The sequence below is a fragment of the Tamandua tetradactyla genome, chromosome 16 (genome assembly GCF_023851605.1).
Source record: "Tamandua tetradactyla isolate mTamTet1 chromosome 16, mTamTet1.pri, whole genome shotgun sequence".
NCBI classification, from domain to species: Eukaryota; Metazoa; Chordata; class Mammalia; order Pilosa; family Myrmecophagidae; genus Tamandua; species Tamandua tetradactyla.
In genome coordinates, this window is record NC_135342.1 from 21392902 (window position 1) to 21621054 (window position 228153).

At 45.8% G+C, this 228153-nt stretch overlaps 8 protein-coding genes, 1 long non-coding RNA gene and 1 pseudogene across 21 annotated transcripts; 6 read left to right on the forward strand and 4 right to left on the reverse strand.

Annotated features, from left to right (window-relative positions):
* Positions 1-61129: 61129 nt before the first annotated feature.
* LOC143660207 (uncharacterized) lies at positions 61130-63734 on the forward strand. Its single transcript, XR_013163881.1, has 2 exons — positions 61130-61372; positions 62919-63734. It is a non-coding gene; the product is annotated as an uncharacterized LOC143660207 (long non-coding RNA).
* Positions 63735-80100: 16366 nt separating this feature from the next.
* On the reverse strand, positions 80101-85556 carry TEX101 (testis expressed 101). Its single transcript, XM_077131635.1, has 8 exons — positions 85350-85556; positions 83642-83754; positions 83022-83415; positions 82293-82394; positions 82026-82169; positions 81747-81929; positions 80609-80737; positions 80101-80463 (listed from the first exon to the last, which is right to left on the reverse strand). The coding sequence occupies exons 4-8, from the start codon at positions 82354-82356 to the stop codon at positions 80240-80242; spliced, it is 744 nt and encodes a 247-aa protein (XP_076987750.1). The 5' UTR covers positions 82357-82394; positions 83022-83415; positions 83642-83754; positions 85350-85556; the 3' UTR covers positions 80101-80239.
* A 7265-nt stretch (positions 85557-92821) lies between these two features.
* Positions 92822-183961, reverse strand: CD177 (CD177 molecule). Of its 5 annotated transcripts, XM_077131644.1 has the most exons (9): positions 101555-101652; positions 101316-101456; positions 100873-101058; positions 100035-100166; positions 99694-99810; positions 94958-95098; positions 93874-94059; positions 93609-93740; positions 92822-93326 (listed from the first exon to the last, which is right to left on the reverse strand). In XM_077131644.1, exons 1-9 carry the CDS (start codon positions 101604-101606, stop codon positions 93031-93033), a joined length of 1383 nt encoding a protein of 460 aa, XP_076987759.1. In that variant the 5' UTR covers positions 101607-101652; the 3' UTR covers positions 92822-93030. The 5 variants fall into 5 exon arrangements, 1 of the variants encoding a protein (XP_076987759.1); XR_013163421.1 differs by lacking the exons at positions 92822-93326; positions 93609-93740; positions 93874-94059; ... (3 more) ...; positions 100873-101058; positions 101555-101652 and adding exons at positions 181416-181534; positions 182069-182138; positions 183737-183944 and having other exon boundaries at positions 101376-101456; XR_013163420.1 differs by lacking the exons at positions 92822-93326; positions 93609-93740; positions 93874-94059; ... (4 more) ...; positions 101316-101456; positions 101555-101652 and adding exons at positions 151109-151582; positions 181416-181534; positions 182069-182138; positions 183737-183944.
* LOC143660208 (syntaxin-7 pseudogene) lies at positions 126481-128437 on the forward strand (annotated as a pseudogene).
* Positions 167227-172604, reverse strand: LYPD4 (LY6/PLAUR domain containing 4). 2 transcript variants are annotated; one of them, XM_077131641.1, is made up of 5 exons: positions 172446-172604; positions 168909-169069; positions 168553-168696; positions 167774-168100; positions 167227-167505 (listed from the first exon to the last, which is right to left on the reverse strand). In XM_077131641.1, the coding sequence occupies exons 2-5, from the start codon at positions 168973-168975 to the stop codon at positions 167303-167305; spliced, it is 741 nt and encodes a 246-aa protein (XP_076987756.1). In that variant the 5' UTR covers positions 168976-169069; positions 172446-172604; the 3' UTR covers positions 167227-167302. The 2 variants fall into 2 exon arrangements, with proteins under 2 accessions (XP_076987756.1, XP_076987754.1); XM_077131639.1 differs by lacking the exon at positions 172446-172604 and adding an exon at positions 171019-172095.
* On the forward strand, positions 172363-177419 carry DMRTC2 (DMRT like family C2). Of its 3 annotated transcripts, none has more exons than XM_077131638.1 (9): positions 172363-172495; positions 173587-173814; positions 173886-174043; positions 174324-174400; positions 174656-174869; positions 174990-175116; positions 175889-175949; positions 176088-176262; positions 177047-177419. In XM_077131638.1, exons 2-9 carry the CDS (start codon positions 173591-173593, stop codon positions 177157-177159), a joined length of 1149 nt encoding a protein of 382 aa, XP_076987753.1. In that variant the 5' UTR covers positions 172363-172495; positions 173587-173590; the 3' UTR covers positions 177160-177419. The 3 variants fall into 3 exon arrangements, with proteins under 3 accessions (XP_076987753.1, XP_076987751.1, XP_076987752.1); XM_077131636.1 differs by lacking the exon at positions 172363-172495 and adding an exon at positions 172513-172862; XM_077131637.1 differs by lacking the exon at positions 172363-172495 and adding an exon at positions 172515-172862 and having other exon boundaries at positions 174656-174839.
* RPS19 (ribosomal protein S19) lies at positions 183763-191286 on the forward strand. Of its 2 annotated transcripts, none has more exons than XM_077131643.1 (6): positions 183763-184148; positions 184677-184747; positions 184969-185069; positions 189784-189967; positions 190387-190441; positions 191216-191286. In XM_077131643.1, exons 2-6 carry the CDS (start codon positions 184677-184679, stop codon positions 191240-191242), a joined length of 438 nt encoding a protein of 145 aa, XP_076987758.1. In that variant the 5' UTR covers positions 183763-184148; the 3' UTR covers positions 191243-191286. The 2 variants fall into 2 exon arrangements, with proteins under 2 accessions (XP_076987758.1, XP_076987757.1); XM_077131642.1 differs by having other exon boundaries at positions 183764-184084.
* Positions 191287-197766: 6480 nt separating this feature from the next.
* On the forward strand, positions 197767-201437 carry CD79A (CD79a molecule). Its single transcript, XM_077131645.1, has 5 exons — positions 197767-197903; positions 199562-199870; positions 199979-200097; positions 200750-200818; positions 200937-201437. The coding sequence occupies exons 1-5, from the start codon at positions 197831-197833 to the stop codon at positions 201048-201050; spliced, it is 684 nt and encodes a 227-aa protein (XP_076987760.1). The 5' UTR covers positions 197767-197830; the 3' UTR covers positions 201051-201437.
* A 1149-nt stretch (positions 201438-202586) lies between these two features.
* On the forward strand, positions 202587-221372 carry ARHGEF1 (Rho guanine nucleotide exchange factor 1). Of its 5 annotated transcripts, none has more exons than XM_077131647.1 (31): positions 202587-202769; positions 207164-207206; positions 207290-207373; positions 207788-207901; positions 210032-210130; positions 210400-210442; positions 210683-210929; positions 211360-211389; positions 211722-211821; positions 211963-212059; positions 212141-212176; positions 212408-212545; positions 213316-213421; positions 214054-214065; positions 214686-214853; positions 215192-215337; positions 216734-216880; positions 217165-217247; positions 217461-217586; positions 217749-217863; positions 217952-218052; positions 218169-218246; positions 218480-218555; positions 218643-218810; positions 219170-219257; positions 219385-219471; positions 219725-219792; positions 219893-219979; positions 220444-220607; positions 220694-220796; positions 221114-221372. In XM_077131647.1, the coding sequence occupies exons 2-30, from the start codon at positions 207177-207179 to the stop codon at positions 220775-220777; spliced, it is 2922 nt and encodes a 973-aa protein (XP_076987762.1). In that variant the 5' UTR covers positions 202587-202769; positions 207164-207176; the 3' UTR covers positions 220778-220796; positions 221114-221372. The 5 variants fall into 5 exon arrangements, with proteins under 5 accessions (XP_076987762.1, XP_076987761.1, XP_076987764.1 ...); XM_077131646.1 differs by having other exon boundaries at positions 221160-221372; XM_077131649.1 differs by having other exon boundaries at positions 220694-220787; positions 221155-221372.
* An 891-nt stretch (positions 221373-222263) lies between these two features.
* ERFL (ETS repressor factor like) lies at positions 222264-227071 on the reverse strand. Its single transcript, XM_077130467.1, has 9 exons — positions 227005-227071; positions 226461-226591; positions 225579-225638; positions 225354-225460; positions 225176-225273; positions 223854-224088; positions 223321-223513; positions 223087-223204; positions 222264-222715 (listed from the first exon to the last, which is right to left on the reverse strand). The coding sequence occupies exons 1-9, from the start codon at positions 227069-227071 to the stop codon at positions 222264-222266; spliced, it is 1461 nt and encodes a 486-aa protein (XP_076986582.1).
* Between the last annotated feature and the right edge of the window lie 1082 nt (positions 227072-228153).

The following is a 228153-nucleotide window of genomic DNA, read 5'->3' on the forward strand; positions in this document are numbered from 1 at the left end:
GTGGCACTCATTTGTCTGCGGGTCCCACCAGTAAAGGTGCTGTGGGTCCTTTAACTTTGGAAAACTTCGCCGTGGGGGAGGTTCGCCAGCCAAAGCAGCTTGGAGGAGTGCCAATCCGAATCTCCCAGCCGGCCCGGGGATCCAAACGCGGGGAGGGTCGCCGACTGCCGCAGCCTGGGAGAGCGCCCGTCCGAATCTCCCAGCCGGCCCGGGGCGCCAAGCGTGGCGGGAGGGCGCCAGCCACTGCAGCCCGGGGGAGTGCACCGTTCCCAGCCGGACCGGGAAGGCACGTGTTTGGAAGGGACCCCGGTTACCGTTTTCCGCGGCCTGGGGATCTCTGATCCAATTCTCCCAGCTGGTCCAGGGGCTGCGTGTGGGGGGGGCGCCAGCCGCCGTGGCTTGAGGGGATCGCCTGTCCAATTCTCCCAGCCGGCCTGGGAAGGAGGGAGGGAGGGACTCCGGCCGCCTGCCGCCCCGGCCCGGGGAAGCCCGCGCCCCTTGGCGATCTCACCGGAGCGGGTTCTCCCAGCCAGTCAGCCGTTCCAGAATGGGGTACACTGTCTTCTTGATCTCTGTCGTGGCTCCGGGAGGTGTTCTGTACCGTTTCTACTCCCCTAGTAGCTGTTCTGGAGGAGGAACTAAGACCCGCGCATCTTACTAAGCCGCCATCTTCTCCAGAAGTCTCCCTGCTTATTTTTTAAAACACTTATCTCCAACTAACATAGTCCATACTTAGTTTGACCTCTTTTACTTTCTGTGCTCCCGTAACCCTAAAACATGAGTTCACAGAGGGCAGAGATTTGTGTCTGTCTCGGCCACTGCTGCATCCCCGGTGCTGAGGATGGAGCCTGGCACACAGAAGGCACCCTGTAAGTCCTTGTGGGATGCGTTTATGGAGTCCTTGAGTCTGGAGTGCTCTGCCTGGATCGTCGCATTCATGCTCTCCCATTCTAGGAAGTAAATGCTAATCATCAGCCCTACTGTGAGAAAGGGAATGTGGAGGTGCAGGAGCTCAGCTGAGGCTGCACACAGTGGCGGCCGAGCTAGGCGCCTGGCTCATTGTATTTGTTTTTTGTTTTTGTTTTGTTTTGTTTTTAGCTTTTTTTTAAATTGAGAAACCTGCACACACATACATTCTATACATGGTATACAATCAATGGCTCACAATGTCATCACATAGTCGTGTATTCGTTACCATGATCATTTTTTAGAAACATTTGCATCACTCCAGAGCAAGAAATGAAAAGAGAAAAGGAAAAAAGTTATACATACCATACCCCTTACCCCTCCTTCTCACTGACCGCTAGTGTTTCCATTTACTCAATTTATTTTACCCTTTGCCCTCCCTATTTATCCATTTATTTATTATCCATATTTTTTATTCATCTGTCCATATTTTGGATAAAAGGAACATCAGACAAAAGGTTTTTGCAATCACATAGTCACATTGTAAATGTTATATTTTTATTCAATCCTGACCTCTGTTTTTAACCACTCACGTGCTGCTGTCCTCGCCGAGGGGACACTGAGGCAGGGAGCACATGCCATCAGTGGGACCTCACCTGCCAGTGCCCTGGGGGGCAAGGCTGGAATGCTGGACGGTGGCGGCCTGGCTGCTATCTCTGGGAGGGATTGACATGAAGCTAAAGTGAGTGAGGGCTCCTTTTAACCACCTTATCAACAGACGAGTAAAACATGTGGAATCGAGATGAATAAAAGGGGGAACAAATGTTAAAATAAATTTAGATTGAAATGCTGGTGATCGATGAGGGGGAGGGGTGGGGGGTATGGTATGTATGAATTTTTTTCTGTTGTTTTTTAATTTCTTTTTCTGAATAGATGCAAATGTTCCAAGAAATGATCATGATGATGAATATGCAACTATGTGATGATGTTGTGAATTACTGATTATATATGTAGAACGGAATGATCAAAAGTTAGGAATGTTTGCATTTGTTTGGTGTTTTTTGGTATTTAAAAAAAATTTTTTTAATTAAATAAAAAGTAAAGTGAGTGAGGGACCAAGTGGGGTGTGTTAGGCTTCTCTAGGGGAACAGAACCAATAGGAGAGATCTGTAAATGTGAGATTTATGAACATATGTCACGCAACCGTGGGAAAGCAAGAGTCCAAAATCCACAGGGCAGGCGGTGAAGCTGGCGGCTCCCATGAGTGAGCTGAACAAACTCCCCAGGAGAGACCCTCTGGCTGAAGAAACAGTGGAAAAGTCTTTTTTCCTTAAAAAGGTCTTCAAAGGAGTGGATTATCTCTCATTGGTGGGAGACAAGCTTAAGTTGATCACAGATGTCATCAGCCACAGATGAGATCAACTGATGGATGATTCTGGCTTATCAACCAGGCAGTCAATATCCCTGCAGCAATGATCAGACCAGCGCTTTCCTGACCAGACAACCGGGCAGCGTCACTTGGCCAAGGTGACACCATCACACGGGGCTTTAGGCTTCCCGGCAGGCTATAAAAGATATGAGTGATTTTCCCCAGAAGACTTTACTTCTCACTGTTTTAGCGTGTGTGTGTGTGTTTATAACATAAATAACACACGGACTCAGTTTGGGTGTTGGGAAGTAGGAGGTGCTGCCGTAGCAAATACTCAAAAGTGAAGGTGACTTTAGAATTAATTGGAAAAATTGCAAATAACTTTGGAATTCAAACGATATGGACTCAATTAATAGACTCAAAAGGGAAAGTTTCCTTTGACAAGATTCCCCTGGTATCTTCTCCTCTTTCTTACTTCCAGAAAGGAGCAACCATTCCATGGGATTTCTTTTTTTTTTTTGGCTGTTGGGATCCTGGGATAGGGAATCTGCATTCTCAGGTAAAAATGCTAAGAGTGAAAGGCCTACACTTAACTGAGCATTCGCCATGATCCAGGCACTGGCCAGAGCGCTCTCCACATATTTGCTCATTTAAATGTCACAATAATTAAATCCAAACTCCTTACTCCTTGATCCCGACCTCTGCCTCAGACATCACCCCCAGCCGCTCTTGTCCTTGCCTGTGTTGGACCAGCCTTCCTTTAAATCCTCACGCCCTTCAAGCTCGTCTCACCTCCAGGCTTTGCACTGCCAGGAAAGCTCTTCCTCTAATCTCTGTATGTCTCCCTCTATCTCTTCCATCATGTGTGTGCTGGAATATCACCTCCTCCAGGTGGGCTTCCCTGACCATCTTATAAAAAAGCAGCGTCTCTTCTGCCTCCCCAACTCTCCATCCCTTTTTCTTTTAGCTTCTCTTGATAGCACTTATCTTAACTTGACATTGTGTCTAAAATCTCTTTATTCGGAATCCACCTGCTTCACCTGAACGTCAGCCCCACGAGGGCAGGGATTCTGTCTTGTTCATTGTGGTTTTCTCCGCGCACAGAGCAGTTGGAGCTCAGTGAACATTAGGGTCACAAATAATGGATAAAATCCTGTCGGGTTAGAACTGCTTCATCCCCTTCTCTAGAGGAGGAATCTGAGGCACAGGGAGGTTAAGTCACTGACAGATGGAGGAAATGGGATTCAGATTCAGGCAGCAGGCTTCAGGATTTGACTACGGACCTGCAGCTTCCTCTATCAGTTTATTCCTGCAGTAATGCTGTGTCACGAGCCACCCCAACACCCAGTAGCATTTTTTTAGCCCACGAATTTGTAGGTGGCAATTTTGGCTGGGCTTAGCCTGGTGGTTCGCCTGGGACTCAGCTGTGATGGTGCTCAGACCCAGGACTTGGCGGTTAGCTGATCTAGCCTGCCCTCGGCTGGGATGACAGGGTGACTTGGTTCTGCTCCACGTGGCTGTCACCTTCCCATAGCCAGGCCTGGGTGCGTCCTCAGGGAAGTGTAAGAATACGGGAGGCCGTGTGCAAGGCCTCCCGCTGGAAACCTAGGCTTGAAACTGGCACGCTAGCACTTCTACCCCAATCTGTCGGAGAAAGCAAGTTGCATGTAGCCAGGCGCAGTGTCATGTGACTGCAGAGTTTTGTGGTGAAGTTAGATATGGGGATCTAAGATACTGGAAGGGAGAAGCATTGGGGTCTGTGCACAACCTCCATAGCTCCCATGGGCTCGGAGTTCCTGGGCTCTGCTCCCCGGTGGAGAGTCAGAGGCTGTTGGTGAGAAACCAGTGAGCGCCTGTGAGGGCTTTTCTGAAGGAAACTCCCAGACTCAGGATGGTAAGGATTGGTGCAGGGGAAGGGGAGGAAATAAGAGGGGGTGGCTGAACAAAGAAGCTGTGTGTTTGCATTTCTCTGTGTGGGCGTGGCTGTCTAGGGGAGGCTGCCAGGAATAATTGGAGGTATCTGTATAGCTGGCTGATGGGGAGTGCATGCTTTGACCCTAGTCCCTGTATTGCCTGGTTTGGGGTTCTACCTCTATTTATCTATCTGCCTGTTTATCTGTCTGTCTGTCCTCTATATCTACTCTCTATATCAGTGTCTATCATCCATACCTATCAGCTTTCTCCATTAGCTAATCAATCTCTATCTATATGTGTGTCTTTAGCTCAGCTCACCTTGGCTTGCAAATAAAGTGCAGTGGCGGAGTTGCACACACCACAAGATCCTTTGAGCTCCTTTCAAAACCTTTTCTCACAGTGGTCTGTAAGCTTCAGGCCTCCCAAACCTGGCTTCCATTATGGTTCCATGCTCCTGACATGTGGAAGCCACTTACCAGTCACAGCAGCTCTGTGAAGACAGAGCTATGATTATCTCTGTTTTTACGAGTGAGGGAATTTAAGGGAATTGCATAAGCCAGGTTCCCAGGACTTGTGCGGCTTATAAAAATTAATTGGGCACAGATGATTCCAGAACTTGCCCGGGTAGAGCCGACGGGCTGGGCTGTGAGAGACAGGTTAGAGAAATCGTCCTGGCTTGGGGGGTGGGGGTGAGAGTGGAGGGGCCTGAGGCCAGGGCTCTGCAGGATGCAGAACGAGGGGCCTGGCCTAACAGGCAGCTGTCATTCCTGCAGCTGTTCCTGGTTCCTGCTCTCCTGCAGTGACCTCCCTGACCTCCGGCTCTCAGCTCTGAGAAGCTGGGAGGCTCAGAGGGCAGCCCTGGTCTTAATAACACCAGTGGTTTTACAGCTATTCTGGCAAACCCAGATGTCCACACATGTGCCTTTCAACCCTCCCTCTGAGTGGCCACAAAGGCGACTGCCCTGGAAGATTTATTGTCCCACAAGGTGTAATTGGAGTATTATGGGTTGAATCGTGTCTCCCACAAAGACATGTTCAAGTCCTAACCCCTTGGCCTGTGGTGGGGCCCACTGGTAAACAGTTAGGATGAGCCGAACGGAATCAGATTGAGTCTCCAACATGGCTGGGATCCTCTGAAGCAGAGGACATCCGGACACAGTCGGACAGGAGACAGATGGCCGTGTGACCGAGGCAGGGATTGAGTTGTGGACAGCTGGCCAGCAACCCCCTGCCCCCAGCTCACTGCAGACTGTCGGGAGCTTGGCCCCCCCGGCTCCTTGCCTTTGGATTTCTAACCTCCGAGACTGTGAGACAGTAAATTCCATCTAGTCCGTGACACCTGTTACAGCAGCTTTGGCAGACTGAGACAGAGTGTTGATTCACTCCCCTGTGTCTTATCATCCAGAGCCCAGTATTTCCGGTCCTTGAGGTCTGGCAGCAGGAGACGGCTGGCCTGTCCCAACCCCTCCGAGGCAGTCTTCCCACCCAGGACAAAAAGCCTGGATCAAGCTTGGGCTTTTGTAACATAGCGGGCATTTCTCCTGCGCCCCCCTCGCCCAACACTGCGTCCCTAAGGGCCTCCCCAGAACCAACCATCAGACCAGGAACAAATGTTCTCTCATCCGGTTTGGAGCTGGAAAAGCACGTTAGCCCCAAGCCCCACACCCTGGCCCAGGGCTGGGCAGCCTCTGCCCACCTGCCTGTTGGGAAGGCTCCCCGTTTTTGGAGGAAGCTCCACATGGACAGGGCATTGAGACAACTGGCCTCTGCAGCTTCACCAGCTCGGCTCTGGGGGTTCCTCATTCCCCAGCTGTGAGGGGAGCCTGCTTGCAGCCGGACTGCTTTGGTTCAAACCACCACTCAGCCTTGGGATTAGTAAACTTGCCTTGCACTGTTACTTAGACTTTCTGTGCCTCAGTTTCACCATCTGTAAAATGCGGGTAACAAAAACGCTGACCTCATGGTGGTGTTGCGAGGGTGAGACAGGCTGACACACGTAAGGTCCTTCGAGCCCTGTGGTGCAGGTAAGCACTCGATAAATATTGGCTATTAGTGTATTAGTTTTAGAGGGATTGCCCCCTTCTGGGCATCCTGACGCTCACTCCTCCCCGTGGTGGGTACTGAGAAGGGGGAGGACCCCAGGGCCTGTCCATGAAATGACGAGCGCATCAGTCAGCCAGGCTGAGCTGTGCATATGTGTAAGTTACATAACCAATCACTCCAGAACGTAGGGGCTTAAAACAACCATCTTTATTGTCTCTCGCAGTTCCCGTAGGTTAGGAGTTTGGGAGAGAGTCTGGCTGGGGGTTCCTGGCTCAGGGGGTGTCCGAGGTGGCAGAGATGGCGTCTGGTATGCGGTCACCCGTGGGCTCGCCTGGGGCTGAGGGGCGGCTTCCACGATGGCGCATGTGGCTGGTAACTGGTGCCAGGTGTGGGCAGGAGGCCTCGGTTCCGATCCATGTGGTCTCCCCGCAGGCAGCTTGGGCGTCCTCCTGACGCAGAAGCTGGCTTCCCCCAGAGCAAACGGTGCTGGAGGCCAGGGTGGAAGTGGCCGTGTTGCCATGGCCCAGCCTGGGAGGGTTGCACAGGCACTTTGCAGCGTCTGGTTGGTTGCACAGATCAGCCCTGACCCAGTACGGGAGGGGACTCCACCAGGGAGTAGATGGCAGGAGGTAAGCCAGGACCCCCTTGGAGGCTGCGCCCACAGTCCAGAATGAAGCATTTGTTTGGTGCTAGAAACTGAAGTCCAAAGGGCAGAAATTCGGGAAGGAAAGATGGCTGTGAAGTGGGAGGCACAGGGACGAACTGGAGCTTGCCTGGATGGCTAAAGCCCGGAGACTGGAATCTGGGCTGGGGCTCTTGCAGGAGAGTTAGAAGTGCACAGGGCCCAGGAGCTGCAGAAACTGGAGCAGAAGGTGTGACAGAAACCGGAGCAGCTGTGTGCACAGCTGCCCCACGGCCGCGAGAGGGTCAGCGGGTAGGTGACAGCAAGTATACGCTGCAGCGGCACCTCCCGATCGACATGCGTCTCCTGAGTGTGTAAAGACAATGGCTGCTCTTTCACTTCTGCCTTCCAGATCTCACTCAAAATGCCTCTTGTGCCCCACATTAACTTGGAACTATGTGAGAAGGGAATTGGGGGGAAAATAGTTCTAGTTTCTCTAACTTGACACGATTCCAATCCACCAAACAGCAGCGGTGGCCTCAGGTTAAAAAACTTTCCTGAACTTCCTAGAGAGATTTTCTAGAGAATTTAAAGAAGGTTCCAGAAATCTAGAGTGTGTCCCCTGGGCTTCAGGAAGGAGGGAGACAGTGCCCTCGCCAGCTGGCGAGCCTCAGGGAGTTGTGTGTCCTGGCACCTGCCACGCTTTCTGATTCTCAGCTCAAGGCCCCTCCCCCACCCCACCCCCACCTCCCTCCCCCACCACCCTTTCCCCCACCGCCCTCACCTGGTCTGGGGTAGCAGTTGGAAGCATCTTAATTCCCACAGCCTCCACCACGCAGCCTCCACGGGCAGAGGCCAGAGCTGGGTCGCCTTTCTTTTCTCTTTTTATTATGGAAAATTTCAAACTTCACACATATAGAGAGAAGAGTACAAAAGTCCCTTTATCTTTTCAATTGATTGATATCAAACTAATGAAGTGACAACATTAGTTCATGCTCCAGTATGTGTCTCTAAACAATAAGGGCTCTTAAAAGAACATAACCGTAATATCATGATCAGCCCTAAAAAATGAAGAATGATTTGTTAATATAACTCACTGACCAGTCAGTGTTCTCAGATTGACCCATGACCCCAAACATTTTTTAATACAATTGTTTTTTTTCAAGTCATGATAAAAGACAAAGTCCCCACGTTGCATGTTGTTGATATGTCTCTTAAATCTTTTTTAATTTATGGGTTACCCCTGCCCCCGATACCTATGGTGAGGAAGCAGTCTTCTGTCCTGTAGAATTTCCAATATCCTGGGTTTGGCCAGTTGCAAGTTCTCCAGCACGGTGTTTCTCAAAAAGTGTGGCCGTGATTTTATTTTATTTTTTCATTTTTAAAAGGTTTTGGCAAGATGCACTCTCTCATACATTGTGGGTGGGAGTGTAAACTGGTGCAACCTTTATGGAGGGAAAGTTGACAGCTTCTCTCAAAATGACTAGTGCAAACACTCCTTGACTCAGCAGTGCCACACTATTCCACTCACACTTGTGGTGGATGATACACTATAAGGCTGTGGGTTGCAACATTGTCTGAAATAGCAAATGATTAGGAAGATCTAAATGTCCAATACTAGGTGTATGGTACAAAAAAAAATTAAACACTCGCATATCACTTACAAGATGCCAAGCATGGTTCTCAGAGCTTAATAAATAACAGTTCACTAATCTTCACATAACCTTTGTGGAGTAGGCACTATAATTAGGCCCATTTTACAGATGGGGAAACTGGGCCAGGCGAGTGACTTGTCCAGAATCCCACAACCTGTCAAGCAACACTTGTGCCCAGGGGATCTGCCTACAGAGCCTGTGCTCTTAAGCCCTGTGCTGTCCAACTGTAATTGGGCTGTTGATACAATGAAAAGCTATGCAGCTGTAAAAAAGAACTGAGCGACTGTTTATGGACTGGCATAACATGATCTCCAAGATACAGTGTGAAATGAGTAGAGTAAGGTGCAAACCATCAGTGTAAAAAAAGGAATGAAAAACGTGTGTGCATATATTTTATGTGCATAATGTGTTATGTTGCATGTGTGTATGCATATGTGCCAGTTTGAATCTCTTGTGTACCCCAGAAAAGCCAAGTTATTTAATCTTCATTCACTATTGCTGGGTGGGAGCTTCTTGATTGTGTCTATCGAGATGTGACCCACTCAGTTGTGGGTGGTAACTTTTGATTAGATGGTTTCCATGGAGATGTGTCTCCACCCATTCAAGGTGGTACTTAACTGGAGCCCTTTAAGAGGGAACCATCTTGGAAAGAGCCACAAGAACTGTCAGAGCCCACACAGCCAGAGACCCCCTGGGGGAACTTCATGAAGCAAGAAGCTGGGAGAGAAAGCTAGCAGATGTCTCCATGTGCCCTCCCAGCTGAGAGAGAAACCCTGAACTTCACTGGCCTTTCTTGAGTGAAAGGAACCTCTTGTTAGTGCCTTCATTTGGATATTTTCATAGCCTTGCTTTAATTTGGACATTTTCATGGCCTTAGAACTGTAAACCTGCAACTTAATAAATTTCCCCTTTTAAAAGCCATTCCGTTCCTGGTATATTGCATTCCGGCAGCTAGCAAACTAGAACAGTATATATATGGATGAGTTGCATATATGTGTGTACGTGTGTTTGTGTGCATATATGTGCATATGTGTACATGTATGGGTACAAATGCGTGTGTATGTGTGTGTTGTATATATGTATATTGTGTATATATGTACTTGTAAAGGTACAAACTATTTCTGAGGAATTCCACGAGTCACTGGTAGCTTTGGTTGCCTCTTGGAAAAGGAATTCCTATCGAGTGGGAAGGGAGACTCTTCACTGTTATCTTTTGTATTTAAATGAATTTTAATAAACTTTTTATTGAAGAATTAAATATGTATAGAAAGGACACAAACCATAAGTATATAGCTGGATTAATTTCCACAAGCCAAATACCTGTATGCAACCAGCACCTACTTTCATAAAAGGCAAGTACTTGCATTCCCTCAGTATCCCACCTGGTCCCCCTTCTGTTCACTCCCCCACATTCTAACAGCATAGATTAATTTAGTCTTTTTCTTGGGAATTTAGTATATGTGCTGGTTTGAAAGGATGTATGTACCCTAGAAAAGCCATTTTTTAATCCTAATCCCATTTAGTAAAGGCAGTCATTTCTTCTAATCCCTATTCAGTACTGTATGTTTGAAACTTGAATTAGATTATCTTCCTGGAGGTGTGACTGAATCAAAAGTAGTTGCTAAAACGGATTGGGTGGAGACGTGTCTCCACTCATTCCAAGTGCGTCTTGATTAGTTTACTGGAATCTTATTAAAGAGGAAACATTTTGGAGAAAGCTGGAGATTCTGAGAGAGCGGAACGACATATCGTGAGAAGCAGAGTCCACCAGCCAGCGACCTTTGGAGATGAAGAAGGAAAACGCCTCCCAGGGAGCTTCGTGAAACAGGAAGCCAGGAGAGAAAGCTAGCTGATGACGCTGTATTCACCACATGCCTTTACAGATGAAAGAGAAGGCCTGACTGTGTTCGCCATGTGCCTTCTCACTTGAGAGAGAAACCCTGAACTTCATCGGCCTTCTTGAACCAAGGTATCTTTCCCTGGATGCCTTAGATTGGACATTTCTATAGACGTGTTTTATTTGGGAAATTTTCTCAGCCTTAGAACTGTAAACTAGAAATGTATTAAATTCCCTTTTTTAAAAGCCATTCTGTTTCTGGTATATTGCATTCCGGTAGCTAGCAAACTAGAACAGTATATAAATGGAATCATGCTCTATGTGTGTCTGACTTTCGTTGGCACAACTTTATGTTTGACAGTTATCTGTGTTGTTGCATGTAATTATAGTTTCTTCATTTTCCCTGCTCTATGTTATCACCATGACATTGTTGATGAGCATTCGGTCATTTCCAATTTTTGGCAACTACAAATAGTGCTTTTTGGAATTTTCTTGAATATCCTTGAATTGACCTGTGTGTGCCTTCCTGTCGGGTATGTAGCAGGGAGCAAGTGACGTCACAAGATAGGCTTATGTTCAGTTTCAGTGCATACTAACAGCAGTTGTCCAAAGTGGTTGTGTTTACATAAATTTTGAACCACGAGCATGTATTTCCTGTTTAGCTAAATAAACTAAAGATCTACGCCTATGAACACCCTCACTAAGGCACCCAGACATTTGCTTAAAGTTGAGTGTATTAGTTTTCTGTAGCTGCTGTAACAAATTGCCATGATCAGTGGTTTAAAACAACCCAAATGTATCTCACAGTTCTGAGGTCAGAAGTCTGAAATGGGTCTTCCAGGGCTAAAAGCAGAGGCTGTTTTCCTTCTGGAGGGTCTTGGGGAGAATCTTGACTGCTCACACACAACTTGGCTCCCGGCTGCACCTCTGACTTCTGCTTCCATCAGCACATCTCCTTTTCTCACTCTGGTCTTCTTGCCTCCTCCTTATTAAGGACTCTGGTGTGAGACACTGGGCCTGGACTGATAACCCAGGATGACCTCACCACCCCAAGATCTTAACTTAATCACACCCACAGAGTCCCTTTTGTCGTGTCAGGCAATATAGTCCCAGGTTCCAGGATTTGGAACATGGATCTTGTTTTAAGTTTCCTGGTGGCTGAAAGAAGTACGATGCGATGGGTTGGCTTTGATAATGGGAGTTTATTGGTTCATGGTTTTGAGGCTAGGAGAAGCTCATATTGGAGGCACAGACATCTTTCTCCCAGAAGAGTGTGGCGTTCTGGGACTAGCTGCTGGTGATCCTTGGTCCTTGGCTTTTTGCCACGTGGTGGCCTCTCCTGGCTTCTCTTCTCTGTCTGCCTTTTCACTCAGCTTTGAAGAACTCCAGGAATCTGGATTAAAGCCAGCGGTGGAGCCACTTTTAACTGAAGTACTGTATGGAAGAGTTTCCTATTTCCAGTGGGCCATACCAACTGGAGCACGGGCCAAGGCCAGGTTCAGTCCACGCCAGGCCTCTTTGGCGGAGGGGGGTGGGGGGGTGCGTCATTTTCTCTGCCACGCTGAGGTCCACAGGGCCAAGCTCTTGGAGTCCATGGGCCTAGACCAGCAGCGGCAGCGCTGGGTGGGAGAGGGTAGCCAGGCTCCGGATAAGAACGTTGGAGCCAGAATAGGTAAAGCGTCCTAGATTGTCAGCTCTTACAGCAGTCACATACATTCAGGAGGTGTAACTGCTCATTCGAAATTCTCAGACACTGAGCTGTTTGATTACAACATGGTCTTCCCCGGAATCTTCAGGTATTTATGTGACACCTGAGACTTAGGATTAGAGCTCTGAAGCTATGAAAGTCAGCAGTACCCCAAACAGGAATTGTTTAAAAAGTGATTAGATATCAATTAGAGATAGGAAGGAAGCTGATCTGGACAGGACTAAGGTATATCAGAAGACTGGGTAAAGGATGATATCATCCATACTTTGAAACTTCAACTTCTGTGTGAGACCAAAGGGAGAGATATTTATTTGGGTACTGCATTTCCTAATTTAACTTCTATGGTCAGTTTATTTGAACACTATAAGTCCATAGAATCTTGAATAGGGCATGAGGTTTTGTTGATTTGTCTAAGTTAGTGATACCCTGATGTTCTAGTTTGCTAGCTGCTGGAATGCAATATACCAGAAACAGAATGGCTTTTAAAAAGGGGAATTTAATGAGTTGCTAGTTTACAGTTCTAAGGCCGAGAAAATGTGCCAATTAAAACAAGTCTAAAGAAATGTCCAATCAAAGGCATTTAGGGAAAGATACCTTGGTTCAAGAAGACCAATGAAGTTCAGGGTCTCTCTCTCAAGTGAGAAGGCACATGGCGAACACAGTCAGGGCTTCTCTCTCAGCTGGAAGGGCACATGGCGAACATGGCATCATCTGCTAGCTTCTCCTTCTGGCTTCCTGTTTCATGAAGCTCCCCGGGAGGTGTCTTCCTTCTTCATCTCCAAAGGTCGCTGGCTGGTGGACTCTCTGCTTTGTAGTGTTGCTCTCTCTGAATCTCTCTGAATCTCTCATTCTCCAAAATGTTTCCTCTTTTATAGGACTTCAGAAACTAATCAAGGCCCACTCAAATGGGTGGAGACATGTCATCCCCTAATCCAGTTTAACAACCATTCTTAACTAAATCACATCAACTAGGGAGATGATCTCATTACAATTTCAAATATACAATATTTGATAGGGATTATTCTACCTTTAAGAAATGGGATTTATATTAAAACATGGCTTTACTTAGGGGACATACTTCCTTTCAAACCAGCACACCTGATAAGTCCCAGAGTGATTTGGACAGTGAATAAAGAAGTATTTGCAAAGTCCTCTTGGGGGAATGGGGAGAAAGGAGGAAATTTTCAACTTCCATATTTGGAGAATTTCTGATTTTCTCGCAAGCAGTGAGGACAACCAAATCAACAGGCTGAGCCCTCGATCCTGGAGTTTGCCCCTATGAAATTTATCCCTGCAAAGGATAGGCTAAGCTTACTTAAAATTAGGCCTGAGAGTCACCCCCAGAGAACCTCTTTTGTTGCTCGGATGTGACCTTTGTCTCTAAGCCAACACGGCAAGTGAACTCACTGCCTTCCTCCTCTCTACATGGGACATGAATCCCAAGGGTGTAAATCTCCCTGGCAATGTGGAACAGAAATCCTGGGATGAGCCAGGACCCAGCATCAAGGGATTGAGAAAACCTTTTCGACCAAAAGGGGAAAGAGTAAAATGAGACAAAATGAAGTTTCAGTGGCTAAGAGATTTCAGAGTCGAGAGGTTATCCTGGATGTTATTCTTACACATTATACAGATATTCCTTTTTAGTTTATGGTGTATAAGGGGCTAGAGGGAAGTACCTGAAACTGTAGAGCTGTGTTCCAGTAGCCTTGTTTCTTGGAGATGATTTGTATAATGATATAGCTTTTACAGTGCAACTGTGTGATTGTGAAAACCTTGTGTCTGACTCTCCTTTTATCTAGTGTATGGACAGATGAGTAAAAAATATGGCTACAAAATAAACAAATAATAGGGGAACAAAATTTAAAATAAACTGAGTAGATCGAAATACTAGCGGTCAATGAGAGGGCGGGGTAAGGGGTATGGTATGTATGAGTTTTTTTCTTTTTTATTTCTTTTGCTGGAGTGATGCAGATGTTCAAAAAAATGATCATGGTGATGAATACACAACTAGGGGATGATACTGTGAGCCATCGATTATACACATGCATGGAATGTTTATATGTGAAGAATGTTTATACGCTTGTATGTAGTTTTTACAATAAAACACACACACAGGGCAGGCAATGGTGGCTCAAGGGCAGAGTTCTTGCCTGCCATGCTGGAGAACCGGGTTCGATTCCTGGTGCCTGCCCTTGCAAACAAACAAGCAAACAAACAAACAAAACACACACACACACACACACACACACACATGCAAAAGTAAAAAAGAAAGAAAGAAAATAGGAGCCAAAATGGGAATTTCCACTTCTGGCCCAGCCAAGCTCTCTGTACCTGTTTGGCCTCTTAGGAAGCGTGATGTCTTGTCTTACCCTGTTGGTTACTGAGATTTTATCTCTGAATGTGAATTCAGATGATAATGTCTTTGAGCTGCTATTCTGTGCCAGGGGATGGTTTAGGGCTTTCGTGAGAATTAACTCATTTATTTAGTAAATGCACTAACAGCAGCAACAACCCTACAAAGGTGTGTGGTATTATTATCTCTACTGTGCAGATGAGGAAACCGAGGCTCAGAGAGGCTAGGGAACTTTCCCAACGTCACACAGAAGTGGCAAAAGCTGGAATTTACGTTATTGCCCTAAAACAGCTACACTGTTCTGAAGTGAGGCCCACGTCATTTCACGGCATTCCCACCTCAGCCACCTTTCACTGGAGTTCCCAGAGAACTTGGCTGGGTTGACCTGAGGGAGGGGAGAGACACCTTGTGGCGAGAGAGGGAATCAAGAACTTGGGCCAGTTATCATGTGCACTGCACCAGGCCAGTCCTGGATACCAGGGTTCCATGTGACACACTGGTCATTTATTCTTTTCTATTTTATTTTATTTGTTTAATGTAAAAAAATTTATTTTAGAATAACACATAGCACAAAACTGAAGTGCAGTTTTGTTTTGTTTTTATCAAGTTTTGCATGTGCACATCCATATGAGTACCACCTCGATCAAGACATAGAGCATTCCCATCATTCCAGAAGGTTCTCCTGGGCCTCCTGCCACTCAGGACCCCTCCAGAGGTCACCGCTTTATTTTTATCCCCACCTTTATATTGCCGGCTCCTGATATTTATATAAAAGGAATCACACAATTTTTGTCTGGCTTCTTTCACTCCACATTGAGTCCTGAGATTCAGCCATGTTGCTGCATGTACTACTTTTATTTTTTTTATTTTTTTATTTTTTTTTTTAAAGGAAAGACAGAGAGAAGGAAGGAAGGAAGGAAGAAAGGGAAACATCTTTAAACATTTTCTTGTTTTATTGTATTTTGTTTTTCCGTTTTTTGTTACATGGGCTGGGGCCGGGAATCGAACCGAGGTCCTCCGGCATAGCAGGCAAGCACTTTGCCCGCTGAGCCACCGCGGCCCGCCCCTACTTTTATTTTTTTAATTGCTGGGCAGCATCCCGCTTTATGCCCCATTTGTTTCCCCAGTTTCTTGTTGATGGACATGGGGGCAGTTTCCAGTTTTTGGCTCTTTATGAATAGAGCTGCTCTGAGCATTCTTTTTTTTCCCCCTTAACTTCTTTTTTTTTTTTTTTTTTTTTTAAAGGAAAGACAGAGAGAAGGAAGGAAGGATAGAAGGAAGAAAGGGAAACATCTTTAAACATTTTCTTGTTTTATTGTATTCTGTTTCTCCGTTTTTGTTACATGGGCTGGGGCCGGGAATCGAACCGAGGTCCTCCGGCATAGCAGGCAAGCACTTTGCCCGCTGAGCCACCGCGGCCCGCCCCCCTTAACTTCTTTTTATTGAGAAATCTTCGCACACATACTTTCCACACACGGAGTACAATCAGTGGCTCACAATATCATCACATAACTGTGTATTCATCACGTGATTGTTTTTTTTTAGAACATTTTCATCACTCCAGAAAAAGAAATAAAAAGAAATAGCTCGTACATACCATAAACCTTACCCCACCCTCTCACTGACCACTAGTGTTTCCATCTACCCAATTTATTTTACCCTTTGTCCTCCCTATTATTTACTTATTTATTTATTTATTATCCATATTTTTTACTCATCTGTCCACACTCTGGATATAAGGAGCATCAGACAAAAGGTTTTCACAATCACACAGTCACACTGTGTTCTAGTTTGCTAGCTGCCAGAATGCAACACACCAGAGATGGATTGGCTTTTGATAAAAGGGGATTTATTTCATTAGCTCTTCAGAGGAAAGGCAGCTAACTTTCATCTGAGGTTCTTTCTTACATGGGAAGGCACAGGACGATCTCTGCTGGTCTTCTCTCCAGGCCTCTGGGTTCCAACAACTTTCCCCGGGGTGATTCCTTTCTGCATCTCCAAAGGCCTGGGCTGAGCTGCAAGTGCTGAGATGAGAAATGCCGAGCTACTTGGGCTGTGCTACGTTGCGCTCTCTCATTTAAGCACCAGCCAATTCAGTCAAACATCATTCACCGCATTAGGCACGCCTCCTAGCTGACTGCAGATGTAATCAGCAACAGATGAGGTTCACGTACCATTGGCTCATGTCCACAGCAACAGAACTAGGTGCCTTCACCTGGCCAAGTTGACAACTGAATCTAACTACCACATGTTCACCCCTTGTCAACTTGGCAACTACATGTATCACCTTAAACAATACTAAGGCGCAAAAAATTCTTTTCTGGCTGTGGATCTGTGAATCTCAAAACAAGTTGTCTGGTGCCAATATGCAATTGAATCTAACTACCACACACTGTAAATGCTCTATCTTTATATAATCATCTTCAAGAATGGAGGCTACTGGAACACAGCTCAATATTTTCAGGTACTTCCCACCAACCACTCTAATATACCATAAACTAAAAAGGGATATCTACATAATGTGTAAGAATAACCTCCAGGATAACCTCTCAATTCTTTTTGAAATCTCTCAGCCATTGAAGCTTTATTTTGTCTCATTTCTCAATTTCATGATGTCGGGTCCCAGCTCATCCCATGAGTCCTGTCCCATGTTGCCTGGGAGATTTACACCCCTAGGAGTCATGTCCCATGTAGTGGGGGAGGGCAGTAAGTTCACCTGCCCAGTTGGCTGAGAGAGAAAGGCCACATCTGAGTAACAAAAGAGGTTCTCCGGGGGTGACTCTTAAGCCTAATTATAAGTAGGCTTAGCCTATCCTTTGCAGGAATAAGTTTCATAGGGGCAAACCCAAAGATTGAGGGCTTGGCCTATTGATTTGGTTGTCCCCACTGCTTGAGAGAATATCAGAAATTCTCCAAATAGGGAAGTTAAATATTTCCTCCTCTCTCCCCATTCCCCCAAGGGGACTTTGCAAATATTCCTTTATTCAGTGCCCAGATCATTCTGGAATATATCAGGGCATCACACTAACCTGGACAAATCAACAAAATCTCATGCCCCATTCAAGATTCCATGTACTCATGGTGTCAACTAAACTGACCATATAAGTTAAATTAGGAAATGCACTACCCAAAATATAAATGTTGCACCAAATAAACATATCTCCCTTTATTCGCTCTGAGCATTCTTGTACTGTCTTTTCATGGACATCTGTGGATCATTTCTCTTGGATACTCACCCGGACATGGAGCTGTCGAGTCACAGGGTCTGAGTGGGTTTAGCCTTAGTAGGGAATGACAGACACTTTTTCTTCCAGCATGCATACTAGTATTTTTTTACTGTGATAGAATTTTATTTTGGTAATTTTAAAAAGTGTCCCAAATCTGGTCATTTTTCTGAAGATATGCCTCGAAAATTAACAGTGCACTAAACGTTTGGTCATTTCTTGCCATTTTCCCTCCCTCCTTTGTAAAACTGTCTGGGTAACTTCTTGTTGCTTTGGTTGGCGTCTCCTGGGTTCCGAGGGAGGGAAACGGAGCACCTGGTCCGCCCTCCTGGCATTGACTGGTGGCCTGGGTCCAGCTCAGTCCCACAAAGGCGCCTCCATGGAATTCTGCTCCCGAGCACATTATTCATAGGGTGGATGGCGTCCCTGGACGCTGCATTGCTGTGCCAGGGCTCTACCTCGCTTCCCATAGGATTAAAAACAAACAAACAAAAGCCCTTCTTTCCTAATTACCCCATCGGGACCAAGCCCCTGAACTTGGACCCTGGAAGAACAGTGCAGTGGCCAAGGACACAGCCTGGAAGGCAACACTGGCCAGTCATTCAGTAACTATTTGCCGAGTCCCTATTCTGTTCCACGTCCTGTTCCAGCACTGGCCTGGGGGTAGGCGTGGCGGGTGAGGCAGCTGGCAGAACAAACAGAAATCCCACCTCTTGCAGAGCTTGTTTTCTAAGGAGGGAGATAAGAAATACAATAAGCAAGTATGATATACTGCTGGACGGTGAAAAGTACAAATAAGAAAGAAAAGGTGGAGATGGGGAGGGCGGTTACAGTTTTAAGTAGGGTGATCAGAGAAAGCTGTGCTGAGAAGGATACATTTTTGTAAAGACCAGTTGGAAGTGAAAGAGGGTACCATGGAACAGATGACACAGCACGTGCAAAGGCCCTGTGCTGGGAGCGTATCTGGTGTGTCGGCAGAATAGGAAGGAGGCCAGTGTGGCGGCGGTGGCGTGGCCCAAGGGAGAGGAGGTCTGAGAGGGAATGGGATGGTCGAGACAGTGTATGACTTTGCAGGCCCTAGTATGACTTCGACTTTTATTCTGAATTAGATGGTAAGCCATTGCAGGGTTGTTTTTTTTTTGTTTTTTTTTTGGGGGGGGGGGGGGCGGGGACAGGAGCAGGCGCATGGTCCGGGGATCGAACCCAGGTCTCTCACATGAAAGACGGGCATTCTAGCCACTGAACTACCCGTGCACTCCGTTACAGGGTTTTGAGAAGAGGGTTTAGAGCTCTTCTTAAAAGGGATCACTCTGGCTGCTGTGTTGAGAGTAGAACAAGAGTGTGGGAAAGCAAAGGTTGGAATGCAGTGACCACTGGCTGTTGCAATAGTCCGGGCAGGAGATGGTGGTGACGGCCAGGAGGGTAGCATTGGAGGTAAAGAGTAGTCAAATTCAGGAGATACTTTGAAGGGAGAATCAACAGGGTATGCTAATGGATTAGATATGGGAGAGGAAAAGAAGTGAGGAGACTCCAATATTGGGGTTTTGAGTAGCACACTTAAAAAAAACCTTTTATTATGACAATTTCAAATGTATACATAATGTAGAGAAAAATAATATAGAGAACCCCATGTTGCTATCAGCCAGCTTCCACAGTTGTCACCTCATGGCCAATTTCATGGCATCTACACACCTGCTCACCCTCCATCCCATATTATAGTATATTGAAGTAATTCTTCATTTTATTTCATCCATAAATCCTTTCGTGTTTTTTCTTCCAAAAGATAAGGCCTCTTCTTTTTTAAAAACTGCAATTTTATCAAGATAGACTCACACAGTGTAGAAACCATCCAAAATACGCAGTCCCTGGCCCACAGTATCACACAGTTGCGCATACAATTTAGAACATTTTCATTACTCGAGAAAAGAAATTAAAAGAAAAAAGAAAACCTAATCCTCACATACCCTTATCCCTATTATTGACCCATAGTACTGATGTGAGACACTTATTACTGTTGATGAAAGAGTATTAAAATATTACTGTTAGCTGTTGTAAATAGTTTGCAATAGGCAAATGTTTTCCCATATACCCCTCTATTATTACATCCTTGTAACAGTGTCATACATCTGCTCTAGTTCATGAAAGAACTTTTTTATATCTGTACAGTTAATCATGGATATTGTCCACCACAAGATTCACTGTTATACATCCCCATGTTTTAATCTCTGACTTTCCTTCTGGTGGCATACATGACTCTAAACTTCCCTTTCCACCACATTCACACATCTGCACTCTTAATTATTCTCACAATTACATGCTTCCAAGCATTTAAATTCACCCTAGTTAAACATTCTACACTTATTAAGCAACTGCTTCTGATTCTTTAGCCTCATCCTATATCCTGGTAACCTATAGTCTATATTTTTTGTCTATGAGTTTACACGTTATAAGTAGCTCATATTAGTAAGGTCATACAATATTTGTCCTTTTGTGTCTGACTTATTTCGCTTAACATGATGTCCTGAAGTTTCATCCATGTTGTCACATGCTTCAGGTCTTCATTCCTTCTTACTGCTGGTGCCGGTTTGAAACTGTTACGTACCCCAGAAAAGCCGTGTTTTCTTAGTCCTCATTCAATGTTGTTTAGGGTGGGACCTTGTGATTAGATTGTTTGCATGGAGATATAATCCATTCAATTGTGGGTGTGACCTTTTGGTTAGAGGGAGATGTGACTCCACCCATTCACGGTGGGTCTTGATTAGTTACTGGAGTCCTTGAAAAGAGGAAACCTTTTGGAGAAAGTTCAGAGCCAACAGAGACTCTTGGAAAACAGTCGCTGCAGAGCCCACAGAGCTAACACGAGACCCAGACATTTGGAGATGTAGAAAGTAAATGCCCCTGGGGAAGCTGTTTGAAAGCCAAAGACCCCAGCAGACACCAGCCACGTACCTTCTCAGCTGACAGAGGTGTTCCTGACCCATCGGCCTTACTTGGATGCCATAGAACTGTGAACTTGCAACTTTCTAATTTCCTTTTTTAAAAGCTGTTCCATTTCTGGTATTTTGCATTTGGCAATTTTAGCAAACCAAAACACTACTGAATAATATTCTATCATATATATATATATATACACCACATTTTGTTTCCCCATTCATTGGTTGACGGACACTTGGGATGTTTCCACCTTTTGGCAATTTGTGAATAATGCCACTATGAACATTGGTGTGCAAGGGAACTCCCCTTTATAAAATAAACATTCCACTAGACTGATGTCCGCGTTGACTCCCTCACAGAGACCACCAGAGAAACCGGTTGAGCAAGCAAAGCGAAGAGTTCACTAGACCTCCTGCATTGAGGGAGAACATCATCTACAGGAAGTCGGTAGCCACAAAGGGGAAAATTAGGAAACAGTATTGAGGCAGGTCCTTCAAAGCAGGGAACTGACTGCAATTGGGCACAAATCAGAACAGAATAGATTGGTGAACACAACAAGAGGTGGTTTTGAAGCAAGTCTTGATAAGCAAACTTTTGTCTGATACGTGAATTTTTTGCCCAAGTGAGCAATCTGTTGCGTTGATAAATTGGTTTGTAGGAATTTTTTGACGCAAGCAATGAGTTATTTATTGTTTGATAGTCTTATCCTTATTGTCAAGAATTTCTTGGAACAGACGATGGAGTCATGTTGAAATACATGGCCTCAGTTCTTCTATCTCATAGAATTTAAAGTGCCTAATAGCATTAAATAGTAAATCAATGAACAGATTTTCTTAATTATCTCATAAAAGATATTTTTATATCTGATTGTTTAAGTCAGGATCCAAGTGAGGTCCATGCATTGATTTTTTTTTTTTTTTGCCACAACCTGTAATTATCTTCTTTTTGCTGTTGCATTTGCTTTTATGTGCTTACGTCTCTTTTAAATGACAGCTTCCCTCTTTTTTTCCTCTGGAATTTATTTTTTGACAAAGCTACGTCATTGTCCTACAAAGTATTCACAGTTTGGATTTTGCCAATTATATCCTAGTGGTGTCATTTAACATGTTTATTTTGCACCACTGCTTTTCTTTAACTTGACTATTAGAATTACCGATTCTACCTACTCAGATATTTTTTAAATATGGTAAAGAGTAATTTAATATCAAGAAAAATGAGCAGGTAGGAACTTCTAGGGAAGATGACGGGACTCTCTACTCCTTCAGAACAGCTAGTGGACTTGCAGAAGCTGAGACAACAGTTCTGGGGCTCCAGAGCCCAGGTGAACACTGTGCAGCCTCCAGGGAAGAGCAGGGCTAAGAGGTTGAGAAACTGCGGTAAAGAACTTTAACTGGCCCCACGACAGCTGCCAGCACCTCGGCCCACCCCAACCACCGAGGTGCACTGCCTCGGGTCCAGCCCCTGGCTGGCTGCCCAGATGGAGAAGGACGTGGAAGAGCTCGGGAGTGGGGCAGGGGCTAATCAGAACTTTCGATTGGTGAATTTAGATTACTGGGTCCTGCTGTTTTAGCTTGCCCCAGACAGGGACAGCCGTGACCATTGTTTCAACGGGGCCTTCTTAGGGTTCTGGGAAACAGTTTGCTGATGTACGCCACCTTCTGGGCGGGCCAGGAAAGCGCAGCTTCAGGGAGTGGTCAAAAAATCTTTTCTGTGTCTTTCCTGACCTTCTCCCAGAGGCTGTTTGAAACTGGTTTGCATCCCCATCATGGGTCCCTGGCCATGTTTTGGCTGGAAAATACTGACATGAGAAAACTCTCTCCAGGGTGACCATCCATCCAGAATTTGCCCTCCAGGCCAAAGCAGCTAGAGGCAACAAAAAGAGATAAGATGGAAAACAAAAAACAAACAAACAAAAAAAACCTGTAGAGGCAAAAAAAAAAAAAAAAAGAAGAAGCAAAACAAAACAAAACAGATCGAGATTCTCAGAAAAGGAGCAGAGGAAAGGAAGCTTTCTCCTGGGGTTGAAACAATTGCACAAACAATGAAATCTTAAAAATTGTACCAAATACCCAGCACAAGAACCAAATGAAGCAGAGCCAGTAAAATTTGATAAGTTAAGCATGGACAATTCTAAAAGTCTAGAGTAAGTTGAACCTAGTGTCAAAGAAGAACCTTAAGACAAAGCCAATCAACAATAAAATCCTAGCCCAGAGAGAAAAGCTGACCTTTAGAGTAAGCTCATCAGGAAATCAGATGTCTAGACATCAGCCAAAACTTGAAAGTCATACTAAGAAACTGGAAGATATGGTCAAAAACAAACAAACTAAAACTTCAGAGCAGACACAGAATTTAAAATAAGTAATCAAAGATGATCAAACAAATCTCCTAAATCAATTCAAGGAGAAGAAGGAAAATATGGGTAAAGAGATAAAGGATATTAAGAAGATACTGGATTTTAAGAGGATATTGAGTGAGCATAAAGAATTTGAAATATGAGAAGAAATAGAACTTATAGGAATGAAAGGCCCAATAAAAGAGATTAAAAATATACTAGAGACAAACAACAGCATATTTGAACAGGCAGAGGAAAGAATAGACAGAAAAAATAGAAAAAAGACAGAAAAATTAGCAGGTTCTCAGAAAATTGGATGACAGCAGAAAGTACATCAACATACATATCATGGGTGTCAAAGAAGAAGAGAAAGGAAAAGAGGGAGAAAGAATACATAAGAAATAATGGCCGATAACTTCCAAAATCTTATAAAAGACATAAATATACATGTCCAAGAAGTGCAAGATACTCCAAACAGAATAACTCCTAATAGACCTACTTTGAAACACATGCTAATTGGAATGTCAAATGCCAGAGATACAGAGAACATCCTGAAAGCAGCAAGAGAAAAGTGATTCATCACACACAAGGGAACCTTGGTAGGTTATGTTCCAACTTCTCATTAGAAACAATGTGGGTGAGAAGACAGTGGTATAATATATTTAAGGTACTGAAAGAGAAAAACTTACCAACCAAGAATTCATCATCAGACAAAACATTGCTAAGAGAAATCAAAGAAGACCTAAATAAATGGAAGGACATCTGTGTTCATGGATTGGAAGACTAAATATCATTAATACATCAATTCTACCCCAATTGATTTACAGATTCAAAGAAATTCCAATAAAAATTCCAAGAGCCTACTTTGCAGAAATGGAAATGCCAATTGTCAAATTTATTTGAAAAGGTAAAGGAACCAAATAGCCAAAAACATCTTGAAAAAGTAAAACAAAGTTGAAGGACTCATGCTTCCTGACTTTAAAGCATATTACAAAGCTAGAGTGGTCAAAACAGCATGGAATTGGTATAGAGATAGATGTATTGACCAATGGAATTGAACTGAGTTCAGAATTAGACCCTCACATCTGTGGTCAATTGATATTTGACAAGGCTGACAAGTCCACTCAACTGGGACAAAATAGTCTCTTCAACACATGGTGCTGAGAAAACTGGATATCCATATGTAAAAGAATGAACGAAGACCCCTGTATCACACCTTATACAAAATGTTAACTCAAAATGGATCAAAGACCTAAATATAAGAGTCAGTACCATGAAGCTCCTAGAAGAAAATGTAGGGAAGCATCCTAAGAATCTTATGGTAGGCGGTGGTTTCTTGGACCTTATACCTGAAGCACAAGCAATGACAGAAAAAAATAGATAAATGGGACCTCCTCAAAATTATAGACTTTTAAGCTTCAAAAGACTTTGTCAAAAAAGTGAAAAGACATAGAGAAAATATCTGGAAACCACAAATCCAATAAGGGTTTAATATCCATAATATAAAGAAATCCCTACAACTCAACAATAAAGACAGCCCAATTTAAACATGGGCCAAAGATTTGAGTAGATATTTTTCCAAAGAGGAAATATAAAGGCCAAAAGCACATGAAAAGATGCTCAACATCACTAGTTGCTAGGGAAATGCAAGTCAAAACCGCAATATGAAGGAAGGAAGGAAAACTGTGCTGTGTATATACAACAGACTACTGAGCGGCTGCAAGAAAGAATGAAGTTGTGAGGCATGCAACTAGGTGAATGAACCTTAGGACAGTATGTTGAATGAAATGGCAGAAACAAAAAGACCAATATTATCACTCCTCACTCATATGACCTCACTCATATGGTCTAACTATAACTTGGAGAATTGAAGTCAAGAGCATGGGTTATCAGGTTGGGGCCTATTGTAAAGGGTCCTAGATTGTAAGCTCTTACAGCAGTCACATTTATTCAGGAGTTACTTCTAAATTTTGAGATACTGAGCTATTTGAGCATAACCTGGTCATTCCCTGAAACTTCAGGCATGTATCTGATACCTGTGATTCTGAGTTAGAGCACTGAAGCCATGAAAGTCAGCATTACCCTATTCAGCAATTGTTAAAATTTAAAGTGAAAAACTGACCAGGCTTTTACTACAGATATGAATGACGCTGTTCTGGATAGAACTAAGGTAAATCAGAATTTAGGGTAAAGGGGGATATGGTCCATATTTTAAAACTTCCGCTTCTGTGTGAGATCAAAGGAAGGGATGTTTATTTGATGCAAAATTTATATTTTGGGTAGCACATTATCTAATTTAACTTATAAGATCAGTTTATTTGAACACCACAAATACATGGAATCTTGAATAGGATGTGAGATCCTGTTGGTTTGTACAGGTTAGTGTGATGCGCAATATATCCCACAGTAATGTGGGCAGAGGATAAAAGAAGTATTTGCAAACTCCCCTTGGGGAACTGGGGAGAAAGGAGGAAATATTCAACTTCCCCATCTGAGAAATTCCTGATATTCTCGCAAGCAGTAGGGACAACCAATTTGATAAGCTGAGCCCTCAGTCATGACGTTCTCCCTTATGAAACTTAATCCTGCAAAGAAGAAGTTAAGCCTACTTGTAATTATGCCTAAGAATCACCCCCAGAGAACCTCTTTTGTTGCTCAGATGTGGCCTCTCTCTCTAAACCGACATGGCAAGTGAACTCACTGCCCTCTTCCCATATATGGAACATGACTCCCAGGGTGTAAATCTCCTTGGCAGTGTGGGACAGGACTCCAGGATGAGTGGGGACCCAGCATCATGGGATTGAGAAAGCCTTCTTGACCAAAAGGGAAAAAGGGAAATGAGACAAAATAAAATTTCAGTGGCTGAGAGATTTCAAACAGAGTCAAGAGGTTATCCTGGAGTTATTCTTATACATTATATAGATATTCCTTTTGAGTTATGGTGTACTGGAGTGGCTAGAGGAAAATACCTGAAACAGTTTAGCTGTATTCCAGTAGCCTTGATTTTTGAAGATGATTATATAACTATATAGCTTTTACACTGTGACTGGGTGATTGTGAAAACCTTGTGTCTGATGCCCCTTTTATCCAGGGTATGGGCAGATGAGTAAAAAAATAAGGATAAAAGTGAGTAGTGGGGGGGGGGAATAAAGGGCAAAAGAATAGATATAGTGAAATACTAGTGGTCAGTGAGAGGGAGGGGAAGGGGTATGGGATGTATGATTTTTTTCTTTTTTCTTTTTATTTCTTTTTCTGGAGTGATGCAAATGTTCTAAAAATGTTCATAGTTATTGTGCTGGTTTGAAAGGATGCATGTATCCTAGAAAAGCCATGTTTTAATCCTAATCCCGTTTTGTAAAGGCAACCATTTCTTCTAATCCCTATTCAATACTGTATGTTTGAAACTGTAATTAGATCATCTCCCTGGAGATGTGATTTAGGGAGTCGCATCTTGATGTGATCTTGATGTGATCTTGAGTGATCAGAGTGGTTGTTAAAATGGATTAGGTGGAGATGTGCCTCCACCCATTCAGAAGGGTCTTGATTAGTTTACTGGAATTCTCTAAAAAAGGAAACATTTTGGAGAAAGCTGGAGATTCTGAGAGAGCAGAATGATGTAGCCATGAGAAGCAGAGTCCATCAGCCAGTGACCATTGAAGATGAAGAAGGAAAATGCTTGAAGCAGGAAGCCAGGAGAGAAAGCTAGCAGATAATGCTGTGTTCACCACGTGCCTTTCCAGCTGAGAGAGAAACCCTGACCATGTTCATCATGTACCACTTCAGTTGAGAGAGAAACCCTAAACTTCATCAGCCTTCTTGAACCAAGGTATCTTTCCCTGGGATGCATTTGATTGAACATTTCTATAGACTTGTTTTAATTGGGACATTTTCTTGACCTTAGACTAGCAACTTAATAAATTCCCCTTTTAAAAAGCCATTCCATTCCTGGTATATTGCGTTCTGGCAGCCACAAACTAGAACAGTGATAAATATACAACTTTGTGATGATATTGTGAGCTACTGATTGTAAATCATGTATGGACTGTAAGTGGGTGAAGAGTCCTCAATTAAAAAAACACACAATGAGATATCATTTCACACCTACTAGAGTGGCTGCGATTAAAAAACAGAAAACTGCAAGTGTTGGTGAGGATGTGGAGAAATAGGAGCACTCATTCACTGCTGGTGGGAATATAAAATGGTGCAGCCACTGTGGAAGATAGTTTGGTGGTTCATCAGGAATCTAAGTATAGAATTGCCATATGATCTGACAATCCCATTACTAGGTATATATCCAGAATAACTGAAAGCAGGTACTCAAACAGCCATCTTCACACTGACGTTCATAGCAGCATTATTCATGTTGCTGAAGGATAGGAACAACCCAAGTGTCTATCAACCAATGAATGGATAAACAAAATGTGCTATATACATATGATGGAATATTATTCAGTTATAAGGAGAATGACGTCCTAATGCATGTGACAACTTGCATGAACATTGCAAGACATTATGTTGAGTGGAATAAGCCAGACACAAAATGACAAATATTATATGATCTCACTGATATTAACTAATTATAGCAAGCAAACTCATAGGGTTAGAATCTAGACTATAGATTGCTAGGGGAGAGAATGGAGAGCTGATCAGAAATTCTGATTTGTGCAGAATTTCTATTTAGGTTGGTTGTAAATGTTTGGAAATAGATAGTGTTGATGGTAGCACGTTATTGTGACTGTAATTAATGTTGCTGAGTTTTGTTTGTGAGTGTGATTGAAAGGGGAAGTTTTGGATCATGTATGCTACTAGAAGGAAAGTTAAAGGATAAAAGATAGGGAATGTATAACACAGTGAACCCTGTTGTGGATGATGACTGTGGTAATAGTACAAATATAAGAATATTCTTTCATGAAGTATAATAAATGTGTGTCACTATATTAGTTACGGCTCTCTAGAGAAACAGAATCAAAGGGAACACTCACAAATATAAAATTTATAAAAGTGTCTCACGTGACCGTGGGAACACAGAGTCCAAAATCTGCAGGGCAGGCTGTGAAGCCAACAATTCCAATGGAGGGTCTGGACGAACTCACAGGAGAGGCTCGCCAGCCAAAGCAGGAAGAGAGTCTGTCTCTTCTGAAATCTTCCTTAAAAGGCTTTCAGTGATTAGATTAAGCATCACTCATTGCAGAAGACACTCTCCTTTGGCTGATTACAAATGGAATCAGCTGTGGATGCAGCTGATGTGATCATGATTTAATTCTATGAAATGTCCTCATTAAAACAAACAGGACAGCACTTGCCCAACCAAACAAACAAGTACCACCACTTGGCCAAGTTGACACATGAACCTGACCATGACAGTCCACTCCTTGTCAATTTGGTAGCTATATATATCACCTTAAACCATACCTAATTTCTGAATAAAAAACATTTAAACACATTTTTTTCTTTCATCTAACAGTACTCAACTGTCCTGCATATAACTGGAAACATATTAACTCTCTCCAGAATAGGGTGCAAGTCCTAAGGTAACATTCATTCTTAAACTTGGTATCTTACAACTTAAATAGTATAACAAGAACAAAACAGCATTACAGTCCTCATTTCTGTAACTGATCACGTGGTCGAAGATCATATTTATCACTACCTTCTTCCACTACCCATTCCATGTTCCCTTTACCCTCAGCAAGCACTTCAGCTGGCTGTGGTTCTTTGCCTGGTGGGGTGACCCAAACCTTCATTCCTGAAGTTTCAGAGCCATTGGTAGTCCTGCCTGGATTGGGCTGTTGCAGTTTTCCATTGATTTTAATCACAGGGCATGGTAGTACTAAAAGACGCCCTAGGGGATCCCCTGTATTCCAAGAAAACACTTTTTTACCTCCATTGTGTACTTGCAGTCCTATTTCCCCTGATAGGGTCAGTCACCCCAGACAATAATGCAAGCCCCTTCTTGGCTTGTTGATCCAGAGGCATAAGTAGCCCAAAGTGACCAGGTGGCAGTCTTAGATTCCAGTTCAGTGGAATCATTCTTGTTTCTCCTGGTGGAATCACTCCCCCTTATGGAACTAAAACCTGTAGACCAGCAGAACTCAGGGTCGCAGGGACAGGAAGCAAAAATTTTCCTAGTAGATCACTGGGGGTAATAGTGAGTTGTGCAACTCCCATTTCCACCCCTTGGTTCCTGGACCCAAGGATCCCGGATATGGGAGAATCAGCACCATACAGCAGATGCTGATTCAGAGCATATACAGCTTCCTAGAGAACATTATCCCAGCCTTTCAAGGTATTGCCACCTAGTTGGGCACTGTAATTGAGTTTTCAAAAGGCCATTCCACCATCCTATCAATCCAGCTGCTTCTGGATGATGGGGAACATGGTAAGACCAGAGAATTCCATGAGCATGTGCCCATTCCCTCACTTCATTTGCTGTGAAATGCGTTCCTTGATCAGAAGCAATGTTATGTGGAATACCATGACGATGGATAAGGCATTCTGTAAGCCCACAGATGGTAGTTTTGGCAGAAGCATTGTGTGCAGGGAAAGCAAACCCATATCCAGAGTATATGTCTATTCCAGTTAGAACAAATTGTTGCCCCTTCCATGAAGGGAGTGGTCCAGTGTAATCCACCTGCCACCATGTAGCTGGCTGGTCACCTCAGACAATGGTGCCATATCAGGGACTGAGTTTTGGTCTCTGCTGCTGGCAGATTGGGCACTCAGCAGTGGTTGTAGCCAAGTCAGCCTTGGTGAGTGGAAGTTCATGTTGCTAAGCCCATGCATAACCTCCATCCCTACCACCATGACCACTTTGTTCATGAGCCCATTGGGCAATGACAGGAGTTGCTGGGGAAAGAGGCTGACTGGTATCCACAGAACGGGTCATCTTATCCACTTGATTATTAAAATCTTCCTCTGCTGAAGTCACCCTCTGGTGTGCATTCACATGGGACACAAATATCTTCATGTTTTTAGCCCACTCAGAAAGGTCTATCCACATATTTCTTCCCCAGACCTCTTTGTCAACAATTTTCCAGTTATGGTCTTTCCAAGTCCCTGACCATCCAGCCAAACCATTAGCAAAGCCCATGAGTCAGTATACAAACGCACCTCTGGCCAATTCTCCTTCCAAGCAAAATGAACAACCAGGTGCACTGTTCAAAGTTCTGCCCACTGGGAGGATTTCCCCTCACCGCTGTCCTTCAAGGACACCCCAGAAAGGGGTTGTAATGCTGCAGCTGTCCACTTTCGGGTGGAGCCTTCATATCGTGCTGAACCATCTGTAAACCAGGCCCAAGTTTTCTTTTCCTCAGTCAATTCACTATAAGGAACTCCCCAAGAGGCCATAGCTCTGGTCTGGGAAAGAGAAGGTAATGTGGCAGGAGTGGAGACCATGGGCATTTGTGCCACTTCTTCATGTAACTTACTTGTGCCTTCAGGACATGCTCTGGCTCTATCTCGTATATACCATTTCCATTTTACAATAGAGTGCTGCTGCACGCGCCCAACTTTATGGTTTGGTGGGTCAGACAACACCCAGCTCATGATAGGTAACTCAGGTCTCATGGTAAATTTGTGGCTCATGGCTAAGCATTCAGTCTCTACTAAGGCCCAGTAGCAGGCCAAAAGCTGTTTTTTTAAAAAAAAGTAGTTATCTGCAGCAGATAGTAAGGCTTTGCTCCAAAATCCTAAGGGTCTGCATTGTGATTCTCCTATAGGGGCCTGCCAAAGGCTCCAGACAGCATCTCTATTTGCCACTGACACTTCCAGCACCATTGGATCTGCTGGATCACATGGTCCAAGTGGCAGAGCAGCTTGGTTCAGCAGTGTGGACCTATCACAGAGCCTCCTCTTGTTCAGGTCCCCACTCAAAATTAGCAGCTTTTCTGGTCACTCAATAAATGGGCCAGAGTAGCACAGCCAAATGAGGAATATGTTGTCGCCAAAATCTGAAGAGAACAACTAGGCATTGTGCCTCTTTTTTGTTCATAAGAGGGGCCAGATGCAGCAACTTATCTTTCACCTTAGAAGGGATATCTCAACATGCCCCACACCACTGGACATCTAGAAATTTCACTGAGGTGAAAGGCCCCTGTATTTTTGTTGGATTTATCTCCCATCCTCTGACATGCAAATGCCTTACCTGCAAGTCTAGAGTAGTTGCTACTTCTTGCTCACTAAGTCCAATCAACATGATATCATCAATAAAATGGACCAGTGTCAACAGACGAGTGGCTAAACAAACTGTGGTATATACATACGATGGAATATTATGCAGCTTTAAGACAGAATAAACTTTTGAAGTATGTAACAACATGGATGGACCTTGAGAACATTATGCTGAGTGAGACTAGCCAAAAACTAAAGGACAAATACTGTATGGTCTCATTGATATGAACTGACATTAGTGAATAAACTTGGAATATGTCGTTGGTAACAGAAACCATCAGGAGATAGAAATAGGGTAAGATATTGGGTAATTGGAGCTGAAGGGATACAGACTGTGCGACAGGACTGGATACAAAAACTCAGAAATGGACAACACAATACTACCTAACTGTAATGTAAATATGTTAAAACACTGAATGAAGCTTCATGTGAGAATGATAGAGGGAGGAGGGCTGGGGACATAAATGAAATCAGAAAGAAAGGTAGATGTTAAAGATCGAGATGGTATAATCTAGGAATGCCTAGAGTGTATAATAATAGTGAAATGTACAATGTACAAATTTTAAAAATGTTTTTGCATGAGGAAGAACAAAGGAATGTCGTTATTGCAGGGTGCTGAAAATAGATGATAATTAATACTTTAAAATGTCACCTTATGTGTGAGACTAAAGCAAAAAATGTTTATTTGTTATAAAATTTGTACTTTGACTAGAGCATTTCCTAATATAACTCATGTAGATAGTTTGATTGAATGTCATAAGTACTTGGAATCTCAGGTAGTGCTGTGTTCCAGCACAGAGGTTTGAGGGGCTTTATTCTTTGCTCCCTTCAGTATTTCCTGAGGGCCTACACTGTGCCAGGCAGTGTTCTAGGTGTGGGATTACAGGGGCCATCAGGAGGGATCAGTACCCTTCCTTCTTGGGGTTTGTCTTCCAGTGCAGGTGTGATGGTCAGGTTCATGAGTCAACTTGGCCAGGTGATGGTGCCCCGTTTTCTGGTCAAGGCAGCACTGGCCTGTTACTGTGAGGACATTTTGAGGACTTAAATCATCAGTAAATTGATTGCATCTATGGCTGATTAAATCAACAGTCAACTAAGGGGAGTGAATGTTTTTCCCAGTGAGAGATGTTTAATCCAATCAATTGAAGGCTTTTAAGGGAGAGGTGATACTTCAGCAGTCAGAAGAGAACTTTCATCTCTACTTTAGTCAGCCAGCCTCTCCCAGGAAATTCATTGAAAACCTTCGTCGGAGTTGCCAGCTTGCAGCCTGCCCAAGAATTTAGACTTGAGCATCCCCACAGTTGTATGAGACACTTTTATAAAATCTCATACTATTTACAGATATCTCCTGTTGGTTTGGTTTCTCTGGAGAAGCCCAATTGATACAGCTTTGGTAGCAGGAGATGTTCTCGAGAAAGCAATTGATTTTCTATGTTGATTAGATTCAAAGGCACTAAAGACTCCATTTCCAATAATTAAGATGATATTGACAGTCCACGGTGTGAGCTGGCAATAGAGATACACAAAGTATCACCATTTGATTCTGCTAATCAGACACGTATACAAGGCAAGGCTCTGGGTGACAGTGTTTTTTTGATACCTTAATAGTTGTGTGGAGTTAAAAGGTATAATGATGTTGGCTGGCTGTTCCTAGATACACCGGATACAGTTATAAAAGAAAGGGAGGAGCTAAAGACTTCAAATTTGCAGCTTAAGCACCATATGAAAGATGTAAAAGTTTCTGTGAGTGCCCTGAAAGAAAATCTTATTTCCTGTGGCTGCAGACTTGAGATCTCTGAGAACCAGTCCCAGAGTCTCATTGTTTGAGTAGCAGACTTACAATGTAAACTAATTCTGAACCTCGCTGGGTGTCTGCTTTTAAAGTGGAGGCATTGATTGGAAAGGAGTGGGATCCTGAAAATTAGGATGGGAACATATAGGTTGATAATGAGGCAGTGGGGACATGGAAACCCTAGAATCTGCTGAGGCTTTGCTAATAGACCTGTAATGGTCTGCCCTGAGGAAACAGCTATGCCACCTCCAGCCTGCCCTGAAGAAAGAGCCTCCCAATCTCCACCTGGAAAGATTAACACTTCAGTGCCTGCTAAACCTGTAACCACCTACCCTAGGGAAATCTATTAATTTCATGAAATCTATTTCATGAGATTAATCTGTCTGGAGTGATTAATCCATTTCATGAGATGACACTGCAACAGAATGCCCTGAGGTAATTGGCTTGAAAGACACTTCTAACTATTTTTGTGACCCATCCCCATTGCAGTTCATCCAAACCTATAACTAGACTGAAGTCTGAACAGGCCCCAAAAGGTGAGGCACAAAGTGTAACATGAGGAGATATGACATACTAAAAAAGAACTGCATGAGTTTTCCAATTTAAATAGACAGAAATCAGGGGACTATATGTGGGAATGGATATAAAGTGTGTGGGATAATGGTGGAAGGAATATAATGTTGGATTTATTGATATGGACTCACTAAGCAGAGATTCTGCATTCAGTGTTGTAGTTCGAGGGGTTAGAAAGGGCATTAACCGTTGGGATGGTTGGCTGAAACATAGATCAAAAAGTGGCCAACATCACTTGAGGTCAAAATGCCAGAATAATATCAATTACTTAGTGTGTTAGCTAGGGTTCACTAGAGAAACAGAATCAGTAGGAAATATCCATAGATATAAAATGTATAAAAGTGACTCACATAACCAAGGAAATGTAGCGTCCAAAATCCATAGAGCAAGCTATGATGCTGATAACCCCAGTGAAGGGTCTGGATGAACTCCACAGGAAAGGCTCACTGGCTGAGGCAGGAAGAGAGACTGTCTCTTCTGAATCCTCCTTAAAAGCCTTCCAGTGGTTAGATTAAGCATCACTCATTGCAGAAGACACATCCCTTGGCTGATTACAAATGCATTCAGCTGTGGATGCAGCCATGCTCATGATTTAATTCTACGAAATGTCCTCATAGCAACAGACAGACCAGCACTTACCCAACCAGACAAACCACCGGGCCAAGTTGACACATGGACCTGACCATGACATTTAGTACTAAAAGATGTTCCTCAGCTACTTTGAGCAACCATTGAAAATCTTGCATTAATTATGAGTACTTCCAGAACTACAAAATTCAGACTATAGGTGGTGGTGGTAGGGAGACTGCATTTCACAGCTAGGGAATGATATTTCAATATGCAACAATCTTTAGCCTTCTTTCAACTGAAAGGACATTTTCCTCTTTTCCTTTATCCAAGTGCTTCTGCCGGTCAAATCCTTCCCATGCTCCAAAGCAGTGTCACCTCTGCTTTTGTTAATGGCATAACTCACAAGGCTTTATGGCATTTGGATATGGCTGCCACAGGGCGGGGGCTGTGGACAAGCCTTCCTCTGGGGCCTAAGAGAGGTTAGTCACAGCAGTGGGTGTGTAGAATTATGGGTTGCACTGAGTGCAAGATCACAAGGGACAGAGGCACCCATGTGGACTTTAACAGTTTGGGTGTGTGTCTAAAATGTGCTCTCTTACCCACATCCTAGTGTGATAGTGGAGCTATAAATTAAACAAGACCACTAGGAAACAACTAGAGGAATTCATGTGGGACCTTCTACAAGACAACTTGTATTCATGAAGAATACAAGAAAATTGTGGGTGGGTGGTATTTTAAATTAAAAAGGCTAAAGGGACATAGCAACCAAATATAATGCACAGACCTAGATTGCCTCTTAGTTAAAAACAAAAATGCTTTAAAAGATATTCTTAGAAAAATTGGGGATTTTGAATAAGAATGGATATTCAACGATATTATGAAACTATTAATTTTTTGTTATTTTAATTTGATGATTATGATATTTTTGCTCTCCCTTACTATTTCATTTTTACAGTGCTTATTTAAAATAATGGTTTCTGGTACCAAGGGTTCAAAAGCAAATTGCATCATGTACTTTGGAGCTCCTTGATTGGGAGCATAAACATTTATGATTGTTATTTCCTCTTAGTGAATTGTCCATTTTATGAATATGCAGTGTCCTTCTTTGTGCCTTGTGACATCTTTACATTTAAATCCTATTTTATCTGATATTCATATAGCTACTCCTGCTTCTTTTCAGTTCCAGCTTGCATGGAACATCTTTTTCTGTCTTTTCACTTTCAATCTAATTGTGTTCTTGGGTCTAAGATGCATCTCTTGTCAACAGCATATAGATGGACTTTATTTTTTTATCCTTTCTGCCAATCTGTATCTATTTTAAAGATAATATTATCTGTGGAATCCCTAAGATTACCAGAGTATCTTTAACTACAGTTTCATATTTTTATTATTCTATGTCATTTATATCCAAAGATCATACTTCTTTCCTTAAATAAGTAAATCTGTAATTTTATGAATGTATCCAAATATGCAGAAAAATGAATACTGTGAGATAATGAATACATCTAGTATTTTTCTTGATTTGCACCTGACTAGTTTTTTAAAAACTAGAAATGTGTGATTTTCTTATGTTATTTTTGTATCTATTTTAAGAACATATGCAAGATCCAAAATCAAATTGACTGTCTCCACAGCTACCTGTAAGTCACAGAACTTTTCAGTAAAGCCATCCAAAGTTAAATTGATCACTGAGTTGGCAGCTCCATGGGGAAGGCAGTTTTGTGGGGCAAAATGATGATGAGTGCTTCTTAAGAAAGAACAGCTTAGTTCTTCCTGGTTGCTGTATAATCCACAGTCACATCTTGAAAGATAATCTGGCCAATTAACAATAGAGGGAGAATTTGACTGAATTGACCACAAGTGTCCATCCTTGGTGTCAGTGAGAATCTCATCTTCATCATGTTCTAAAGTGCCAACCAACTAGAGAAACATAAAACAATAGGAAGAATCAACAAAACCAAAAGTTGGTTCTTTGAGAAAATCAATAAAATTGATGGGCCCTTAGCTAGACTGACAAAGGAAAAAAAGATGGAGGATGCAGATAAACAAAATCAGAAATGAGAAGGGGGTCATTAATGGATCCTGAAGAAATTTTAATAATCTAAGAGAATACTATGAACAATATATGCCGACAAACTGGACAGCATAGATGAAATGGACAAGTTCCTAAAAACACACGAACTACCTGTATTGACTCAAGAAAAAAATAGATCTCAACAAACCAATTACAAGTAAAGAGAGTCAATCAGTCATCAAAAATCTTCCCACAAAGAAAAGCCTAGGACCAGATGGCTTCATAGTGGAATTTTATAAAACATTCCAAAAAGAATTAAAAACAATCCTGCTCAAACTCTTCCAAAAAATTGAAGAGAAGGAAATGCTCCCTAACTCATTCTATGAAGCTAACAACTCTCTAATTTCAAAACTGGATAGAGGTGCTAAAAGAAAGGAAAACTACCAGCCACTCATCCTAATGAACACAGATGCAAAAATTCTCAAGAAAATTGAGCTAACAGATCGAATCCAATGACACATTAAAAAATTATACATCATGGGACAAGAGTAAACAAGATGGCAGCTTAGTGAAGAGTGGAATTTAGTTCCTCCAGAGCAGCTAGTAAATAGCCAGGAACAGTACAGAACAACTGCTAGGGCCACATCAGTGACTGGACACATAGCATACCCCAGACTAGACAAGCTGGGCTGGCTGCAAGCCCACCCAGAACTGTGAGTTCCCCAAGCCATGGTGGCCAGCACCCCTCCCCACAGGTTGGTTCCCAGAGGGGAAAGGAAAGAGACTTTACTATCAGCAAGGGGCTGAGCTCAACCAAGCTCCAGTTGTGGAGCTAATTAACAAATTCTGACTACTAAAAGTAGACCCCCATCTCAGCTGAACCTAGAGTAAAAGCTAAGGTTGCTGGATTTTGCCCCAATGCAGAGGGGACAGGGCTGACTGAAAAAGCAAAAAAAAAACAGCAACAAAAAATTTTTTTTTATTGGACAGCACAAAATACTTGAAAAACTTTGGTCCCTGAAAGAAAGGAGGGAGCACATAGGACCTGGAGATACACAGAGCAACATACCAACTTAAGCTCTTGATTTGCAAACCTGAGGAACAGGGGTCCTGCACTGAAAAGAATGTTTTTTCTTTTCTTTTTTGTGGCCCTGTTACTACAGCTTGATTACTCTTTGCATACAATTGCAAGTCTTCTCAGGCTCCAACTGCCCCAGGCAAAGGTGGAATTAAGTTTGTCTGAGAGAGCTGAAAAGGAAGGAAGTAATTCCCTAGAGGCTGTGCCTTCCCCAGGAGAGGGGTGGGGCCCAGCTGAGGTGAAATACCTCCCTCAAGAAATTCAGACCCCAGGGTCTGAGAAACTGAAGCCATTAAAGCCAGCCTACAACCTCTGCTCTGACTCAACCACACCCCCAGGAGGGAGACTCTGCTGAAGTTAAATATTCCACATCTATTTATGCTGGTGGGACCCACAGGCAGACAAGCACCATGTATTGGGCAGGATGGGAAAAGCACAGAATCTAGAGGCTTCATAGGAAAGTCTTTCAACCTGCTGGGTATCACCCTCAGGGGAAACTGAGGAAGATGACTCTTTCCTCCTGAGAGGAGGCCAGTCTGGTCTGGAAAAATCTGACTGGAGTCTATAATACCTAACTAGGTGCTCCTAAGGGTTAAAAAAAAAAAAAAGACACTGTACAGGCAGGGCAAGAAAGAAGAAAACAAGAACCAAAAAATTCTGATCTGTTAAACAAAACCTAAGTTAGAGGTCTAGAATAAGCTGAACCGAATGTCAAAGAACAGATAGACAGTAAAATAATCCAGCAAGAAAATTCTAAGTAAAAAAGTGAAAACAATCTCCAGAATAAACTAATTAAGGAAACTAAATGCCTAGATGCCAGCAAAAAATAACGAATCATACAAGGAAAATTCAAGATATAGCCCAGTCAAAGGAACAAACCATCAATTCAAATGAAATACAGGAGTTGAAACAATTAATTCAGGATGTTCAAGCAGACATGGAATATCTCATCAAAAATCAAACTGATGAATTGAGGGAGGTTATAAAGAAGGCAAGGGATGAACAAGAAGAAGAAATCAAAAGTCTGAAAAAAACAAATTACAGAACTTATGGGAATGAAGGGTACAGTAGAAGAGATGAAAAAAAAACTACAATGGTAGATTACAAGAGGTGGAAGACAGGATTAGTGAACTGGAGGACAGGACATCTAAAATCCAAAAAGCAAAAGAAAATGTAGGGAAAAGAATGAAAAAAAAAAATGATCAGGGACTCAGGGAACTGAATGACAACATGAAGTGTATGAATATATGTGTGGTGGGTGTCCCAGAAAGAGACAAGAAGGGAAAAGGAGGACAAAAATTAATGGAGGAAATTATCACAGAAAATTTCCCAACTCTTATGAAAGACTTAAAATTACAGATCGAAGAAGTGCAGCATACCCCAAACGCAATAGATCCAAATAGACGTGCTTCAAGATACTTACTAATCAGAATGTCAGATGTAAAGAGAAAGAGGGAATTTTGAAAGCAGCAAGAGAAAAACAATCCATCACATACAAGGGAAGCCCAATAAGACTATGCATAGATTTCTTAGCAGAAACCATGGAGGCGAGAAGATAGTGGTATGATATATCTAAGATCCTAAAAGAGAAAACTTTCAATGAAGAATTCTATATTGAGCAAAATTGTCCTTCAAGAATGAGGGGGAAATTAAAATATTTCAGACAAAAAATCACTAAGAGAATTTGTGACCAAGAGACTGGCTCTGCAAGAAATACAAAAGGGAGCACTAGAGACAGATAGGATAAGACGGGGGGAGAGATGTGGAGAAGACTGGCTCTGCAAGAAATACAAAAGGGAGCACTAGAGACAGATAGGATAAGACAGGAGGGAGAGATGTGGAGAAGACTGTAGAAATGAAAACTATCATAAAGGTAAAAAGAAGAAAATTAGATATGACATATAAAATCCAAAATGCAAAATGGTAGAAGAAAGTACTGCCCATACAGTAATAACACTAAATGTTAATGGACTAAACTCCCCAATCAAAAGCCAGACTGGCAGACTGGATTAAAAAAAAAAGACAGGACCCATCTATATGCTGTCTACAGGAGAAGCATTTTAGACCCAAGGATAAACATAGATTGAAAGTGAAAGGTTGGGAAAAGATATTTCATGCAAAGAACAATCAGAAAAGAGCAGGAGTAGATATACTAATATCCAACAATTTAGACTTCAAATGTAAAACAATTAAAAGAGACAAAGAAGGGCACTATCTGTTAATAAAAGGAATGGTTCTATAAGAAGACATGACAATCATAAGTATTGTTCTCCAAAATACACGAGGCATCACTGAAAAGAGAAGTGGACACCTCTACCATAATAGTTGGAGACTTCAATTCCCCACTCTCATCAATGGACAGAACATCTAGACAGAGGATCAATAAAGAAACAGATAATATGAATAATGCAATAAATGAACTAGAGTTAATAGACATTTATAGAACATTGCACCCCACAACAGCAGGATACACCTTTTTCTCAAGTGCTCATGGATCATACTCAAGGATAGACCATATGCTGGGTCACAAAGGAAGTCTCGATACATTTTTTTTTTTTTTTTTTTTTTTTTAAAGGAAAGACAGAGAGAAGGAAGGAAGGATAGAAGGAAGGAAGGAAGGAAGAAAGGGAAACATTTTTAAACATTTTCTTGTTTTATTGTATTCTGTTTCTCCGTTTTTGTTACATGGGCTGGGGCCGGGAATCGAACCGAGGTCCTCCGGCATAGCAGGCAAGCACTCTGCCCGCTGAGCCACCGCGGCCCGCCCTCTCGATACATTTTAAAAGACTGAAATTATACAAAACACTTTCTCAGATCATAAAGAAATGAAGTTGGAAATCAATAATAGGCAGAGGGTCAGAAAAATTCACAAATATATGGAGGCTCAATAGCACACTCTTAAACAACCAGTGGATCAAGGAAGAATTACAAGAGAAATCAGTAAATATCTCAAGGCAAATGAAAATGAAAACACAACATATCAAAATTTGTGGGATGCAGCAAAGGCAGTGGTAAGAGGGAAATTTATTGCCCTAAAGGCCTGTATCAAAAAAGAAGAAAGAGCAAAACTCCAGGAAATAACTGTTCCCTTGGAAGGACTAGAGAAAGAACAGTAAACAAACCCCAAAGCAAGCAAAAGGAAAGAAATAACGAAGATTAGAGCAGCAATAAATGAAATTGAGAACCTGAAAACAATTGAGAAAATCAATAAAACCAGAAGTTGGTTCTATGAGAAAATCAATAAGATTGATGGACCCTTAGCAAGGCTGACAAAAAAAGAAGAGAGAGGATGCAAATAAATAAAGTTAAAAATGGAAGAGGAGACACAACCTCTGACCCCACAGAAATAAAGGAGGTAATGAGAGGATACTATGAATAACTTTATGCTAATAAACTAGACAATGTAGTTGAAATGGACAACTTCCTAGAAAGGCATGAACAAACAACATTGACTAGAGAAGAAATAGATGTCCTCAACAAACCAATCACAGGTAAAGAAATTGAATTAGTCATTAAGAGGCTCCCCAAAAAGAAAAGTCCTGGACCAGATGGCTTCATATGTGAATTCTACCAAACGTTCTAGAAAGAATTAGTACCAATCCTGCTCAAACTCTTTGAAATAATGGAAGAGGAGGGAAGGCAACCTAATGCATTCTATGAAGCCAACATCACCCTCATAACCAAAGTCAGACAAAAGAAAAGAAAACAATAGACCAATCTCTCTAATGAATATAGATGCAAAAATCCACAACAAAATTCTTGAAAATCGAATCCAGCAGCACATTAAAAGAATTATACATTATGACCAAGTAGGATTTATCCCAGGTATGCAAGGATTGTTCAACATAAGGAAATCAATTAATGTAATACACCATATCAACAAATCAAAGCAGAAAAACCACATGATCACCTGGATTGATGCAGAAAAGGCATTTGACAAAATTCAGCATCACTTCCTATTGAAAATACTTCAAAGAACAGGAATAGTAGGGAACTTCCTCAACATGATAAAGGGAATATATGAAAAACCCATAGCTAACATCATCCTCAATGGGGGGAAACTGAAAAATTTCCCCCTAAGATCAGGAAAAAGACAAGGATGTCCACCATCACCATTGTTATTTAACATTGTTTTGGAAGTTCTAGCCAGAGCAATTAGACAAGAAAAAGAAATAAAATGCATCAAAATTGGAAAAGAAAAGTAAAACTCTCACCACTTGCAGATGATATGATACTATATGTCAAAAACCCTGAAAAATCCACAGCAAAACTACTAGAGCTAATAAATGAGTACAGCAAAGTGGCAGGGTACAAGATCAATACTCAAAATCTGTAGTGTTTCTGTACACTAGTAATGAACAATCTGAGGGGGAATTCAAGGAAAAATTCCATTTACAATTGCAACCAAAAGAATAAATTATTTAGGGATAAATTTAACTAAGGATACAAAAGACCTACACAAAGAAAACTACAAGAAATTGCTAAAAGAAATCACAGAAGACCTAAATAAATGGAAGGGCATACTGTGTTCCTGGATTGGAAGACTAAATGTAGTTAAGATGTCAATTCTACCTAAACTGATTTACAGATTCAATGCAATACCAATTAAAATCCCAAAAACTTACTTTTTAGAAATAGAAAAACCAATAACCAAATTTATCTGGAAGGACAGGCTGCCCTGAATGGCAAAAAATATCCTGAGAAAGAGAAAAGAAGTCAGAGGTCTCACGCTACCTGACTTTAAGGCATATTATGAAGCTACAGTGGTCAAAACAATATGGTACTGGCAAAAAGATAGATATACTGACCAATGGAATTGAATAAAGTGTTCAGATATAGACCTTCTCATCTATGGACAATTGATCTTTGATAAAGCTGCCAAGCCAAATCACCTGGGACAGAACAGTATCTTCAATAAATGGTGCCTGGAGAACTGGATATCTACATGCAAAAGAATGAAAATTCTTAGAAAAATAGAAAAATAGTTTATAGAAAAATAAACTCAAAATGGATCAAAGACCTAAACATTAGAGCTAAGACCATAAAACCTTTAGATGAAAATATAGGGAAATATCTTATAAATCTTATAATAGGAGGTGGTTTCCTAGATCTTTTACCCAAAGCACGAGCATTGAAGAAATAAATAGATAAATGGGAACTCCTCAAAATTAAACACTTTAATGCATCAAAGAACTTTGTCAAGAAAGTAAAATAAAATAAAATAAAATAAAAACAGCTTACACAAGGAAGACAATATTTGGAAATGATATATCTAGTATCCAGAATACATAAAGAGATTGTTCAACTCAACAACAAAAGGACAACCCAATTACAAAATGGGCAAAAGACATGAACAGACACTTCTCAGAAGAGGAAATACAAATGGCTAAAAGGCACATGAAAAGAAGCCCAACTTCCCTGGCTATTAGGGAAATTCAAATCAAAACCACAATGAGATATCATCTACACCCACCAAAACGGCCATTATCAATAAAAGAGGAAAGGACAAGTGTTGGAGAGGATGTGGAAAAAGAGGCAAAATTATCTACTGCTGGTGGGAATGTAAAATGGTACAACTGCTGTGAAAGGCAGTTTGATGGTTCTTCAAGAAGCTAAGTATAGAACTGCCATATGATCTGGCAATACCGTTGCTAGGTATCTATTCAGAGGACATGAGGGTAAAAACACAAGCGGACATTTGCACACCAATGTTTATAGCAGCATTATTTACAATTGCCAAGAGATGGAAACAGCCCAAATGTCTATCAACAGGTGAGTGGCTAAACAAACTTTGGTATATACATATGATGGAATATTACACAGCTGTAAGACAGAAAAAAAGTCATGAAGTATGTAACAACATGGATAGACCTTGAGGACATTATGCTGAGTGAGATTAACCAGAAACAAAAGGACAAATACCGTATGATCTCACTGATATGAACTAACATTAATGAATGAACTTGGAGAATTTTAGTTAAGAACAGAGACAGAAATAGGGTAGACTTTGGGTAACTGGAGCTGAAGGAATACAGACTGTGCAATAGGACTGATTGTTAAAATTCAGAAATGGATAGCACAATACTGATTGTAGCACGATAATGCTAGTACACTGAATGAAGCTGAATGTGAGAATGATAGAGGAAGAAGAGCTGTGGGCACAAATGAAACCAGAAGGGAAGATAGATGATAAAGGCTGAGATGGTATAGTCTAGGAATGCCTAGAGTGTACAATGATAGTGACTAAATGTACAAATTAAAAAATGTTTTTGCATGAGGAAGAACAAAGGAATGTCAATGTTGCAGGGTGTTGAAAATAGATGGTTATTCATATTTTAAAACTTTAACTTACGGGTGAGACTAAAGCAGGAAAATGTTTATTTGGTATAAAATTTATATTTTAACTAGTGCACTTCCTAATATAGCTTATATGGATAGTTTAATTGAACATAAGCACATGGAATCTTGAATAGGGCTTGAGATTTTGTAGGTTGGTCCAGAGTGATGCCCTGATAAATCCCAGAGTGATTTGAATAGTGAATAAAAAAAGTATTTGCAAAATTCCCTTGGTGGAATGGTGATAAAGGGGGAAAATGCAACTTCCCCATTTGGAGAATCCCTGATATGCTCTCAAGCAGTGGGGACAACTAAAGCAATAGGCTGAGCCTTCAATCTTGGGGTTTGTTCATGTGAATCTTATCCCAGCAGAGGATAGACTAAGCCTACTTAAAATTAGGCATAGGAGTCACCTCCAGAGAACTCTTGTTGCTCAGATGTGGCTTATCTCTCTCTCAGCCAACACAGCAAGCAAACTCACCGCCGTCCCCCTCTCTACATGGGACATGACTCCTAGGGGTGTAAACCTCCCTGGCAACATGGGAGAGAAATCCTAGAATGAGCTAGGACTCAGCATCGAGGAATTGAGAAAACCTTCTCAACCAAAAGCAGGAAGAGAGAAATGAGACAAAATAAAGTGTCAATGGCTGAGAGATTTCAAACAGAGTCAAGAGGTTATCCTGGAGGTTATTCTTATGCATTTTATAGATATCCCCTTTTTAGTTTGAGGTGCATTAGAGAGGCTAGAGGGAAGTGCCTGAAAATACAGAGCTGTGTTCTAGTAGCCATTTTTCTTGAAGATGAATGTATAATGATATAGCTTTTGCAATGTTACAATGTTACTATGTGATCGTGAAGGAAAAAAAACACTAAAATTGTGGAATTGTAACCCATGACAAACTCTGAAATATGTTCTACAACTAATTGTGGTGCTGTGCTTTGAAATGTATAACTTCTTTTTATATATGTTATTTTTCACAAAAAAGAAGGAAAAAAGGTCAATTGTGTTGATAAAAAAATATTTAAGCCCTCTAGCCTCCTATATTCTGGAGCAGCTAGAAAAAAAAATATGAGCGGATTGTATGGTAGCACTTGACAAACTCTGGAATCTGTCCTGTGACTGCTTGTTGAAGGGTGATTTGAAAGCTATTGATTTTTTATTTCTTTGCTTTTTATGTATGTTATACTATACAGTTTTTAAAAAGTTAAAAAAAATATATGCCTCATGATTGAGTGGGGTTTATACCAGGAATGCAGGGGAAGTTCAAAACAAGAAAATATAACACATTAACAAATTGAAAGTGAAAAACACATAGTCATATCAATTGATGCTGAAAAAGCATTCACCAAAACTGAGCATCCTTTCCTGATTAAAAAAAAACACTGCAAAAGACAGGAATTGAAGGAAACTTTCTCAGTATCATGAAGGGTATATATCATAAATGGTATTTTGGTAGCCAGCATCATACTCAATAGTGAGAGACTGAAAATATTCCCCCTAAGATTAGCATATTAGTTTGCTAATGCTACCAGAATACAATGTACCAGAAATGGGATGGTTTTATAAAGAAAATTTATTACATTACAATTTTACAGTTTTAAGGCCATGAAAAGGTCCAGATTAAGGCACCAACAAGAGGTTACCTTCACTCAAGAAAGGCTGATGCTGTCTGGAATGCCTGTGTCAGCTGGGAAGGCACATGGCTGGGGTCTGCTAGTCCTGTTCCCGGTTCCATTGCTTCCATCTTCTGATGCCAGTGGTTTACTCTCTAAGCATCTATGGACCTTCAGTTAGCCCCTCTTGGAAACAACTCTGGCTTGCTCAGCATCTCATGGGAAGGCACATGGTGATGTCTGCTAGGCTTTGTCTGGGTGTAGACATGTACTTTTCGGTCAGCACTCTAAGCATCTCCAAACATCCATCTCTCTGTCAGCTCTGAAGCAACTATTCTCCAAGCATCTACACCTGAGGTTTCTCCTGAATGTTTTCCATTTTAAAGAGCTCTAGTAATCTAATTGAGTCCTACCTTAAATGGATGAGGTCACATTTCCATCACTTAAAAAGCCATACCCACAATTGGGTGTGCCACATCCCCATGGAGATAATCTAATCATAAATCTCCACCACACAATAGTGAATCAGCCATTAAGAGAAATGGCTGCCCCTTACAAGACTGGGTCAGGATTAAAATATGGCTTTTCTGGGGATACATAATAGTTTAAAACAGCCACAGTCAGGAACCAGACAAGGATGCCCATTGTCACCACTATTACTTGACATTGTATTATAAGTCCTAGCTGGAGCAATTGAACTTATAAAGAAATAAAAGACATCCAAATTAGAAAATAAGAAGTAAAACTTTTCATTATTTGCAGATGACATGATCCTATACTTAGAAAACCCTGAGAAATCTATGACAAAGCTTGTGCTAATAAACTAATTCAGCAAAGTGGTGGGATACAAGATTAATGTACAAAAATCAGTAATGTTTCTATACACAAGCAATGACCTGAGGAGACAATTAAGGGAAAATTTCCATTCAGACTAGTGACCAAAAGCATCATGTATTTAGGAATAAGCCTAACCAGGGATACCAAGGACTTCTACACCGAAAACTGCAAAACATCGCTAATAGAAATAAAAAAATACCTGAGTAGATGGAAAGACATTCCGTGCTCCTGGACAGGAAGGTTAAATGTTGTTATGCTGTCAATTCCACCCAAACTGATCTACATATTCAATGCAACACTGGTCAAAATCCCAACGACCTACTTTGAAGACTTGAAAAAGCTGGTTATCAAATTTATGTGGAAGGGTAAGAGAACCCTGAATAGCTAAAAATATCCTAAGAAAGAAGAGCAAAATGGGAGGACTATCACTTCCTGACTTTAAAGTTTATTATGAAAGCCATAGTGGTCAAAGTAGATGGTACTGGTACAAAGGTAGAAGTGTCAACCAGTGGCATCAAATCGAGAGTGTGGAGATAGACCATTGAATCTATTGGCATTTCCACTGAACTGAGACAGAACCGTCTTTTCAAAATATATGGGCATGGGAGTACTGAATATCAATAGCCTAAAGAATGAAAGAGGACCTCTACCTTACACCCTATACAAAAATTAATTCAAAATTATGAAATACCAGTTCATAAACACACATCTCACTGTCTCAGATTCCAGAATACATCCACAACCTCAGACCAAGTGTGATGCCTATAAGGGCCCACAGTCCAGGTTCTCATTTTTAAATAAGTATTTTCTGGGCATATTTTGTTCTTTTGTTTCTGGCCCCTTCTGCACAACACATTGTCCCCAAGGATTATTCAGTTCTTTATGTACCTCTCAACGTCCCTCCTTTTTGTAGTTGCACCAAATTCCAAGTAAAATGGTGTACCACTGTTCACCATTGTACTTCTCAGTCATTGTATCCTTCAGCTCCCTCCATCTTTTGGGCATCATGGATAATGTCCTAAATAAACAAACTATGTCTTGGTGTATCCTTATTTGGCTGTACAATCAGCAGCACTCTCAATTCTAGACAATTTATATTGGTCCTTAATGACAAAAAACCAGCAAACATAACATCACCAACTATTGAACCAAAACTACCCTCTTCCCTCCACCCCAGCTAGATTGGGTAGTGCTATGGTACTGATGATGTCTTCCTGTTAACTATTGGCCATAGCATGCATTTTTAGTTTTCCCCCTATATCCCTCTACTATTGACTCTTTGTCCACAGTCAAATCACTGACATAGTTCACATGAGAACTTATTTATAATTGTAAATTTAAGCATTAGGGATACACGGCACTATACATCTCCTTTCAATACATTTACCTTCAATATGGCAATGTTACTTATAACTCCACTAATTAGTTATCACTTCTATCCATTCCCTTGCATTTAGATTCAACCTCTTTGGGGAGACTTTCCCCCGTCTCAAGCTTCTGTGTACCACTATGTCTGCTCTATTCTACAGTGCAACCTCTGGGATTACCTTGACCAGAGTCACAATGACAAAATCATACAGAATCTGTCCTTTTGTGACTGATTTATTTCACTCAGCATTATGTCCTCAAGGCTCATCCACATCATCATATGCTTCAGGACATCATTGTGTCTTACTGCTACATAATATTTCATCATATGTATATACACTAAATTGTTTATATCATTCTTCTGATGGATTGTTTCCACCTCTTGGCAATTGTGAATAGTCCAGCTTTGAACATTGGTGTGCAAACGTCTGTTTGTGGCACTGCCATCTGCTCTTCTGGGCATATACTGAGTATTAGTATTATCAGGTTATAGGGCAGCTTAATATTTAGTTTTCTTAAGAATCACCAATGGTGCACCACAGTGGCTGCACCATTATACATTCCCAGTGAATAAGTGTTCCTATTTCTCCACATCCTCTCCAACATTTGTGATTGTATGTTTAATAGCAGCCATTCTTACAGGTGTGAGGTGTAAAGATTTGTCAATAAAATTTAAAAAAAAAGCAAACAGAAACAGCTCAAATATTTGAATTGTAATTCAGCTGCCTTGATCTCTGATAATGATTGTATAGCTTTATCTTGTGCCCCTGTGATTGTAAAAACCTTTCGACTAGCCTTCACTTTTACTCATTTATCCAGTTTTTCAACTTTAGAGTTTGTGATCACTAAAGATAGCCCCTAATATTTATTAATGAAGGGTCTTGGGTCAGCCCAGAGCTAACCCACCACAAGTCCAAAGTTATCTTGATAACCAAGACTGGATCTGATCAAAATGGGCCCACCTGACATGCACAGTTGCTTAGATTTTACCCTACAGGTCACCTAAAACTCATTAATATTAAAAAGCCCACTCATCGTCATATTCAGGCCATCATTTTGTTAGTTCTGTGACTAAGCATGTAATCAGTCTGAGCATGCTCAGTAATTGGGTCACCTCTAATGACATCATCTGAGGCCACTGTGCTCATTATCCTAAAACCTGCCCGTCTTTTAAAGCTATAAAACTATCAGAATTACTGCAGTTTGGGGAGACAGATTTGTGGGCTGTTAGGCAATCTGCTCTCCTGCTTATGCACCTAGTAACAAACTTTTTCTCTCTGTGAAACCCCAGTTCAGGAATTGATCATTTGAGCATACAGGCAAGAATCCACCGCCTTTGTCTGGTAACATCCTGGAATATATTGAAGGTCATTTTTTTAAAAAGCTGTTTATGATTTGCCTTCTTCATGGATGGTTTCTGGATTTTTATATTTTTCCTTCAGATGGTTCATCAATTCCTGTTTCCAGGTTTGTCCTGTTGTCTTTTTAAATTCTTTTAATTAGTTTTTTGTTTGCTTGCTTGTTTGTTTTAGGATCCAGTATTCTTAAAGATAATGAAAGCCCCTTTTCTGGTGTAATTTTTTTTTAACACATTACACATTTCAATATTTTAAAGCATTAACTCTGGGATCTAATCCCTTAGATGCCTATTTCTTAAGTTTGTATCCAGCTAGTGGTATATGACAGGGATTTGCTGAGTTGCCAGGAGCCTACAAAAACAAACCAACCAATGCAGAAAACATCATTCCCAGTCTTTGCAATAGTAACGGGGACTACAGCTGGGTTCTGTGTCTCATACCCTGCAACCTTGTGAACTGATTTATTAGTTGTAACAGTGTTTTTTGATTACTAGGGTGATCGTGTCATTTGCAAATAGAGACCATTTTTCCCTCTTCTTCTGATCTGGATGTCTTTTATTTCAACTTCTTTCCTATTTTCCCTGCATGACCTTCCAGTTCAGTGTGGAATTGAAATGGCAATAGTCGTCAGCCTCTCTTTTTCCTAGTCTTAGGCAATCTCATTCAGTCTGTCACCATTAACTATGATTGTGGCTGAGAGCTGCTTTTTACCAGGCTGAAGAAATCCTCTTCTATTCCAGTTTGTTGACTGTTTTCATCATGAAGGGGTGCTGGGTTTCAAATTATTTTTTTGTGTCACTAGATATGATCATGTGTTGTGGGTCCTTTATTCCATTGATAGGCTGTGTCACATAATTCATTTTCAGATGTTAGAACAACTTTATATACATGGGATAAATCCCACTTTTATAACTAGTCTGATATAAGATGAATCACTCATTTTATATCAGACTTGATACCACTGACTCGTATGGTACAGATAATTGTTTCTGTACTTACAAGGGATATTGTAACCGAGAAATCAGAATTTAAGGGGTGATTTTGACTAATGAATTATTATATAGATATGCCTTTTTGCTTTCTGATACATTGGAGTAGACAGACGGAAATACTTGAAATCTCTACATTGTAATCCAGCTGCCTTGATCTCTGATAATGATTGTGTAGCCTTTATCTTGTGCTCCTGTGATTGTAAGAACCTTGTGACTAATCTTCATTTGTTCCCATCTATCCAGTCTTGCGACTTTAGAATTTGTAATCACTAAAGACAGCCCTTAATGTTTATTAATGAAGGGTCTTGGGTCAGCCCAGAACTAACCCACCCCAAGTCCAAAGTTATCTGATCACCAAAACTGGGATCTAACCAGAATGGGCCCACCTGACATACATTTAGTAGCTTAGACTTTAAACCACAAGTCACTTATACCTCATTATAATAGTAAGAATCATGCCCGTCATCATATAAAGGCCACCATTTCTTACATGCGTTCTGTGACTAAGCAGGTGACCAATCTACACATGCGCATTAAGTCACTTTTAATGACATCATCTAGAGCCATTGTGCTCATTGTCCTAAGCCCTGCTTATCTTTCACTCTAATAAGACTATTAGAATTACTGCAGTTCTGGGAGGCAGATTTTGGGCTGATAGGCCATCTACTCTCCTACTACATGCCTAGTAATAAACTCTTTTTCTGTTTGGAACCCCAGTGTTTCAGTAATTCATCACTGAGCATGTTGGGCAAAAGAAGCCTTTTTCTGACACCAATGCGGCCTGTAATTTTCTTTTCTTGTGATGATTTTGCCTGGAAACTACAGGATTCATAGAAGGAGTTCTGTTTTTTTGGAAGAGACTGAATAATTGGTACTAATTCTTCTTTAAGTGTTTTGTAGAATTCAGACGTGAAACCATTTTGACATGAGCTTTTCTCTTTCAAGAGATTTTAAACAACCAATTCAATGTCTTTACCTATTTAGGTCTATTTAGATTTTCTGTTTCTTCTTGAGTCAGTTTGATACTTTGTGTCTTTCTAGTGCTTTTTCCATTTCATTTCAACTATCTAACCTGTTGGCATGTAAGTGTTCATCCTTTTTAATTCCTTAAGTCCAATAATAATTTCCCCTCTTTTATCCCTCATTTTAGTCTTTTCTATTGATTTGTTTATTTTATCAGGCTAGGTAAAGTTTTGTCAATTTTATTGATCTTTTCAAAGAACCAACATTTGGTTTCACTGGTTTCCCCTAAGGCTATTCTCTATTTCTAGTCTCTATTTCCTAATTTATGCTTTCTTGGTATTTTAGATAATATATTTATAAATTTTATATCCTCAGATAATATATTTAGATATATAATATGACATGCCATCACTAAATTCTGATCACCCCATCCCTTCACTGCTTTTTGTTGCTGTTTGTTTGTTTAGTGATTTGGCTGTACTATTTCAGGCTGTAACTGAGAAATTAGGATTTAAGGGATGATTTTGATTAGTAAATAATTATATAAATATTTTTGCTTTCTGGGATATTGTAGTAGACAAAAGGGAAAACCTGAAGTCTCTAAACTATAATTCAGCTGACCTGATATCTGAAATGATTGTAAAAGCCCTTATCTTATGTCTCTGTTAGTGTGATGTCCCGATAAATCCCAGAGTGATGCGAACAGTGAATAAAGAAGTGTTTGCAAAGTCCCCTTGGGATAATGGGGAGGTGGGGGAAAAATTCAACTTTCCCACTTGGAAAATTCTTGATATTCTTACAAGCAGTGGGGACAACAAATCAACAGGCCAAGCCCTCAATCTTGGGGTTTGTCCCTATGAAACTTATTCCTGCAAAGGATAGGCTAAGCCTACTTAAAATTAGGCCTGAGAGTCACCCCCAGAGAAACTCTTTTGTTGCTCAGATGTGCCTCTTTCTGTAAGCCAACTGGGCAGGTGAACTCACTGCCCTCCCCCTATATGGGACATGACTCCCAGGGGTGTCAATCTCCCTGGCAATGTGGGACAGAAATCCTAGGATGAGCTGGGACTTGGCATCATGGAATTGAGAAAACCTTCTCAATCAAAAGGGAAAAGAGAGAAATGAGGCAAAATAAAGTGTCAGTGGTTAAGAGATTTCAGAGTTGAGAGGTTATCCTGGAGGTGATTCTTATGCACTATACAGATATCCCCTTTTTTAGTTTATGGTGTTTTGGAGTGGCTAGAGGGAAGTACCTGAAACTGTAGAGCTGTGTTCCAGTAGCAATGTTTCTTGAAGATGATTGTATAATGATATAGCTTTTGCAATGTGATTGTGTGATTGTGAAAACCTTCTGCCTGGTGCTCCTTTTATCTATGGTATGGCCAGATAAGTAAAAAATATGGAAAAGAAATAAACAAATATTAGGGGGAACAAAGGTTGAAATAAATTGAGTAGATTGCAATACTAGCGGTCAGTGAGAGAGATGGGTAAGGAGTATTGCATGTATGAGTTCTTTCTTTTTCCTTTTTTATTTATTTTACTGGAGAGATACAAATGTTCAAAAAAATGATCATGGTGATGGAAACACTATGTGATGATATTGTGAGCCATTGATTGTAACCATGTTAAATGTCAAGAATGTTTCCACTTTTTTTGTTGCTTACAATAAAATATATATTTTTTAAGTTGGGGTTGGGGAGAGGGGGTCCCTGACTGCTTGGCTGCATCAGCCTGGTCTGTAGCCTCTTCAGCTCGGAGCAGGGGGCTGTTAGGGACGCTGGGGGCCCCGCCTCCTCTGAGGAGGGACCAACTATAGTGCTTTACTATTCATAGTGGAATTGAGAGTGTGGGAGGGAGCCAGTCATAGCTCAAGTGCCAAAGACTCTCTGTTCTTTCTAAGATTTAGGGTATTTCTTAAGTGAATGCTGCTTCATTTGCTGTGTGCCCTTACTGCGATTTCTAAAGATTTTATATGCTTATTTTTTGAAACTAATTTTTACTAGCTATGTTGTTTCATTGGGAAGTGGGTCCACAGAATTCCCCAGAAAGCCATTCAGAGGGTCTTCTCCCTAAAAATGAAATTTTGCTACAACGTAGATGAATCTCAGGGTCACGATGCTGAGCGAGAGAAGCCGGACATAAGAGGATGGTAGCCCACGAAAGCACGTTTACGACTGCTTTAAAATACTGGACGAGTAGTTCTAACACTTGTGCCGGCGCTGGTGTCTGCTGACTGTCATTTCTCATTCAGAATGAGGTTTTCTTCGTTCTTGGCATAAGTGTTTTTTTTTTTTTTTTGGAGTCTGTTTTATTTTAGGTATTAGCGTATGAGATGTAGAATCTTTTTAAAAACTGCTGATTCAGCAAGCCTCCTTTGATGTTGCTCTGTGAGGAAAGGTGGGTCACCTGCTGCCCCATCACTGCAGACTCCCCACGTGTCCTCAGTGATGCCACAGGTGGGAAGGGGTATGGCACCAGGCTTCCAGCGGGACCTCTGCCCTGACTGAGCGTGCCTGGGGCCTCGATGCTGCCCCCACGTGATCTCCTCTGACACTGCAGGGGGCGTGGCCTTGTCCCCTGGCTCTGGGTGGTTTCCACTGGTACTGTGCGGTGCTGGGCAGGGAAGAAAGTTTCAGCTCCCGTTTCAGCTTTCTTTGATGTCACTTTCTGGGGTGGGCATGGAGAAAAGGACTTGGGGACCTTGTAGCCAGGCGAAGGGAGAAGTTCAGGTTTTCCACTTGGAGGCAGGGGTGGGAATGGGGCCACTCTTTTTTCGGTGGCATTTGGCTGGAGTAGAGAAATTTTGGTCTAAAATTTTGCCTTGCTAGGCTCCCCTCTCCCGGCCCTTTCCCTAAAGAGAGCAGGCTTTTTGAGTCTTGTGTGTGTGTGCCTATTGGCATTTCGGAGTTGATGGCTTCTCCAGCAACCAGTCTGAAATATATGAGGCTGAAAAAAAAAACAACAAAACTCAAAGAACTCACCTCTGTGTCCTCCTTCAGATTGTTAACAACTTGCATCACATAGTAAGTTTGTTACAGTTGATGAACCAATATTGATACAATACTATTGATAAAGTCCCTTAGGGTTTACTCTTTGTGTTGTACAATTTTATGGGTTTTGACAAATGCATGATGTCACGCAGCCATCATTATAAGATTGTACAGAATCGTTTCACTGCCCTAAAAATCCTCTGTGTTTCACCTGTGCATCTCTCTCTCTCTCTCTCCTGCAAGCTGCTGACGCCCACTGATCTTTTTATTGTCTGTATAGCTTTGTCTTTCCCAGAATATCATATGGTTGAAATCAGATAATATGTAGCCTTTAAAAGACTGGTTTCTTTCACATAGGAATATGCACTAAAGCTCCTCCATGTCTTTTCATGCCTAGACCATTCATTCCTTTCTGTTGCAGAATAATATTACATTGTATGGACTTAGCACAGTGTTTATCTACTCACCTGTTAAAGGGCATCTTGGTTGCTTCCAGTTTTGGGGTGATTATGAACGAAGCTGCTGTAAGTATTTGTGTGAAGGTTTAGTGTGGGCAGAAGTTTTCAGCTCCTTCAGGTAAACACGTAGGAGTTCAATTGCTGGATCATATAAGCCAGGGGTTAGTTTATAAGAAGTTGCAGACTTTCTACCAAAGGGGCTGCACCATTGTGCATTCCCACCAGCAAGGAGTGAGAGTTTCTTGTGCTCCACATCCTTGTCAGCATTTGATATTGTTAGTTTGTTTGGATTCTTGCCATTCTGATGGGTGTGTAGTAATATCTGATTATTGCTTAAATTGCAATGTCTTAGTGACATATGATGTTAAACACGTTTTCATAGGTTTACTTGACCTCTGTGTATCATCTTTGGTGAGGTTTCTGATGAGATCTTTTGCACATTTAAAAAAATAAAACTACTCTGCCTAATAATCTGTTCTTCCTTTTCCTCAAATTTCTGAGCAGGAGTCAGATCTCAAGGCTGCACCCTCTCATGCCTCCTCCAGGATTTATCAGTGTCTGGTTCAAGCTGCACAAGAGTACACTTCTGGCCATGTATTTCTGGTTGTAATAGCTTACATGAATAAGTACCTCCATTATTATTAAGAAATAAGGGAAATGGTTGAGGATTAAGTGTCCTTAGTGAGGAATTCATATCACTTTCAATAGTAAAATATTTGACTTTTTCATAAAAATAATTTTAAAATTTTTTAAGGAAATTCTGGGACAGGGTCTTAAACATGAATTTATTTATTTATTATTATTTTTTCGTGGACAGGCATCAGGAATTGAACCAGGGTCTCTGGCATAGCAGGCGAGAACTCTGCCACTGAGCCACCGTGGCCCACTCTAAATATGAATTTAATATGCAGAATCATGGCAGAGGGGAGAAAAAAGAAGTAAATGCTTATTTCTAAAAGTTAGCAGTGTTGTCATGATTTGCTAATAAATTTAACTTTCCTTTCAAACAAAATAAAAAGGAAAATCTGATCATTGACATTGTTTTCATTTCAGCAAGAAAGAACGCACTGTATCAGCCACAAAAGTCTTTCTACCACTAAATGCTAGAACTATCTCATGTGGAACTTTGTACAGAAGGTAGCTGATGAAGTGTCCTCAAACATGGATATAGATACAGGTATTTTTTTTTCCTCCTCTTTTACCCCTGTTCTAGTTTGCAAGCTGCCAGAATGCCATATACCAGAAACAGAACAGCTTTCAAAAAGGGGAATTATTAAGTTGCACGTTTATAGGTCTAAGGCCGTGAAAATGTCTAAATTAAAGCCAGGATGTAGAAATGTCCAATCTAAGGGCATCCAGGAAAAGATACCTTGGTTCAAAAAGGCTGATGATGTTCAAGGTTTCTCTCTCAACTGGAAAGGCACGTGGCAAACATGGCGACATCTGCTAGCTTTCTCTCCAGGCACCTTGTTTCATGAAGCTCCCCCAAGGGCTTTTTCCTTCTTCATTTCCAAAGATCTCTGGCTGCCTGGGCTGTCATTGCTCTAAAGTCTAAAGCTTTTTTCCAAAATGGTTCCCTCTTAAAGGGCTCCAGTAAGCAACCCCACCTTGAATGAGTGGAGATACATCTCCATAGAAACCATCTAAGCAAAAGTTACCACCCATAATTGGGTGAGTCATATCACCATGGACACAATCAAAAAGCTCCCACCCAGCAATATTGAATGAGCTTTAAAAGACATATCTTTTCTGGGGTATACCACAGATTCAAACTGGCACACCCCCGTTCCCTACTAATCTCTAATCTACTGTCACTGCAAATTTGCTATTTCTAGACTTCTCTTATGACACCATGCAATATTTTTCCTTACATGGCTTGCTTCACTTACTGAGAATGTTCTTCCATGTTGCAGCATGTCTCAGAACTTCACTCTTATTGTCAAATTGTGTTACACTGTGTTTATGTACCACAGCTTGTTTATCCATTAATTTGCTGATAGACACTTGGGTTGTTTTGTTTCCACCTGTGCTGGTTTGAAAGGAAGTATGCCCCCTAAGAAAAGCCATGTTTTGATATAAATCCCATTTCATAAAGGTGGAATAATCTCTATTCAATACTGTATGTTTGAAACTGTAATCAGATCATCTCCCTGGATGATGTGATTTACTCGAGAGTGGTTGTTAAACTGGATTAGGGGATGATATGTCTCCACCCATTTGGGTGGGTCTTGATTGGTTTATTGGAGTCCTATTAAAGAGGACACATTATGAAGAATAGGAGATTCAGAGAGAGCAGAATGATGTAGCCATGAGATGCAGAGAATCCACGAGCTAGCGACCTTTGGAGATGAAGAAGGAAAATGCCTCCCGGGGAGCTTCATGAAACCAGAAACCAGGAGAGAAAGCTAGCAGATGACAACGCCATGTTCACCAAGTGCCCTTCCGGCTGAGAGAGAAGCCCTGACTGTGGTCGCCATGTGCCTTCTCACTTGAGAGAGAAACCCCGAACTTCATCGGCCTTCTTGAACCAAGGTATCTTTCCCTGGATGCCTGTGACTGGATATTTCTATAGGCTTGTTGTACTTGGGACATTTTCTCGGCCTTAGAACTGTAAACTAGCAAGTCATTAAATTCCCCTTTTTAAAAGCCATTCCATTTCTGGTATATTGCATTCTGGCAGCTAGCAAACTAGAACACCACATTTTGGCTATAGTGAATAATGGTGCTATAAACATTAGTGTACAAAGTTCACCATCTTTGGATATATACCTAGAAGCAGAATTGCTAGGTCATATGGTAATGCTATATTTAACTTTTTGAGGAACTGCCATATTGTTTTCCACAGTGGTTGCACCATTTTACATTCTCGCCAACAATGTATTAGAGTCCTTATTTCTCAGCATCCTCCCCAACACTTGCTATTTTCCACTTTAGAAATAATAGCCATCCAGCCTCTCACCTTCTTCACCTCTGTCTTTGCAAGAGTGACCACATATCCTTTTACATCCGTTCTCAATAAGTTTTTATCTGCTTGAAAAATAATAATAGCCTCCTTGTAGATGTGAAGTGATATCTCATTGTGGTTTGGCTTGCATTTCACTGATGGCTCATGATGTTGAGCATCTTTTCATATGCTTACTGATATATACACACGCATATATCCATTGGAAAAATGTCTCTTCGTGCTCATTTCAAAAATTTTGTTGTTTTATTAGGGACACCCAAATGAATAGGCCAAGCCCTTGGTCTTGAGGCTTGCTCTTGTGAAGTTTATGTATGTAGCAGAGAAGCTTAGCCTACCTATAGGCATATCTAAGAGCTACTTCTGGAGAACCTCTTTTTTTGCTCAGATGTGGTCTCACTCTCTCTAAACCCAACTCTGCAAGTGAAATCACTGCCCTCCTTCCCTACGTGGGACATGACATCCAGGGGTGAAAATCTCCCTGGCGGCGTGGGAGATGATCCCAAAGGTGAGTCTGACTCTGGCACCATGGGATCAGCAATGCCATCCTGATCAGAAGGAGGAAAATTAGTGTAACAAATAAGGTATCAGTGGCTGAGAGAGTTCAAATTAGAATCAAGAGGCTACTCTGGAGGTCACTCTTATGCACGCTTCAGTTAAACATTGCTACCTACCATAACTTGCCAAACCCCAACCAAAACTATTCCTGCCAAACCTAAAGAATACCTAGTGTGTTATATAAGATTCTACAAAGGTTCAATCCACTAGCATAAATTTCCAGTTACCTACGATCCCCAGATGGATCCCTGGATCAGATAAGTCCCAAAATGTGGAGGGGGCAGCCTTTCCAGAACATCAACTAGTTCCATCCCCCTATCCCATATTATGAAAAAGTTAGAATGGGCATGGCCCAAATACCCCTAAAGAGTAGCAGAAAGATTAGATGAGAAGAAATAGTTATAACATAGAAGATAGGATTTAATGAATGAGTATGACTGCTAAATAATTATATTGATTTTTATTTTAGTCTCCAGTGTCTTGGAGCAGCTAGAAGGAAAAACCTAAAATTGTGGAATTGTAACCCGTACCAAACTCTGAAATCTGTTCTATAACTACCTGGTACAATGTTTGAAATTTATTGCTTTTTTGTGTAAATCTTATATTTTACAATAAAAATTGTTAAAAAGACGATCCTTTCTCCATTGAGTTGCCTTTCCCACTTTGTCAAAGGTCAGTTGACTATTTATCTGGTCTATTTGGGGCTCTCTATTCTGTTATATTGCTCTCTTCTCTCTCTATTCTTTCGCCAGTGCTACAGTCTTGACTACCGTAGCTTCAGAGTAAGTCTTGAAGTTGAGTAGCGTTAGTCTTCCAACTTCGTTCTTCTTCAGTGTTCTGTTGGTTATTCTTGGATTTTCTGCTATCCATATGAACTTTAGAATCACTTTGTTGATACCCAAAAAATAACTTGGTTGACTTTTTCTTCCAACTTGCTACATTTTAAGTAGTGTTGTATTGAATCTACTTATAGATCAGGTAGGGAAGAACTGATGTTGTAACAGTATTGACTCTTCCTTTCCATAGATATGAAGAATTCCACATTCATTTAGATTTGATTTGATTTTTCTCCAGAGTTTTGTAATTTACATTATATATATTTTGTTATATTTTGTACATATTTCTTTTAGATTTATGTCTATTTCATTTTTGTGCTAATGTAAATGGTATTGTATTTTAATTTCAAATTCCAGTTGTTCATTGCTGATATATAGGAAAGCAATTAATGTTTTCATATTAACCTTGCATTCTGCAAACTTGTTATAATTGCTTATTAGTTCCAGGAGGTTTTTTCTTTTTTTTCTTCTTTGGGGTTTTCTGCATAGAAAATCATGTCACCTGCGAACAAGGACAGGGTTTTATTTCCTTCTTTCCAATCTGTATGCCCTTTATTGTCTTATTGCATTAGCTGTGACTTCCAGTACCAAGTTGAATAGGAGTGGTGAAAAGGGGATATCTTTGTCTTGTTCCTGATCTTAGGGGTAACTCACCTAGTTTCTCACCATTATGTATGATGTTAGCTGCAGGTTTTTTGTAGACATTCCTTGTCAAGTTGAGGAAGTTTCCCTCTATTCCTATTTTGCTGAGAGTTTTTATCATAAATGGGTTCAATCTGCTAAGAGAATTTTTGCGTCTATGTTCATGAGAGATATTGGTCTGTAGTTTTCCTTTCTTGTACTGTCTTTATCTGATTTGTTGCTATTAGGGTACTGCTGAACTGAAATCTGCTTTGTTTGAAATTAATACAGCAAACTCAGCTTTCTTTTAAATAGTGTGAGTATGGTGTGATGGTCAGGTTCATGTGTCAGCTTGACCAGGTGATGGTGCCTGGTTGTCTGGTCAAGCAAGCATTGGCCTGTCATTTGCTGTGAGGACATTTCATAGACTTAAATCATGAGCACATTGGTTGCATCCAAGGCTGATTTCATCTGCAGTTGGCTAAGGGGCATATCTCACTTGGCTAAGGGGAGTGTCTTCTGAAATGAGTGACATTTTTTTTTGAAATTTTAAAATATTAAGTACCATCTATTTTCAGTACACTGCCGCAATGACATTCTTTTGTTCTTCCTCATGCAAAAACATTTTTTAAATTTGTATATTTAGTCACTATCATTATACACTCTAGGCATTCCTAGATTATACCATCTCAATCTTGATCGTCTATCTTTCTTTGTGATTTCATTTATGCCCCAGCCCTCTTCCCTCCATCATTCTCACATGCAGCTTCATTCAGTGTTTTAACATAATTGTATTACAGTGAGGTAATATTGTGCTGTCCATTTCTGAGTTTTTATATTCAGTTCTGTTGCACAGTCTGTATCCCTTCAGCTCCAATTACCCAATATCTTACCCTATTTCTATCTCCTGATGGTCTCTGTTACCAATGAAATATTCCAAGTTTATTCACTAATGTGAATATCAGTGAGACCATACAGTATTTGTCCTTTTGGTTTTGGCTAATCACACTCAGCATAATATCCTTAAGGTCCATTCATGTTGTTACATACTTTATAACTTTATTCTGTCTTACAGCTGCATAACATTCCATCTTATGTAAATGTCACAGTTTGTTTAGCCAACTATCTGTTGGTGGACATTTTGGCTGTTTCCATCTCTTGGTAATTGTTAATAATGCTGCTATAAACATCAGTGTGTAAATGTCCATTTGTGTCCTTGGCTTCATGTCCTTTGAGTAGAGACAGCATATAGATGGGTCCTGTTTTTTAATCCATTGAAATGAGTGACATTTTAATCTAATCACCTGGAGGCATTTAAGGAGCATTCAGAACAGAGAATCTCTCTTCCTGCTCCAGCCAGCCAGCCTGTCCTGGGGAGTTCATTGAGGACCTTCCTTGGATTTGCCAACTTGCAGCCTGCCCTACAGATTTTGGACTCTTACATCCCCACTGTTGTGTGAGACACTTTTATGCATCTCATATGTACAGATATCTCCTGTGGGTTCTGTTTCTGTAGAGAAGCCTGGCTAATATACTTGGTATATCTTTTTCCAGCCCTTCACTTTTTTTTTGAATCTGCAGATTTTACTGAGATATAATCACATACCATATATTCCAATCAAAGTATACAATCAATGTCTCACAGTGACAACACTTAGTCTTGAAATCATCACACTCATTTTTAGACAATTTTCTTTGCTCCAAAAAGAAAAATAACAGATAATACTGTGCCAGTTTGAGGTTGTTAAGTACCCCAGGGAAGCCCTGTCCTTTTCTTGATCCAGTCTTGCGGGGGCAGCCGCTTCTTTTAATCCTTTCAATATTGTGGGGTGGAGACTTTGAAGGGATTGTTTCCATGGAGATGTGGCGCACCCTGTTGTGGGGGGACCTTTTGATTGGATGGCGAGGTAACCTGTAGGAGCAAGGGTTAAAACAAGACCTGGGGAATTTTTTGAGAACAGCTGGTGTCAGAGTGGCAGCGGCAGTGAACTGTGGAGATTGTTATCTGCTTAATGGAGAACAGTCTGGGGGAGAGAGAATGTTTGTTTTATCTAAGCCCAAGGTTCTTTGCAGTTGTCTTAAGTAAGCACTCTGTTTTCTCGCCAGGTGTATGCGTGCTCTTTGTCACACGAACCCTGCAGTATATAAGCAGGAACTAGTTAAGAATAAATTGTCTGTTGTCACTGATCTTCAGACCCCCGGTCCCATCTGTCTCTCTCGTCTTTCCTTAATATCCTTCACGTTCCATCCGTGAAAGCAACATCTGGCACCCAACGTGGGGCATGAAGAAGAAGACTCCAAAACAATATTAAGGAACCAAGGAAAAGTCTCCGTTGGAGGGACATGTGTCCAGCCGATAGAAGAGGACTCGAGTCATATTGGTAAAGTAAGCATTTTCCTTGTAGCATCAGGGTAATGGGTAATCACAATAGGTGGCTGGAGGAGTGTGTATGATTGTATGTTTGTGTGTTTGTGTGTTGAAAACATTGTTACGGTGGCATTACAAAAATAAGGTTTTGATAAAGTTCAAGAGTTATTTGTATTTTGAAGAAAAAGACTTTGTGGATAAAGCAGAGAAGAGCCTAAAGCAGACTCCCTATATTGATATGGGAGACATTGAGGGAAAAGGAGTGAAGAAAGTTCTGAGCTGAGAACATTTTTCCATAACAATACAGTGAGGCCACATGGGACAATAACAGAAGGGAGTTTAGGAAAAATAAAGAAACTAGGTTCTTGGTTTTAGGAAGAAAATAGTAAAGGGAAATAGTTAATAGCATAAGGATGACACAGCCAGGAAATATAGCCAAGGAAAAGGTAACTCTTGTTGGGAAGACGAGGCTAAAAAGGCTTCTTCTTCTTCAAAAAAAGAGCTCTTTCTCAAAAGATAAGATAGGAAGACTGAGAGAATATTTGGAGTAATTAAAGGAAAGAAAGGACAAACAAAACGAAGGTATGGAGACTATGCTAGAAGATCCGAAGAAATCTTCAAAATAGAAATACGGAAGTATGAACCTGAGGCAAGGGAAAAGGACAGTAAATAAATAACTTAAGTATGTATCATTCTAAGTTACCAGTGGAAAATTAGACTATTTGTTATAAATACATTGTATTGAATAATGGATTGTAGAACTGCTTGATATAGATAGCACAGGAATTGAGAAAGCAAATAAATCTGAAGACCAACAAATAGGGCATGTAAAAGTACTTAAAAATCTAAAATATTGCAAAATATATTGTTGTTACACAATCTGTATGCTATTAGGATACATAATTACATTTTACCTCAATATGGGATGCAAATAGCTCCAGAAAAGAGTCAAAAAACTGAGCCTTACCTATACTTAGGAATGCAAATAGCTACTAATAAAATAGTTCCTCAAAAAATACAATTAAGATGGGATAATTTACAAAGTTTAAATGGTTTTCAAAAACTGTTAGGAGATATTAACTGGATTAGACCCACTTTAGGGATTCATAATTATATGTTACAGAACTTGTTTGATATTTTACAAGGTTACAAAATCAGCAAGCAGATACTCTTGTGGGGATAATTCACGATTCCAAGACATTTCACAAATTAACTCATATTAATAGCAAAGGGCTGTGAAAGAAATTTCTGCCTTTATCTAAACAGCAAGCTCAAGACATTGTTCGAATTTGTCCAATTTGTGGACCTTTAAATGCACTCCCATTTGCATCAGGGGTTAATCCTCGAGGTCAAACAGGCAAATGAATTGTGGCAAATGAATTGTGGCAAATGATTGTAACTCATTTCACATTTTGATAGTAACTATAACTTCTCTTTAAATAAGCAGCCAAACACTATAGGCAAATATGTACTAGAGATCCATATGTATTTGTTAAAGGTCATATGCAAATAAGAAATCAAACTTCTAATTGTGAGAATTATTCTCTATTCACTTGTCTCCAAGCATTTATGTTGCAGGAAATGAGGCGATTATAGCAGCAAGGAGAAGAGGTATTTGGCTGCCAGTGCAGATGTCAAGATCTTGGCGATCTTCTCCAGAAACACACAAATCCTAATCCATTTGGCAAAAGAATATCAGAAAAGGACTAAGAGACCAATTGGACTCATTATTGCAGCTGTCACTGGAATCATTGGATGTTATACAGTCACTTAACCAAGAGCTAAAAAATCTTAAATTTACTGTTAAAAATCACATCATTTTTTGACTACTATAGGCTTAGGTTTGGGGCTGTTTATACTCTTTCTCTTCCTCCTCAGGTGTGTTAAACAACAGATGTGCAAAATAGCAAGCTGCACCACTAAGCAAAGCCACACTAACAGTGTGATTCTAGTAAAAGCCCTTGGCTCCCTCCTGAATCAAAGTCAGAGAGCTTGATGGTAGCCAGTGATGGGTAAGACCCTTCCTTCAGAGCTTAAGGGCAACCTAAGACAGGCACAGTCACCTTGGCTAACAAAATAAAAAGGGGGAACTGTAGGAGCAAGGGTTAAAACAAGACCTGCGGAATTTGTTGAACAGCTGCTGTCAGAGTGGCAGCTGCAGTAAACTGTGGAGATTGTTATCTGCTTACTGGAGAACGTCTGGGAGAGAGAGAATGTTTGTTTTGTCTTTGCCCCAGGTTCTTTGCGTTTGTCTTAAGCACTCTGTTTTCTTGCCAGGTGCATGTGTGCTCTTTGTCACGTGAACCCTGCAGTATATAAGCAGGAACTAATTAAGAATAAAGCTGTCTGTTGTCACTGATCTTCAGACCCCCTGATCCCATCTGTGTTTCTCGTCATTCCTTAATATCCCTCACACTCTGCTCTAATGTGGAAGCAACATAACCCCACCTATTCAAGGCAGGTCTTGATTAGTTTACCAGAGTTCTTATAAAGGGCAAACATCCTGGAAAAACCTCAGATTCAGGTGCTTGGAGAATAGTTGCTTCAGAGCTGACAGAGACACACGTATTTCTAGATAATTGGAGTGCCGACAGAGCAGATGTCTAGATACAGGCAGAGCCCAACAGACATCACCATGTGCCTTCCCATGAGATGCTTAGCAAGCCAGAACCCAGAGTTGTGTCCTGGAGGAGCTAAGTGAAGGTCCGCAGATATTTAGAGAGGAAACGACTGGCATCAGAAGCTGGAAGCGATAGAACCAGGAACAAAGACCAGCAGGTAACAGCTATGAGCCTTCCCATGTGACTGACATCAGCCTCTCTTGAATGAAGGTATCTTGCTCTAGATTTCTTAGTTTGGACATTTCTATGGCCTTAGGACAGTAAACCTTGTAACTTAAATTCTCTTTTTTAAAAGCCATTCCATTCTGGTATATTGCTTTCTGGCAGCATTTAGCAAACAAATCAGACACAAAAAAGGAAAACCCAAAACACCCCATACACCTTATCCGCCCCATTATTGATCCCTAGTTTTGGTGTGGTACACCTGTTACTGCTGATGAAAGAATGTTGTGATATTACAGTAAATATAGTCCATAACTTGCAATAGGTAAATTTCCCCCATATACCATACTCTATTATTAACACTTTGTACAAGTGTCATGCATTTGTAGTAGTTCATGCAATAACTTATTTATATTTATAATGACATACATGCCTTTAAACAACCCTTTCCATCAAATTCACCTACAGTATGGCACTATTACTTACAATCCCAATAACAAGCAACCATCACCTCTATCCATTCCCAAACATTTTGAGTTCAACCTCATTAGCTATTCTGTACATATTAGGGTACTGGTCCCCCTTCTCTAGCTTCTGTCTATCTCTAAGAACCCTATAGTCTAGATTTTAAGACTGAGTTTATATGTTCTGTTTAGTTCATTATTGTGAAATCATACAGTACCTCTCCTTTCGTGTCTGGCTTATTTCACTCAGCATTATTCCTCAAGTTTCATCCGTACTGTCACATGTTTCAGGACCTCTTTCCTTCTTACTACTGCATAATATCCCATTGTATGTATATACCGCATTTTGTTTCCCCACTCATTGTTGATGGACACTTGAACTGTTTCCATCTTTTTAGCCCTTCACTTTTTTAATGTTTTTTTAATTGTGAAATATATTTGCAAAGAAAAAGCAATAATTTTCAAAGTATACTTCATCAAGTAGTTACAGAAAAGGTTTCAGAGTTGTTATGGGCTACCATTCCACTAATCATATTTTTGCTTCTAGCTTCTCCAGAACACTGGAGGCTAAAAGAAATATCAATATAGTGATTCAGCAGTCATGCTCATTTGGTAAATTCTGTTTTTTCTGTTATAGCTCCTCCTTCTCCTTAGACCCTTCTCCTAATCTATAAGGATTTTGGGGCAATGCCCATTCTGTCCTTTTCATATTGAGAAGGGGTGTCAACAATAAAGGATAGGGGTGTGTAATTAGTTGATAATCTTAGAGAAACTTGTCCCTCTAGGTTTCAGGATTTATCTGGCCTAGGAACCCTCTGGGAGGTATAGGTCTCAGGAAAGTAAACTTAGTGCATGAAATTTTTATATAGAGTCTCAGAGCACTAGGTATTCTTATGAGTTAACAGGAGTGATGTTGGTTGGGGGTTGGCAAACCATGGCAACTAGCAACATCTCGCTGAAGCTTGCAGAATAGCCTTTTGACTCTCTTTGATCTCTCTTAGCCACTGATACCTTATTTTATTACATTTCTTTCCCCCCTTTTGGTTAGAAAGACATTGTCTATCCCACAGTGCCTCCCTGGGAGTCATGTCTCACGTTGTCAGGGAGACTTTCTCAGTCTTTCATTGTGTGTGTGTGTGTGTGTGTGTGTGTGTGTGTGTGTGTGTACTGTATGGCAGGGTGACATTTCATTCTTTTTCCGTGTGAGTATCCTGTTACTGCAGCACCATTTGTTGAATTTGTTTGTTTGTTGTTGTTGTTGATTTCTTTTGGTTGTTTGGGAAGTTCATGGGCCGGCATTCAAACCCAGGTCTCTCGCATGGCAGGCAAGAATTTACCACTGAACTACTCTCGCACCCCCAGTCCTTCACTTTTAATCTATCTGTGTCATTATAGTTAAATTGTGCTTCTTATAGACAGCATATAGCTAGCTCTTATTTTTTGTTCTAATCTGATAGTCTCTTCTAATTGGTACATTTGTACCATTCATATTTAAAGTGATGGTTGATACAGTTGTAGTAATATCTACCATATTTGTAACTGTTTGCTATTTGTTGCCCTTTTTCTTTCTTTTTTTCTTTTTTCTTTTTTTTTGTCTTCCACTCTTTTTCTGCCTTCTTTGGGTTCAACTGAACATTTTGTATGATTGCATTTTCTCTCCTCTTTTAGCATAGCTATAATACCTTTAAAATGTTAGCGTTTACCCTACATTTTGTGATATACATTCACAGCTAATCTGAGTCCACTTACGCATAGCACTAGACTGTTTCACAGGTAGTACAGTCACCTTATAACCAGAGTATTGTCAGCCCCACCTTCCCTCCCTTATGACATTGCTGTCATTCATTTCACTGATCCATAAGCTGCAGTCATCTAATATATTGTTGTCATTTTTATTTTTAAAAAACTGTTATCTGTTGGATTAAATAAGAGTAAGAAAAAGAAAATATTTTATTTTACCTTAATTTATTTCTTCTCTGATGCTTTCCCTTTCTTTTTTTCTTTTTCTTTTTTTTTTTACATGGGCAGGCACCGGGAATCGAACCCAGGTCCTCTGGCATGGCAGTCCCTTTCTTTATGAAAATCTAAATTTCTTATTTTCCTTTTCTTTGAACAACTTCTTTTAACCTTTCTTGCAAGGAAGATCTACAGACAGCAATCTCCCTCAAATTTTGTTGTCTAAGAAAGTTCTTATTTCTCCCTAACTTTTTGAAAACTATTTTTATTGTAACAACAAACAAGTATGGAAACATTCTTGACATACAAACATTCTTGACATGGTTACAATCAATGGCTCACAATATCATCACATAGTAGTATATTCATCACCATGATCATTTTTTTGAACACTTGCATCTCTCCAGCAAGAAAGAAAAAAGAAAGAACTCACACATGCCATACCCCTTACCCCTCCCTCTCATTGACCACAAGTATTTCAATCTACTCAATTTATTTCAACCTTCGTTCCTCCTATTATGTGTTTATTTCTTATCCGTATTTTTTACTCATCTGGCCATAACATAGATAAAAGGAGCATCAGACACAAGGTTCTCACAATCACACAGTCACATTGTGAAAGCTATATCGTTATACAATCATCTTCAAGAAACATGGCCACTGGAACACAGCTCTACAGTTTCAGGTACTTCCTTCTAGCCACTCCAATACATCATAAATTAAAAAGAGGATATCTATATAATGCATAAAAATAACCTCCAGGATAGCCTCTCAATTCTGTTTGAAATCTCTCAGCCACTGAAACTTTATTTTGCCTCATTTCTCTCTTCCCCCTTTTAATTAAGAAGTTTTTCTCAATCCCATGATGCTGAGTCCCAGCTCATCCTAGGATTTGTATCTTATGTTGCCAGGGAGGTTTACATCCCCGGGACTCATGTCCCATGTAGGGGAAGGGCAGTCAGTTCACCTGCCCAGTTGGCTTAGAGAGACAGGCCACATCTGAGCAAAAAAAAAAGGTTCTCTGGAGGTGTATCTTGGGCCTAATTTTAAATAGTCTTAGCCTATCTTTTGCAGGAATAAGTTTCATAGGGGTGAGCCCCAAGATCAAAGGCTCAGCCTATTGATTTGGTTGTCCCCACTACTTCCCAAATGGGGAGGTTGAATTTTTCCTTCTTTCTCCCCATTCCCCCAAGGGGATTTTGAAAATACTTTATTCACTGTTCAAATCTCTCTGGGATTTATTGAGGCATCACACGAACCTGAATGAACCAGCAAAATGTCATGCCCTATTCAAGGTTGCATATATTTATGGTGTTCAGTTAAACTGTCCATATAAGTTAAATTAGGAAATGCACATATCAAAATATAAATTTTGCAACAAATAAACATTTCTGGCTTTAGTCTCACAGAAGTTGAAGTTTTAAAATATGAATGGCCATCTATTTTCAACACCTTACAGTATTGACATTACTTTGTTCTTCTTCAGGAAAAAATATTTTTGAATTCATACATTTAGTCACTATCATTATACATTCTAGGCATTCTTAAATTAAAGCATCTCAGTCTTTATCATCTATGTTTCCTGATAGAGAGCCCCCAGCCCTCCTTCCTCTATCATTCTCACATTCAGCTTCATTCAGTGTACTTACACTATTGTGCTACAGTTAGGTAGTATTGCACTATCCATTTCTGAATTTTTACAATCAGTCCTTTTGCACAATCTGTATCTCTTTAGCACCAATTTCCCAATCTCTCCCCTATTTCTATCTCCTGATAACCTGTGTTCTTAACTGAAATTCTCCAAGTTCATTAACTACTGTTAGCTCATCTCAGTGAGACCATACAGTATTTGTCCTTTTGTTTCTGGCTAATTTCACTCAGCATAATGGCCTCAAGGTCCATCCACGTTGTTGCATGCTTCATGACTTTTTTCTGTCTTACAGCTGCATAATATCCTATCATTTGTATATAACACAGCTTGTTTAGCCACTCATCTGTTGATGGACATTTGGGCTGTTTCCATCTCTTGGCAATTGTAAATAATGCTGCTATAAACATTGGTGTGCAAATGTCTGTGTCCTTGCCCTCACATCCTCTGAATAGATACCTAGCAATGATATTGCCGGATCATATGGCAATTCTATACTTAGCTTCTTGAGGAACTACCAAGCTGCCTTCCACAGTGGTTGTACCATTTTACATTCCCACCAACAATGGATAAGTATGCCTCTTTCTCTACATCCTCTCCAGCAATTGTCATTTACTGTTATTTTGATAATGGGCATTCTAGTGCGTGTCAGATGATATTTCATTGTGGTTTTGATTTGCATTTCCCTAATAGCCAGTGAAGTTGAGCATTTTTTCATGTGCCTTTTACCCATTTGTATTTCCTCTTCTGAGAAATGTCTGTTCATGTCTTCTGCCCATTTTTCAATTGGGTTTTTGTCTTTTTTGTTGTCGAGTTGAATGATCTCTTTATATATTCTGGAAACTAGACCTTTATCTGATATGTGGCTTCCAAATATTGTCTCCCATTGCATAGGATGCTTTTTACTCTGTTGACAAAGTTCTTTGATGTACAAAAGTGTTTAATTTTGAGGAGTTCCAATTTATCTATTTCTTTCTTCAATGCTTGTACTTTGGGTATAAGATCTAGGAATCCACCTCCTATTACAAGTTTTATAAGATATTTCCCTACATTTTCTTCTGAAATGTTTTTTTGATAACGGGTATTATTCTGAAAATGTTATGGTCTTAGCTCTAATGTTTAGGTGTTTGATCCATTCTGAATTAGGTTTTCTATAAGGTGTGAGGTATGGATCCTCTTTCATTCTTTTGCTTATGGATATCCAGTTCTCCAAGCACCATTTATTGAAGAGACAGTTGTGTCCCAGCTGAGATGGTTTGACTGCCAATTGATATGGATCAATTGTCCATAGGTGAGAGGGTCTATATCTGAACACTATTTGATTCCATTGGTCAGTATACCTATCTTTATGCCAATACCATGCTGTTTGACCACTGTAGCTTCATAATATGCCTTTAAGTCAGGTAGGGTGAGACCTCTGACTTCGTTTTTCTTTCTCAAGATATTTTTAGCTATTCGGGGCACCCTAACCTTCCAAATAAATTTGGTTACTGGCTTTTCTATTTCTGCAAAGTAGGTTTTCAGATTTTAATTGGTATTGCATTGAATCTATAAATCAAAATAGGTAGAATTGACATCTTAACTATATTTAGTCTTCCAATCCCTGAACATGGTATGCCCTCCCATTTATTGAGGTCTTCCGTAATTTCTTTAAACAATTTCTTGTAGTTTCTTTGTATAGGTCTTTTGTATCCTTAAATTCATTCATAAACACTTTATTCTCTTGGTTGCAATTGTAAATGGAATTTTTTTTCTTGATTTCCTCCTCAGATTGTTCATTACTAGCCTATAGAAACACTACAGACTTTGAGTATTGATCTTGTTCGCTGCCACTTTGCTGTACTCATTTATTAGCTCTAGTAATTTTGCTGTGGATTTTTCAGGGTTTTTGACATATAGTATCATATCATCTGCAAACAGTGAGAGTTTTTCTTCTTTTCCAGTTTTGATGCCTTGTATTTCTTTTTCTTGTCTAATTACTCTGGCTAGGACTTCCAACACAATGTTGAATAACAATGGTGTGCTGGTTTGAATCTGTAGTGGACCCCAGAAAAGCCTTGTCCTTTAATCCTCATTCAATATTGCTAGATGGGAGCATTTTGATTGTTCCCGTGAGATGTGACCCACCCAATTGTGGGTGGTAACTTTTCATTAGATGATTTCCATAGAGATGTGTCTCCACCCATTAAAGGTGGAGTTGCTTGCTGGAATCCTTTAAAAGAGGAAACATTTTGGAGAGAGTCCTTTTTCGGTAGAGCCATGAGAAAGCCTGCAGATGCCACCATGTTTACCATGTACCCTTCCAGCTGAGAGAGAAACATGAGCTTCATCAGCCTTCTTGAACCAAGGTATCTTTCCCTGCGTGCCTTTGATTGGACATTTCTATAGACTTCTTTAAATTGGGACATGTTCTCAGGCTTAGAACTATAAACTAGCAACTTATTAAATTCCCCTTTATAAAAGCCATTCCGTTTCTGGTGTATTGCATTCCAGCAGCTAGCAAACTAGAACAAGTGGTGGCAGTGGACATCCTTGTCTTGTTCCTGAGCTTAGAGGGAAAGCGTTCAGTCTTTCCCCATTGAGGATGATGTTAGCTGTGTTGTTTATATATATATATTTCTTTTAATGTGCTGCTGGATTCTATCTGCAAGAATTTTTTTTGAGGATTTTTGCAACTGTATTGGTCTCTCATTTTCTTTTCTTGTAGTAAATTTTTCTGGCTTTGGTATAAAGGTGATGTTGGCTTCATAGAATGAGTTAGGTAACTTTCCCTCCTCTTCAATTTTTTTTTGGGGGGGAAGGGTGTGTGGTCTGGGAATTGATCCTGGGTCTCCCGCATGGAAGGTGAGCATTCTACCACTGAATCACCCTCCTCTTCAATTTTTTTGAAGAGTTTGAGCAAGAATAGTACTAATTCTTTCTCAAATGCTTGTTAGAATTCACATGTGAGGCCATCTGGTTCTGGACTTTTCTCTTTTGGGAGCTTCCTGGTGACTGATTCAATTTCTTTACTTGTGATTGGCTTTTTTGAGATTGTCTATTTCTTCTCAAGTCAATGTTGGTTGTTCATGCCTTTCTAGGAAGTTGTCTATTTCATCTACATTGTCTAGTTTACCAGCATAAAGTTACTCATAGTATCCTCTCATAACCCCCTTATTTCTATAGGGTCAGTAGTTATGTCTCCTCTTCCATTTCTGATTTATCATTTGCATCCTCTCTCTCCCTCATTCTCTCTGTTTTTTTTGGTCAACCTAGCTAAGGGTCCATTGATTCTATTAATTTTCTCAAAGAACAATCTTCTAGTTTTATTGATTTTTTTTCAATCCATTAACATTTAGTGTTATTACTGTAAGGGCATGTTCTAGTTTGCTAGCTGTCAGAATGCAATATACCAGAAATGGAATGGCTTTTAAAAGGGGGAATTTAATGAGTTGCTAGTTTACAGTTCTAAGGCCAAGAAAATGTCCCCATTAAAACAAGTCTATAGAAATGTCCAATCTAAGGCATCCATCCAGGGAAAGATAACTTGGTTCAAGAAGGCTGATGAAGTTTAGGGTTTCTCTCTCATCTGGAAGGCACATGGTGAACACAGTCAGGGTTTCTCTCTCAGCTGAAGGGCACATGGTGAACATGGTGTCATCTGCTAGCTTTCTTTCCTGGCTTCCAGTTTCATGAAGCTCCCCAGGAGGCATTTTCCTTCTTCATCTCCAAAGGTCACTAGCTGGTGGACTCTCTGCTTCTTGGTGCTGCAGCATTCTCTGCTGTCCCTGAATCTCCCATTCTGCAAAATGTTTCCTCTTTTATAGGACTCCAGTAAACCAATCGAGACATGTCATCACCTAATCCAGTTTAACAACCACTCTTGACTAAATCACATCATCCAGTGAGATGATCTGATTACAGTTTCAAATATACAGTATTGAACAGAGATTATTCTACCTTTATGAAATGGGATTTTGATTAAAACATGGCTTTTCTAGGGGGCATACATTCTTTCAAACCAGCACAGGGCAGTACTTTCTTCTACCATTTTGCCTTTTGGATTTTATATGTCATATCTAATTTTTTCCTCTTTTTACCTTTACTGATAGTCTTCATTTTTATGTTCTTCTCCACACCTCTCCCTCATGTCTTTTCCTATCTGCCTCTAGTGTTTCCTTTAGTATTTCTTTCAGAGCCAGTCTCTTGGTCACAAATTCTCTCAGTAATTTTTTGTCTGAAAATGTTTTAATTTCCCCCTCACTTTTGAAGGACAATCTTGCTGGATATAGAATTCTTGGTTGGCAGTTTTTCTCTTTTAGAATCTTAAATATATTATACCACTGTCTTCACACCTCCATGGTTTCTGCTGAGAAATCTACACATAGTCTTATTGGGCTTCCCCTGTATATGATGGATTGCTTTTCTCTTGCTAAAACTTTCGAAATTCTCTCTTTCTCTTTGTCATCTGACAGTCTGGTTAGTAAATGTCTTGGAATATGTCTATTTGGATCTATTCTGTTTGGGGCATGCTACACTTCTTAGATCTATAATTTTATGTCTTTCATAAGAGATGGGAAGTTTTCATTGATAATTTCCTCCATTATTATTCTTCTTCCACTTTTTCCCATCTCTTCTCCTTCTGGGACACCCACCACACATATATTTGTGTGCTTCATGTTGTCATTGATTTCCCTGACTCCTGATCATATTTTTCCATTCTTTTCCCTATATTTTCTTTTGCATGTCCAATCACTGTTGTCCCCTCCTCCAGTTCACTAATTCTTCTACCTCTTCAAATTTATTGTTGTAGGTTTCCATTTTTTTCTTCTCTTCTACTGTGCCTTTCATTCCCATAAGTTCTGTCATTTGTTTTTTCAGACTTTCAATTTCTTCTTTTTGCTCACCCATTGCTTTCTTTATATCCTCCCTCAATTTGTTGATTTGATTTGTGATGAGATTTCCCATGTCTGTTCGAACATCCTGAATTAGTTGTTTCAACTCCTATATCTCATTTGAATTGTTGGTTTGTCCCTTTGACTGAGCCATATCTTCAATTTTCCTAATATGACTCATTATTTTTGGCATTTGATTTCCTTAGTTAGTTTATCCTGGAGATTGTTTTCACTCTTTCACCTAGGATTTTCTTGCTGGATGGCTTTGTTCTCTATGTGTTCTTTGACATTCAGTTCAGCTTCTTCTAGACCTCCAGCATAGGTTTTGTTTAACAGATCAGAATTTTTCAGTTCTTGTTTCTCTGTTTCTTGCTCTGTCTGTATAGATCCTTTTCTTTTTTCTTTTTTTTTTTTTTAGGATGCTCTCCTTAGATATTGTAGACCTCAGTCAGATTTTCCTGGACCAGACTGGCCTCCTCTCAGGAGGAAAGCATCACCTGCATCAGTTTTCCCTGAAGGTGAGACCCAGCAGGCTGACAGACTTTCCTGTGAAGCCTCTAGACTCTGTGCTTTTCCTGTCCTGCCCAGTAGGTGGTGCTTGTCTGCCTGTGGTTTCCCACCAGTAAAAAGTGATGTGGTGCCTTTAATTTCAGCAGACTCTCCTCCGGTTGAGACAGAGGAGAGGTTGTAGGCTCAGTTGTCCGGTCACTGGGGTCTGAATTCCTTGAAGGAGGAATTCCACCTGAGCTGAGCCCCACTCCTCTCCTGGAGGAGGCACAGCCTTCAGGGAATTAACACCTTTCATGTGACTGGCCTCTTTGTCTCCGACGAGGGTCATCCTGCCCTTGCCTGGGGCAGTTGGAGCCTGAGGAGCCTTGCAGTTCTATCTAATGAGTTGTTAAGTAGCAGAAACAAAGAAAAAAAAAGTTACTTTCAGAGGAGGACCTATCTTCCATGATTTTGTTAATCCAGAGCTCAAGTTGGTATGTTGCTGTATGTATCTCCAGGTTCTGTGTGCCCCCCAACCCCTTTTTAGGGTCCATCCCTTTTCAAGTATTTTGTGCTGTCTGATCCAAAAAGTCACTGTATTTCTTTTCATCTTTTTCAATCAGTCCTACCCTCTCTGTGCTGGAGCAAAAACTGTTAGTACCTTTAGCTCTTATTTGAGGTTTATCTGAGCTGGGGGCCTATTTTCAGTAGTCAGAATTTGTTAATTAATTCCACAATTGAAGCTTGGTTGAGCTAAGCCCTTGCTGCTAATAAAATCTCTTTCCTTTCCCCTCCAGGAGCCAGCCTGTGGGTGTGGGGCACTGACCTCCATGGCTTGGGGGATTTGCAGTTCTGGGAGGGATCTCAGCCAGTCCAGCTTGTCTAGACTGGTGTATGCTGTGTGTCCAGTCACTGATGTGGTCCCATCAATTGTTTTGTACTGTTTCTGGCTATTTATTAGCTGCTCTGGAGGACAAACTAAATTCCACGCTCACTAAGTCACCATCTTGGAACTGCTCCCTAGATATATTTTTAGTCTCTCCCTTACTTTTGAAGGGTTAATTTGCCTGGATATGGAAATCTAGGTTGGTGGGTCTTTTCCTTCATCACATTAAATGTTTTTCTCACTCTCTTCTTGCATGATTTCTGAAGAGAAGTATGAGGTAATTTCTATAGAGGAACAAAGATCTTTCAAGATTTCCTCTTTGAGGATTTTGGGCTGTGACCTTCACAAGTGATTCTCTGACTATGATATATCTAGATGTAGATTTTTTTGTCATTTATCCTGCTTGGTGTTCTCTGAGCTCTGTAGTTTGGTGTCTGCAATAAATTTTGGAAAATTCTTAGCCATCATTACTTCATATATTTCTTTTCTGCTCCATTTCTTTCTTCTTCTTCTGGTATTCCCATTAAATATATATCTTTTGTAATTGTCCTATAATTCTTGAATATTTTATTCAGTTTATTTGTTGTTGTTTTTTCCATTTTTATTCCTCTTTGCTTTCTAGGTGGGAAGTTTCTATTGACATCTTCACACTCACTGATTATTTCTTTAGTCATGTACTATCTACTGATGAGCCCATCAAAGGCATTTCTCATTTATATAAAAGTGTTTTTTATTTCTAGCATTTTCTTCTACTTTTTTCTTAGAGTTTTCATCTCTCTGCTTACATTACCTATTTGTTCTTTGCTATTGTCTGCTTTTGCCATTACAGCCCTCAGCATATTAATCATAGTTATGTTAAATTCCTGTATCTCCAATGAAAGGGAGGGGTAAGGGGTATGGTACGTATAATCTTTTCTTTTTTCTGTTTTCGTTTCATTTCTTTTTCTGTTGTCTTTTTATTTCTTTTTCTGAATTGATGCAAAGGTTCTAAGAAATTATGAATATGCAGCTAAGTGATGATATTGTGAATTACTGATTATATATGTAGAACAAAATGAACACATGTTAATGTTTTGTTTGTTGTTAAATTTTTTTAATTAATAAATAAAAATTCCTGTATCTCTGCCATTTATGAGTCTTGTTCTGAAGCGTCCTTTGCTTTGTCAGGCTGATTTTTTTTTGCCTTTTAGCATGATTTGTAATTTGTTTTTAAAGTGTATAAGTGTATAAGTGTATGCTATATAAGATAAAAGGAACCAAGCTAACTAGTCCTTTGGTGTGAGGTTTTATTTTGTCTGAATAGGAGTTAGGCCATCTTTACTGTGTGATGAAATGGTAGATGTCAGAGACTAAAATTTGCTCTAACATCCTTGTTTCTGTTTCTCCTGTTGGCTTTTGGTTTCCTTAGAGACTCCTTCTTAAGTAGAGTCTGAGCCTGGCAGTTTTATCAGCTGAAATACTTTATTATACAGAAGTCTTGCTGATGTGGTGGTAAGATTTGAGGGGAGGGGACACATTCTACAATCCTATTATTAGATCTGTGCTCTGGGCTGTGACCTTCACAATTCTCAGCCCTACTCCCCACCCCACCTTAGATGAGACAGAAAAGCTGGAGGGGACTGGAGTTGGGTATTTCCCTTGTCTACATTGGTGTTTTTAATTTACATAAGTGGTATCATGCTACCATGGTGACTTCTTGCTCAACTTAATGCTGGCTTAATGATAGGTGTTGCACATCCAAAGAATGTATCCTCCACATTTTGCTTATCCATTCCCCTAGTGATGGATACTTAAGTTACCTCCAACTTCCTACCACCAAAAACACACAGTAAAATTACACAAATTAAATAAGAAACAGAATAATTTCTAAATGACTGATAGCTAGTCTTATTAATGTTAAATAATATTAAAAGGACCCAAACAACTAGTTCCCTAACCCCCCTAGTCAGAGCTAACCTGCCACCCTTACATCACTGCCCCATACTAGAAGATACTTTTATGGCCAGTATAGCACCATTGAGGAAACACAAAGAGGAATCTTAAGATTCTTATCCTTTTGCAATTCCCCATCCTTCTTAAACCTCTGCCTCTCTTCTTCTTCTCTACCCTCTAGGACCTGCTGCCTTTTTATCCACATGAACAAGTTAAGGTAATGGCTGCAATAGGTAGTGGTGAGGTTTGGTCAGGTTGGAGATGGATGTGTGTGTGGCAGAAGTTTAGGTCACCTCAATAAGCAGTTCCAGAGCACCCACACCACCAGGTTCCTGGTCACATCTTATGGGTGCTGTAAAATTGCAAAGTTGTTGGAAACAAGGCCTGTCCCTGAGTCATTTTTACTTTGTTGGAGGAGTCAACACCACTGTGCAGGAAATAGGAAAGGCGGAATTTCAGGGAGCAAAAAACATGAACAAAGATTTGGAAGTAATGAAAGGATATCATGTGGGAGGACAGAGGTAAAGTCCAGATGGAGGAAGGTGTAAATCTATGGCAAGGTTATACTTTGTTATTACTGTTGTATCCCTGCTCCCAAGTCCCTACACTACTTCCCTTGCTCCCTCTCCTCCATTCAGGCTGTTACCATAGAAGGGCAAAGAGCCAGAATCACGTTAACATAAATCAAGGCAGGGATAATAGTCTAATGGCTCAGCTTTTGATTTGCAAGACTTGGAAGTTCAGGAAGTGCGATAGTAACCTGTGTCCTTCAGCAGGTTACACTCAGGTATAAGGTGGGTGATCAACACCAGGGCCTGCCAACTCTGCAAGTGAAATCATTGCCCTCCCCCCTACGTGGGACATGACATCCAGGAGTGAAAGTCTCCCTGGCAATGTGGGAGATGACTCCTAGGGATGCATCCGGCCCTGGCACCATGGGATCAACAATTCTATCCTGACCAAAAGGAAAAGAAGTGTAACTAATAAAGTATCAGTGGCTAAGAGAGTTCAAATAGTCAAGAGGCTACTCTGGAGGTTGTTCTTATGCAAGCTTCAGTTAGACATTATTACCTATCATAGCCTGCCAAACCGCAACCAGGACCATTCCAGCCAATCCTAAAGAACACTGAGGGCAATATATAAGATTCCACAAGGGTTCCATGCACTAGTGTAACTTTCCAGAAACCTACAACCTCCAGATGGGTCCCTAGACCAGATAAATCCTGAAACCTAGAGGGCCCAGCCTCTCCAAAACATCAGCTAGTTCCATCACCCTATCTCATATTATTGACGGCCTCTTCCAACATGAAAAATTTAGAATGGCCATAGCCCAAATATCCCTAAAGATTGGGAGAAAGATCAAAGGTGATGATGGAGTTATACAGAGAAGATAGGATTTAACAAATGAATATGATTGCTAAATCATTAAATTGATATCTCTTTTAGTCTCCCATATCTTAGCGCACCTAGAAGTAAAAACCTAAAATTGTGTAATCGCAACCCGTGTCAAACTCTGAAATCTGTTCTACAACTAGTTGTGGTGCTGTGCTTTGAAATGTATTGCTTTTTTGTATATATGTTATTTTTCACAAGGAAAGAAAAAAGTCAATTGTGGTGATAAAAAGTATTTAAACCTTCTAGCCTCCTATATTCTGCAGCAGCTAGAAGGAAAAGTCTGAGAGGTCATGTGGTGGCCCATGACAAACTCTGGGATCTGTCCTGTAACTTCTTGTTGAAGAGTGCTTTGAAAACTATTGCTTTTTTATTTGTTTGCTTTGTTTATATGTTATACTATACAATAAAAACAGTTAAAAAAAAATTCCAGTGCCTAAGCCCCACCTCTCGCCTAGTACCTTGGGAGGAAGTTGGTCTGTTTCTGTTACGTTCATCCAGAGCTTGCAAGAGTTTCATTAGCTATACAGGTTGCCTCGGCAGTTCCAGATTCCTGAAGCACCTCAAAGGCACCTGGAAGAGGTCAAGACTAGCTAGGAGAGCGAGGAGAGCTAAGAGTGCCTAGAACATTTGAAAGTTTCCCAACGGATCCGGCAGGAACAGAAGCTGAGCACCAGAGGTCAATAAGAACTTGGACATCAGCAGCAGAGAGCAGCATGCGAGGCCAAAACGAGACAGTTATCCCCTTCCCAAAAGCAAGCGGAAGCCAGAGCCCTGCATGAGAAAAGCGGAAGGGGAAAGCCCTGAATTGACTGAATTTAAAGTGAACAACTGTGGCCAGTGCGACGGTGGCTCAGCAAGCGGAATTCTCGCCTGCCGTGCCGGAGACCTGGGTTAAATTCCTGGTGCCTGCCCATGAAAAAAAAAATGCTTATAAAGTGAAGGACTGAAAAGAACCTGATATGACTGAGTTTATTCAAACTGGTAAGTTTCTACCTACCACTAGGTAAAATGGAGGATTTTTATGAACAAAATTATTATAAAACATGTTTGTTCGGGTTTTTTTTAAAGCTCATTTGGCTTTGTAGCCTGAGAAGTTTGTACATGCTGCCTGAAGTTCTTTGGTATATGATGGATATAATTTTTCAAATAACAAAATAATTCAGACAAAACTTTATCGTGTGCTTCTTCCATTCACTCAGGATTTTGTCTGACCACTGTCTTCAGCACCATTTAAAAGCCAGAGTGCTCTGAGAAACAATTAGTGGTTTTGCTGTTGTTGCTTACCCCAGCCATGGCTCTGAATGCTTGTTATTTCCAAAATTTATATGCCCCCTCATTAAATTAACATTTTTTTTGTTTGTGCCTTCTCTCCCTCTTCAGGGAGATTCAGCAAACTGACAGAATGGGGAGTTGGAGGACTAAGGACAAAGGTAAGGAATTAGCTAGAGTGGGGCTCTGGCCTCAGGAAGGTTGACTAGATACCAGAGAACTTACAGGAATGAATGTGGCAGAAATATACTATGACCAAACTCTCCAGTCTTTTGTGGAATGGGGACAAGAGCTTGCATTAAAAGTTCCCCCACTACTCCCATAGTTCAGTTTATTATATGTCAATTTAGCCTCAATAAAGCTGTTTTTTAACAAATGAAAAAGTCTTTCCTCCCTCCCTCCCCATCCTACCCTACTCCACCTTCTCGCCCATTCTCTCACCAACTCCCTGCTTAATCTTTGTTCTATACACCTCCCAAATCATTAGGGTCTTTATCCAATAAAATAGATTTTATTTAAAGTAAACAAATAAATATGCATAAGAACTTGCCACATAACACCCCTCCCCCCATAGTCCCAGGCCTCCATCATCCTCTCCCATCCATTGAAGAGGCATTAAGTAAGCAGCAAAGAAAGGAAGAAATGATGGAAAGTGGACAAGGGACAGACAGGACATGAGAGATGGGCCCATTATCATGGGAGAATTTGTAGTCTGAGTTTTCTCATTCTGCTTTACCTCCTAGGGATTTATTAGAACCCCATGCATCTGATTTCAGTCTTAAGATTGGACTCTGGAGGAGATTAACACTTGTCTCTAGTCTAGCCAGTGAAAGAAGCTAGTATATTATAGTGAAAGGAAAACCAGACTTTAGATCAAAATATTGATCATCTGGTCTTGGCTTTGCCCATGGCCATGGGAATGTGAGAAACTAAAGTTTTCTAGATCTCAATTTCCTTTTCTGGGAAAGGTGTTGGAGAATTTCATGGTCCCTCTCAGCACTAAGATTCTACTTCTGGTTTTTGGGATCCAATGAATGCTGCAAACACAAATCACAGCAGAAATTTTATTAGAAATGTGAGTAACATCCACAAGGTTTCTTTCTCTTGTCCATCAAATCTCTAGCTGCCTCTCAACTCATCAAGGAGTCAAAAGACTCCCAGTTAAAAGGGGTATCTTGAGAACCTCTTCTCAGGTACAGCAGACAAATATTTGTAGCAGCAGCAGCAGCTCTAACTTCCAAACTGAAATGGGAAGCCACGGGGCCCCATTTTCAGCCCTTCGGGGTTGAGTGAGAGGCAGGTGTACACATGTTTCCTTCACCTCCATGGGTCCCATAGCTAAGATCCCAGACATCAGCCTACAACCAGCCACAGTTGTACAGCCTCTGACTTCCACGGTTGAGTCAATGCCTCCTGTGAAACAAAGAGAGGGAGGGAGACAGATGTTTTGGGAAATCCAGTCCTCCCTCCTCCCTGAAATCCCAAGGGTCAGAACCTCTCAGGACCAACTCAGATATCCAGTTCTCCAGCCTCTGAAATGATCAGGTAGTCAGTTTACCTCCAGTGACCTGAAGTTTCCCTTGATAGCAGTGAGTTGTGCCATTGGGACAGGGAAGAGAAGGAGCACTGAAACAAGTCCCCAAAGCCACACAGGTTGGGCAGTGGAGGGTTGGTGGCACACTGGGAGCTGTAGGGGAAAAGAGAAGGGCAGTCAAGAGCAGGTCCTGCTTCTTGCAATGTCTCCCCTTGCTGCCTTCTCTTCTCCAAGTCTTTCCTGTTGAGGCCACTTTATCAAGGTCCATTTCTATGCTGTCAGAACCCCATGCACCTTAACCTCCAAACTCTAGGCTTAGGTTACAGAGATGAAAAAGACAAGGATCCTACCGCCTGGGATCCTTCTCCAGAAGGAGAAAGACATACAAATAATTAATTACTACTAAGTAGGTACTGGGTAAGGGATGCAATGGCAAAGGAATGGAAGAGGATCTAACTGTACCTAGAAGAATCTGGTATTTTTTCACAAAACTGATCATTGAGTTCAGACAGAGGATGAGTTGGAGTTAGCTATGTGAAAACGGGGGTGCAGGTAGCAATGGAAATAGCAAGGACAAAGACCTGAAGTTGACCGTGCTTGGTGGATTTGGGGAATGGTGAGAAGTTGCAGGGAGGATAGTCAACTGGTAGGTACAGGCATGGCTGGACTGTTTTTTTTTTTATGACCAGCATCCATTCCAGTTGGCCAGTACCATTTTTATTGTTAAGTATTTTGCATATAAGCCCCAGTTAGAAGCCAATGAATGAGCGGGAAAAGACAGATGAAGCTGAAAAGAAAGGCAGGGATCAGATAACTGTAGGCCTTAAGGCTATATTGCAGCATTTGGCTCTGGTCCTCTAGTAATGTGGAGCCAATGATTATTACAGTCATCACGCCACTACTCTGCTCAGAAACCTACACTGGAATCTTACTGCCTAACACAAAACCCTGTTTACACCCATCTTCACTCATGTCCTTCTGCTCTGAGTAGTGTTTAGACCATGAGATAATCATTCAGAAAAAGAAATACAAACAACTGGACTGTGAGGTCCTTTTGTGTATGGCCTACGTGGGACGAAGCCAAGGAAGAAGAGAGGGAAGGCATACAATCTCCTCAGGTGTTGATAGTTTATTAGCATCCATCTACCTCCTTCCAGGGTACCTGAGGTCTCTGCTGACTTCCAAAAAAGAGGTAAGGAGTCTTTGTCGTTGCAAAGGGATTCCTCACAGAAGTTACTGTAGGAGACTGCTACCAAGCCGGGGGGTGGGGTGTGCTGGACAAGGGTTATTGTCTCCATCTCTGCAACCGAGCAGCCCTTAGTGGCCAGAACAGCCATCTCAACTCCTGTTATGACAGAAGGGAGGGAAAGCGGATGGTGAGCCTAGCATTTAGGTTACTAATCACTCTCCCACCCAACCAGCTGTCCCATTCTCATTTTACCTGCTTCAATCAACAGTACAGTTTCCTGGCAAAATGTTCCTTTGTCACAAGTATCAATTTTCTCTGTGGTCCAGTTAAATGAACTGCCTGGATCCCCTTCTATAAACGTGGCTTTACCCTTGTTACAAAACAAAGATTGGGCCACTGGGAAGAAAAAGAGATAAAGATAAGCACTCGGACTTCTCCCAGGGCTAAAACCACTCCCTTTTCAACATAACTCCCCTTTCTGTGACCCAGCTGCTCTCCCCCCATCTGCCCCATACATACAGATCGGGGAGAAAGCTCCTAGGAGAGAGAGGAACAGCAAACCGTGGATATGACAGGTTCCCATGTCTTCTTTTAGAGAGGTTAGAAGGAGCTAATCAGCTTCTGTGATTTGATGGAGACAAGAGGAAACTTAAACCAGGTAGAAAGAGATTAAACTCCATGAATACTGACTTTAGGGTAGAGTTTACAATACATAAGACTAAGACTTCTGAAGTCAGTCTGCCCCTAACTAGCTTGTGAGTTTGAGCCAACATGTTGATTCTGCCTCAGTTTCCATAGTTGTGAATCCTGTTCCCTTAAACCAAGGAGTTCCACAATCCAGTACCTTCCAAGCCCAGGGCCCAGGAGTCTAGGTCCCCAAACCCATCCTCCTTCAGATGTCCAGGTTCAAACTTACTCTTCTTCAATCCCCAGGTTATCTCAGCCCACAGCCCCCTTCTCCACCAGAACCCAGGATTCTGAGACCCCAGCCATTTCCTAGCTAAGGACCCAGGAGTTCGTGTGGGAGTCACTTTTGCCTACAGGATCCGTGGTTCTGGGACACCAGCCCCTCCTCCCTCAGACCCAGGGGTCCCCGTCCCCAGTCCCCTCCTCCCTCAGGCTCAGGGGTCTGGGTCCTCAGTCTTCTCTTCCCTCAGAACCCAGCAGTCTGGGCCCTGGCCCCCTCTTTCTCTTTAAGGAACCAGAATTTCTCCTGGCTTCCAGACGACCTTGGCAGGATTTCATTACCTTGAAGGCAGACCCCTGAGCACCCGCGCTCTCTCCCGCCCTGTCTCCTCACGTTCTCTGACAGACACGGAAGGCGGGGCCAGCCTTGGCCCGACAGTTCACTCGAAGCACCATTGGCCAACGCAGAAGCCTCGGATGCACTCATTGGATGAGCTTGGAGGAACGCCTAACCCCATTGGCCCCAGAGGAGCCTTCTCCAGGCACCTTGGGGGAGGGTGGGACGCATGCGCAGAAGAGCTAGCAGCGCTGGGCAGCAAATGACCTTCCTTCACCCTTTACGCTGGGGGTTGGCGTTTCGGGTTTCTCCCCGGGCTTTCATCCACTTCCTGCCCAAATGACCTCTCATTTGAGAAGGGGAAATAAAATTTTAGACAAAATCTCTCCCAAAATCTCTCTGCAAAGGTAGAAGAGGAAGAAAAACAGTTTTTTGTTGTTGTTGTTGTTAAATAAGCATTAAACCAGAATGTGACGCCGTTCCTCCACTATAGTGATTGCAAAGAAAGGCGTTTAGAGAATCAAGCAGATGCAGCCCATTAAATGCTCTGCATGAAAGTTAACTAGTTCCCAAGTAAGAGGCCTGGGCAGCCCCATTTGTCACCCATGGCTCATCTTAAATTCACCTGATCATCGGACGGCCGTTGGATTTAATTGCTTCTATCCAAAGAAATAATAAAGCATCCCATCTGCACAACAGGGAGACGGTTACAATTTGGAGCCAGGTGCCTGAGTTAACCTGGTGATGGGAAGACAAGGGCGGAGCTATTATCTTCCTTGATGGTTACATTTCAGAGAGAGGGTGCTCAGGACCATGGGAAAGACATTCCTCAGTTGTAAGCTTGACGGGAAGCCTATTTAGGGACTTAAAGGGGCAGAGAAAGAATTTACAATAAGTTTTCTGAACTTGTGACCGAGTCGGCTGAGAGATCATTTAGCCTTGTCGTCCTTCACTTGCTTGCAGTGGCATCTGCCTCAGCCCAGCCTCTCCTGGAAGGCTGCAGGGGGGACGCCTGCTTGGGTCTGAGCAGGCAGCGTGATGGCAGAGGTTGCCATCAGACCTACACTGCATGTCCCTGTCAGTACCACAAGACATGCCATTCAGATTTGTTGTTGATGGAAGAAAATTCTATTTCAAATGTATGCAAGCCTTCCAGATGGAACACCTGGAACAACATCCCCGTTGTAAGTTTTCAGAATTTGGAAACTGTTTCTGTGAGTTAAGGTATAAGTGAATTTTTATTTTTATTTTTTTTGTGCATGGCAGGCACTGGGAATTGAACCCAGGTCTCCGGCATGGCAGGCGAGAACTCTGCCTGCTGAGCCATCGTGGTGCCCCCGAAAATATACTGCTCCCCTACCTACCGTTACTTCCAATATTTATTTTCATTAGAGAAAATGCCACTGTAAGAATGGTGATGGTAAAAGCTCTTAATTTTATGTAAAAATATATTGAGAACTTCCACGTTGGAAGTTAAAATATGGGAATCTTGTGGTAGACAATGTCCGTGATGAACTGTACAAATATAAAAAGTTATTTCCTGAACTAGGCCAGATGGATGACGCTTTTACAAGATGTTAATGATAGAGGGGTATACGGGGAAAATGTACCTATTGCAAACTATGGACTATAGTCAACAGTCATATTTTAATATTCTTTTTCAACAGTAACAAATGTACCACACCACCACTATGTGTCAATATTTATGGGGGGAAAAGGAATATGGGAGAATTAGGGTTTTTCTTTTTTCTTTTTATGTATACTTTGGATGGCTTCTATGCTGTATGAATCTCTCAATAAAATTGCATTAAAAAAAATATATATAAGGGTGCAATGGTGGCTCAGCAGTAGAATTCTTGCCTGCTATGCGGGAAACCTGGGTTCAATTCCTGGCCCATGTAGTTCCCGAACAAACAAAAAACCAAACAATTCAGCAAATGGTACTGCAATAACGGGATACTCACATGGAAAAAGAATGAAATGTGACCCCGCCATACAGCATACAAAATATATATATATTTGTTGGGTTTTTTTTTCCTTTTATATATTTGGGTTTTTTTTAACTTCCAAATGCTTAAAAAAAAAAATCTAGGGACATTTAATACACATATTCACATTAAGATAGCTGCTAGCTATATGACTTTAGGAAGAATATTATGTTCTTTCAGAGGCCTCCTCCCCAGAATAAATGTCTAAGCAAAATGAAATTATCTAAGACAGAAACATTGCAGTCAAATTATATTATAGTTCTAAATATTGTGCAATCATTTGGTGCCCTAAAATTCAAAACACAAATAAGTTTCTGATGTATGGAAGGAATGGGAAATAATTACATGTCAGATGCCTCTTGGGTCCTGAGGCCACAGGACAAAATGGGATGAGGTCTCAGGAGGCAGGAAAGGGTGAACCATCTCCCAGAAGGGCCTCGGCCAATCCCAGTCTGGTCTCAGCAGCTGGACGAGGGGCAGCGCCCACAGATTTGGGCAGAGAAAGTCTGTTGATGTGAAGGCAATTGGTGGGGTGACACTCACTGCTGGCTGGCTGGCTGGCAAGATTCTAGAAGCTTCAGAAGTTCTCAGAACAACCGAAGGGACTGTGCATCTAAGAGGAACAGGCTCGTGGAGGGGGCAGTCTTGAAGGCCCCTGATGGTTTTGGTCCTGCCTCCAGGAGCAAAATTAGAAAAAGGACAGAGAGAAATTTCCCTCCAATACTGGCTCACTGATGCCTGACCCCCAGCTTCCCCATGGCTCGGACCTGGGTCTCGGGGCCCTTGCCCCACTTCAGTCAATTCCCCACCCGGTTCCGGCTTAAACTATAAACCAGACCATGCCACTCCTCTGCTTAAACCTTCCAGTGGGATCCCATTTTGCCACAAGGAAGAGTCTAAGTCTTTAAGTGGCCCGTGAGCCATCCTGCCCCAAACTCCTGCCCCACTGCCCCAGCCCCACTGGCCTCCTGGCTGTCCCTGAAACACAGCAGCACACGCCCACCTCAGGGCCTTCACACGACTCCCCCCACTCTCTGGAACCTCCCCCTGCCCCAAATCCCCCTCCCTTCCCCAGGCCCCGGCTCTGAGGTCGCTTCTCCCCGAGAGGCCTCCGCTGGCCTCTTCTCTAGAAAAGGAGCTCCTCACACCCTCTGGCTCCCACCCTGCCTGATGCTTCTTCTGAGCACTTAACACCACCGGGCAGATGATCTGGGCTGAATTTGTTTGTTCATCCTAGACCTTTCCCAACAGGAACATAAGCTCAGGAGGATGGTGATTTGTGTTTGCTTTGTTTCCTGGAGTGTCCCCAGCCTCTGCAGCGGTGCCTGGCGGTGGAAGGCATCTACAAATATTAACTCAATATTTGGAGATGCCTGGGTGACTGGACTCGGGGAGGTGGTGACGCTCAAAAAAGAGGACTGGAACCCGCATCTCTCTGATTGAGACCTAAAGCTCTTAACTTTCACTGGCTACGCTGACTTCAGTGGCCCAGATCCTGGGGATTGTGGGGGGGAGGGTGGGGGATGGTGGCAGCCAAGGCCCGTCACCCTCCAGCTCTTTGGAACCTCTTCCACGCTGGCTCCTACCGTGGCCTGTTTGGTAGCTACCTCCTCGCCTCTGCACAGGTCCTTCTTTCACCCCGCCATGCCCTTCTCTCCTCCACTGACTCCCTGCCGCTTGTTGGACCCCTGACCCCTGACCTCTGGTGTTACTGCTGCTCAATATGCATTTGCTAAACTGCTGAACTCAGCCAGGGAAAGCAAAAGCACCCACCAAGCTCCAGCTCCAATGTCCAGAGCTCCTTGTCTGTGCCTTTGTATTAAGAATTTTCACTCTGTGGTATAATGGCTGTGAGCGTATGCATTCCTGTGTGTGCGTGTGTGTTTACGTGAGCATCTGGATTCTGTGTCCGCTTCTTTCCACCTCTGTCTAACTCATCCCTGTATACCAAAGGCTAAAGAAAGCCTCTCAGACCCCGAGATGGGAAAGACAGACTCACCATGAGCCATCTCACGCCACAGTCTCTCTTCCATTCATCCTCCAGACCTTTCCAATTCTCCTCTATTCCTGTGGGAAAAATCCAACCCCTCACCCTGGACTTGGTGAGCAGGCACCACCCTGTCCCCACGCCCCTGTGATATCCACTCCCAGAGTTCCTGTCTTTTCCTGTCTTCTTAGCTTTGGGCACACTGTCCCCCTCCCCCTGTCCCGCATGCATCTGTCTGCCCTGCAAACTGCCTTCAAAGTCCAGCTGTAACCCAGGCCCCAGCCCTCAGTGCAGCACAAGGGCAGGACACAGTGCCATTCTCCAGCCACCAGGTTTGTCCCCCTCCAGGCCACTGCACAGCTACTCCCTCTCACCCCAGCACCCTCTTCCTTTCCATCTGCCGCAAACCTTTAACAACCAAGTGTGCACACTTTGGGCTTAAACCGCCTGTTTCCCTCTTAAACTTGAAACCACAGAATGTCCTTTGACCAGATTTCCTGCTTATCTTTTTGGAAACAAATGGTTCCCTAATCTCAAGCATCTACCTTGCCCTCTGTCCACGTTTCTGTATCTCCTTCCCCTTTTCTCTTGATCCAGTGAGTGCCTGTAGAGGATAAAAATCTCTGCCAACTGCCAGAAGCCAGCTATCTGTTTTGGGGGCTCTCTGCTTGCTGTCAGAGAGATAACAGTATTCTTATCCTCACCTGGGTTTCATGCCAGTTCTCCAGGATACCTGACGTGCTAAAAAGTTCTTACTCTTCTTAAAAACAACTTCCATTCCCTTTAGGCCATCTGTGAAGGCTTTTCTTACTAACCTCTTCTAATTCTCATCAGTGATGAGCCAGGAACTGGGCAATTATGGAAAACCAGGCCAGCCACTGCCCATTTTCTTGGGTGCCAGGTGGTCCCTGCCCCTTTTCATTCCTTTCCTTTAGAACAATATTCCCCACCCCAGTCACCATCACCCAAGTGGGACCCAGGGGTCTGCCCTCCCCATGGCCCCAATATCTACAGCTCTGGGAGAAGATTCCCTGGAGGGAAAACAGCAGAGAGAAGGGTTGCCTTGGCTGTTGGCTCTGGTGCATCGAAGGAGAGAGCTGATGGGGCTCTGTAGTTTGGTCGGACCACAGGGCATTAAAAAGACGGTGGTTGCCAGGGTAATGGTTGAAAAGTGCCGATGCTCATATTGGATGGCCTTGCTTTAAATCTCGGCTGCGTGGGACGTGGAGGCAATTTCTTAACCTATTTATGCATTAGTGTCCTCATTTAGTAAGTGGAAATAATAACACCATCCTCGCTGGGCTGTTGTGAGGATTTAACAAGATCCTTCTTGTAAATATTTAACACATTTCAGCCCGTAAAACCTCTTCGTGAATATAAGCTACAGTTCTTAGTGGCGTAACTCCTATGTGTGAGTTTCCTTAAGCGCAAAATGCATTTGATGACATCTGTCTTACCAGCTCGGGGTGAGGATGAAGCCTTTTCACATATCCCCCTGCAGGCCCACCTCCCTGATTCAGTACCCTCCTCCCTTAGGGTCCCAAGATGTGGCCCCCCGGTACCTCTCCCTTATGATGCAGGAGATTGGGCCCCAGGCCCCTCCTCCCTCAGACCCAGGAGTCCTGACCCCAGGCCCCCCACAACCACCTTTTTTTTTTTCTAAATTCCTTTTCTCAATTAGAAAATAAGCTGTTTCAAAATCCAGATCTTCCCCAATCAGCTGTCTGGTCCTGGAAATTTCACGTGACCTCTGGGTCTTTGGTTTCTTCATCTGCATAAAGTGAAACAGGTTAATTATGTGAACCTCAAGTTTCCATCCATCCTGTGTTTCGGTGAGCTCCTTTTTCTCTTTGCCTCTCTTATCCTAGTACAGACGCCCTCCTTCTTTCTAAGGGAGCAAACTCTGGGGAGATGGGGAAAGCGGAGTGGGTCTGTTGTATGCAGCCTCCCCCATTGCCTCATGGCCACATCTCCAGAGGAGGCGTTAGGAAACAGCCAATGAGGGGCCATCAGCAGCAGGGGCTCTGCAGGGGCTCCCCTGAGAGGCAGAAGACACTGATGGGAAATGCTGTAATTGAAACTGGGTCCCCTGATCTCAGTGGGAGAAAAGGAGCATCCTGGGTGGCCGAGCAGTGACACACAACGTTCAGAGACCAAGTAGCCCCAGTCTCCGAACTCAGCCACTGATCAAAAACATCCTCATAGCATATTGACAGGCCAGACTCCATGGTGAAGCTAAATGACCAGGGCGTCCCTAGAAATGACATGTCTACTGGGTGCTGCTTGATAAGTGGGTGGAAATTTTTTTACTTCTGATGGGAAGAAATCTAAATTTATTCACCACTTTGGAATGTGTGTCCTCTTACCCAGCTCAGATGAAGCTATTTTGCAGACTTGGAAGTCTGTGAGTAAGAGAGAGGCTGGGTCTTTTTGAGAAGAGTCCTGCAGTGCAGCCAGAGGTGGAGATAGTGACTCTTCCCCCACACCACAGAGATCTGGGCCGTTTATCTAGAGGGGTTGTGAGCCAGTCAGTGCTCAGGGAAATGTTCATACCTTCCAAGGGTTGTTTGGGTGATTGGTCAGGAGAGGTTCCATTCCACCACGATGGACTTTGGACTCAAGCCTTTGTCACAGTGGGTCTATGGGACCAGAGATTCTGTGGTTTTTTATGTATAATAAGAATAGGTACGTGACAAAATCCCTACTTAGGTTCCCTGACCTGTGGAGTGAGGACTATTATAGTAGGAAAGGCCAAAAGATGCCCGAAACACTGTCACCACCCCTGCCAAGATATTAAATCAGAAGCAATGAGGCACCCTGGGGAGGGTTTCAGAAATTAGCACCAATATCAAAGCTTAGAGCCGCAGGGGCATGGATTGCTTGCACATTTCCATTCACCTCACGTGTTTGGTTAGTGCAAAAGCAGAAAGGTCTAGAGAATGAATGCAGGTTATTGCAAACTTAAGTGGCAAGGACAATTGTAGTTGAAGTTCTGGGTATGGTTCCTTACAGACTCTGGATATGCAGCTACTGGATATGCATTTTTCCATATTTATCAGCAAAGAGAAGCAGAAGCATTTAAATTCACATTTCTGGAACAAGAGTACACCTTTGCCTTGCTGCCTTGTGGCAGAGTCAGCTCTCCTGCTTTTTATTATAATATCGTTCTCAGGGAACACCTGATCTCTTGCATGCGGAACATCACACCGGTACACTTATGGATGACCTTATTCTGCGCAGACCCAGTGAGTAAGAAGTAGCAAGCACCCTCAATGACTTAGAAATAAGATACATGTGTGCTAGAGGGTGAGAGATAAATTGTGTAAGCATCCAGTCTTCTATCACACGGGGTGAAAGGTAGGGATCTACAGGTCCGGGGCATGAACCAACCTTCCTCCTAAACTGAAAGACAAATTGTTGTATCTTGCGCTGCCCTCCTCTAAGAATAAGAAAGGTCCCTTCAGGGTTTGGAAGCAAAATATAGCCCATGTTGACATGCTAGTCAAACCCATTCATCACGTCCCCCACAAGACTACCAGCTGTGAGTAGATCTTAGAGCAAGAGAGGGGTCTGCAAAAGGTCCAGACTGGAAATCCAGCTGCCCTTAACCTTAGGCAATGGGACCCAGCAGAATCAATGTTACTGAAAGTTCCAGTGACATAGAGACAACAGGAGAACCATAGCAGGAACCCAAAGTTTGGGGTCAACTGCTTGCTTTCTTCTGCACACAACTACATCCCATTTAGAATGCACCTCCTGAATTGTTACTGGGCCCACAGGTAACAATCAGCAGATGAATGAAGGCTATGCATAGTTACAACAAATTAACTAACTCTCCCCAGGGCTAACCTGGCTGTTGACTGTACTAAGGGCCCATTCCAACAAAGGTAGAGGCGAACACTAGCCCCTGTGTGGGTGTCCTTTGACAGCGGGACTATCCATGCACTGGAGATAAGTTTGACTACACAGAACATATCCCATTGTGGAGGGGTCCAAGCTTTATCATCACGGGAGAGACACATACTCTGAGCTTGAACTTGCCTTTCCTGGATCAGTGCTTCTGTCAACACTGTCATTCAGAGATTGCCTTCTCAATTGCAATGGTCTCTCATACAGAATTGCCTCCAACCGGGGATGCCATTTAAGGCAAAGGAAGTGAAGCAATTAACTCACCCATGGGATGCACTGGCCTCCCCAGATCTCCATTATACAGGGACATTTGGCTTATCAAAATAGTGAAATGGTCCATATTTGGCTTGCTGTGGCACGAGGTGAGAGACCATACCCCTTCATCCAACAGGAAATGGTATACATCCTAAGCCAATGGCCAATCTATCATGCCACTTCCCCTATAGCCAAAATGCACATGCCCAGGAAACAAGGGAAAGAGATAGAAGTGGTACCTCCCACTATTATACCTAACAACCCACTTATGGAATTTTTGCTTCTTGTCTCTGTGACCTCAGGTTTGCTTGGTGAAGAATCATCTCATAGGCCTAAAGTGCCCTAGCCATTTGGGATTCCTCATGCTTTCCAACAACAGACAAAGAAGTGTTCGCTCTGAGGACCAGGGTGACTGAACCTGATTAGCAGGGGCAAATTGGGTTGCTGGGTCAAGGAGGCCTATGTCTGGAATACAGGGGATCCATTGGGGGTAATATTTCCTTGGCCAGCGGCTCTTTGTTCAGGGGGAAACCTAATAAAGAGAAAGCCATCAAAGACTCACTCCCTATAAGAATGAAGATTTGGGTCAATGAACAGGTACCAAAAACCATCTAGCCCGGGTATTGGCACGTGGCAAGGAAAAGTGGAATGGGTATTAGAAGAAGGTGGTTCTGATTACCACCAGCTACACACCCAGGAACTCAGCAGTGTTGTTTCATATTCCCCCTTCCCCCCATATGCTATATGAAATGCTAGCAGGCTAACACAGAGGCAATATGATTTCACTGACAAAACCACATGATGCTCGGTGATTTAGTAACCGACGGGAAGTATGTGTTTTCGGTACTGAGAGAGCCCATCTGTCATCTGGACAAAGGAACCGAGGGGATGCTGAAAGGGAACGGGTGGACTGTGCCGGACACTTCCTGCCTCCTTCTCCAAATTCACTGTCATCCCCTCCCCCACCCTGTTCTGCCCTGTGAGTGGCAGCCCTATAGGGACCATGTCAATGGGATTTCCTGCCTCTGGCTTCCTGCTGGGTCCAGCCAACAGGGAGCCCCAAGAGGAGGCCAGAGGGAGGAGCTTGAGTAAGATCAGGGCCTTCATTCCCCAGCTCCTTCCATATAGTGTCACTGTGAGCTGGATGGATTTCATTTTGAGTCTGGTCTCCTGCTGGGCAGACCTCCCTGAAGAGCTGTCTGTCTGTCTCACTCTCACTCAATATTTTACATACACACATACATATACATCATACATACATGCATACATACATATCTCTATCTGTCTTTAGTTCAAGCTCTGGCGACCTCTCCATGTTCCAGTAGGATGGGAACAGCCTTGGGGAAATACGTTAGCCCTTGCATTTCCCTACATGATGCACACATTTTTGTCAGTTTTCTCATTTTTAACCTCTCCTCAAGTCGCTCAGGTGGGATGAGCCCCTGCTTGTGTTGGGGCCACACCTGCAAGGGTAGAAGCCTCATTGGTTGTGGGCACCTTCACCCCCCAGGTCATGGTGATGCCCAACACCTTTGGCTGCAGCCCCTGAAGGCTCTGCTACTCGTGTTGTAGTGGAGACATGTAGTGGGAGATCCCTTCCCACATGCTGGATCTCTGGGTGTCCTGCCCTCCCCTTCACAAAGAAAGACCCCTGGAATTAGGGAGCAGATGGGATCTTTATTATCAAAAACATGCGGCCACTCCTTGAATAGCCACTCTCCCACAGAGCAAGTTCAGTTGTTCCCAGGCCTTCACAAATGTCGTTACCAGGTGATAAGGTCTGTGGGTGGTGTATGGGTGTGTAGGGGTGGGGGGGTGATGATCATGGAAAAGATGGGAAAATAATTAGGTGTCCAAGTCTGTTACGTCATGAGATCAGAAGGAAGGTTGGGTTTGGGAGATCAGCAGGGTATAAGAACCATGGGGGAATGGAATCAATAGGGAGGATAAAGCACCCCCAAAACAAAGTGCCAGGGACAGCCCCAGTCCCACCACCCAAGCCAAGCAGGGGGCAGGTGCAACTCCATCTTGGAGAAGAGGCTCTTCCTTAGGGTTCTCAGGTTCAACGTTCTCAGTCACCGAGAAGACCCCAATATCCTGGGTGTGGTTCAGCAAGGTGCTGGAAGATTTGGTCAAGCAGCCCTGCACGCCTACTGTAGTTTGTAAGTTACCTAGAGGTTGAAGGCCAAGTTAGAAAGGATGCAAAGTTCAGCACATCTTAAAGTCCTAAGACCCAGGAATCCCGGCCCTTCCCCTCTTCCCTCAGACCTAGAAACCTCCCACTTCAAGACCAGTGAGGCCCCCTACTCACTCTTCTCTCAAGACCCAGGATTCTTCGACCCAGCTTTCTCCTCCCTCAGACGCAGGGATCCAGGGCCCCAGCTCCTACCCTCAGACCCAAGATTCAGGGCCTCCAACTCCCTCCTCCTCAGGAGGAGGCCCTCAGCACTCACCTCCCCAGGTACGAATTGTGCCACTGTAACAATGGGTCGTGCCCTTAGGGCACGTGATGACCCTGGAGAAAAGGCAGGATGATCCCAAATTCACGCACACAGGACACTGCTTGGCTCCTGGGGCAGGAGCCTCTGGAAAGCAGGGAGAAATTTGGGGGTACAAAGGTCTGGCCCCAGCTCTCCCGCCCCAAGCCCTGGCTTCTCTGAGGCTCCAGGCTCCCATCTCTCTGTGTCCCTGGTCCTTCCCAGCCAGGGGATCCCATACCTGAGGGAGGGAGGGCTTTCAGCAGCACACTGCTACTGTTAGCATTGTTGCACCAGCTGGAGGAGCAGACGTGAGCATAGGAGGCGACCAGCACTCCAGGACGCCTGGAGTGTATGGAGACAGTCCGGGTATACCTGACCTGAGCTGAGATGCAGCCTTTGCTCCCCAATAAGGTCGATTGGTGTCCTGAGGAAATGAGAGAGTAAGTGCTGGGCTGGGGTAGGAGGAGACCCAGGGGGAGGTAGGAGCTAGGGAGCCGGATGTGGGGATCCCAGCAGGCTCAGCAGGTAGTGGGGTGACTGCAGGTTTCCTCATTGTGGCAGGACAGGTCATGTTTAGAGCACAGGCTGGTGCCAGAGCCCGGGTCCTCTCCCACCTCCCAGCTCTGCCACCTCTCAGCTGTTCATCCATGAGGCAGTCACATGACACCTCTGTGCTCTGACTTCTGTTTAGAAAAGAGCCTGGAATGTGGTGATGGCCACATGAGAGCCCACCAACCCACCTGGGTATGTGCATAGCTCACTCCCTTACCTCGTCCTAGTTCTTGCTCAAATGTCACCTTCTCAGGAGTGACCCCCTTGAGCACTCATTTTTAAATTGCAATCTTTACCTTGGTTTCCCTACTCCATCGAACCCTACTTCCCTGATGGATTTCCCTCCATAGCTCTCATCTTCATCCCTATGTCTTGCTCTTTCTAAAATAAAATTTGTTTTCCCTGTTTCTCCAGTGGTGCATAAAGCCCCAAGAAGGCTGACTCGATTGGATTTATGGTGCCCCAAAGAGTGTTTGGAGCACATAGATATTCAATAAGCATTTATCAAATCAGTATCATTGAGGTCCCTCGACACCATCACTGTTCTGGGCTCTTAGCATAGATTGTTGCATCAGGAAACCCAGCAAGGTGTATATGTTATCGCTACCACCTTGCCCCCATTTTTCAGCAGGGGAAACCAAAGCACAGAAGGGAAGAGTAAGCCCAGCCCCAGGGCCGGTTGAAACAGGGAGGGAGCATGGGCAGAAACATAAGGGACAGAATCGGGGCGGGTCACAGGGGACCCTTGTCCTCCTACCCAACCCAAGTACCTGTGTCTATCAGCAGCAGCGTCTCCTGGCACAGCTCCCCAATGTCACACATCTGTTTCCCGTTGACATCCCATTCCGTGGGTTCCTGACTCAGGTTGGATCTCAAGGTAAGTGTGACACCCCGATGACAGACTGGAAAATCTGGGGGGATTAAGCAGGGTTTATTCAATCCAGGAAGCCAGATCTGCCTGACACCCATCCTGTCCCCCTGGGGTCCCAGGTCAGGCCCATGGCCGTTCCAGGGGACCTAGCTGCAGAGGCCCTCAGGCTCTGACCAAGAAGGAGCCCCTTCTTCTTTGCCCACTTTCTGCCTCAACTCCTGCAGGGAGCATCCTCTCACCACCCCCCGGAAGGCAACTCCACTTTTGGGTGCAAGCTGCATCTGTCTGAGCCAGAGCCTGTGGCTAGTCCCTCTCTGTGTCCTCCCATCCTCATCGGATGAATGAGGAGGGCAGCCTGAGCCACCACGTGCAAGTCCATTGTTTCTTTTAACTGAGAAACCCTAGGTTCCAAACCAAAAAATACTCAAACACCTAGCTTGTACTGAATATTCACCCTGGAGCAGGCTGTCTGCAGGTGCTTTCCAAGGAACCACCCACTTCAGTCTCCCCCAGGGGCCCACCCTAACTGGGCCACGGCTTTTCATCCCCACGGCAACCCTCAGCATCTGTGTTTTCAAGATGGGGAAATGGAGGCCGAGAGTTGGCTAAGTAGCTTGCTCAAGGTCCCCGAGCTCGGAAGTGGCAGCGCTGGGCTTGGACTCAGACATTCTGGCACCTGGAGATGGGACGGGAAGACGGTTGCTGATGACTGTCCCCAGCTGCCTCGGCCCTGAGGAGTCTAGTTTGGAAACCAGAGCCCTAGCGCTTCTCTCAAGGCCATCAGTGGCATGTGTGGATGTGTCCCCCAATGCACAAATTCCTGGAGTCAGCATCCACGAGCCTGTGTCACCCTCACGACAGGCTCACCAAGGCAGGCTGCACGTTTCCCCAGGTCACAGACGACGAAGCTGCAGCTCTGGATCCCCACCTCCAAGCTTGCTCCACCCCCACCACCTGCCCCCATCTCCCCAGCCCAGCCTTCCCCAGTCACGGGCACCTTCTCGTTTCCCATTGCTCAAGCCGAAAACATTGCTGTCATTCATGACAATGACCTTTCTCTCATGGGCCTTATTGCATCCATCAGGAAATCCTGTCAGTTTAAGCTGAACAATTTCTCCAGACCCTGCCTCCTTCTTACCCCAGCTGCTGCTTATACCAGGGTTGAAGACCCCAATACATCTCACCTGCCTCCTCTGAGGTCTCTCTCTGTCCCCCCACGCACACACACCCCGCTGCCACCTTATTCTAGTTTCCACCCATCAGCCACAGGAAACCTCATGAACCAGACCATGTCACTCCTCTGCTTGAACCTTCCAGTGGGATCCCATTTTGCCACAAAGAAGTTTCCAAGCTTTTAAGCGGCCCATGAGCCCCGACACCTCTGGCCTCGCCCGACCTCCCCATCCTGCCCCACGCTCCTGCCCTACTGCCCCAGCCCCGCCGGCCTCCTGGTTGTCCCTGGAACATGGCAGCAGTCGCCCACCTCAGGGCCTTAACATGACTCCCCCCACTCTCTGGAGCCTCCCCCTGCCCCGAATCCAAAAGCAGCTCCTCACACCCTCTGGCTCCCACCCTGCCTGATGCTTCTTCTGAGCACTTAGCACCACCAGGCAGATGATCTGGGCTGAATTTATTTGTTTGTTGATCCTCGACCTTTCCCAACAGGAACGTAAGCTCAGGAGGATGGTGATTTTTGTTTGCTTTGTTTCCTGGAGTGTCCCCAGCCTCTACAGCAGTGCCTGGCGGTGGAAGGGGCTCATTAACTCAGTATTTGTAGATGCCTCGGTGACTGGTCTCTGGGAGGTGGAGATGCCCAAAAGACAGGACTGGAACCCGCTTCTCTGATTGAGACCTTAAGCTCTTAACTCTCGCTGGCCATGCTGACTGCAGAGGCCCAGATCCTTGAAGGGGTAGGGAGGGCAGCCGAGACCTGTCACCCTCCAGCCCTTCGGCAACTCTTCCACGCCGGCTTCTGCCTGTTTGGGGCCAACTATGGTCCGGTGCCCAGTGCTCAGCCACCTCCTCACCTCTGCACGGGCCCTTCTCTCACCCGGCAGTGCCCTTCTCTCCTCCACTAACTCCCTGCCACCTGTTGCCCTGGTCCCTGACACCTGGTCTTGCTGCTGCTCAATTTTCTAAACTGCTGAGCTCAGCCAGGGAAGGCAAAAGCACCTGCCAAGCTCCAACTCCAACACTGAAAGATAAGAGAATAGGAACGTAACTTAAGACTAAGCCTCTGTGGCTTAATAGCTATGTGATATTCCTAATAGCTGTGTGGTGTGTGTGAGGTGTGGGGTGGGCACCTGTGTGTGTAGTACAGTGTAGGGTGTGCTGGGCATGTGTTGTATGTGGTGTGTATGTGTGGTGTGTGGTGTCTACGTGGTACGTGATGAGTGTGATGTGAGATGTGACGTGTGTGACATGTGATCTGTGCTGGGAGGGGCAGGAGGTGCTGGTGTGTGGTCTGTGTTACGTTTGACTTGCTTCTGGATTGAGGAATGTTGCCTAGTCCCAGTGCTGAAGGCAGATAATTAAAACCAGCATTACTTGCAAGAGAGATAAAGGGCTCAGACTCTGGCCCTCATTGTTCAGCATCCTTCTGTAGCTCCCAACTGGCCTTGGGAGAAAGTCCAGCCCCTCAGCCTGACCAATCACCGGGCCCCTTACCTACCTCTCCACTCCTTCCACCAACATCCATTCCCGGACATGCCAGGTTCCTGCCTTCTTGGCCTTGGACCCACAGTTTCGTGTGCTCGGCAGAGCTCTCCCACCACCCCACATCCCTTTGTCAATCTGGAAAACTGTAGTCATCCCCCATCCCTGCTCCACCCCTTCCCTTGAAGAGGCCCTCTGAAAGCAGCAGGTTTTTTCCCACCTCCAGGCCTTCGCACATGCTGTTCCCACTGCTTGCTAGTACTCCTTTCACTCTTCTATGAATAAATTTCCCAGCTCATCTTTAAGACAAGGCACACAGGCCTCTGCCTCTTTGAAGCCCTCCTTCTAAGGCCCACCATCCCAGGCCATCAGTCTCCTCCTGCTCCTCTGAGCTCCCTAGGTCCCACATTGCCCTCTGCTCTGCCACAGCACTGACTATCCGAGTCTATGACATCTCTGCCTCCTAGTCTGAGAGCTGAGGACTGAATTGGGTCCCCCACAAAAGACATATTCAGGTCCCAACCCCTGGTCCCGTGGGCATGGACCCATTTGTAAATAGGACCTTTGAGGCTGTTATTAGTGAAGGTGTGCCCAAACTGAGTGAAAATGGCCTTAGCCCATATAGCCAAAGGTCTTATAAGCAAGGAAGTTGGACACAGAAAGAGAAGCCACAGGGAGCAGCCAGAAGCTGGAAGTTGATGGAGCCCAGAAGAGAAAGGAGAAGATGCACCTATGTGCACTGTCATGCGATGGAAAAGCTGAGGAACCCTGAAGATTGTCAGAAGATATCAACCCCGAAAGGAAGCAAATCTGCTAGCTTCTGAAACCTCAAGCCAATAAATTCCTGTTGTTAAGTCAACCCATGGCAAGGTGTTTTAGCAGCCAGAAAACTAAAACAGAGCCCTTTGGGGGTCGGGCTAACTCAACTGGGGTCCCCATGGGAGACCTAGGAGTCCTGCATGAGCGCCCTTCAGCAAGCACATCTTGAGTACCTGCCCTGAGCCAGATTCTGGGCTGCCTGAGGCTGGAAACCGTGATGCCAGAGACAGCCAGGTCCTGTCCTCAAGAGGCTCCAGGTGCAACCAGAAAGGCAGATCCAAACACAAAGAGGAATGTGGGTTGAGCTTGCTCAGTTCCCTCCTTTGACCTTCTGACTGACAAGGGCAGATGAGGAAACTGAGGTTCAGACTGGGGAGGCCTTTTTCCCAGGGAAACTGGGACACCTATTCAACTCTTGGGGCTTCTCTCCAAGCCCCTGCCCACCCCAGGGCCCTTCCTATCAAGCCACTCCAGAGTGCAGAGCCCAGCTGGGCTGCATTTAAGTGCAGTACCTTCCCAGGGTTCCCATTTGGCTGCTGTCTTCCCTGTCATACCTGAAGCACCCCAGATTTTCTGTTTCCAATGCAGCAAGGCTACTGGGGGGCTCCAGCACCTTGGGTTGGGGAATGGGTCAGCATGGTGGAGAGGCTGGGGTGGTCAATGGGAAGCGTCTCTCCCTAGGTTACTGGAGCTCAGGGGTGTGGAGCAATAGAGTTGGAAACCACCAGTGAGCCCAGCAAAATGACACTTGGCTAAACTAGTGAACACCTGCCCGGGTGGAAACCCTCAGACGTCCGTGCACTCACTTGTGCTGCACCCGAAGTCGCATCCAAGGCAAGACCCCTGCCTCTCTTCTTCCCACCTCCTCTGCTGTCCCCAGAGGCTTCTCACTTACCCAGATGCCCCTCCCACCCGGCCGCGATGCCGGAACTGTGTCCTTCTTGAGTCATTTGAAAGTCCCCTGGGCGAGCGGGCTCAGGTCCGGCATACCATCACGGAGTGCGCCAGCTCTGCCCCTCCCCGGCCACCTCCTGGGCCCCCCCCACCCCGGGGATCCCCTCACTTTGCACTTGCCTGAGAGCGCAGTAAACATTTAAATTACTCATGGCTCCTGGCTCTAGTGTGGCGTTTAGATATTCGATGCTTTCGCGTGGGACTCACCTTTGAGATTGCAGCTCTCGCTCACGCTTATGGGCCCGAGCTGACGGGTCCCATTGAGCAGGTTGCAGCCTGCTTGGTATATGCAGCCCCGGACTCTCTGATTGGTGGAGATGTCCTCTGTGGAAAGGGAGAGGAAAGGAGAAAGAGAGAGGGTTGGGGAAGTAAGGACCGCAGGTCACTCAGAATCCACGCGAGACTGCAACACTGTGACCACCTGGCCCTCAGAGGGAGCCACAGCTCCAAGAAGCCAGCCCCACCCTCCTCTGGGACCTGTGCCTCAGCTTACCCTCCCTCCCCATTTGGGACCCGCCCCCGCAGGGACCCGGATGCCCCTGGCCTACCTCCCCGGAACAGGAGGACTCCGTCGTAGCAGTGTGTGGGCCCCCCAGGGCAGGGGAGCTCAGGCCCATCCTTGGGACAGTCGTCTGTGGACAAGCAGACCGGGCACCGCCCGCGCACAGGGCCTGGGATAACTGCGGGGGTGGTGGGGGGAGGTTGGGGGGCTCTGCGGTTGGGCCAGGTGCCTTCCCTCCACCGCGCCCCCAAGAATGGACCACCCCAATTTCCTCAAACATGCCCTCCTCGCCTTCTCTCCTTCCGTCCCGGTGCGGGGAATTCAGGATGTGTGGTTAGTGAGAGAGCAAAGGGGAGGGACAGATATCCTGGAGAAGCAGAAGGGGACTGAGGCAAAAGGACAGGGAGGGCCGGAGACTTCTGGTGCCAGATTTCACCTGCAAGTTCTCCTGCCCCTCAGGGAAGACCAGATCCCCGTGGTCACGAAACAGTCCCCAGAAGAGCTTTCTTTAACGGCCCCCAAGTGAGCTTTATAACGCTCTCCTACGCCAACAGCAAAACCCAAGCCATCAGTGAAGTGGAGAAAATTACAGGCTGTTCTCACTTAGGAGGAGCACGTGCAAAAACCCAAACTAAAACCTGAGTGAACCAAGTGCAACAGGTACAACAAAAAGACCTGGTTAGGATCATAGCCAGAGGCCCCGTCCGCTTCACATGAGAAAATTCCCAAGCTTTACTGCCCGGGAGTCCGGGGAGAGCCCGGCTAGGGGAGATGTGCCCAGATCGGGCCCATGTAAGGGAGGGAGTGGGAGAGTGATGCTAAATAAACAGGCCCCCTGTGCTAACCTCACCCCACACCCTATTCCTCCACCCCTACCCCAGCACCTGGGGAGGAGGGTCCCTTCCAGACAGGCTGGGTGGTGTTGAGGTCGTTGCACAAGTTCTCTCGGCGGCACACGCGGCTGTAGGACACGATGGAGAGGCCGGGGCCTGCCCTGTGCCGGGTGAGGCGGGCCTCGTGGTCCTTGGCCTGAGAGCAGCCCTTGGAGAGCACCACATGCACCTGGGCTCCTGGACGGAGGGGGGAGGACAGGCGGGGGTGGGCATCCGGGCTCCAGGGCCAGGAGGGGGCCTCTGCGGCCCAGGATGGGCATGAGAGTCTGGAGAGGAGGTGACTGGGTCCCCTGCCAGGCAGGGGAAGTGGCTTGAGGGGTACTGGGGGAGGCCTGAGTCCCCACAGGCACTGCAGGTGGGGCCGGGAAAGAGGTGGAGGGAGGTCGCCAGACAGAGGAGGGTGGAGCCCGGGCCAGGGCGGGGGCCCTTCTCACCATTCTCAATGAGCAGCACGGTGTCTTGGCAGCCCCAGCCGGGTTTACAGGTTTCCACTCCATTTGTCCACTGGAGGGGCAGGCTCTGCACGTCCCCCATGAAGCTTAGAGACTTCTCCTGGCAGACCAGAGCCTGGGACCCTGGGATGGGGACAGCAAGGCCATGTTAGCAGGGACCCGCTGCTTCTCCCAAGGGAGACCCCCGAGCCGCGGCCTCCTGGCTGGGGCTCCTCACTCACCTGGCAGGCTGAGGGCGGCCCCCAGGAGGAGCAGCGGCCAGGCAGAGAGCATGACCAAGCTGCAGGCGAAACGCTCACTCCCGCTCTTTCCCGCAGGGAACCACAGCCCTTCTGTTTCTTTTCTTACCCAAGGCAGCCCAGGAAAGGGGCGGGGAGGGGAGGCCTTGCCAAATGAAGTGCTGAGCCCCTCCCTCTGGTTCTGCAATGACTCCAAGAGCCTAGAAATCTGGAGCCCCCTCCCCGCTCAGACCCAGGGGTCCCGGCCCCCAGTCTCCTCCCTCAGGCCCAGGGGTCCAGGCCGCCAGCCCCCTCCTCCCTCAGGCCCAGGTGTCCAGGCCGCCAGTCCCCTCCTCCCTCAGGCCCAGGGGTCCCAGCCCCAGCCCCCCCCCCCCACTGAGGCATTCTGGCTGCAGTGACCCCACATATCCCATCCTCAGCCCTCTTTCCTTCTGAGCCCGTCTATTCGATCCCCATTCCCACCCATTTCAGGGTAGTTTGGGAAGGCAGTTTCCTCATCTGTGGAGGCCTCCTGGCCACCTTGTGGCCTCAGGTGGGGAAATGACCCAACTGCCTGTGAGGACATTGTGTGTTGGGTATTGTTCTCGGAGTCCCAGCCTCTGTCCCCACCAGCTTTCTACTTCTCTTTTCTTTCCTGTACTGCTTTCCTTTTTATTCGTCTCTTCATGACCTTTTCTCACGCTAGTTCTTCTGTCCTGTCACCTCACAGCACACACAGGCCCTAGAGTCCTCACCTCCCTGCCGCTCGGGCGGGCGTGGGGGTTTTGCCATGGGGAGCGGGTGGCAGTGGAGACTGAATATCTGTTGAAGAATAAGGTATTCCTTGACAAAGCCAAGTTTTCTTCCCAGAAAATGAGAGTTAATAACCACGAGCTGGAAAACCAGCTTTGAGTGAATTCTGCTTTGTAATGTTGGCCTATTTCTGGGGTGTAAATACTCCTACCAGGTCAGTTTAATGACCAGTTTGCAAAATTCCTAAATATTTAACAACTGGCATTCACAACCCTATAGGAGCCAGCTGCAGCTCGGAGGAAGACAAGAAAAAACAAGAGCAACTGCAGGGGATAGGGTGTGTAAGAAAGAGATAGGAGAGGGAGAAGAGAGAAGGTGAGAACGAGGATGGAAGAGAAAGAGAAATGAGCGTATAACTTGCCATGATATGTTTATTTATGACATATTTATATATTCTATTTTTATTTGCATGTTTAAAAATATTTAGCATGTTGCTCTTATCTCCCACTATATCTGACCAACAATTTTGCATGAAGTAGGTACTCAATAAATATTTATTAATTGGGTGAATGACCGAGTGAATGGGGAGTGAAAGAAGGCGACACAACTACTACTGACATTTGTATAGGTTGTGCACTGCAGAACACCGACCCTCCCCAACAATTCCCATTGTCACTGCCTGAATGGCACCCTCTGGAGTTGTGCATGGCCTGAACCAGTGTCTCTGGGGAAAGAGGGCGAGGAAGGAGGCTCAGAGCAGCAAATAGGGTCTTAGGTACAATTCCATGTCTTGTTGTAGTCAACAAATATTTACTGAGGCTGGACTTTTGTGCCAGGACTGTCTCATTTGCTGGGAATACATGGGAGACCAAGAAGAATGAGGTCACTGCTTTTGTAAAGCTCACAACCTAGTGAGAGAGACAGACACTCAACAAATACAGGAGCAAGGAAAACATTAGATGGTACTGGGTGTTGAGTAGAGAGTGAAAAACAAGTGGCATGAAAGCAAGTGACTGAGCTGGCTGCTTCGCTAGAAGAAATCAGAGAAGTCCTCCCTCAGGAGGTGACATTTGAGCTGAGAGAAGAATGAAAAGAAAGAGCCAGCTATGGAAATACATGTAGGGAGAGCATTCCAGGCAGAAGAAAGAGTAGGTGCAAAGGCCCTGGGGTGGGAGCAAGCTTGGCTTGATTAAAAAGAAAGCAGGTGACAGTACATTACTGGGCCAGGAAGAGAGTTGTAGGAGATCAGTAAACAGGTAGGCAGGGGCCAGGAAATGTAGGACCGAATCAGGATGATTAGGTAGACTTCCCGGGAGTCCTGAATGTTGCAAGTGGTAAATGAAAGGCTGGAGTCAGAGCCACTTAGCAAAAAGCCTGTCTGTGCCATCTTGGGTGATTCACTTCCAAGCTTCATTATCTTCTTCTATAAAGTGGATATGATAATTATCTGCACCTCATTGGTTGAGGTGAGAATTAAGAACTAAATATATCCTAAAGCAGGTTCTCAACAAACAATAAAAAGTTAACATTATGAGCCCTTACTCTGTTCCAGGCCTTGGTATGTTTCAACTTGATTAATCCTCACCACACTGATGAGAGAGAACTGATTCATGGCTCAATTTTATAGGCAAAGAAACTGAGCCCCATCGAAGTTAAGTAACTTGCCCCAAGTTACACAATGTGGCAGAGCCAACTGTCCACCCAAGGTTGTGGCTTCCTTTCCAGGGTGTAGAAGTGTTGTTAGGTGGTGACTATCCAGCCAGAGACCACACTTCCTAGCTCACCTTGCCTCTAGGCAGACCAGGTGACTAGTTCCCACCACTGGACCGTGAGCAGAAGTGATGGGTGTCACCTCTGAGCCTCACTGGTAAGGAAGCAGGAGTTTCTTTTCTCTTCCCCCATTTATTGACTGTATGTTGACATCAAGACTGATCTTGGAGCCACACACGGAAGACAACAGAACCTCCATCAGCCTGGGACCCCAAATGACTGAGTGAAGCAGAGGATCCCACCCCTCCACCCCTGCCAGCCCAACAAACATCACACCAAGTAGACAAGATGCAATGAAAAATAAACATCTTTCATGTTAAACCATGGAGATTTGAGGGTGTACCTTTTAAAGCTTCTGGTTTTTCTAATATACACAGCTTGTTAGGAAGTGCTTTTCTGGGGTTGGATGTCCTAGAAAGCAGAGCCTAAGACAAGGATTTGTACCCCTCTTTTTGGAGAAGAAGGGGAGCAAGGAAAGCAGGTACAGTAAAGGAAAAAAGGCTAAGGAGGGCTATGTCTCAGCTTTAGTGGGATACTGTGAACTATACCATACAGTTGAACCCATCAGGAAACAAGAGAACCAGTCATTGGCCAAGCTTTGTCCCTGGGCTGAGGGCATAAAGAAGCCCTGGTTTAGCCAAGGACAATTTTCTAGAGAAGAAGCAGCTGAGAGATGTTATCAGCCATTCCCAGCTGGCCCAGGGTATGTGGTTGGGACACTGCCACATCCGCTCCAACACTGGAATTAGATCTGATTCCAGAACCCAGCGCCTAACCCCTGCACCACATATGAGCATGAGCTCATTTTTCCAAGTATCGACTTTATAACAAGAACAGAAAGGTTATCAGTGGTAAACACGACCATTTGTCATCCCTGCCCTAGAATGCTGTTGGTTAAGACTTATAAGACATTGACCTGCAGCACTGCCAGGACTGGGATTTATTATTTATTTCTCCTCGTTTTTGTTTTTTGCTATCAAGTGTAATTGTAAAAAATCCCTCACTCATCTGATAGAAGAGGATCCAGAAGCTGAGAGAGGGAAAGGGGCCTGCCCATGACCTCTGAGCCAGGGTGTGGCCAGGCTGGAATCAGTCATGGGCCGCACGGACCACACGTCAGCTCATTCATTCTGCTCACCTGGAATGAGGAGCTTGGGTCATACCAGAATCTCACCAGATAGTCACCTATAGAGGACAAAGCCAGACCCTTTGGCACCTATGTAGGACTTCCTCCATCTCTTTAACCCCAGAAAACACATATTTTTAAGCCCCGAGCTTTCCTGGTTGGAGGAACAAGTGGGTTTCCCTAGCTCTGACCCATCCCTCTGTCACTGCCCCAGTCACTTGGGGCTGTGAGTGTCTGGTGCCTGATTGCCTCCTCTCCAGCCTGGGGCCTGCTCAAGGCCAGGGTGTGGGTCTGATTCATCCCTAAGTCCCAAATGTGGTCCCTGCAGGGACCAGTCTTCAGCAGATGGGCTGTGGAAGGTCAGAACCTCTAAGCCTAACTGTCTCTAAGGCAGACCAAAGACTCTTTACATCTTTATTGTCTAAAGTTTTTTTCTTTTAATTTTGAAAACTGTTAAACCTACAGAAACACTACAAGGATAGTGTATTAGTCAGGGTTCTCTAGAGAAACAGAACCAACAGGATGTGTCTGTAAGTATGAGGTTTATAAAAGGTGTCTCATGCAACCGTGGGAATGAAAGACTCCAAAATCTTCAGGGCAGGCTGTGAAGCTGGCAGCTCCAATAAAGGGTCTGGAAGAACCCCACAGGAGGGGCTTGCTGGCAGAAGAAATTATGAAAGAGTCTCTCTTCTTTCTTAAAAGTCTCCAACAAATTGGATTATCTCGGTGGTGGGAAGTGAGCCTTAGTTGATTGCGGATGTCATCAACCACAGATGCAATCAATCGACTGATGATTTAATATACCAGCCTTCTGGTTTATCAGTCAGCCATGAAATATCCTTGTGGCAATGGTCAGGCCAGTGCTTGCCTGACTAGACAACTGGTCATCATCATTTGGCCAAGTTCACACAGAACCTAACCATCACATACTTGTCAACTTGGCTGCTATACACATCACCTTGAAACATGCTTAATTTCCATATAGAACACAATAATAGATATATGCTTCACCTAGCTCTACTCAACTGCTCGGCATACAACCGGAAACTCATTGCAGTTCTCCAGAATAGGGTGCAAGTCCTTAGGCAACACTCACTCTTAAACTTCGTGTCCTATGATTAAAATACTGTAATATGAGCAATACACGTTACGTCATGTGATAGGAAGAAAATAAGATATTTGCTTATGTACAAATGCAAGCATACTCATAACAAAACAGGGAGGAAATATTCATATAATCACAGTCCTGGTTTATGTCACTGGTCACGTGGTCATAGATCATATTTTGTCACTACCTCCTTCTATGACCCAGTCCATGTTCCCTTTACCCTCAACAAGCACTTCAGCTGGCTGTGGTTCTTTGCCAGAGTTTCTGGGCCATTGGTAGTCCTTCCTGGATGGGTTTCGCAGTTTTCCATTGACTTTAACCACAGGGCTTGGTAGTGCTAAGAGACACCCTAGGGGATATCCTGTTTCCAGGAAAACTCTTCTTTACCTCCTTGTGTAGTTGCAGTCCTGTTTCCTCTCATAGTCAGGGTCAATCACCCCAGTCCGTACAGTGAGCCCCTTCCTTGCCTGTTGAGTCAGAGGCATGGAAAGCCCAAAGTGGCCGGGTGGCAGTTTTAACTTCCATTCAATGGAATCTTTGTGTCTCCTGGTAGGAGCACTCCTCCTTTTGGAACTAGGACCTGTGGACCAGCAGATTAAGGTTTCAGGGACAGGAAGCAAAAAATTTCCTAGTGCATCACTAGGGGTGATAGAGTGGCGCCACTCCCATTTCTACCCCTTGATTCCTGGATTCATGAATCCTGGCTGCGGGAGAAACAGTACCATAGAGTGGCTGATTTAGAGCATACAAAGCCTTCTGGAGAATGTTGCTCCGGCCCTGCAAGATACTGCCACCTAGTTGGCACTGTAATTGGGTCTTCAAAAGGCCATTCAACCATTCTGTCAACCCAACTGCCTCTGGATGATGGGGAGCATGGTAAAACCAGAGAAGTCCATGAGCATGTGCCCATCCCTGCGCTTCATTTGCTGTCAAGTGGGTTTCTTGATCAGAAGCAATGCCGTGTGGAATACCATGACGGTGGATATGGCATTCCGTAAGTCCACGGATGGTAGTTTGGCAGAAACATTGCCTGTAGGGGAGGCAAAACCATATCCGCGGTGTGTGTCTGTCTGTTCCAGTTAGAACAAATTGCTGCCCCTTCCATGATGAAAGTAGTCCAATGTAATCAACCTGCCACCGGGTAGAAGACTGACCACCCCGGGGAATGGTGCCATATTGGGGACTGAGTGTGGGTCTCGGCTGCTGGCAGATTGGGTGCTCAGCAGTGACAACGCTTGTATTCCCTTCATCAGGATTCAATGATTATCTTGTCACCGTATTTGTTAACACACAATTTTAACTTAAACAAATGTGTAAAATGTTGAAGACATTGTGATACTGATACTGATCAAAAGCAGTGGGTTCTCTGTCAGATCACTCAACTCACCAGTTCCTGAGACACCAGGGTTTCAGAAAGAGTTTATTTCTAGGCGCAAAGCAGGAAATCAGACAGCCTATTGGCCTAAAAATCTGTTTCCCCAAACTGCAGTAATTCTAATGGTTTTGTAGTACAAAAAAATGGGCAGGTTTTAGGATAATGAGCACAATGGCTTGAGATGACAAGGTTAGATATGATCTAACTATTGAGCATGCACGGATTGATTACATGCTGTAGTAATGTTCAGGAGTCAGCTTGGCCAGGTGATGGATGATGCCCCATTGTTCTGTTTCTGTGGACTTAAATCATCAGTATGTGAAATTCAGCTATGGATATTACATTTGTGGTAGGCTCAGGGGAGTGCTTTCCACAATGAATGAGATTTAATTATCTTGGCTGGAGGCTTAAAAGAGAGAGGTCAGAAGAGAGCTCAGCAGCTCAGCATACCTCATCTCAGGAATCATCCTGGGCAAAGCCTTTGGAACCCAGAAGCTAGGCGAGGAGGCCAGCAGACATTGCCATGTGACTTCCCATTGACAGAGAAATTCAGATGAAAGCTAGCTACTTTTCCTTTGAAGAAGTATAAATTTTTAACTAAATAAATCCCCTTATTAAAAGCCGATCCATCTCTGGTGTGTTGCATTCTGGCAACTTTAGCAAACTAAAACACATGCTGAGTCACCACAAAATGGTGTCCTTAATATGATGGGCATGATGTTTAGTATTATAATAAGGTATAGGTCACTCACAGGTTAAGGTTTAAGCTATTGCTCATGTCAGGTAGGCCCCTTCTGGTTAGATCCAGCTGCATCTATTAAGATAGCCTTGGAATTGGGGTGGGTTAGTTCTGAGGTGACTCAAGGTCCTTCATTAATAAGCATTAGGGGCTGTCTTTTGTGATCATGAGACTTTAAAATTGAAAAACAGGGTAAAGGGCTATAAGTGAGGGTCAGTCACAAAGGTTTTACAATCACAAGATAAAGGCTATATCATTATACCTTCATTATCAGAGATCAAGGCAGCTGGATAACAATTTGGAGATTTCAAGTATTTCCCCCTGTCTTTTCTAATATACCAGAAGGTAAAAAGGCATATCCATATGATGATTCAGTAATCAAAATCAGCCCCTAAGTCCTAACTTCTCGGTTACAATAGTCCTAAATGTTTCAGCAGGTGCCTCCTTGAGAATAAAGACTGTCCTACATGACCACAAGACCATTGTCAAATCCAAGTAATTTCATATTGACAGAATACTATGTAACATATAGTCCCTTTTCAATTTCCCCCGATTGCCCCAATAGTGTCCTTTATGGCATCTCTGTCTTCTGATTATGAAGACAATCCAAGACCAAGTACCAGTTGCATTGGATTGTCATGTCTCTGTCCTGTCCTTTAATCTGGAAGTGTTCCCCAGCCTTTTGTTTGCTTTGATGCCATTGAAAGAAACATTCCACTTGTTCTGTGGAATTCCACAATTTGGTTTTGTCTGACTGTTTCTCCATGTTTAGAGCTATTTTCATTGTCTTTGACAGTAGTTGATATTACACACTGGTGACATTGCGTCTCCCCAGGTCAGTCAGGAGGCCCCTGAGGTCTATTTGTTGCATCCTTGGTTAATTAATAAGTAACATGTGGGGTGAGCCATTGAGGCCATGTAGATATCCTTTCTGCACCAACGGAGACACTTCTGTTTCCTGTACGTACTGTGCCGGCTTTGCTCTCGGAGGACACTCCGTTTGCAAAGCAAACTTCACAACTCTTTAGTCCACGGCTTCCACCAGCTCAGCTCTGCACGTTAGGCAAACCCCTCCACCCAAGTGGCTCAATCCTCAGTGCTGGTACCTTAATCCACTCCATGGAGCTGGAAACTGAGCCCTAGAGTGGGGAAGTACCATTCAGGCTTGTAAAGCCAGAAAATGACAGTAGGAACCCAAGCCTTCAAGGCACCCCGCATGCTCTCCCACCACACCACAGCACACTAAAGATGCTTGAGTTTTCTGAATGAGTCATTTCCAGGCTCCAAGTCATGCAAGCACCCAGTTTTCCCCAACAAAGAAAATTTATTCATATGGCAAACTGATTCACATTCAGGTTGTAGACCCTCATGTTACGAAGGGAAGGGATCTATGGCACTTTATGAAAATTTACTCTTAAATCTCTTAGCAGGCTTTCATATACTTACCAGAGGAGCAAAAGCAAGTTTTAAAAATATATAACAAGATGCCAACATTGCCACTTGTCAATATTGTTGGATGCTGATGGCACACTGGGCAGTTAACCCCTTGGCGGTCAATCGGCACTATAACATCAAAGTTCTTTGCCCTGGAGTTCCCCCTTGAAAAAAAAATATTCCCTCCAGAGTGTAAGGAGAAGGAAGCTGTGATATTTGGGATCATGGGCTCTGAGTAAGGAGGTTGAGATATTAGACCTGCCATTGTTACTCTCTGATCTGAACAACTTGCTTCCTCTTTCTCGCTTTCAATCTTCTCCTATGTAAAATGAGGCAGGGGGTTCCATTTTTTTCAACCAGCAGGAAAAACAAGTAGTAAAAGGTAAAGGCCAAATATGGCAGTACTGGGAGAGAGCCATCCTTCCTGGAAGCCCATGAGACAACATACTCCCACAGCACTTTAAACTGGGAAAGATGCTCTCCTACCCTACCCTGAGACCATTTGTAAGTATACAATTCAGTGGCATTGATTAAATTCATATGCTGTACAACTATCACCAATAACTATTTCTAGAATTTTTCATCACCCCAACAAAAACTGTACTCTTTAAGCAATAACTTTCCATTTTACCACCCCACCACCCCCTGCCCCTGGTAATATCTTATCTACATGTAGTCTATGAATTTGCCTATTACAGATATTTCATGTAAATGGAATTGTACACTATTATCCTTTTGTGTCTGGCTTATTTCATTTAGCATAATGTTTTCAAGATTCATCCATGTTGTAGCATGTATCCATGCTTCATTCCTTTTTAATGGTTGAGTAATATTCCACTGCGTGGATATACCACATTTTGTTTTTCCATTCATTTGCTGATAGATACTTGGGTTGTTTGTACCTTTGAGCTATTGTGAATAATGCTGATATGAGCATTGGTATAAAAATATCTGAGTCCCTGTTTTCTGTTTACACTAGGGGTTTATACTTGGGATATATAGTTAGGAGTAGAAACCCTAGATCACATGGTAGTTCTACATTTAACGTTTTGAGGAACCACCAAACTGTTTTCCAAAGTGGCTGCACCATTTTACATTTCTACAAGCAATGCATGAGGGTTCTGTTCTAGTTTGCTAGCTGCCGGAATGCAATATACCAGAAACGGAATGGCTTTTAAAAGGGGGAATTTAATGAATTGCTAGTTTACAGTTCTAAGGCCAAGAAAATGTCCCAATTAAAACAAATCTATAGAAATGTCCAATCTAAGGCATCCAGGGAAAGATACCTTGGTTCAAGAAGGCCGCTGAAGTTCAGGATTTCTCTCTTTAGTGAAAAGGCACATGGAGAACACAGTCAGGGCTTCTCTCTCATCTGGAAGGGCACATGGTGAACACAGTGTCATCTGCTAGCTTTCTCTCCTGGCTTCCGGTTTCATGAAGCTCCCCAGGAGGCGTTTTCCTTCTTCATCTCTAAAGGTTGCTGGCTTGTGGACTCTCTGCTTCGTGGTGCTGCAGCATTCTCTGCTCTCTCCAAATCTCCATTCTCCAAAATGTTTCCTCTTTTATAGGACTCTAGTAAACCAATCAAGACCCACACAAATGGGTGGAGACATGTCATCACCTAATCCAGTTTAACAACCTCTCTTGAGTAAATCACATCATCCAGGGAGATGATCTGATTACAGTTTCAAACATATAGTATTGAATAGAGATTATTCTACCTTTATGAAATGATATTAAAAATTTTTTATTAATGTTTAAAAAAAATTACAGGAAAGAAACACAGACATTCTTAATATGTGATCATTCCATTCTACATATATAATCAGTAATTCACAATATCATCACATAGTTGCATATTCATCATCATGATCCTTTCCCAGAACATTTGCATCAATTCAGAAAAAGAAAAAGACAGCAGAAAAATAAAACGAGAACAGAAAAAAAAAATTATACATACCATACCCCTTACTCCTCCCTTTCATTGATCACTAGCATTTCAAAATAAATCTATTTTAACATTTGTTCCCCCTATTATTTATTTTTATTCCATATGTTCTACTCATCTGTTGACAAGGTTGGTAAAAGGAGTATCAGACACAAGGTTTTCACAATCACAGAGTCACATTGTGAAAGCTATATCATTATACAATCATCACCAAGAAACATGGCTACTGGAACACAGCTCTACATTTTCAGGTGGTTCCCTCCAGCGTCTCCATTTCCTCTTGGATAACAGGGTGATATCTACTTAACGCGTAAGAATAACCTCCAGGATAACCTCTCGACTCTGTTTGGAATCTCTCAGCCATTGACGCTTTGTCTCATTTCACTCTTTCCCCTTTGGTCGAGAAGGTTCTCTCAATCCCTTGATGTTAATTCTCAGCTCATTCTAGGGTTTTTCTCAGTCCCTTGATGCTGAGTCTCAGCTCATTCCAGGATCTCTGTCCCACGTTGCCAGGAAGGTCCACACCCCTGGGAGTCATGTCCCACGCAGACAGGGGGAGGGTGGTGAGACTGTGCATTCATCACCATGATCAGTTTTAGAACATTTTCATTACTCCAGGAAAAGAAATGAAAATAAAAAGAAAATCCAAAACACTCTATAACCTTTCTCCCCTCTATTACTAACCTCTAGTATTGGTGTGATACATCTGTTACTGTTGATGAGAGAATATTAACATATGACTGTTAACTCTAGTCCATAGTTTGCAATAGGGACATTTTCCCCGTATATCTCTGTGTTACTTTGCAAGCTACCAGAATGCAATATATGAGAACAGGAATGGCTTTTTAAAAGGGAAATTTAATAAGTTACAAATTTACAGTTCTAAGTCTATAAAAATGTCCAAACTAAGGTGTGTTTGTTTGAAAGTACTTTGTACCCCAGAAAAGCTGTTTCACTCCTGATCTAATCTTGTGGGAGCAACCACTTCTTCTAATCCTTATTTGTTTCTATAGATTGGAATATTTTTATTAGATCATCTCCACAGTTATGTGACACACCCAGTTGTGGGTAAGACCTTTGATTAGAGGGAGATGTGATTCCACCCATTCTAGGTGGGTCTTGATTATCTTATTGGAGTCCTTTAAAAGATGAAACATCTTGGAGAGAGTCAGAAATGACAGATACATCAGAAACCTCAAAGCCAACAGAGAGAGCAGATGTAGATGCTTGGAGAATAGTTGCTTCAGAGAACAGAGACACAAATATTTAGAGATGCTTGGAGCCCAGCAGATAATGCCATGAGATGTCAAGCAAGCCAGAATCTGGAGAGAGCCAAGGGAAGTTAAGAGATGAAAGCCAGCCCCAGAGAAGCAAAGTGAGGAACCTCCACACAGACAGAGACTGAAAGCAGTGGAGCCCAGGAACAAAGGAGCAGATGCGAACCACATGACTTCCCAGTTGACAGAGGGGTTCCTGACCCACCGACCTTCCTTGAGTTAAGGTATCTTTCCCTGGTTGCCTTATTTTGGACATTTTCTAGGTTTAAAACTGTAAACTTGTAACTTATTAAATTCTCCTTTTTAAAAGCTATTCCAGTTCTGGTATACTGCATTCCAGAAGCTTGCAAACTAACATATAAGGCATCCAGGGAAAGATACCTCAACTCAAGAAACGCTGGGACTGGAACACCTTTGTCAACTGGAAAGTCACGTGGCTGGTGTCTGCTGGTCTCTTGCTCCTGGGCTCTGTTGCTTTCAGCCTCTGTTCCTGTGAGGGTTTGTGCTGGTTTAAAAGGATGTATGCCCCCTAGAAAATTCATGTTTTAACCAACATCCCATTTCATAAAGGTGGAGTAGTCCCTATTCAATACTGTATGTTTGAAACTGTAATCAGATCATCTCCCTGGATGATGTGATTTAGTCAAGAGTGGCTGTTAAACAGAATTAGGTGACAAGATGTCTCCACCCATTTGAGTGGGTCTTGATTGGTTTATTGGAGTCCTATAAAAGAGGAAACGTTTTGGAAAAAGGAAGATTCAGAGAGAGCAACACTACGAAACAGAGAGTCCACCAGCCAGCGACCTTTGGAGATGAAGAAGGAAGACACCTCCCGGGGAGCTTCATGAAACTGGAAGCCAGGAGAGAAAGCTAACAGATGATGCCATGTTCGCCATGTGCCCTTCCAGCCAAGAGAGAAACCCTGACTGTGTTTGCCATGTGGCTTCTCACTTGAGAGAAAAACCCTGAATTCCATTGGTCTTCTTGAACCAAGGTATCTTTCCTTGGATGCCTTTGATTGGACATTTCTATAGACTTGTTTTAATTGGGACATTTTCTTGGCCTTAGAACTGTAAACTAGCAACTCATTAAATTCTCCTTGTTAAAAGCCATTCCGTTTCTGGTATGTTGCATTCCAGCAGCTAGCAAACTAGAACAGGGTTCCTCACTTTGCTTCTCCAGGGCTGGCTTTCATCTCTTGGATTCCCTTGGCTGTCCAAGTTCTGGTTTGCTTAAAATCTCATGGCAATGTCTGTTGAGCTCCAAGTATCTCCAAACATTCATGTCTCTGTTCTCTAAAGCATCTGTGTCAGCTGTGCTCTGAAGTTTCTGTAGACTCTGTCATTTCTGTTGTTTCTGTCATTTCTGGCTCTCTCCAAAATGTTTCCTCTTTTAAAGGATTCCAGTACACTAATCAAGACCCACCTGGAAACTGTTCAAAAAGGTGAAAAAGTGATCAGACTTTGAGTAGAGATATGAATGAAGCTAATCTGGTTAAGATTAAGGTAAATCAGAATACAGAGCAAAGGATGATATCATCCATATTTTAAAACTTCAACTCCTGTATGAGACCAAAGCGAGAGATATTTATTTGGTGCAAAAATTTATATTTTAAGTACTGCATTTCCTAATTTAACTTGTATGACCAGTTTAGTTAAACACCATAAGTATGTGGAATCTTGAATAGGGCATGAGATTTTGTTTGTTGAGGTTAGTGTGATGCCCTGATATACCCCAGAGTAATTGGGACAGTGAATAAAGTATTTGCAAAGTCCTCTTGGGGCACTGGGGAGAAAAGATAAAATATTCAACATCCCCATTTGGAGAATTTATGATATTCTTGTGAGCAGTGATGACAGCCCTCAATCTTGGGGTTTGCCCCTATGAAACTTATTCCTGCAAAGGACCAGCTAAGACTACTTAAAATTAGGCCTAAGAGTCACCCCCAGAGAACCTCTTTTGTTGCTCAGATGTGGCCTCTCTCTTTAAGCCAGCTCAGCAGGTAAACTCACTGCCCTACCCCCTTTGTGGGACCTGACTCCCAGGAGTGTAAATCTCCCTGGCAATGTGGGACACAAATCACAGGATGAGCCGGGACCTGGCATCAAGGGACTGAGAAAGACTTCTTGACCAAAAAAGGGAAGAGATAAATGAGACAAAAGAAAGTTTCAGTGGCTGAGAGATTTCAAACAGAGTCAAGGATTTATGGTGTACTGGAGTGGTCAGAAGGAAATACCTGAAACTGTTGAATTGTGTTTCAGTAACCTTGATTCTTTTCTTTTAATTGATAACTCAACACACAAGCATTCCATTCATGGTGTACAATAAACAGCTCACAATATCATCACATAGTTCTGTATTCATCACCATGATCTTTTTTTTGGAACATTTACATCACTCCAGAAAAATAAAAGACAAAGCTCATACACACCATACCCCTTACCCCTCCCTCTCATTGATCATTAGTATTTCAATCTACTCAATTTATTTTAACTTTGTCCCCCTATTGTTTATTTTTTATCCATAATTTTTACTCATCTGTCCATACCCTAGACAAAAGGAGCATCAGACACAAGGTTTTCACAATCACACAGTCACATTTTAAAAGCAAAGTGTTATACAATCATCTTTAAGAACCAAGGCTATTGGAACACAGCTCAACAGTTTCAGATACTTCCCTCCACTCCAGCCACTCCACTATACCACAAACTTAAAAGGAATATCTATATAATGTGTAAGAATAATCTCCAGGATAACCTCTCAAAATCTCTTGAAATCTCTCAGCCACTGACACTTTATTTTGTCTCATTTCTCTCTTCCCCTTTTTGGTCAAGAAGGTTTTCTCAATCCCTTGATGCCAGGTGCCGGCTTATCCCAGGATTTCTGTCCCACATTTTCAGGGAGATTTATATCCCTCAGAGTCATGTCCCACAGAAAGGGGAAGGGAAGTGAGTTCACCTGCTGAATTGGCTTAGAGAGAGAAGCCACATGTGGGGGTGACTCTAAGGCCTAATTTTAAATAGGCTTAGCCTATTATTTGCAAGAGTAAGTTTCATAGAGGCAAACCCCAAAATTGAGGGCTCAGCCTATTGATTTGGTTGTCTCCACTGCTTGTGAGACTATCAGAAATTCTCCTCATGGAGAAGGTGAATATTTCCTCCTTTCTTCCCAGGGCCCCAAGGGGACCTTGCAAATCCTTCTTTATTCGCTGCCCAAATTACTCTGGGATACATCGGGGTATCATACTAACCTGAACAAATCAACGAAGCCTCATGCCCTATTCAAGATTCCATGTACTTATGATGTTCAACTAAACTGGCCATACAAGTTAAATTAGGAAATGCACTACCCAAAATATAAATTTTTGCACCAAATAACCGTCTTTTCCTTTTGGTCCCACACAGTAGTTGAAATTTTAAATATGGACAATATCATCCTTTATCCTGTATTCTGACCTACCCCAGTCCTATCCAGATCAGCTTCATTCATATCTCCCGTCAAAGTCTGATTCCTTTTTCAATTTTTTTTTAACAGTTCCTGTATGGGGTAATGCTAACTTTTATAGCTTCAGAGCTCTAATTCTGAGTCTCAGGTGTCACATAAATGTTCCCAAAGTGTCTAGGAACAACCAGGTTATAAACATATAGCTCAGAATCTCAGAATTTAGAATTAACAGTTACACCTCCTGAATACATGTGACTGCTATAAGAGCTTACAATCTAGGACCCTTTACAATAGGCCCCAACCGGATAACCCATGCTCTCGACTTCAGTTCACAGAGTTTTTATATTATAGTTAGTCTGTATGATTGAGGCATGATAATATTTGTCTTTTTGTTCCTGATGTTAGGTCGGGGGAACAGGGAAGGTCACCATGACTCAAGCTGTGTAAAATGTGCCGCCCCTTCTAGACATCACCTAACCCCCTTGCTTAAAAACCGCCCGCACCAGGACTCAGCGGCGAGCTCACGACTCCCTACCTGGAGTTCTGTGAGCTCTGCCCAGGAGCGCAGGAATAAACTTGCTCACTCTAAGGTTTTTTGGTCTGCCTCTTCTCTCTTTCGCCTCCTAAACCTTACACCTGACATTTCATTGAACATATACCTTGTAAGGTTCATTCACCTAGCTGCGTGCTTCACAACTTCATTCCTTCCTGCAGCAGCACGGTAGTCCATTGTATGTATATACCATAGATCCCTCCTCCATTCCTCAGTCGTTGTGTCCTTAGGCTGCCTCCATCCATTGTGGATTGCTAACACTGATGCCAAAAACACTACTGTGCAAATATCCATTCATGTCCCCATACTCAGTTCCTCCAAGTATATACTGAGCAACAGGGTTTCGAGATCATGTGGCAAACCCCTCCCGCCCCCAGCCTTCTAGGGAACCACCACATTGCCCTCCAAGGGGCTGCACCTCTCACTTCCCTATCGACAGTGAATAGGTACATCTCTTTCTCCACATTTTCTCTAGCACTTACTTCTCTCTGTTCATTTTTAAACAGTTTTTTTCACACATCATACAATCCAACCTAGCCTTCACCACCATACTCGATCTGAAGACATTTCCTTTTCTTCCACAAAGAATCCATACCCCTTCCTCATGCCCCCTGCCTCTTGACATTTAGTTTTGGCTCAATGCCTCTGCTACATGTTACAGTGTTACTGTCGACTGTAGACCTTAGCTTGCATTGATTGTATTTTTTCCTATTTACCATCTGTTTTCAACACCCTGCAATATTAACATTCATTTGTTCTCTCCTATGCAAAAACGCCTTTTATTTGTACATTTAATTACCATCATTGTCCACTCTAGGCATTCCTAAATTATGCCATCTCAGTCTTTATCTTCTGACTTTCCTTCTGATTTCATGGGTGCCCCCAGCCCTTCTCCCTCTATCATACTCATATTCAGCTTCATTCATACTTATATTATTGAGCTACAATCAGGTACTATTGTACTATGTCTGAATTTTTATAGTTGGTCCTGTTACACAGTCTGCATTCCTTCAGCACCAATTGCCCAATCCCGACCCTATTTCTATGTCCTGATAACCTGTGTTCTTAACTGAAATTCTCCAAGTTCGCTCATTAATGCTAGTTCATATAAGTTAGACCATATAGTATTTGTCCTTTTGCTTCTGGCTAATTTCACTCAGCATAGTGTCCTCAATCTCCATCCACATTGTTAGATGTTTCATGACTTTATTCTGTCTTACAGCTGCATAATATTCCACCAGATGTATATACCACAGCCTGTTTAGCTGCTCATCTGTTGATGGACATTTGGGCTGTTACCTTTTCTTGGCAATCATAAATAATGCTGCTATAAACATTGGTTTGCAAATGTCTGTTTGTATCCTTGCCCTCAGGTCCTCTGAATATATACCTAGTAATGGTATTGCTGGATCACATGGCAATTCTAAACTTAGCTTCCTGAGGAACCACCAAACTGCCTTCCACAGCTGTTGCACCATTTTACATTCTCACCAACAGTGGATAAGTGTGCCTCTTTTTCCACATCCTCTCCAGCACTTGTCGTTTTCTGTTTTGTTTTGTTTTTTATAATGGCCATTCTAGTAGGTGTCAAATGATATCTCGTAGTTTTGATTTGCAATTCCCTAATAGCCAGTGAAGTTGAGCATCTTTTCATGTGCCTTTTAGCCACTTGTATTTCCTCTTCTGAGAAGTGTCTGTTTATGTCTTTTGCCCATTTTTTAATTGGGTTGTTTGTCTTTTTGTTATTGAGTTGAAGAATCTTTTTTTATCTTCTGGATACTAAACCCTTATCTGATATGTGGTTTCCAAATATTATCTCCCATTGCATAGGCTGCCTTTTTATTTTCTTGACAAAGTTCTTTGATGCACGATAGCGTTTAATGTTGAAGAGTTTCCATTTGTCTATTTCTTTCTTCAATGCTCGTGCTTTGGGTGTAAGGTCTAGGAAACCACCTCCTAATACAAGTTTTATAAAATATTTCCCTACGTTTTCTTCTAAAAATTTTATGATCTTAGCTCTAATGTTTAGATCTTTGATCAATTTTGAGTTAATTTTTGTATAAGGTGTGAGATATAGATCCTCTTTCATTCTTTTGCATATGGATATCCAGTTCTCCAAGCACCATTTATTGAAGAGGACAGTAGCCTTGATTCTTGAAGACAATTGTATAAAGATATAACTTGTACAATGTGACTGTGTGATGGTGAAATCTTCATGTCTGATGCTCCTTTTATCCAGGGTATGGACATATGACTAAAAAAAATACGGATAAAACATAAATAAATAATAGAGGGAATAAGGGATAAAATAAATTGGGTGGATGGGAAAAAAAAGACCCACCAGGAATGGGTGGAGTCACATCTTCATCTAATCAAAGGTCACACCCACAATTGTGTGTGTCACATCTCATGGAGATAATCTAATCAAAATTTCCAACCCTCAGTATTGAATTAGGACTAAAAGAAACACTGTCTCCACAAGACTGGATCAGGATTGAAACATAGCTTTCCTGGAGTACATAATGCTTTCAGACCAACACAACTTCATTGTCATTTTTTTTATATAAAGCATAATAAATTTTATTTTTTCACAACGGAAAAATATCCCTGAATAGCTGGATGTACTTTTTAGTAGTCAGTATCTAATAAGGAATAAGCAACCAATTTATATGTTCTATATACTTGTATTAAATTATCTTTAAGTTTAAAAGATGGAATTCCCATCATTTTTTAATGTTGGCATTCAAAAGTAAAGAAATAACTAAAAAGAAAAACAGGTGAAATACAAAATGATCTGCAAGATGCAAAATGTAGAAGCTTATGATTATAAAGTAGATTCCAGTTGTAAAAATGGTTACTACGGTCTATTTTTAATCTCTCCTCCTACACACATACACTCTCTCTCAAAACACTTACACACCCCACCCATATTGTCTACAAACACACACATTTCCATAGCTTGAAAATGGATTAGTTTGCATTTCTCAATTCAGGCTATCATTTTTAAAAGTCATCATACTACCATACATCAAGAAGTTATTAATAATAAAGAAAGACCAAAAAAACAAAAAAAAGAAGTTATTAATAACACAAGTTTTTTATTTGAGAAGCCTAACAACTTAAAAACCTAAGGAAAAAAATATTACAATGACACTGAAAGATACTTTTATTGGCTTTTTAAAAGACAAATGCAAATGAGAATAACTTATTCAGAAAACTAATCCTCAAAACTGTCTTAAATGAAATAAATACGTCTAATGCAATCTCTTCCTACAAGAATCTACAAGGTGACAATGCTAAAAACCAAGTCCCTCATTTGGAATTTCTAAAACTGGTATATTCCTTTAAAAAAAAAGATTTTCTTATAAAGGACATTCCGTACACCCACATTTTCTTAAAAATTTGCCTGAAACAATCTATACCTTTAACACCCAAATTTTCTAAATATATATTAAGTTCACTTAATTTAACATTAATGAAGAGATACCTAGACACAATTTCTAAGAAAACAATGCAGAAAGTAATTTATGCATGGTTATTTACAGAAAGAGTTTTACGGAATAATGTAAATAACATGGTCAAAAATCTGGCAGAACCTTTCTAATAATCTGCGCTGTAGATTTCAATAAACTTTATATATAACAAAAGATGTTTTATGTGCAGTTACTACATGAATCAAAGCGCCAGACACTAAAGCATCTGACATGGTAATAATTTCATTTTTATTATACTAAATGTCAGGTCAAAAGTCAATGGCACTCATGCTGGAAGACTGTTATCACTCAAATTTCTCAATTATATCAAACACTGATTAACCCAATGTGACTAAACATTATGCAATCAATTCTACGGTTTCTTTCAACTATATGCAAATCTCTTAAATGGGCACATATGCAAATGCACAAAAGAAATGAGATATAGATATTTAAGAGACTGAACAGAAATGGCTTTTAAGTATAAACCATCCTGCCATTCAATTTTGAAGCTGTATCTTTTCTTCACCAATTTTTCTTCTATTAGTAGTAGTCTTCTATCCTACCCTAGGCTTACAGATCATCTGAAAATTTCACATTGGTATAGGAAAGAAATGTCTGGTCGCTGCAGTCTTTATAATAAGAAGAAATATCTTGTTCTATGAGCAGCGGCCATACTTTCAGACATATTTCTGACTTTTAGATTATTAACAAATCCTTGGAAGAAAAGGAGAATGCCAAGCACAAGAAATATCCGCCAAAGCCAATACTGTCCATTGAAATATCCAGTAAAGGAATCAGAAAACCTGACAATAAGGATCCATTTGATCAATGAAAGACCAAATCCACAGACAGCACCATACCTTCCAGCTATGGTATTGGTTATACAGAAGGATAAACAAAATCCAAGCCAGTTGAAAATAAATGCCATGAAAAACGCCAGCATGAAAATGCCATCATTACTGACTCTGAGCTGTTCTGCATCATTAAAATCATCTCCTGAGTTCCTTGAGATGTTTCTGCTGCTGCAGCTGCCATTGCAGCAGCTTTAGCCTTCTCAGCCTCATCATATGTAGGAAGGGAGGTAGAAACACTGTAGGGAGGTGGCACAGGATAAAACTCATTATAAACGTCTGCATCTGAAGTTGTAGGTACTTCCACAGTAATACTACTATACGGTGGAGGAGAAGAGTCCGTTTCAAGGTCTGGTGCTGAAGGAGTTGTCTGTACAACCCGTGGTGCTGGGTTTGAGGTTGATGGCTGCTCTATAGCAGATAATTCTGAATTATCCTCTTCATTGTGAAGCATCTGGTAGCGGCCAGTGCTGGACTGGTGAAGGATCCATCCTGCGGGACTCGGGATCCGGCTTCCCAGAGGGCAAATCTCTTTGGCGCTCAGCCTCTTCTGCCACCCTGGTCGACGTTGTAGCCGTCGTCCTTCATTGTCATTTTGACTTGCATTTCTCTACTGGCTAATGATGTTGAGCATCTTTTCACGTGCCTTTTGGCCATCTTGTATATCTTTGGAAAAAATGTCTATTCAAGTCTTTTACCCATTTATGATGGGTTTGTTTTCTTTTTGATGTTGAGTTGTAAGAGTTCTTTAAAAATTTAGGATATTAAACCCTTATCAGATCTGTGATTTCCAAATATTTTTTCCCATTCTGTAAGTTGTCTCTTTACTGTCATGAATAAGTCCTATGGTATGCAAAAGTTCTTAATTTTAAGGAGGTCCTATTTATCTATTTTTCTTTTGCTACTTGTGCTTTTAGTGCAAAGTCTAGCCTAACACAAGGTACTGAAGTGCTTTCCCCAAGTACTTTTCTAGAAGCTTTATAGTCTCGGTTCTTATATTTAGATCTCAGATCCATTTTGAGTTCATTTTTTGCATGTGGTGTGAGACAGGGGGTCCTCCTTCATTCTTTTAAAAATGGATATCTAGTTTTCCTAGCATCATTTGTTGAAGAGACTATTCTTTCTCAAATGAGTGTACTTGGCAACCTGGTCAAAAATCAGTTAGCCAGGGCAGTGCAATGCTGGCTTAGTGGCAGAATTCTCACCTGCCATGCCAGAGACCCAGGTTCAATTCCCAGAGCCTGCCTATGCCCCCCAAAAAATTTTTAATTAAAAAAAAATCTGGACTTCCGGAGAAGATGGCGGCTTAGTAAGACGCGCGGGTCTTAGTTCCTCCTCCAGAAAAGCAACTAAAGAAACAGAAACAATACAAAACAGCTCCCGGAGTCACGACAGAGACCAAAAAAGACAGCGTACCCCATTCTGGAACGGCTGAACGGGCAGGGAGAATCCACTGCTGTGAGATACCCGAGGGGTGCACGTTTTCCCGGCTGGGGTGGCTGGCGTCTGGGGTCCCCTCCACGCACGTGGCTCCCCGGTCTGACTGGGAACATTGGATAGCGGGGCCCTCCCGTCACGCTTGGCGTCTCGGGCCAGCTGGGCAATTTGGACCGGCACTCCCCCAAGCCACGGCCAGCGACCCCCGCCTCCACGCGCGGTTTCCCGGGCCGACTGCCCCGCAGACAAACGACCGCCACGAGTGCCACCTACTGGGCAGGAAAAGAAAAACAGAGCCCAGAGATTCCACAGAAAAACCTTTCAACCAGCTGGGTCCCACACCCAGGGAGATCTGATCAAATGCCCAGACACCAGCAGAAAATAATGGATGACGCTCGGAAAATTGAAGATATGGCCCAATCAAAGGAACAAACCAATAGTTCAAATGAGATACAGGAGCTGAGACAACTAATGCTGAATATACGAACAGAAATGGAAAAACTCTTCAAAAACCAAATCAATAAATTGAGGGAGGACATGAAGAAGATATGGGCTGAACAAAAAGAAGAAATAGAAAATCTGAAAAAACAAATCACAGAACTTGTGGGAGTGAAGGACAAAGAAGAAAAAATGGAAAAAACAATGGATACCTACAATGGTAGATCTAAAGAGACAGAAGCTACAATTAGTGAACTGGAGGATGGAACAACTGAATTCCAAAAAGAAACAGAAACTATAGGGAAAAGAATGGAAAAACTTGAGCAGGGAATCAGGGAACTGAATGACAATATGAAGCGCACAAATATACGTGTTGTGGGTGTCCCAGAAGGAGAAGAGAAGGGAAAAGGAGGAGAAAAACTAATGGAAGAAATTATCACTGAAAATTTCCCAACTCTTATGAAAGACCTAAATATACAGATCCAAGAAGTGCAGCGCACCCCAAAGAGAATAGACCCAAATAGGCGTTCTCCAAGACATTTACTAGTTAGAATGTCAGAGGTCAAAGAGAAAGAGAGGATCTTGAAAGCAGCAAGAGAAAAACAATCTGTCACATACAAGGGAAACCCAATAAGACTATGTGTAGATTTCTCAGCAGAAACCATGGAAGCTAGAAGACAGTGGGATGATATATTTAAATCACTAAAAGAGAAAAACTGCCAACCAAGACTCCTATATCCAGCAAAATTGTCCTTCAAAAATGAAGGAGAAATTAAAACATTTATAGACAAAAAGTCACTGAGAGAATTTGTGACCAAGAGACCAGCTCTGCAAGAAATACTAAAGGGAGCACTAGAGTCAGATACGAAAAGACAGAAGAGAGAGGTATGGAGTAAAGTGTAGAAAGAAGGAAAATCAGATATGATATATATAATACAAAAGCCAAAATGGTAGAGGAAAATATTATCCAAACAGTAATAACACTAAAAGTTAATGGACTGAATTTCCCAATCAAAAGACATAGAATGGCAGAATGGATTCAGCTTTAAGACAAGATAAACTTATGAACCATGTAATAACATGGATGGACCTAGAGAATATTATGCTGAGTGAATCCAGCCAAAAACTAAAGGACAAATACTGTATGGTCCCACTGATGTGAACGGACATTCGAGAATAAACTTGAAATATGTCATTGGTAACAGAGTTCAGCAGGAGTTAGAAACAGGGTAAGACAATGGGTAATTGAAGCTGAAGGGATACAGACTGTGCAACAGGACTAGATACAAAAACTCAAAAATGGACAGCACAATAATACCTAATTGTAAAGTAATCATGTTAAAACACTGAATGAAGCTGCATCTGAGCTATAGGTTTTTGTTTTGTTTTGTTTTGTTTTGTTTTGATTTTACTATTATTACTTTTATTTTTTTCTCTATATTAACATTCTATATCTTTTTCGGTTATGTTGCTAGTTCTTCTAAACCAATGCAAATGTACTAAGAAATGATGATCATGCATCTATGTGATGATGTTAAGAATTAATGATTGCATGTGTAGAATGGTATGATCTCTAAATGTTGGGTTAATTTCTTTTTTTCCGTTAATTAAAAAAAAAAAAAAAAGAGAAGGGATAATTGGAGATGAAGGGATACAGACTGTACAACGGGACTGGATATAAAAACTCAGAAATGGACAGCACAATACTACCCAATTGTAATGCAATTATGTTAAAACACTGAATGAAGCTGCATGTGAGGTATAGGTTTTTTGTTTTTGTTTTTTTTGTTTTTTTTTCTTTCTATTATTGTTTTAATTCTTATTCTGTTGTCTTTTTATTTCTTTTTCTAAATTGATGCAAATGTACTAAGAAATGATGAATATGCAACTATGTGATGTTATTAAGAATTACTGATTGTACATGTAGATTGGAATGATTTCTAATTGTTTTGTTAATTCTTTTTTTAATTAATAAAAAAAAAAAAAAAAGATGTAAAAAAAAAAAAAAAAAAAAAAAAAAAAATCTGTTAGCCATAGATATCAGGGTCTATTTCTGAGCTCTCGGTTTGATTCTAATAGTCTATATGTTTGTGCCTGTGCCAGTACCATACTGTTGCTGTTCTTGTTTTTTTTCTGCATGGGCAGGCACCAGGAATCAAACCCGGGTCTCTGGCATGGCAGAGTACCATGCTGTTTTAATCAATGTAGCTTCATAATAAGTATAAATATCAAGAAGTGTGAATCCTCTGACTTTGTTCTTCTTTTTAAAGATGTGTTTAGCTATTTGGAGCTCCATAACCTTCCAGATAATTTTGATGATCAGTTTTTCCACTTATGCAAAGAAGGCTGTTGGAATTGGGATTGCATTGAATCTGTAAATTGTTTTGGGTAGAATTGACCTCTCAATATTTAGTCTTCCAATCCATGAACATAGAATAGCCTTCCTTTTATTTAGATCTTCTTTGATTTCTTTTCACAGCATTTTGTAGCTTTCTGCATATAAGTCCTTTACATCTTTGGTTAAATTTATTCATAGATGTTTGTTTCTTTCAGTTGCTATTATAATTGTATTTTTTCCCTTTATTTCCTCTTCAGATTGTTCATTGCTAATGTATAGAAACATTATTGCTTTTTTGCATGTTGATCATGTATCCTGCCATTTTGCTGAATTAGTTTATTAGCCCTAGAAGCTTTGCTGTAGCTTTTGGGGACTTTTTATATATAGGATCATGTCACCTGTAAATAGTGAAGGTTTTACTTCTTACTTTCCAATTTGGATACCTTTAACTTCTTTTTCTGGCCTAACTGCTCTGGCTAGAACTTCCAGTACAATGTTGAATAACAATGGGGACAGTGGTTCAAAGAAGAAATTGCAAGAGAAATCAATAATATCTCGAAACAAATGAAAATAAGAACACAACATATCAAAATTTATGAGAAGCACAAGGGGCAGTGCTGAAGGGGAAATGATAGCCCTAAACAAGTACTTTTTAAAAGAACAGCAAACTAAACCCAGAGCAAAATTGTTCCTGATCTTAGAGGCAAAGCTTTCAGTTTTTCACCAATGACTATGATGTTAGCTGTGGGTTTTTCATATAAGCCATGAGTTATGTTTAGGAAGTTTCCTTCTCTTCCTAGTTTTCTGTATGTTGTGTTTTTTATCAAGAAGGGGTGCTGTGGCACTGAGTGTCCCAGCGCCGCCGCCCATCAGCTGAATCCTGTCCGGGCGCTCTGGGCCCGCGGTTGATGGTGCCCCGCGGAGGAGGCGGCCGCCGAGGAGGTCGGGTCATTGCTTAGAGAAACTTCTGTACGGCCCCCCAGCATCTGATGAAATTAGTGAATAAGCCAGTCAACCATGTCTTACACTCCGGGAATTGGTGGGGACCCTGCCCAGCTGGCCCAGCGCATCTCTTCCAACATCCAGAAGATCACACAGTGCTCTGTGGAAATACAAAGGACTCTGAATCAGCTTGGAACGCCCCAAGATTCTCCGGAATTAAGGCAACAGCTGCAACAGAAGCAGCAGTATACTAACCAACTTGCCAAAGAAACAGATAAATACATTAAAGAGTTTGGATCTCTTCCCACTACCCCCAGTGAACAGCGGCAAAGGAAAATACAGAAGGATCGCTTAGTAGCTGAATTCACAACCTCACTGACAAACTTTCAGAAGGTCCAGAGGCAAGCTGCTGAGAAAGAGAAGGAGTTTGTTGCTCGAGTCAGAGCCAGCTCCAGAGTATCTGGTGGTTTTCCTGAGGACAGTTCAAAAGAAAGGAATCTTGTATCCTGGGAAAGCCAAACTCAACCTCAAGTGCAGGTGCAGGATGAAGAAATCACAGAGGATGACCTCCGCCTCATTCATGAGAGAGAGTCTTCTATTAGGCAGCTCGAAGCTGATATTATGGATATTAATGAAATATTTAAAGATTTGGGAATGATGATTCATGAGCAAGGAGATGTGATAGATAGCATAGAAGCCAGTGTAGAGAACGCTGAAGTGCACGTTCAGCAGGCAAACCAGCAGCTGTCAAGGGCAGCAGATTACCAGCGCAAATCCAGGAAAACCCTGTGCATCATAATTTTTATCCTTGTCGTTGGAGCTGTGATTATCAGTCTCATCATATGGGAAGCAATGAGAGGCTGACATTTGAAAGGAGTACACTCTGGCACTACGTTACCTAAATTATGTAGGAAGGTTCCTGTAATTGTGTTTTTGTTTTTATTATTGTAAAGCTATTGAGTAAAGGATGGTTCCCATACTTTGTTATTTTTGAGGGGAAGTTTCCTTTTAGTTAAATCTGATATTTTGTAATACTGAGAATTTTTCTAAATATCACTGCTGACATAACTCCTATGCTTTTCAGTCTAATAATTGCTGTTTTGCCCACATTTGTAGATGCCTTTCATTTATAATTTATTTGCCTGTTGACTTAGTCTGTATATTTGACTATATATTACTGATTGGAATTTGTAAATTTAAAGGTGTTTTTATGCCCTGGGCCCATCTCTCTTTCACTATGTCACATGCATCCAGATTGTAATTACTTCAATTAAAAATCTCAAATTTAATTTTGATTTTTGGGCCAGCAGAGGAAACATTCTCAGTAACTAAAAAAGTAATGTGTGTATGTGTGTGTGTGTGTGTGTGTGTGTGTGTGTGTGTCTGGTTCACAACAGCACAAATTACCTATTTAACTTTTATTGTCAGTTTTTTCTTAGGACCCTTATGAAATCAGCTAATAATTTTCTAATCTCATATTCCCAGTGTGCATATACTGAGCATGTGCCATGGATTGCCTGGTAAAATACTAAAGATGGATTGTTTTTACATAGGCTCTATGTAAGTCTGACGTATACTTGAGAAAATATAGTTGCTATAAATGTTTATTATAATTTGGAGGATGGATATGAAAAATCATTACCTATTGTGTTGGGGTAAACCATCTTCACTAGGGCAGTCTGACTTTATGGACCACTGTGTACCCTCTCTTTTGTCCTGTAGAATAAAGGTTACTTGTGTATCCTGGGGTCGAAATTAGGTCAGGGAAATAGCTTTCCCATGATTATCATTTTTTGAGCATGTAACACTTAAAATTTAGTGTTTAATATGTGTGCCATTTTGTACCATTTTTCATTAGAAAAAGAATCGGATGTTTTGCCAATTGATTCACTTGCCTTTTTAAATCAATGTTGTTTTAATGCTGTATTCTGCATACTGTAAAAAGCACTATCTTAGTTTATGGTTTGTATTTTATAATGTTCTTGAATAACAGTTTGATAGTGAAGGCAATGTTTTGTTTTACATGGCAAGCTCTAAGATGTCAAATGGGAACAAATAAAATGTGAAGTAACTAAGTAAAATGTATCTTTGCAATCAAAATAAAGATGATTTCAAACGAAAAAAAAGGGGTGCTGTCAAATGAAATCAGAAGAAAACATATACGATAAAGACTTAAATAATCTAGGAATGCCTAGAGTATATAATGATAGTGACTAAATGTACAAATTTAAAAATGTTTTGCATGAGGAAGAACAAAGAAAGTCAACAATGCAGGGTGTTGAAAATAGATGGTAATTAATATCTTAAAACTAACTTATGTGTGAGACTAAAGCAAAAAGTATTTCTTTGGTACAAAATTTGTATTTTGACTAGTACATTTCCTAATATAACTTATGTGGACAGCTTAATTGAGCACATAAGTAAATGGAACCTTAAGTAGGGCATGAGATTTTGTAGATTTGTCCAGAGTGATGCTTTGATAAATCCCAGAAGGATTTGAACAGTGAGTAAATAAGTATTTGCAAAGTCCCCTTCGGGGAATGGTGAGAAAGGGGGAAAATTCAACTTCCCCAAGTAGAGAATTCTTGATATTCTCACAAGCAGTGGGGACAACCAAAGCAGTAGGCTGAGCCCCCAATCTTGGGGTTCATTCATATGAAACTTAACCCCACAAAGAATAGGCTAAAATAAATACATAAAATTAGGCCTATGAGTCACCCCCAAGAGAACCTCTTTTGCTGCTCAGATGTGGCCTCTCTCTCCAGCCAACACAACAAGCAAACTCACCACCCTTCCCCGTCTACGTGGGACATGACCCCCAGGGGTGTGGACCTTCCTGACAACAGGGGACAGAAATCCTAGAATGAGCTGGAACTCAGCACCAAGGGATTGAGAAAATCTTCTCGACCAAAAGGAGGAAGAGAGAAATGACACAAAATAAAGTGTCACTGACTGAAAGATTCCAGAGTCAAGAGCCTATCTTGGCAGTTATTCTTAGCATTATATAGATATCACCTTTTCAGTTACGATGTAATGGAGAGTCTGGAGGGAACTGCCTGAAAATGTAGAGCTGTATTCCAGTAGCCATGTTTCTTGAAGATGATTGTATAATGTGACTGTGTGATTGTGAAAACCTTGTGTCTAATGCTGCTTTTATCTACCTTACTGACAGATGAGTAAAACATATGGATTAAAAATAAATAAATAATAGGGGGAACAAATGTTAAAATAAATTTAGTAGACTGAAATGCTAGTAATCAATGAAAGGGAGGGGAAAGGGTATGGTATGTATGAATTTTTTTCTGTTTTCTTTTTCTGAATTGATGCAAATGTTCTAAGAAACGATCATGATGATTAATACGCAACTATGCGATGATATTGTGAGCTATTGATTATGTATCAATAATGGGATGATCTATGATAAGAATGTATTTGTTGTTTTGTTTAAAAAATACATAAATGAATTTTTTAAAAGGAAAAATAATAAATAAAAAGAAAAAAGAAGGGGTGCTGGATTTTGCAGATGATTTTTCTGCATCAATTGAGATGATCATTAATTTTCTTTGTTCAATTAATGTGCTATTGTATTACATTAATATACTTTCTCTTTGTTGAACCATCTTTGCATACCTGGAATAAATCCTACTTTAAATCAATAATAAATAATCATAAATAATATTATTTATTAATTAGTAACATCTATTTATTAATAAATTTATTGTTAATAAAAGTCAATAATAAATAAATTGCTTATGGTATATAATTATTTTATTGTGCCATTGGATTCAGTTTGCTAGTATTTTGTTGAGGATTTTTGTGTCTATATTCATAAGGGTTATTCATCTGTAATTTTCTTTTCTTTTGGTGTCTTTATCTGGCATTGGTTAGGGGATGATATTGCCCTCATAGATTCAATTAGGTAGTGTTCCCTACTGTTTGGATTAATTTGAGCAGAATTGGGATTAATTCTTTTTTTTAATAGATGGTAATTAATATTTTATTTTATTTTATTTTATTATTATTTTTTTTAGGTGGGCAGGCACTGGGAATCGAACCCGGGTCCTCGGGCATGGCAGGCAAGCACTCTTACCTGCTGAGCCACCGTGGCCCGCCCAAGGGATTAATTCTTTTAATGATTGGTAGAATTCATCTGTGAAGCCATTTGGTCCTGGGCTTTTTTTTGTTGGGAGGTTTTTGATGACTGATTCAATCGCTTTACTTGTGATCGGTCTGTTGAGATCTTCTATTTCTTCTGGAGTCAGTGTAGGTTTTTCATGTGTTTCTAGGAATTTGTCCATTTTATCTAGGTTGTCTAATTTGTAAGCACACAGTGGTTCATTCTGTTCTCTTATGATCCTTTCTATTTCTGTGGGGTTGGTAATAATGTCTCCCCTCTCATTTATGATTTTATTTATTTGCATCTTCTTATTGTCTGCTCCCATATTTTTCCATTTCTCCCTCTTTATGTTGTTTTTTTCACACATTACTTCTTTATATTTTGTAGGTCTGTTGCAAGGAAATATGATTATTTCTTATTCAATTGTCTTCTAACTCTTATAGGAAATAAATAGTAGAGTTATATGCTGAAGATACAGTACTGTTGGGCTTTGCATTTACCCCTGCAGTGACCTTTACTGAAGATTTTCACTTTTGCATACTGCTCTAAGGCACAATCTCCTGTCCCCTTTCAACCTGAAGAAATCCTTTAGTAATTTTGTAGGGCAGGTTTTTTGCTGACAAACTCTCTCAGTTTCTGTTTATCTATGAATGTCTCAAATGCTTCATCATTTTTGAAGGACAGTTTTGTTGGATAAAGAATTTTGGCTGACATTTTTCCTCTTTCAGTACCTTAGATTGTCATATTACTGCCTTCTTGCCTCCATGGTTCCTGAAAAAAAAATCAGTGCTTAGTCTTATTGAGGATCCGTGTATATGACACAATGATTTTCTCTCGCTGCTTTCAGAATTCTCTCTTTATATTTAGCATTTAACATTTTGATTAGTAGGTGTCTTGGAATAGGTCTACTAGGGTTTATTCTGTTTTCAGTACGTTGTGCTTGTTGGATATGTATATTTTTATTTTTTGTAAGAGTTGAGAAGTTTTCAGCTATTATTTCTTTAACTATTGTGCTGGTTTGAAAGGAAGTATGCCCCCTAAGAAAAGTCATGTTTTAATATAAATCCCATTTCTTAAAGGTAGAATAGTCTCTATTCAATGCTGTGTATTTGGGACTGTGATGGGATCATCTCCCTGGTTGATGAGATTTAGTTAAGAACGGTTGTTAAACTGGATTAGGGGATGATATGTCTCCACCCATTTGAGTGGGTATTGATTGGTTTACTGGAGTCCTATAAAAGAGGAAACATTTTGGAGAAATAGATTCAGAGAGATTCAGAGAGAGCAGAGAATGCTGCAGCACCACGAAGCAGAGAGTCCTTCAGCCAGCGATCTTTGGAGATGAAGAAGGAAGATGCCTCCCGGGGAGCTTCATGAAACAGGAAGCCAGGAGAGAAATCTAGCAGATGACGCCGTGTCTGCCATGTGCCCTTCCAGCCGAGAGAGAAGCCCTGACTGCGTTCGCCATGTGCCTTTCCAGATGAGAGAGAAACCCTGAACTTCATCGGCCTTCTTGAACCAAGGTATCTTTCCCTGGATGCCTTTGATTGGACTTTTCTATAGACTTGTTTTAATTCTCGGCCTTAGAACTATAAACTAGCAACTCATTAAATTCCCCTTGTTAAAAGCCATTCCGTTTCTGGTATATTGCATTCCAGCAGCTAGCAAACTAGAACAGATTTTGGTACCGGAGAGTGGGGTGCTGCTGCTGCAGTGTGCAAATACCAAACATGTTGGAACGGCTTTTTAAATGGATATGGGAAAGATTCTGGAAGAGTTGTGAGAAGCTTGATAGAGAAGGCCTAGAATGCTGTGAAGAGACTGTTGGTAGAAACACGAACTCTAAAGATACCTCTGACCAGGCTCTAGACAGAAATGAGGTCCGTGTTATTGTAAACTGGAAGGAAGGTGATCCTTGTTTTAAAATGGCAGATAATCTGGCAAAGTTGACTAATGGTATTGCCTGGAAGGTAGATTTTAAAAGCCATGAACTTGGATATTTAGCAGAAGAGATCTCCAAATTAAATGTCGAAAGTGCAGTCTGGTTTCTCCTTGCAGCTTATAGTGAAATGCGACAGGAAAGAGATAAACTGAAAACTGAACTCTTGAGTAAAAAGAAACCAGAAATTGAGGTCCCAGAAAATTCTGGGCCTACAGAAAGGGAGACTACAGAATGTAGTGTGGATTTAACCAAATGTGGAACCAGCCAGCCATTTCAGAGAAAGTCAGGATCGGACATGGAGTTATCCAGGAAAGATTTGTGGAAACTCCTTATGTCTGATGGGCATGATCCAACACTACTGCATAGAAAGCCAACGAGAGTGCTGTGGGACCTGTATAAACAGAGCCGATGCCAGTCTGGACTGAGGGGTTCAGAGAAGGGACACATTGGAGGAAAAATAACTTCAGAGGCAAAACCGCGGAGGCTGAGGTCTGAAGTCAAGATGCCTCAGGCCAGGAGAGTGGACCCACCCAAGCCCGTGGAGAGGGTGAGTTTGCCCCAAAGGCAGAGAATGGGCCTTCCACCTCATTGCAGTGGAAGAGTCATGCCGCCTCAGGCCTTGGAGAGGGTGAAGCACGTTTCTTGGGGTTGGGGCAGAGCCTGGCTGCCACCACATGGAGGGGCTGAGAGTGTGCCCCGGAGATGGCAGAGAGCCCGGGTGCGGCCCCAATGCTTGGAGAGGGTGGAGCCGAGAGAAAGGTGGTCTCCCCAATATCCCCCAAGGTTGCCTTCAGAGAGAGGCAGGCGTAGGCATTTGGAAAGGGTGGGACTGCCACTTTCTAAAGCCCTGAGGATAAATGACTCTCAGACTTTGAAATCTAATGGACTTTGCCCTGCGGGTTTTCGAAACTGTATGGGTCCAGTGACCCCTGTGTTCCTTCCTCCCTATGGAAATGTGTCTATGTATCCTGTGAATGTTCCTTCTTTGTATGTTGGCAGCAAATAACTTGTCATGAGTTTTCAAAGGTCCAGAGTAAATGGAGAGAATTTTGCCTTAGGACAGACCATGCCTGTAACTGACTTGATGAGATTTTATACTGTCTCCAATTTTGTACTTCATTGTATTGCTACTGAAAGGTTTAAGGTTTCTGATATTGTTATGAAGTTAATATATTTGTATATGGGAAAAACATGTCTTTTTTAGGGGCCAGAGGGTGGAATGTGCTGGTTTGAAAGGAAGTATGCCCCCTAAGAAAAGTCATGTTTTAATATAAATCCCATTTCTTAAAGGTAGAATAGTCTCTATTCAATGCTGTGTATTTGGGACTGTGATGGGATCATCTCCCTGGTTGATGAGATTTAGTTAAGAACGGTTGTTAAACTGGATTAGGGGATGATATGTCTCCACCCATTTGAGTGGGTATTGATTGGTTTACTGGAGTCCTATAAAAGAGGAAACATTTTGGAGAAATAGATTCAGAGAGATTCAGAGAGAGCAGAGAATGCTGCAGCACCACGAAGCAGAGAGTCCTTCAGCCAGCGATCTTTGGAGATGAAGAAGGAAGATGCCTCCCGGGGAGCTTCATGAAACAGGAAGCCAGGAGAGAAATCTAGCAGATGACGCCGTGTCTGCCATGTGCCCTTCCAGCCGAGAGAGAAGCCCTGACTGCGTTCGCCATGTGCCTTTCCAGATGAGAGAGAAACCCTGAACTTCATCGGCCTTCTTGAACCAAGGTATCTTTCCCTGGATGCCTTTGATTGGACTTTTCTATAGACTTGTTTTAATTCTCGGCCTTAGAACTATAAACTAGCAACTCATTAAATTCCCCTTGTTAAAAGCCATTCCGTTTCTGGTATATTGCATTCCAGCAGCTAGCAAACTAGAACAACTATTATATCTTCCCCTTTCCCATTTTCTTCTCCTGGGACTCCTATAATATATACGTTGGCATACTTCATGCTGTCACACAGGTCCCTGGGACTCTGCTCAGTTTTTATTTTATTATTTTCTCTATCTCCTCTTCCAGCTGTATGATTTTGATTTTTCTGCCTTCTAGTTTGCTGATTCTTTCTTCTGACAGTTCAGATCTGCAATTGTATTCCTCTAGTGTATTTTTAATTTCTATTATTGTGCGTTTCATCCCCATATTTGTTATGTTTCTTTTAAATTTTTCTAATTCTTCTTTTGGTTCACATGTTGTCTTCATAATATCTTTTAGCTCTGTTGCCAAATTTAGTTTATTTCTATCAACATGTTCCTTCAGCTCCTTGAATTAATCTGAGAGATTTGTTTGAACTTCTTTGATTAGCTGTTTAAAAGTCTGTGTTTCTGACATCAGCCAAGCCCAAGGTCGCAGAAACAAAAATTTCAAAAGTATACTGTTTGGTATAACAGTGGGTGAAACCATTGCCATCTCCTTCCCTTGTTTCCCGCAACCATGCATTCTGGCTGTCAGGGACGTGGCACAATAAATTGTCCATTGACTTAGGATGTATATCATTTCCTGTTGGATGTCAGGTTATGGTCTCTTACCTGGTACCATAACAAGTATACTGTAAGCCAATCCACCACTCTGATAAGCCAAATGTCTGGCATCTGGGAAGGCCAGTGAATTCCATGGGTGTGAGTCAATTGCCTCACTTCCTTTGCCTTAAATGACATCCCCTGGTTGGAAGCAATTCTTCACAGGAGACAAACGCAATAGAGAAGGCAATCTCGAGTCTCTGAATGGCAGTCTGGACAGAAGCACCGAGTTAGTTCAGGAAAGGCAAATTCAAGCCCATAGCATGTATCTATCCTGTGAGGATAAAGCTCTGACTCCCACAATTGGCCACAGATCCAACAATGGCCAGATAGGCCTGCTGCCAAAGGACACCTGAAAGGGCCTAGAGTGCGCCTCTTCTTTGTTGGGATGGGCACTCAGGACAGTCGGCAGCCAGGTCAGCCTGGGGAGAGTTATCATCTGCTATAACCATGCACAGCCTCTATCATGCCCTCATGGTCCTTTTCCACATGGGCACGTCTCCCTGATGGGGAGAGAAGCTGCCTGAAACTACCCACTGAACACTAAGAGCCTCCTTCTCATTGCGGGCATCAGCGTAGGGCATGAATATTTTCATGCTCTGTGCCCCTCCCCAGAGGACCACCTCCGTCTCTCTTGCCAGACTTCCCTGTCTCCAGTTTGTGCTTTTATTTTTCTCAAGGTCTTGACCAGCTGGCCAACCACGGGTCCTCACAGATATGGACCTGTCATGGTTAGGGACATGTGTCAACTTGGCCAAGTTGTGGTACCTGTTTATCTGGCTGGGCAAGCGCTGGCCTGTCTGTTGCCGTGAGGATATTTCATAGAATTAGATCATGATCACGTCAGCTGCATCCACAGCTGATTCCATTTGTAATCAGCCAAAGGGGAGGTCTTCTACAATGAGTGATGCTTAATCTAATCATGCAAGCCTTTTAAGGAGGACTCAGAGGAGACAGATTCCATTCCTGCTTCGGCTGGTGAGCCTCTCCTGTGGAGTTCATCCAGACCCTCCATCAGAGTCGTCGGCTTCACAGCCCGCCTGTGGATTTTGGACTCTGCGTTCCTGCAATCACGTGAGACACTTTTATAAATTTTGTATTTGCAAGTGTTCCCTGTTGATTCTGTTTCTCTAGAGAACCCTAACTAATACAGGACCTAAGGCCGTCTTCCCCAGGGAGGACCCCAAGTGAGGAACAGGGGCAGCAGATGCAGCAGAGTGCAAGGTCCCTGCAGTGCTTTTCTCCTGCACCCCCTGGACCTGCCTGAGCCTGATCCCATACACACATTTCCACGGATGAGGAGTGCTGCTGTGACTCCTAGTGTCACGGTTTGGTAGCTGAGATATGCAGCTACCTGATCTGTAATGTGCAGGTCCAATTGCAATGCCCTTGCTGTCCCAGGGTCAGGAACTGGTTGTGCGATGCTTATGGTCAGAATTAGGGCGTGGTATGCGGTCAGGGGTGAGGTTCACTGTTTCCGGAATCAGAGAAGAGGTCTGCTCTCCGGAAGAGAGAGGTGGACGTCACTGCTGCATTTCAAATATTAAAAACCCTGGCTGCTCATCCTACTTCCTTTTTCCCTCCATTCTGTCTCTAATTTTCTTTTTGCTCTTTTCCTTTCCTCTCTCCTTTTTCCTCTCTTTCTCTCTCTCTTTTTTAAAAAAATTCTTTCCCTCCATTTTGTCCTTGGAAGTTATATTTAGTAGGATCTAAACGGCTTTAAAAACGGGTTCTTTGTTGACTGAAATTGACTTTAGACCCAACATGAATAATTTAGAAATCAATGAACATAAGCTGGGTCATGTCTGGACAAAAATTTAAATGTAAATTCTAATGCTTTCTATTTCCAGAGTAGCCTGCAGTTGGTTTATTTTTTTGCAATGGAGCAGTCACTTGCAATAGATTTTAAAAATTTTGTAACTTGGTTACATAAATACTCACAATTGGGCAAAAACCTTACTTCCTGTAAGAGGAAATCGACTTGACTAAGCTCCACATTGACTCTGAAGGAGTAAAATCATGCATTGATAAATGCAGATAAATTTTAATGTCAAAGCATAGAGACAGTCAATAGCAGGTAATATAGGAAATTGCCATAAATTATAAAGAGGACAAATTGTTTAAAGTACAATAGCTTTATACTAAAAATTAGTACTCATCTTCCTATCAAATCTCCCAGTTGGTAATATTAAAAGCTTTTTTCTAAATAATTCCCAGATGAGTGTATTTAGAAACTAATGACAATAAAAGCGCATATTTTTCAAACTCAGGGTATGTTTTATGAAGCCGGCTATAAGTGCCTTAGAACCATAGTACAGAACCCCAAGATTTGGAGGCAAATGCAAATCCTTCTTCTGCATTTCTTCTTCAACTACCTTCCATTTGGAACGTGCCACCTGGATGTTACTGGACATCCAGGCCGAGCCCCATCCCACACCCTAAACTCTGATTTTTATTGCACTGAAGACTTTAACATCAGAGTACCTAACATGGCATTCCCTAAAGGTCTTTCTCCCCAAAAGATCTTTCACCCCAAGGATGGCGCTTCTCAAGGTAACCGTCGGTGGCGGCAGCCTGTGTCCTGCTGTCCTCAATTTCCCTTTCTCCATCAGCTCAAACACCTGCTGAAGCCTCACAGCGAAAGAAATTCCTCCCCTTGCCTTCCTTTCCTCTCACTCCCTGTTCCCTTCTCAGCCAAGCACCTACAACCATCTTGGTATACATCTTCCCTTCCGTGTTTCGCACCATCCCCTCACTCCTCTGTGCTCGTTTTCCATCTTCCCCTTTCTCTAAAATTGTTTTTACTGAGGTCACCAGCATCCTCCTCTATTGCTAAACCTGCCACGCACCCATCAGTCCAGTTTTGCAATTACCACTTATTTCCTGGCTTAACACCGCACCCTGAGAATTTCTAGGGTGTCAGCCTCCCTGGCCATTTCTCCTCCTTTTAAGCTTCTTCTCCCCACCTTTAGGCGTGGTCCCTCCCCAGGGCTCCACCCCGGGCCCCCTCCTGTCACTGTTCCCTCTCTCCCATCCACACGCACAGCTTCACTCCCATCCTCTAAGCCGATGCTGCTCAAATCTCTTATCTCTAGGCTGGACCTCACTCCTAAACCCCAGGTTCATGTATCCCTCTGGGACATCCAGTGGTTCATCTTTGTGGCTGCCCAGCACATTTTGAGCACCTTTACTATATTTGGGGAATTTTCTGTCTTTCCAAGGCAGAAGCCAGAAATCTTATTTTTCCAGCATCTCTTGCAAGCGTGGCACAAGCATGTGACCAGGCTTACCCATCAGCACGCACACAAGACACAGAATTGTAAGCAAGCCACACCAGGGGGCAGAGGGAGCCTGGCATCAGTCCTGTGTGTGAGAGACTTGGGGGGGCACTGAAGGCGGGGTAGAGGGGGCTATAGACCTCCTGGACTTCAGGGCTAGCTCCAGTGGCGTGTGTATGTCGGGTGGGGGGTCTGTGTCCAGCGGGGGGGAGGGGAGGGATTGATCTTTTTTTTTCTGTAAAGTGTCCTAGTGATCCCTTCTTGGAATGACCGCTGCTTTCTTACTCACGCGTCCTCCTAAGTCATAGACGGTCAGAAACTTTACGGACTGAAGTTGTATTAGTGAGAATGAGATATCCCACTCTTGTCCAGAGCATCAAAGTCACTTTGACACCAAGTGTCAGCTTTGATCCTCCAGCTGGAGGGAAGGAGCCTCCAGACAAAACACTGCACATCTGTCTAACTTTGCTTCGAGCCAATGGAAACACTGCTTCAGTTACGTTTCCTCCGAATGCCCGCTTTCCCCACATCTCGTGCTATCTCTGGTTCTTCTGTTTGCTGAGAGCCTCATGGTGCCTCTGTTGTGTAGGGGCCAATAAAGCTGACTTTGCGACACTGCAAGCATGTCCCTGGCAGTCTCGGGTGAGGGGCTAGGGCATCCCCCTGCTTTCAGGAGGCGGGGGCAGGACAGAGCTGGAGTCGCCACCAGTTCGGTTCCATCCTGGCTCTGCCACTTGCTGGTCAGATGATACTGGGAAATTATCTTCCTTTCGGAGCCTGAGTCTCTGCCTCTAAACAGGGATAAGAAGGTTGTTGGAAGATTATCGAGAGGATTTAAGGAAATCAGGGAATCCCTTTCCCCTTCCCAGCCTCAGGGCCCCCAGCCCGGGCAGCAGATGGGAGGTGCAGAGGGGAAGCCCCCTGGAGCCCAGAACCCTGTCGGCCACAAGGGGACTGAAAACAGCCAGGCGTTCACGGAAACCACAGAGTGTCTGGGCTTGGGGGAAGAGAGGTGAGGGGGAGAGAGACAGACAGACAGAGACAGAGACATAGAAAGACAGAGATAGAGAGAGGTGAGGGAAGGAGAGAAAAAAGAAGGAGAAGGACGAGGGGAGGAGGAGAAAAAAGAAGAAAATAAGAAGAAGGAGAGGAAGAGAAGAGGGAGAGAGGGGGATAGGGAAAGAGACAGACAGAAAAAGAAAAAGATGAAGATCTATAGAAAAATACATAAAGACACAGAGATGATACTGATTGTCATGGTCAGGTTCATGTGTCAACTTGGTACCTGTTTGTCTGGTTGGGCAAGTGCTGGCCTGTCTGTTGCAATGAGGACATTTCATAGAATTAAATCATGATCATGTCAGCTGCATCCACAACTGATTCCATTTTTAATCAGCCAAGAGGAGTATCTTTTGCAATGAGTAATGCTTAATCTAATCACTGGAAGCCTTATAAGGAGGATTCAGAAGAGACAGGCTCTCTTCCTGCTTCGACCAGGAAGCGTCTCCTGTGGAGTTCGTCCAGACCCTCCATCGGAATTGTCAGCTTCACAGCCTGCCCTATGGGTTTTGGACTCTACGTTCCCCTGGTTACGTGAGACACTTTATAAATTTTACATTTATAAATATTTCTTGTTGATTCTGTTTCTCTAGAGAATCCTGAGTAATACAGAGGCCTTACTCTGTGCCCCACTATTGTAAGTGCTTAATATGGATTCATTCATTGTCACAACAACCATCTGAGATCTAGAGAGGAAGCTGGGCACAGAGAGGCTAAGCAATTTGTACAAGGTCACACAGTCAGTGCATTACAGAGCTGGGATTCACACCCAGATGGTGTGGCTCCAAGGCCAAGTATACTGATTTTCAAGGCTCCCCCTAGGTGTACAAGGCCTCACTGCTGATTTTAGGGCTGTTGGAATGTCCCAGGAAGGGCCAGCACTTCCAGAACATCAACGAGTTCCATCCCCTATCCCATATTATCGACAGCCTCTTCCAACATGAAAAAATTAGAATGGGCATAACCCAAATACCCGTAAAGAATGGGAGAAAGATCAAAGGTGATGGTGGAGTTATATAGAGAAGGTAGGGTTTAACAATTGAGTATGAGTGCTGAATTATTATACTGATATTTCTTTCAATCTCCAGAACCTCAGAGCAGCTAGAACTAAAAACCCACAATTGTGGAATCATAACCCATTCCAAACTCTGAAATCTGTTCTGCAACTAATTGTTGCAATGTACTTTGAATTGTATTGTTTTTATGTAATATGTTATTTAAAGAAAAGGAGTATAACAGAGAAGATAGGATTTAGCAAATGAGTATGACTACTGAATTATTATATTGATATTTCTGTTGGTCTCCAGTGTCTTGGAGCAACTAAAAGAAAAAAACAAAAAAATTTTTTGGAACTGTAACCCATGCCAAACTTTAAAATCTATTCTATAACTACTTCTTAAAATGTACTTGGAAATTTATTGCTTTTTTGTATGTATGTTATATGTCACGATTCAAAAAACAAAATCAAAGAAAAACACCAAGGGAAGCTTTGCCTTTTCCTGCTTCAGGGATTAGAATTCAGAGTCACTATAGATGAGAAGCATCTTTGCTGAAATCCAGAATTTCTAGGGAATTTATTGCAGACACAGAATGTGGTTCTCATCTGTTCTAGTTTGTTAGCTGCCAGTATGCAATATACCAAACACAGAATGGCTTTTAACAAGGGGAATTTAATGAGTTGCTAGTTTACAGTTCTAAGGCTGAGAAAATGTCCCAATTAAAACAAGTCTATAGAAATGTCCAATCAGAGGCATCCAGGGAAAGATACCTTGGTTCAAGAAGGCTGATGAAGTTCAGGGTTTCTCTCTCAAATGAGAAGGCACATGGCGAACACAGTCAGGGCTTCTCTCTTGGCTGGAAGGGCACATGGCGAGTATGGCATCGCCTGCTAGGTTTCCTGGCTTCCGGTTTCATGAAGCTCCCCAGGAGGCGTTTTCCTTCTTCATCTCCAAAGGTCGCTGACCAGAGGACTCTCTACTTCGTGGTGCTGCAGCATTCTCTGCTCTCTCTGAATCTCTCTCTCCAAAATGTTTCCTCTTTTATAGGACTCCAGTAAACCAATCAAGACCCACCCAAATGGGTGGAGACATGTCATCCCCTAATCCAGTTTAACAACCATTCTTAACTAAATCACATCACCCAGGGAGATGATCTCGTTACAGTTTCAAACACACAGTATTGAGTAGAGATTATTCTACCTTTATGAAATGATATTTTGATTAAAACATTGCTTTTCTAGGGGGCATACTTCCTTTCAAACCAGCACATCATCTTCATTCTGTTCCTCCCAGAGCACAGATTAATTCATTCTTCAATATATTTCCCACATTCCAATTTTTTAATTAATACTACTCTGCCTACTTCTGTTAAGCATCCCGGGTCTACCTCTTTTTATCTTGGTGAAACTAAAGAATTAACAAACCTTTGTCTTGAAACTATAGTCCCTTCCAACTGCTGGTGACAGAAATTTCAGCAAGAGAAGTAGAAAATGTCCCCTCTTCCCAGACAACTTCAGAAAAACAGATTTTACCCAGCATCCTTAAAAAAGTCCTTGCAAAGATTATTTCTAACAAAAGAGTCTTGGAATTTTCCAATTCTCCAAGGTTGTCATTCCATCCTGTGAAGGCAGCTCTTAGCTTCTGAAAATCTGAAATTCTGATCGATTGCCTTCCTAAAATGTATTGTCCAAGACCTAATGATTAAATTGACATTTCTGTTTTCTGGTGTCAAAAGAAACGCTACTGGGGCTTGTAATTCTGCATAACTGAATGTAATACCTAGAGACATCCCAGAGTATGTTGGTCAGAAAATAAAAAATATATAGGCAAATTCCCTTGAGGACTGGAGAAAAAATACAAAACTATTAAACTTTCCCAACTGGAAAACCCCTGCTACTCTCTCAAACACTAGGGACTCCCACGTTCATAGGCCAAGCCCTTGAATTTGAGCCTTGCCCTTATGAAACTTATTTCTGTATTGAAGAAGCTAAGCCTACCTATAATTATGCCTAAGAGTTACTTCCAGAGAACCTCTTTCGTTGCTCAAATGTGTCCTCTCTTTCTCTAAGCCTTCTCTGCAAGTGAAATCATTGCCCTCTCCCCTACATGGGACATGACAGCTAGGGGTGAAAGTCTCCCTGGCAACATGGAACATGACTCCCAGGGATGAGTCTGGCCCTGGCGCTGTGGGATCAGCCATTCCTTCTCGACCAAAAGGGGAAGAAGGAATGTAACAAAATAAGGTATCGGTAGCTAAGACAGTTCCAATGGCGTCAAAAGGCTATTCTGGAGGCTACTCTTGTGCAAGTTTCAGCTATTACTATGGTTTGCCAAACCTCAATCAACATCATTCCCGTTAACCCTAAAGGACACCTAGGGCTCTGTCTGAGATCCTACAAAACTTGCATGCGCTGTTTACTTTTCAGATGGTTCCTTAGCCAGATAATTCCTGAAACCCAGAGGTACCAGTCTCTCCAAGAATATCAACCAGTTCCATGCCCCTCTCCCATACTGTCAACATTCCTTTTCAATATGAAAAAGTTAATATGGGCATAACCCAAATATCCCTAAAGGCTGGGAGAAGGATCAAAACAGAAGGAGTTATAACAGAGAAGTTAGGATTTAACAAATGAGTATGACTGCTCAATCATTATATTGATATTTTTTTAGTCTTCAGTGACTCGGAGCAGATAGAAGGAAAAACCTGAAATTGTGGTACTGTAACCCATACCAGACTTTGAAATCTGTCCTATAACTGCTTGCTACAATGTACTTTGAAATTTATTGCTTTTTTTGCATATATGCTATATTTCATAATTTTAAAATGATAATAATAAATAAGAAAAATGCAGGCAAAGAAAAAAAAAGAAATGCTACGGCAAGTAGAAAGAAAAGAGCTTCATTAATAGTATAACAATCTGCAAATTGGGCAACACCAAGTAAAAGGAGGTATCCCAAAGCTTTGTGGGGGGGAATTGGGAATTTGTACTCCCCTCAAGCCCCCCCCAATCAAAAAAGGAAATTTCAGTGGTCAGTCAAGTTCTGTACAAGTGGCTTATTGGAACATGGAGGCAACAGAAAACGTGTTCAAAGCTGATTGGTCAGAGCTCAAGTTTCTCTTTCTCAACCTCTTGGAAGCATTCATTTCTGTTCTTGGCACAGGCCCCAAATCCTATTTTATCATTGCTGAATGTCCCTCTTGTGCACCTCCTTTGCTGGGAACCATTTTGTACCCCAGGACCTCAAAGTCAATTTAAAGTTCCTGTCATCCTGGAAGACACAAATATTTGTGACTACATTTGTCCCTCTGAAAGAGAAACCAGCAGTGAGTCTATCTTTCCCACACACGCAGAGGTAACAAGATCCTTTGGGTGCCAGCCTCAGAAGCACAGACCATAGCTCTACAGGGTCCGATAAGCCAGAGGCTGAACAAGGGATGATGGGAGAGACGTTTGGGGGTAACTGGCCCAAACCAGCTGACAGATAAGGTTTCCTAGAGAAATCGATGTTGTCCATTGTGCCACCTTCATGGTTTGGGCCTTGTCTGTGGCCCACCTCCCCACCCCCATGCTATGTTTTACACAAGAATTTTCCTTTAAAAAACTCACTGTCTCACTTAGCCTTTCCTTAAGCCATCAGGGAACTGATGTGCTATTTCCATATTTTCCCCCAATATGCACTTCAACAAAAATGTAACAAGTGAAAAATGTTTCATAATTGATGTGTGGTCCCCTAAAATCATGTCACAAACTTAGGACCCAGAATAGCCAAAACATTTTTTTTTAAAGAAAGAAAGAAAGTCTGAGAACTTACACTATGAGCCTTTAAAACTTTTTATAAAACTATGTAATCAAGAACGAGTGGAAAGAAAAAAAAGGTAGAGTGGCACTGATTTCAGGACAGACATGTAGATCAATGGAAAAAGAGTAGAGAGCCCAGAAATATACCTACATTTATAGTGTCATTTAACTTTTTTTTCTTTTTCTGTAAAAGGTGTTATTGTGTACGGGGAGGGAGCTCGGTCCCAGGGCAGCCGAGTTTCCTCTTACATCCTCTTTGTGTGCTGTGCATCCTCACCCTTGTCTTCATTGTATTCGAGGGCTCACTTGACCTTGAGACTTTGAGCCATTCCATGGAGGGCTCCTCCTTTGGGGCAAGGCTGCACACCTCTTGCATCAGGTCCTGCACAAATTTCCTGTGCTTGGTGAGGTGACCACAGTGTCTAACTACACCTGAGCTTGGGCATGTCCCTGGTAACTTTATGGCCCTTGAAGAAGCCAAGCCATGGCTGCTGCTTTTCAGTGGCTACCGTGAAGGAAGGGCCTGCGATTTGACTTTTAACAAAGGGGCCAAAGCAATATGATGGTGTTCTAGTTTGCTAGCTGCCAGAATGCAATGTACCAGAAACAGAATGGCTTTTTAAAAGGGGAATTTAATAAGTTGCTAGTTTACAGTTCTAAGGCTGAGAAAATGTCTCAATTAAAGCAAGTCTATAAAAATGTCCAACCTAAGGCATCCAGGGAGAGATACCTTGGCTCAAGAAGGCCAATGAAGTTCAGGGTTTCTCTCTTAAATGAGAAGGCACATGGCGAACACAGTCAGGGCTTCTCTCTCAGCTGGAAGGGCACATGGTGAACACGGTGTCATCTGCTAGCTTTCTCTCCTGGCTTCAGGTTTCATGAAGCTCCCTGGGAGGCGTTTTCCTTCTTCATCTGAAAAGGTCGCTGGCTTGTGGACTCTCTGCTTCATGGTGCTGCAGCATTCTCTGCTCTCTCCGAATCTCCATTCTCCAAAACGTTTCCTCTTTTATAGGACTCCAATAAGCCAATCAAGACCCACCCAAATGGGTGGAGACATGTTGTCACCTAATCCAGTTTAACAACCACTCATGATTAAATCACATCTCCAGAGAGATGATCTGATTACAGTTTCAAACATACAGTATTGAATAGGGATTATTCTACCTTTATGAAATGGGATTTTGATTAAAACATGGCTTTTCTAGGGGGCATACTTCCTCTCAAACCAGCACAGATGGGTAAAGGAAAGACTTTCCAACAAATGTGCAGAAGCAACCAGATATTGAAATGAAAAATATATAAAACTTGATTCCATTCACACCATGCATGGAAATCAATTCACATGGATGACAGACTTCAGCACAGAAAAGCAAAATCAATTATGCATCTAGAAGAATACATAAGAGACTTTTTGTGACTTGAGTTAAGCAAAATTTTTTTCAACAAGAAATAGAAAGCAATGAAATTAAAAATAAAAATTAAATAAGGAAAACAAGTTAGAGTTCATCAAAACTTAAAACGTGCTCAGCAAAAGACAATGACTGGGAGAAAACATCTGCAATGCATATTTGTGACAAAAGGCTTACCTCCAGAATATATTATAATAATAATGCGAACAACTCACTTTTTTAAATGAGCAAAAGAATTTGCAAAACACCTTTATTCGTAATAATAATGGTCCAAAACTGCAGGGGGGGGAGCGCACAGGGGGACAAAAAAAATGTCCATCAATAGGAGCTTGAATAAACCAATTGCAGTATATATAAACAACTGAATATTAAACAGCAAAAAAAAGAAGCTGCTTGAAATAGGCAGCAAAATGTTTACATCACAAGAACATTTTGTTGAGCAAAAGAAGACTTACTTAAAAGAGTGCGCATTGTGTGATTCTTTTTATATGGAGTTCTATGATAGGTGAAAATCAATGAAATAATAAACAGAAAATAGAAAAAATCAATGCAATCAAAATCTGGTTCTTTGAGATGATCAATACCCTTGATAAACCTCTAGCCAGACTAATTCAGTTAAAACAGAGAAAACACCTCACCCAGGAATAAGAGAAATGAAATCACTAGAACTCTATGTATATTTAAAAAAACAAAAGGAAATCTTATGAACAACTTTGCACCAGTAAACTTGACAACTTAGAACAATTTCCTTATAAAACATGAACTACCAAAATGTACCCAATTGTACCAAAATGAAGAAATAGATAACCTGACACCTTATTTTTATTAAAGAAATTGAACTTGTAGTTTAAAAATCTTCCTACAAAGAAAGCTCCAGGCCCCTACAATTTCAGTAAACATTTAAGGAAGAAAGAATACCAATTCTACCCAAACTTTTCCAGAACATCGAAGAGGAAGGAATAATTCCCAGTTCATCCTCAGAAGCCTGCTTTACCCTGCTAACAAAGCAAGAAAAAGATTCTACAAAGAAAGAAAATTACAAATCAGTATCATTATTAATATAGATATAAAAATTCTTAACAAAGTTTTACAAAATTTAATCCAACAAAATACAAAATGAAATGACTTACTTTATGACCAGTTGTAGTTTATCCCAGGAATTCAAAATTGGTTTTATAATTTAAAAATCAATCACTAATATAAACTATGGATTGTGGTTAACAGTATAATTATAATAATATTATTTCATCAAATGTAACAAAAAGTACCATACTAATGCACATTGTTAATAAAAGAGAAAACTGTGTGGTTATACAGGAACACTGCTTTCTCACCACTTTTCTGTAAACCTACAACTCATCTAATAAAAAAAAAACCAATACAATTCACCATATGAACAAACTATAAAAACATGATTATTTCAATAGATACAGAAAAAGCATTTGGCAAAATTCAGTATTTATTCCTGAGAAAACATAAATTCTCGGCTAACTAGGTATAGAAGGGAACTTCCTGATATGATAAAGGGCATCTAAAAAATTCCTATAGATTACATCATACTTAATGGTGTAAGACGGATTATTTCCCCCAAGATCAGACAACGATAAGAATGTTCACTCCCTCTACTTCCAATGTTGGGGTTCTCTGTATGGAGTTAGTATTATTTTTCAACCTTATAAATTTGAAATTATTTCAACAGAAAAAGTTAAAAAAAAAAAAAAAGGATCATAGGACAAAATATACCACCTAAACTAAAACTATGAAACTTCTAGAAGAAAACATAAGAGAAAATCTTTGTGAATTAGGATAGGCAAAGATTTCTCAGATACAACACTAAAAGAAAAAAATACCTAATAAAATAGCTTTCATCAAATTCAAAACACATACTCTTCCAAAGACATGGTAAGAAAATAAAAACACAAGCCACAGACTAGAAGAAAATCTTTTCAAATCATAGATCTGATAAAAGACATATCCAGATAATATAAATAGCTCAAAATTCAATAATAAGTAACAAACAATCCAATTTTAAAATGGGCAAAAGTTTGAACACACTTCACCAAATATATGCAGTTGACAGATAAGCCCATAAAAAGGTGCTCAATATTGTTAATCATTAGGGAAATACAAATTAAAACCACAGTGAGGTACCATTTCATACATATTGGAATGGCTAAAGTTGAAAACACTAATGACATTAAATGTTGAGGATATAGAACAATTGGGACTCTCATACACTGCTAGTGGCAATGTAAAGTTACAACCACTGTGGAAAACAGAGTGGCACTTTCTCAAAAATTTAAATGGACACCTACCATGTGATTCACCAATTCCTCTCCTAAGTGGGACTTCACCCAAGAGAAATTAAAATGTATGTCCGCACCAAGACTTGTGCACCAATATGAGTCTGTTATGAACAGCATGTAGTTGGGTCATGCTTTTGTATCCATTCTGCCAATCTCTGCCTTTTTGACTGGAGAATTTATACATGTAAAGTAACTATTGATAATACAGGACTTTCTTCTGCCATTTTTCTTTTTTATCTTTGCATGTCTCACACTTTTTTTGTCACTCGATTCTTCCATTAATGCCTACTTTCATATTTATTTGATTTTTTGGATTGTGCCATTTTGAGTCCCTTCTAATTTCTTCATGAATATATATTGCGTATGGTTTCTTTGTAGTTACCAGGGTGTTAAAATTTAACATCCTAAATGCATAACAATCATTTTTTATTTGATGCCAACTTAACTTCCCTAGCATATAAACACTTCCCATACACCTCCATTTCCCACCTTTTTGTGGTATGTTACAAATTATACCTTTGTACATTGTATGTCCAAAACCATGGATTTATCATTTCTTTTTATGCATTTGCCTTTTAGCGTTGTAAGAAGAAACAAGTGGAGTTACATACCAAAATATGCAATACAATATTACTGGCATTTATAATTACCCATATGTTTACCTTTACCGGAGATCTTTATTTCTTTATGCCACTTTAACCCATTGTCTAGTGTCCTTTCCTTTCAGTCTGAAGAACACCCTTTAGTATTGTTTGAAGGGTAGGTGCTGTGGTGATGAATTCCTTTGTTTATCTGGGAATGTCTTCATCTCTCCCTCATTTTTTAAAGACAGTCTCACCAGATATAAAATTATTGGTTGACAATTGTTTCCTTCCATTACTTTTTAAGTATTTTGTATCTTTGCTTTCTTGCCTCCATGGTTTCTGATGAAATAATAGCACTTAATCTTATTGGGGTCCCCTTGTACATAACTCATTGCTTTTTCCTTGCGGCTTTCAGAACTCTGTGCTTTTCCCTGGCATTGGACAGACCATGTGTCTGGGTGTGGTTCTCTGTGAGTTTATCCTGTTTTGAGGTTCACTGGGTTTCTTAAACGGGAAACAGCAAAAGGGCTACAGTAACTGGGTGAGAACTGAGTTAAAAACAAAACAAAGGGCAGTGCAATGATGGCTCAGTGTATTTCATTAAATTTGGGGATTTTTCTGCTATTATTTCTTTGAATATTCCTTCTGCCCCCTTTCCTCTTTCTTCTTCTGGAACTCCCAAAATTCATATATTGGTGTGCGTAATGTTGTCCTACAAGTTTTTTAGGCTTTGCCCACTTCTTTTTTTTATATATATATAGGCAGGCACCGGGAATCGAACCTGGGTCCTCTGGCATGGCAGGCAAGCATTCTTGCCTGTTGAACCACCATGGCCCGCTCTGCCCACTTCTTAAAATTCTTTTTTCTTTCTGCTCTTCAGCAAAAACAAGACATGTTTCAATTCTCTTGTCTTCAAGATCACTGATTCTTTCTTCTGCAAGCTCCTATCTGCTGTTTAACCCTCTAGGGAATTTTTCATTTTATATATTGTGGTTTTCAACTCTAATACTTCTGTTTGGTTCTTACTGAGAATCTGAAAGAGATTACCATATTGTCCATTCATTATTTTCCTTATATGTTATAGTCCTGTTTTCCTTTATCTCCTTGAGCATACTGAAGAGCATTTTTTTTTCAATCTACTAAATTTATTTTAACATTTGTTCCCCCTATTATTTATTTATTTTTAATCCATATGTTTTAATCGTCTGTTGATAAGGTAGATAAAAGGAGCATCAGACACAAGGTTTTCACAATCACACAGTCACATTGTGAAAGCTATATCATTATTCAATCATCTTCAAGAAACATGACTACTGGGACACAGCTCTACATTTTCAGGCAGTTCCCTCCAGCCTCTCTGTTAAGCCCTAACAGAGGCTGTTAAAAAGGTGGTATTTAATGCATAAGAATAACCTCCAGGATAACCTCTCTACTCTGTTTGGAATCTCTCAGCCATTGACACTTTAGTCTGTCTCATTTCTCTCTTCCCCCTTTTGGTCAAGAAGGTTTTCTCAGTCCCTTGGTGCTGAATCCCAGCTCTTTCTAGGATTTCTGTCCCACGTTGTCAAGAAGGTCCACACCCCTGGGAGTCATGTCCCACATAGACAGGGGAAGGGTGGTGACTTTGCTTGTCATGTTGGCTGAGAGAGGCCACATCTCAGTGACAAAAGAGGTTCTCTGGGGGCGTGAGTCTTAGGCCTAATTTTAAGTAGGCTTGACCTATCCTTTGCAGGGTTAAGTTCATATGAACAAACCTGAGAATCATTTTTTTAAAGGTCTGGTCTTCTTCATTGGTGATTTCTGGATTATTATCTTATTCCTTTGGATGGGCCATTTCCTGTTTCTTTGTCTTGTAAATTTTTGTTATACACTACACATTTTAATATTTTAAGCATTAACTCTGGGATTTAGTACCTGATTTGATCATTTTGTATCCAGCTAGTGGCATGACTGAGATTTTCTAGGGTGTCCCTCTATTCCTCCCAGAATAGACTTCACCCCCTCTCAGTGCTCCACTGCACGACCCAAAGCAGGCATTCCTTGGCCCAGGCTGCTGAGACTCGATTGCTGCTTACTAACTGCTTCCGCTGTCTGCAAGCTGCTTCTGTGCCTTCAGGACAATTTCTGGGAGGGCAAGCGAGAGACAAGTTTCTGGGCTCAGTATTTCAGACGTCCGCTGGGTAGACTGACAGCAACACACAGGCACTTCGGTGTGCATATCGGGTCGCTCTGCTTCCCCTGGAACAGGACGGGAACCCACCATGCAGGCATGGGCTGGCTCGGCTCCCACTGGGGAGGGCTGAGGAAGGGGCCAGGTAAGGCACCAGGAGCTTTTCCTATTGCTTTTGAAGCTGCATTTTGTTTTGTTGAGCATGAGCAGGCTCCGGGAATCGAACCCGGGTCTCTGGCATGGCAGGCGAGAGCTCTGCCACTGAGCCACCATTGCACCGCCCTTTGTTTTGTTTTTAACTCAGCTCTCGCCCAGTTACTGCAGCCCTTTCACTGTTTTCCATATTTGAGAAAGGGTACTTTCTTCTCTGCCACTTTTGCCTGAAGGGGTTGGAACGATGGCCATTCTCTGAGCCAACCGCCAGCTATCTGAAGTAGCTGATCAAAAGCAGTGATCGATGATCAGATCACAGTCCCCCAGAGTTTGGAGAACCATGTCCCTAGAGCCCACCCTGGCACTAGCAAGCTGTACCAGGAGCCTGGACTGCAGACCCCTCAGCTGCTGCCTTGGATGGGAAGGCGGTGGCGGGGTAGCCACTGCTGGGAGGATGAACTTCACTGTATTTGCCCCAAATTGTCAGCCTCTTCCTCCTGCACTTCCTTTGATGCTGCATTAGACTCCAGAGTTTCAAAATAGTTGATTCAGACAGTTGCCACCAGTTCAATAGTTGTGGAGGAGGGGGCTAATTCCTGGCGCTTCCAACTCCGCCACCTTCCCACAGTCCTTCAATGTTCGTTACCTTCACTGTAGTAGTGTTTTCACTGGTACCTGCCCACTGATACAAAACAAAGTGCATGCTTTAAATATGTTCAGTTATTATTTGTCAGGTGTAACGCAATAAAGCAGGTAAAATTATATGCAGATATATTAAAAATTAAATTGAGTAAAAACATACCAAAATGCTTGGCATAATCACTTTTTCTTGCATAGTGACATTTTCCTCATTGTCCTAAGAGGGAGGCAAGGTCCCACAGCCTGGTGTCTGCCCCAGGAGGGAGCCATGACACCCCCACTCCCAAAGCACCCCCCCAGAGACGCCCCACGGGGCCCTTCTTTAAGCCTCCCGGATGAGCTCCTTCTGCAGCAGCGCCTTCCCCGCGGTCGGTGATCCTCCCAATGCTGGATCAGAAATCTCTAACAACACATGACCTCTCCCAGGCTCATCGTGCACTTGGATGGAGTCGGGGCAGCTGGGGACCCGCACTGAGCATGACCCTGGGCTGACCCTGCAGCCTGGAGGTTGGAGCCCATCAATGTCAGGGGTCGGGAGGGGGTCACACCATTTGGGACCTGGTCAGTATCCCTGGGGCCCGTGCAGGATGTCACTGCAGGTCTCCTTGTGACCTCCTGGGGTGCCAACAACACGCAGACAACATAAGAAATGATTCCTCTGAGGCATGAACCTGGCTTTGGGTGAGGAGGTGAGATGGAGCCTGATTTCCGTCCTGTGCGCCCACAGATGCTCTGGGAGGCTCCTAGGAGCTTGCTCTATCCTGCCCACTCCTGCCTGGGGCCGCTGAGAGCCCTGGGTGCCAGGGCCCTGGGCAGCCCCCTCCCTGCTGGGCCTCATCCATGGGGAAAAGCAGCCGGAGAGTCGCTGGGCAAAGGATAGAGGGGACAGGGATAGGCTCCGAGCCACGGCTGAGCCAATAAGGCATGGAGTGGGGAAGCACCGTCACCTTCCCTGAGGACATGGAGCCTGCAGCCCCCTGGCCTCTCCCCACTGCTGTCCCCTCCTCCAGGACAAGCAGAAACCTCCCCTAAGGTCCCCAGGACCTGCAAGTCCCACGGAGACACCCAGTTCCTAGCAGAGGCCAGGCTGTGACCCAGAGATGGAAGGGGGAACCCTCTGACCCTCATCCCTCAATCTACCCTTCTCCAACCTTCCCAGCTCATTTGAAGACACTGAAAGATTCCAGGTGCCAGCTGGGTTTCTGTGTCATGCAGGGAAATAATCCCCTAGGGCTCACAGAGCCAAGTCCACAAAGAGCAGAGGGTCAGAGGACGTGTGGGCGGGGGTGCTTGGACCTGGGTCCACAGGCCAGTTTGACCTCCTCCCTGTCGGAGCCTGTTAGATGCAGACGCTCAGGTGAGCCCCATGCCTGGGGGCAGGATATGCATTTTGGGAGGATCTTCAGATCATCAGATGCGCACAGGTGGGTGAGGAGCCCCCAGACCACTGGTCCTCAGCCTAGCTTGGCCCCCACGGTCTCTGTACAGCTGCTGAAGCTGCATTTCTGAGGTATCCCCTGGGCATTTTGCTCCTTGTGATAAATCCCACAGGAGAATGTGATGCACAGCGGGGTGGGGACCCCGTGAGGACAGTTCCTGATAGAGCCCCGGGCTCCTGATGGGGGAGGGAGGGGCCTGCGCAGTGTGGGGGGGGGGGCTGGCTGGGTGCCCCGAGGCGGGCGGGAGAGGCACAGGGTCCCGAGGGCCAGCGGGGTGTGGGTGGGTGCGCGTCTGAGGGGAGAATCCTGGCTGAGGGTGGCAGAGTCCCACAGGAAGACTGATCTGGAAAATGTTCTGTGAGCCACAGGGACAAAGAGATTGCGTCATACAGGTCTCTCTAAGACACGTTATTTAACCCAAAGTAACGCACTGGTACACTGGAACTGAACTTGAAAATAAAATGGCATTTTCAAGAGTTGCGTCCCACTGCACCCCTGAAAGAATAAATAGGGGCGACCCACAGGGACTGTCCCCAACTGCCCCACAAAGGGGCCTGTTGAAATTCCAAAGAAAGAGACTGAACGCCAGGACGTGCATCCCATTCCTTTAGCATTTATTAGGAGAACCTGGTCACAGAGCGCGGCAGCCACCTACCCACAGGCAGCGAGACTGCGAGAAGATCACTCAGATGCGTCTGCACTCATGGCTGGGAACAAAAGTGGCTGCATGCCAGGCGCTTGCATGCAAGTTTTAGGAACGCATCTGGGTATGTGCTCCCTTCCCACAACATGCTGTGCTCAGCTGGGCGGCATGCGATGCTCTAGCAGCTAAGCTGGGTGTGCTTCCAGGGAGCTACCACAGGGGTGGGGGAGGGGAGGCAAGACTGAAAGCTTATTTTTAATGGTACCCCAGGCGTTAGCCATAGAAGCTAACAGCAAAAAGACAAGAATGGGCTCAGAACTCAGACTGGACTGTCTCGCCCCCTGATTTCATATGAGCCTGGAGTTGGCTCCTCCTTGGACAGTGACCTCTGCAGCTGCAGGGCTGGCTCCGGCTGACAACACTACACCTTCGGTCCCACCACGGGAGGGACCACCCCCTCTGTGCTAATGGTGTCCATGCTAATCCAGCCATAGTGCACCCCAGCCTAGCCCTTTGGGAACTGACGCTTGCCTGCCCGTTGCCACCATGTCTCCCTGGCTCCTCTCTCTTCCAGGAACGTCAGGGTAAGCTCTAGGGTAATGGGGCCTCCTGCCACATCAGGAGTCTGGGTCCAGCCCTTGGGTGCCATCCACCGCTGACCCCCACGATTGTTGCAATAGCTGGGGTGATGGGGAGAACAGTTTACAGGGTTTTCCCACCTCCAGTAGTGTCTGGCTTGGAGCGCCAGGCCTCCTCTGTCCTTTTCCACATAGGCTCTGCTTGTGCCAGGGTTGGCACTGCCAGGATTCTATCCAGGGCTGGCTTTCCTCCTCAGGGGGCTTCACTGAGGTTCCTGGGGGCCTCTGAACAACACTCCTGGCACCTGGGAAGAGGCCCTGGGCAGCCACCTGCCAGATGGCTAAAGCTTTAATGCCTCTTGTTATAGGGCACCCCAGGCCCAGCTTTGGGCTGCACTTGGCTACCAGCGGGGCTGCCTGGGAGACTCCTGGTGACCTCTCTGTGGACAGGCAGACCAGCCGCGTGTGCAGCCTCCAGGCTGTGTGAGAACCCCAGGCCCCCTTTCCAGTGTGTCTAGTACCTATTGTCAGTCAGACCGCAGGGTCTTGGCTTCTGTTTCCCAGGAGGACAGTTGCTGACAGCAGCCACGTGAAACCTCCACCTTGGGCATGGTGGGCAGTCCCAGGTTTCTTGCCCTAGTTCAGCCCCCCACAGGGGACATTCATTCATACATCATGTATGAGCAATGCATACCATTGACCCTATCATGACTGCCCGTGAATCAGTGTAAATGGTGACCAGTTGTGGCTCATTCTTAAGAACCAACCAGAGGATGCTGAGCTCGCCCATTGACTGCGTCCCAGGCCCATCTCTGCTTCCAGTTGTATGGCCACCGCTGTTCAAGACGGGAGTTGGCCTGAGCAGGGGCCATCTGCACATCAAGCATAACTTGGGGGTGCCCCGTGCCTTCCCTTATCCATCAGGGCTTTTCTGGGGACAACTCTGGGGCCTCTTCTGATTCTGTGGTGGGTGTTACTGGAGCAACAGAAGGGCTTGTAACACCAGTGAGATGGGACTAGACGTTAAATGTCCCCCTGCTGTGGATGTGCATACGCCAGCACTAGGAGGCTGTGCTAGGCTGCTGCAGAAGCACGTATTGCAAACAGCCCCTCTGCCCACCCCTTAATGGGGCATGCAATCTTTATTCCTACTGCCGTATTTCCTGGGATGGCCTCTGTCGTAATGCCTGGCACACAGCTAGGAATTGCTCTTCCAGGATGGCATAACATTGATCAGTCCCTCTGAAGAGTTGAGACCAAAACCCTAGGGGGATCCATGTTTTCCTGTCGCTTTGCCTTAGGGCCCATCCTATCCTACCCTTGGTGACAGAGAAGACTAGTTTAAATGGTCGCTCCAGAGTCACAGTTCTCAAGGTCTCTGCTTGAGCTATTAAAGTTTTTCCTTTGGCAAAAGCCTCCTCTTGCTGGTGCCTCCGATACCATGTTGCTCCCTTTTTTATTAGCTTATGTGGGGACTCAGTCATTGTGTCAGCTGACGAGTGAATGCCTTCCAATAGCCCCAAACCCCACAAAAGTCTACACCTTTTTAACCGTGTGCAGGCAAGGGTAAGTTTAGATCCTATTTATCGTGGTAGATGGTAAAACTCGATTCTTACCACCATACCACCGCTTGGTGGTGTTTCCTGGTCCCTGTATTTTCTTGGGGTTGACCCCCATCCTTTTTTCTGGATGTGCTGCCAGACCACCTCCGTGGCTTTCTGTAAAACACTTGAGTCCACAGAGGACAGCAAAATATCATGTGCTTAGTTTTCTACATGTACTCCTGGGAGTGGACCCAAGGCTGCCAGGTCCTCAGTCACGAACCCATGAGTTCGTGTGTTTACCCTTAGAAAAGGATCTGGAAGGTCCATTGCTGTCCCCCTCACGTGAAGACAAACCTATACTGGGATTATTTATCTCTTAGTACTGTAAAGAAATCATTGGCCAAATCCGTAACAGCATGGCAAGTCCCTAGAGAGGTTGTTCATCTCTGTAATATTTGGGTACAGCAGCATGGATGTCACTTTGTTCAGTTTTCAATAATCTATCATCATGTTCCATCCAGCTTCCACACAGATCAAACCTGGCTATTGAAAGGATTTGGTGCTGGTCAGCTCATTTGCACCTTTTCCAATTCCAAGACAGTGGTGGTTATTTATTTGTGCCCCCCAGGCAGCAATATTGTTCAAAAGCCACCATCCCCTTGGTAGAAGGACGGCGTCCCACCTGGCACGCGCCCACAGCTCCACCGCCATGACTCTCAGGCTTAGGTAAAATTCTACTGTGGTGGTATCTGAGGCAACCCTAGGACAGCGTCTGCTCCCAGTTTGTTTTTGGATGTCAGGGTGTGCACCCCCACCTGTGGGATGGAAGGGCTTGCCCTATTGGAAGGAGGAGACCACCTTTGACACTGGGATTTAATGTGCCCCTATAGCCATCAATATATGACAGATGTCCAGGAAACCAGTGGGGATTCTGGGTGCATTCGGCTCCCGTGTCTGCTAGGGCCAACATCTTTTATTTATTTCACATAGACCAGTGAAGAGTCACCTCCACGCCGGCCCTGGGGGGCTCCAGAAGTGGTTCTGTGTCTCAGGGGAGAGGACAGTGGGTGACAATCTCTGTCTCCTCCCTCTGGGGAGGCAGGTGGTGCTGAACCCCTGGTCTGTGGGGCCCTCTAGTGACTGCTGTTCTGGCTTCAGCTCCTTCCAGTGTCTTCTCAGAGCAGCACACCCAGCTCCCCGCAAGTCCTGCCACTTCTGACTACAGGAAACGCTCTTTGCATTGGAGTAGGGGGCAGGGGGCGGGGGGATGGGGGGCAGGTTTCCCCGTATTTCACTCCCCGTTTGGCACTCGGGACCCTGGAGGTGCCTGAATCCTCCTCTGTCTCTCCCATCTCAGCAAGGGCCCGTCCTGGAGCGTACACAGGGACGCAGCCAGAGGGCTCTGAGTAGGGACGTCGGTCCCGCGCCGACTGCGAGGCGCCACCTTTGGTAGCTCCTTCCTCATGGCGTTGTAGGGGTCCAGAGGAGCGCGGCCCAAACGGCCTGCGCCCCTTCAGTGGTTTTTCCAGGGAGCGCGTCCCCGCTGGCGGCCAGGCCTGACCCGGTCAATTCAGTTGTCAGCGCCGTCGGCTGGAGGACTGCCGGGGACACTGCTTTTCAGCCTCATCCTGCGCACCCACCACCCACCCCAGGCCCCAGGGCTCAGCCCCATTACCGCGCAGCCCTGCTAGCAGGCCGCAGGTCTCTTTAGGATACCTTCAGCTCGGGAGGGTCGTATTCCGGGTGGAGTGTGTTTGAGTCGCTGGTGGAGGGGGTCCTTGAGCTCCCGCTGGTCTAGGCTGCTTTACCTCATTCTGTAGGTGCAGCGGCGCTTCCTCTCCCGCGGCCTCCGGAGCCGATTACCTCCACCAACTCCTTGGACTCACTCACTTCTGAAGGAGTCCATGTCTTTTCATTCCGATCGGGGACCTGCACTGGAGCCCATCCCTTCACTTCAGGGAGCCTTTCCCACACCTTTTTGCACACGGGCAGGCCAAGGTGTTTAGCCTGGACTCCCCTTCCTTTTCCTTCCCGGGTCCTATCAGTTACCTGCCAAGGTGCAGTTTCCCTCATGGTCCCCCTCCAATTGCACCCCTTCCTATAGCTGTTGTTCTCTGGCCTCAGGTGCTGACTATACTTGACTGCTCAGGGCAGTTTAAGCTGAGGCCTCTGGCCCCTCCTGCAACCACAAAGAGGCACAACACCTAGTAGGACTTTTTGGATTTTGGAGGCAACATATTCCTCCTTTGGGTGGGATACTAGCAGGCTATAAAAATAAATGGCAAAGGCTTCCAGTAATGGCAAAAATCTTACAAGACCAACTCCTTTGCAGAAAACCAACTATAAATCTGGGCCTAATACAAAAATCAGCTCTCTAAAGCATTGATCCTGGCAGGGATCAGTTTCCATTCTCACAGCTTACAGCTTGGAGCCAGATGCACCCAGGGTGCATGGGGTAGTGGGTGTGCTGGTGGGAAAAAGAGTATTTCTGGCCTGAGGAATCAAGAATCTAAATTCAGAGAGTGGAGAAATCCCAAAAAAGGGAAAAGCCGAAGAAGGGAACCCCAAATTCTGTCCACTCATATCTCTGCTGAGCACTGAGCCATGCAAACTAAAAGCAACTCAGCAAAAGACAAAAGATCTGTACTGTGACAGAAAAGTGGACTTCTTGGCTCAAGTCCAACTAAAATGGCTGTTAATGGAAATAAACCATGCCCATGGGAGAAAAATAAAAGAATCCAGAGTCTCCACAACTTAACTTTCATAAAATCCAGGATATGAAAAGAAAACACCTTATATATAAAGAAATGGGAAGTAAAACACATTCTTAATTGATTGGGACCAGCCCTGAATGACCCATACGAGGGAACAGCAGACAAGGATTTTAAAGAGCTATTGTAATTAACCTCACAGCACATGGTCATGGATTTCTATCCATTTCTATCCAATGGCTCAATTTCATAAATATTTAAACCCTCTTCTAACTCAGCTATGAGTCAGTGAAATTCCAGTCAAAACCACAGCTTTTCATGGAACTTGACAAGATCCTAAATTGATATGCAAGTACAAAGGCCCCAAAATAGCCAAGATTCTACTGAAGATGAAGACCAAGTTGGGGGAATTTTCTCATTAAATATCAAGACATCATAAAGCTATAAAAATTAAGAAAATGTGGTATTGGTACAGAAGTAGATAAGTGATCAATGGAAACTAATATTAAACTTTTATATATTGCAGAGATGTCATTGCAGATAAATGGAGAAGCAGTGGCTTATTCCATGAAGGGGGCTGGGCAATTATTATCCATATGAAAAAATGAAATTAGATTCCTACCTCAAAGACATTCAAAAAATCTATTTTACCCTGATATATCCCAGAGTAATTTGGGCAATGAATAAAGAAGTATTTGCAAAGTCCCCTTGGGGGAATGGGGAGAAAGGAGGAAATATTTAACTTCCCCATTTGGAAAATTTCTGATATTCTTGCAAGCAGTGAAGACAACAAATCAATAGACTGAGCCCTTGATCTTGGGGTTCGTCCCTATGAAACTTATTCCTGCAAAGGATAGGCTAAGCCTACTTAAAATCAGGCCTAAGAGTTCCAGAGAACCTCTTTTGTTGCTCAGAGGTGGCCTCTCTCTCTAAGCCAACTCGGCAGGGGAACTCACTGCTCTCTCCCCTATGTGGGACATGACTCCCAGGGGTGTAAATCTCCCTGGCAATGTGGAACAGAAATCCCGGATGAACCAGAACCTGGCATCATGGGATTGAGAAAATCTTCTTGACCAAATGGGGAAAAGAGAAATGAGACAAACTAAAGTTTCAGTGACTGAGAGATTTCAAACAGAGTCAAGAGATTATCCTGGAGGTTATTCTTATGCATTATATAGATATCCCTTTTTAGTTTATGGTGTATTGGAGTGGCTGGAGGGAAGTACCTGAAACTGTTGAGCAGCGTTCCAGTAGCCTGGATTCTTGAAGACAATTGTATAAAGATATAACGTTTACAATGTGACTGTGAAACCTTGTGTCTGATGCTGCTTTTATCCAGGGTATGGACAGATGAACAAAAATATATATATGGATTTAAAATAAATAAAAAATGGGGGGACAAAAGGTAAAATAAATTGTGTAGATGGAAACACTAGCGGTCAGTGAGAGGGAGGGTAAGGGGTATGGTATGTATAAATTTTTTCTTTTCTCTTTTTATTTCCTTTTCTGGAGTGATGCAAATATTCTAAAAAATGATCATGGTGATAAATACACAACTATGTGACGATATTATGAGCCACTGATTTTATACCATGTATGGAATGTATGTGAAGATTTCTCAATGAAAATATGAAGAAAAAAAATTAATTCTACCCAATGGATGGAGGTGGCTGAAGGATACACTGACTGAGGAATAGAACAGCAAACAGTCATAAATACATATGATCAAATATTGTGCTGCTACAGAAAGGAACAAAGTCGTGAGACAAGGCAACAATGTGAATGAACCTGGGTGACATTATGTGATACAAAATAAGCCAGAGATCAACAGTTGCTCAGTGGCAGAGTTCCAGGCATTCCCAGTGCCTGCCCATGCAAAAAAAAAAAAAAAATCCAGAAACAAAAGAGCAAATATTGTACGGTCTCATTTAGAAAATACTTATTTAAAAATTGGGGCCTAGATTATAAGCTCTTACAGCAGTCATGTTGAGTCCGGAGCAGTAATTATTATTTCTAGATTTTGAAAGGCTGTGCTACATATGTATAACCTGTTATTTCCTTGGAACTTTGGGTACCTGTGTGACACCTAAGACTCAAAGTAGGAGTTCTGCAGGTCTGAAAGTCAGCATGGCCACATACAATGAATGTTAAAGAAACTGAAAAAGAGATCAGGATTCAATTAGAGATAAGAATGAAGCTGATCGGGTTGAGACTAAGGTAAATCAGAATACAGGGGTAAGGAGAACATTATCTGTATTTTAGATCAAAGGAAGAACAGTTTATTTTGTCCAAAACCTAAATTTTCTGTAGCACATAATCTAACTCGTCTGGTTAGATCATTTAAACAACCCAGACACATGGAGCCCAGAATGGGAATGAGGGCTTGTAATTCTGTATAGCTTAATGAAATGCCTGGATATATCCCAGAGTGGGTTGAGCAGATAATTTTAAATTATTGGCAAAGTTCCTAGAGGGATGGGAGAAAAAACACACGGAACTTTTAAACCTTACCACCAGGGAAACTCCTAATACTGTCTCAAACATTAGTGATTCCCAGGGCCAGGCCCTTCATCTTGAAGTTTATTTATGTAGCAGAGAAGCTAAGCCTACCTATAGGTATGCTTAAGAGTTACTTTCGGAAGACCTCTTTTGTTGCTCAGATGTGGCTTCTCTCTCTAAGCCCAATTCTGCAAGTAAATCATTGCCCTCCCCACTATGAGGGACATGACATCCAGGGGCGAAAGTCTCTCTGGCAATGTGAGACATGACCCACAGGGATGAGCCTGGCCGTGGCACTGTGGGATCGACTATGCCTTCCTGACAAAAAAAAAAGGAAAAATAATTGTAACAAATAAGGTATCAGTGGCTGAGAGAGTTCAAATAGTATCAAGAGGCTACTCTGGAGGCTACTTTTACACAAGCTTAAACTAGAATATTGCTATTTATCAGGGTTTGCCAAACCCTAACCAAAACCATTCCTGCTAACCCTAAAGAACACCTAGGACTTTATCTGAGATTCAACAAAGGTTCCATGTATTATGATTACTTTCCAGAAACTTACAACCCCTAGATGGGTGTGCTGGTTTGAAATGATGTATGTACCCTAGGAAAGCCATGTTTTAATCCTAACCCCATTTTGTAAAGACAGCCATGTTTGAAACTGGAATTAGATCATCTCCTTGGAGGTGTGATTTAATCAAGAGTGGTTGTTAAACTGGATTAGCTGGAGGAGGGTCTCCACCCATTTGGGTGGGTCTTGATTAGTTTCTGAAGTCCTATAAAAGAGGAAACATTTTGGAAAATAAGAGATTTAGAGAGAGCAGAGAACGACATAGGCCACGAAAAGCAGAGAGCCCACAAGCCAGAGATCTTTGGAGATGAAGAAGAAAAATGCCTCCCGGGGAGCTTCATGAAACAGGAAGCCAGGGGAGAAAGCTAGCAGATGACACCTTGTCTACCATGTGCCTTTCCAGATGAGAGAGATATCCTGACCATGATCGCTGTGTTCCTTTCCACTTGAGAGAAACCCTGAACTTCATCAGCCTTCTTGAATCAAGGTATCTTTCCCTGGATGCCTGTGATTGGACATTTCTATAGACTTGTTTAATTGGGACTAGTTTCTCGGCTTTAGAACTGTAAACTAGCAACTTATTAAGTTCCCCTTTCAAAGCCATTCTGTTTCTGGCATATTGCATTCCGGCAGCTAGCAAACTAGAACAATGGGTTCCTAGGCCAAATAAATCCTGAAACCCAGAGGGGGTAGCCTCTCCAAAACATCAGCTAGTTTCACCTTCCTATCCCATACTGACAGTCCTTTCTAACATGAAAAAGTTAGAATACACATAGCCCAAATACTCCTAAAGATTGAGAGAAAGATCAAAGGAGGAGGTGGAGTTTTAACAGAGAATATAATATTTAACAAATGAGTATGACTGCTGAATCATTATATTGATATTTCTTTTAGTCTCCAGTGTCTTGAAACAGCTAGAAGGAAAAACCTAAAATTGTGGAAATGTAACCCATACCAAACTCTGAAATCTGTTCTGTAACTAATTGTTGCAGTGTGCTTTGAAATTTATTGCTTTTTTGTACATATATTATTTTTTCACAAATAAAAAAAATCAATTCTAGATAAAGAACAAGTGTGAAAAGCCAAACCTAGTATTTTGGAGGAAATAAAAAAGAGTATCTTTTGAGCTTGGGAGTAGGAAACGCTCTCTTAAATAGGACACAAAAAACAAACGGTGCACAGGTGGTTCAGGGGTAGAATGCTCACCTTCCATGCAGGAGACCTGGTTCAATTCACGGACTATGCACCACCCAAAAAAAACAATTATAAAAAGTGGAAGGTTGACTAATTCATCTACATTAAAATTCTGCTCATTGAAAGGGGGAAAATTCAACTTTCCCATGTGGAGAATTCCTGATATTCTCACAAGCAATAGAAACAAACAAAGCAACAGGCCGAGCCCTCAACCTTGGGGTTTGTTCACATGAAACTTATCCACGCAAAGGATAAGCTAAGCCTACTTAAAATTAGGCCTAACGCTTCTCTCCAGCCAACACGACGAGCAGTCTCACCACCCTCCCCCTCTCTGCGTGGGACATGACTCCCAGGGGTGTGGACCTTCCTGGCAACGTGGGACAGAGATCCTGGAATGAGCTGAGACTCAGCATCGAGGGACTGAGAAAAACCCTAGAATGAGCTGAGAATTAACATCAAGGGATGGAGAGAAACTTCTCGACCAAAAGGGGAAAAGTAAAATGAGACAAAGTGTCAATGGCTGAGAGATTCCAAACAGAGTCGAGAAGTTATCCTGGAGGTTATTCTTATGCATTAAGTAGATATCACCTTGTTGTTCAAGATGTAGTGGAGAGGCTGGAGGGAATTGCCTGAAAATGTAGTGCTGTGTTCCAGTAGCCAAGTTTCTTGATGATGATTGAACAATGATATAGCTCTCACAATGAGACTCTGTGAATGTGAAAACCTTATGTTTCTGATGCTCCTTTTAGCTACTATATCAACAGAAGAGTAGAACATATGGAATAAAAATAAATAATAGGGGGAACAAATGTTAAAATAAATTCAGTTTGAAATGCTAGTGGTAAATGAGAACGAGGGGTAAGGGGTATGGTATGTATAGTCTTTTTTTTCTCTATTATCATTTTATTTCTTTTTCTGTTGTCTTTTTCTAAATCGATGCAAATGTACTAAAAAATGATGAATATGCAACTATGTGATGATATTAAGAATTACTGATTGTATATGTAGAATGGAATGATATCTAAATGTTTTGTTTGTTAATTTTTTTAATTAATAAAAAAAGTTAAAAAAAAAAATTAGGCCTAAGAGTCAACCCCAAGAGAATCTCTTTAGTTGCTCAGATGTGGCCTCTCTCTCTCAGCCAACTCGGCAGGAGAACTCACTGCCCTCCCCCTTTCTATGTGGGACATGACTCCCAGTGTGTAAATCTTCCTGGCAACGTGGGACAGAATCCTAGAATGAGCTGGGACTCAGCATCAAGGGATTGAGAAAACCTTCTCAACCAAAAGGGGGAAGAGAGAAATGAGACGAAATAAAGTGTCAATGGCTGAGAGATTCCAAAGTCGAGAGGTTTTCCTGGAGGTTATTCTTGGCATTATATAGATATCACCTTGTTAGTTAAGGTATAATGGAGAGGCTGGAGGGAAGTGCCTGAAAATTTAGAGCTGTGTTCCAGTAGCCATGTTTCTTGAAGATGATTGTGTAATGATACAGCTTTTGCAATGTGACTGTGTGATTGTGAAAACCTTGTGCCTGATGCTCCTTTTATCGTTGTGGACAGATGAGTAAAACATATGGGTTAAAAATAAATAAATAATAGGGGGAACAAAAAAAAATTCTGTTCATCAAAAGACACCATAAAAAATGAAGATAAAACATCTGACAAAGGATTAGTATATAAGATACTTAAAGACCTCTTGCTTATCAATGAGAAAAACATAAACAACTCAATAGAAAAATAGACATGCACACAAAACGAATACTGGCATTTTACAAAAGAAGAAGCACAGCCAGTACATTATGAAGAGGAATCTGACCTCCTTAGTACAAACGCAGACCATAATGAGATGCCAACCACTAGACTGGCAAAAATTTAAGTCTGAAAGGTTACAGGAAATGTTTATTAACAAGAATTATTTGCTCTCTCACTAGTAATGTATAATCGGTACAACGACTTTGGAAAACAATTTGACATTGTCTCCCAAAGCTATACAAATCCTGCAGTCTGGCAATTCCCCTCCTGGGTGAATACCCAGAAGAAACTCTTACACATGAGCACCAAATGACACGAACTGGAATAATCATGGCAGCAACGCCCATAGCTGGGGGGGAGCTGCAAGCACAATTGATAAGAGATTGATGGAAACTGTGACCTAATAAAATAGAATATTACACGCCAGTGAAAATGGAGGAACAAAGTCACACAAAGGAACATGGATGAATATTAGAAACATGATGAAGTTTTCGAAAAGCAAGTTCTAGAACATTACATATGCCATTTTTGCATAACCCCAGAGCAAGCAAATGTAAACAATATTTAATGGTTAAGCATGCAGTACATATGTGACCAAAGAATACAAAGTAAAATTAAATAAGAGAGAAGGCAAGGAGAAAGGATGGGAAGGAATATGGGTAAGATGCAGGCTCCTCAGGATGTCCTACTTTGGGGGTTGGGTGATAAATTCATAGGGTCTGTGATGGTTAATTTCATCACAACTAGTGATGAAAACTAGTTGTTTTCATCAAAACTAGTTTTGAATTTCATTCAAACTAGTGCCAACTTGACTAGTTTAGGGTGGACAGTTTGGTCAGGCAAGTTCTGGCCAGATTGTTACTGTGAGGGTATTTCATACGTTGGAGTTGCATCTACAGACAGTTGATAGCATCTACTGCTGATTACATCTACAATCAATAAAGGAGATTGCCCTCAGCAATGAGGAGAGCCTCTTCATCTAGTCCACTGGATGAACTTGTGGCATGCCCTATGGAACTCAGACTTGCCATTTCCCACAGCCACATGAGTCAGCTGCTATAAGAAGTCCCTTTATATTTATATATATTCTGTCGCTCTGGAGAACCCTAATACAGGGTTCATTAAATTATACTCCATAATCAACATTTTGGTTACATATCATCTTTTGTATGTAATAATATGTCCCTTCTCTGGTATTGGCAACAGAGGATGAACTCAGTTCATGAACTCAAGAGGCACCCATTGGGACACCTATGACAACCATTCCTCTGACTTCTCAACTTCTATTGTAGATCTTTGACGTCCTCACCACCTTGGGCTAATCTGCTTAACAGAATCCATGAAGTATGCCTTGAACTACCCAGGCTTCAGCTCAGCCCTTTAAACTTATCTAATTATCCACCTAGTCAGAAGCAAGGAAGGTGGGGGGGGCGGGGCGAAGCCCAGCAAAAAAAAACAAAAACAAAATGCAGAAACCTCCTCTGGTGACCTAACAGTCTCTTGACACAGGATCTTTGGACTCACTCAAGCCTCCTCTACGTACCATGATCTTCTTTGGCTTCCCAACCAGACCTTCCAAACCTGTCCATAGGAACCAAAGTTTCCGTAACCAGTCCCACTTAAGAGGCCAAGTGCTTCAGATCCTACTGCCCAAGCTATTAACAAAGGTGGGTTCTATGGACTCAGGAAAGTTAAGCCTGTTCCTCATCTGTAAAATCCTCAAATAGAGGAATTTTTTCTCGATTTAATAAGTAACTATTTAATAAGATTGTAGTAAGGATAAGGTAATAGACAGTAAATGCTTAGCCCACAGTATAAGTACCCTAAGCTGCTGCCTCTGCGCCTCATAAGGTAGTTAAGTTAAACTGAGATCACGTGTAAATTGCCTAACACAGAGACTCTCAGTTCTAGCCCCCACCCCCACCCCAAACTTGAAGTGAAGTTGTAGGGTGTATCTGCTGCCCCCTATGGCCAGAGAGAAGCATTATACTGTCCTCCATCCCTAGAAGCCAGGAGAATGAACTGTGGGTGAAAACTAGGTATGCCTAATACTACTCCCTTCTCTCTCATCCTTATCTGCCGACTTATACAACGAAACGTACTGAGCAGAAGAAAGCAACTCAAGCTCCCCAGATTTCTCAGAATGGAAAGATACTGCAGAGGAGGCAGAAGGGATTCTATCTGGGCAGGTAATGGAAACTTTTTTGTGAAATAAAAACTGTCTCACGGAGGTAGGCTATGGTGATATAAATAAGACTCTGTATATAAAACACTAGCATAGAGACTAGCACAATACATAGCAGACACTCTAATAATGAGTGGTTTTAAAAAATAATAATAATCCCAGGCTTCAAATTGCAAATTGCCTCGATAAGACTCAGTTCTAATCCATAAGGCCCTTAATTTTAATTTTTTCTTTGGGGGGGAGTGCACGGTCCAGGAATTGAACCCAGGTCTCCTGCATGGATACTGAGCATTCTACCACTGACACCCATGCGCCCAAGGCCCTTCATTTTAGACAGGAAGGAAATGAAGGTCCAGAAAAGGGAATTAGTGGATGAGCCCAGGCTAGGTTCAGGTACCCCAGAAGAGGGGAAAGAGGAAAAGGGTATATAAGTGTTTCCTAGAAGGTTGTCACTATACCAGTCCATCTCCTCCCCCAAGCTCTCCTCCCTTTGCTATTCGCACTGCCCAATACCTCGATCCCCCACATCCCTGGACACACTTGATCCTCCACAACTCCTCAACTCTCATGGACCACAGAACAAAGAATAAAACTTTATTTACTAAGTGCAAAGGAGTCTGGGTGTTTGTCCAGTCTAGCTGGATGGTCAGTCTTTGAAGGCCATCAGGAGGCCTAAAAAAAAGCCCAAGGCAGAACCCCGAATGGAAGGCTCTGCACCTGCAATCTCGGATTTCTCTAAGATGTTGAGATTTTCAATCACTCTGATGCTCCCAACGGCTCGAAACGCTGCTAAAAGCTTCTGGCGTTGAGGAACACAGCCCATAATGAGGATGGTAGTATTGAGAGACCCTGTGAGGGACAGGGGCAGTCAGGGCGTGCTCACAGCTCTCAGTCCCTGCTCTTCTTCCAAGCGCCCCTCATGAAATCAGGAAACCTGCCGTCCCACCAAAGATTTGGGCCCAAGGTGCATTACCCCTTCACCCTTGAGGACTTCATGTTCCTGACCCCCAGTAACCCCAATCCCATCTCCAGATCTCACCAGCCTCTCTCAGAGATTTAAAGCACTAAGCAGCACCCAGCAAACAGTAGGTGTTTGGTAAAGTTCCTCTCCTCTCACCTGCCAGAAATTGTGCGGTGGAGCTGTAACACATAAAGGCATCTTGGGGACAAGATTCAGTGGTGACAAAATTGGGGAGGCAATCCTTAGAGATCTCGCCCAAACAGCTTGGACAATTATGGGAAGAGAGTCCTATTGACTTGGGAGTTTCAGCTATGAGTTTCACAAAAGGTTGCAAGTTGGTGAGGTTATTGCAGAGATAGGACCGGCAGACGCGGCTGTAGGAGGCAATGGAGAGTCCAGGCGGTGAAACGAGGTAGGAGGTTCTTGCGGGGTGAGACAAAGCTGGGGTGCAACCTTTAAAACCCACAACTCCCCTTCTGGTCCCTGAGGAGCAGAGGATTGGAGAACGCTGATCAGTGACTTTGGCCCCACCCTGAACCCACACTCCTGCACTCCACCCTGCTCTTTCTGTATCTGCCCTGCCTAGTACTAGCTTTGCCTCCCCACTCCCCCACCCCATCCCACCCTGCCCCATGTCTACTCACTACACCTGTGCAGGGCTCAAATGCCGGGGGACCCACTGGCATCTCCTCAAAGCCCCACTGTCCTCTGTCCCTTGTGTCCTACTCTTTTCTTTTCCCCCAGATTGCCCCTCTCCTCCCAGGATCTGCCCTCCTCCGTTCTGCCCACACCACAAGAGGCCGGGTCCCACCCCTCTCCTGCCAGTGTCCTGACCTTATCCCCAATGATATAATGGGGTAAATATCTGGAACTCGAGTTCTGAGTCACTGTGAGTGGAGTTGGGGGTGAGAATAGTGAGTCCACCCTTACTTCACCTGCCTCGAAGAATAACAGTGTCTCTTCACAGCCTTCTCTCAGCTTGCACACCATGCTTCTCATCAGAATCCACTGCCAGTTATGGAGGGTAACAGCTCTGAAGTATGAGGCCGTTGCTTCATAGCACAAAAGAGCCCCAGCCCCTAAAGGGAGAATATTCTTCCAGGCATCTGCTCTTCACACTGTCTTCTCAGTCCCTACATTTTTTCATCCACCCGGAACTGGTAACCCAGAGCTCAGCCACCACAGACGCTTCCCCTGAAGGATCCATATATCCAGCCTTTTTTCTCTCAGTGGTCTGTGACCAGCCACAAACATGCACGCGTGCGCACGCACACACACACACAGAACATACAAGGAAGAATGGAGATGGCTCCTAGGAGGCAGAGCAGCCGCACAGGGCTCAAATGCGGGGGTCCCATAGTCCTGTGTCTGGATGCTAGAGGTCAGTCTCCAGGGAAGCTTGGCTCTCCCAGTGCCTGAATGCTCTGTCCTGCTGCCTCTGAGCTACTCTTTCTGGAAAAGAAAGTTGGTTATGTCAGTTTCTGTGCCACAGGCTTCCTGAGACCTTTAGGTTCTTGGGTCCTCCCAACTTTAATTTCCTCTATAATTCCCATCCATAGCATCGGCTTCTCAAATGTGTGTCTTGCATAAGTCCTCGCACTAGAGCACAGAACGCTGGCTTATCCAAAGGATTCCTTTCATAGGGCTATTCTCTAGCCAGAGACAATGAGATTCAAATCACAAGTGGATGCTTTAAAGATCTTCTGGTTACCAATGTCAATTTTCTGCTTATATACTACAGTTATATAAAATGTTCCCATGGAGAAGCTGGAGGAAAGGTTCAAGGACCTCAACGTCACTATTTTGCAACTTCCTGTGATTCAATGATTATGTCAAAACAAAGTTTTCTTTAAAACTACATGTCCAATTTGAGACACAACTAAAGCAGTATTTAGAAGTAAATTCACACTTTTAAATACATTTATCAGGAAGTAAGCTTTACAAAATAAACAGGCTAATTCTCAAAAATTAATTTGAGAAGCTGTCTAAAGAGCAACACAGCACTTTCCCTCCAATTAAACCAAAAGGATGGAAATAAAGAAGATAGTAAAAATCAATGCAATGAAAACTGCAAAAAAAAAAAAAAAGTGACTTTTAAAACGCTAAGACTCATTAAAAAAACCTAACACTCATTCTGTGAAAAGATTAATAAGATAGGTCTCTGGCAAAGCTGAGCCAAGGAAAAAGAAAAGACGATGCAAATAAAATATAGAATGAAAAAAATGAGAAGTAAAAGACAACAGATACTTAAAAAATAATAAAGGTATTATTAACAACTTTACATTTATAAATTTGAAAAAATGGGTAAATTTCTAATATAAGATGAAATGCCAAAACAGGCATAAGAAGAATATATGTAGTGTCTGAAACTGACAAAAATGGCAAGAATCTCCTGCAAATAGACAAGAAAAAGAGAACAACCCCAGTAGGAAAAAACATGGATTAAGCATATGAAGAGGCAATTCACAGAAGAGCCAAGTGGCTAATAAGCACGTGAAGAGATGCCCTAACTCAAGAGTAAGCAGAAAAAGGCAATCTAGAAAGCTGGGAAAGGATTAGTGTCATCAAGAACATGAGCCTACAAGGACCCTGGTGCACGCTGCTCATGGGTTGATGTCCCCACCCCCACTTTGGACCCTGAGGAGCAGAGGAGTTGAGAGTTCTGATCAGTGTCTCAGGCCCCAAGCAGTGTTGCAGGGAGGAGTCTGGCAATCTACAGCCCAGTTAAATTCCCAAATACCTAATTCTGTCCTGACGTGTATATAACAGAAACTTCCACCCTGATCTACAAAGGGACACGCAACTTTATCAGTGGTTTGCAGCCTCTCTCCCTGCAAAGTGCAAGAGATGCACGCCCTCCAGCAGTTTAAAGCAACTGAACAGATGTACACATAACAATATGGGTGGACCTTAAAGGCACAGTGCTGGACATTTTAAATAATAACCACCATCTCGTTTGCATACATTAAAAATGCATGCACATAAACACCACACCACTCACCAGAACACAAAGAAACCAAAAGATACACATTAACCTCCTCCAGGTGACTGCCTATAGGAGGGGGAGGGGAGGAAATCACCATTAAACAAGGTAGGCAGTACAAAGTCAGGGAGCATGGACCCTATATAGTTGGAATCTATACGCCTCCACCTACTGGCTGTGTGATGTTGTGCAATTCGATGATCTCTGAGCCTGCCTCCTCATTTATAACATGGATTAATAATACATCTCATAGGGTCATTATGAAGATTAATGAACTTATCGATATGAAAGTGCCAGGCATAGGCTAAGCCCTCCATAAAGGTTAGTTCCCCTGTCTCTCTCCCCACCATCTAAAGGATCAAGTTCAACCTCTTAAACTGGCATTCAAATCCCCACTGCTCCCATAGTCTCAAACCACCTTTCAATTTTATCTGGTACTGCTCCCTGGCACAACAGTCCAGCGTGAGGTCTCTTCTGTCCTGAATGCCACGGACACACAGGCTGTCACCCAAAAAAAGGGTGGCAAACAATGGGGTTAAGGCCCCCAGAAAGGATGGTACACAAGAAAGGAAAATGAAGGTTGGTGAAGGAACACACAGAAGCGTTGGGCCAAACGGAGAAGAGGACACACACCAGCCGGGGATGCAAACGGAGAGGACCCAAAGGTCAGAGAACAAATAGGGACACAACCAAAAAAGACTGGAATCCTCGGTCTGGAGTGGTCAGAGGGGATGCAGCCCCTATGGAAGAGAAGCCATCCAGAGACGAAGCAAAGTGAAGGAATGGACCTTGCAGGGGGGTGAGGGGAGGACGGCACAGAAGCACAATCAGAGGCGAAGGAAATGGGAAATGAGGAGACAAAACAACGGGGCTGGGGCGGGGTGGGGGGGATCGGGTCGCAGAGGGTGACGAGGAGGAAAGGTGGCTGGGCAGAACGCACAACGGGGGACCACACAGAGGGCGGGCGGGAAAACAGGTCTAACAGGCACACAGAGAAGACATCAGTGCAGCACGGGCCCTGAGAACCAGGTGAAATACAGAGGGGGGAGCACACAGGGAGGACAAGGCCAAAGGGACAGAAAAAAAGAGGCCTCTAGTGGAGAGAAGTAAGCTGGGGGGGAAAGGGGGCAGGCTAGAAGGGAATGAGGCCCGGGCAGAAAGGCAGTTGGAAGATAACAAGACAAAGAGGCGGTGAGAGTGAGAGGGAAAATCGAGAGGAGGGACAGCAGAACCGCCCCCGGGCATGAGGGTGGGACCCAGAGGTGGGGGTGGGGGTGGACGGGGAAATAACAGGATGAGAGATGCGTAAAAGGCAGAAAAGCGTTGATCTGGAATTGGGGTACCGCGAAATAACTGAGAGAAAACAAAAAAAGCAGCCAAAGCACAGTCCAAGAGGACAGGCTAGGAATTGCTGCTAGGCAGAGGAAGGGCCAGAAGGCGAAGCTATGCGCATGCGCAGTCCTGCGTCAACGCCTGGGGCGGAGGCGGGGCCTGCCTGGCCGTTCCTGGGGGCAGGGCCAGCTCCAGCCCCTGAAGCGGTACTCGAAGCCTCATTGGCCACCTCCACCAAAAAGGGAAGAACATTCTGGGAAGACAAGTCAAGGTTGAGGAAGAGGCGGAGGCGCGAGACTCAACTCGACGCGCTATTGGCTGGCCTTGCAGTCCCAAGCCAGGAGAAGCAGGCCAGGAGGTAAGGAGCGGGCCGTTACTCGCTGGATCTCCAAGCTCATTGGTCGTTCGCCTCCTTGGCAGGAGGTGGTGCTTGAAGTTTATTGGTCCTAGTGAAAAGGGGGTGGGAAAAGGCGTGCGAGCGGAGCGGAGCCGTTCCTCATGCCACGTACTCACCGGGTTCGGTCGCCTCATCCTGACTGACTCTGATCCCGCTCGTGGCTGTGGTAACCCGCGGGCTGGCAAACCCAACCCCGCCCCTTCACGTCTCCTCTCTTCCCTCTCTCTTGCACTGAATTTCCGTCCCAGGCATCCCCTCGCCTCCCCCTCAGTGGGGTACCTCTGGAGCTCCTCGTGCCTCTCCCCGGCCTTCCCCCATCCGGCGCGTGCCCGGGTCCCGCTCCCTCCCTCGGGCCTGGGACAGTGAGGGTGGAGGATCAGCGTTTAGATGGGCGGCTGCTTAAAGGGGGTGCGCAGAGTAACGGCTCAGTAAGCAGGTGGTTCCCTGAGAGGCAAGATGGGCAATGCACGTTGGAATTTAATTGTTGGAAGTGGGCAGAAGGGCATGAAGCGCTGGGTGCAGCGACTGCCTAGGTTTGCATGAAAGACTGGGTGCCATGTGGGTGTAAAAGAGGAATTAGTGTTGAGAGAGGGCTTTGGGGTTAGAGCAGGGCCTGGTATAGAGGAGAAGTTCAGTAAACGTGTTGGATAAGGAAGGAAGGCACGAGTGAATGAAAATGATTATTGAAAGTGGGGCAGGGGGTCCACCAGAATAATGTAGGTGCTCAGGATGCAAGAAGGCATTCTGATGAAAAGGATGCAAGAACAGAATCAGATTGAAGGAGTGTGGCAGGGGTGGTGGTGGAATTGAGTGTACTAGAATTGAGTGTGGAGGCATAGAAATATTTATAGGAATTTAATAAATGCAAGAGGGTAGGATGATGAGCGTTGAAGAGGATGGAATAAGGTGCGTAGAAAGGGGGAGGCAAAGATCCTTGAAGGGAGTATGAGAGTGCATAAGGAGGCCTGAAACTGGGATTTATGCATGGAAAACGGGAAGGTTAGCCAGAGAGAGTAATTTTTTAACTGAAAGTGTGCCCAAGAAAGGAAAGAAGAAAGGGGTTTCTTGGGAAGACCGTGCCTGGGAAGGAGGATACCTGAGAATGGTAGTGGAGTGAAGAGGAGAGAAAGCCAGGGGAGGAGGAAGGTGAAAGCTGGGTCCAGAGTGGTTAAGATGAAGCACCACCTCAGGTGTGGACTTCAAGAGACAGGCAGGGTTGGTCAGGAGAAGGTCCTGACCCTCTACTCCTGCTCCTAGATCTATGGAACCCATTGAAATGTCTGCTGTCCACCACTGCCCCTCAGACTCCACAGCACAGGGTGAGGCCAGAGCCCCCCAGGGCACTGAGCTTATCCCCAGGAGAACTGTCAGTCGCTCTCCAACCTGTGCCCGCTGCCGCAACCACGGCGTCACTGCCCACCTCAAAGGCCATAAGCGCCTCTGCCTCTTCCAGGCTTGCGAGTGTCACAAGTGTGTCCTCATCTTGTAAGTGTGAGGTCCGAGGAGGGGAGGAGAATGGGCCTTGTCTAAGGGTGGCTGACAACCTCCTCTTTTAGGGAGCGCCGAAAGGTCATGGCTGCCCAGGTAGCCTTGCGTAGGCAGCAAGAGGCACAGCTAAAGAGGCACCTGGCTCAGGGACTAATGAGGAAAGGGGCAGCTCCTCCGAAAGCTTCCAGCTGGGTCAAGAAGGGAGCTACTCAACCAGGGTTTCCCTGTGAGTATTTCTGTCCAGGAACAAAAGCAGGAGTTTGGGTATAGAAAACAGAGAAAAGAGGTCCAGTCCTGCCACCTACTTGGTGTGTGACCTTGGACAAGGTATATCTACTATGTGGGCTTCAGCCTCCCCAACTATAAAATGTGATCAAGTTTTTGGAGGACAGGGTGAAGTCTGGGGGCAGAAAAGGACCATAGGGAGGCAAGAACTCAGTTTAAAGGTGGGATGGGATGGGGGTGAGGGGAAAGGGCTCACCAGAGCTATCCCTGGTCTCTCACAGCTGGGAAGGAGAACCTAGCACCCCAGCCTCTGATCCCCCATGGGGCAGTCCCACTGGCACTGACACCCCCTGGGAAGGTAAGGAGCATCTGGGTCCTGAGGGAGGGGGTTTATCCTAGCCACTGCCCAGGCTCCTTCCTCTACACCTTGGATAACTGGTTCTAGTCCCAGCCCTGACTTGCTTGGGAAAATCATTTCTCTTCTATGGGCAGAATGAGGGAGTGGGACTTAAAGGCCTTCTTAGCTCTAATGTTTTGGGGTCCTAGCCCCCCCTCCCAGAACATGGCCACTCCTCTTTCTCATGCCCAGCTTTGTACCCCACCCATCCTGCAGGAGAACTCCCATGGGTCTCTGCTGCTCAGCCGTTCCCCAGAAGCTTTGCCTTTGCCCTGGACTCCGCTGTCTCCAGGCCCTTGGGCCCCCGGACACTGGCTGCCTCCAGGCTTCTCCATGCCACCCCCGGTGGTATGTCGCTTGCTATGCCAAGAACCTACTGTCCCTCTGCATCCCTTCCCTGGTAAGATGGTCATCCAACGTTCATCAACAGGTATTTGAGTGCCAGTGTGCCACTGTAACAGAAAGGGGAGAAGAAGACAGAATGGGGAAGGGAAGATAACAGCCTTGACCTCCGACCCCTACATATTCTGCATTCTCTTACCTTCATTAGGCTTTGACCCTAGCACTTCCCTCCAGCTGCCCATTCATGGGCCTCTCCCAACCTACGCAGGACCTCGCACAATAGTGACAGCTCCTCTCTCTGGAGAACATCAAGGACCCCCTGGCCTACCCCGCACGTGAGTAAAGAGGGAACGTTGTGTGTTTAGCATGTCCCTAACCCTGTGCTAGACACCACAGCAGATGACCAAGAAGAAGAAAAGGTCTTAGGCTAGTAAGTGAGGCAGAGCTCTCCTAACTCTGCTGTTTCCTAGCTGTGAGACTTTAGACAAGTAATTTTACCTCTCTGAACCTGTTTTTTAATCCATAAATTGGTATATTGTTTCTTACCTCTCAGAGTTATGGTCATGAGAAATAGCAATAATGGATGGAATATGAGGTCCCTGGCCTTGAACAAATGATAGCTATTAAATCCACTTGAAATAGATAAGATGGAGCCTGAGATAAGATTCAAGCTTGCTGAAATGGGAAGAGGGGTGGGGCATGCTGGTAAGGGCCACAAAGGCCCAATGGAGAAACCAGAGGCCATTAGAGAAAGCTTAAAGGTGGGCCAAATGGGTCCTTAGGTTCCATGGGGATTGGGGAATTGTGGAGAGGAAAACCAGACCCTGGGCAAGGATGGTAATCCCAGTCTAGTTTAAAAAACCTGACACCAATAAACTCCTGTAGTCCTCATAGTAGCCCTGGGAGGAAGAAGCTGGCAGAGATTTTCATTTTATAGAAAACAAAGAAGGCCAAGACAAGGGAAGGAACTTGCCCAAGGTCACAAAGCATAGTAGCCTAGCAGGCACTTCAGTTCCAGATCAGGATATAGCACAATCCTGCTCCTCTTTCTATGTCCATGTGTGTCCATGTATTTAACCCCAATGGCATCTTTTCTCCTCTTTTTAGGTGCTCAACTCTGATTCTCCAGCCCTGTGGCACCCCAGACCCTCTTCTGCTGCAGCCACAGGTCCTGGGAAAGACATGGGATCCAGGACCCTGGGGGGAGGGAAGAGCAGGGGCCTGGGAAAGAACTAGGGGCTGAGGGAAACTTGGAGGTGGGCAGGAGTTGGGGTTCCCAGTCTGCTCCTCTCCCTTCCCTTTGTAGGCCCCTGGAGCCTCTCACCTGGGTTGGACATCAGCCCCCTCAGAGCGGCAACTGCAGCGGGAAGCAGCTGAGGCCCTCATGGGGCTGAAAGATTCATCCCAGCCTCCTCGTCTGACCTCTTCTGTCCCTGCCAACTCTGCCTGGATCTCTCTGCTCCACCCCTGTGGCCCACCAGGTAGCCTTTTCCCTGAAAGGAGAGAATAGGATAGGAATGGGTAGTAAATGAAGGTCACTGGAGTTAGCAGGGATTAACAGAAAATAAGGGTCAGTAGATTGAACCTCCTCTGGCTCAGGTCTCCAAGCTCCTCAGCCTAGCCTCTGAGCTGAGGACCGTTCAATTAATCAGCAGTTTAAGTTTTGTGCTCAACAACAGCAATTACCCAGTGCCCTGATGTCAAGGAAAGTGAAGCCCCAAGAGAGGCAAGGACTTGCCCAAAGGTGAGACAGTGGCAGAGCCTGGTCTCCTGACTCCAGCCCAAGGCTCTCTCTATGTATTAAGGTTACCTGCTGAAATCTGGAATGTGATTGATGAGGTGGCGAGGGTCTGGCCTGAAAAGAGGTCTGATAACTGCCTTCACAGAGCTTCCTCTATTTGAGGAAGTCTGGATGCCTTCCCAAGGCGCAGTGACTAGCCTGGAAAGAACTGAAGGATCCTTGAGGATCCTGGGGGGACAGAGAGAGAAGGGGTTTAGACCAGCAATTGTGAAAGAAGGAGAGCCAAGGAATGTTTCTGAGCTAGGAAGGGACATTCAGAGATTCTAAACATTAGAAAGAGAAGGCTGTGATGGAGGGATTGGAGGTGGCAAGACTGCAAGTGGGAAAATCATTGAGGTAGAGATGTGTGCAGTAATCCAGGTAAACAAAGAATGAGGCTTCAATTGGGTAGGGTAAGGAAGAGGGATTTGCTGACAGCAGAAATTCATATGACATGGTCCTGTCTCTTTCCTTCCTGCCTATAGCTCCTGCTGGAGGAAGAGGATTCCAGCCTATTGGCCCCTCTCTCCGACCCACCCCAGCCCCCTCAGTAGCTCTGCATATTGGGTGTCTGGGATCCATCTCCCTCCTGAGCTAGAAGCCCAGAGGTGAAGGCCTCATTGGGGCAGAGGGTCCATGGCCTACAGACACTGCAAATTTGGTATTTTACTTATGGATTTATGCATGAAGTTTAATGTACAAGATCCAAGCTTTTTTAAGCTTTCAGGTGCTTTGTTACATTTCAGTTCCATATATAGCATGGGGCATTTCCTTGGCTGAGGGTGGTTAGTCTCATTCCCCACCTTGGGTCCTGGGACCTTTTAAAATCCCCAATAAAGAGAGAGTTGTACAATTTAAGCTGACCAGCATCTAGGTTTTTGCATGAGTTCATGTTCCAGAGTATTTATTAGACACGTGATTTTGTCCATACCCATGCACTCTGTCTCCATGCCGGTGAAAAGAGAAGCATATTTTCACTTTGTATCTAGGTTTGTGTGAATGAGCAAGAAATAAATTTTTGTTTTAGGCCACTGAGATTTGGGGATTGTTTGTTACACAGCCTAACAGTCTGTCCTGACTGACAGAAAGGATGTGTTCAATTCACTTTTCCAAGTGAAAATTACTTATTAACTACCACAAATGGACACAAACTTGGATTTCTTATTATGGACAAATAAGAAAGAGAGATAGAGGACGATAGTGGGAGGAGATTCACTGATTCAATAATTAAGTGTTAAGTGCCTGCTATGAGCCTGGCATAGGCAGTTTCCAGATGTGTAGAAGACCCAAAACTGAAATGCCTGTAGGGCCAGGCAGAGCAGATAAATGAGTAAAGTCCAGGTAGGACAGGTCCTGGCAAGCAGAATGTGCACCCTACCTAAGGGGACTGGTTTCTCTTGGCTCTAGTTAATTGTTGCCAGGCAGAAATGTAGGCTCAATGTTGCCACATCTTCTGATTTTTCAAGAAAAGCTAGAAAATAGATTTTTATGTAAAATATCTTAACTTTCAACTGCTGGCTCAGTTTTCTTCTTTAAATCCTCTGGAGGCCAAATAAAGTCTAGTTTCAGGCTAGCTTTGTTCAGTGGATTAGTCTGATGCTAATCTAGCGTGACATTTTTCAGATGGGGAAACTGAGACCAAACAGAATAGAAAGAATCAAGTAGTCTTTATCAAGGATTTATCCTGAACTAGGGAGGCTCATGTGTCTAGTTTTGAAAGACCCAAAGATTAGAGGCAGTCATTACCATTCATTGAGTACCTGCTGTGTACTGTAAGCTATTCATGATTATTCTCATTTATATATGAGGGAACAAAGCCTAAAGAGGTAAAGTGAGTTGCCCAAGCAGTCTAGAGGAAATTTTTAGGCAAAGATCAGGGAAGGATCCCACCTTCTTTTAAGGCCCCAAATTAATTGATAGGTAATTTTTATAAAGCAGCTGGTGACAGATTCAGGACTCCAAGACAGATGAGTCAGAAGAGTTTTTCAAGAGTCTTTTATTTTCTACTCAATATATCATTAAGGAGTAATAAAATCATATCTGCTTTTGTTTCTTTTTCCTCTGCTGTTGAATCCTTCTCCTTGAACCATTCCAAACCTATAAAGATCTGCTGAGCTATCCCAAAGAAGGAAGACCTGGAGACCCCCATCCCCATTAGAAGGGATATATCCCTTAGAAGGGATAGACAGAAAGCTCAAGGAATATGCCTGATGGCAGATTCTTTGTCCTGATGTTACCCACGTCTATTTTTACTCAAGGTGACTGATGGTTATAACATCCAATTACAGCTTGTTCTTTCTTGTTTGGGCCTTGACAAGGTGAGCTGCTTCTACTCCCTAACAAATGACAGAGTATCAAACTTGCAACAATTCTCAGGATGCAGAACAAAATATAGGACTGAAGTCCATTTCATGCCTTCCTTCCCTCCCCAGGTTTTAAAATTAGATATATGCTTGCTCCTTAATAGACCTGCCTAAGCCTTGCTGTGTCATGTTTTCCCAGTGACACATGACCAGGCCCACATAGCACAGAGAAGAGAAGTATGCAACATGGCTAAGACCTGCTACTCAAAGCTAACCAAAGGTTCCCAGTATGGCAGGGTCACACAGCTGGTCTGGGTAAAAGAGAAAGTATAATTTGGGGTTAAAGGGTTACATGAGAAAGGGGAGGAAAAGAGAAGGTGATGGAGTTTGGGGAAAGTAGCAGGGAGCAGATCCCTCTACTGGCCCTTCTCAGTTCTCTGCAGTCCATCTCCCTTCTGTGCCAAACTTGAGAGAGCCTTCAGACAGGCCACTGGCTATGCCTACCCTTGACTATCAAATCATTGGCAACCCACCCCATTGAAAGGAAATGCCAGATGTCTGCAGTGGTCTGCCTTGGGGATAAAGGGCAACTTTAAGGATTGTGCAGCCTCCTCTGTAGAGGCCTACTTCAGTGCAGCCCTCTTCACCTGTGTGAGTAGCCACTGGGTTCCTGGCCTCTGACCAGCCCTGGAGATTATGACCAATGGACTATAAGTAGTTTCCTGATTCACCTCTGTTTTAGTTTGCCAAAGCTGCCTAAACACAATATACCTTTAAAAAGGGACTTTATTAAGTTGCAAGTTTACAGTTCTAAGGCCATAGAAAGGTCCAAACTAAGACATCCAAAGAAAGATACCTTAACTCCAAAGAACAGGCCAATGAAGTTCAGAGTTTCTCTCTCAGCTGGGAAGGTATATGCAATGTCTGCTAGCTTTCTGTCCTGGCTCCTTGTTTCATAAAGATTCCCCAGGGGTATTTTCCTTCTGCAACTCCAAAGGTCTGTGGTCAGCATTGAAGATTTTTCCAAAATGGTTCCCTCTTAAAGGGCTCCAGTAAGCAACCCCACTTTGAATAGGGGTAGACACATCTTCATAGAAATTATCAAAAAATTACCACCCACAATTGGGTAGGTCCCATCTCCATGGAAACAATCAAAAAGATCCTACCCAGCAATACTGAATAAGGATTGTTCTAGTTTGCTAGCTGCCGGAATGCGATATACCAGAAACAGAATGGCTTTTTAAAACGGGAATTTAATAAGTTGCTAGTTTATAGTTCTAAGGCTGAGAAAATGCCCCAATTAAAACAAGTCTATAGAAATGTCCAATCAAAGGCATCCGGGGAAAGATACCTTGGTTCAAGAAGGCCGATGAAGTTCAGGGTTTCTCTCTCATCTGGAAAGGCACATGGCGAACACAATCACAGTTTCTCTCTCGGCTGGAACGGCACATGGCAAGCAAGGTATTATCTGCTACTTTCTCTCCTGGCTTCCTGTTTCATGAAGCTCCCCAGGAGGCATTTTCCTTCTTCATCTCCAAAGGTCGCTGGCTGGTGGACTCTCTGCTTCGTGGTGCTGCAGCATTCTCTGCTCTCTCTGAATCTCTCATTCGCCAAAATATTTCCTCTTTTATAGGACTCCAATAAACCAATCAAGACCCATCCAAATGGGTGGAGACATGTCGTCCCTTAATACAGTTTAACAACCATTCTTGACTAAATCACATCATCCAAAGAGATGATCTGATTACAGTTTCAAACATACAGTATTGAATAGAGATTATTCTACCTTTATGAAATGATATTTTGATTAAAACATGGCTTTTCTTAGGGGGCATGCTTCCTTTCAAACCAGCACAAGGATTAAAGAACATGGCTTTTCTGGGGTATATGACAGTTTCAAACCAGCACAACCCCTTTCCATTTCCCATTCCCTGGCCCGATAGGGCACTGAATATATATAACATACCTCATTCTAAGTGTCCTTCAGCATACCCTCCTGACCTCTGCAGAAATCACCAACAAATTTTGAATTTCGAATCATCATCCCCCTCTTCTCTCTCCTCTCCCACAGCCACCCAGGTTTTATTTTAGGAGCTCATTCCACATTCTACTCTGTGGGAATCCATTCTCCCTTTCTCCCTGCTTGGATCTGATCCACACTTGACCACACTTCTTGTCCAGTATAGAAACTACACCAAGCCTCTTTACCTTTCAGAGACCCAGCCCCACCCATCTCTGTCAAGTCTACACTCAAACCCTCATTGCCTAATCCAGGTAGGCCTCCTCTATAACCCATGTCCTGCTAGACCTCTTTTCAGAAGCAAGGATAGTCCTTTTCATCTGACTGTAGTATCTGTTAAGCCCTTTGGACAGAAGTTAAGACATTCTTTCAAGACACCTGGCCTACGCATTGCCTATGGTGACTGGATTTCCAAAATGGAGAACGATTCTTGGTAACATTCCAGATTTTTAAAGTACAGTCTCACCTGACTTATACAGCAGTTACATTTGAGAAAAGCCAATATATAAAAGTATGCAAGAAATAACTTACCTGCTTACGTTGTTTTTCTCCTACTATTTCATAGGCCTATATAAGTTGTGCCTATGTTTGTCCATTTATGTCTCTCCCTCCAAGAACTCCTAATGGCAGCACCCATGTTCACCTTCTCTCTGAGGGTTCAGAATAATTGACTGTGAAAACACTATCTGTTTAATTCCTTAGAAATTGTTTTACTCCTACTGACTTAATTCATGACAATGCTGCGCCTTTACTGCCCACTGACACTGTGACATAAACAACCTTGTGCCTTCAAACCAATTAACATCCTCCTCTGGACTGACCTATTTGTTGGGAATCAGAGTCTGGATGTCAACAGATATCTTGAATTCCACCCCCCACCCCGCAACAATGTAACTATGTGAGAAAGAAGCAGGGGCACATCTTACTTGAGTATAGCAGACATCTCCCTAAGGCAGAAACAAGGTTAAGTTTGTTTGGATTTTTACTCTCTTAACAAAAAATTAGTAACATTTTCCCAGTCTTGGAACAAATTTAACAGTGAATTGTATTTCACAAGTGATATAGCTAAATTTCTGAATTAAAAAAAAGTTCTCCATGGGAGGTTTGAGAAGACTTCTCATAAGTGCCCCACTCAACTTACTGAAAAGAATCACATAGGCTTCTCTTGTTTAATATTATTGTACCTGTTGCTTTACACCTGGATCCCAGGGTCAAGAAAGGAGAACTTGGCACAAAAATGTGAGATGAGGGGCCCTAGAAATAAGAACAATGCAGGTGAAGAAAGATATTTTACAATTTATCACAATCAGAGTCCCCAATACCACTATTTTTAAAGTAGCTAAAGAGTACAGATGAAAATCAGTCAAGGGAAGAAACACAGGGGGCAGAGTCCAGGAGGGCACCAAATGTGAAGCTTCCAGTTGTTCCTTTTCCTATGGAGTCAGGACAGTGTTACTCTTCCAATACTTATGTGGGACAATACGCATGGAGTGTTGCCAACCAGAGAGGCTCACCAAAGCCTTGGTGTACAGAGACTTTATTGGGGTTTGGTTGTGTAAATCTGGTTGGCTGCCCACATGGCTGACCTGAGCCTCCAGCTCCTTGGTGTGGCTCGAAGCCCCCATCCTGAACACTATCTGGCTGGCCCTAGGCCTGCAGGTGAATAAAAACATCTGTATGTGTATCAGGCATGACATTCCAAGGACTCAGAGATCACCTCCTGGAAGCAGAGGACAAAGACTAGACCTCTTTTTGGGCAAAGTTAAACTTTTTACTAAAGTGTGAAACAGGTTTTGACCACATATTACACGAATGGAAAAACCCTGATTTAAATATATGATTTTATATATTTAAATATATTTTATATATTTAATATAAATAAATAATATAATTAAATATATTTAATATAAATACATGATTTAAATATCATATTTAAATCACAGTTAGTTTTAATTTTTAACAGACATTGGGATCATAACATCTTGGCTTATTAATTAAATTATTTTGAACAGTGTCTCACTATGGAAAAATTTTTTTATAACATTTGCTCTGGTGTTTAAACCCTCAAACCTTTTCAACATAATAGCTACACACATTCTAGTGCTGCCATTTTTGCAGCAAGTTAACCAGCATAACTTTATTGGCACACGGGTGTGTCCCTCTTTGGGCTCTGGTTGCCAGAATTTATAGGATTAAATGACAGCATTCAGATAATACTCCAGGACCAGCCACATAATAAACAAACAACGTCGCCTTGTGCCTGCCCCAGAGTAAGCACTCAATAAATACCGGTTGAGAGAATGCCCCAAGTAAAGGAGGAGTAGCGTTTGACACCGTTAAAATTTTTTTCTCTTCCTTTTTTTTTTTTTTTCTTTTTTTTCACTGGAGATACTGAAAGCTTGAGTGGGCAACTGGACTAGGTAAAGAGACACGTTCAGCTGGGCAGATAGATAGCGGGGCAGATAGATAGGGTTGAGTAAACCTAAAGCTGAGCGTGTAAATTCAGGCGCCAGGAGGCAGAGTTGAATCAACTTTTCCAAAGGTCCCGCCTCTGCTGTCTCTGCCCTTACCGCCTTCTCCCGGTCTCCAATGCCTCATTCCCTCATCAGCAGTACTGAAGCAGTATCCGCCCTAACAAGGGTGGGGCTCGCTTCTCTTGCACTCGCGAGTGTTTAGCAGCTAGTTACATTTTCTCCTCCCCTTTCCTCCGGGTTCCCAGTCATGGTTCCGCCCTTACTGCGCCCACTTCCGACCAGGGAAAAACCACTTCTACCAGGAGAGGGGGTCGCCCGGCTCGGCAGACCCGTTCTCTTCCGTTCCTGCCACCCGATTTCCCCCCCACATTCCACTACCTTAGTCTCCTCCACCTCGCTTCCTTCCAACCACGAGGACGCAAACGAAGCCGGTTCCTCCCAGCTCAAGACGGGATCTCCCCCTGCCTCTACTGCGTTCCAGGAGGAAAAAAGGCGGAGACGAAACAGGAATCCACACCGCCCCATTCCCTTACCTTCCTGTGCCTCACCTCACACCCACCCCTCCAAGGGTAGACGAAGCCACATTCGCCCTGAGAGAGGCGGGGCCACCTTTTCTAACTCTCTCTCGCGACCTCTCGCAATTCTCGCGAGACCCGACGCCCGACTTCTGCGCCCGGGAAACCCCGTCGCTCCCTTTCCCCTGGCTGGCAGCGCGGAGGCCGCACGGTAAGACCGTCGCTCCGAGTCGGCCGGAGCGCGGGATGCTGGGGCCGGTCCCCGCGTACCGAGAGTGCGTATCTGAGCGCCCCGGGGCGCTAGGCGAGGAAACACCCCGCCCCCTGGAGTCGTGGCCACGTGCGAACGGCAGGCCCGGACATGCCTGGTCGGCGCGGGCCGGGAACTGGGACTGGGCCTGGTGGGCGCCCGGGCTCTGCATGGGGGTCCTTAGAATGCCGGGCTTGGGGAGTTTATGTCTAGTCTTCACAAACGGGGCCCAGTCTGTGTTCGTGGTACCCCTAGCGGCCGTGGTCGTCGGGGAACTCTGTAGGACACCCAGGAACATGGGCCCTTAATGGCCTGGAGTTCAAAGTGTAGAACCTTCGGGAGTAATGGGGGCGGTTAAGGTTGCGGAGGAGCGGAGTGCGGACTGTCAGTCTTTTCCATCAAGACTTGTGTTCAGGGCGGGCCACGGTGGCTCAGCAGGTAAGAGTGCTTGCCTGCCATGCCCGAGGACCCGGGTTCGATTCCCGGTGCCTGCCCATGTAAAAAAAAAAAAAAGACTTGTGTTCACATTCTTTTTTCCTTTTTTTTTTTGCAGATGCCTGGAGTTACTGTAAAAGACGTGAACCAGCAAGAGTTCGTCCGAGCTCTGGCAGCTTTCCTTAAAAAGTGAGTGTGGGACCTGATCCCTGGGGACCTCTGTGTGGCAGCCACTTTTCCTGTTAGATACTTGGACTGCATTTCAGTTTCAGCACCTTTCTTCGTTTCCTGGAAGTTTTCTCAGGCTCCTGCATGAGCAAAATTACCACGATTTTGTTGAGGGCAAGGATCGGGAGTGGTGAAGAAGTCTGTGGAGACTCTTGAACTGAACCTTATTGTCTTGATCCCAGGTCCGGGAAGCTGAAAGTTCCCGAATGGGTAGACACCGTCAAGCTGGCCAAGCATAAAGAGCTGGCTCCCTACGATGAGAACTGGTTCTACACTCGAGCTGGTGAGGAACTGGGGCCCTGGGCTGGGAGTAGGGGCTATGATCCTTGTCTTCTCAACTCTTACTTTCTCCCCAGAGTTGCAGGAGAAGAGAGGGACCTTTTAATCAGCATACTTTGTATGATGTTCAGTACTCCTCACACTTGAAGCTATTTCTCCATTTGAAGGAGGCTTGCGTGAGAGCCTACGGCTTTGGCTGTGCTGCAAGGGAAATCCAGGAATCCATAAGTGTTTTACTTAGAGGCAGTTTGGCTTAGGTGGTATCCCTGGATTCACGTCCATTTCTGCTCCTTAATGACCTGTGTGATCTTGGTTGAGTACTTCCCTGTGGCTGTTTCTTTAAAATGAGACCAGTGATTATCCCAACACAGGATTCCTTATGAGGATAAACAAGCTTATTGCAGTTCAGAATGCTTATAAGTGTGTCCATTGCAGAGCAGTCATTCATTGGTAGATGTCAGCTATTTTTACTGTTTTGTAACAGGTCAGATTATCTACTGGCTTGTCTTCTCTACAAGTAACTTCTAATTGAGTTCCTGGAGATCTGGTCAGATCACACCTTGCTTTAAACCCTGACAAGATTCCCAAGTGCCCAAAAAGGTGTCCAGACCTTAACACCCTGTAACACTGTACCCGCATCCTTGTTTTTAATTGACTAGTAAAATTACCACAGTTACCCCAATTCCAGTGCTAGTTTTCACCTGACTTTTTTCACTTCCACAAAGGCCTAACCCATTGGGTTTGGGGGTCGGTGCCGGGTTGTGCCTAGGTGGCAGCCTATACACACCTTTACTGGGAAACCTTGGCCTCTCCAAACTTTTTCCCTTTTTGAAGTGGGTGCTCCATCCTTGCCAAAGCTTGTCTCCAGATAGAAAGTCGGTAGGACACTGGGTTTGGGAATTAGGAAAAGTCCAGAAAGATCTTGCTCTAAGTTGCCAAGCACTATTCACCATCAGATATTATTGATTATTGGGGCCCACGCCATCTCAGGCCCTGGTGTGAACACGTGGGACCAAGGTGTGTTGGCTGTGGCCTTTGCAGCCCCCGACCCCAACAATTTCTTTCTTTTTTTTTTTTTTAAATAAGGTAGGCCTAGTGAACAGAGGCTGACTTTGTATAATTTACCAAACACCTGGTTATATTCTGCACCTACAAAAAGCTAAACAGGCCTAGTTGTATCTGTTTTACAGTTGGGAGAACTTGATGCCTGGGAGGTTAAGTAATATGGCTGCCACAATATACCCTACCTCGTCACCATTTGAAAGGAACCCTGGCTAATAAAACCTAAATGAATCTTCTGGGAATTTTTGCACAGTTGTTGTGTTCCTGTTCCACTCATCATGCCCCCTTCCCTTTGAGTGAGTCCTCTGGCTGTTTGGCTGCCATAGCCACACGAGGTGGTTGTACAGTACACCATGTTCTACCATAGCATTTTTACTGGGATGTGGTCACACCCATTTGTGTACATTTCTCGTGCAGTGGCAGAATAACTATGACGGGGTGCATGGCCCACACAGCCTAAATTTGCCATCTGGCCCTTGAAAGAAAAAGTTTACAGACTGCTGCTGTAGAGTCTAGGTGGTTTCTAACCAGTTAGGCAGCTCATTTTTAATCAGTGAAGTTATAGGAGTTACCCATTTTACTGAAGAAAAAAGGTTTCTGAACCAACACAGGGTTCTCTGCCCGAGGCATAACAGCCAAAGTGTGACACCCAAGTTTCAAAAGAAGTTCATTGCACCATGAAGCTAGGAAAACAGATATGGCCTAGGGGCCTAAAAATCTGTCTCAGGTCTAAACTACAAAAAGGAAGGGAGATGAAATTGTTAATTAGAATGGCAAATAACAGCAACTACAATTTACAAATGTAAAGGAGCTAAGATTAGAACTAAGCCAACCATTAAAATAAATCAGTGTTGGGGTGACTCAGGTTCTTTCATAAACATTAGGGGCTTGTCTTTGTGATTATTAAACTCTGAAGTTGTAAACAGGATAAGATGGTACAAGGCAGGACCAGTGGTGAGACTTTACAATTTGCAATTCAGCAATTTCCAGTATTTTCCTTTTGGCTGTTCACAATATAGTAGAAAGTAAGAAATCATAATGATTCCATCATCATAATGATTTGTAGTTGTAATTTTCCAGTTTCAAGGTGAAGTGATTTTTTTTTTTAAGACACTAGGAGGGTATGGCAGACTGGGTGTGTCCAAAACTGAAGTGTATTACTTGCTGTTTTTTGTTTTGGGTCATGAAGGCCGATCCACTTTTCCTCTCCTGGGGGTTGAAGCTGAAGCAGTGGGGCAGTAACTTGTCCTAGGAATCTGAGCTTTGGGAACAGGGCAAGTTCTGGGGGTATGTAAGAGGAAGCATGGAATGTGCAAGCCCTATTCTTGGGGCGTGGGAATGGATAGGGCTGTGGTGAAACACGGGGCCCCCTGGTTAGTTTAGAAGAGGGAGGACAGCTGAAAAGAGAACAATCCCAAGTGGTCCAGGGAGGGTGAGGACAGAGAACAGCTTGAATGAGAGGAGCATTGTCACCCAAGGGGAAGACCAACTATGGGTTTTGGTAAAGGGGTAGTGTGGGGTGGGCCCTGGCCTTGATTCTCAGATGAGACGAGTCTGCTTTTCCTGCTTCAAGGTGTCTGAATGTGTTTCTTGTTGGAGGCAGACTAGTTCCAGGGTAGGAAGCTGAGCATGGCCTAAGAGAGACAGGCATGGGACACATAGCTGCTTTCCCTTGACTGAAGGCAGTACCACTTAAAAGGGGGAAGCTGAGCCAGGTCTAATGTGATTGATATTTTATAAAACTCGATATTTTAGCTCACAGCTTCTAGATTGTAAAGTTATACTCTTCCTCTCCCCACTAGTGGGTCAGAAGAATAATTTGCATAAAGTTGTATGGGAGTGGGGAGGAAGAGATCCTTATAATCTAGGACAAAGGTTATTACCTATACCAGAAAGATTTTATACAGTGTTAAGATGGGAAAGTATCCCAACACCACCCCCCAGGAAAAACTAAGTCAGACTCAATTGGAGTTTATTCTTGTCAGTCAGTACATTCTAGGTAAGCAGATTCGTTGAGTGCCATCTGAACCACCCGGAGGTGGAAGGAGTCCTCGTCTGAGCCAAAGGGAGCATGTTGGGATTCAAACCCTAGTCCATCTGCCAGCTTAGGGCTTGGCTGCCCAGGTGGAGACAGGTCCCAGCTTGGCCAAACTATGGTTGAACTTCCCTTCCAGTTCACAGTCTCTTCCGAGGGAGTTTGTATCAGTGCTTTGGAGTATGTATCTTTCCACTTCCTGAAACTGTTCTGCTCTTTGTGCCTCTGCCAATGGCCTGCCCCCAGCCTTGGGTTTAGCCTAAGTAGGAGAGCACATCTCAGGCTGGACCCAGTGAGATCTTGTAGGCTCCTGTGCAGACTGGGGTAACTGGTGGGTATTTGAGCTGGTCTTGAAGGGTGGAGTTTCCAATGATAGAGTTCTCTTGGCAGAAAGGTGGGAGGTAGGCGTGTATCACATGTCTCCGGGCCCTGGCCAGAGGGTGGTATGGTGGATCTGGTCTTCAGGGTCCGGAGCCTCTGGCTGGAATAGGAGCTTATCTGACACCACAGGGATATATCAGGCAGATGCAAGAAGGTGGAGAGGCTTGTGGATAACCAGTATGGAAGAATTGCTTATGGGGGGTAGGAGCCTGCCTCACCTAGTTAGTCCCCATGCAATAACACACCCTCCCCACCCCAGGAACTCAAAGAGCTTCTGAGCCAGAGGCAGGCAGGGCCTTGTTGACACCTACTCAATAAGTAGAAGAGTAGACCCTTGGTTTCCCTATTGGTTTTCAGGGACCACACCAGCAAACTCACTTGGACAGACTTATGTGCTGGTCTGTAAGGGATGAGCTCCCTGGACAGGCAGGGTCGTGTGATGGGAGTGTTTGAGCATACCCCACAGGGTCAGCCTTAACATTTTCAAATTCATAACCCTTGAGAATAGAGGGCCAGAACAGGGGCAGTCTCTTGGAAGCTGTGTGATGTGGGCCAATAGTGTCCCCTCTGGAGCCCATTTCCCTTTCTGTAAAGGATTCCTTGGTGCATTTCCACTGAATTGTCTGTTGGAGGAACTGGTACTGGGCTGAGGTTAGATGTTAAGTAGAAGGGGGCCTGTGAGACGTGTTGGGCACAGGGCCCAGCAGGTAGGGGTTCTGTGTAACCCATGACATCAGTGCATCAGAAGCATGGGTTTCCTTGGAGGCAGGGATCTGAACAGCAACTTAGAGGATAAACGGGTACTCGTTCACAGTCATGCAGCCATGCTGGAGACAGGCCCTATACCTTGGAGGAAGTGATGCACATGCCGTGATGGGGCCATTCCCTGCAAAGGGCATCTACCACGGCCTGCATAGTGCCCAGTAGCGAGGGGCCTTCCCTGTTCTTCCTTCCTGGCATTGGCAAGTGTAGATGGACCTCACAGGGCCTTGGGGTCCCCTTAAGGTGCTTGACCATGGGAGAGCTAGGGTGGAGTTGGGGGAAGGTGGCTGTCGGTACCGCGTCTTGATTTGTATTCTCAGTTTCCCCAGCTATAAAATGATGAGAAAGGGCTGCCCTCCTCTCCTCCACATAGAATTGCGAGGAAGCAGCCAACTGTGACTGTGAATGAGGCCCTTTCCTCTCAGCCTGCCTTACCTGGAGAGGAGGTCCTCAAGTCTCCCTCTCTGCCCACCACCAGCTTCCACAGCACGGCACCTGTACCTCCGGGGTGGTGCTGGGGTCGGCTCCATGACCAAGATCTACGGGGGACGTCAGAGAAACGGTGTTATGCCCAGCCACTTCAGCCGAGGCTCCAAGAGTGTGGCCCGCCGGGTCCTCCAAGCCCTGGAAGGGCTGAAGATGGTAGAAAAGGACCAAGATGGGTAAGCAGGGAAGGGCATCTGGTTAAGGAGCCTGGGGGCCAGAGTATCAGCACCATGTGGTCTGTAGACAGGAGGTTGTCAGCCCCCTGCACAGTACTGCCCCGGCCTCTGGCTGACTACCCGGAGCTCCAGGAAGGTAATTTAGCGACTGTCTGCTTTCATTAGCCTGCTCGTTAACTTCTCACAATTGATTTTTCGGGGATTTGATCTAATGCAGAAATGCCACCCCGTCATTCCCTTGGGGGTTCCCACTCCTGCCCCAGCTTGTTAGAATGTGGCCAGCTGGGGTCCTCACTGCTGGAGTCATGTAGCCCCACATTAGGTGCTTCTTAGGGAGGATAGTACATGCCCAGGAGGAACCGGTGGGGACGGGACTGCGAGCCTGCACTCACCAGGCTTCGTGATCCTTCCCTCAACAGTGGCCGCAAACTGACACCTCAGGGACAGAGAGATCTCGACAGAATCGCCGGACAGGTAAGGCCTCTATGGGCCAGGGCTGGGTCCTATCGTTCCGTGAATATATCCTGAGTCTTGCTTCCTGCGCTGGAGGTCACATCCCAGGGCGGTGGGGGTCAGGATGGCGCCCAGGCTGGGTGAAGAGAAAGAATGTATCTGGCAGACATTCCTGCCGGTTGGGGATTGAGCTGTGTCTGGCCAGGTGGTGTGATAGAACTGTAGAACAAGCCTCTGGAGCAGCTGAGTCTGCTGTTCCTGCAATGCAGACACACAGCGCCCCTCAGTGTCAGCATTCTTACAGGTTCTGGTGCAGTGTTTTCTCTTCAGTCATGCTTACTGAGTCTGGCGTTTGCTTGGTGGGTGTTTTGTTTTTCCTTCAAATCCAGTCTCAAGGAACCTTGGAGTGTTTTGTCACTTAGACAAGTGTCATAAAAGAATGGAGGTTATGCCCTCTGGGAGTTGCGGGTGGTTGGAAATGAGAAGGTGAGCTTTTCCAGTGCGGAGCAGAGTCCTGCCTGTCTGGTCTGTGGTCTAGGGCCTGGCACAGACATAGCGGTTTAGTTTGCCCTGCACAGGGCAGAGCAGCAAATGGAATCCTACTCCACACTCACTTTCCTCAAGTCCCAGTTTATGCTTCTGTAAAACTGGAGAATGCCCAAGTTATGACAAATACATTTGGAACTGCGGGTCGGGATGCCTGGCATACCAGGGGTGTTGAGTGCCCTGTTGGTAGCTGTTACCAAGCACCCCCAGCACAGACCCAGCACTGATGTTTTCCATCTTTTTCCACAGGTGGCAGCTGCCAACAAGAAACATTAGAACAAATGATGCTGGGTTAATAAATTGCCTCATTTGTAATCTTGGTCTGTCTTGATTGTCTGCTTCCCTTTGGTTTTGGGGTGGGGATAAGGAGGAAGCACCTTTCTGGGTGAAAGCAGGAAGTCAAGGGTCCAACAAGCTGGGGGTGGCTGGCAGTGGGCAAAGCCCGGGGCCAAGCATTCCCAATTGTGTCAAGTACAGGGCTCCCCCACAACCTACCTTTGTATTTACTTTTCAGAAAGTGACAGGTTAGGCAGGGCCTGGGTTGGGCTATAAAGATGACACCTGTCTGCATCTGCTCAGGCACTTCCTGAAAGGGAGACCCTTACATGCTTCCCTTACCTCCCAGCTGGTGACACATAGCGCTTACTTCACGGGCCTGCTGGGGGTGGGGGCTGTCACATCCTGCCTGAGCTGTCTGTCTCGGTAGCTGGTGCTGTTGGCCCTTAAGGGACATGGTCTTTGGCCGGTTGTGGAAAGAGTCTGTGGGATCTACCCTAGGGTTCTGCTGGGCAAAGACACTCGCGGCTTCCTGCTGCGCAGCTTCCACCAACCTGCATGGCGATTGGCTCTTGGCACGAGTGGCGGGGTTTCGGTTGTAATTGGACTCTTATTGAGCGCGGGAAGGAAGGACGAGCGGGGCAGGGGCCCCTGGTCGCCCTATGCGGTCAGAGCCACCTTGTGGGAGAAGAGGCTGACCAGCTGCCTTGGTCAACACCCACCCGCCCGTGAGGTTTCCACCGGCCCATTGCATCTGACCCATTGTCCCGTTCATGCTGAAGGGCCAAAGTGGGCTTTGAAGTACTAGAAACTTGGGTTCACATCCCAACTTTTATGTATTGCTGCTTAAGATTCAAGAGGATCCTGCAAGATGGCATGTAAAGCCGTGGCGCAGCACACCTGATAGGCAATCAGTTGGAGTTACCCAAATTTAATTGGGAGGTTAAAATGGAAAACTATAAAGCCAAAACTTCCTACATCATAAGGTGGGGCTATCACCTCTCCCAGCTCAGGTTTCCAGTGTGGGAAGATTTGAATTAATAAATGGTTAACTTAATAAGCATACAGGTTGAAGTCAGGCTCCAATTAGGGATTTAAACAAAGCCCATCTGGTTGGGACTAAGATAAATCAGAATACTAGGGCAAAAGATGATAGCATATGTACTCTAGTATATTCACCTACTATATGAGACTAAAGGCAGAGAGATTTACTATGTCTAGAACCTAAATTTTCTGTAACACAATCTAAATCAACCTGTCTGCATAGCTCCAAACTCTTGGAGTCCAGAACAGGAACGAGGCCTTTTCTGCGTAGCTTTATGTAATATCAGGACACGTCTCAGACTATGGTGGGCTAACTAAAAAACATTGGTAGAATCCCTTGAGGGACTAGAGATGAAATAAGGAAATATTAAAATTTCACATCTGGGAAATTCCTGGTACTCTCAAACATTAGGGACTCCCAAGAAAATAGGCCAAACCCTTGATTATGAGACTTGCCCTTACAAACATTTATGTTTTGGAGAAGCTAAGACTACCTATAATTAATGCCTGTGAGTTGCTTCCAGGAAACCTGTGGTTATCAGCTGTGGCCTCTCTCTAAGCCCAACTCTGCAAGTAAAATCATTCCCCCTCTCTCCCTGCGTGGGACATGACATTCAGGGGTGAAAGTCTGCCTGACAAAAGGGAACATGACTGCCAAGGTTGACCCTGGAGCTGGCACTGTAGGATTGCTAATGCCTTCTGGACTAAAAGGGGAGAAAGATGTAACAAAATTAGGTATTAGTGGCTAAGAGTATAATGGAGTCCAAAGATTATTCTGGAGGCTACGTTTATGCAAGCTTCAGCTACATATTGCTAACTGCCATGATTTGCCAAACCCCAACAGCATTCCTGTTGACCCTAAAGAACACCTACAGCTCTATTAAATTTACTTTCTTGAAACCTATAACCTCCAGATAAGGCCAGATAAGGCCTGAAACTCAGGGCCAGCCTCTCCAAGAATATCAACCAATTCCATCCCCCTATCCTGTATTGTTAACACCTCTTTCCAACATGAGAAAAGTAGAACGGGCATAGCCCAAAAACCCCTATAGACTGGGATGGGAGTAAGATCAAAGGAGAAGGAGGAATTATAACAAAAGTTAGGATTTAACAAACTATTATGACTGCTGAATCACTATAATGAAATTTCTTTTAGCTTCCAGTGTTTTGGAGCAGCTAGAAGGAGAATCTGAAATTGTGGAATGGTAACCCATACCAAACTTTTTTTTCATTTATAAATTTATTGTGATTCCAATCAGAATACTGTTGTTTTGCTAAAGTCAGACAAATCAATTATGAAGCTCTCATTGAAAAATAAACAAGAATAGCCAGGAAATTATCACCTCATCTTAACCAATTTGATAAGCAAAATAATATTTCAATGTTTTAAGTTGTATTTCTTTATTAGTGAATAACATTTTCGTATGCTTATTGACCATCTGTATTTCTTTCTTTGTGAATTTTCTGTTTATTTGATATAGGTATGCTTATCCCTATGATTAATATGTACTTGTACGGAGAATAATATTTTTGACCAAAAATGCTGCAAATGTGCTTCCCAAATGCTTTGCTTTCAAATTTTGTTTGTGGTGCTTTTGACATGTATAAATTTTTAATTCTACAAAAAGAAAAAAAAATAGCCAGGAAAACCCTGAAAAGGGGAACAATGAGGGGACACTGGATATTAAAGCATACTATATATTATATTATATATACATTATATTATTATATATAATATAATAATATTAAAGCTACCAGATTTTAAAACATACTATAAAACTATAATTAAAACAGTATAGTGTTGGTACATGGATAGACAGATCAGTGAAACAAATAATAAAATCTAGAAATAGATGAACTTAGCATTTTAAGATACTCGGGAAAGATAGACTTCTTAATAAATGGAGTTGGGATAACCAAATAGTCATTTGACAGAAATAGAAATTGAATCCATACTTAACATTGTATACCAGCATAAACTCAATATGCATCAGAGATCTAAATGTAAAAATTAAACCATGCGGTGACTTCAGAGAAAATAGTGAAGTCGGTGGCTTCAAAAGCCCGTTGCTCTACAGAAACACTGAAAAATCAAACAAAAACTATCAGAATCAATTTTATCAGAACTCTGGTTTGTTCTGACAAAGGTTTATAGAAACCAAGGAAAATGCTGAATCAAGAAAAAGTCAACTTAAAAATGATGGGAAGAGTGCACGGGTGGTTCAGTGGTAGAATGCTCGCCTTCCATGCAGGAGAGCCGGGTTCAATTCCCAGACCATGCATCCCCCCAAAAAAAAAAATGGTGGGAAAACTTGTGGCATTTTTCTTGCCCTTGCCTCACCCTCTTTGCAAGGTGGTAGCAGTCTTGAAGACGGCAGCACACGTTCTCAATTGTAGGACCCTCGTTCCTGGCTCCAAAGAGAGTAAGCAAACCGTATTCTCAAATAATTGCATTTGTTATCTGTCTAACCTATCTGTGTTATCTGAAGGACTGACACAAGACACCTGCTTTGTCTCACCTAACTCAGAACTCACTCGGGGCAGAAAAATGGTTATGTAGAGGGCTTCCTTGAAAACATTGCCATACCAAACTTTGAAATGTGCTCTACAACTACTTGTTAAAATGTACTTTGAAAAAAATGTTTTGCATACATGTCATATTTCACAATAAAAAAAACATTTAAAATAAAGACACTCCCTTTATCCAATGTATAAGTAGACGAGTAATAAAACAAAAGGAATAATAATAATGGGGGGCAGATAAGGGGTATATGTTGTTTGGAATTTTCTTTTTTATTTTTACTTCTCTTTTTGGAATAATGAAAATGTTCTAAAATTGATTGTGGTGATGAATGCACAACTATATGATGAGCCATTGATTGTATACTTTGAATGGATTATATGGTGTGTGAATATATCGCAACAAAATTGCATTAAAAAAATAAACACCCCTTCCAACATGAAAAAGGTAGAATGAGCATAGCCCAAATACCCCTAAAGAATGGGAGAATGATGGTGATGGTGGCGTTATACAGAGAAAGTAGGGTTTAACAAATGAGTATGATCGCTGAATCACTGATAGGTCTTTCAATCCCCAGTGCCTGGGAGCAGTTAAGAAAAAAACTAAAAATGTGGAATTGGAACCCATACCAAACTCTGAAATCTGTTCCACAACTAATTTTTGAACAAATATGCTTTGAAATGTATTCCTTTTTTTGCATATATGTTATTTTTCACAAGCAAAAAAGTCGATTGCGATGATAAAAAAAAATTTAACGCTCTTTTAATACTAAGACAAAAAATAATAAACAAGCATACAGGGTCTACCACGTGCCAGGTGCTTTACAAATATTTGTTACACAGAGCAACCCTGTGAAGCAGGTGCCAGCGCACCCTCATTTTTGAGATGGGGAGAATAAGTCAGTCACGGGTTAGGAGATGGTTGCCTCACGTTCCACATTTAGGTGATGGCAGACCCAGCACCGGAGCCTAAGCAACTAGGTTCATCTTCAGACTCTAGCTGCTCCAGCGCACTGTCCCTCAGGAAGTGAGGGAGGCGGGACATCAGGGCCAAAAGGATCCTTCCTCCAAATGGCCTTGGGCTCGTCGCTTCCCGTCCTGGGCCTCAGTTTCTTCTTTTGTAGATTGAGAATGAAAACATTCCCTAGTGCTATGGTTGAGAACCCAATGCCCAACAGGGTCTGGTTAGGTCCAGCAGCTGTACCTCTCCAGCCGCTGGGGGGCAGTCGAGGACCTGGAAACTGGCTCAGCTGTTGAAGGACGCGGAAGGGAAAAGGTGAGTTCCTTGGGCTTTAGGATCTGGCCCCAGGCTTCTCCCTGGAAGGAGGTCATAAGGAGGAACTAAAGCACAGAGAGGGTAATGACCCTGCCCAAAGCCACACAGCAAGGGGCTCAACAGAACACCTGGGTCCCTAGAGGGAAGAGGAGAGGGCCCTGGGCCCAGAGAAGGGGAACCAACTATGTCCTAGCCACTATGCTAAATGCATCGTGTAATATTCTTACAGTCTCACAAAGTGGAGGGATTGTAGCTGAATTATAGAAGAAAAAATCTCAGACAACTAGTGAGTTGGCAGAGCTGGAATTTAAACCCAGGGTCTCCAACTCTCGAGGGCCAAGCTCTTCTGCAGGGTGACAGTTGCATTTTCTTAAAAGTCTGAAATACTTCAGGCCTGAGAAACAAGTGTGTGTATAAGTTAGCAGAGATCCACAGACCTGACACCGAGCTTCAGAAATAAAACAAACTATCAAACCAAGACTGGCAATGGCCCCTGCGTCCCAGTGCTCAGTCACAGCCATCTTCTCCCACCCCGAGAAAAAACCACTGTCAGAAACTGGGCATTTGTCCCCCACCCCCACCCCCCTGCTTGATGTTTTGCTCTCACTACAGGTGTGTTCCTCCCTAAGCAGCACTCGTGTCATTTTGAGCGAATCAAAATGTGTCATACTACAACACGTTTTTTCTTCCTCCGCACGTTGCTTCTTTTCTGAGATGCTGCCCTGTTGACGCAGGAAGCACTGCCTTTTCTTTGCTGTCTGGGGCTCTCAGGGCGGCTGGCTGTCCTCAGCTGGGGCGTCCATTCTCCAGTAAATAGGCTTTTAGCTTGTTTCCTAGTTTGGGCTCCCAAACATTTCCCTGAGTTGAATTTTCTTCTACACATCTCCTTACGGGTGCATGAGGATCCCAAAACCGCTCAGGAAAGATCCAACTACCTGGTGTCATTCCTCAAACCAGCCCCTCAGGCCTCGTTGCCGCCCCAGGTGGCCTAAACCGCACACTCCAAAGAACCTGGAAGTCACACAAAACGGGCTTTGGACCTCCTTCCCTCCCAGGCCCTCCTGTGCAATGGGAAATGGCCCACTGGGCCCCACGATGGGGAGGCCAAAATGAAAGTGCCAGGACGACCATCTCATGTCACAGCGCCAGGGAGCTCTTATCCCCAGTTCACAGATTGCAAATGCCAAAGCTCAGAGCAGGGACATGGCTCCCCAGGACAGACAGAGCAGTGGGCGGGTCCTGCTTCCCATAGTGTAAGACCCTGTCTTACACTGACCATCATTTACAGCAAGCCAGGGCGCATGGGCACGGCCCCTTTAAGGTCTCATCCTCAACCCTAAGAAACCAGGACCCTGAGGCTACAGAGAGGACAAAGTTCGTGCCAGGTCACCGAGTGGCAGAGACCAGAAACTGGCTCCTCCCGTCCCCTTCCGTCGGCTCACCAGGGGAGAGAAGAGCCAGGCCTGACTTGGCCTCTCCCCTCACCCCGGCTGCCTCCTCTCGGGGGAATTGTGGCCACCCCAGGTGCAGGGAGCGGTTCCTCTCCACTTGCAGCCCTGGTGCATGGTGTCCCGGGCGGACGGCGGCGGGGGCTGCCCCAGACCCAGCAGCCAGAGGGCCCAGGCCTGGGGACCAGTGGAGCCCAAATCCGGCTGGGCTGGGCAGGAAGTAGGGCGGGGCATGGGCTGGGGTGGGATCTGGTACCCCAGGACTGCTGCCACCCAGACCGACCGACCCACTGGGGGAAGATGCCTGGGGGCCCAGGAATCCTTGGAGCTCTGCCTGTCAGCGTCCTCCTCCTCTTCTCTACCACTGGCCTGGGTATGTGGCCCAGGGGCAGGTGCCGGGGGGCGGCGGAGAGGTGAACCCCGGGAAAGGCTGGAGGAGCAGAGCGAAGTGGGAGCGGGCAGCTGGGGAAGTCCCCTGGAGGAATGCATCTGTCGGTCCAACACTTGGGGCAGGGGCGGGGGGTGGGGTCAGTTAGCCAGTAAGGGGTTGCTGAGGGGAGGCTGGAGAGGCCTCAGCAAAGTTGAGGGGTGTCTGCAGCTCCATGGAGGGAGGCAGAAGCGAAAGACACCTTCCCCATTCTCTCATGCTCAAGGGCCAAAATAAGGAAGTAAGGTCTCTCATCAGAGCCCCACCCTGGGGCTGGGGCCAGGAAGGAGACGGGGGGGGGGGGGGGGGGGGGGGGGGCAGCCCTCAGCTTCGGAGCGGCCAGAAAGCTCTCTCCCCTTTCACCTTGAACACTGGACACCCCTTCCGTAGGGAACCCCTTCTAAGTGCTGGGGGTGGAGGTGGGAGGATGGGAGTCATCAGCGCCTCCCTTCCCCTCCCCTCCGAGGCCAGCTGGCAGGGACTGTGACCTGTGACAGCCTCCTCTGACCTCTAGAGGAATTCAGAAGACGGGAGGTCACTGGCCCAAGGTCAGGTTGCACAGGGGGAGCAGGGAGTGCAGCCCACGTCTGTCTGAGTCTAGAGCCCGTGACTATGATGTTGCTTGGTCCCTTTAACTGCCTCTTCCTCCTTGTCTCTTCCTCACCTCCCCAGGCCTCCTCCCACCTCCAGATGGCAGGGGCGCAGGGTGGGGGGGGAGCGGCAGTGTGGTCTGGCCAGGGGAGGCTGAGAGCTGGGGGCCCCGGGAGCCCTGCACAGACACTGCAGCCAGTCTAGCTCCCTCCATCCCGTCTCCTTCATGTCAACCAGCCCGCTGAGCCCCTCCACTAACCCCCATCCCAGCAAAGGACTGAACTCACCCCTGACCCCCAGGTTGACACATACAAGGTACAGAGGAAAAAGGACTGACCCAGGGTCACACGGCAAGGCAGGGCCCAAAGACTGGCTCCTCAGCCCCAGGCAGGGAGGGCCCAAGAAGGCGTTCGAAGCCCAGTACTACCCCTCACTGCCCCTGAGGCGCTGGGCAAACAGCCTGCTCTCCCTGGGCCCTGGCAGTCCGACCTGTAAAATGGGAAGAAGGTTCTATAAAGATGACACAAAATGAAGCATCAGGTGCAGGAGTGGGCTGGGGCTGGGGCTAGGAAACTGGACCAGGAAGGGCCTCCAGGAACAGGTAAATGCCAAAGCGATTCTGGAAGAAGCTATCTGGGCAAAGGGACTTCAACCGCTAAGGAGCCAGATTTCCAAAGACAGCGAGTCCAGTGAGGCCAAAGTATCAAGGAGGGTGTCGGGAGGGGTCAAGGGATTGCAGTAGAGAGACAACTGGGGACTCCTGGGGGTTTTCCCCCCACCCCCCACCACCCCAAGTGCATCCTTACTCTGCTCTCCCAGAGGCATCGTCACTCCCCGCCCCCCCACCATGTAGCCTCCCACTTCTCCCACATTGGTGTCTCCCCCTCCCCGCCAAGAGGTACCCTGACTCTCCTCCCCTAGGGGTGTCCACACCCAGGCCTGCTGCAGCCCCAGGGGCCAAGGCTGGGGCCTGAGTGCCCCTCCCCGGGCCCTGACCCCCCACCTCTCCGCAGGCCCCTGGTGCCAGGCCCTGTGGGTGGACTCGGGCCCCCCGTCGGTGACGGTGAACGTGGGGGATGAGGCCCGCCTGCTGTGCCTGTACAACGGCAGCAGCAGCAGCAGCAGCACCACTGTCACCTGGTGGTTCATCCTCCAAAGCAACCACACGTGGCCCTCCAGGTTCATGGGCATGGGTGAGGGCCCTAGAGGCGAGCTCACCATCTCACAGGTGAACAAGAGCCACAGCGGCATGTACCAGTGCAGGGTCCAGGAAAACAACAAAACACACATGAACTCCTGCGGCACCTACCTCCGCGTGCGCAGTGAGTGCCCCAGGCCGGGGCCCTGGGCGGGCGGGGCCGGGCAGGGGTGGGCGGGAGGCTGGGGAGGGCAGCAGGGCCGGGGCGCTGAGTGGCACCCCCTCTGCGCAGAGCCCCTCCCCAGACCCTTCTTGGCCATGGCGGAGGGCACCAAGAACCGCATCATCACGGCCGAGGGGATCATCCTGCTGTTCTGCGCAGTGGTGCCTGGGACGCTGCTCCTGTTCCGGGTGAGCCCCCGGGGACCCCAAGAGCGAGACGCCCTGTCTGAAAGGGGAGAGCGCCAGCACTCTCCTCACTGCGGCCTCGGGGGTTCAGTTAGTGTGGACTTGAAATGGTGCCAGGCACGGGCGGGGTGTCCTTACCCATCCCCCTGCTCAGGGTGTCTCCCTCTCTCCCCACCCCACACCCGAGGGGTGTCTCACTCTCTCCTACCCCCCAAGTGTCCACATCCCCCTTCTCCAGGGTTCTCACTCCCCAAAATCCCAGGGGTGCAGCACTCTGCCTCACCCACCCAGTGGGTCTCATCCTCCTCCAGTCCCCATCCAGGAAAGCTACAGACCACCTCCCCCATGCCAAAGCTGGGGAAGATGGGGGCTGGGGGGCTCGACTTCTCCCAGGCTCTCCACAGGCCACAAGTACCCCCTCACCCCCACCCCCGTCTTATTGTGTTGCTGCTCATGAGAATAAAATGGCCACGGAGAGAGCCAAAAAGTCCACATCCTCTCCCAGTGTGTGGCCTTGGGTGTGATCCTCACCCTGTCTGGGCCTCAGTTTCCCCTCCTCTAAAGGGAAGCACTCAGAACACCTCCACGCATCCAGGAGGTGCTGAGAATATATCCGCCTCCTCCTCTGCTTACTGAGCCCCCCATTCCCTGACAGAAACGGTGGCAGAACGAGAAGTTCGGGGTGGACATCCAGGATGACTATGAAGATGAAAATCTTTATGAGGTGACTGGAGGGTGGGGTCAGGGTAGGGGCAGGTGCGTTGGGGGGCTCTGCACAGGGCTGCTCCCTGGGGCTGGCCAGAGCAGGGACCTCGGTGCTCAACGCCACGCTTCCACCCCAGGGCCTGAACCTCGATGACTGTTCCATGTATGAAGACATCTCCAGGGGCCTCCAGGGGACCTACCAGGACGTGGGCAGCCTCCACGTTGGAGATGTCCAGCTGGAGAAGCCGTGACCCCAGAGGGCCGCTCCTGCCTTCAGCGCTCCCCATGTCAGTGCCTTTCCACCTGGAACGTTTGTGTATTTCCATCGTCTTCCGGGGAGCTCCTGTGTCGTCTTGCTCCTTGAGGTGTCCTCCCTCCTAGGTCTCTTTGGACTCCTCAGTGTCTAGACCCTTCCCTCAGTGGGGTGGTCGACTCTCCTTTCCTGCAGACTGTCCTCATTCCCACCACACACCTTTAACTCACCCCCCTTCCTCTGCCTCCTTTCCCAGGCTCCCCGGCGGGTAATGAGCCTTTAATCGCTGCCTCAGGGGGAGCTGATTGTAGCAGCCTCGTTAGTGTCACCCCCACCCACTGCTCTGTCATGGCTACTTAGTGATAATAAATCCTTTCCAACTGCAGACCTTGGCAGGAGTCATGGATCTCATGGGCACTGGACCACCCCTCCTCCCTCAGTCTCAAGGGTCCAGCCCCCGGCCCCTTCCTCCCTCAGACCCAGGGGTCCCGGCCCCAGCCCTCTCCTCCCCACCCCTGACACCTGGAAGCAGGTAGGCAAGCTTAGTTACCCACTAAGAGAAACAGGAAGTGCCTTGGAGAGGGGTGGTTTGTCCTCCTCTAAAGTCCCACCCCAGGCCATGTGCAGGGAGGGACTTAGGGGGCGCTGCAAGGCAAGGCTACCATATTTGTGCGCAGCTAAGCAAACACGCTGAACCGTCTTGTGGGCCTAGTACCAAATTCCTCAACTGCAGCCACACGTTTTCACCTTGGGGGGACCTGCAGAAGAGGGTTCTGGGGAGTCGTGGAGGTGGTAGGGAGACTCAGGGGCAGTGACAAGAGGGACACGAGGTCCCGAGGGACTGAAGACAGGGAGAGACAGAGCAAGAGAAAGAAAGGACCAAGGAGACAGAGAAACAGTAGCACAGAGACAGACAGACAGCACGAAGAGATAAGAAAGGAAAGAATGGGGCGTGAGATGAATGGACATGGAGAGACAGACCCACCAACACCCTGAGGAAAAGAAACACTCCGGAAATGACAGACTGAGGATGGAGATGCAGAAAAACTCGGCCAGTAAGAGGGAGAGATGGAAAGAGAAAGACCCTGAGGGAGAAGGGACAGAGGAGGAGGGTGCTTTGGGTGACGCAGAGACCAGGGAGAGCAGGGAGACAAAGAGACAGAAAGACAGAGTCCCAGAGGGGCGCGGGGTGGGGCAGAGACACAGGGAGAGACACGGACACAAATGTACAGAGAAGACGAGAAAGAGGGAGGCGCGGAGCCCGGGGCTGTGGACCGGAGCGACACCGACGGCACCCAGGGAGGCCACTGCTCAGCCCGAGGCCGGCGCGGGGCGACTCTCTCGCCCCCTCTCACCCCCTCCCACCCCCGGTGACAGGCCGGCGGACCCCTAGGCGAGAGACACGAGGACCTGGAGGCCGCGCCCGGCGGCCGGCCAGACGGCCAGACAGACACAACCGCTGGCAGGCGGGCGGGGCCCAGGGCGGAGCGCGGGGGAGGGCCCCGGGGGGCGGCGAGAAGGGGAAGGAAGCGGAGGTGCCGGGCGGGCGCGGGGCACGGGCAGGAAGCGGGGAGGGGCGGCGGGGCGGGGGCCTCCGGAAAAGACGCCCCAACTTCCTGCCCCGCCAGAGCCAGGAAGCGGGAGCCGGGACGCAGGGCCCGGGATCGCCGAGCCCCACCTCGGGCGCCCCGCCGGTCACCTCCCCGCCGGACCCCAGGTACACCGTCCCCGGCCCCGCCCGGCCTCCCTCCCCTCCGCTGCAGGGGGAAGTGGGGAGGGGGGCTAGGGCGCGGTTCCTCAGGGCTCCACGGAGCCAGAGGCCGCCCGTCCCTGGGCCTCAGTTTCCCCACCTGTCAAAAGGGTCAAAGGGAGGGGAACTACTACTTGCCCAGTGCCCACTGGGTGGGGATGAGGGATGCAGGGTCGGGGTCAAGGCCTCAGCTGTCAGGTGAAGGACGGATGAGCGCCCCTATTGTACGGGTGGGGAAACTGAGGCCCAGGGAGCAGAACCGACACGCCCCAGGACGCACACATCCTGAGACCGTGTTGAGTTGGGGTTTGAACTTGCAGGTACCTTCTGCTTAGCGTTTCCCATCCCCCACACACCCCAGCCCCGAATGCTTTAGGGTCACCTAATAAAGAAAAACAATAATAGCACCCAGAGGCCGCCGTGAAGCTTTTGAAAGCGTTTTTGGAGAGCTCTTTTCTGGGTCGTTAATTATACTCTAGGAGATAGGTAGAGAGGAGACAGCCAGGGACCTTCCCCCAATGCGCAGATGAGAAGACTGAGGCCTGGAAAGAAGTGATAACTTTTTTTTCCTGGTAATAAAGGTATGGGCAAAGGTGGGTCAGAACAGGATTTTTGCTTGCTAGCCCCAGTGGAAAGCTGGGTGGGGGTGGATTGATGTACTGGCGTCGGGAATTCAGGTGGTCCTCGAGTGGGGAGGCAGGATAGGTCGGGGAGCCCCAGTCCAAGGGGAGAGGCCGAGGAAATCTGAGATCTCTGCGCTCCAACCCCGCGGGCTGAAACCATCCGCACCTCTGGCAAGGGGGCGGGGCTCGGGTGAGTGACGCGAGCAGTCGAGATACGGAAACGCCAACCCTCCAAGACGTGCCAGAGTGGCCCTATCTGGCCAGCGTGGCGCAGTGGAGAGCTAGAGCGGCCGGCGGGAGGAGTGGAGTCGCAGGGGCAGGAGCTAAGCAGGACCTGGGCTAGAACGGCTGTCGGGAGGAGTGGAGCTGGGCGCAAAGGCGGCCTGTGGGACGGCTAGAGCGGCTCGGCGGCAGGGGTGGGGGGAATCCTGGAGCCGGCGCGCGGAGTCTTCGGTTCAGGCAGCTGCGGCGGCTTCTTCTCCGACTCCGAGCAGGTGAGGGGAGCGGTCTCCGGCGGACATCAGAGCCCTGTTCCGTACGTTTACCCCGGCATGCCCCAGCCGCTCACACCGCCACGTCTCTTAGAGGATTTAGGGCTCAAGTAGACCAGCCACGTCCCCTGTAAGATTTGAGGCTGGCATAGACCTGCCACGTTCCGTATAGATTACAAGGTCTTACAGACCCTCCGGTACCTGCTAGCCCCCCATGGAGACCCGGCTTCTGGTAGACGTTAGGATCCCTCATAGATCAATAGCATCCCTTAGAATCTGGGCCCAATTGACCCTCGATCTCTGGATGCATCACTTGCCCGTTTAGAATTCTGTGCCCTTTAACTCTCCAGAGGTCCAGTAGACTGGCTATTTCAACCACAGAATTATAACCCAAAATGATCCCCGGATTCCTGTAGACCCACCATGTGTCAGATAGAATCTTAGGGCTTTATACATTCCAAAGGCCCCTTATTCCTTATAGACTCACCTTGACTCTTCTGTATTTTGGGTTCTTTAAAGCTCCCAAAGATCCTGGAAACTCTGGGTCACTTGCTCCATATCTTACAGACCCTGAGCCCCACATAAAACCCAAGTCTCTATGAGGTCCCCTATGTGAGCCTGCTTTGCTCTAGAGCCCCCACCCCTATGGATCTTTTAAGTCAGCCCTGACCTGCCCAGAGCCCCAGGCACACAGGTGCCCCCTCTGCTGTGTCCCAGGCCCTGTCCGTTGACAATAGACTAGTTTCTCAACCTTAGCACTGTTGACCTTTGGGGTCCGTTTATTCTTGGTGGCGGGGGACTACGTTTTAAGAAGTTTAGCAGCATCCCTCGCCTCTACCCACTAGATGCCAGTAGCACACATGTACCTTCCTCTCCCCACTGAGTTATTGACAATCAAAAATGTCTCCAAACATTGCCCAGAATCCCCTGGCAGGCAAAATCGTCCCAAGTTGAGAACCACTGCTATAGATATCAAATATAATCTGGGGCCCTTATAAATTCAGGGCTCCCTATAGTCTTACTTTGACACCCTGTCCCCACCACCCCATATTTTGGACAGTTAGTCCTTAGTGGTCTGAGCAAGAATGCTCCAGGTCCCATGGCAATGTTGTCCAGCCCAGAAGCCACAGCTGGTGGCCCAGTGATGATTTTCCCATCTCTGACAGGACACATAACCACATGGGTCATCTCAATATCCTATAGACACTGGCTCCTGCAGAGAACCCAGGTTCCATGTTGTCCCCCATCAGTCCTCACTTTGCTGTAGGACCACCATCCCCACCCCTACCTCATCCCTATGGATCTAAACGTGCCTGACCTTCCAGAGCCCCCAAACATGCAGCATCCGCTTGGCTGTGCCCCAGTCCCTGTCAGATGCCTGTAGGTGCATCTGTCCTCTAACAGCTTCAACCTATAATTCTCTGTCCTTTCTAGAATAAAGAGATAATAGGTGTCGAGTACTTGAATTTCTGGAATAAAGAGATAATAGGTATTGAGTACCTGAATTGGGGCCTGGTACCAATCAGTGGCTCAGATATTGTGCATCCACTCCTTCCCCCCTTGGGGTCCTCCTGCTGCTTTGGAGCCTTCCTATCCCTAAGTGGGCTGAGCAAAGACTTTCCATATCCCATGGCAATGTTGTCTGGCCCAGAAGCTGCAGCCAGTGGCCCAATGACGGTTTTCCCATCTCAGATAGGATCATAACTGCTTTTGGGTGCTGGTGGTTGTGAGGGTGAAACGGTTAATACAGGAGAAGGACTTCGAGCTACGTACAGCATGTGGGCGGGGCAGTGTATGTCTAGCTCTCAGAGCCATAGCATGATGGGGAGGATGACAGTTGTGCCTTGGTTTACACATTTATTTTTGTGCCCGTTTAACAGTGTTCAAGCCTTAAGTGACCTATGCCTGGATATTGAGCCAATAACTTGACTGAAGAGAATCAAATGATGCCTGTCCTGGTGAAGCCATAGGCTAACTTTGGATACTCCAGAAGGCATCATTGCTTAATAATCACAGTCTAAATCTTAGCTACTATTTATTGGGCGCTAGGGAGGAGGCCCATGGAAGAGGGAGAAGGGTGGGTCTCCAGTGACTAGTTATAAATAGTTTGGGACTTGGGGGTGCCCCTCCCCCCTTGGTCCACCCCACCCCTGTTCCCACATCTCCGCCCTGCCTGACACGGGCTCCCATGGCATTAGTCAGACAAATTAAGGAAGCAGAGGATGTCAGGGGACAGATGGAGATTCAAGGGGAGACAGAAATGGGAGACAGCGAGAACTGGGGAGAGAACAGGAGGGAGAGGCGAGAGAACGCGCCTCAGAGAGGTGTGGATGGGGTCTGCCAAGAGCAGGGCTGGGAAGCCAGGACCAGAGAGATGGATGGGGAGGCAGGGCCAGTGGGAAAAGAAACCGGTCTGGAAGAGGGGAAAGAGAAGATACCAGGAAATGGGGAAAAGAGAAGCAGAGACACGCAGCAGATTCCAGGAAGAGGACAGATGGCCAGACAGCATGCAGGAAGATCCACCTCGGAATGAGGCCTCAGGACCCCTCCCTAATTTTCTGGGACTGGACGTGGGGAAGATGAGGGGTCCCTGAGGCAAAGAAGAACTTCAGTGTTCTGGAACTTCTGGTGTCTGAGGGAGGAGGGTTCACAGTTTTGTTTTCTTGTGGGGAGAGAGTTGGGGGTTGGAGGATTTGCCATTGTGATTTCCTGCCACAGGAAGTGGGGCTGGTGGGTTCAGAGGCAACATCCTGCCCCAAGCCTATCTCTCATCGGCGGGGAGCCCCCCACACCCCAGTTTTCTCCCTCTTACCTCCTCTTTAGCCTTCTCAGTGCTGCTTGCCTCCAGGCCCTGGTCCCTGAGAAACCAGCCCCCAACCCCTCTTCCCCTCGGACCCAGGAACCCTGGTCCCAGCCCCAAGAGTCCAGGCCTCGGTCCCCTCCTCCAGTAGGGACCCAAGATTGCAGGCTCACAGACCCAACCCGCTCAAGGACCCAGGCTCCTGGGCCTCTAGCTCCTCCCTACACCCTACCCCCCTCACCCCCACCCCACCCATCCTTGGGCTCCCGCCTCTCTGGCTGGTCTCTCAAGGGCTCTTTGTGGCCACACAGAGGCCCCATTGAGCTGCAGAGGCTCCACGGGGGAGGCTGTTTACTCACCTTCACACCTGGGCCAGGAATCTGTGAGTAACGGGGGCCTGTCCCTCCTCTCCCACCACCCAACCGCGGCCCCCCCCTCTCCCCCCAGCTCTGTGGAGCCCATGGAGGCGGAAGACGCCGCTCGAGGGGCGGTGAGTGAAGAGAGCAGCATGGGGTGGGGGGAGGCTGGGCCGTGTGGAACCCTGGGGGCTGAGGCCACCCCTCTCGTCCACAGGCCCCAGGGACCCCCCGACCTGGCCTAGTGCCTGTCAGCATCATTGGAGCTGAGGACGAGGATTTTGAGGATGAGCTGGAGACGGTGAGTAGAAGACAGGCTGGGAAACTGCTGTCTCCGGCTCCCTGGGGTGCCCTCTCCAAACTGAACCCCAACTTCAGATCCAGTTCTCCTCAGGTCTCTCCCACTGTCCCTGTGCCTCCTTCCTCATTTCCCCCACCCCATCGTTGATGGTCCCCAATTCTCACAGACTCCTACCCCATTTACTCTAAGCCCAGTTTTCTTCTGCCCTTCCCTGCAGCAGCACAGATCCCATCCCTTCTCCCCGCACCATCATAACCTTGACTCTTCCATTCTACCATTATTACAGCATAGACACCTCACCTCCCTGGTTATCTCCCCCAGCTTAGATCTCTTAGGTAGTGCTGGGGACCGGGGAAGGCCCAAGGCCCCTCTTCCTCTCCCTGTTCTACTAACCCCCACCCCACCCCACCCCAGAACGCAGAGGAGCAAAACAGCCAGTTCCAGAGTCTGGAGCAGGTGAAGCGACGCCCGGCGCATCTCCTGGCCCTCCTGCAACACGTGGCCCTGCAGTTCGAGCCGGGACCCCTGGTGAGGATGGGGCCTGGTGGGCACAGGGAGGTCTGGGGGCTGGGCCAGGCCCACCGCGTTCAGTGAGCTCAAGCTGGGAGGGTCTAGAAAACAAGACCCCTGTCCAGAAAGCACAGGGTGAGGTCTAGAAAGACAAGAGTCAGAAAGCATGCTGTGTGACCCAGAGAAGGTTGTGGCGCCCCACGTGCATTCAGGGAATAGTGGGTGCCAGCCAGCAAAGTATACAGAGCAAGGCTACACGGGGAGCAAAGGAATCCAGCCATGCAGAGCAGAGTCCACACACCCCCTCCATCCCCTCCCGTGGCCGTGGCTGTGCCACCCAGCGATGACGGGCTCTGGAGGAGACCGCAGCCCTTCTCTGCATGGCCTTCCTGGCAGGGGCCGCCAGCCCATCCCTGGGGCTGTGCTTGGGAGAGCCTTGTCACCATCCTGAATCTCAGTGGCTTGGCAGACCCTGATCCAGAAACCAGGAAACCCACTTCAAGCAGCCCAAGAGGCACAAAGAATATAATTAACCATTCAAAAGCCTCTGGCAGCAGGCAGCAGGTGCCTAGGAGATATGGCTGCAGAACTGTGCTGTCCAGAAACTCCTGCAGGGTCTAGAAAACTCTGGTATTTAGGAAGGAAGAAAATGAGCAATTCTAGCACATCTCCCAGCTGAGTTCCGGGATCGGGAGTTCTTGAGTTCTAGAAACCCCAAGGCTCAGATGGCGCTTGGTACCTGGCTGGCAGGGAGGGGGCACCTGTAGATGAGGGTCCCACCCCAAGAAGACCCAGTGTAGCCCAGCACAGTCCACCAGCTGGTGAGTGTCCAGAGCACAGTGCTGTACTGGGAATGCTTAGCAGATGCCTCCAGAAAGCAAGGAGATAGACGGAAATGCCAAAAGCACGGTGCATAGATGGAAGGGCAGGAGACTGGTCATCCTGCTTCAGAAATTGGCAGGAAAAAGGAAAGTTGCCAGCATCTCCCCCATCCTTATTCTCTCCAGGAGAGTGCCAGCCACTCCCCTGCTGCCTCGGTGTTCTGGCCCTCTGAGCAAGGGGTCCCTTTGGGAGCCTTGTGGTTTCTAGAGCTCAAGACATCCAGTTCCTAGAACTCAGCCTGGGGATGTGCTGACCCCCATGTTCTTTTACAGATGGGGAAACTGAGGCCTAGAGAGGGCCAAGCCTGGCCTGAGGTGACCAGATTGACCTCCAGCATTGGGAGATTTGTCCTCATGCCGCTCTCTCGCCTCTTTGGCTAGGGGGAGCAGCCCAGAGATAGCTGTGGTCTCCTGGGCTGCTGACGTCACAGCTCTTGCAGTTTTGCTTTATTGTGCGTGCGTGTGTGTGTGCATATATGCATAGAGGGGGATTGGATATAGAATTGTTAACACTGTTTAAAACGGAGACACCGAGTCCCACCCCCTTCGGGGCAAATGCTTAGCACACCCCGACCATGTCCCTTACCAGGAACCCCCAGGAGCCCAGGTTGTGTTGCCAGCATCCCCCAGTGTGGAGCTGGCACACAGGTGGCCTCAGAAAATGTTCAGTGGATGAATCCATGAGCCCCACCGGCCCAGCTCTTAATTTACTGAGCCCCTTCCATGCACTGGGTCGTGTCTGGGACACAGATGAGTCAGCTTCTCCCTGGCCTCTCACCCCATCCCCCACCCCCAGGTTGATCTCAGTCTTTCCAGGCAGTGGAGTTTAGTGGGGACAGGCCACCTAGATTTGATTCCCAGCTCTGCTACTGACTGGCCGGGTAGCTTGAAGCAAGCTTCTTAACCACTCGGTGCCTTGATTTCCTCCTTCGTAAAGTGGATAACAGTAGCTCTTGTGATTAAACAGGTTAATGCCTGTAAAGAGTTTAGAAAGGCATGTGGTATCTGCTCAGCCCTCTCAGTATAGGCTGAAGAGGAAGAAGGAAGAACCATCTCACAGGATAGAAAATTAGGGCTCCTGTGGCCTCGGGGAGGCTCTGGGAAAGGCTGAGGGCATTTTTGGTAGGCAGCAGATAGTGGGGTGATCAGGGAGTACTTCCCAGAGGAAGTGGCCTTTGAGGGAGGCTGAGAAGCCCGAGGCTTCCCAAAGGGGTTATGGTTTGGGTAGGGTGGGGGGTGGAGTGGTCACACTGTGTGTTTCCCCCAGCTCTGCTGCCTACATGCCGACATGCTGGGCAGCCTGGGCCCCAAGGAGGCCAAGAAGGCCTTCCTCGACTTCTACCACAGCTTCCTGGAGAAGACTGCGGTGAGACATCTCTCAGGAGCCCCTGCCCTCCGCCTGGCCCTGGACAGCCCCCTGTGCCTCCCAGCCTCCACCCAGCTGAGGCCAGCGGGAGGGGGGCGGCCTGGCCTTGGGAGATCTTTTGCCAGCCTGAGCCCCACTGGCACCCCCAGCCCCCTCCCCTCAGACTATCCTCCCCACCACGCTTCCCCCTGGGCAGCCCCCCACCCGTCCCGGTCCTCCCCAGCACACCGTCCCCTCCTCCCCTTCACTCCCATCTCTCTGCTGGGCAGGTTCTGCGGGTGCCAGTCCCTCCCAGCGTCGCTTTTGAACTTGGTAAGCAGAGGCTAAGGGCAACTTGGGTGGAGGGACAGGTTTCTCGTTGGGACCGCGTTTCCCAGGAGGGCCCAAGGAGGGAGCCCACAGCCCCCCATGGCCCCCGCTTGGACCATGGAGAGTCACTCACCCCTTCTGGGTGGCGCCAGCCTGAGAACCCAAGGGTGGGTTGGGACCGTGGTCCAAGCAGAGAGGGAGCCGGGGCCCAGGGACCTGACCCCAGCCCCCGCGTCCCTGCAGACCGCACGCGGCCCGACCTCATCTCCGAGGACGTCCAGCGGCGCTTCGTGCAGGAGGTGGTTCAGAGCCAGCAGGCGGCCGTTGGCCGGCAGCTGGAGGACTTCCGCTCCAAGCGGCTCATGGGCATGACGCCCTGGGAGCCGGACCTGGCCCAGCTGGAGATCTGGGTTGGGCGGGACCGCGCCTGCTTCGAGGCCCGCGAGCGGCACGTGGCCGAGCGGCTGCTGACCACCCTGGAGGAGATGCAGTGAGTGGGCCGCCCCCTCCCCAAGCACGGGGGCTGCCTCTGCTGCCTCTGGCCTGTTCCAGCTCGTTTCTGGGCTCCCTCTTCTGCTTCTGGTTCCCTGGTGCTGGCATTTGAGTTCATCCCAACTTTGGGGGTTCTCTGCCCGTTTCTGGGTCCCACCCACAGCTCTTTGTTCAGTCCTGATGCCTGGGTCCTCTCCTTGGAACTCCCATCTCCACTGGATGCGAGGACCCCCTCCTTCCTTCTGGGTGTCCTTCCTGATTGCTTCTGGAGTCTCCGCCCTCTGCCTCTCCGCCCGCTCCCTGTGCCGGCTGCTTTCACTCCCCACCATCCTTCACCCCTAAGGGGACAGCTGCCTGGAGATTGGTAGTGGGTAGACAGGGACCCGAGTGTAGCCCAATTGTCACGACCTTTTCTCTTCTCTCTGCAGACATACCATCTCCACCGATGAAGAAAAAAGGTGATGGAAGCAGAGAGAATGGTGGGGAGAGGGGTTTAATCCCCTGGGTCTGAGGGAGGAGGGGTCCTGGCTCCTGAGGCTGGGGCAGTGTCCCTGGCCCCTGTCCTTTGAATCCTCTCCTCTTGCCTCAGAGCCTGGACAGGAAACTATCGGGGTGGGCAGCAGATGTGGACGGGGGTCAGTCTGGGGCCTCTGCCTGTGTGTCTGGGTGCATTCACGTCGTTGCACGTGCCTGTGTAGTGAGTGTGGGTCTGTGTGAGCATGTGTGTGTGTGTGTGTGTGTGTGTGCGTGTGTGCGCGTGTCTCACGCCCTCACCATCCTCTCTCCACAGTGCCGCTGTGGTCAGCGCCATCACCCTATACATGCGCCACCTTGGGGTACGGACCAAGAGTGGGGACAAGAAGTCTGGGAGGAACTTCTTCCGGAAGAAGGTGCTTCCCTGCATGCCCACCCCCGGCCCTTTCCTCCCCAGTGACCTCCCTCTGGGAACCCACGTGACACTGGGCACAGATTGTGCTTTGAGGGGTGTCTCAGAAATGCTCAGCTCCCCCCTTCCCGCCATCCTCCCACAGGTGATGGGGAACCGGCGGTCAGATGAGCCTCCCAAGACCAAGAAAGGACTGAGCAGCATCCTGGATGCCGCCCGCTGGAACCGAGCGGAGCCCCAGGGTAAGGCGTCCCGGGCAGTGCCCACCCTGCCTTCCCCACTCCAGCCCCCCCCACCTCACCCCCCACCCGCTTCTGTTTCAGCTCCGGACTTCCGACACCTCAAAGTGGAGGCGGATGGTAATGGCCCTGAAGCCACAGCACCCATCCTGGGCCCTGGGGGAGGAGTGGCTGGGGCTGGGGTATTACTGGGCCTGGGGGGGAAGGGGATAGGGAAGGGGTGGGGGACTCCGGGTCCCGAGGGAGGAGGGATGGGGGCAGAGGGGAGGGCCTGGACACAGCCTCTAAGACCCTCAGGTGTTGGTGCCCCTGGCCTCTCACTGCCTCCTTCTCCCCTTTGCATCCCTCCAGCTGAGAAGCCGGGCCCTACAGAACGGAAGGGAGGCCTGGCAGCGCCCTCTCGCGACCGGAGCGTCAGGACCCCTGGGCAGGACACCCCTGGGGTCTCCCTGCATCCTCTGTCCGGGGACGGCCCAGACCGGGAGCCAGGTGCGGGTTTCCTGGCTGGGAGCTCTGTGAGGGCCCGGGGCAGCTGCCCTAGCACCCAGAGGCGCCCCTCAGATGCAAGCCAGCCTTTCCCCAGCAAGATCTCCCCTTCATTCTCGGCAGCCACTCTCCTTACCCTTTCCCGGGACTTTCCTCCCGGGCTCTTCCGTGTGCCTCGTTTCCCCCCCCACGTCGGCCCCCACGGCTTCATTTCCCAGAACCCTCTGAGTGCACTGCCTGCCGCCCTCTACCCTGCTTTCTGGGCCTCCTCAGAGGGCGAGCCCGCCAGGGCCATTACCTTCGTTTCCCACTGTCCTTAGGACTTTGTGTCTTTCAGTCCCTTGGGGTTCAGAAAGCCCCTTGTCAGCTCTGGGGTCCAGTTGGAGCCCTGCTCTCGCTTGTGCTGTGATGTCTGCCAGCTCCTCCCCGTTCCGAGCCTCGGTCTCCTCATCCCTAAATGGGGTCCTCTTCCCCACATGGTCACAGTTAGGGGGATGGGGAGGCACCAGACACAGAGCGTTCAGTCCTGTCCCCCTGCTCGGGGCAGCTGCCGTCTGGGGGGTAGGCGAGCAGGTTGGGGACCCTCTTCCACCCATCGGGCCTCGGCACTGTTCCCAGAGGTGTTTCCATCTGTCTATCTCCCTGTTGACGTGTAGACGAGCCTTGAGGTGTCTGCTGGGCACTGGCTGGCTTTAGCACCCTCATTCCACAGTATGGGGGTGTCGCCTTGCAAGGCTTCCATCAGCCTTGCCCTGTACCCCCTTTCCCTGTAGGTGCTGAACCTCCACTGGAACTGGGGGACCCGCCCCCGCAGGGCCTGGCAAGCCTGGAGCCCCCCGTGTCCCCAGAGAACACTGAAGAGGGTGCTGACACGGAGAGGTGCCCAGGGTGGGGTGAGGGGGGCTGGGCAGTGTAGGACCTGGGGTGGGGATGGGATGGGGGAGGGGAGTTGCTGCTGCCATCTGCACCTGCCTATCCCCTGCTGTCTCCACTGTGCCATTGCCTCCTTTCTCCATCCAGCTTCCACTTTTCTTTGGGTATTCCTCCTCCTCTCCCTTCTTTTCCTCCTTTTCCCCTTTTTTCTTTTTCTCACCTTCCTCCCTTTTCCCCTTCTCTTTTTTCCCCTCCTCCTTCTCCTTTGTTTTTCACTAATTCTTCTCCCTTTTCCTCTGCTTCATTCCTTTTCTCTCCTTTTTCTCTCTGACCAATTTTCTTCCCCTTCTCCTGCCCCCTTCTCTCTCCTCTCCTTTCCCCTTTTCATCCCTTCTTCCTTCCTTCTCTTTCTCCCCATCCCTCCTGCCTCGCTCCTGCCTCCCGGTGCCCTCCCTCCACCCTCCAACCCTCCCTTTGTGCTCCATGCCCCGGGGGCCCTGTCCCCCTCCCAGTTGGGGGGGCAGGCTTTGCCCCCTGCCTGTCCTTGTGCCGCTGCTTTGGGGACCCTTTGCGGGGTGTGGGGAGGTGGGCTGGGTTCCATCTGGCCCACGTTTGACCCTGTGCCCCTCTCTCCCCAGAAAGTGGAAGAGGTGGGTGCCTGGGCCCTGGGTGGGGGGAGGGCTAGCCCCTCCCCCATTTCTCCCAGCCCCTCCCCCTCCCCATGGGCCACCCCTCTCCTTCACCCCCGTGAAGGGTGGGTGGGACACCACCTCCCAGTCGAAGAGCTAAGTATCAATCCTTACGCTGCAACTCCCCTCTCTGCCCCATCCCCCACCTCAGGGAAGGGAGGGGGTCAACCTGAGTGCCACACTGGGTTCTCCTCCCCTTTTCCCCCAAATTTCAGTACCCCACCTGAAAACTCCTCCCCCCACCACCCCAACCACCCCTAAATCTCACCACTCCTCTAACTCTCTCCTCTCTCTTCTGTTGCATGTTTGATCTCTGTCCTGGCCACTCCCCATCCCTGTCCCTGTCCTGTCCTGGACCCTCCTCATCTCTGTTCTTGTCCTGGTCTCTCCTTGTCCCTGTCCTGGTCCCTCCCCATCCTTGTCCCTGTCCCAGTCCTGGTCCCATCCCCTTCCTGTCCCTGTCCTGGTCTCTCCCCATCTCTGTCCCTGTCCTGGTCTCTCCTCATCTCTGTCCTTGTCCTGGTCTCTCTTTGTCTCTGTCCTGGCCTCTGCCTGACTCTGTCCTTGGCCTTGGGGTCCAGGCTGTCGGGGCGTCTGGGGCGCTCAGAGAGCCTGCGGGTGAATGACCGCCGCCGGCCTTCCCGGGGCAGCCTCGGGGCTAAGGGCCGGGGTGGGGGCCGCTCCCGGAGCGACGTGGATATGGACCCCAGCTCCACCGCGGCCGTGCTTGGCCCTGCCCGACGAGCCACGTACGTCATCTCCCCACCGCCCCATCCACCGGAGGCAGCCCAGAGAGTCAGGGGTTCAGGGGCGCGGGGAGGGGAGTTGGCAGAGTCCCAGAGACCTGGGCATCAGATGCAAAGGTCACTGAGGACCAGCTGGGCTCCCGGGCTTTGGAGGAGGAGAGGGCTGGGTGGGAAGCTTCCGTCACAGAGATCTGGGGGTGGGTCTGCAGAAGGGGCCTCCTCCACCTGAGCACCGAATGCCAAGGCCACCGAGCCACAGAGTGGGGTTGGACACCAAGGAGTCAAAGGCTCCTCTTTGGAACTCCCCGAGCTGTGGCCCTAACATGGCCTGTGTCCCACAGCCCCGAGCCTGGAGATGACGGGGAGCCGGGGAGGTCAGGACTAGAACTGGAACCAGAAGAGCCCCCCGGCTGGCGGGAGCTAGTCCCCCCAGGCACCCTGCTCAGCCTGCACAAGAGCCAGGTGAAGCGGCAGGAGGTCATAAGTGGTGAGTCCTGGCGCCCACCCCACCCCCATCCTCCGCGTGGCCCTGGACTCGACCCAGCCCTGGCAAAGGCAGAGAAACCCAGGGAGATGTTCATCTCTGTGTTATTTATAAGGAGAACTTGAAGGCAGCCCATTCTCAGTTCAGGGCAGCTTGTCACGTAAATTATAGACTGGCCACCGGATGGGATGTTATGCAGCTTCCCAAGTGACATTGCCAAAGAATTTTTAGTGGTGCAGCACAATAGCCGGATGCTAAGACCAAAAATGGGGTAGGACATTGTCTTTAGAATGTAAGCCTTTATTTGGAAAATGTGGGTAAAAAGGGTTCCTGCCTCAGAAGGTCATCATGAAGATGGAATGGTTCGTGGGAAGTGGTTTTAGCCCAGAGCTGGGCATGGAGTTGAGCATATTCGCAGGACCTATTATCGTTAGTAAGATCTGAATAGTTCAGGGGGAGAAAGATTCCCACAGGGAAAAGTCTGGGAAGATGCATCGCAATATTAACAGTGGTGGCTTCTGGTCGGTGGGTGAGGGGCACACATTCCGTTTTGTGTAGGGGTGGGAGGTGGCGGCAGAAATAGACAACTTTTTGGAAGTTGTCTGTATGCTTAATTACATATTCTAGTGGCAGTAGTAAGCAGGTACTCGTGCAGAATTTTCAGGGCAGTAGGTGAATACTGTGAGTCAGAGATCCTTCAGAGGAGATGATAAAAACATAAGCAGCTCTGTCGAAGAGAACTTCCTACAGTGGTGGGCATAGGCCGTGGCTGGGCTGCTCGATGTGACAGCCACTAGCCACATGGCTGTTGAGTACAATAGCATGTACAGTGGAGAACTGACTGACTTCATATAATTTTAGTAAGTTAAAATTAAAGAGTGTCATGGGGCTAGTGGCTTCCGCACTGGACAGCAGAGCAGTTTCTAGTTCTCTCCCCAGGAAAACATACACAATGCATGAAATAGTACGTTTAGTCTCAGGGACTTTGGGGGACCCTGGAACTCATGCATCCACCCCCCCCGGGAGTCCCTGAATCTGGGGATATCAGCAGGTGCATGATGGATGCAGTGAGATGCTAACACAGCTGCAAGGTTGCTGCCTGAGGGGCGGTGACCTTGTCCTGGTTTTCCCAGTTACTCCACTTTTAAGTCCCATCTCCTCAGCAGACCTCTCAGTCCCAGGCAAACTGGGAGCACCGGACCACCTCCCTAGCTGCTGTGGCAAAAAGGGAGAGGGAAGGTCGAGGCATCCTCAGCATCTTATTTAAGAGGCAAATGACTGCCCAGAGATTTCCCTCAGTCCACCGGCCCTGGCCCTGTCCCCTCCCACCCCTCTCCCACCTGCCTCTGCGACCACCCCTCCAGCAGTGCCCCCTGCTCAGTCCCCCCCCCACCCCCAGAGCTGCTGGTGACAGAGGCAGCCCACGTGCGTATGCTGCGGGTCCTGCACGACCTCTTCTACCAGCCCATGGCTGAGGGGGGCTTCTTCCCGCTGGAGGAGTTGCAGAACATCTTCCCAAGCCTGGATGAGCTCATCGAGGTGCATTGTGAGTGCGGGGCTACAGCCCCCCCATGCCCCACTGCTGCCCCCTCCTCTGGCTCCTCGCAGTCACTCATAGGGCTTCCTCTCTAAGCGCCCACCGCAGGCAGCCTCTGTTCTGGCATCCGCCACACTCCAGGGGACAGCCGCACCCTGGGCCACTGGAGCTCCCATTGTTTGGGACGGGGTGGGGGGGAATCCCAAGGCCATTGGCCCCAAGGATCAGACAGGCATGCCTGCTGTCCAACTCCCTTCAGCTCCCTGACGAAGCACCCCCTCCCCCCACCCCAGCCCTGTTCCTGGACAGCCTGATGAAGCGCCGGCAGGACAGCGGCTACCTCATCGAGGAGATCGGTGACGTGCTGCTGGCCCGGGTGAGGGAGCCCAGCCCACCTCCTGCCCCTCCTGCCCACACCCGGGGAGGCAGGGTCTTTAGCCTGCTCCCCCTCCTCTCAAGACCTGGGGGTCAGGACTCCCAGCCCCAGCCCCCCAGCCCTGTCCTCACGCTCTAGGCTTCCACCCCACAGTTGACCCTGCTCTTGCCAGTCCCCCCTGAGATGCCCTCCCTGGCCTGAATCTCGCTTTAGTTTGATGGTGCAGAGGGCTCCTGGTTCCAGAAAATCTCCTCCCGCTTCTGCAGCCGCCAGTCGTTTGCCTTAGAGCAGCTCAAAGCCAAACAGCGCAAGGAGCCCCGCTTCTGTGCCTTCGTGCAGGTGGGGCTGGGGGTCTGGACTCCAGGGTCCAGGGGAGAAGAGTGGACTTAGGGGTCCCAGGGTTGTGGGGCCTGGAGGACTGACTCCTGGGAGAGAGTCGGAGTCCCAGTCCCCCAAGGCAGGCCCGAGGCTTCAGCCTCCTCAGCCGAGCTGTCTCCTCAGGAGGCCGAGAGCCGCCCACGGTGCCGCCGCCTGCAGCTGAAGGACATGATCCCCACGGAGATGCAGCGTCTGACCAAGTACCCCCTACTCCTCCAGAGCATCGGGCAGAACACAGGTACCCAGGGCCCCGCCCCACTGGGCCTCGGCCCACCCTTCCTGGCCGGGGCTGGGCGCACGGCGGCTCTTCTCTCTCTCTCCCTCAGAAGAGCCCCCGGAGCGGGAGAAGGTGGAGCGGGCGGCTGAGTGCTGCAGGGAAATTCTGCACCACGTGAACCAGGCTGTGCGTGACATGGAGGATTTGCTGGTGAGAACTTGGGCAGCGAGCACCGTGTGGCCAGGGGTCGGGCCCGGCCCTTGGTGTCACTGGTGGTTGGGTCTAGTTCTCGGCTTGACCCCCTAACACTCCCGTGCCTGGTCCAGCGGCTCAAGGATTATCAGCGGCGCCTGGACCTGTCCCACTTACGGCAGAGCAGCGACCCCATGCTGAGCGAGTTCAAGGTGGGTCCTCCCCGGCCCTCCCCGGCCCTCCCTGCCCCTCCCTGACCGACTGTCCTGGGGATTCTCTGATCTGGGCCATGCCAAACTGCTGAGGTACTCAGGGAGCCAGAACAGTCCCTTGGCTCCGACCCCCACCCCGTCCCTAGCTGAGCGCCATCCCTCCCCATGCACAGTCCGTCCGTCCCCCCCCCCCCCCCCCCGCTCTCGTCTACCCGCCCCTTTCCCACCCCCAGAACCTGGACATCACCAAGAAGAAGCTGGTCCACGAGGGCCCGCTCACGTGGCGGGTGACGAAGGACAAGGCCGTGGGTAAGCGCCCCGGCGGTGCAGGGCGGGGTAGGTGGGGTGGTGCGGGCCCCCACGGGCGCTGAGGACCCCCCCGACACACACACACAGAGGTCCACGTGCTGCTGCTGGACGACCTGCTGCTGCTGCTGCAGCGCCAGGACGAGCGGCTACTGCTCAAGTCGCACAGCCGCACGCTGACGCCCACGCCCGACGGCAAGACCATGCTGCGGCCGGTGCTGAGGCTCACCTCAGCCATGACCCGCGAGGTGGCCACCGGTGAGCGGGGGCGGGGGGGGTGTCTGAGGGCCAAGGAGACACCCCGGGGCACAGATGATGGGGTGGCCAGGGCCGGTCACCCAGGGCCCCGGTGGAACCTGCCTGAGGGTCCTGCCCAGAGGAGGGAGCTGCTCTGACAGGTGTTTGGAAAAGACGCTTCCGGCCGCCATGGGGGGTAGATTGTAGGGGAGCAGGGCGCGGGCAGAGAGGCAGAGAGCAGAGCCCCTGGGGCTTTTGCAGGTAGAGCCCCTGGGAGCTTGGTTAGATAAGGGGGTGTGAGGGGAGGGCATGTGGGGCTGTCCCCAGCATCCGCCCCCATCAGTGTGACCCTGACTCAGCCCATCTTCCTCCCCTTGCAGATCACAAAGCCTTCTATGTCATTTTCTCCTGGGACCAGGAAGCCCAGATATATGAGCTGGTGGCTCAGACGGTGTCAGAGCGGAAGAAGTGAGGGGGTCCGGGTTCTGAGCGTGGGGTAGGGGAGGAGGCCCTGGGTCCCGGGATCAGTCCGGGGGTAGGGGGAGAGGTTCAGGGATGGGGGTGCTGACTGCCAGGGCCTGGCCTGTCTCCCCAGCTGGTGCTCCCTCATCACTGAGACCGCTGGATCCCTGAAGGTCCCTGCCCCCACCTCCCGCCCCAAGGCCCGGCCCAGCCCCAGCAGGTGAGAGGGCAGCGAGGGAGCAGGGGTCCTGTCCCAGCACTCGGGCCCAGCCCTGTCTCTGGGGGGGGGTGTCCTCTCCCCGCCATGGCCACCTGTTCTCCCATCTCTTGGCCCCCATCCTCTGTTGTCTGGAGCCTCCCTGACCCCCAGCCTTGCCTTCTCCATTTCCACATCTCTCCGCTGCCCTTTCTGTCTCCCCACGCAAGCCCCCTGGGGCCAGGGTGTGGGGTCACCCAGCACTTCCTCTCCCCAGCTCCCGCGAGCCCCTGCTCAGCAGCTCTGAGAATGGCAACGGTGGCCAAGAGATGCCACCTGCTGACGGTGAGATGGGGGCAGGGGGCTGCGGTCCTGGGGGTCAGAAGGCATCCACAGCAAGCCCACAGGGCCTGAGCCTACCCCCCTGACTCCCCCCCTGCCTCAGGCCGCACCGAGAGACTCCTCAATGACCTCCTGCCCTTCTGCAGACCCGGCCCCGAGGGCCAGCTCGCTGCCACGGCCCTCCAAAAAGGTACTGGGGCCTGGCCTCCAGGGCACCTCCCACCCAGGCAGTGCCTTGGGGTGAACTAGAAAAAGGCACCCCCTTCCCACTCGCTTTATGCCCTGCTACCTGAAGACTGTCATAAACGTTCAGATCCACAAAGCCCATGCTAAAGGGTCTCCCAACCTGCTGTCCCTAGCCTCAGTGCCCCCGAATCCCTGTTCCTTGACCCTGAATACAGGATTTCCCTGTGTTGGGTCCACCTCACCCCAGCCTTCCTGTGCCTTGCGGCCCTGCCCCACTCCCATCCTCCGCCTCACCTCTGCAACCCTTTCCCCCGCCCCAGCCACCACCCTCACCGGCCTCAGCCTGGCCTCAGGTCCACCCCCACATCCAGCCCTCCAGCCCCTTTCCTAGCCGGTCCCCATCCCTTCCAGATCCCCCAGCCTAACTGCCCTGCTCCTCCTGATGCTATCCCCCTTGCCTCCGGCCAGTGCTGTCCCTGAAGCAGCTCCTGGTTCCTGCGGAGGAAGACAGTGGGGCAGGACCTCCCCGCGAAGGAGATGGGGTCCCAGGGGGCGGCCCCCGGAGCCCAGCGCACACCCAGGAAATTCAGGAGAAGCTGCTCAGCCTGGAGGAGGCCATGAAGCAGCTGGAGGTGGTGGCGGGGGAGGGGCCACTCTGAGGGGGTTGGCACAGTGGGGCTGGGGGGGCTCGCACTGACACACGCCCCCCCCCCCCCAGGAGATGGAGGAGGAATTTTGTCGCCTGCGACTCCTCCTGTCTCAACTCGGGAGTAGCTCTGCCCCCCAGCCTGGCTGCACCTGAGGCTCCCTGACTCAGGCAGGTGAGTGGGGGGTTAGGGGGGCGTTGCTGGGGACTCCACCCAGAGAGGAGGGCCATGGTGGGTGCCTCAGGCGCTCCCCTTGCCACAACCCCCCCCCCCCCCCCATTTCTCTCCCTCTGCCTCTGTCTTTGGAAATCTCCCCACTTCTTCCTCCTGCCCCTCCATCTCTACTCTGCCTCTGTTACTTTCACTTTCTTGGGCTCTTTTCTACTTCCTCTCACTCCCTTTCTCTCCACCTTCTCTTCAGCCCTCTCTCTCTCCCTCCATTTCTCTTTCCCATTCTTCCCCCACATTCCCTTTCTCTACCTCTCTCTCAGGCTGTCTCCCTTCTTCTCTTACATCCCGCCACCCACCCCACCCCAGGCCTCTTGCCAGAAGGAAGAGGAATGGGGGAGAGACGTGTGGGGCCGCCCCTCCCTGTGCCCACACAGCTGCCGCAGCGTGTCTACATCCCAAGGGCCTGAGGAGAGGGACGGGCCACTGGGGCCACCGTGTCCCCCACCCTGCGCTGCCTTCAGCCTTCTCTCCCTCTCGCCTCCTGCTCGGGGGACTCAGGGCTTCATCGGGGGGGCACTGCCGCGACCTCCACTTCCCAGGCTATCTCAGTATTGCCTGGAGGAGGGGCCACCCCTCCACCCCCAAGTGCCTTTGTTCTGTTTTTATATCCTGATTTGGAGGTTTATTTTTTAATATATATTATCTAAGACGAGGCGTGTGTTTGTGGGGGGTGGGGCGACCCTGGCCTTCCAGCCGCCGCCCTCTGCATTTGCCGTCTTTCTCCAGTTCTTGGCTCTTTCCTTTACTCTCTACAATCACTGCCAAAGCCCCACGGTGTGAGGCGGGTGTGAGATGTCTTCCCCGCCTTGCGACTCCCGCCCCCAAGCCCCCTCGGACACTCGTGACACTGGGTGCCCCACATCGCACTCTTGTTTCCATCATTTTATTTTTGTAGTAAACTCTCTGGAAGTGGCTGTGGGGTCGTGGGGGGCAGGTGGGTAGAGGCCCCTCCTGGGCGGGGCTGGGGGCGGGGTTATTGCTCTGAGCTCCCTGTCCCCAGGGGGGCTGTATGTGGGGGGGTGGTGAGAGGACCAGGTCGGCATGGGGGAGACGCGGCCGCACAAACACGCGGGTCACAGCACGGGGGCGGGCGGGGAGGCGGCGCCATATTGCACTTTGGGAGTGGGGCCAGGCAGGGACCCCCCTGAAACTGGAGCCTGGGGAGGAGGCCAGGGGCCGTCACGTTCCCTCCTCCCCACCATGGAGGGGGAGGTGAGACCCCCGTTGGGGTTTGAGGAAGGAGGAGGTGGGACAATGCTGTCCCCGTCCTTGGAAGGGTACTGAGGGCTGATCCGGGGCCCTGGCCTGCAGGAACAGGTAAGCTGGCAAGGGCAGGCCAGGTGACAGGGAGAGGCTGCACGGGCGGCCGCCTGGTCCCTGCCGCGGCAGAATCCATCTCTGTCTGGCTGCTCAGCTACCCGTGCCCCCTTTGCCCACCTTGGCCTTGGGGGGCACTGGGAGGCCCTCGTCACCCTCGCTGTCGGAGCTGCAGCCGCTGACGTCGGTAATCTCCAGCTCCGAGTCGCTGTCATCCTTACCCCCCAGCGCCGCCTCCGGACCCCCTGCTCCCGGCAGTGCCAGGCGGGGGGCTGCCACCAGCCCCGGGGGGCGCTCGGGGCCCAGGCCTTCGCCCATCGTTGCAGCCAGAAGGGGTGTGGCTGGGGGGCCTCCTCCTGCCCCTGCCGAGGGCAGGTGCCCCAGGGAACTGGCCAGGGGATTGGGATAGAAATGGGGGGGGTAGAGAGAGGGGGGCAGCTTGGGGAAAGAGCCAGTGAGATACGGGTTAAAGTTCCAGGGGTACTCTGGGAAGGCGCGGCCATAGGGACCCAACAGGCCAGGGGGCTTGGAATAGCCAGTGGCACCTGGAGAAGGGCAAGGGGCTGGTCAGTGGGCCAGGGCATCTGCCTGTGTGGGCCACACACACACCCCTGCCATGTTCCACAAGGCACCTCTCCATCTGCATGTGGCTCCATACACACGCACTCAGCATCTCCCCTTTACTTTCTCCTCACCATCTCTTCCACCCTCATCCACCTCCCCTCTTCCCTGCATGCCCCTGAGAGCCCTTCTTCCCTGCCCTGCTGTCTGATTCCCTCCCACCCCTTAGTGGCTTTTAAACACACACACAGGCAGCCTTGCCCCAGGCCGCCTTCCCCATGCTGTCTCTCCTCCTCTTCCCTCAAACGTGCATGGCACACCCCACCACCACCCCCTGGTACCCTCAGGCTCTTACCAGAGCCCAGGAATGGGAAAGGGCTGTCCAGGCGCAGTTTGTCTGTCTCAGGTGTGAACAGGGGCGTCCGAGCCCCCAGCTCTCCCAGGCGTGGGCCAGAGAACAGGGTCTGCAGGGTCTAGAGAGGGCAGTGAGAGAGGTGGTGCCACTCAGCCTGGCCACCCCCCTCCCCGGGGAATTCGTGGTTGGGGTGTATCACGCCCCATTTCCAGGACCCCCAGCTTCCTAACTCACCTCGGGGGTAAGGGGGGGAGCATCAGGCCCTGGGGCCCCAAAGGGTCCAGGGGTCAGCAAGAGTGGGGAGCCAGTGGCAGCCGCCGCCACATCCAACAGAGGGTAATTGACGAGCACGACTTTGCTGAAGTTGAACTTGTAGGTGAACCTTTTCCCTTTGGTCTTGTGGAGAATCCGCTTGTTGTAGTAATAACTGCGGGAAGAAGGGGCACTTACCGGGGCGAAGGGGGGTGCCGCTGGGGCAGGGCCTGGGGTTTTCTTAACATGTGCTCTGTGCCAGGCATAGTGCACAACTGTTTGGGGAAACTGAGGCAAGGAAGGACTGGGGCTGGGGCTGGGGCTGGGGTCCCGGCCTGGGGTCTCCAAAGCCCAGGGCTTCCTGCTGCCTTCCTCTCACAAGTGATTATAAGTAACTACACGTGCAGAGCCCTGGTCACGGGCGTACAACAGGAATCTGCCCCAGGATGCTGGGAGACGGGGGGTGGGGGGGTGGGGGGGTGGGGGGGGTGGAGTCCCTCCCGGCCCCTCCTCACCGCAGGGCCCGGCTCAGCTTGTCGTAATTCATGTGGGGTTTACACTTGCGGATGCCCCAGAGTCGAGCCACCTCGTCGGGGTCCTTGATGACGAACTCGCCATAGTCCCCCTGCCAGGCGATGACGCCCTGGTACTCCTCCTTCTGCAGCAGCTCCAGGATAAAGTGCCACAGCTGGATCTGCCGCGAGCCGGGGGACGACTCCGGCTTGTAGGCCCAGTCGGGGAAGGCAAAGCCTGGGGACGGGAGGAGGGAGTGGCCTGGGTCAGGACGCCACATCCGGGGCTTTTGGTCCTGCCTAGACTCAGGAACCCAGGAGGTGTCGACCCTCCCCTGGTTCCAGGTCTTGGATCGCCCCCCACCCCCAGTCTCAGACATCTTTGGGGACCCAGTTTCCAGTCTCCAAACCCACTTGGGGTCTAGTGTCCAGATTGTCCAAATCAAGGGGGAAAACCCAGAAATCCGGGCACCCTGGGCTGGTGCTTCCCGCTCACAGCTCAGCCTCCTGGGGGTGGAGGGAGTGAGGGGGCAGCAGCAGCCTGCAGGAAGGGCACCTCCCCACGCAGCGCCAGCCTTTCTCTCCATCGCCCCCAGCCCTGCCCCGTGAGGTCTCTGCCTCTCCTGCACCCTGAAACGCCCATCTCTAGCTGCTTCCCCTCCTCCCTGTCCCTTGCCCCTGTTCCATCTCTCCCCATTCCCTGAGACCCCTGCCGACCCCACCCTGGCACATCTATGTCTCTGCACATATTTGCACCTTTCACGGCCCTTGTCCCCTGCACGCATCTGTGCCTATGTCCGTCTGAGAACAGTCCAGAACTTGTGTGCGTGTGCACACCGCAGATGCCCACGGTGGGCAGTGTGTCCCACAGACATCTCACCTGCGTGGGACACCCAGCTGCCCCGTGGGACACAGAGTGCCACCCTATTACTGAGCACACAGCAAGGTGCACACCGGCCACATGAGACACTAGGTCACATCACCTCAGCGACACTGCATCGCATGCCACAACCCAACAATCACACGTCTCCCCAAGCCCCTCGAAACCAGGGCCTAACAACAGCACAACCGGGTGACACAGAGGCACACACAGCACGCCAGAGGCCCAGTCACAGTGTGATAAAAACAGATACGGCAAGGCATGTTAGCTCCATCTTCAGGAGGGCGCACACGGCAACCCCGCAAGGCCAGGGCAACCCCCAACCCACACTCAGACGCCCGGGGCCGACACCTGAACCCACCGCTCACCTGGCACGTCACGTGTCACACCTGGATAAGTGTCCTGCACCCCACCGCCCAATGCACGCCTAAATCCCACCCCCCACCCAGAAGGCCCTGGGCACCCCCGGGGCCAGCCTCTGTGCCCACTCCTGTGCCACCTCCTCCAACCCCTTCCCCCTCCTCAGAGACCCCAGGCTCAGGCCTGGAGCCAGAAGGCAGGATTAGGCTATGGAGCTGAGAAACGCTGCCAGGAAGAGGGGGAGGCTGGGCAGGGACCCCAACAGCACGCGGGCCAGGGCGGGGACAACGCCTGCTGGGTCCCGGGGCACTGGGGTTCCTGTGCCCGCTTGCTCTGGAGCTGTGGGGCCGTTCCTTGCCCTCTCCGGCTTCTTGGAAGGCAAGGAGGAACAGGGCTAAAGAGCGTAAAGTGGCGGCTATGCTTCCCAGGGTTGGTTTCCTCCTGGAAGGGAGGATCTTTCGCTCAACTCCATTTTGGGTTTTTCTCACCTCAGATGACAGGGCTCGATCACACGTGAGTTCCAGCCCATTCCACACCCAGCAGACGTCCTAGTGGGGAAGCGACTGTGTCACAGGCACACCCACGTGACCCCAGAGATGGCATGCACACCTGTCCACATGGAGGGGCATGCAGGCACAACCCAACCCAGAGACACCATCTGTCCTCCAGGGCCACATCCTCAGGTGTGCTGCACCCACTGAGACACACTCAACTGGAGAGAGCACACAGGCGCCGCCGTGACAGGCAACCCGACATGCAGTTAAACTCAGGGACACACAGATGCAAGAAACAACAACTCCTCACCCCCGCCAAGGACCGTGGGCTGAAACAGAGGCCCAGGGGACACCCACTCACACAGCCAAAATGCACCAGGACACCCATTCAGAATGACACACACACACACACACACACACACACACACACACACGAGACCCGCCAGAAACAGGCAAAACCTCCTTGTTTCCCCAAGGCGAGCAGGGCAGACCCCCCAGTCCTAATGTGTAGATACTACTGATGTCCCCAAGAAACATAGCACACCCAGCCCTGAGACACCCAGGGCACCTGAGCTGTGCGTGTACAAGCAGGCACACACTCACACAAAGGCAGGCAGACACTGCACAGGCACATTCTTCTGGTACACTCAAGTGTGACACAGACACACTCTAAGACCCCAGTCTCTCTCTCTTTCTCCCTTTCTCCCTCTCTCCCTCGTTCTCTCTCTCTCTCTCTCTCTCTCTCTCTCTCTCCCTCGTTCTCTCTCTCTCTCTCTCTCTCTCTCTCTCTCTCTCTCACACACACACACACACACACACACACACACTGCCTTCTGTGGGGGTGTGGGCTCACACACACACACATGCCAGCCTTACTGTCTGCATGCCCAGTTCTGAGCGTCCACTCCTGAGCAAGCCGTCCTCTTCCCCCGGCTCCAGCTGTCCACAGCCCCTGCCCGGGAAGTCCTGTCTGTCCGTCCGTCCCCCAGTGCCTGGCCCGGTGCCCCCTGCAGTCCCGGGTCCTGAGTCGCTTAGGACTTGTCTCCCATGCCTGCTTCTCTCCGCCCGCAGGTCCCAGATGGGAGCGGAGCTGAGATGCACGGGGAGCCCCTGGCCTCGGCCCCCAGCCCTGAGCGCACAGCCCGCCACCCGCAACCCTCTCTGAGCCCCACTCTCACCCACTCTCCTAAAGACCCCCATCTCCCTGCAGGCAGGTGGCAGGGAAATCTGGCTGTGAAGTTTTCAGCCAAGTTTTTCATTAAGGGGTTTTATTCGGGGCACACTGACAGAGCCTGGGGGAGACACCGGCCAGAGTGAGGCAGAGACCGAGAGAGGCGCGGACAGGAGGCTGGGGGAGGGCGCCTGGCTCGCCGGGGAGGCCCGGGGCGGGGAAGGGGTGTGGGAGGGCCGGTCCAGTTACCGGGGGTCCAGAGAGCTGGCAGGGCGGGCGGGGCGAAGAGAAGGTCGGAGACGCAGCTACAGTCCATGGCGGAGCCGGCCCTGCAGAGGGGCCAGGACAGACACACAGCGACGGGACAGGCGGGAGAGACAGACAGGGGTCAGCGGGGGCGCGGCCCGGGACTCCCTGCTCTGCCCAGCCCCCAGCCCGCCACCCTCCACCCCGCCCCCAGATCCCTCAGCACCCCGCCCCTGCCGGCTCGCCCCCCATCTCTCCCTGGCTCCTGTGCCCCCCCAGCCCCCTGCAGCCTCCGCAATATTCTCCTGCTCGACCCCGCACCCCCACCCCCACCCAGGCCGCTCCCAGCTGCCCCCCTCGCCCTCGGCCCTCCAGCCCTCACTTGCCCTCCACCCTCACTCGCCGGCCCCTGCACCCGGCCCCATCTCTCAGCCCTCTGTCCCTCGTCTGACCTCTCCGGGTCTATCTGTCCGTCTGTCTGTCTCTCTCTGGCTGCCCCAGATGTATTTCCCTCCTAAACTCACCCCCCTGCTCCACCCCACCCAGCTGCCCCCGGGCCGCCTGCTCCAGCCCCGCAGCCCCGCAGCTCCGCGCTCTCCTCTGGGCGCCTCTGCCCATGGCGGGGCCTGCTCACTGCCAGGCTGGAGCCCGGCGCCCAGCGCGGGAAGGGAGGCCTGGCCTGTGCCCCCCAGCCCCCACCCCAGAGCCAGGCCGCCCCGCTCCCCCCACCCCACCCCAGAGCAGCACCCAGCGCCCTGCCTGATTCCACAGGCACCTCCTCTCCTTAAACCTTCTGGCCCCGCCTCAGATCCCTCCCCTCAGACCTCTGCGGTGTGGAGATGCCTCCCCCCTCGGACAGCCCCCTCCAGCACCCCTTCCCCCTAGAGCTGCCCTCCCCACTCGGGCACCCCCTCCCTCCTCGGATGCTTCACCCCCGAAGATGCCCGATCCACTCCTTATCCTTCCCCTCAGGCAGCTCCTCTCCCTCGGACTCCCTCCACCCGGACATGGGCTTCAACCCCCCGACATTCCACCCCTCAGACACCCCTCCTTCGACACGAACCCGCTCAGACACATCCTCCCCACTCAGAGACCACCGCCCTCAGACACTCCCCCCTTACCACGCCACCCCCTCAGACCCACCTCTCAGAC

Bases quoted from the DNA above. Each gene is read 5' to 3' on its own strand.
- TEX101 (XM_077131635.1), bottom strand. From the start codon at position 82,356: ATGGGAACCTGTCATATCCACGGTTTGCTGTTCCTCTCTCTCCTAGGA. The intron at 81,930-82,025 runs GTAAAATGAGAA...CTGTCATAACAG, and splicing joins TGTACTGTTGATTGAAGCAG to GAGTTGAGATGGCTGTTCTG. The intron at 80,464-80,608 runs GTAAACTGACTA...TTTGTTTCACAG, and splicing joins GAAACTTCAGGTCACTGGAG to GAGGCATTGACTCAACCGTG.
- CD177 (XM_077131644.1), bottom strand. From the start codon at position 101,606: ATGCTCTCTGCCTGGCCGCTGCTCCTCCTGGGGGCCGCCCTCAGCCTG. The intron at 99,811-100,034 runs GTAGGCCAGGGG...CCCTTTCCACAG, and splicing joins AGTCCTCCTGTTCCGGGGAG to AGGACATCTCCACCAATCAG. The intron at 95,099-99,693 runs GTGAGTCCCACG...TAATCCCCCCAG, and splicing joins CGAGAGCTGCAATCTCAAAG to ATTTTCCAGTCTGTCATCGG.
- LYPD4 (XM_077131641.1), bottom strand. From the start codon at position 168,975: ATGGGACCCCCGCATTTGAGCCCTGTGCGGCTGCTCTGCCTCCTAGGA. The intron at 168,697-168,908 runs GTATGTTCTGTG...TTCTCCCTTTAG, and splicing joins AGCCATCTCCATTCTTCCTT to GGGCTGGGGCTCTTTTGTGC. The intron at 168,101-168,552 runs GTGAAGTAAGGG...TCTGCTCCTCAG, and splicing joins ACTGTTATTCTTCGAGGCAG to GGACCAGAAGGGGAGTTGTG.
- DMRTC2 (XM_077131636.1), top strand. From the start codon at position 172,786: ATGGGCAATGCACGTTGGAATTTAATTGTTGGAAGTGGGCAGAAGGGC. The intron at 174,401-174,655 runs GTAAGGAGCATC...CCCATCCTGCAG, and splicing joins CACTGACACCCCCTGGGAAG to GAGAACTCCCATGGGTCTCT. The intron at 175,117-175,888 runs GTGAGTAAAGAG...TCCTCTTTTTAG, and splicing joins CCCCCTGGCCTACCCCGCAC to GTGCTCAACTCTGATTCTCC.
- RPS19 (XM_077131643.1), top strand. From the start codon at position 184,677: ATGCCTGGAGTTACTGTAAAAGACGTGAACCAGCAAGAGTTCGTCCGA. The intron at 185,070-189,783 runs GTGAGGAACTGG...GCCCACCACCAG, and splicing joins CTGGTTCTACACTCGAGCTG to CTTCCACAGCACGGCACCTG. The intron at 190,442-191,215 runs GTAAGGCCTCTA...CTTTTTCCACAG, and splicing joins TCGACAGAATCGCCGGACAG to GTGGCAGCTGCCAACAAGAA.
- CD79A (XM_077131645.1), top strand. From the start codon at position 197,831: ATGCCTGGGGGCCCAGGAATCCTTGGAGCTCTGCCTGTCAGCGTCCTC. The intron at 197,904-199,561 runs GTATGTGGCCCA...ACCTCTCCGCAG, and splicing joins CTTCTCTACCACTGGCCTGG to GCCCCTGGTGCCAGGCCCTG. The intron at 199,871-199,978 runs GTGAGTGCCCCA...CCCTCTGCGCAG, and splicing joins CACCTACCTCCGCGTGCGCA to AGCCCCTCCCCAGACCCTTC.
- ARHGEF1 (XM_077131647.1), top strand. From the start codon at position 207,177: ATGGAGGCGGAAGACGCCGCTCGAGGGGCG. The intron at 211,390-211,721 runs GTGATGGAAGCA...CTCTCTCCACAG, and splicing joins TCCACCGATGAAGAAAAAAG to TGCCGCTGTGGTCAGCGCCA. The intron at 212,546-213,315 runs GTGCGGGTTTCC...CTTTCCCTGTAG, and splicing joins CGGCCCAGACCGGGAGCCAG to GTGCTGAACCTCCACTGGAA.
- ERFL (XM_077130467.1), bottom strand. From the start codon at position 227,071: ATGGACTGTAGCTGCGTCTCCGACCTTCTCTTCGCCCCGCCCGCCCTG. The intron at 226,592-227,004 runs GTAACTGGACCG...CCGGGACTGCAG, and splicing joins GCCAGCTCTCTGGACCCCCG to GGGGCACCGGGCCAGGCACT. The intron at 225,639-226,460 runs GTAAGGCTGGCA...CTTCCCCACTAG, and splicing joins CAGAACTGGGCATGCAGACA to GACGTCTGCTGGGTGTGGAA.